The 288,358-nt window shown below is 42.0% G+C and overlaps 6 protein-coding genes and 3 pseudogenes across 17 annotated transcripts; 2 read left to right on the top strand and 7 right to left on the bottom strand.

Moving 5' to 3' along the window:
- Positions 1–71,778: 71,778 nt before the first annotated feature.
- Positions 71,779–82,582, bottom strand: ZDHHC19 (zDHHC palmitoyltransferase 19; the record flags this gene model as incomplete). Its single annotated transcript, XM_081235359.1, has 8 exons — positions 71,779–71,898; positions 72,517–72,721; positions 73,065–73,150; positions 79,752–79,857; positions 80,265–80,437; positions 81,274–81,413; positions 81,971–82,092; positions 82,443–82,582. 8 exons carry the CDS (start codon positions 82,580–82,582, stop codon positions 71,779–71,781), a joined length of 1,092 nt encoding a protein of 363 aa, XP_081091485.1.
- A 1,503-nt stretch (positions 82,583–84,085) lies between these two features.
- LOC308618094 (cyclin-dependent kinases regulatory subunit 2-like) lies at positions 84,086–84,385 on the top strand (annotated as a pseudogene). Its single transcript has one exon. The product of its transcript is annotated as a cyclin-dependent kinases regulatory subunit 2-like (transcript).
- Positions 84,386–89,984: 5,599 nt separating this feature from the next.
- On the top strand, positions 89,985–108,877 carry SLC51A (solute carrier family 51 member A). The gene is made up of 9 exons (XM_081234174.1): positions 89,985–90,226; positions 90,851–90,945; positions 103,209–103,363; positions 104,149–104,222; positions 104,632–104,790; positions 105,341–105,452; positions 105,740–105,886; positions 107,407–107,512; positions 108,065–108,877. The coding sequence occupies exons 1-9, from the start codon at positions 90,189–90,191 to the stop codon at positions 108,220–108,222; spliced, it is 1,044 nt and encodes a 347-aa protein (XP_081090300.1). The 5' UTR covers positions 89,985–90,188; the 3' UTR covers positions 108,223–108,877.
- Positions 108,878–108,918: 41 nt separating this feature from the next.
- Positions 108,919–154,718, bottom strand: PCYT1A (phosphate cytidylyltransferase 1A, choline). 4 transcript variants are annotated; one of them, XM_081234172.1, is made up of 9 exons: positions 154,593–154,718; positions 136,201–136,327; positions 125,120–125,219; positions 119,961–120,077; positions 118,842–118,993; positions 116,537–116,615; positions 115,955–116,097; positions 114,310–114,498; positions 108,919–113,413 (listed from the first exon to the last, which is right to left on the bottom strand). In XM_081234172.1, exons 2-9 carry the CDS (start codon positions 136,315–136,317, stop codon positions 113,207–113,209), a joined length of 1,104 nt encoding a protein of 367 aa, XP_081090298.1. In that variant the 5' UTR covers positions 136,318–136,327; positions 154,593–154,718; the 3' UTR covers positions 108,919–113,206. The 4 variants fall into 4 exon arrangements, with proteins under 4 accessions (XP_081090298.1, XP_081090296.1, XP_081090297.1 ...); XM_081234170.1 differs by having other exon boundaries at positions 154,604–154,718; XM_081234171.1 differs by lacking the exon at positions 154,593–154,718 and adding an exon at positions 154,126–154,583.
- Positions 138,824–139,174, bottom strand: LOC308617663 (translation machinery-associated protein 7-like; annotated as a pseudogene). The gene has a single exon. The product of its transcript is annotated as a translation machinery-associated protein 7-like (transcript).
- On the bottom strand, positions 141,224–142,106 carry LOC308617633 (small ribosomal subunit protein eS1-like; annotated as a pseudogene). The gene has a single exon. The product of its transcript is annotated as a small ribosomal subunit protein eS1-like (transcript).
- A 2,291-nt stretch (positions 154,719–157,009) lies between the features above and the next one.
- Positions 157,010–178,111, bottom strand: DYNLT2B (dynein light chain Tctex-type 2B). Of its 2 annotated transcripts, XM_081234346.1 has the most exons (6): positions 177,762–178,111; positions 174,812–174,945; positions 169,046–169,115; positions 163,654–163,735; positions 160,532–160,595; positions 157,010–157,429 (listed from the first exon to the last, which is right to left on the bottom strand). In XM_081234346.1, the coding sequence occupies exons 1-5, from the start codon at positions 177,884–177,886 to the stop codon at positions 160,566–160,568; spliced, it is 441 nt and encodes a 146-aa protein (XP_081090472.1). In that variant the 5' UTR covers positions 177,887–178,111; the 3' UTR covers positions 157,010–157,429; positions 160,532–160,565. The 2 variants fall into 2 exon arrangements, with proteins under 2 accessions (XP_081090472.1, XP_081090471.1); XM_081234345.1 differs by lacking the exon at positions 163,654–163,735 and having other exon boundaries at positions 177,762–178,100.
- A 2,240-nt stretch (positions 178,112–180,351) lies between these two features.
- Positions 180,352–193,705, bottom strand: TM4SF19 (transmembrane 4 L six family member 19). Of its 2 annotated transcripts, none has more exons than XM_081234342.1 (6): positions 193,399–193,705; positions 186,980–187,181; positions 186,498–186,575; positions 184,415–184,584; positions 183,980–184,163; positions 180,352–180,487 (listed from the first exon to the last, which is right to left on the bottom strand). In XM_081234342.1, exons 2-5 carry the CDS (start codon positions 187,157–187,159, stop codon positions 183,983–183,985), a joined length of 609 nt encoding a protein of 202 aa, XP_081090468.1. In that variant the 5' UTR covers positions 187,160–187,181; positions 193,399–193,705; the 3' UTR covers positions 180,352–180,487; positions 183,980–183,982. The 2 variants fall into 2 exon arrangements, with proteins under 2 accessions (XP_081090468.1, XP_081090469.1); XM_081234343.1 differs by lacking the exon at positions 180,352–180,487 and adding an exon at positions 183,377–183,459.
- A 5,691-nt stretch (positions 193,706–199,396) lies between these two features.
- Positions 199,397–269,432, bottom strand: UBXN7 (UBX domain protein 7). Of its 4 annotated transcripts, XM_081234119.1 has the most exons (13): positions 269,298–269,387; positions 264,818–264,938; positions 264,437–264,544; positions 248,318–248,465; positions 245,573–245,640; positions 239,478–239,543; positions 238,126–238,238; positions 227,393–227,539; positions 225,953–226,043; positions 225,170–225,297; positions 209,641–210,034; positions 209,429–209,508; positions 199,397–207,750 (listed from the first exon to the last, which is right to left on the bottom strand). In XM_081234119.1, exons 4-13 carry the CDS (start codon positions 248,437–248,439, stop codon positions 207,589–207,591), a joined length of 1,371 nt encoding a protein of 456 aa, XP_081090245.1. In that variant the 5' UTR covers positions 248,440–248,465; positions 264,437–264,544; positions 264,818–264,938; positions 269,298–269,387; the 3' UTR covers positions 199,397–207,588. The 4 variants fall into 4 exon arrangements, with proteins under 4 accessions (XP_081090245.1, XP_081090244.1, XP_081090243.1 ...); XM_081234118.1 differs by lacking the exon at positions 264,818–264,938 and having other exon boundaries at positions 269,298–269,386; XM_081234117.1 differs by lacking the exons at positions 264,437–264,544; positions 264,818–264,938 and having other exon boundaries at positions 269,298–269,429.
- Between the last annotated feature and the right edge of the window lie 18,926 nt (positions 269,433–288,358).

Raw genomic sequence — 288,358 nt, 5'->3', positions numbered from 1 at the left:
TTATTCATAATCTCCAAAAACTGGAAGCAACCAAGATAGTTGCTTCACCAATAGGTGAATGGATAAATAAATTTTAGTGTATGCATACAATGAAATACTATTCAGCAATAAAAAGGAATGAGCTATCAATTCATGCAAGAACATGGAAAATATTGCTAAGTGAAATGCATACTGTTAAGTGAAAGTAGTCAGTCTTAAAAGAGTACATACTATATGCTTCCATCTATACGACATTCTGGAAAAGGCAAAATTATAGAGACTGAAAATACATCAGTGGTTACCAGGGGTTTGGGGAGTGGGGAGGGCTTAATAAATGAACTATATTTTAAAGCAGTAAAACTATTCTTTGTGATACATGAGACTATGCATTTGTCAAAACCCATAGAACTTCATAGCACAAAGACTCAACCTTAATGTATGCAAATTAAAAAAAATAAATTAGTAGGTCAGGGGAATCCTGGAGTGGAATACAGACTGTGATAAAAGAATATTATTAAAATGTACTATATAACCTTAGTGAAGAGAATGGAGGGTAAGTGCTGACATAAGTGACTTTGGAAATGAGTGGAGGCTGTAAGACTAAAGACTAAAGGAACTGTACATAAGCACTGTACTCTAATTGATGAAGTTGTTTCCCATGGGGGCATGGGTTAACAATTCTGAAACCACTATACATGTATACTGAGATTGAACAAATAAATAAATGAATGGCAGATAGTGGGAGGCAGATTTCTCACTCTTGGAGTGTGAAGTTACAGATAAGCAAGAGGGGAGTCTAGAATGAATCATGTGATACTAGATAGTTGCAGACATCACTATGAATCTGTGTTTAGCTTAATGTGGATACAGATAGATATAACAGTAACAATTATGGATGTGTGTATATACACAGATTAGTATATACGTATGAAGAAAGAGAGAAAGTCAACAAAACCAAAGTTGGTCCTTTGAAAAGATCAGGAAAATTGACAAACCTTTAGGTAAACTGACCAAATTTAGAAAGAGAAAAGAAATCCACTCAAAACCTGAAAATCAGGAATGGAAAAGAGGACATCATTACCAAACCTACAGAAATTTTAAAAGACTATAAGGCAATACTATGAACAACTGTATGCCAAAAATTAGATAACTTAAGATGAAATTGACAAATTCCTAGAAAGGCACAAGCTGCTAAAACTGACTCAAGAAGAAATAGAAAATCTAAATAAGCCTATAGTAAGTAAAGGGATTGGATTAGTAATTTTAAAATTTCCCACAATTTAAAGCCCAAGCTCAGATGACTTCACAGGTGACTTTTAACAAATGTTTAAAGAGGAATGAATAAAAATTCTTCAAAAACTCTTCCAAAAAATTAAAATGGAAGGAACACTTTCCAGCTCATCCTATGAGGTTAGTATTACCCTGATGCCAAAACCAAAGACTTTACCAAAAGAAAGAAAGAAAAGAAAAAATAGAGCAATATCTCTTATGAATATAGATTGGAAAATCCTCAACAAAATACTTGCAAACTGAAATCAATAACATATAAAAAGGATTAGACACAATGACCAAGCAGGATTTATCCCAGAAATGCAAGGTTGGTTTAACATCTAAATATCAATTAACATAATATACCATAACAATAGAATAAAGGACCAAAACCACATGATCATCTCAGTAGACAGCAGAAAAAGCATTTGACAAACTCCAACACCCTTTCATATAAAAACACTCAACAAATAGAAAGGAACTACCTCAACATGATAAAGAGCATTTACAAAAAAACCCACAGCTAATATCATCCTTAGTAGTAAAACACCGAATGCTTTGCCCTAAAATCGGAAAAATGACAAAGATGTCTACTCTCACCACTTCTATTCAACATTGTGCTGGAGGTTCCAGCCAAAGCAATAAAGCAAGAAAAAAAGTATCCAGATAGAAAGGAAGAAGTGAAACTATCTCTATTTTGTAGGTAATATGACTTTGCCTATAGAAAATCTTAATAAATCTACTAAAAACCTATTAGTATATACATGTAAATATATTTCCTAGCTCTGCTACAGAGAGGGCCTAGAAGCAACAACATTCAGGTACAATGAGCACATCTAGTGCCAGATCTTGGTTTTTAATACCATTCTCCAATAAAAATAAACCAGGCTCCCTGGAGAAATGGCTGGGGCAGGGAATATCCAAGATGAATCTAGAGCATATTCTGGTGCCAAAAATAAGGAAATGCTCAAGGGACAAAATGATGGAGGTATGTCTATAGCACAGGAGCCAACTGAAGGAGCTCCCTGTGGCCAAAGCTGGAACAATTAGAGCAGCAAAGTAAATAGCAAAATACTAGATTATTATCCAAAGCATAAAATAAATATTGATGAGATCCTACTAATATAAATAAATGATTGACTAAATTAATAAATGGGAAAGATAGACAAATCTTCTGTACAGAAGAATCCCTATACAAATAATATATGTAGATACTGTTCCATTAAAAAGGTGGAACCTAACTCCCTACCCCTAGAGTGTGGACTATGCATAGTGACTTCTTTCCAAAGAGTACAGTATGAAAAAGGGAGAAAAAAGAAAACTTACAAATAGTAGTACCTCAACTAGGTAATCAAAGTCAACATAAACAGAGATAAGCAATGTTGATAGGACTCCTGATATAATGTGATGAAAACGACACTTTTCTTCTGTGGTTTTCCTTCCCCAAACCCGTAACTCCAATGCAATCAGATGAAAATATTAGACAAACCACAATTGAAGGAAATCCTACAAAATATTTGACCAGTACACCTTAAAACTGTGAAGTTCACCAAAAGAAAAAAGAAAAGCCTGAGAAACTTGTACTTTCTAGAGGAGACTAAGGAGACACAACTACATGTAGTATGGTATCCTGGATGAAATCCTAGAACAGAAACGGAACGTTAGGTAAAAACAAAGAAATCCAAGTTAACTATGGACTTTAGTTAAGAATATGCATCAATTTTGGTTCATTAGTTGTGGTAAATGTACCTCAGTAATGTAAGATAACAGTAGCAGAAAGTGGGTGTGGAGTGTATGGGAACTCTCTGTACTATCCCTGTAACTTTTCTGTAAATCAAAAACATTTTAAAGTAAAAAGTTTATTTAAAAATATATATATGGGTGAACGAGGTCAAAAGCTACAACTTCCACTTATAAAGTCATAAATGTCACGGGGATGTAATGTACAGCATGGTGACTATAGTTAATAATACCGTATTACATATTTAAAAGTTGCTTAAAAAATACACACACAGGGCTTCCCTGGTGGCGCAGTGGTTGAGAGTCCGCCTGCCGATGCAGGGGACACGGGTTCGTGCCCCGGTCTGGGAAGATCCCACATGCCGTGGAGTGGCTGGGCCTGTGAGCCATGGCCGCTGAGCCTGCGCATCCGGAGACTGTGCTCCGCAACGGGAGAGGCCACAGCAGTGAGAGGCCCGCATACCGCAAAAAAAAAAAAAAAACACACACATTATACAACACATATACCTAGTTATAGAAAAGGAATAGAAGAAAAAATAACAAAAAGTTAATAGCAAACAATTAAAATTTTTTTCTTTTTCATTAAATGTTCCTTAAAGAATGTATATTACTTTGAACATAAAAAAATTGTTTTTAATAAAATAAACCACTTTGTTGGGAACTTCCTGGCAGTCCAGTGGTTAAGACTTGGCTCCTTCACTGCCAAGGGGCCGGGTTCAATCCCTGGTCAGGGAACTAAGATCCCACAAGCCCTGCAAAAAACAAAACAAAAGAAAACAAAACAAAACAAAAAAACTTTGTTGTTGTTGTTCTTTCCAGCTTTATTGAAGTATGGTTGACAATTTAACCTTGCATATATATATATATGTGTGTGTGTGTGTATATATATATGTGTATATATATATATATATATATTTTTTTTTTTTTTTTTTTTTTTTTTTTTGTCTGCGTTGAGTCTTCATTGCTGTGTGCGGGCTTTCTCTAGTTGTGGCGAGCAGGGGCTACTCTTTGTTGCGGTGTATGGGCTTCTCATTGCAGTGGCTTCTCTTGTGGAGCACAGGCTCTAGGCATGTGAGCTTCAGTAGTTGTGGCTCACAGGCTCTAGAGCGCAGGCTCAGTAGTTGTGGCGCACAGGCTTAGTTGCTCCGCGGCATGTGGGATCTTCCCGGACAAGGGCTCGAACCCGTGTCCCCTGCATTGGCAGGCAGATTCTTAACCACTGCACCACCAGGGAAGCCCTAAACTTGTATATATTTAAAGTGTACAACTTGATATACACAGACATCATGAAACATTTACCACAATCAAGCTACTTAACATATCTATCAGCTCACATAGTTACCACTTCTTTTCTTTTTGTGGTGAGAACACTTAAGATCTATTCTCTTAGCAAATTTCAAATATACAGTACAATGTTATTAACTATAGTCATATTGTTAATAACATTAGACCTCCAGAACTTATTCATTGTGCATAATTGATATTTTGTACACCTTGACCAACAATTTTTCTTTCCCACAACGTTTTTTTTAAACCATGGAAAGAGAAAATGAGTATTTGTTTAAAAACGAACCCTGGCTTCTCACTTCTACTATTTTATATCTACTTCTATTATATAACAGGAGGCACATCTTTCTCTTCTGCTGAACATGGTGCAGATAATAGATTTGTGTAGGTAGCTAACTCCTTCTGAGCACATACAACATGCATTTATGCGTCGATCAATTTTCATAACAATCCAGTGAGGTGGGTACTAATGTAATCATCCTACCCATTTTCCAGCTGAGAAAACTTAGAGTGGTTAGGAACTTGCCCAACTAATAAAGGGTAGAGGCAGAATTTGAATCTACGTCAACTGACTCTATGAAACCTGCAGCCTGCAGGCTGGCTGATGTTGGTTAATACCCAGGGTTCAGAGTGATGGCAGAAGAGTAGGTAGGCAGGTCCTGAGCATCTCTGCCTGGCAGACACCTAGGCCACAGTCCCCTTGGGGCTTCCTGGTTCCCCCCAGACCCCAACCACTGTAGAGCCATGGGGATGGGGTGGAGTCTGTCCTTCCCTCCTCTGCAGTAAGCCCCCTTCTTCCCAGGAGACAGTGAGGGGAAACAAGGCCATTGTTGACAGGGTCGCTGCATTGCACAACATCCACGTTTGTGAGTGGTGCTCCCTGGAGCTGCAACTCAGAGGTACGATGGCCAGTGGCATGGTCTGTGAGATAAGAGAGGGGCCATCCCACGTGAGGGAGCAGAGTGGGCCACAGTATGTGTGCACCAGCAGCTTCCCTGTGGCAACAGGTCTAAGCCAGAGACACAGGGCCACCTTGGAGAGAGCGGTTCCTCTCAGGAACCCTCATTAATACCGTGAATGCCAACTTAACAATAATGAGAAAGAGAACACAGAGCTCTGACTTGGTACCACACTGTTGACATCTGAAGCCTTCACTAAATTCTTCTTTAGCATAATGCTATCTGCCTTCATTGAGGGACTTTATAATGAAAAGTCATAGGAAACTCCTGATTGAACTTATTGTAGGAGCCATCAAGGAGGGTGGCCATCAGTCCCTCTTGTGAGGTTCTAGGAATTTTTCTAGGGTTTCAGTACCAAAAAAGGCTGAGCTTCTCCTGATCAACTGCAGAAACATTGCTGTGAACCTTGCTCCTGATTGTGTTTCTTTCTCTGCTGTAGCCCGAGGAAGTCAGAATCCATTCTAGGGCCCTATTCCAACAGCTGTGAAAGACTTCAGGATATGTGTTTTTTAGACAGAGGCCCAACTCACCTTGCTTCATCGTATTTTCCTGTCATTCTCAGTAGGAGAATGGCTGAAACAACAGACTTGGAGTCAGTCCAACCTTCTGCATTGCAATTTACCAACTGTGTGACCTTAGACAAGATACTTCACCTCTTTGAGTCTGTGTCCTTATCTGTAAGATAATAGTACCTACCTCACAGGGTTGTTCTGAGAATTAATAAAATTATCTGTGTAAAATAATTAGCCCAGTACACAGCCTATACTAAATGATAAATGATAGCTAATGTAATAATTTTTAAGTTGTATTTATTCTCCATTGCCACCTCAAATCCTCTTTTGGAGTGATATAGGGGTAAAAATAAGTACAAAGATGAAACTCTTAGGTAGTCCAGACTTTCCCCATGTGCCTATGTGGGACATTCTTTCCCTATTAGATGAACACAGAAGAAACCAAAATGTAATCAGAAGAGTGGTAGGTAGAATGGAATTAGGGTAAGGGAAGTCTTTCTCTGGAGATTACCCGAGGCTGAAGAGACCTGCCTCCCCAAGGTCATACCTTCCCCATGGAAAGGGTTATACCAGCTCCAGAGCTTCCTGTTGTAGGGTTAGCTGAGGCCTTGGTCACACCTGCAACCCAAGCCAACCTCTCCCAATCCTTCTGCACGCCCCTCTCTGCAGATGTTAATCCTGAGGGCATCTTTAATAAAATTCCTGTGTGCAAAGCTCCCTCTTGGTCTGTTTCCCAGACACCCTACCTGTGACAGTTGTAAGGTTTGATTATCAAATGGCCCCATCTCCTACAGTCTAATGCGTTTTTCTCCATGATGGGCACGTACCCTCTTAGTTCCCCTGACAGGGCACTGTCCCCCCAGGGATGCCTCTAGACCTGGTAACCTATAGAAGCTGATCAAAATTAGAGACTGGGAGAAAATGCAGAAATCCTAATGTTTCCTACATAAAAGAAAATAAAATTTTAATAATCCCATGAACCACTAAAGAGGAACAATCCAAACCATACTTCTCAGAAGTACTTTGTATTGAAGTTGCTTCACTCTAAAAGGCTCTTTAGTAACAACTGAGTTTTTGGCTTCTTCCCCCAACACCCCAGCTCAAGTTAAGCAAAAAGGGAAAACCCACTGTTTGCTCTGGGTAAGAAACTGTACAAAAATTTTAGAGGCTAATCAAAAGTTTAAATTTTAATAGCAATAATGAGTTCCTTGAAGGAGCTCTCACTGCCTGGATTTGAGCAGAGGGGGAACATACACAGAGGTGTCAAATTTCAGCTTGCAAGATGAAGCTTAACCCCTGAAAACACTATATGAACGAAAGCCTGTTCTCCTAGGTACCTTGCAGGTCACTGATTCAATTAGAGATACTAAAAATAATGCATCTGGGGACTTGCTTGGTGGTCCAGTGGCTAAGATTCCATGCTCCCAATGCAGGGGGCCCGGGTTTGATCCCTGGTCAGGGAACTAGATCCCACATGCCACAACTAAAGGTCCCACGTGCCACAACTAAGACCTGGCACAACCAAATAAATAAATATTTTTTTAAAATGCATCTGTAGTGATTTGGTTGAGAGGGGTGGAGCTGTAGTAAACCTTATGGGACTCAGGGGCAACTATTCTAAATTTCCAAAGAGAGTCCTTAGAGATCCTTGACACTGTTTATATTGTACACACATGAAGTGTGAACATGTTTTTGAATGTGTATTTTACCAGTTTTTGGGGACAGAGTCATAATAATAATTATTTACGTGGGCAAAATTTTCTCCAGGATATCACTGGGGTGCAGAGTGGGTGCTGGCAAGTGGGTGAGCAGCTGAGAGAAGGTGTCTTCTCAGAGGAAACGGCTCATTGTCCTCTGGTCCACACTGCCAGGTTTAGCTTTATCTCTTTTTCGAGGAACCTGGTCTTGGGTCTGTTGACCAAGCTCACCATGATAATCTATTATCAGATGAGATACATTCTGGATTTCCAACGGACACAACGTATGATAGACACTGAGCTTCACACATAAAATTTTAGTTATCAAGATCATATTGGCTTTATTTTGATATAACTTGATTTTATTATTTGCTTTGGTTCACACCAGCATCACATATTTGTTCACTTTTTTAAAATATGCTCTAGAATGTGCTTATGACTTAAGTAGGATATCATGTTAGCCATTTCTCTGCATTATATACTTTATTAAATATCAAAGTAGCCTTTCTTTTTCAAGGATTTATTGGTCTGTAGTGCCTCTACCTCAGTTCCTTTTTGTTGGTTATTTAAAAAAATATTTTAAAATGTATGCCCATAATGACATTTATTTGCCCATTTAGGTCCCTTGAGCATCAGAGGCTTGGAAAAAAGATCCTCAGTGGCCATCTCATCCCTCTCCATAGTGTACAGATGCAGAAACTGAAGTCCAGTGAGCCCCTATAAAGAGGAGTAGTTTCTGGTAAAAGATTTCAGAAATACTGTATTTGTTGGTAAGATTAACAGCATGATTCCATTTGTGTTATAAAAAAGGAGATATAAATATTTTTTGCTTATAAATATTTTTAAATAATTTCTGAAAGGACACATAAGATATTTTTGATAATGATTAACTTCAGGGAGTGGGCCAGGGAAAAATTCATTTTTCGTTTTATAGCCCTCTGTAGTATTTGAGATGTTTTCTTCCCCTTTGTTCATATATACATAATACGTTATATCATATATAATCCCATACGGCTTGTGGGATCTTAGTTCCCCAACCGGGGATCGAACCCAGGCCCTGGCAGTGAAAGTGCGGAGTCTTAACCACTGGACCGCCAGGGAATTCCCAGGAATTTTTTATATTGAATGAGAAAGAACTCCCCTAACAACCTCTGTTCTACAAATGCAAACACGATAGACTATCAGCCTTGAGTGGTTTCTCTACAGTAGTAGTGGTAGGCTCATGGTAAGCCAATTGTTTTGACCTAATGACCCAAATGTGGCCCCATTGATTTTAACCATAATTATACCTAGCTCTTGGAGCATTTAGCCATGTGAGTACCATACTTGTTTGTAAACATCTATCCTACTTGTGAAAAAGTAGAAGGTGATTGTAAGATCTTAGGAAAAATTTCTGGACCACAGCATATCTCTGTGGAGAAAGATAAGTAACAAAATAGAATGTGAACAAAACCATAGGCTCACCATGACATACCAGTGTTTACCAGATACATTTCAAAGGACGTGAGTTTGGGAATCCCCAATGGCCCATAGAACCCCTATAAGCCTCTATATGTGAAAACAATGAATCAGGAAGCTAGAAAATATGTTACGTTCTCCTTACCAGTAAATTCCTAATTAATGATTCAAAACTGTAGCAATCCGTAATTTCCTTTTTTGTTTCTATACAAAACCTACTTCTAGGGCTTCCCTGGTGGTGCAGTGGTTAGGACTCCGCCTGCCAATGCAGGGGACACGGGTTCAAGCCCCGGTTCAGGAATATCCCACATGCTGCAGAGCAGCTAGGCCCGTGTGCCACAACTACTGAGCCTGCGCTCTAGAACCCGCGTGCCTAGAGCCAGTGCTCCGCGAAGAGAGAGGCCACCGCAATGAGAGGCCCACGCACGGCAATGAAGAGTAGACCTGCTCACCGCAACTAAAAAAAAAAGAAAGAAAGAAAAAGCCCACGAGCAGCAACGAAGACCCAACACAGCCAAAAATAAATAAATTAATTAATTTTTTTAAAAAAACAATCTACTTCTAGAGAGGCCCACAGTAGATACTAGATAAAATCTTATAAAATTGAAATGTATAGTTCCTGTGTGAGTTTAGAAAGCACACACATTGTCTATAATTAATATAACATAAAGAATAATAACGCTACCTTACATCCCACTCAAAAAAATTCTGGGTTGGGCTTGCCTGGTGGCGCAGTGGTTGAGAGTCCGCCTGCCGATGCGGGGGACACGGGTTCGTGCCCCGGTCTGGGAAGATCCCACATGCCGCGGAGCGGCTAGGCCCATAAGCCATGGCCGCTGAGCCTGCGAGTCAGGAGCCTGTGATCCACAACGGGAGAGGCCACAACAGTGAGAGGCCCGCGTACCAAAAAAAAAAAAAAAAAAAAAAAAAAAAAAAATTCTGGGTGGTTTAAAGATATAAATGTGAAAGACCAAACTAAAAAACAACATAGAAAATCATATTCTTTGGCTCCATCTCCTAAAACAAAGGAAATAAAAACAAAAATAAACAAATGGAACATAATTAAGGATCACAGCAAAGGAGACCATCAAGAAAATGAAACAACTTACTGAATACGAGAAAATATTTGCAAATGATATGACCGATAAGGGATTAATATCCAACAACCTGATTAAAAAATGGGCAGAAGAAATGAATAGACATTTTTCCAAAGAGGAAATGCAGATGGCCAACAGGCACATGAAAAGATGCTCAACATTGATAATCATCAGGGAAATGCAAATCAAAACCACAATGAGATATTACCTCACACCTGTCAGAATGGCTATCATCAAAAAGACCACAAATAACAAACATTGGCAATGATGTGGAGAAAAGGGAACCCTTGTGCACTGTTGGTGAGAAGGTAAATTGGTGCAGCCACTGTGGAAAACACTATGGAGGTTTCTCAAAAAACTAAAAATAGGGACTTCCCTGGTGGTGCTGTGGTTAAGAATCTGCCTGCCAATGCAGGGGACACGGGTTCGAGCCCTGATTGGGGAAGATCCCACATGCCGTGGAGCAACTAAGCCCATGCGCCACAACTACTAAGCCTGAGCTCTAAAGCCCGTGAGCCACAACTAATGAGCCCACGTGCCACAACTACTGAAGCCTGCGCCTAGAGCCCATACTCTGCAACAAGAGAAGCCACCGCAATGAGAAGACCGCGCACCGCAACGAAGAATAGCCCCCGCTCTCCCCAACTAGAGAAAGCCCGCGTGCAGCAACTAAGATGCAAGGCAGCCAAAAGAAAGAAAGAAAGAAAAAAAACTAAAAATAGAATATCATATGACCCAGGAATTCCACTCCAGGGTATATATCTGAAAAAAACAAAGACACTAATTCGAAAAGATGCATGTACCCCAATGTTCATAGCAGCATTATATACAATTGCCAAGACATGGAAGCAACCTAAGCGCCCATCAACAGATAAATGGGTAAAGAAGATGTGATACGCGTGTACACACACGCACACACACAATGGAATGCTAGTCAGCCATAAAAAAGAATGAAATTTTGCCATTTGCAGCAACATTGATGGACTTGGAGGGCATTATGCTAAGTAAAATAAGTCAGGCAGAGAAAGACAAATACTGTATGATATAATTCATACGTGGAATCTAAAAACTACAACAAACTAGTGAATAAAACAGAAAAGAAGCAGACTCAGATACAGACAACAAACTAGTGGTTGGTTACCAGTGATGGTGGTGGGGGGCAGTATAGGGGTAGGGGAGTAAGAAGTACAAACTATTAGGTATAAAATAAGCTACAAGGATATATTGTACAACATGGGGAATATAGCCCATATTTTATAATAAATAAGTGGAGTATAACTTTTAAAAATTGTGGATCACTACATTATACACCTGTAACTTATATAATATTGTACATCAACTATACTTTGAAAAAAAAGAAAAAATATAGAAAACCATCTTTATAACTCTGGAATAGGAAATGATTTTTTAAATAAGCTATAAAAAGTATAAACCATAAAAGAAAATATTGATAAATTCTATTCCATTGAAATTAAGAATTTGTTTTTATTAAAAGATTCTATAAAGAAAGCAAAAAGTAAGCTACAAACATTTCTAACATACGTAACCAATAAATTATCTGTATATAAAATATATATTATAGTTTGTTAATCCATTTACATATGTTATATATTCTATTTTGAGAACATATTTTACAGTAAAAAAAAAAATCAAGAATGACAAACTGTAGATTTGGAGCTGGAGTGAACTGGCTCTGTGACTAAGTGACTTAAGCTCTCCAACCTCAGTTTTGTCATGTTATGAGTGACTGTAATAACAGTTACTTCCCCGTAGGGCTCTCAGAGCCAAGTCTGAGTAAGCAAACACCTGATATATGGCAAGAGTGCAACAAACGGTTAATGATTATAACCATAAATAAATAGTGTCAGAGCAGGGTCGGAATCAAATTCAGCTCCTTAATCATCCTGATCTAAAACAGGACTGTTTCTGGAACACGTGGTTGGACTTAAATGGCCTTGGCTGTGGAGGGAAGGGAAAGCAGATATTGATGGATAGAACCTGTCCACTAGGCTGCCTCTTACAAAGCCAGTGGCGTAAGCTCCCGGTTATTTCTCCTGTTCTTCCCATTCACTGGCTCTGAGGCAGGCACCGTTTACAGCAAACATCACCTCTCACAATGAGTCCCTGCACAGAGCCACCCGCCGGCCTGTCTGGGAGTCGGGGTGGGGCGTGTGGACTGGATTCTGGGTCTGGACACCTGGAAGGAGAAAGCATCTCAATTAAGACCCATTCCAGGAACGAATTTTCATCCCGAGGCTCTCTGTTCATCAAAAATACTCCTTAGTGGCGAATAACCTCCTTACTTTTTTTTTTTTTTTTTTTTTTTGCGGTACGTGGGCCTCTCAGTGTTGTGGCCTCTCCCGTTGCGGAGCACAGGCTCCGGATGCGCAGGCTCAGCGGCCATGGCTCACGGGACCAGCCGCTCCACGGCATGTGGGATCTTCCCGGACCGGGGCACGAACCCGTGTCCCCTGCATCGGCAGGTGTACTCTCAACCACTGAGCCACCAGGGAAGCCCCTCCTTACATTTTTAAATCGGAGAAACCAACTTCTAAAACTCACTATAACCCCAACTCAGGAGCACTGAAACTAAGAACTCTTACTCTGAACAGGTTGAGCTTCTGAGAGAAATTCCTCCAAATTATTGGTCCATTCTTAAATTGTCTATTTTGTTCATCATCACACTTAGAAATGTCAAGTAAGGAAAAAAAAAAGAAGAAAGGCATGACTAAGGCTGGCTTCAATCCTGATGGCTGAGACAATCAGGGCCAGGCTAGCTGAGAAAGCCCAGGACTCCAGGGGGCACTTCTCCATGGAAGGACCAGAATCCAAAGTGCCCCTTCCCTGCTGGGACTGTGGAGACAGGAGTCCCCTCCTCTGGAGTCTTTAATAAAAAGCTCAGCACTCAGTGGCTGGGGGTGGATGGAGAGTGGTGCCCTGTAGAGGCTGGAACAAATGAACTCTGTGGAATGAGCAGAGACAACCCCATTCACACCATAAATAAGCCCCTTCTTATCTGATCCTATGTCCGAATTTTTTATTCCAAAAGTATAGTCACCATGTCCCTTTTATTCTAGGACTTTTGAGGAGTTGTTAGTGTAATGAGAGCTTAGGTCAAGGAAATTTGGTTTCTCTCCAAAACACTGAGGGAAAAATAGGCTTATTGTAAATGGCCCAAGCAACTCTGGCCCAAAGGGCACAGGCCATGCAGTCCTAGTGCCCTATGGCCCCCAGTGGGGACAGGATCATTCTCCACATTGTCCCATCCTCACAGTCAAGGGCCCAGAGAATTGGGTAGGATCAGCAGAACCTGGGAGTGGGGGCCACTCTGGATCTGCTGGGCTGTAGCTTGGCATGGGCTTCAGCTGGGGCAAGGGAGGCCCAGAGCCAAAGCTCAAGCAAGTGTTTTCCCTCTCTTACCCTTGCAGCCCTCACTCTAACTTCTACCTTGGTTCCCAGCCCAGGCAGGCCCCGGATAGACCAAGGGTCGGACATGTGTCAGGGGTAAAGTCTCCCATGGTGGCAGCCGACAGGGAGCCAGCCAGCCAGGACGTCAAGAAGAGAAAGCTCCAATTTCTCAAAATCCACACGGCAAATGACAGCAAATGATGGCGGGGCTTCCGCAGGGAATTTCATCAGAGGAAGTTGATCCACAGAGGCATGGGTTGGTAGCTTCCTTCCTATGAGCCTCTGCTCTCATTTTGCCACTCTTCCAGTTTTTATCTAAACCACAAAGAATTTCCTTCAATGCCATAGAAAGAACCTGCTGTATCAGGAAAATATATTGCAATACCATTCCCAGCATTAACACATCTGTTTTTTCTAAATCTGTATTTATCTCTCAGCCATGTCATTAAAATAGGACCTGAAGAATTATCCTCACACTCCAGAGACCTAGCCCTGGTTCTCAACCAGCTGGCTTTAACGCAAGCACCAAGTGGTGCCCCAAAGACAGAACAATAATTTAGGTTCAAACTCTGACGTTTTGTGCAAGTACAGGCAAAATCTGGAACTTCCATTAGAATATCTGTAGAATTATTCCTCATATTGTTCCCACTGGATTCTTTCCTTGATGGTTAAATTTGGAAGTGATTCCCACAGGGCACTATTCAAAGATAAACTAATCTGTACTTCCATCCTTCCTCACTTTGAGAAGTGTTTGTTGTTCAGTAGAAGTATAATGCAATTCACATGTGTAATTTAAAATCTTCTAGTAGCCACATTTAAAATAAAAAAGGAACAGGTGAAGTGAATTTTAATAAAGTATGTTATTTTACCCAACATATCCAAAATATTATAATTTCAACATGTAATCAACATAATATCAATGAGCTATTTTACGTTTTTTTCATATGAAGTCTCAAAATCTGGTATGTATTTTATACTTGCAGCATATCTCAGTTCAGAGTAGCCACATTTCAAATGTTCAGAGCCACATGTGGCTAATGGTTGCCATCTTGGACAGTGCAGGTTAGAGCATCAAGTCTGAATTTCACAGCTTGACCTTCCAAGTCCTTCTTAACTTGACCTCCATTTACGAATTCAGGCATATCTACCCTTACTCCTGAACAGAGAGAAGGGATCTTAGAGAACTTCCTTCATTTTACATCTAATCCCATATGAGCTCAGACATGGAAAGTGACCTCCTTGAGGTCATTCAAATATTTAGTAGCAACAACAAAGCTTTTCTGACTTCTAAAGCAAGTGGAACCATTTGCGCCAGTTAAGTAAAATACAGTCTATGATAAAGACCTAAATGTAAGGCCGGATACCATAAAACTCTTAGAGAAAAATAGGCAGAACACTTTCTGACATAAATCGCAGCAATATTTTTTGATCCACCTCCTAGAGTAATGAAAATAAAAACAAAAATAAACAAATGGGACCTAATTAAACTTAAAAGCTTTTTCACAACAAAGGAAACCATAAACAAAATGAAAAGACAACCCTCACAATGGGAGAAAATATTTGCAATCAAAGCGACCAACAAGGGATTAATCTCCAAAGTATACAAACAGCTCATTCAGCTCAATTAAAAAAAAAAAAAAAACCAAACAACCCAATCAAAAAATGGGCAGAAGATCTAAACAGACATTTCTCCAAAGAAGACACACAGATGGCCAAAAAGCACATGAAGAGATGCTCAACATCACTAATCATTAGAGAAATGCAAATCAAAACTGCAATGAGGTATCACATCACACAGGTCAGAATGGCCATCATCAAAAAATCTACAAACAGGGGCTTCCCTGGTGGCGCAGTGGTTGAGAGTCCGCCTGCCGATGCAGGGGACACGGGTTCGTGCCCCGATCCGGGAAGATCCCACATGCCGCGGAGCGTCTGGGCCCGTGAGCCATGGCCGCTGAGCCTGTGCGTCCAGAGCCTGTGCTCTGCAAAGGGAGAGGCCACAACAGTGAGGGGCCCGCGTAAAGCAAAAAAAAAAATAAATAAATAAATAAAAAAATCTACAAACAATAAATGCTGGAGAGGGTGTGGAGAAAAGGGAACCCTCCTGCACTGTTGGTGGGAATGTAAGCTGATACAGCCACTATGGAGAACAGTATGGAGGTTCCTTAAAAAACTAAATATAGAATTACCATATGATCCAGCAATCCCACTCCCGGGCTTATATCTGGAAAAACTGTAATTCGAAAAGATGCATGCACCCCAATGTTCATTGTAGCACTTTATACAATAGCCAAGACATGGAAGCAACCTAAATGTCCATCGACAGAAGAGTGGGTAAAGAAGATGTGGTATATATATGCAATGGAACATTACTCAGCCATAAAAAAGGATGAAATAATGCCATTTGCAGCAACATGGATGGACCTAGAGATTGTCATACTGAGTGAAGTACGTCAGACAAAGACAAATATCGTATGATATTGCTTATATGTGGAATCTAAAAAAATGACACAAATGAACTTATTTACAAAACAGAAATAGAGTCACAGATGTAGAAAACAAACTTATGGTTACCAGGTGGGAAAGAGGGGGGAGGGATAAACTGGGAGATTGGGATTGACATTTATATACTACAATATATAAAATGGATAATTAATAAGGACCTACTCTATAGCACAGGGAACTCTACTCAATACTCTGTAATGACCTATATGGGAAAAGAATCTAAAAAAGAGTGGATATATGTATATGTATATGTATAACCGATTCACTTTACTGTACACCTGAAACTAACACAACATTGTAAATCAGCTATAGTCCAATAAAAATTTTTTTAAAAAGGAAAAAAAATACAGTCTATAAAAAATGTTACTGGAGAGGATTAATGGATGAATGGTTCCTCCTCTGCTTTGCTGAGGGTTTTTAGTTGACCCCAAGTTCTTGGCATTAGTCATCCCCACAGCCAGCCCCATGACTGTCTCAGTGGCGGAGTGCACTGACCTTTGGATGGTTATTGGGAAAGTTGCCTCAAGCTCTACATGCCACAGGAATTTGTACACGATCCCCCTAGGCCAAAGCTAGTGCCTCCACAGAAGATGCATCACCAATTCCCTGCTCCAGGTAAACTCAAGGCAAGGTCAGTGTCTCCCACATGCCCCCACCTGTTGGACCCAAACCAGAGAGAGGGAAATGGAAGTGACCTCAATATTTGCGGAAAGCCAGAGTCAGGATGAACAGGCCCTGGGGCCAGGCATCTCTAGGCAGCCGGAGGGAGACAACACAGCAGCTCCAGAAGCCCTGGTCTCAGGACCAGGAGGGCCAGTGGGGGCCTGGCCACAAAGGGGCCAAGGCCCCTCCACTTGGAGATGCCTTTAGTGCTCATTTCAGTGAACAATCCCAGTGCTCACCTGAATCCCCTGGGGATCTTGTTAGAATGAAGATTCTGCCTCAGTAGGTTTGGGGTGGGGCCTCAGATTCAGCCTTCCTAACCGTCTCCCAGATAATGGTTACCAGTGGTCCAGGGACCACACTTAATAGCAGGAGCCTATCCCCGGCTACCCGCAGGTGAGTGGTCAGTGACTAAGGAGGCCCAGTCAGGCTGGCTGCAGCTGGGCTATTTCTCCTCGCCCAGATTTTGGAACTCATAAAGATAGCTAACACCAACAAAGTACAACCACCACTCTTTGCCATAAACGCTAACTCAATAAATCTTCACAACATCTCTATCAGCTGGTGACTATGATTGTCATCCCTAGTTACAGATGAGGAAACAAAAACAAGAAAGGTTAGGTGACTTGCCCACAGCTGGTAAATGAAACTGGTGTTTAAGCCCAGGCACTCTGGGTAGTTCTGCGCTCTGGGACTATGTCATGAGAAGTTTCGAAGACTCAGGCTGTTGTGTGTTGTCTCAGCTGGGCGGTGACAGACACATCTGCCGTCTACTAGCAAAAGGCCTTTCAACCTGTCATGAACTCTCCAAAGTTTGTTTCAAAATACCTGTAAGCGGGCTTCCCTGGTGGCGCAGTGGTTGAGAGTCCACCTGCCAATGCAGGGGATATGGGTTCGTGCCCCGGTCTGGGAAGATCCCACATGCCGCGCGGAGCGGCTGGGCCCGTGAGCCATGGCCGCTGAGCCTGCGCGTCCGGAGCCTGTGCTCCGCAGCGGGAGGGGCCACAGCGGTGAGAGGCCCGCGCACCGCAAAAACCGTAAGCCTTCCTCTCGCCAGCCTTGGGCCATAACATACTTCTTTTATCTTCAAACAAGTTCAAAGCTTGTTTGTAGTTTTTTGAATAAAAGTTTAGTTCCTTAGGAATTCTGAAAGGGTATTAAAAGTAATCAGTAGGAGCTGAAGGAATTTTATCTTTAACTTCCTCACGCTGGGGGACAGGCCCTATTAATATGCTTCAAACGTTGTTGATCCTTCTTCTCTGTTTGCTGTGTCATCCTGTTGGGCCCGGGTTTCTCGTTTGTTCTCTTTTGATCCACGGCCATGTGTCGCTAGGAGAGGAGCTGAGGGGTGCTGAGGCGGTGCTAATCCAAGGACCAGGCCTGCTCTGCTTCCAGGTAGCTGTGTGGCCTGCTCAGCCCACATCCCTGCTCGGGGCTCAGTTTCCTCATTTCCGTCATGAAGGGTCTGGCCAGATGCTCTGAAGTGCTAACACGCGGCAGGCTCTTTTTGAGGGCTCCTGATCTTTGTCAGGCTTTCTCCAGCAGCTGCTGATTTTCTGTGTGATTGACTGTTCCCAGCCTCAGGGTGATTGGTTCCTACAAAACAGAGTCCCTTCGAGAAGGTCCGAAACAAAGGTGAGAAATTCTTTGGCAAAAAACCTTGACACTGATTCTGGCTCCCTCTCAGTGGTCTGGGTCCCTTCGACCGTCCTCAATATTCACTCGGCCTCACGGATCCCAATCACCTGGATGTCTTGTAACCTGCTTGACTTCCTCCTGCTCCCACTTCTAGCCCCTTGCTTAAATCCCCTCACTGGCTCCCTACTGCCCCCTCAGCCAAGTCCAGACTTCTTATTCTGACTCCTGGTCCCTTGTGTCCTGCTCCTGTTCCACCAGATGCCTTCTCACCTCTCAGCAATCTGTGAGTGGCCCCTCTAACCTGCATCCTCCTTCTTGCCTCCATGCCTTTTCACATGCTATTCCACTGCCTGGCATGCCCTTCCTTCCCCTGCCTGCCTGTAAACTCCTCTTCATCCTTCAAGACCCTCCTCAGGGTTGTTTTCTGAGAAGCTTTTTATGATCCACCTGGATAAAACACGTCAGCCATCCTTTGTGCTTCTACTGTATTCCATCCCACAATGAGCTTCCATTTTATCAGTTTGAATGCATTCAGGTGCAAGTAACAGAATACCTGATTAACAGTGACTTAAACAATAGAAACATTTCATTATCTCTCAGAAAACTGATGGTGCACTCTTCAGGGTTGGTTCAGCAGTTCACCTCTGTCATCAAGGACCTAGGCCCTTTCTCTTCCATCACCCTCAGCATTTTGGGTGTGTTTTGCCTCATGGCCACAAGATAGTGGCCGTAGCTCCAGGTATCACACCTCAGCATCCGAGAAGGAAGAAAGAGGGTAAAAAAAAATGAAGCTTTCGGGCTTCCCTGGTGGCGCAGTGGTTGAGAGTCTGCCTGCCAATGCAGGGGACACGGGTTCGTGCCCCGGTCCGGGAAGATCCCACATGCCGCGGAGCAGCTGGGCCCGTGAGCCATGGCAGCTGAGCCTGCGCGTCAGGAGCCTGTGCTCTGCAACGGGAGAGGCCACAACAGTGAGAGGCCCGCGTACCGCAAAAAAAAAAAAAAATGAACCTTTCATTCCTACGCTCACTCTTGGCCTGCTGATACCTGTCCTTTCCTACCCCTGGTCCCTACACTCTATCAGATGCTCCAATTAACTACTCAAATTAAATACTCAAATTAACCAGACACCTTTAAATATTCACACTCAGGACCTGACTCTCAAGTACCTGAGGTCAAATACCTCTTTAGTTCTTAAAAAACAAAATCAGTCTCACAGTCTGAAAATCTTGAAAGGTTTGCCTGTCTGAACATTTATTCACTTTTGAATAGTTCTCTAGTATGTGTGGCTTCTATTGTGAGCCATCTCAAATATGTTTTAGAAGTAGGTGTGGTATAAATAATAAATAAATGAGTGAATATCTGGAAGTGTGGCTGTTTTTATTTAATCTTGGGAAAATGTGGTAACCACTGCGATAAGCCCTTCTGGCTAAGAGTAAACAGGATGGCCTGATCTCTGTCTAGAATATAAAAGCTGCAAGTTAATATAAGGTGATAAGGCCAGTGGTGGGTGGAGATGGGGGGCATTTGAGACTTGACCTTGCTTTTTGGTACAGCTCATTGAATGCATAGTGTGTGAACTTTGGAGAGGGATAAGGTCTGAGGCCTCATCACTGACTTCATAGCAATGTCCTGTGTAACGGAAGGATCCCTCTCTCTGGGTCTCAGTTTCCTAAGCGTATGACAAGGAGTTTAGGCCAGAAGGCCTCAAAGGGCCCTTCTAACTTGGCTGCTATATATGTATTGGGGAGGGGAGTTGATGAGGTGCCTCCCTGGGAGCGGAATTGTCCATTGGGGTGTAGTGGGAACAGGCAGTGGAATCCCTCACTACTTTGTCTCTCAACCACTGTGGCCTTATCTTCCCACAGGATCTGGGAAGAGGGTTCATCATCCCCCACCTGCCTTGGAAGAATACAGTTCCCACATTTGAGGCTATTCTCTCCTCCTCAGGAGGCTCAGCGACAAAGTCGCTGACACTCCTCTCTGTGCTCGCAGCTTGGGGACTGCCCCCTCCAGGCTCCAAGCAGCTCAGGGGTCACGCCATGCCCCACCCACACCCCCAGCTTCAACCAGGACCAGGCAGGCCGAGAGGGAGGGAAAGGGTGTGAAGGGGGGATGCCAGGGGCGGCGGACATCTCTCAGATGCCTGGGGGATGCGAGGGGGCCCCCGACTGCAGAGAGAGCAGGAGTGGAGCCAGAAGCACGGTGTCCTGGGCGGCAGGGAGGGGCTCCCATTTCCCTGGAATCTCTGTCTCTGCCTCCTCGGGCACAGTAGTGCCTGACTTGCTGAACTGAAGCAGGAAGAGAAGGGAAGGGCTGGGAGAAGTACCCTTCGTGATGTTCCATCTCCTCACCTTACCTGCCTCACCTCACCTCACCTCGGGTGTGGCTATCAGCAGCGTGGCTTTGCCAGACGGATTGAAGGCCAGCCAGGAATGGCTCCTCCTTGCCTCTGGCCTGGGCCCTTCCGTTCCACAGTCACAGAGGAGGGGGCCCACCTTGGCCTAGCCTCCAGGAATCAAAGCCCTTCACCACTATTCTTGGACGTACCTGGAATTCGGGTCGATACCAAGTGGTGGGCTGAGTTTTCCCCTCTGCCCCTCCGGGCTGAGGCGTTAGCTTGTGGCTCCTAAAGGGCGGAATACTCAGTGATAGAATAACTTCCAGCCTTCTGTTGAGTACTCTCCAGTTTACACAGCGCCTACGTACTTCTGATTTCATTCAGTTGCTACAGCAAGTCGGCAAGATGCCTACCATAAGCATTGTCTCCATTTTACATCTGAGAAAATCAAGGCTCAAAGAGTATCCATCTTCTATTCTTGCTGTGACAAATCAGCACAAACTGAGCAGCTTAATAACACACAAACGCATCATCTCACCATTCTGTAGGTCAGCAGTATGGGCACAGCCAGGCACAACCAGGCACAGCACGGCTCAGCTGGTCCTCTGCTTTGGGTTTCGTGACATCGAAATCAAGGTGTCGGCAGGGCTGTGTTCCTTTCTGGAGGTCTAAAGACGAATCTGCGTCCAAGCTCATGCAGGTTGTTGGCAGAATTGAATTCCATGCAGTGTAGGATGAGGTACCAGTTGGCTGGCAGCGGGGAGCCCTTCTCAGCTTCTAGAGACTGCCTGCACTCCTCAGCTTGTAGCTCCCTTCCGCCATCTTCAAAGCCAGTGGTGGTTGAGTTCCTTTCATGTTTTGAGTCTCTCAGAGGTCCTCTTGTGACTAATCTCTCTTCTGCCTTGAGCCAGAGAAAGCTCTCTGCTGTTGAGGGCCCATGTGACTAGACTGGGCCCACAGGGATAATCCAGGACAATCTCCCCATCTCTAGGTCTGGAAACTTCATCACATCTGCAAAGTCACCTTTGCCATGGCCATGCAATGTACGACCTGCACAGTTCTGGAGATCATGGCACGGGCATCCCTGGGGACCATTATTCTGCCTCCCACAGAGAGGTTTTGAAACCTATCTCTCAGCTAGGAAGTGGCAGAGGTAGAACCTGAATCCACATCTCCCAGCTGCACAGTGTGTACTCTTTCCACCACATCTCAGCTGCCTCAGGAACTTCCGGGGCATCATTTAATTCATCCCATTTCTTTCTGGTAAACCAGAGGCTGGAGGAGAGATTTCATCTTTGCATAACAGAGCCTGGGGAGAAATGTGGGAAGCTGAGGAAGGTGGACCCTGGCCTTGGGCCAGCTCAGTGGGATAAGGGGGTGGGTGGGTTCCTGGGCCTGTGTAGACTAGGCTGGTGGGGCCCATCTGGGGACCCTGGCAGCAATGGGTTATCGCAAGGAGACCAGATGGGAAGGACAGAGATGGGGACTCTCCAGGGTCCCACAGGCTGAATGAGCTACACAAATAGCCAACATCCAAGTCAGGAGGTGGGAACAGCCTGCCCCCAAATCAGAGACTCAGCAACGGTCAAGCTCTGGAAGCCAGTCAGAACCTCTAGCTTTCTCTGTATGAATTACCCAGCAGCAAAACCAAGCAAAACTGGAGTGGTCTCGTTGGGCCTGTGAGGGAGACCCTGGGAAGTTTGCGTAGAGCCAGAGCCAGACAATGGAAATGGTGTGGTGCCTGTCATGTGAAACAAAGGATATGGCAGCGTTATTGGTGTTCCTTTGTGCAGGGTGCTGTCTTGATTTTGTTAATAAACAAAAACATACTGTAATAGGGGCTTTCGTAGTCTTAATCCCAACTTGATGTCCTTCCCCTCCAAGTGTCCATCCCCATGTGGGTTTAGTCCACAGCCAAGGAAATCTGCTTCCTTGTGGGGTTCCAGGACAGCACACACCGAGGGGAAGAGGCACCTGAGTTTGTACAGGTGCTCCAGTCAGAGGTCCACCGGCACCGGCCAAGCCCTGCCTGGGGAGCTGAGCCCCAGGGTGAGGCTGCGAGGTGCTTTCCCAGGGACCTGGGGAGACTGCATGCTTGATGGTAAATGAAGAGATCAGGACCCCACAGGGTTACATCATTTATGCCTATGTCTATGCACTGAAGTGGAGAAGGAAGTCTACTAAAAAAATGAGTGGTTATATTCCAGGGCACGGGTTTATCGGTGATAACTTTCTTCCTTATAATTCAGATATATTCCAAGCATATGTATTGTTATATCTTTCAAGGATTCTACAATGAGCAGAAAACAATGAAAATATTATACTTGTAATAATAGTGGCAGAAAGCTTAATTAGGTGTATGGAAGAACACCCTGAGTGGGATTGACAGGAAAGGGGTCCCCAGGGAGAAAGCTCTGCCACCCCTCCGTGTGTGTGAGGATCAGACACCCCAGTGCCTAGAAGGGGGCTGGCACTTGCTTGGGGTCCTGGGATGGAGCCGTTGACCTCTACCCCACACTGGACCGGGACTCTGTGGCTCTGAAATCAATTTTGCATCCTAGCCCCATGATCCCTGCACCTGGCAGGCTAAGCCTTCAGTGTACTGAATGAACATAAGCTTATTAGAGTTAGTTGACTGGGTTCCAATACCATCCCCATTCAGGGAGGATTTTGTTTCCTCTGAGGATGGATGAGAACTGAAGTTCCTCCCTGAGGATATTGCTCCCTGAGATCGCACATGCTTTTCCCTTTATTCAGCTCACACCTGTCAGGTCATATCGCCTAAACCCTACCTCCAGAGTATAGCCTAGAGTGTATTTAGCTTTATTTTCTTTTCATTTTCATTGTCCAAGTATTTATATTTATTGCAGAAATTCTAAGAAAAAAATAAGCAAAAAAGTACAGAAATCACTTGTAGGCCCACCAACCAGAGATAACCAATATATTTTTGTCTCATACATAAATATAAAATTGTCAAAATAAAATAATATCAAACATACTGTTTGGGAACACTGTTCTTCATGACATATACTTCTTGAGTACACTTTTGGCGCTATACATATGCAGGGCTACACATATGTTTTAATGAGTATGTACTATTCCATCGAGTGACTCTATCATTGTTTAACCATTACCCTATGGTTGGACAATGCTTTTCCAGCTTTTTGTCATAATCAACAATGTGGGGATGACCATTCTTGTACTCATCTTTGCCTTCATCTTGTCATTATTTGATTAGACCAAATTATAGGAAATATACTGCTAGTTTGAAGGAAATGCAATCTTCTAAAGCATGTCTCTTTAAAACAGGTGACATCTAAAGCCATGAGTCTTTTTCTCCACAAAGCACAGAAGTTGGATATGTTAAGTATTTGCTCAGATGAGCTCTGGGGCCCCTCTAGCTCAGACCCTCTGATTGTCACTCCATAGCCCCAGACACCTCTCTTCTGGGTTTAAAAGGTCTTGAGTGTGTTGGTGACCTCTTGCCAAAGAAGTGCATTCCCGCCCTTTTCCAAACTGTCCCACAACACAATTTCTCCACCACCTTATCCTCCTCCTGAAATCATTCCCCCCTCCCCCGGCTCTGTTTGGTTCTACAAATGGCGACCACAGTGCTGGCCACACTTTCATTCATTAAGATAATTCAGTAAACAGTGAACATGCATGAGGATTTACTCTGGGCTAAGCCCTGGGAAATAACAGAGGTGAACAAGGGAGGTTCCTGACCTCATGGAAGTTATAAACACTAAGAGAATTTCACTAATATGAAGAAACACCAGAATGACGGGAGAGTGAATGGTCATGAAGAGATGCTATTAATCTCATGGTGCGGTGCATCTTCTCTGAGGAGGGGATACTTGAATGGAGAGAGTATTTCATTATACTTCTCTGTTAATGTGTCCTCCCCCCTTTGTTAGATGGGGACCGAGCCTTATTATGCTATCCCAGAGGTAGCACAGTGCCTAGCTCAGGGAGAGTGCTTGGTAGACATGCATGGAATGAATGAATGAATGAATGCACAGGTGAGTCAGTGGAGTTGATGGTCCCACCATCCTCTGCTCTGTTCACATGCATGTGGAGCTCTGAGCCCAGAACCAGGGAGGTGGGTTCCTCCCCAGGGCGCCTCTCCTTGTTACCTACAAATGACTAGGAGATCAGAGAGGTTAAGGAGCTCACTCCACTGCACAGCAAGCCGCAGGGCAGAGCTGCCCAGAGAAGCCAGCACAGTGGAGCAGCGCAGAAGCCAGCACAGTGGAGCAGCGCAGAAGCCAGCACAGTGGCGCAGCGCAGAAGCCAGCACAGTGGAGCAGCGCAGAAGCCAGCAGCGGCAGCTTGACTTTGGCTCTGCTCCACACCCTGTGACCTTGGGCAAGTTATCAAACTCTCTGTGAGTCCGTTTTTAAATCTAGAAAATGGAGATAGCAGCACCTACCTCACCAAGCAGTTGTGAGGATTAAATTGAGATAAAGCTTGTAAAGAATTTGGCAGGGAGGTGGGCTCAGCAAAGGGGAGCGCCCGGGCGCCAGGGCCTGCTCGTGGCTGAGATGGAGTTTACCTAGCTGGCTCCCTTCAGGACTCTCCCAGGTTGTGGACAGCAAGGGCTGGCAGGACGGGGAACCTGGGCAAGATTTCCAGAGAGGAGGAAGTAGCATGGGAGCATATTTTCCACATCATTCCACATTTTTACCCATATCCTGACCTCTCTTTAAAAAGAATTATTGTAAAAACAATACAAAGATGTTAAAGGAAATTTTTTTTTTTTTGCGGTACGCGGGCCTCTCACTGTTGTGGCCTCTCCTGCTGCAGAGCACAGGCTCCGGATGCGCAGGCTCAGAGGCCATGGCTCACGGGCCCAGCCACTCTGCGGCATGTGGGATCTTCCCAGACCGGGGCACGAACCCGTGTCCCCTGCATCGGCAGGCAGACCCTCAACCACTGCGCCACCAGGGAAGCCCCGTTAAAGGAAATTTTAAAGGAAAAATAAATCACCTTATAGGATCTCAGCATTCTAACCCAAGGATGTTATTTCTTTCTGTCTAGTCTTTCCTGTTTGTCCAAATACATACATATTTGATATCACTGCACTTGTAATCTGTTTTATAATTTTCACATCACTTAACATTTCATCATAAATGCTCTTTCATAATGCTATAGTCTTCACACATAGAATTTTTAATGGCAGCCTGATCATCCATCAAGTTGATGAACCATTATTTATTTATTCATTTTCTTATTGCTGAATATTTAGTTTGCTTCTTTTTGCAGCTAAAGGTAAATACATGTTTGTTTATAGCCTTCCTGTTTTGTTTTGTTTTAAATTTTTATTGGAATATAGTTGATTTACAATGTTGTGTTGTAAAGTGACTCTGTACAGGTGTACAGCAAAGTGACTCGTTATACATATACATATATCCACTCCTTTTTAGATTCTTTTCCTATATAGGCCATTACAGAGTACTGAGTAGAGTTCCCTGTGCTATACAGTAGGTTCTTATTAGTTATCTATTTTATTTACAGTAGTGTGTATATGGCAATCCCAATCTCCCAATTTATCCCTCCCTTGTTTATAGCTTTTTAATCCTTTATGGCTCTGTTGTTCCCCAGTGTAACAATCTTCACTTTTCTAGCAGTGTGTGAGCGGGTCTTCACCATCTCTGCAGAGAGCTTTAGTGTTGGTGTTACTATGACTGAATATAGTTAACTAAATCTGGTACAGCATGGTGTTTATTTACTGTTTAATTTCCTCTTGAAAGAAATTTAGTTCATATTCCTTGCTTATTATCAGTCTTGATTAGTTATGTATGAACCTAATTTTTTGCCTTACTTGTTGCAAGATTTTTCTCCAGTTTGTCATCTGTTCTTTTTCCTTTCAAAATTACACTTAAAAAAGAATTATAAAAGCGATACATGTTCATGGTAAAAAATTTGAAAAACAAAGTATTAAAATCTATGTTACCATTTAGAATTAATCTTTATTATCCTGTTTCCAAACCAAGTGTAAAGAGATATTTTTGAATCTATTGGGAAATGAGAATATGGACTGGTTATTAGATGACATTAAGGGATTATTGTTCATTTTGTGGGGTGTGAAAAAGCAGGGTAAATATGTAATTTTTAGAATGAGCTTATCAGTTAAGATGCTTACTGGAGCATCAACAGGAAAACTAATGTGAAATCTCAGAGTTGCTTTTTAAAACCCCAGGGCAAAAAAATAAACAAAAATTGGGGAAAACTAGATAAAATCAAATTAGCAAAATTAAATATTTGCTGAAAGTGAGTGATGGATATATAGGTATTTGTTTTATTATTCTAACTTTGGATATGTTTGAAATTTTCTGAGATGAAAAGTTTAAAAAGTTCAGGAGATCGTCCAGGCCCCCCATCTAAAACTCTAACACATCTCCTTCGTTCTCATTTTGTATTTCTCATCCGTGATTTTTGTTTTTTCTCCTTAGCATTTTGTTAGTATCTACCATGCTAACCTTGCTCTAATTTCATCTAATTTGGCTTATTATCCTTCCCCAACTGGAATGCAACTCTCCCAGAATCTTCATCTGTTTTGTTCACTACTCCTACCATCAACAATGCCTGGCTACTCAGATAATTATCGCATGAAAAACAAAGTCACCGTTAACATTTAAAAGTTACAGATATTCATTTTAACTTTAAATTTAACAGAAGAAAAAAAAGATACTGTACTAGAATGAATTACTGAACATCAGATTATGCTCCTTCCTAAAGGACGCTTTTTTTTTTTTGAAGTACGCGGGCCTCTCACTGTGTGGCCTCTCCTGTTGCAGAGCACAGGCTCCGGCCGCGCAGGCTTAGCAGCCATGGCTCATGGGCCCAGCCGCTCCGCGGCATGTGGGATCTTCCCAGACCGGGGCACGAACCTGTGTCCCCTGCGTCGGCAGGCGGACTCTCAACCACTGCGCCACCAGGGAAGCCCCTAAAGGACCCTTTTAAAGTTTAAAAAAAAATGTATATGAAATCATCATGGTTGGAGGCATTAGATTTTTTTTTTAACTGTTCATTTCTTAGTGGGCATAAGTTTAAATTTCTAGGCAACAAAACTTAGTAATTGCTTCATAAACATCAGAATAAATATCATGAATATTTAAGAAACAAACCTTATTTTTTATTTATAAATATACCAAGAAAAAGTAGAAAACGTAGGCCTACTTTTAGAATGGTCCTCTAGACAAAACAAATAGGGGAAGGCAGATCTGTGAGAAAATATCCTATCTGAGGGGAGAAAGCCACCCATCATGAAGAAATGATTAGAACTACTACATTTCCTTTGTGATTCTTTTCATTATTTATTTATTTATTTATTTATTTTTGGCTGCATTGGGTTTTCATCGCTACTCATGGGTTTTCTCTAGTTGCAGCGAGAGGGAGCTACTCTTTGTTGCAGTGCGCGGCCTTCTCATTGAGGTGGCTTCTGTTGTTGCAGAGCACAGGCTCTAGGGCACGTGGGCTTCAGTAGCTGTGGCACACGGGCTCAGTAGTTGTGGTATGCAGGCTCAGTAGTTGTGGCTCATGGGCTAAGTTGCTCTGTGGCATGTGGGATCTTCCTGGACCAGGGCTTGAACTCATGTCCCCTGCATTGGCAGGTGGATTCTTAACCACTGAACCACCAGGGAAGTCCTACATTAATTTTTTTTTTTTTTTTTTTTTTTTTTTTTTTGCAGTACGCGGGCCTCTCACTGTTGTGGCCTCTCCCGTTGCGGAGCACAGGCTCCAGACGCGCAGGCTCAGTGGCCATGGCCCACGGGTCCAGCCACTCCACAGCATGTGGGATCCTCCCGGACCGAGGCATGAACCCACGTCCCCTGCATCGGCAGGCAGACTCTCAACCACTGCGCCACCAGGGAAGTCCCCTTCATTACTTTACTTTTTAAAAGACTCCATCACAGGCCTTTAATCGCTGGCCAGTCTGGCAACAGATATACCTGGACAGACCTAGTCAAGAGGCAAGAGAAAAATGCCCTCTTGGTTCTCTGTCACCAGCTTCTTCCACCATCTTCCTCTGCCATCCTCACCTTAGCCTGTCTATGTCTTCCCAGTGTGGGTTTTGGCTTTGTCCTCCCTCCTCCCAGCCCACCCTCAGCTCCTTTCCTCACCAGCACGCTGGTTTCCAAGCCTGAGGGTCGGACCTACCTGAGAAGCTGTAAAAACACAGACTCTACCCCTGCCTCCTTGGGCCCCATCTTTGCACACCCTGACATGTAGGTCTGGGTGGAGGTTGGGAGTTTGTCTTTTCTGAAGCCCTGCATGTGATTCTAATGAGCAGGTTCAGGGCCTACTCCATCAGTATCTTTCCTTATATATTCCAGAACCTACCATAATGCCTGGCAAATCATAGGTGCTTAACAAATATGTAACAAATTAATGAACTGAAGGAAAAAAATTTTAAGCCCTTGTATATGTGTACAGAAGTCAGTGTCGCCTCTTGTGATTTTCACAAACATTTTGTGAAGCAGCGAATAAAGTGGATATTATTGTCCCCGTTTCACAGAGGCCAAGAGAGGAGAAGGGACTTCCCCAAGATCACAGCTGGAGGGACCAGAGTCTGCCTCCCTCTACCAGGACAAGTCTCAGGGGCTTAGGAAGGGGGGCAGAGTTTAAGGAGGGGGGAAAAGGAAAAGGAAGAAGAGAAGGGACCAGAAAAGAAGAAGTAGAGGAAGGTCAGAGGTGCCTAAAAGTATGGAAAGGGAACAAGACATCAAAAAACAAAAAGCAAGACCCCAAAACAGACACAGGTAGAGACTGGATGGGATTATGGAGGAGGCGGGGCCAGAGCAGCTTTCTCACAGGGCGAAAACAGCTCAGGGACTTCGCTGGCGGTCCAGTGGTTAAGGCTCCCCACGTCCACTGCAGGGGGTATGGGTTCGATCCCTGGTTGGGGAACTAAGATCCCGTAGGATGCACAGCGCGGCCAGAAAAAGAAAGAAAGCTCAGAGGGTGTTAAGCCACAAAACCTATCTCTGGGGAGCAGGCATGTACCACTGGTCCCCGAGTTTGGTGTTTCCCTTGGTGTCAGAGCACTGGGCCCAAAGTCCCCATGGAAAACACTTCCTTTTGCTGACTGTGGCCTCTGCCTGCCAGCCTCCTCCTCCAGGGCTGTGTGTTTAGGCAGCTGCATTGCATTTTTAGAACAATTTTTAACTTTGCAGGCTGTACCTGCAGAACCAGAATGTCTGGCCAAGATCAGTTACATAATATCCTCAGACCCTCTGGGTGCCAAAGGCAACTGCAGCTCTGGGCCAAGGCAGGTGCGTGCTGGGCCTAGTTAGAAAGCGCCGGAGGGAAAAGAAGGGGTCCCCTTCCCACCTGGAGGCCTGCTGGGAAGGCCTCCCTCTGGAGAGGGAAAGCTGAGTGGGGCCGGCCCCAGTCTGAGTCTTCTATCCAGGAGCCCTTAGAGGGCAGCTTTGTTCTCTTTTATGGCTCCCTGAAGGATTTAGGCTACATCCACCAGAGAACCTCACCACTGAGGATCTGTAAACTATGAATGTGTTACCATGAAGGTGTGAATTTTTCTTCTGTACCTATTTAAAGATTATCTCTGATAAATAAAGTAGCTCTGTCTGGAGCAAGGGGGTGGACTGCAAGACTCTGCCTGGCTGATGGTTCGTAGTATGCTGGGCAGATCCCAGGCCAGGACATCCTGGTCCCAGTACCAAAGTGCTCCACTGGAAACAAGACCAAACCTCAAAAAATGTGTGCAGAAGGAAAAGAAGCTGAGCTCACTGCAGCTCCTCTGGGCTCCGCAGGGCAGGCCTGAGCAGAAGGAAGGAGGAAAGCAGATAGCCATCAGGGTGGCTGGAACGCATGTTACAGAAACAGCCTGGAGCCCGTGGAGCCCAGAGAGATGGGTGAGAGATGGGATCCCAGCAAGTCAGCGTGGGCAGGACTGATGGGGAGCAGCTGGTCTGAGCCCCTCATTTTATAGACAGAAGACTGAAAAGTGACTCACTTGCCCACAGTCACGTAGAGGAAGAGGAGGCGATAAGGCTGTTAGTTCAAAGGCTCAAGGTCTTCCACGAACTTCAGAAGGGCAAAGGTAGGCCTAGCTCTGAAGGCTGCTGGGGTGGGCAGGAGTTCTAAGCCACAGGTGGGCAGCCAACTAAAAGGTACGGAGGAAGAGCCATTGACAGGACTTAGAGATGGGCCTCCTGGGACCAAACCGGGGACCCAAAATGGCACTGACGTCTCCACCCTGACCTTTCTTCCCAGCCTCCCAAGGTCACCACCCAACCCTGCGAACTTTCCCATAACGCAGGAGTAAGACCCTGCCTGCTCACCGTTTGCCTACCAGTCAACCGGCTCAGGGCTGGGCAACACCTCCCTCCATTCTCACCCTTTCCTCCTTTCTCCACCTCCTCCATTCACCTGGCTCACAGACAGGCTGAATCCCTTGTCACTGACACTGTAGAGGCCCCATTGGTCACGTCTACCTGGCCCCAGATCAGCGTCCCCACTTCCACATGGACACCTGCCGCAGCTTCCTCACTGTGCCTGGCCTCCGGCCTCTGCTCCTCCAGCCCTCCCACTTACCCAGTACCTAGAGAGTGTCCGGAAACACAAGTCTGGTCATCTCACGCCCCTGAAAGCTAGTCATGGTTCCCTGGTGCCTGCAAGATAAAGCACCAACCCCTTGGGAGGGCCTTGCATCTCAGCCCTCTGTTCCACACTCCACCGTGTTGCTCCGAGAACCCCCCGAGCCTTTTCACAGCTCTGGCTTTTGCACATTTTTTCTTTGCCTGCGATGCTCTTCCACCCCCTGGTCTACCTGGGATACCTCCTACTCATCTTTCACACTTCAACCCGAAGCTTCTTCCTCTGGGAAGCCCTCCTTGATCTCCTCAGGCAGAACCTGCACTCACTTCTCTAGGCACTTACCACCTGTGCTCTAATCACCCATCTGCCTGCTGTAGTAGGTGGCTGCTCGTAGGATGGCTCTCAATGACCCCTGCCTCTTGGTATTTTTCCGTAGGCAACACTCTCCCCTTGAGTGTGGACTAGGCTCATTGACTCCCTTCTAATGACAAGAATGTGGCAAAAGTTAAAGGATGTAACTTCTGAGATTGGTTACAAAAGGAATGTCTGTGGCTTCTGACTTGGGCTCTCCGTATCAGAGCCCTCACTTTGGAGGAAGCACACTGCCATTTTGGAATGGTCCTGTGGAGAGGCCCATGCGACAAGGAACAGATGTCTCTGGCTAACTGTCAGTAAGGACTTGAGGTGGGTCTACTGCCACAAGAGTGGGCTGGAAGCAGATTCCCCTCAGGCAGGCCTTTGAGATGACGGCTGCCCTAGTTGTCACTTGATTAGTTTTGGAATGGAGACGCTGAGTTCGAGGAGCCTGGCTGAGCTACGTCAGATTCCTGATCCATAGAAACCATGAGATAACAAATGTTGATAGTTTTAAGCCTCTAACTTTGGGGGTAGGTTGTTACACAGTAACCACCTGTGTTCTCCATTGGCCTTGGAGCTCCTTGGGGACTGACTTATTTATCTTTAGATCTGCTGGGGCAGCTCACTGGGGATAATGAGAAGATCCTACAAGCTTTGAAGAAGCAAAAACAAAACAAAACAAAACAACAGGTTTCATACAAAGGATCCAGAATCAGAATGGCGTCACCTTCTCAACAGCTACTCTGGAAAGCCAGAACACAAGGGAACAAGATCCTCAAAATTCTGATGGAAAATGATATCCAACCTACAGCAATTAAGTGTGAGTGTGAAACACTTTCAGAGAAGATCTCAAACCTTTAATTCCATGAACCCCATTTCTCAGGAAACTACTCGAGGATGTGCTCTGAACAAGAGATAGTAAACCAAGAAAGAAGAAGAATAAAACAAGGAGCAAAGGGACTCTCCAGCTGATGATGAGGGGAGATCCCAGGATAACAGCTGTGGCCAAAGCCTAGAGGGCGACTGGTCCACACTGGGGCCCATCAGAAGGTCTGCTAAGGAAGATGCCACCGACAGACCACTTAATGTTTTGAACATATTGACTAGAGATTTGCACACATGGGAGAGAGTTTGGGGTTGAATTAGTAACAAGTATACAGACGACTAAGCAAATGAAAAATGTAAGACAATTGTTAACTCTAGCAAAAACAAAATGTTGTACAAGAAAAAGTAATCATAGTATACTAATAAGCTGTGAATAGAGTTTACAAAGTCAAAAACATAAACAGTGAATACTGACCTAAAAATTACAACAGAACTAAATGGAGAGGAATGGGGGATGGGAAGTGTGCTGTGAGGTGGGGACAGGGAGAACGAAAATAAGCTAAATCCTCATCTTCCACAGTGAAAAGTCAACAGATAAAGAATTAGCTGAAAAGTTGAAAGTGATTGCCTCTGAAGAGTTGGAAATGGGGTCTGAGTTACAAGAGACAGTTGTTTTCACAAGTCTTACAGAACTATTTAACTTGTAGTACTATGTGCACGTATAACTCTATTAAAAGTTAAACTTTAAATAAAAATCTACCACAATTTCTACATATAGAAGGTGCTCAGTAAATGTCGACCATTATAATTCCTTCTGTACGATGTCATCAGACAGCTTGTTATTCTTGCAGCTGTCTCGTGATATGTTAGGACACTTGATTGCAAATGAGCAAGGCTCAACCCAAACTGATGAAAGCATAAAGGGGATTGTACTGTGTCATGTCACAAGCAAGCTTCAGTCATGGCTGGATCCAGGTGGTCACATGGTGCCAGCAGAAATCTTTCTGTCTCCATTTCTTGTCTTTTTTTTCCTGTGCTGACTTCATTCTCAAGCAGGCTCCTTTCCCATCTTGGCAAGCTGGCCTCCAGCACCTCCAGGTTCCTCTCTGACCAGCTTCATTATCCTAATGGAAGGAGAGAGTCTTTGCCCGGTATTTGCAACAATATGCCTGGGATAGACACTCACTGATGTGCCTTGGGTCACATGCCCATCCCTGAGCAGATTGCTATGGTCAAAGGGATTGAGCCCTCTGATTGGCTAAGCCTGAGTCATATGCCCACCAGGGAACCATGGAGAAAGTGGGGGTGGAGTGGTTTCACAAAGGAAATCTGGGTGCTGTTATTGGAAAAAGAGAGGATAAATGCTGCAAAATCAACAGTTGTGCCCCAAAACTGAGATGGCTGCTCATCATCAGTGCATAAGCCACTGGTTAGGAGCCTTCTCCTAGAACACTACCCAGTTGGCCCATTTCTTCTCTTTCACAAGAACTGTTAGTGTTTAAAGACATGTCCCATGTTCCCACATCTTCTTATCTTCAGGGAAAACAAGCCTAGATCCCCTGGTTATCCTTGCATGACAGTTTCTGGGCCCCTCAGTTTCCTGGTTCTCTTTCCCTGGATGCTGAGTAGTGTCAAAATACTGAAACATGGTACCCAGAGCTGAATGAAGTGCTAGATGTGGCCTGACCTGTCCAGAGGCCCATAGGATGCTCACCTTATTTCTCCTTGGCAGTAGAGCACGCTAAAGATGTACTAGCTTTTTAGTATCTGCTATGCTATGCTATGCATTGTTGGCTCATATTCAGTTGCGGCCAACACCCTGTATTATATGAGCTGTCATTAAGCCAGGGGTTACTCATTTTGCATTCTCACAGTTGGTTCTTTGAACCTAAATAAAGGACTTTGTCCTTGTTAAATTTCAACTTATAAAATTTGGTCCATTACTGCAATTCATTGAGGTGTTTATGAACTTAAATCCTGTCTTCAGTACTAACCATCTCTCCAGGTTTTGCATAAACCACCTATTTGATTGGCAGGTATTTTCTTTATTTTCATCCAAGAGGACAATAAAATTAGGGTCAAGGAAAAAGCCCTTTGTCCCACTACCCAAGTCCGCATGATATGGGCAACATAGCTGATATGTTACCCAATCAGCTATGGAGCAACCACGTTGTTTGAGTTTGCTAGGGTTGCCAGAACACATTACCACAGAGACTGGGCGGCTTAGACAACAGAAATTCATTCTCTCACAGTTCTAGAGGCTAGAAGTCTTACGTCAAGGTGTCAGCAGGGCCATGTCCCCTCCAAAGACTCTAGGGAAAAATACTTCCTTGCCCCTTCCTAACTTTTGTTGGTTGCTGGCAATCCTTGATGTTCCTTCGCTGTAGCTGCATCACTCCATGTCTGCCTTCATCTTCACATGGCATTCTTCCCTCTATGTGTGTCTTCTTTGTGTCTCTATGTCCAAATTTCCCTCTTATAAGGACATCAGTCATTGGATTTATGGCTCACCCTGATCCACTATGAGTTCATCTAACTAGATTACATCTGCAAAGACCTGAGTTCCAAATAAGGTCATGTTCACAGGTACCAGGGTTGAGGACTCCGACATATCTTTTTAGGAGACACAATTCAACACACCATACAAGCAGTATCGGTTTTCATCTCCCATGTTTCCTTCATGTCCTTTTATGTCTGAAGATCTCCTCTATCAGAAATCTTGCTGTAGGACTTCCCTGGTGGCGCAGCGGTTAAGAATCCGCCTGCCAATTCAGGGGACACAGGTTCGATCCCTGGTCCAGGAAGATCCCATGTGCTGCAGAGCAACTAAGCCCATGAGCCACAACTACTGAGCCCGCATGCCTAGAGCCCATGCTCCACAACAAGAGAAGCCACCGCAATAAGAAGCCCACGCACTGCAACAAAGAGTAGCCCCCGCTCCCCGCAACTAGAGAAAGCCCACGTGCAGCAATGAAGACCCAACACAGCCAAAAATAAACAAATTAAAAAAAAAAAGTCTTGCTGCAATCCAGGTGGCCACGGGATTCCATGCACCCACCCCCATAAACCAGTCAACCTGATCCACTAACCCAGTCTAGAGTGGTGGCTGCCACCAGGAGCTGTACGTGGCTGCCCTCTCCCTTTCCACTTTTTTTTTAAAAACATCTTTATTGGAGTATAATTGCTTAACATTGTTGTGTTAGTTTCTGCTGTATGACAAAGTGAATCAGCTATACGTATACTTATATCCCCATATCCCCTCCCTCTTGCGTCTCCCTCCCACCCTCCCTATCCCACCCCTCTAGGTGGTCACAAAGCACCGAGCTGATCTCCCAGCTAGGCATAGCCGCAGCTATGCAGCTGCTTCCCACTAGCTATCTATTTTACATTTGGTAGTATTTATAAGTGCATGCCACTCTCTCACTTCCTCCCAGCTTACCCTTCCCCCTCCCCGTGTCCTTAAGTCCACTCTCTATGTCTGCATCTTTATTCCTGTCCGGCCCCTAGGTTCTTCAGAACCTTTTTCTTTTTTTTTTTTTTTCTTTTTAGATTCCACATATATGTGTTAGCATACGGTATTTGTTTTTCTCTTTCTGACTTCCTTCACTCTGTATGACAGATTCTAGGTCCCTCCACCTCACTACAAATAACTCAATCCCTTTCTCCACTTTTTAGAGATTCTGATAGAATCTCCCTGGGGGGGAGGCCAGAATCTCCTGGGCGTGGGAAGATGGTAGGTAGAGGAAGGAGGCCATAGAGTAGCCTGGTTAAGAGCTTGGACTTTGGTGTGAGACAGACCTGTGACTTTGTGCTGGCTTACTCCACGTCTCTTGCATCTCATTTTTTTTCACTCTAAAATCTGAGTCATAAAACTTTTCTTTATGACGATTAAATGACATCCCAGGGTAGCAGTGGATGTTGCTGCTGCTGCTCCTGCTGTGAGCTGCTCAGGATTTGGGTGAATCTAGATCTGCATCTAGATCTTCGATGTCCCCCTGAGGTGAGCTTCTCAACATCGCTGAACCTGTTTCAGGGTTCACATCTGTAAAATGAGCTCCGAGTACACCCACTACAGAGCCTGGGGCCCAGTAAAGCCATCAGAAATGCTTGCTTCTTTCCCTTCCCCTCTCCTGGGAGGAAAGGAGAGGACAAGGGAAGGGAAAGAAAGAATGCTAGTCTCACAGGACCTACTCTTAGGAAATCAAGTGACTCCTTCCTGATCCCTCTCTTTTCTCTGTCCTTGGGGAGAGAACTTGGACGTATTTTGAGCCTGTCTTTACAGAGACTCTAGACTGTTTTTTTTAAAACAAACGCTAATTATAACTAGCATATATATATTCACCCAGGCGGTAACTGAGGCAGGTGGTTCAACAACAGCCCCAGAGGCACAGAGTAACAAGGGGTGGAGCAGGGCTTCCGTCCACACCCTCCAACACCAAAGCCCATGCTTTGCCTTTACACAGAGAAGTTTAGACTAAAAAAAAAAAAAAAAAAAAAAGTTTTAATTACATATATAAATGAGTTTTGTCTTTTAAAACATTAGAACCTTACTGATAAATCTAAAGTTCCTTTGTCCATCCCTTTCCATCTTTATCCCCGTATCCACCTCCCCAGGGGTAACTACTGTTTATGGGTTTGATATGTATGCTCCAGAACTTTAAAAAACATAGACATTTCCATTCCTTTATTGATATACAAACCTATACAAAATACACTGTGTTTGTGAGGGCGTTTTCACATAGATGGCATCACGTACCACCCGTGCTTTGGCAACTTGCATTTTTTACTCCACAGCACGTCTGGAGAGCTGTCCCTGTTGAAACACACAAATCTGGTTTGTTCCTTTGGTCCGCTCCACTCCACCATCAAACGTGCCATGCCTGATGGACCCTGTTGATAGCCCCGTGCTCCTGCCCCACTTCCCACTGCTTCTGAGGGCTGTGGGCTCTGTGGGGCAGGTCCTGAGCCGCTTTGAGGAAGCCTCCTGGGCTCACAGACTTCCTCAGCCCGGAGAGGCCAGAATCATGGGGAGTTCACTTTGAAAGTGGGGCCACCTGCAGACCCTAACCGTCTGGGTTCAAGATCAAGGACTTCCCCCTGGCCACCTGCTGCAGGAGCAGGAAGGCCCAGCAGAGCCTCGGGAGCTCCCTGCGGCCCTCAGTTCCTCTCTGCTGGGCCAGTTCTCCTCACCTCTACTCACTGTTAACAGTGAAAGATAAAAAGACAAGTAAAATAAACACAATAAATAGGCTGAAGGGTAGTGAATAAAATGGCAGCAGCAAACAATACAAACAAACCAACTAATTACAGTGCAAATATAAAAACATAGCGATTAAACCCTTTTTGACTAGACTTTCATCTAAACTAGGACTCACCAAGAACAAGGCCTGAGGCTGGAGGTGGGGAACACTTCCCTAAGGGAGCACTCCCTCCTTCCTGCAGGGATTCATCCTTCCTGGATGAAACTGAAGTGAGTCTGGGTCCCCCTTGAGCCAGAGTCCCTGTTACTGCCCATCTCGGTGGACTCCCAGACTTGAACTTCTTTCAGATAGGGGGCTACCCATTTGAATCACCCAGGAAGATTTAAAACAAACAGTCTCCCAGTGGTTGGGGATAAATCAGTTGAGGGGTGGGAGTATGAATTAACACTACACTGATTTGTAGTGTTTGGCAATTTCCATGGTGTAAATGTGCCCATCAAACTGCTAATGGTTTACTAATTGGCTTGCAAATTAACTCATTCAGAATTCAAGACAATGGCACTACATTTAGAACTCCTGGTAGCTTTTCTCACTTTCTAAGAATTTCCAGTGCACACCATGATCACTGAAGAATCAGCCAGTCAAAATGCAGTAAGTTATTTATAGCCAAATAATGTATAAAGCAACTTTTTAAAAACTCTTTCCAAATGTTTACAGCAAAAAATATTTAATGTGGGCTGGAAGCTTGATTCACTGTTTGAAATGATATGTGGGAAGCTTCCACAAGGAACTATTTCCAGGGCCTACCAAGGGAACAGAAGAGGAGGGAGTCCCCACTGTGTGAAGGTGGACAAGAGAAGCACCCACTGACTACAGAAGTCCTCCTCTGCTGGTCCTGTGGTTCATGCAGCACTTTCACAAGGAAGGAAGCTGAGATTCCAGGAGGTAAAGCAACAAGGTCACATGGTCAGATCTCAACTCAGGACTCTGACACTAGAACTAGGCCTCTTTCCAAAACATGCAGGAGCCCCCGCCCCGGTGGTGTTTGAGGCCCTGCTCAGGTGTGGGACCTTTAAAGGTGGGGTGCCCTTCCTTTCGCCCCTTTCCTGACCTTCAGCCATGCCCTGCAGTCCACACACTGAGCCCACCTGAGCCAGGAGTGACCAAAGGGAGAGCCTGGGAGCCTGTAGCCTCCTGACACAGGAGAAAGCCCTGATTACCCATCCCCAAGCCACCTCAGCAAGGCTCCCCAGGATGGGAGAGGTACCAGCAGGCAGGAATAGGGGAAGCCAGGAAAGCTTTCAGACCTTCTTCGGGGCGTCAGGAGGCACCTCGGTGTGGCTGAGGAACCAGAGCTTCTGGTCCCCAGGGCAGGCCCACACAGCAGGAGCTGCTTCCTGCAACCTAGTTTACATAACCCACGAGATCAGCCAGGTAGGGTGGCAGTTCCCGTAGAGAAAGTGTTCCCACAAGACAGGGGGCCATTCCCTCCTCCTCTGCAGTGAGCACCCCCCACCAGGGGCTCCTTATAGCTCACCCCTTTCAGTGGCAAAGCTACCACCCTCACTTGCCTGCACTGGAGAGGGCTGAGGACTGGAGTGGGTGAGGGCTCTCCTCAGCCAGAAGGGCAGTAAGCCTAGGCCGAAAAAAATAGTTGATTCCCTTAAGTATCAGCCACTCTGCCAGCTCTGGGCCTGCTCGGGAGGGGGTGGGACCTGGGGAGGTATCCCCAAATAGCCCTCAGGGTGGCCTGGGCGTCCTGGCCTCCGAGGTCAGCACTCCACTGAGAATCCTGGAGAGGCTCTCTGCTCTCATACCCTCCTGGATACATCCCCTGGGGTAGGCCAGCTGGGCATAGCTTGGTGCGGCAGAGGGGAGAAAGGACAGGCTCTCTGTGTGCCAGTGAATGTCTCTGGTCCCCGTGGTAACCTCTGCTGTCTCTAAAACTATATGTGGATTAAAAGCACTCCATCTGGCAAGAGCAGATGGAATTGGGCAGAAGCATAATCAGGACACTGGATTTTAGATCTGTGGCTCTTCATTTATCAAGAAGACAAAAATAAAAGACAAAAAGGCCAGGAGAGAGGTGTATGGTGTGTGTGTGTGTGTGTGTGTGTGTGTGTGTGTGTGTGTGTGTTATGTGCCACGTGATGTAGGAAGTGGACACTGAATTAGTATGTAGTACAGGAAGATGATTTAGGGGGGAGGGGATTGACCAAAGGAAATGGAAAATTGAGGTCAGAATAGATGAGGGAAAAATGGGGTAAACTGGGTGGTCAGAGAAAGACCAGGATGCCCCCAAGGCTCCAAGAGCACAAAAAGCTCCCACAAAAGTCTGAATAAGGAGAGGAGAGACACACTGCAGGACCGGGCGTTCCTCGAGAGCCTTAGGGCATCCCTCCCACATAAAAGCAGAAGGAAGTGCCACACGTCAGTCAAGTATAAATGCAGTTATGAGCAACAGAAAACCTGACTCGCAGGCACTTGAACAAATAATGGCTTCTTTGTCTCACAAAATAAAACATCTGAAAGTGGGCAGGGATTGGCGCTCAAGGGTGTCAGGGCTGGCATCTCTGTGGTTATCTTGGCCTTTTTCCATGGAAATATAGTTACTGCGGTTTCAACTATCAGGAACCTCTTCAACCCAGGCAGAAAAGACTAGGGAACTGCACCAGGCAACCTGTCCTGGGAGCGCTCCTCCCACTTTAGTCCCATTGGCCAGAGCTGGTCACGTGGTCTCCCTCAGCCACAAGGCAGGCTGGGAAAACAGAGCGTAGGGTTGCCATGATCATGGCCTAGGCTTGTCAGCCGTTCTATTGCACCAAACAAAATCAGGGTTCTATCAGTAAGGAAGAAAGGGGAAACGGACGTTGGGAAGGCAACCAAGTCCACAGGTGAGACCCTCAGTGGTGAACGTTTTTGGTAAAGACTAAGTTAATATGGCGAAGTGGAGCTGAAACAGTCTCCAGAAAACTGTAAGGCCCCACTTTGGGAAGGCAATCCAAGTCACCAAAGTCTGGGCCCTTGATACAATCATCTCAGTTATCACTAATTATCTCAATTGATCTTCAGGGCAACCCCACGAGGTAAATGTTATTATATCTCCCCTCCTGCAGGCAGGAAAGGCGAGTTCCACACTCCGCACATCACACTTTGCAGGAATACATATGCGTCAAGATTTTACGGGCCCTAATTCAGATACTCCTCAGCTGTTTGGTCCTAAACTGACTGCTCCTTATAGGAAGCCGTCCCCTCCTCCTTCACTCAATTACCGTCCCTGGCCTTTCCCCAGGATCAAAACACCAGAAAGGAGGCCGTTGAAGTCAAGCAGACCTGGTTCAAATCCCCATTCTTCTTCTGGTCAGTGTGTGGCCCTGGGCAAGCTGCTCAGCTCTCTGGGCCTCGCAGACCTCAAGAGGTTGTAGGATTAAATAGGAGATGCTGGATTAGAGCACCCAGCACAGTGCCCAGAAACAGCAGGTATTCGATAATATCAGTGCCTTTCTAGAGATGCAGCAATGTGGAAATGCAGCCATGGACCAGCTATGGTTTTGCATAAACCAAGATCATGTTATTTCCCATGTACTTTGCTTACAAAACTTAACTCTTTAAACTCAGGAGTCATCCGTTTTGTTCTCCTTTGCCACTAAAAAGCTGACTTGGCTTGAAGTCTTCAGAAGTACTTCAGCTAGCATTTACTGAGCAACTGTCAAGTGCCCGGCACTCTGCTGCTTGGAGGCCTGGCCCTCGCCCTAGGAGGGTACAGTCTGCTTGCAGAATGGTGCATGCAGGCAAATAAGTCTAAAATGAGGCAGGGTATAGTGACAATTATGTGTTGTGCTAATTGAAAATGCTGGGACTTCAGAGGTGGCAGAGGCTGTGTGGGTGTAGCGTGGTCTTGTCCTTCCCACCCTAGGGAGGAGTCCTCCAGAGCTGCTGTGGAAGAGGTGCCACCAGGACCAGCTGAATTTAGAAAAAATTAATTTCAGTGACAGCAGAGCCTTAAACAGGGTGGGGCCCTTCTGGGTGCAGGGCCCTGTGTGACTGCCCAGGTTGCATGCTTGTGCAGCTGGCCCTGGGGCCGCCACCACGTGACCCCCTTGCTGGCCCCTCAGGTCCTGCACGCAGGGCACAGAGCGGACCTGTGGGAAAGGGGTCGGCAGGCCTCCCCCAAGCCAGTGACCATGTGTCACACTCCCTACTTCTGCTTGAGGAGAGTTAGTTCTGTCTGATGAGAGTCATCAGGAGTGACTGTGGGTTTCCACAAGCCAGAACAGATGCTAATTTCCCCAGCATGAGAAAGAGCTGCCCTACGATAGTCTGGGGGCCAGTGACAATGGCCTGTCCCTCACGTGCCTTCTGCCTCACCTCAGACCCCCGGCAGAAGGTTCAGGGGCCAGGAAAAGGGACAGGAGCCACTGATGCTAACAATCCCAGATAAAGGAAGTTCCAGGGACCCTCTGGTCTCAGAGACAGAAACCAAAATAGACGTATAATAAACTGTACCGTACACATAAATATTTGATAGGCACCAGCATGAGAGTGAGATATAAAGTGACGTCCTTGGGCTGGTTGGGCCCTCCAGAGGTCAGCCAGCCATCCCCCGCCTCCAGAAATTTCAAGGCAAATGCGGAAAGTTCTGTGACATGGAGCATCACTGGGCATCAACCATCTGGGGGGCCATCTCACAGGTCTGTCTGGAGATGCACAGGGCTGACATGGCTGCTTCCCACCTACTGCTCTGCTGCCCACTCATGACTTATTTTGACCCTCCTCAGCGCCCAAGAACAGGTCCCCGTCAATGCCCCAGTTTGCCCAGGGACCTCCATTTCTCTACACTGCCTTTGGGAGCAGCTCTGACTGGGGGCAACCCAGCCCCACTCCTCCTGCTTCAGCCCCAGAGACCAGGCCAAGAAGACTGAAGGCCAGGATGGCAGTGATGCCAGAAGCAAGGAAGCCATAAATGTGCCATGGCTCACCCTGTTGCACTTGCCAGGCCAGGCCTGAATGCACCGCTTTACAGCCCGTGGCTATGGGGCAGGTTACAAACCTCCCCTGTAGCTCAAGCTCTGGCACGAGGCTTTCCTGAATGCCCCCACTTTGAAATGAGTTTAGCGAATGGTCCTTCCAGTGAGGTCCTCAGTGATAAGTCACAGCCAGAACAAGTCTCCTGGCTGGTCCACAAGCTCCAGGGAGGCTGAGACTTTGTAATAAACTTCTATGTATGCTCTTTGCACCTAGCCCAGGAGTCATTATCTGGTACTCAGAGGGTATGGGCAAAATTTCAGCTTAGACTGTCTTCTTTTCAAAATGACATTTTTTTGGCTACTATCAAAAAAAAAAAAAAGAAGGAAAAGAAAATAACAATATTGGCCAGGATGTAGAGAAACTGGAACCCTTGTGCCAGTACAGCGGTTCCTCAAAAAATTAAAAATAGAATTACCATATGACTCAGCAATTCCACTTCTGAGTATATATCCAAAAGAACTGAAAATAGGATCTTGAAGAGACATTTGTACATCCATGTATAGCAGCAATATTCACAATAGCTGAAAGGTGGAAGCAACCCAAGTGTCCACTGACAGAAAAATATATAAAAAATGTGGTGTATACATACAACAGACTATTAATCAGCCTTAAAAAGGAAGGAAACTACATGGATGAACCTTAACGACATCATGCTAAGTGAAATAAGCCAGTCACAAAAAGACAAAGACATGAGGTACCTGGAGTGGTCAGATACATGGAGACAGAGAGTAGAATGGTGTTACAGGGGTGGGTATGGAGAGTTGTTGTTCAATGGGTAGGGTTTCAGTTTTGCCAGATGAAAAGAGTTCTGGAGTTTGGTTACACAACAGTGTGGATGTACTTAACATTACTGAACTGTACACTTAAAAATGATTAAGATGGTCATATGACCCAGCAATCCCACTACTGGGCATATACCCAGAGAAAACCGTAATTCAAAAAGACGCATGTAGCCCAATGTTCACTGCAGCACTATTTACAAAAGCCAATAGCCAGGTCATGGAAGCAAACTAAATGCCCATCGACAGACGAATGGAAAAAGATGTGGTACATATATACAATGGAATATTACTCAGCCATAAAAAGCAATGAAATTGGGTCATTTGTAAAGACGTGGATGGACCTAGAGACTGTCATACAGAGTGAAGTAAGTCAGAACGAGAAAAACAAATATCACATATTAATGCATATATGTGGAATCTAGAAAAATGGTACAGATGAACTGGTTTGCAAGGCAGAAATAGAGACACAGATGTAGAGAACAAACATATGGACACCAAGGGGGGAAAGCGGGGGCAGGGGGTGGTGTGATGAATTGGGAGATTGGGATTGACATATATACACTGATGTGTATAAAATAGATAATAAGAACCTGCTGTATAAAATAAATAAATAAATAAAAGTTTAAAAAATGGTTAAGTTGGTAAATTTTATATTATGTGTATTTTACCACTATTAAAAATAAAAATCCTAATGACATTTTGTGTTTTACTGCATGTAAAAGAAATATTTACTAAAAATCTTGGACTTATAGAAAAGTTTAAAGAGGAAAAGACATATCTCAGATATTACATATAAAAACTCATAAAGACGGCTTCCCTGGTGGCGCAGTGGTTGAGAGTCCGCCTGCCGATGCAGGGGACACGGGTTCGTGACCCGGTCTGGGAGGATCCCACATGCCGCAGAGCGGCTGGGCCCGTGAGCCATGGCCACTGAGCCTGTGCGTCCGGAGCCTGTGCTCCGCAGCGGGAGAGGCCACAGCAGTGAGACGCCCGCGTACCACAGAAAAAAAAAAAAAAAAAAAAAACCACATAAAGAAATAAAAATTACCCATAACCCCACTACCCAGAGACAACTGCTGCTAACACGATACATGTCCTTCTGTAATTTGGACATGTACCTGTGTGTACACCTATCTATCCATCTATAATTTATAGCATTCAATGGATACAATTATATATATTACTTTTTCACTTAATGTATTGTAAGTATTTCTAAAATCTCCTGTAACATGATTTTTAATAGCTTCCTGGTATGTGATCATATGGACATAAAATTTATTCAACTAGTCTTCTATTTCTGAACATTTAGGCTGTTTATAAAGTTTTTCAGTATTTTTAAACAGTACTGTGATAACACTCTTCTGTATATACTGTTATCCATATTTCTGACCATTTCCTTAGAATAATTTCCCAGAGGTGAAGTAACTGAGTCAAACTCTGAGTATCTTGAGGCCGACGGCACGCACTGACCAGGGCCTCCTGACGCCCGTTTTTGTTCACAGGGCACAGCTGGCCCGTGATCTGTGCTCCATCCCTGCCAGTGCTCAGAAGGCCCCAGACTTTCTCTCCTTTGACTTCTGCTAGATTTGACTCTTGCAGGTGCTGGAGAACTAAATGCTCTGGAACTTAAGCAAAGTAAAAAAGGGTCCCTGTGTCTCTATGAGGTAACTTTGTAGGTTCGAATGACATCTTACAAAAAGTCTAGAGTCTCTGTTGCTGGAAGGGACTTACAGATGGCCCCATCCAACTCTGTCCAAAAGAAAATGAGGCACACAAAGGGGAATAATATCATTTTTTCTTGATGGATGGTCTGAGCCAAAACTGAGCTTGCTCCATCCCGCCAGGAGGGTTGGGATAACAGCAGAGAGTAAATTCTCCAGCTCACTGGACCAAGAGCCAGCGTCCAGAACAGCTGCGGGGTCATTTCGGGCCATCTTTTGACAGCCTCAGTGCAAGTGCCTCATGACCACATCCTGGCTCTCAGGGGGAGCCAGTAAGACTCTCCAGGACAGCGGCTCAGACCCTTCTCCTGTTGTAAACTCAGAAAAACCTGGTCTTAGGTTTACAACACAGGTAGGCGCTCCACAGGCAGGCACGTGGCTGGGTGGTTTGCTCTTGGTCAGAGAGAGGCAGAGAAGACCCAGGCTTGCCCTGTGCAAGAAATGGAGTGGGGAAGGGGTAGGGAAGGGGCCCTACCTTCACTGAGCACCAACTGTGTGCCAGGCCTTGTGCTGGGCACCCACCTTCTTTCCCTCAGTCGTCAGTTCCACCCTGGGATGCAGGCATTAGCCCCTTTTGGCAGATGAGGCTCGGAAAAGGTAAAGAACTTGGCCAAAGGTCAAACCGATAGCAAATGCGGTCAGGATTTCAGTGCAGGTTGACCACCAACAGCTGCAGTGTTTTTACCACACCAAACACTAGTCACGAGGACCCTGAATAAACTTCAACATACGTAATAAAAAAGAAATACATGACCTTGCACATGTCTGGAAACTGGTTTCATATCACAGTAAGAGACAAGTGACAGGGAGGTTTGGTCAAGTGTGTCAAGAGATAGCACTGGTCCCTCCAGCTCCAAGGCTCTGAATCGCGGAATTCCCATAGGAGTAGGAGAACCAACCCGAGGGCCAGTATCCAAGGACGCTGATGATGGCCACAAGAAAGAGGCAGCAGCTGTGGGGGAGGAAAGGGCATTGTGCTGGGGGACAGGGACCTGGGTGCCATTCCCAGCTGAGCCAGGCCAGCTGTGTGAGCCTGGGTGAGACACTTCACCTCTCTGAGCTTAGCTCTTCCCATATAAAATGCGAAAAATTCCCTCATCCTCCTCCAGCCATCACCCCATTTCACTCCTCCCCTCTATAGCAAAACTCCTCCAAAGTGTTGTGGATACGTGCCTCCAAGTCTTTTTTTGATTCTTTTAAAAATTTTGCACTTATGGTGAAGTACTTCTCAAATAAAAATAACGTATATGTTATAAAGGATATTAAAATAAACTATTCACCTGCCAGTCAGTCAGTTTAAGAAATAGGGACTACTAAGGCATCTGAAGTCCCCAATCACGTCCCTCTCCCCTCCACCCAGGAGTATCCACTATTCCAAATAAGGCATCTATCATTCCCTTCCTTTTCACTAAACTTGGTTTTTTTTTTTTTTTTTGCGGTACGCGGGCCTCTCACTGCTGTGGCCTCTCCCGTTGCGGAGCACAGGCTCCGGACACACAGGCTCCGCGGCCATGGCTCGCGGGCCCAGCCGCTCCGCGGCATGTGGGATCTTCCGGGATCGGGGCACGAACCCGTGTCCCCTGCATCGGCAGGCGGACTCTCAACCACTGCGCCACCAGGGAAGCCCTAAACTTGGTTTTTTTAATTGAAGTAAAATTTACCTGAACACTGTGTTAGCTCCAGGTACACAACAGAGTGATTTGATATTTCTATATATTACAAAACAATCACCACGATAAGTCTAGTTACCATCTGTCACCATACAAAGTTATTACAATATTATTGACTATATTCCCCACACTGCACATTTCACCCCTGTGACTCATTTATTTTGTAACTGGAATTTTGTACCTCTCAATCTCCCTCAACTATTTCACTCCTCCCCCACTCCCTTCCCCTCTGGCAACCACCTGTTTGTTCTCTGTATCAATGAGTCTGTTTCTGTTTTGTAATATGTGTTCACTTGTTTTGGTTTTTAGATTCCACATATGAGTGGAATCATATGATATTTGTCTTTCTCTGTCTAACTTATTTCACGCAGTGTAATACTTTCAAGGTCCACGACAGGGGCTTAATTTCTAAAATATACAAACAGCTCATACAACTCAACAACAAAAAAACAACCCAGTGGAAAAAATGGTCAGAAGACCTAAATAGACATTTCTCCAAAGAAAACATACAGATAGCCAATAGGCACATGAGAAGATGTTCAACATTGCTAATTATTAGAGAAATGCAAATCAAAACTACAATGAGATATCACCTCACACTGGTCAGAATGGCCATCATTAAAAAGTCTACAGGGCTTCCCCAGTGGCGCAGTGGTTGAGAGTCCGCCTGCTGATGCAGGGGACACGGGTTCGTGCCCCGGTCTGGGAAGATCACACATGCCGCGGAGCGGCTGGGCCTGTGAGCCATGGCCTCTGAGCCTGCGCATCCGGAGCCTGTGCTCTGCAACGGGAGAGGCCACAACAGTGAGAGGCCCGCGTACTGCAAAAAAAAAAAAGTCTACAAATAACAAATGTTGGAGAGGGTGTGGAGAAAAGGGAACCCTCTTGCAGTGTTGGTGGGAATGTAAGTTGGTGCAGCCACTATGGAAAACAGTATGGAGGTTCCTCAAAAAACCAAAAATAGAATTACCATATGATCCAGCAATCCCACTGCTGGGCATATATCCAGAGAAAACTATAATGCAAGAAGATACGTGCACCCCTATGTTCACAGCAGCACTATTCGCAGTAGCCAAGACATGGAAACAACCTAAATGTCCATCGACTGATGAATGGATAAAGATGTGGTATATATATACAATGGAATACTACTCAGCCATACAAAAAGAATGAAACAATGCCATTTGCAGCAACATGGGTGGAACTAGAGGTTATCATACTAAGTGAAGTAAATCAGAAAGAGAAGGACAAATACCATATGATATCATCTATATATGGAATCTAAAATATGACACAAATGAACCTATCTGTGAAAGAGAAACAGACTCATAGACACAGAGAACAGACTTGTGGTTGCCAAGGGGGAGGCAGGGATGGGGAGTGGACTGGGAGTTTGGAGTTAGCAGATGCAAACTATTACATATAGAATGGATAAACAACAAGGTCCTAGTGTATAGCACAGAGAACTATATTCAATATCCTGAGATAAACCATAATGGAAAAGAATATAAAAAAGGATGTATATATATGTATAACTGAATCACTTTGTTATACAGCTGAAATGAACACAACATTGTAAATCAACTACACTTCAATAAAAAAATAAATTAAAAATAAAATAAGTCCCCTACATATGCATGAGTTCCATTCTGAGAGCACGTTTGTAAGTCCAATTTATTTGTAAGCTCAACGTAGTTAGCCTAGGTACCCAACTAACACAATCGGCTATATAGTAGTGTACTGTAATAGATTTATAATACTTTTCCCACAAATAATACATAAAAAACAAACACAAAAAATAAAGAAAACAGTTTTTGTTTTGTTTTGTTTTGTTTTGCAGTAAGCAAGTCTCTCAGTTGTGGCCTCTCCCATTGCGGAGCACAGGCTCCAGACGCGCAGGCTCAGCGGCCATGGCTCACGGGCCCAGCCACTCCACGGCATGTGGCATCTTCCCGGACCGGGGCACGAACCCATGTCTCCTGCATCGGCAGGCGGACTCTCAACCACTGCACCACCAGGGAAGCCCAAGAAAACAGTTTTAATCTTACAGTACAGTACCTTGAAAAGTACAGTAGTACAGTACAACAGCTGGCATCCAGGGGCTGGCATTGAGTGAACAGGCAAGAAGAGTTACTGACTGGAGGACAGAGAGGAGGTGGGAGGTGGTAGAGCTGAAGGATCGTCAGCAATAGGGGACGGAGGGCAAGCTGCAATTTCACTCACGCCTGACGTTGATGGCACAGGTTCTGGTTCCTAGCTGGATTCAATTCTATCTACCCTCTTGAAAAAATGATCCAGTGATGTCTGGGTAGTACTGTAGCAGCTACATCACCACTGCTTTTATGCTTGCTTCCAGACACCCTGGGCTTGAAATAAAAATACTGTACTACTGTACTCTATACAGTACACAAAAGCACAACCACTTACAGAGGATGCATGCATGTGACAATGTACGCCAGACACGTGAACTAACTTACATGATTGGACATGCAAATGCACGTTTGCATCTTTGAAAATTTGCAACTTGAAGGTTTGTATGTAGGGGACTTACTGTAAATAAAATACAAATAAACACTAGTATTATATGGTAAAAAAAAATGCTTTCAAGGTCCATCCATGTTGACAAATGACAGGATTTCATTCTTCTTTATGGCTGAGTAGTATCCTAGTGTATATATACTATATCTTCTTTAACCATTCATCTACTAAAGGACACTTAGGCTGCTTCCATATCTTGGCTACTGCAAATAGTGATGCAACGAACATAGGGGTGCATATATCTTTTTGAATTAGTGTTTTTGTTTTCTTTGGAAAAATACCCAGAAGTGAAATTGCTGAATCGTATGTTACTTTTAAGTTTTGAGGAACCTCCGTACTGTTTTCCATAGAGACTGCACAAATTTACATTACCACCAACAGTGTACAAGGGTTCCCTTTTCATCACATCCTTGCCAACACTTTTTTTTTGTTGATAAATAGCCATTCTGACAGGTGTGAGGTGATATCTCATTGTGGCTTTGATTTGCATTTCCCTCGTGATTAGTGATGCTGAGCATCTTTTCATGTGTCTGTTGGCCATCTGTGTGTCTTCTTGGGAAAATGTCTATTCAGGGCTTCCAAGTTAGAGGTTTTCAGTTATTATCTATTTAAATAAGTTCTCTGACCTCTTCTTTCTCTCTTCTCCTTCTGGGACCCCTATAATGTGGATGTTAGTATCCTTGATGTTGTCCCAGAGGTCTCTTAAACTATCCTCATTTTTTTAAATTCTTTTTTTCTTTTTTCTGTTGAGCTTGGGTAGTTTCCACTACTCTGTCTTCCAGTTCACTGATACGTTCCTCTGTATCATCTAACCTACTGTTAATTCCTTCTAGTGTATTTTTTAGTTCATTTATTGTATTCTTCAACTCTGTTGGGTTCTTCTTTATATTTTCTAACTCTTCATTAAACTTCTCACTGTGTTTATCCATTCTTCTCCTGAGTTCATTGAGTATCTATGTGATCATTACTTTGAACTCTTTATAGGGTAGATTATCTCCACTTTGCTTAGCTCTTCTTCTAGGGTTTTATCTTGTTCCTTTATTTGGAACATATTCCTCTGTTACTTCATTTTGCCCAATTCTCTGTTTTTATTTCTATGTATTAGGGAAGTTGGTTACGTTTCTTGATCTTGGAGAAGTGGCCTTATGTAGGAGACAGGCTATGGGGCCCAGCAGCACACTCCCGTCTGGTCACCAGAGTTATATGCTCTAGAGTGTCCACTCTGTGAGCTGTATGGGCCCTTCTGTTGTGGCAGGGCTGACCACTGTGGGTGCACTGGTAGGCAGGGCTGGCCCTGGGCCCACTTGGTTGCCAGGCCCTGCCCCATGCAGAGGCTGCCAGCCCACTGGTGGGCAGGAAGGGCTGGTCCCAGCGTGGCTGGCCGTGTGGCCTGGGGTGTCCCAGGGCTGTCCAATGGGGTGTCCCATTGGTTGGCAGGGTCAGGTCTCTAGGGGGCTGGCTGCAGGGCCTGGGGGCCCTGAGGCTGGTGCTGGCCCACTGGTGGGTGGGTAAGCCACCAGTGCTAACAGGCTAGGGGGAGGACTCCAAAATGGTGCTTACCAGCAACAGTGTCCTTGAGGTACAGGACTGCTCCCCAAAATAGCTGCTGCCAGCATCTATGTCCCCATAGGGAGTCCCAGTTGCCTCCTGCCTATCCAAGAGGCTCTCCAAGATCAGCAAGTGGATCTGACCCAGGTTCCTAACAAATTACTGCCTCTGCACAAGGTCTTGGGAGTGTGTTAAATTTCACATGAGCCCTTTAAGAGTAGAGTCTGTTTCCTCCAGCCCTGCCGAATGCAAGCCCTGATGGCCTTCAAAACCAGACATTCTGCAGGCTCATATTCCCAGTGCAGAACCCCTAGGCTGAGGAGCCTGATATGGGGCTCAGACCCCTCACTCCTTGGGGAGACCCTCTGCAATTATAATTATCCACCATTTGTGGGTTGCACACCCAGGTGTGTAGGTCTTGACTATATCTTGTCTCCACCTCTCCTACCCATCTCGTAGGTTCCTTCTTTACAGCTTTAGTTGTAGAAAATCTTTTCTGCTAGTACTCAGGTCATTCTTAGCGATAGTTGCTCTATAAGTAGCTGTAATTGGGTGTGCCTGTGGGAGGAGGTGAGCTCAGCAACTTCCTACTCTGACATCTTGGCCACTCCCCTCTCATCAAACTTTTAAGTATTTATGTATTCCTAAACTTTATATAAATGGTATCTCATTAAACGTATTTCTGCCACTTTTTAAATTTGTTATGGATTGAATTGTGTCCCCCCCTGAGAAAAGATTGTGTCATGAGCCTTAATCTTCAGTATTACAGAACGTGACCTTTTTTGGAGACAGGGTCTTCGTAGAGGTAATCAAGTTAACATGAAGCCATTAGAGTGGGATTCAGCGATATAAAAGAATGAAATAATGCCATTTGCAGCAACATGGATGAACCTAGAGATTACCATACTAACTGAAGTAACTCAGACAGAGAAAGACAAATGCCATATGATATCACTCATATGTGGAATCTAATTTTTTTTTAAATGATACAAATGAACTTATTTACAAAACAGAAACACTTACAAATATCAAAAACAAACTTATGGTTACCAAAGGGGAAATTGGGAGGGGGGTGGAGAAATCAGGAGCTTGGGATGAACATACACACACTGTATAAGTGTATCATATACATATACTATGTATAAGATAACCAACAAGGACCTACTGTATAGCACAGGGAACTCTACTCAGTATTCTATGACACCTATATGAGAAAAGAATCTAAAAAAGAATGAATATATGTATGTATGTGTGTGTGTGTGTGTATATATATATATATATATATATATATATATATATATAAAACTGAATCACTTTGCTGTATGCCTGAAACACAACACTGTAAATCAACTATACTCCAATAAAATTAAAATTTAAAAAGAAATTTTTTTTTTTTTTTTAATTTTATTTGCGGTACGCGGGCCTCTCACTGTTGCGGCCTCTCCCGTTGCGGAGCACAGGCTCCGGATGCGCAGGCTCAGCGGCCATGGCTCACAGGCCCAGCCGCTCCGCGGCATGTGGGATCCTCCCGGACTGGGGCACGAACCCGTTTCCCCTGCATCGGCAGGCGGACTCTCAACCACTGCGCCACCAGGGAAGCCCTAAAAAGAAATTTTTTAATCCCTTCCTTTTCAATGCAATGTCTACTCTAACCAACACCTCTTATCAACACCCTCTGAACCAAAAGCAACAGTATCTTAGCTGGGGAAGAGGCAAAATGTAGTGGTTTTGAGAGCAGAGCCTGGTCCTTGGAGTCAGACAGACATGAATTCAGATTTCAGTTCTGCCACTTATGTGACCTTCATTTAACCTCGCTATCCCTGAGTTTCCTCCGTTGTCAAATAGTATAATACCTACCTCACAGAGAGGCTGTCAAGATTAAAAATAATGTAGCAAGGCATTTAGCTTACTGCTTCCACTAGATGGTCTCTGCCTTAATTCATCCAACAATTAACTGAGGACAATCTGCCTCAAATATGCACTCATCCCATCAGTCTATGGCTTCAGGGATCTCTTAATGACTACCAAATCAAAGGTAAACTCCTTAGCTTGATATTCAGCTCTTACTGTCCACTATTTGCTTACCTCCAAGACCCCCTCCACTCCTTCCTATTCAACATCACCTCTGGTTATTACCTTCTCCAGGCAAATCACCTCTGTGCCACCATTAAATGTACTAATTCTGAAATGTGGACACAAGCACTGGAGATCTAGGGAACTTCTAAACAATCACCTTGTCCAAACTCTTCATTTCACAAATCAGAAAATAAAAATCCAGAGAGGCTAAGTGACTTGACAACAAAATTATTATCAATCAGTATGAAAACCTGGATTTTGGATTTCTACTCTAAATGTTCTTTTCAGCATCTTTTCCCACTTTCTCTCCAGCAAACTTCATGAACCATGCAAAACTCACTTTAAAAAAAAAAAAAAGGCCGTCCATTTACAATTTACTCCATAACCTCTCAGAATGTAGGCATAAAGTTTATGTTTTGGTTTATTCAACATGATGCCAAAACATATGACTGACTCAGTCAACAAACAAGGGAAGAAAATCAATGAAGCCAATTATTTGCCTTGTATAGACCAAATCAACTAAATATTTTAACACAGACTAGTTACTATTTTTGGAATCTGCCTTGTTAGAACTTAGATTACTAATTACCTTATTTTAGGTGGTTATCTTTTCTTTCCAACTAGATTACAAGTCTCTTGAAAAATAGGAATTTTGTTTTATTCACCTTTGAATTCCCTACTGCCCTGTCAAGGTATCTTGCTCCTTTTTTCATGAATTGTGTAAATAACTGTTAATTTACTGTATTAAAGATACATTATTTTCCATACTGTTGAGTTTTATTACCTTCGCAATCTTTCTTATCTAGCCCACTTTGTTAGAGTCTTATTTGCCCACTTTGTTTTATACTGATGTATTTTCCCATTCAATGGCATAAAAATGAAAAAGATGATTCTCAGTGACTGTTTTTATTTTATTCACACATGCCTATGTACCATACAAATATTTTACATATGTGTAGTTTATATCTCCAATCACACAATATATATCTTTATTTTTTAATGCCATTAGAGTGGGAGTGTGGGCCCTAATCCAATATGACTGGCATACGTATAAAAAGGGGAAAATTCAGACGCAGAGCCACACACACAGGGAGGACACCATATGAAGACTGGAGTTATGTTGCCACCAGTCAAAGAACAACCAGATGCTCAGAGAAAGCCCTGGAACAGATCCTTCACAGCAGCTTCGGAGGGAGCATGACCCTTCCAACAGCTTGATCTTGGACTTCTGGCCTCCAGAACTGTGAAAGAATATACTTTTTGTTTAAGCCACCCAGTCTGTGGTACTTTGTTATGGCAGTCCCAAGAATGAATACATCATTCAATAATATATTCTTGAAATTCACTTGTTAATGAATGAAGCTGAGGTTTACTCATTTTCTCTGCCATGCTCCGTTATGTGACATAACACCATTTATCCATTTTACTCTGCAAAGATATATGGCTCACTTACAGGTTTTTTGACATGGCAAATGGTGCTGACCTGAACCTCCTGCATAGTGGACCCTATAGGGAACAGTCATTTGGGTCTAGAAGGCAGATGCAAGTCTTGACTGGGTAGCAACAATCAGAGCAATAACATACTCGGCAAGATAACCCTGATTGCTATCCCCTGTGCCAATATGGTGGGTGTAAAATGTTATTTCCTAGTGTCTTCAATTTGCCTTTTCCCGATTCCTAATGAAGTTAGGAATTTTTCTATGTTTACTGACAATGTAGGTTTTCTCTTTTGCATAACACCTGGTTGTGCTTTCCTTGTCTTTTTAAAAATTTATTTCCAGGAGTTCTTTATGTACGCTGGACTCTAATCCTACAGTGGCTGTGTGCTGCAAGTATCTTCTTCTGTTTTGCAACTTTTTGCCTTATTTATAGCATCCTTTGAGGAACAGAAATTTTCTTTACTTTTTTTTCTTTTTTTTTTTTTTTTCGCGGTACACGGGCTTCTCACTGTTGTGGCCTCTCCCGTTGCGGAGCACAGGCTACGGATGCGCAGGCTCAGCGGCCATGGCTCACAGGCCCAGCCGCTCCGCGGCATGTGGGATCCTCCCGGACCGGGGCACAAACCTGTGTCCCCTGCATCGGCAGGCGGCCTCTCAACCACTGCGCCACCAGAGAAGCCCTCTTTTTTTCTTTTAAATGGACTTATTTTGGGGGGGCAGTTTTAGGTTCATGGCAAAATTACAAAGCAGAAAGTACAGAGAGTTTCTCATATACTGCCAGCCCCCCCCACAGGCACAGCTCCCCCACTTCCAATGTCCTCCACCAAAATGGTATATTTGTTACCATTGATTTACATACACTGACACATCATTATCAGCTTTCATTCTAATGTAGTGGAATTTATTCATCTTTTTCTTAACAGTGCTCTCAAGAAATTCTTTGCACCCCAAGGTCACAGAGATATACTCCTATATACCCTTCTTAAGGGTTTATATTCTGCCTGTTAATGGACCTGGAATCGATTTTTGAGACTGCTGTGTAGCAAGAATCTAAAATGGGCAAGAGAACCTGCCCTGTTATTCTCACAGGGTTATTGTGAAGATCAGAAGAGAAAATGTGTGTGAAAGGGCACTGAGAACTGTCACTGTACAAATCCGGGGGCCTATGATGTTAATTTGATGCGGGATGAGAAAGCCATTTGAGAGATGGTTGTTTCAGCTCTTGGTTAGCTAATAAATTGGTTGCGTGTTAGGCTGCCAATAGGCCAGGCAGAAACAAAACTACCTCCCCCATTCTGAGGCTAGAGGACATGTGTGGCCTTTGCAAGAAAGCAGGTTCCAGTAAAACCACTGGGGTTTTTCTCCCCTCCACCCACACTGCACACTCCATCAGCCATCTGACATTAGCAAATGTGGTTGCCAAGACAGCCTTGAGTTATAGAGAAAAGATTAAATTATGCTCAGGAAATCTGCTCACCAAAGTGTGTAACGAGATTCAGAAAGATGTCTGCCGAAAGCAGCAAAAAGCAAGTATGGGTACTTCTCAGGGAACCTGCTGCACCCCCTCAAAGACGACTCCACCCCAGCTCCTACTCCACCTGGAGAGGCAACAAAAGCCAAGGATGCGCCTGTGACATCTGAGACTGGGAACCCCAGCAACCTTCCCGTATGGAAGAGATAACAGCTCGAGGGGGAGGTGGGGCCGACTTCAGGGAACTGGGAGATTCAGATCCAAGTAGGCAGGTCTGCAGGGCTGGTTAGAGGTAGAGGGCTGAGAGCCCAGGGAGGAGGGGAGCAGGTCCACTGGGAGGTCACATTGCTGGAGGAGGCTGACAAAATCAAAAGCACCCTTTGACCTCAGAAGGTGGCATTGTTCGTGCTCCTTGAAGCACACCATGGCTGAGAGCCAGGGCTTAGGCAAGCCCTTGCCAGGTGCCTGCTACCAGGCCTGTGACACTGACCTTGTAATAGCAAAGAATAAATCTAACTCCATATTGGATCTTTTACTTTAACCTTTGTATGCTATTGCTTTTGCTACAAGTTAATAACTAAAAGAATGTTGCCTACAGCCTGAAAGATACAGAATAGCCCTTTCTCAAGGCTCTGATCTTTAAAGGTATAACACTTTTCCATTCATATAGAGATTAAAAAGTTGCAGAACAGAGAATATCTTTTGCCTTGTTGGAGGTTTATACGAACACTGTGGCCAGACCTACCTGGACAGCTGCGAGAACAAAGGATTCCCTTACCAAGAAGTTTGCAGCAACCAATCACACCCCCTCCCTTTTTAGTATAAAAGAGGCCTGAATTCTAACTCAGGGAAGATGGTTCTTTGAGACACTAGTCCACCATCTTCTCGGTCTGCTGACTCTCTGAATAAGGTTGCTATTCCTTGCCCCAGCAACTCGTCTCTCTATTTACTGGCCTGTCGTGCAGCAGGCAGTATGAGCTTGCACTCAGTAACAGCCTCACTGGGAGGGGACTGGAGGGAAGGAGGGATATAAAAGGGCCTCAAGGAATTGTTTGGGGATGGCAGGTGTGTTCAGTATCTTGACTGTGGTGGCATTTCACAGATGTACACGTGTCAAAATTCATCAAATTGTACACTTTAAATATGTCCAGTTTAGTCATTTACATCTGCATAAAGCTGTTAAAAATTACCACAGAGTGTGGTGGTAATTTTTATTACGTTTGCATGTAGACAGACAGAAGAGAGACTGGAAGGATGTTCCCCCAAATATTAACAGTGGTTAGTTTGGGGTTGTGGGACTAGAGAGAATTTTAATTTTCCTCTTTGTGTTTTGCTACACATTAAAAAATTTCCAAAACAGATATGTTTTACTTTTGTAGTGAGGGGAAAAAAAGTGTTCAGAATATGAGCAATCTCTAAGTCACAGGGATCTGGTGAAGATGGGCAGCAGTAGAGCCAAGGCGGCGGATGCTCCATGTGTTGAGCTGCAGTATTGGAGGCAACCAGCTTCGGACAAAACAAGCCAGCCCTGGGTCACATCTCAGCTCTGCCACTTGTTTGCTGAGTGGCCTTGAGCTAGGTACTTGAACGTTTCGTGCCTCGGTTTCCCCAATTATAACATGGGGGATGACTGTAGAAGCCTCTGAAGGTGGCTGAGGGGTTCAGTGAGGTCATAGAAGTGTTCCCACAGCATGGTAGGACTGGGTGACTAGTAGCTGCTATTCCCTTCCTGTCTTAACTTCAAGGTATTAAAAAGAATAGAACTGACTTAAGAACAGCTTTATTAAAAAAAAAAAAAGATAAAACTAAAGAGAGTTGAACAATCTCTGAAAGAGAAAGTCAGTTATGGAATTGAAAGTTTTCGAGGTTTCTCTTACCCGGCACCAGAAATCTTTCTCTCTCAACTAGCAGTAACCACTATTTGTGCCCTCCTCCCATCCCCGCCAACAAGTGTGTCCCCTCCCACTCCCCCTGCATATCCCCTCTCCCGGCCTCCCTCTCCTTCTCTGATGCTCTGCTGTGAATTACCTGAGCTTGCTTCTCCTGCAGCTGCTTTTGGGGGGCAGAGACCATACTTCACCCTTCCCTTCTTTTATTTGTCCCATTTCTGCAGACCCAGGAGTAACCACCTGTGCCCTCCCCATCCCCCATGCCCAGCCCAATCTTTGGCTTGGCCTTGCCTTCAGGGGTCTGGATGCATCCTTTACTGACTTAGTCCGGTGTCTTGGGCAGCTTACCATGCTTCCCTGAGCCTCAGCTTCCTCATCTGTCTACTGGCACTTATAACTCGTGCCTTACCTGGCTCATGAGGGAATGTGTTTTGTGACTTGTGCATTAAGCCTCACATGACACAGGTGAGACCAAATTTTCTTCAGTTGGCACCAGTTCCGGGAAGAGGAAACCCTCCCTGACACTCTACCCTTCACCCAAGGGTGGGCTCCAGCCCCTGAGGACGTCATGTACTTCACTGTGACCACCCTTCTATGGTCAGTCATCTTCAAGTTGCTGACAAAAAGTGTTGTCTTCCATTTCAGTAAAGAACTAATGTTTTTGGATTGGGTTGTTTGTTTTTTTGATATTGAGCTGCATGAGCTGCTTGTAAATTTTGGAGATTAATCCTTTGTCAGTTGCCTCATTGGCAAATATTTTCTCCCATTCGGAGGGTTGTCTTTTCATCTTGTTATGGTTTCCTTTGCTGTGCAAAAGCTTTTGAGTTTCATTAGGTCCCATGTGTTTATTTTTGTATTAATTTCCATTTCTCTAGGAGGTGGGTCAAAAAGGATCTTGTTGTGATGTATGTCATAGAGTGTTCTGCCTATGTTTTCCTCTAAGAGTTGTATAGTGTCTGGCCTTACATTTAGACATTTCTCCAAAGAAGATATAAAGATTGCCAACAAACACATGAAAGAATGTTCAACATCATTAATCATTAGAGAAATGCAAGCCAAAACTACAATGAGGCATCACCTCACACCGGTCAGAATGGCCATCATCAAAAAATCTACAAACAATAAATGCTGGAGAGGGTGTGGAGAAAAGGGAACCCTCTTGCACTGTTGGTGGGAATGTAAATTGATACAGCCACTCAGGAGAACAGTATGGACGTTCCTTAAAAAACTAAAAATAGGGGCTTCCCTGGTGGCGCAGTGGTTGGGAGTCCACCTGCCGATGCAGGGGACATGGGTTCATGCCCCAGTCAGGGAAGATCCCACATGCCGCGGAGAGGCTGGGCCCGTGAGCCATGGCCACTGAGCCTGCACGTCCGGAGCCTGTGCTCCACAACGGGAGAGGCCACGACAGTGAGAGGTCCGCGTACCGCAAAAAAAAAACCTAAAAACTAAAAATAGAACTACCATACGACCCAACAGTCCCACTACTGGGCATATACCCTGAACAAACCATAATTCAAAAAGAGTCATGTACCACAATGTTCATTGCAGCTCTGTGTACAATAGCCAGGACATGGAAGCAACCTAAGTGTCCATGGACAGATGAATGGATAAAGAAGATGTGACACATATATACAATGGAATATTACTCAGCTGTAAAAAGAAACGAAATTGAGTTATCTGAGGTGGATGGACCTAGAGTCTGTCATACAGAGTGAAGTAAGTCAGAAAGAGAAAAACAAATACCATATGCTAACACATATATATGGACTCTAAAAAAAAAAAAAAATGGTCACGAAGAACCTAGGGGCAGGACGGGAATAAAGACGCAGACTTTATACTAGTATTCTCCATACTAGAGAATGGACTTGAGGACATGGGGAGGGGGAAGGGTAAGCTGTGACAAAGTGAGAGAGTGGCATGGACATACATACACTACCAAATGTAAAGTAGACAGCTAGTGGGAAGCAGCTGCATAGCACAGGGAGATCAGCTCATGCTTTGTGACCACCTAGAGGGGTGGGATAGGGAGGGTGGGAGGGAGGGAGACGTAAGAGGGAAGAGATATGGGGATATATGTATATGTATAACTGATTCACTTTGTTATAAAGCAGAAACTAACACACCATTGTAAAGCAATTATACTCCAATAAAGATGTTGAAAAAAAAAAAAAACTAATGTTGCCCACCATCAAGCCATCAGACACTGTAGCCTCCCCAACAGTGTGCCCTGAGGAAAATTCAGGATGGAGAAGAAAAGATACTCTGGCCCTGGACAGATAAGATACATGTCAAAGGAATAATTTCAATGAGCCCAGACTCTTGCATCTTCCCATACATAGAAAGGCACTAAAATCATTAACTTGAGGTGTCTGTTTTTTATGATTAGCAGTAATCTTTCGATGTTTGACTACTTTTTTTTTTTTTTCTCGATGGAAACTCCTATATATCCTGGCACCTCCCTTACCTCTTTGGAGCATTTCCTCAGAGTCATCTGAGAGGCTGTCTCTCGGGCTATAGTCTTTAAGTAAGGTCCCTGAATAAAACACAACTCGCGACTTTTAGGTTGTGTGTTCTTCTTCAGTTGACAAGTCTTACTGAAATCTTCTGCTGGCTGGTCATTTAAGCTTCAAGCAAGCTCCCTTCTCTTCCCTCTCAGGGTGCTCCAAGTCCCTTGAGGCCAAGGCCACCTCATTCATCTTTCTCTCCCTCCCTTTGCTTTTCACCCAGCAAATCCACCCCTTGCAGCGAGCTAGCTCATCCGGTGCCTCCTTACTTGTGTTAGTTCTATTTGAACCACTCTGGCAAGTCTCAGCCAGGGACTTTTAAACCATTAAACTTTATGGTGACAATAGAACAAAGGCAGAGAGACAGATCAGCAACCAGTCATTCCAAAGGTGAAAGCACACCCTCAGGGTTTTACAAAAGGCACCAGAACAAAAGGTCTACGATGGTGTTCAAATAGGAAGGGCCCTGACCCCATGTTATTCATGGCGTGTGTGTGTGTGTGTGTGTGTGTGTGTGTGTGTGTGTCAGAGGAGAGGGGCAGCTGTGGCAGGGACAGTGTCTGTGGGTCTGGGCAGGTGGGGGGATCCGTTTGCAAAGTTTACAGCTTTCCTTTGACTTGAATCCTCACCTATCGCCAGATTGTGTGTTACAGGCCTGCTGGAGGCCAATTCTAGGCCAGACCAGTGCTTAAAAGAACCTCAGGGGGTGAGTTACTTAGTTCCCCCTCCAGGTCCTAGATCCCTGATCCCTGTGCGGCCCAACCTGGCAGGCCTCTGCCTGCCTTTTGTATCTGCCTGCTTCTCCTTCCCACCATCCCCTCCCCCCAGTCCCCAGTCGGTCTCGCTATCTGCCCTGCCACAGGCGTGACGTCAGCCAGTCTGATGCAACCGTTTGTGGTCGGAGGACCAGTCCCTGCCTGGCACAGTTCCCCAGTGGAGAGGAGACGTGAGCTCTGAATCGGCCCCACCGCCCCCCCTTTCAGTGGCCCTGCAGGGACCCCTCTCTCCAGGCCCCACCACCCTCCTGAAGATCGGTCGCAGCCACTGTTTAGCTCTTCCACTCCCTCACTGAGTGACCTTGGGCAACTCGCCTCACCTCTCTGCACCTGTTTCTGCCTCTGGAAAACCAGACAATAACACCTACTCACGGGATTGTTGTGAGCATTAAATGGGAAAACAGTGTTTCCCAAACTTCAGTCATTCAATTTCCCAACACAAATTTTACCATAACTGCACATCACCTGCTCTATTCTTTACTTGGTGTTTGTCACTGAATCAACTTTAAATCATCTCACTTTGTAAAAAATACACTTTGCTAAAGAACACAGAGCTCATGCAATTGTTCCTTTCAATTGATCCGTTTAAAAAACTCCTGTCCCCAAATCCTTCAATTCTCGGTCAGGACAGGCCTCTCTTGAGACACCTATATTCTTTTCTAATACTCATTGCCATAAATGCTTAACTACTGATATACCAAGTCCCCCTGGGGAAGGGACATGCGGGCTGCTGCAACATGCTTTGGGAGACCCCAAGGCAACAGATAGGCAGCCCCGAGCCCATGCCCAAGGCAGGGTGCAGTGGCTGTGGGTCATGGGAAACCTCTGCCTGGGGGAGCTGCCGGCCACCTGGACCAGCGCCCTCCACCCCCAAGCAGGGCGACGGGGGCACAGGGGACAAGGGAGCGCTAGGGCCTGGCTGCAACAAGACGTCAGCCCATCCTGGGAGTCCCACTTCAGGCCACTGTCCGAGTGCATTCCTCCTGCCAGTCGGTGCCTGAGGACCAAGTGCCAGGATGGCTGAGACAGGGCAAGGGGGCGAGGGCAGATGTGGCCTTCGTTACGCTCAGGTCTCTCGAGCTGTGTGGGCTGGCCGGGCCTGACTCCGTGAGCTCAGAGGGGCCTGGCCCAGCGAGGATTTAAGGGTGTGGAGCTTCACCGCTTCAAAAACAAGTCAATTAAGTGGTGCACGGGGCCTGCATAGAACCACCCTGTAATTGTGCTCTGCACGGTCGGGTTAGACAGCACGTTCACACACTCTGCTTCCCTGTGAGGTAGTCAGGGCAACTCCAGGACTGTTACCCCAGTTCACAGATGAGGAAACTGGGGCTCGGAGAGGCTGAGATGTGTATGGAGGGGGAGGAATGAGGGATATTTGCTGGCACCTATTAGGAGCAGGCATGTTCCCATGTCTGACCTCATCTAATACTTGGGATAGTGCTGGGAAGTATGGACTATACGCCAAATAAGCAAAGTTAAGAATCCTACCCAAGAGGTAGCCGACTTGAATTTGTTCATTACTAGCAGCCCCCAACTTCCAACTAGGGTATAACCCAAGATGCGGTCAAAAGATATTTTCCCACTGAAATAGGGGTGTTATGGTATTTAGGTACTCAGGCTAGTCCAAGGAGGGCCAATTAACCCACAACACTCCAGAATTCTTGAACACGTGTAGTGAACACTAGAAAAACATTGTTGTAACACCAGTAATTGAAACAGAAAAGAAACAGTACTTGATAAGAAATTACTTTTCATCTTCAATGCTTGCCTGAAAATCGGAGGCCAGATAGAAGAGTGGACATAATTTCCCCTGCACTATTTTAGAATTTAAAGAAAAAAAAAGAAAAAATAGGTGGGGCGGGGGGCACAGAGCAGCCAGTGGGGAGCAGGCTGGAGAAAAAAGGACAGAGACAGTTGACCAAGTCGGGATGTTGTGAAAGGAAGAAGCAGGTCCCCGGGAGCCAGCTCCTTGTGAAGGGGCCGGCAGGATGGCCAGGGACCCTAAACTCTCTCCCGCTCAAGAGGCTGCTTCCCACTGGAACAAGAGTTCCGGCCTCCGCAGAAAGATGACAGAAGGTACTGGACCTGCCGACTCCTGGGGAGTCAGGGGGACTCAGAGGCCTGAGAACAAGGAGAGAAAGGCATTTTCTAGGGAGGAGAAGTGTGTTTCCAATGGGTAGAACCAGAAGTGGATTTAAACCCCTGCCACCATGTACAAAATTCTGGGAGCGGGGGCAGGTGCAGCATCTGAAAGCAGCTAGAAAACCCCCTCAGTCCTGGGAAGAGCAGCCTAGGGCTCTGGCTGCTTTCAGCTCTGATGCTGAGACAGCCGGTTCCAGTCCTGGAGCCCCACTTACCAGCTGTGCAACCCAGCAGGTATATCACCTCTCTGAGCCTCATCTCCTACTGAAGAGGCGGTACACTTCCCACCCAGGGCTGCTGCGGAGAATAACGTCCACAGAGCAACTCGGGCACAGAGTCGAGCACACGGCTGGGGGGACACGACAGGTAATCAACACATGTCACCTCCCAGCCTGGCTGGCTCCCTCACTTCCTTCAGAGCCATCGAGGCTGCTGCCATAGCCCCCTTCGATCCAGGTCATAAGGCTGGAACTGAAGGGTGGAAGAGGTCTTGCATGATTCAAAGTGGATATAAAGAGGTGAGAGGAGTGATTCTAACTTGAGATCAGAGCCTCACAGCTGGTCAGGCTGCAGGGGGGCCACTACCTCCCATTCGTGGAGCCCTGCAGGAGAGGGGTCTGCAGTGAGGGCGGGCAAAGCAGAGCAGCTGGCCGTGCCGATGAAAGTGTCTATAACCCCCTCGTCCCCATTGTTCTCAGGTAATGTCAGAGCTGGAAAGAGCCACTGATCTTCTGGTCCCACACTCTCACTGCACAGATGAGGGAACAGGCCCAGAGAGGGGAAGGGCTTTTCCCAGTTACACAGCCCGGCAGAGAAAGCGCTGGGCCTAGAAATCAGGGGTCCGAACACCCAGACTGGCAGCCAGAATCCCTTTCATTAGGAAACACTTGCTCATCCACCAAGAGTATCTGATGAATTTGCTTCCAGTCTTTTAAAAATACATAAATATAATTTTAAATTATATTGAAATATAGTATGATTTAAATAATATAGTATAAATTTAAATTAAATTATACATGAACACATTCTTTTAAAAATTAATTTCATTACCTCCTGGGTATGTTGTGGTTATTCAGTGTTTACTGAATGAATGAATGAATGAATGAATGAATGGATTTGTATTCCCACTATCCCAGTTCAGGCCTCAGTCTTTTTATGAGCTTCTCCATGAATGACAGGAATAAGCCTTTGATTGGTACCCTCCTCTGGATATCCCTTCACCGAGTGCCCTCCCTCCCCATACCCACCCAGTCCTACCATGGGCCCCACAGAAGGGACCCAGGGGCAAGAAGGGCAAACCGGGCTGCTCAGAGAATTCCTCTAATCCTGCTCCTCTCGAGGTCAAGGCTGGCCTTGGGACACTCTTTGGACTAGACTTGGGACAGATCTGGGACATCCAGATGCCATCTCCCCTGGATCCATGTCCCAGCCACCCAGCACCTCAGAGGCTCCCTCACACTAAGTGTCTCTTTCATTCAACGGCTGGTTTTGCCCTTGCTTTTTCTCTCTCTTCCCCCTGGTGCTGGGGCTTGGAAAGACCCTGAGCCTCTGGTGGGACTCTAAGGGAATAATTCAATCATACAAAATTAAGGTTAGTTTGATGGGGGAATCCTTTCACGATGTATACAGATAGCAAATCATCATGTTGTACACTTTAAATATCTTAGGATTTTACTTGTCAGTTATGCCCCAATAGAAAAAAATAAAAGAATATTAAAGCCAGAGCCTGGGAAACTGGCAGGGCCTGAGAGCCTGGAGATGGAGGCTCGGCCAGGCCCAGCACTGCTGAAGGCAAGGGAATGAGTGAGTCCTCCAAGATGGGGCACACCCCAAGGGTGGGACCTGGGAGAGATCGTGGCAGGAAGTGAGAGAAAGAGTCATAGACAGAGTATCCCTAACTCAGGAGGAGAGTCAGGAGTGTGTCAGATACCCAAGATCAAGGGTAAAGAGAGAGTTCAAGAAAGAGGGTGTGGCCAGCAGTGGGAATGCAGCTGAAGATGGACGGACAGTGGCCTTCCCTTCTTGAGATGGATGTGCACCACCGTCCCCTGGGAGCAATCTTGGGACCTGGCTGTGACCAGAGGCCCTCAGGCTGCATCTGGTGCTGAGGAACCTCCCGGTGAGGCTGGACAGTGAGCCTGAAAGGGTGTGGACCCTCCATCAAACCCCAGGGATGAGTGCCCAAGACCCCACTGAGCAGAATCAGGGTGGGACAGAAACCAAACAAATTGCTCCTTTAAAGCCACCTGAAATTCATGCTTCAGGAATGTTTGATTTGGGGCTTCTCTTTCCTGCAGCAGGATATTTAAAGAAAACAACTCTTTAAAAGCTTCAACTGCAAAGCACAGAGCCCTCTGTGTGCCTGCTTCTGGTCTCTGCTTCAGGAACAAACCTCCTTTACTCTTTGGTCTGGATTGTATCCAGGTTAAATGGAGCCCCTGGGCCAAGGTGGGTGCAGCCCACGTCCCTGCCGAGGGTTCAGAGTCGAGCCATCACAACCAGACCTTGAGGCCTTCCAGAGGCTTCCACCCCAGGGGCTCAGGGTGGCTGGCAGATGGGGGTGCCAGCTGGGAGCAGAAAGGGCCATATCCCTGCCCCAAACCCAAGTCCAGCCAGCTCTTCCCCTCAGGACAGATACTTGGTGGGGAAGAGAGGGAGCTGAGAAGTCACCCAAGGAAGGTGACCTAGGCTGGGTGTGTCTGGGATTTACAGTGAGGCGGCCCATCCTCAGCCTTGGCCACTTCCAGATGATCCGAATCCAGAGCCTGCAAAAACAGCAGGGGAAATGTAGACAGAGGGACGGGGAGTTACTCCTGCTAGCCTCCCCAAGCCCAATCTGGCCCTCCCGCTGCGCCCTTTCAGCAGCCCCGTGCCCGAGCGGCTGTGTGGTGTGACGAAGTGACAGTCGGGAGCACCCTCCCATGGAACACGGTGTCACCCCCAAGTGCCAGAGGTAGCCGGGCCTGGGCTCGAGCCTCCCTTCCGCAGATGTGGTAACGGCGGCTCTGAGAGGCTACGGGCTTTCCTGGGGCCACACCACCGGGAAGCACAGACCCTGCTTTCCAACCCAGGTCTCCTGATGCCCCGTCTTGGCATCCCACTGCCCGGCCAGGCAAAGGGCAAGCAGGAGAGTGTCTTTCCGTGTTGTGTTTGCCAGGAGCTAAAGAACAGATACCTAGGAACAACTGGTCAGGGGACTTTCCCAGCCCAGATGGCCAAGGGTCCTGCCCAGGGATCGGTACACTTGCTTGGTGACCTAATGCTCTCCCCACCCCGGCTACTAGGGCAGAGATGAAGTTCAGGCACAAAACCCTAATAGGTCCTCGAATAAGCTCCGCCTGGGGCCCCAGCCACCTCAGGGCTTGTGCCCAGACCGAGGACCCTCCTCCCTGGCCACGAAGCCATGGACTCCCAGGAGGGCAGGGCAGGAATAGCCCCAAAGATCCTCCAGAAAACTCTGTCCTTACAGATAGGGAGATGGAGGCCCAAGGACTGTCCAAGGTCACGCCCACAAAAGTCATAGCATCTTCCCCACAAATCATGTCGAGGATTAAATGAGAGAGTACAAGCCAAGCACTTAGCCCACAGTTAGCATCAAAACGATTGTTACTATTGTTGTCACTTTTGTGAGTTTGCCTATGGGAGCCAAGTTACCAGGCCTCCAGAAGGAAGAGTGCCCTTCCTGTTTCCAGTCCAGGCCTCTGACCCATCCGGCCGCTGACCCACAGAGGGTGGTGGAAAGGGCTGAGAAGCAGGAGATGGGGACTCAGCCTCGCCTGGCCTCTACTTAGCTGCATGACCCCAGGGCAAACCCTGCTGAACCTCTCCCAGAGTGCCGGTGCCATGGTTTTCTTCTCACTGAGAAATAAGCTAGATATTCAGTGTGGGAATACTCCTTCCAGTGTGGGAATCTCCAATGTCAGCAGCAAAACGGTCCCAACCAGAAGCAGCTGAGAAAGTGTGTGCCTGGCTCGGAGGAGGCCCTGGTCAGAGACAGACAAAGGCGCCCTGTGCAGGCCCTGCCTCTGGCCTGGCCCAGAGTTCTGGAGGTTTCCATGCCCAGGCCCAAGGGCTTCCAAGAATCACAGTTGAAAGTTATTACTTGAAAATTGTCAGACCGTTTACTTTGTGTTCCTGGAAGCTGTTGTCCAGGAAAGGTGGTGACGGGTCGGGAGAGAGACAGAGTGAACACAGGAAGAGCGTGGAGTGAAAGGAGGAAGAGGGGGAGGAGAGAGAGGAGATGGAGTGAAAGGTGAGAAGAGGTGAGGCAAAGACAGACACGGACAGACCGACTGGGAGGCTACAGAGAGAGGGCAGAGCTGGCAGAAGCGGCAGCAGTGGCTCTTAGCGAGGCCTGGACACAGGGTTCAGATGACCACAGCTTTGGCTTCCTTCAGCCCGGGCACTGCCCGGCCTCGAAACAGATGCAACAGGGTGCTTTCTTAAGTGGAAACCTCCTCTCCCATGAAGCGGGGGAGAGCCGTTGGGTGGTTATCTTGCTGTTCCCTTGAACACACTCAGCCCACACCTCCATTCTCCGTTGGCCGGGGGACACAAACATTGCTTGACTTTCTGTAAAACACCACAAACCTCCCCTCTGAAGCAGCCCTTCCCCTTTGCTCCCTGGCCACCAGGAAACCCATACCAAACGACAGCCACTGTGACTGGCATCCCAAAGGCCCTAGCAGGTCACAGAGTCCTGACCCAGGCATCACCTGGATCCTAGTGTGGGGACAGTCACTGCCATTGATTAAGCACCTACCACGTGCCCATGCTGGGGTCAAGCTCTCCACATGCGCTGCACACTGAATCCTCATAAAGGCCCAATAGAGGCAATGATTCATCCCATTACACAGCAAGAAGCCAGGCCGTCGGTCCGGCTTCAGAGCCCACGCCTTAGCCACTACTCTAAGTTGAAATAAAATACAACTGCCTGTGAAGCACAGTGTCGTGACAAAGGCTAAAGGAGTTTGGCTCTGTTACTTAGAAGCAGTGCGACCGCGAAGAAGTGGCTTGTTTGCTCAGTTCGGTTTCCGCAACTCTAAGACAAGAATAACAACTTCGGGGGTTGCTGTGAGGATTAAAGGAGATCATATGAATCACTTAGCCCAAGCCCTAGCCCTGTGGGGCTCAGTAAAGTTTTGTTAGCCACCTTCAGCCCAGCCCTTTCCCTCCACCGTGCTCGGCCTGCAGGAACTGGAGGAGGATATGGGCGTCGCTGGAGCATCACCTGGGTGTCAGGCACGGTGCTCGGTGCCCAGGAGGGTCAGCCAGCGAGGGGCCTGTACTCCGGGAGGTTTTAGGATTCTGGCCCCCGATCCCATGCTGCAGCCACCTCCTCTGTCCTATCTGTCCCACCCTCAGCCACTGGCAGGGCCCCCTTGGGTGGGGTGGGCAAGGCAGGGCAGGGCAGGGCTGAGCACAAGGCAGCAGGGCGTCATTATCGCTCCCAGCAGAGCTGGGGTCAGGGTTAAGCCTGCCTTCTTATCAGGTCCCCAGGCCCTGTGCTAACACGTGCTGCCTGGCTCTTCTGGGGGCTGGTAGGGGGGCCCTGAGGATGCTGCTCAAGGCCTTCCTCCTCTGAAATGGTCCCTGGAGCAGGAATGGGAGAGGCAGCCCGGAAACAGAGAGAGCGCGCCTGGCTTGGGCACCGTGTCACCCTAGGCAATCCCTTCCCTCTCTAGTGAAAGTCTGTGAAATTGAGGGTGGAGGGGCAGCTGGATGACGTGACCCCTAAGTCCCTTCCAGCTCTAAAGAGTTAGGATACTGTAGCCACCTGTGAGCTAGCCACCATGGTCATCCTGTTTACAGACGAGGGAGCTGAGGCCAAGCAGAGGGAAGAGACTCGCTCCCATAGCATACTAGCTGGTAGCAAAGCTGAGTGACACCCAGGCCTCCCAACTCCTGGCCCAATGCTCTTCCCACCCGACACACACTCTGACCTTCCAGAAGGTCATGGAGGAAAGGTATAGAGATGACAAGGGGGTGGCTGCTTCCAGGCTCCCCCTCCTTTCTTCAGGTTCCAGAAGTGGCCTGGGGACCTCTCAGAGGGGCTCCAGACATGTGGGCACCTGGCAGCCCTGCAGGGTTTGGGGGGGGGGGGTCACTCCTTGGCTCCTGTCCAAGGGAACACAGGGACGGCAGGGCTTCCAGGTTGTGTGTGGAGAGCTGGCCCCATTTTCAGGCCCTGATAACACCCCTCCCCTTATCAGTGGGCCAAGGACTGCGAGGGGTGTGTCTGGGCGTCAAGGGCAGGTTCGGTAGAAACGTGGAGGTAGAAAGGGAAGGTGGTGCAGCTCAACTGAGGCCTCCAGCCTGGCCGGGAAGAATCTCTGAGGGCGCCCAAGGCTTAGGGGAGACGGTGTGGGGAGTCACAGGAAAGGGTGAGCTAGGTCTGCTTACACCTTGAAGAGCAGAAGAGGCTGATCCAAGGGGCTTTCCTAAAGGAATCCTAGGAATCTCAGGCTGGGGGGGCCCAGAGACCCAGAATCTACATCCCAGAGCAGGAGGGGACATGGCCACCTCTGAGAATCTGAGGAAGGTTACGTCCTTGCCCAGTGAGAAAATGAGGCCCAGGCTGTGGGGGGAGGTGACTCACGTGTGACTTAGGACTTGCGAGGCCCTGCCTGAGACGGAGTGAGTCCCCTGTAGAGCTGGAGACAGGGACCCGGTAGGTGCAGTCCTGATGAAGCAGCCAGGACCACAGAAGGACGGCAGCAGGTCAGGCAGGACTGGGCCACCCCACACTCTGCGGCCTGGCCTTCGCAGCGCCCTGTGGAGCTGGGGTTCTGGGCAGGCACCATTTGGGCACCCAGCCAGTTCCATGAATATCCCTCCATCCAGGCTTCGGCCCAGGTTCCTGAATCTTCTTCCTCTCTGGCGGAGGCCCAGACCACCCTAAGGACTCCCATTTGGGAGGAGGATTGAGGGCCTCTCCTCACTGCTGAGCAGCCTGGGCTGAGCTGAACACACACAGAGAGGCCACTCACGCAGATCTGTGTATCACATACACACCTGGGGTCTGGAGCTCAGAAAGTCTCATGCCCTCATCCCCTCACCCTGTGACCATGGACTGTGGACTTCCCAGACAGGAAAGCCTGCTTCAGCTTTACTTGTAAACGTGGGCCCTAAGGATTTTAAATGTGGCCACTGAGGCCATTTACAACAAAGCTAAAACTGGGCTGCCTTTTTCTATGGCAGTGAGTACCTTGCATCCCTCCCAAGAACCCAAGGTTAACCCTGAGAGAGCTGAGAAAAGGCTTGAACCCCAAGGGGGGCTTCAGACTGGGGAGACCCTGGGACCAAGGCAAAGGAGGTGAGAAAGAACTGGAGTCCCTGGGTTGAATGAGGCTGGCCAGGAGCTGGAGAACCAGAGCCACAGGGGTGGGTGAGGCTGGGCCTGGGGCTGCCACAGACAGGGCGGGAGGAAGAGGGACGGGCAGCCTCGAAGGCCACCCAGCGTAGAGAGAACTGGAGCCCAATCCTGCATCGTAGGTCACCCACCCCCCCAGGCCGGGCCCCCAACACACAAGCACATGTGCACACACAGGCACACACCTTCACAGGCCCCCGGGGTGCTCATCCGACCCTTTAGTGACGTCCTTCCCTCTCACCTTCACCGCACCCCACTTCACCTGGATACACGGGGGATAGGAAGCAGTGTGGTCAGTGTCCATCTTCACCTCCTAAGGTAGCAATTCGGTAACTTCAGGGTGGTAGGATCGCATGGAGCACTTGATGGTAATTCAGATTCAGATTCCTGTCCTCCCCCCACCCTGAGATTCTGAGTCCTCGGTGTGGGGCCCAGGTAATTCTGACAAGGTGGTCCTTGGAGGGATGCTGAGTGGTCTGCTAGCTGTGTGGTGGAGAAAATAATCATGATCCTATTGGCTGCATTCATTGCGTGCCTACTGTGTACCTGGTGTTTTTCACGAACCACCTCGTTTCATCCTCTGACAGCCTTCCTGGAAGGTGCCATTATTTCCATTCCCAAGGTCACACTCTGGCCACTAGAGGAGCCACAGTTTGACTTGGTTCCCTCCATTCACTCCAACCTACCCACACACACAGACTCATAGGGCCTGGGACCCACCCCAGGGACAGAACCAGCATCTGACTCCCCAGCAGGAGGAAATGGCCAGGTGAGATCCACCTGCAGGAAAGTTGCAGGGTTGGTCTGTGACGGAGAATACTTCCACTCCCCCCGCCACCCGGGATGAGGCAGGGGGACCAGCCCACACGCGAGGCTCCAGGGGGCACGGCCGGACCGGGGCACGGCCGGACCGGGCCAGGCTTGGCGAATTCCCAGGTGGCTGGCGCCCCCTGCAGCCAGACAGGGGTACTGCAAAGCAGAGGCGGGACTTCGGGCTCACACCCCGGCATTGCTGGGTTTTCTCTTCCATCGTCTCCAGCCGTCGCTGTGGCTGTTATGGTTGCCCCATTTTAAGGATGAGAGCGAGGTTGAGTGTCTTGCCCGAGGTCGCAGAGGACCCTGGCTCCTCCCTCCCAGGGGCTTCGTCCCAGCCCTTCAGAGCCCGCCTCATCCACACTCCCTCGCATCGAGGACAGACAGTGCAGCAGGGCAGCTGTAGGAGGTAGGCAAAGGGTATTTAATGGGCTTTGCGGGGGGGGGGTGTCTCAGCACTCCCGCCAGGCGAGTGGGCAAGGGCAGGGCACAGAGGTCTCCACAAGGGGCTCAGAAGGTGAGGTTCGGCTGCGGGGGCTCCTGGCATCTCCCAGTGCGAAAGGGCAAGAGGTAGGCGGAGCCTCGTCTGGGGGCCTCCCGCAGCAGGGGCAGTACCGGGCTGGCGTGGAGCTAAACACACAGTGGGGGGGATGCGGGCTCTCTCTAAGACCCGCCCCGCAGGCCACCCACTGGGGAGCAAGAAACTGCCCAGACTGTCACTCACCAACAGGCAGAGCAAAGGGAGTGGGATGGCACCTCAGAATGTCACTGCAGGGGCTCTGGAGGGGCTGTGGGTTACCCACCCCTACATCACTCTTAATGCTCCACTTCCACGTGGTTCATAGATTGGGCTTCAGAGTAGAAGGTGCCTTTAAGTAAAGGAATTCCCCCTCTCCCGCCCCCGCCAATTATAAACCACTGGACTAGTCTCAATCCTCATAAATAGCTGAGGAAACTGAGGCCCAGAAAGGGTAAGTGACTGGCCCAAGGCCACCCAGCAAGGGAGTGGTGCAGCCTTTTCCCTTTGTGTCTCCAGGGACCCCTGGTGTATTCTAGAGGCCTGTGAATCTACTGTCAACACTCTTCAGGCCTCTAATGTCCCTCTCTCGAGCTCTAAGTGCTGCAGCTTCAGGGCCAGCCCAACATTGGGGGTCTTCTCCCAACACCTGTACAATCTGCAGACGCCCCCTCCCGACACACACAGGCACACGTGCACGCTGCACACACTCACACACACAAACTCCTCACCTCCTGGAGGGCTGCAGTCTCACCACTCCCTGGGGGCCCCTTCCCTGGCTTGTCGAGACCCAGAGGTCGGGACTGGGGGCCAGACCCAGGCCCAGGGAGGTCTGGGGGACTGAGCGCGGAGGGGCACATCGGGAAGTGCGGGTTCTGCCTGGGCACCCAATCAGGCCCCACCACTCTCTGCAGCCAGACAGCTTCGGCCATGTACCTGGGGAGCAACAAGCCAGATGCAAGTGGTCGCGGCCCTCCTGGCCTGGTCCCCCTCAGCCTGGGGAGCACACAGCCTGGGCATGGCCCTGCAGGGAGCTGTCACCAATCTCATCCAGGCTGCCATGCCCCTCTAACCCCATTTCTTGGAGCAAGAACCCACAGATGCAAGGAAGGGGAAGCTCCAGAGGCTCCCACAATGCTCTGGAGAAAACTCCAAAAGAAGGAGAATAGTGAGCGTAAGGTGCTGGGAGCTATGCTAAGGGGCCAGCGGGGCGACCCAGCTTCACCCCACCCCACCCGTGCCAGGGGCCACCGCTCAGGCCTCTGCTTTGCCAACTCACTTGGGTCCCAGTGGTGCACAAATTGTTAAATACCAGTTGCTGGCACAGCCGTGGTCGAAGGGGTTGTATCTTTGCAGGTATCGGCACTGGGCGGGGGGGAGAGGTCGAGGACAGGAAGAAGAGCTCAGATGCAGCAGGACTGGGCAGGCCACCCCCACTGGCCCTCCCTGCACCGGTCAGCTCAGCCCAGGGCTGCAGCAAGACTCCAAGGACAGAGGAGCCAGGAGAGTCAGGCGCGGCGTCCCCAACCCACTTCTGAGCAGCTCTGGCACCGCACCCACCTCTCCCGCCTGCTCAGGGATCCTTCCCCATCACCGTGCATCCCCTTTCACACCATCCTCCCCCACCGTCTCATTTGGCCACACACATCCTCCTGCTACCTCCTTCCAGATCCTTTCGGATCTTCCTTTTGCTGATAAACTACTCCAAAGGCAGTTCCACCCATGTTCCCTCAAGTCCTCTACTTTCCCACATCTCATTCTTTCCTAAAATTGTGCCTTCACTGAATTTCACTATCTGGAAGGACAGTTTGTGGTGCCTAATCATATTTCCCTAAGCAAAATCACATGGCCTTGGAAATCTGGGCTGAAGCTCCTGAGCACCCAATGCTTGACCAATGTCAAGCCCAGAGGTCAAGTCCTCCCCTGGAAACTCTTGACCAGGTTTTCTCCTCCTCCCCTCCTTCTGCCCATCAGCCTCGCCCCCTCCTCCTTCCCAGCACAGGCTGAGTCTCATGGGGACCTCAAGAGCCTTAGCTACAAAGTGTTTGTCACGTCCTAAAGTGGCCCAAGAGCACTTCTGCCCACCACCAACTCCCCTGTGTCCCATGTCCTTAACCACTGTGATTTTTTGAGTTCTCCCTACTTTAAGGTGTTTCAGGAATTGAAGGGAAACTGGCATTCTACTCTCAATTTTAATTAAATGGTTAGAAGAGTTTGATTACATTTACAATCAGAATTTTAAATCTAGAGAAATAAATTTTGATTTATTAGATGTACACGAAGAATAGAAAAATGTTGACTGCTCAGTGCTTAAAGGGATGGTAATTGTTTAATAAATCCGTAAGAACTGACTAATAAAGTAGAGCCCTTCCTCTCCCCATATGGGACCCTCAGACATGAATGGAATCCAACAGCTCGGAAGTTCCCAGACTGTCCTCTCTCACCGGCTTCAGGCCTGGTCTCCTGTTCCAGTTCTGTATCTCAAACGCCCTCATGCTCCACAGACCAAAACCAAAGTGGGTATCTACTCGCCCCATCTCCTGCCCAATTCCCTGCTGCCTCTGCTCTCTCTCCCCTTCTTCCCCGGGGATCGGGGAGTCAGACTTCTCTCTCTTCCTCTCTTTCCTTCTCTCCCAAAGCATTATGGATTCCTTTGTTTGTAGGTTCACTCATTTGTTCATAAATATTTGGGGACCCCAACACTGTTCCAGGCATTGCTCTGGGGACTGAGGACACACCACAGACAACAAAGCCAGCCTTAACTTTCAGGGTGCTGAGGGCAGTTGGGGAGTGGTCAGGGCAGCACAGAGAGGGGATCGGTGAGAAGAGCAGGCAGCCCGGCCAACACTCCAAGGTGCAGGCAGGGGAGCAGCAGCCCAGGGCAGCAGAGAGAGCTGGACCCTGAGAGGCTGGGGAAGGGCCACAGCAGGTACATTCTGTTTCAGATGCTGCTCTGTGCAGCCTGGAAAGATTAGTCTGAGGATTGCCCGCTGGCTTTGGCCACTTGGAGAGTGCAGCATCAGTATGACAGTGAGGACAGAGGCTGGGCTGAAGTGGGCTGAGGAAGGTGAAGAACGACGCTAGTGAGCACAGCCAATGCTTTCAGGAAACCTGGTTGTGCTAGAGGGGAGAGTACAACAGGGGAAGCCTGCGATGTTAAGGGATGTTTGCTTTGTTTTTAAGATGTGAGAGACAAGAACATGTGTACTGATGATGGGAAGGAATGGCAATAATGATGACCTATGGGGCACTTACTCATACCAGCCACTGTTCTGTGTATCTCACACACATTAACCCATGCTGTCCCCTTTTATGGATGGGGAAACTGAGGCACCAGATGGCTAAGTAACACAGCCAAGATCTCCCTGCTGGTGTGTTGTGGAGCTGTGATTTGAATTTATGTGGTCTGGCTCCAGAGCCCTTGTGATCTAAGCAAGTGGTCCAGCAGAAGTTGTGGTCAAGGGATGGACGTAAGAAGGGAATAAAGTTGAGGTGTGTGAAGAATGCCTGAAATGGGTTCTGGTAATGGGAAAGAGCCCTGCCTGGTGAATCACAGAGTGCAGACCACATTTAGGTTTCTTAAGGCTGGAGATCCTGGATTGGGACAGCCCCATCTGAGCAGGGGAGGGAGGGCAGGCCTATGGCCTGACCTGGGCTAGAAGAACCACAGGATGTGGGAAGGGAGAATGCTGCCCAGGAGAGGCTGAAATGAGGGACTGCGGCTGGAGAGAGAAGACATGCAGACCATAGGGAGCTGATGAGTCAGGGCTGCACAGAGGAGTCACAGGTGGGCTGGGAACCAAATATGGGGGGGGTGGAGTAATTAAGTGGTGACTGGAAGGATGGGAAATGGTGGGCAAAGAGGGTTCCTCTGTCCTTTCAGCTGTCTCAAGGTCTCCAGCCCCTCCCTCATTGATGTGACCTACGACAGTCTTCCTAAAACAGCCTTTAGTCAAGTCACTGCCATGTGGAAGGAATCCCATGGCAAGGGTGTTCACTTTTACCACTCCTAATCAACACAGTACTGAAAGTCCAAGACAATGCAATAAGAAGAGAAAAGGAAATAAAGCCATACACGTTGGAAAGGAAGAAATGAAACTGTCCTTTTCACAGATGACATGATTTTCTATGTAGAATCAACAAAAAAACTATTAGAACTAATAAGTGAGCCTAGAAAAATTGCAAGATTCAAGACTAATATACAAAAATCCATTGTATTTTCTTATAATAATAAACAAATGGAAATGAAATTTTAAAAAATTATAATAGCACACAAAATTGAAATACTTAGAAAAAAATCTCACACAATGTAGTCAAGATCTACATGATGAAAGACACTAATGAAAGAAATCAAAGAAGCCCTAAATAAATGGAGAGTTATACTACTTTCATGGGTTCGAAAACTCAATATTGTTAAAATGTCCATTTTCAAAATTGATCTATAGGTTCAACACAATCCAAATGAAAATCTCAGAAAACATTTTTTGCAGAAATTGACAAGCCGCTTCTAAAATTTATATGGAAAATCAAGGTAACTAGAATAGCTGACAGAGCTTTGAAAAAGAACAAAGTTGAAGAACTCACATTGTATGATTTCAAGACAATATAAAGCTACTAAGCAAGATAGTATGGTACTGGTAAAAGGACAGAGAGTCCAGAAATACACCTACACCTCTATATTCAGTTGATTTTTGACAAATGTTCAAAGGTAACTCAATGGAAGGATAGTCTTTTCAAAAAATGGTGAACAGGGCTTCCCTGGTGGCGTGGTGGTTGGGAGTCCGCCTGCTGATGCAGGGGACGCGGGTTCGTGCCCCGGTCTGGGAAGATCCCACATGCCGCGGAGCGGCTGGGCCCATGAGCCATGGCCGCTGAGCCTGCGCGTCCGGAGCCTGTGCTCCGCAACGGGAGAGGCCACAACGGTGAGAGGCCCACGTACCGCAAAAAAAAAAAAAAAAAAAAATGGTGAACAACCCATAAGCAAAAACAAAACAAAACAAAACAAAAAAACCTATAAGCAAAAAAAAATCTTGACCCATACCTTGCATCATATACAAAATTTAACCCCAAATGAATCATAGTCCTAAATATAAAACCTAAAACTATAAAACTTCTAAAAGAAGGGCTTCCTTGGTGGCGCAGTGGTTGAGAGTCCGCCTGCCAATGCAGGGGACGCGGGTTCGTGCCCTGGTCCGGGAAGATCCCACATGCCGTGGAGCAGCTGGGCCCGTGAGCCATGGCCACTGAGCCTGCGCATCCAGAGCCTGTGCTCCGCAACGGGAGAGACCACAACAGTCAGAGGCCCGTGTACCGCAAAAAAAAAAAAAAAAAAAGTAAAACTTCTAAAAGAAAACGTATGAGAAAAATCTTTGTGACCTTGGGTTAAGGAAAGATTTCTTAATTACACACCAAAAGCACAATCCATAAAAGAAAAAACTGATAGAGGGACTTCCCTGGTGGTCCAGTGGCTAAGACTCTGTGCTCCCAATGCAGGAGGCCCAGGTTCAATCCCTGGTCAGGGAACTAGATCACACATGCCGCAACTAAGAGTTCGCATGGTGCAACTAAAGATCCCACGTGCCACAACTAAAAGATCCCATGTGCTGCAACTAAGATCTGGCAAAGCCAAATAAATGAATAAATAAAAATAATAATAAAAGGAAAATGTATTTTAAAAAGAAAAGAAAAAACTGATAACGTACTTCAAAATTTAAAATTTCTGATCTTTGGAAGACACTGTTGAGAAAAATGAGACGACAAACCACAGACACGGAGAAAATATTTGCAAAACACATGTCTGAATCCTGAATAAATAAAGATTTCTTAAAACTCAATATTAAGAAAACTACCCAACTTTTTTAATGGGCAAAAGACGGGAACAGGTATTTAATCAAAGATATACTGATGGCAAATAAGAACATGAAAAGATGTTTAAAATCACTAGTCATTAGGAAAATGCAAATTAAAACCACAATGAAATGTCACTACACATTTATTAGACTGTCTAAAATTTTTTTAAAAACTGACAAAGCCGGGCCTCCCTGGTGGCGCAGTGGTTGAGAGTCCGCCTGCCGATGCAGGGGATACGGGTTCGTGCCCCGGTCTGGGAGGATCCCATATGCCGCGGAGCGGCTGGGCCCGTGAGCCATGGCCGCTGGGCCTGCGCGTCCGGAGCCTGTGCTCCGCAACGGGAGAGGCCACAACAGTGAGAGGCCCGCATACCGCAAAAAGAAAAAAAAAAAAAAAAAAAAAAAAACTGACAAAGCCAAATGTTAATGATGCAGAGCAACTGGAATTCTCATGTATTCCTTATGGGAATGCAAAATGGTACAGCTATTTTGGAAGACAATTTGACAGTTTCTTATAAAGTTAAACATACAGTTACCATATGACCCAGCAATGCCAGCCTTAAGTATACACCCCCCCAAAAATGAAAACTTGTGTTCACATGCCTATACACCAATGTTTATAGTGGCTACATTTATAATCACCACAAATTGTAAACAACCCAAATATCCTTCAATTGGTGAATGGGTAAACAAGCTATGGCACAGCTATATGATGGAATACCACACAGCAATAAAAAGGAGGAAACTCCTGATGTGGGTAACAACATGGATGAATCTCAAATGCATTATGCTAAGTGAAAGAAACCAGACTCAAAAAGCGATGATTACGTTTATGTGAGATTCTGAAAAAGGAAAAACTATTGGGATAGAAAACAAATCAGTGGGGACTTCCCTGGTGGCGCAGTGGTTTAAAATCCGCCTGCCAATGTGGAGGACACGGGTTCAAGCCCTGGTCCGGGAGGATCCCACATGCCTCGGAGCAACTAAGCCTGTGCACCACAACTACTGAGCCTGCGCTCTAGAGCCCGCGAGCCACAACTACTGAGCCCGTGTGCCACAACTACTGAAGCCTGCGTGCCCTAGAGCCCGTGCTCCACAACAAGAGAAGCCACCGCAATGAGAAGCCTGCGCACCGCAACGAAGAGTAGCCCCCGCTCCCCACAACTAGAGAAAGTCCGCGCACAGCAACAATGACCCAACGCAGCCAAAAATAAATAAATTACAAAAAAAATCAGTGGTTGCCGGGGGCTGCAGATAGGGAAAGAAACTGACTCAAAAGGCCACGAGGGAATTTGGGGGCGGGGGCGGGTTGGGGTTGATGGAACTGTTCTAAATCTTGGTTATGGCGGTGGTTACAGGACTTATGAGCTGGTCAAAACTCACACAACTGTGCACTTAAAAGGGTGAGTTTTACTGTATGTAAAGAAAAAATCCTATCAAGGCTCCCGGGTTTCCACTGCACCAAGATTAAATTATCCACCTGACTTCTTTGCCTTTTAAATCTGGCCAATCCCAGGCAGACCACTTGCCCATGCCACAGCTGCTCCAATTAGAACTGTTTCCTCATTATCCTATCAACATTCCACAGGCTTTCAGGCTTCCCAGCTTTTTTGCAAGCTTTGCCCATCACTGCAATGCCCTTCCCTCGATTTATGCCCGTCCGAAACCACTAAGTGGCACGTCCTACGCTACACTGAAGTCCTCACTGAACTCTCAATGCTCTCTCTGAGTCTGTGCTACACAACGTAGGCAGGCCCCTCTCCCAGAGAGTTCGCGGGTGTCTGGCGAGGGTTACTCTGATTTCAGGTTCCTTGTCAACACAAGCGCAGGAGGCAGCCTTACCTCTCCGCTCATAGCTCAAAATAATGCGCACGCGCCTAGCACACAGTAGCGCACCTTCGACGCAGCGCACCCAGAAAGGAGACTGACCACCGAGCTCCAGGAGGACGTGAGATCTGAGCTGAATTTGGGTCTGGAAGGGCTAATGAGGCACCTTCGAGAGAAGTCAGGCCATCAAGGACCAGGGCGTTGCAGAAAGCGGAAAGTGCGGAAGTCCGGGAGGGGCAAGGCGACCACCCACAGCCCGATATAGTGGCGCCCCGCTCGGCCCCACGTACCTTGCCCTCGTAGGAGCGCTCGGCCGCGCTCACCGACATGGCCTGCATCAGCAGCAGCAGGAAGAGTGGCACCAGGAAGCCGGCGGCGGGTACAGCCACCACGATGCTGCGCGCCGGCTAAGGAACAGCGCCTCCGGCCAGTCCTCCTTGGCCCCGCCCTTCAGCGACCCCGACCCCAAACAGCCCCGCCCACAAGCCCCGCCCACCCTAGCTCTGTGCTCTATCCCAGTGTAAACCTCACCTCACCCTGCTGTCCAGGCCCCCGTGCCACCTCTAGCACTTCCCCTCCTTGACCCTGCTAGATGCTCACCCCTTTGCAGGTCCTCCTATCCCCACCCATCTGCCTGGCCCTACCCTCCGTCACCTAGTCCCACACTGGTCCTCCCGAGCGGCTACGCGGAAAACCCCGCCCACCATTACCTCTGCACCGCCCCCCCCACCCGTGACCCCCCTCCTCCGCTGTCCCCGCCCTCCCCTCAGCTCCCCTCGTGGGTCCCGCAGCCCAGCAGATACGCAATAGCCTTGTCCATGGAGGACGGCAGGTGGGACGTGCGCACCAGGAAGATCAGACAGGTGACCAGCATGGCACCTGAGTAGAGGCATAGTGACAGGACGAGCAGCATAAAGAAGCGAAAGTTGCGGTGACCGATGCAGTTATTGACCCACTTGCAGTGGTGATCAAAGTCCTAGGCGAGAGGGAGGGGGGACCTCGAGGACCCAACCTCTGACCCAGGCTCCATCACCCCCAAATCTGAGGCCTTACCCCCACCTTCTAAGCCACCTGCCCTTGGCCTCATGCACTGGCTCCCATTCCTAGGGAGACACTGAGCCACAAAGTCCCTAACACTGCTGGCATTTCTGTGGTTAGAGCACCATACGGCTTTGTGGCTCACATAGTTTCATGTCAAGAGAACTTTAGAGCCGGGACCTGCTGGTCTTCTCTGGGACACATCCTGGTGTAACTTCAGGCAGGACATAGAATATCTCTGGGCCTCTGTTTTCTTATCCACTGGATGAGCCTAATAATAACACCCTTGCCCAGCCAGTCTCCCAGGGTTGTAAGGACCAGTTAAGACAGCACATTGGTAAACTGTTGCAGGCTGTGCACTTAGAGCCCAGGAGACCAGGAGACCCTCTGGCCTGGACAGCCAGAAGAGGACAGGCGAAGTTCCCCTGGCCAGGCCTGCAACCTGCCTGAAGGCCTCGGGCTTCTAGTGTCAGTGAGCCCTCGATAGATCAGGGGTATCTTTCCTTCTCCTGGCCTGACCAGGCCCAGCATAGATGTGGATGCCCCTCTGCATAACAGCACCAGTGCAAGAAAGGGCCAGCCTCCCAGGAAAAGTGCAGGCACAGCGGCAGTGACTTGTATGAGTGACCAAGAGTGACTGGGAATTACTGCCACCCTTGGTCTTTAGCAGTCCTGGAAGTAGTTTCACACCGACCACAGGCCCCCGTGTGAGTGGGCCTCCTGGTCCCAGGCAGGTGCTGGGAGGGTAGGTGGGCAGGTGAGAGGGGCACTTACCTCCACACAGATGTTGCACCAAGGGCAGTGGTAGGTCCGGGGCGGGCGGTGGAAGCAGCACTTATGGCACCACTGCAGGCGGAAGGCCCTGTGGTTCACCCATACCACGTGCACCATCATGGGGCCCTGTTCATTGGAGCCTGGCATGGGAAAAGGATTGAGCAGCAGCAAGAGGCCCTTGCATCAGTCTGCTGCAGCGGAAGGGTGTGGGCACACAGCCCCACAGCATCACTGGGCTGCAGGAAGGGTGGGGACCAGGTGGGCAGGGGAATCCTTAGTCCCCACTGAGCAAGCTGGCCAAGCTTAGAGAGGCTGGCAGTCAAAGGGAAGGGGGGTTTCCAGCCCGAGGAATTCTTTGAGAGCTCAGGCCTTTACCACTGTGAGCGATGCTTTAAGGAATCTGTGTGGTAGGAAGGAGGAAGAGAAAACTGAGTGGTTGTGAAGAGCTGGCTTCTCTGCCCAGCCTGCCCTAGCCCTCCCCTCCAAGGCTACTGGAAAACCTCCAAAATTCTGTTTTTCCACACCTCCGTGGCTCGAGAAATGAAGTGCCAGATGCAGGGCTTGAGCACATGAGGACATGGGGTGAAGGGGTCCTGAGGCCCCAGGTGGGGAGATGGAAGGAGCACTTTAGGAGTCATCCCAGCAGGCAGGAGCCCTTCGGGTGCTGCTTCCTTCTCCCAGGTGGCCAATGTCTCACCTTGATGCAAGATGCCAGGGTCTGAGAAGTTGAGTGAAATGAGACTGAAGAAGGTGAGGATAAAGAGGAGGCCTGTGATGATGGGAAAGGCCCATTCCCCGTTCTGGGCCAGCCACCTGCAACTGAGACCACAGCAGGAGTCAGCCCTGATCTGGGGTGGCCTGAAGCTCCCCCCAGGACCAAGTCCACTGGGTCAGGACCCACAGACCATAAATCCTGGTCTAAATATCCAGGCTAGTGACAGATCCATAGAAACTCCACCAAAGGTCATTGAGTATTACCAGCCACCCGCAACTCCCAGGTGCACCAAGCACTCTATACTTCTGTGCCTTTGCACGTTCTGTTCCCTCTGCCTAGAACCTCTTCCTTTCCCTGACCCCTCTTCTGTACTCTCCCTGCCTCCGTACTATCGTTATGTGTTTTCCTTTCTGTTGCTCGGTAAGAAACCTGTCAGCTTGTGTGGGAGACTTACGGAAATGCGAAGAAGAGGCCACTGAAAACGACCAGCAGCACCACGTTGAAGGCGGCAAATAGACTCGGGAGGATCCAGGGGAGTGGCGCCTGAGGCGGGCTATGAGGCTCCTTCAAGAGTGGCATGGCTGGACCTCCCATGGCCCCAGGGGAGATTAGGGCCCCCAGGCTCCCTCCCCACTGCTGGCTCCAGGAGCCCCATGGCCACAGCAGCCTCAGAAGCCACAGCCCAGGGTGGAAGGAAAGAACTCCCAGTGTGACATCACAGAGGCTGAGGAGAATGGGGGCTAGGGGCTCTTCAGCAGCACTGTCTGCCGCCTGCGACCATCACTTCCAACAGCAAACCATACCCCTACTTGTGCTGAGGACTGAGAGGTCCTGCCCCTGCGAGGTTCGAGACTACATGAGATTAGAGCAACACGTGGGGAGAAGCTGATTGATGCTACTCACCCTTTCAGGCTCAGTGCTAATCAAAGCAAATGGTGTTCATCGTTCTATCTTCATTTTTTCCTTGTTGTTGTTACAAAATGGCACTTTGGGAGAGGAGGCAGCTAAATCTTCCCTTGTTTCCCGGGTTGGCTTCACAACACAATTCTGGTCAATGAGACATAAGTGGATGTCTGAGGGTTTCTAGAAAGGCTTTTGCTTTCCTGACAAAAGGGGGAAAAGACACAGTTGGTGCAGCTTTGCCCCTTTCTTCCTGTTTTGAACCTAGACGTGCTGGCTTGGTCCACCTCGACCCATTAGGCAATAAGTCAACATGGGACACGAACAGAATGACAATAATGACACTGAGTCACTGCCCCAGCCTTGAACTGCCTCCCTCTGAGCTGTTTATTATGTGAGAAAATAACTGGGTTTTCTGTTACATACAACTGATATTTGTCATTTATTTTAGTCACTGAGCATCTGAACCCCTCTGTGTTTGGAGGATCCCTGAACTTGTCTTGATGAAGGGCAAAGACTCTTTCTCCATCCCAACTGAACTTGAAAATGCCAGATACTTGCATTCGAAGCCTCTCTTGCAGCTAGCACACAGGCCTGTGACTTGGCCGCCACCAATTAGCCTCAGATCTGCTACCACCAACCAACTGAGGAGTCCACTGAGTTGCAGCAACTGTCCTTTTAAAACTTAGATCATGGCCTCCGATTAGAACCTTCCAACTGCTTCCCTGCCCACTCAGAGTAAAGTTCAAAGTCCTTACCATGGCCTTCAAGGCCCTCCCTGATCTGGCCCCACTAACTTTCTGACCTCATTTCCCAACACTCAGCCCCGTACTCACTCCACACTCGCCAGGCACACTGGCCTCCATGCTGTTCCTCAGACACACGTGGTATAGTCCAGTCCTGGATTCCTCACACTGGCTCTTCTCTTTCCCTGGAATTCTCTGCCACATATATTCACAGAACTTGCTCCCTCACTTCACTGTATTCTTTGTTCCAGCGGTGCCTTCTGCCGTTATCCACCTGCCTGCATCACCAACTGTTTCCTTACGATAGACTCCTAACAGTTGGATTTAGGGCCAATGAATGCGAATATTGAAAACATATTTCAGAGTCGAGTCGTTGCCTTACCCGACTTGGACGTGTCTCTCACCTGTGTCCACTCTTCGCGTCCTGTCATTCCAGTCTTGCGCTGCCCAGTGCCCGCCCGCAGGATGGCCCATGAGCAGATCTGCTACTCAGACAAGTACTTCGATGAGCACCACAAGTACTGGCATGTCATGTTACCCAGAGAACTTTCCAAACAAGTACCCTAAACCCATCTGGTGTCTAAAGAGGAGTGGAGGAGACTTGGGAGTCTAGGCTGGGTTCATTACACAATTCATGAGCCAGAAGCACACCTTCTTTGCTTCATACGACCTCTTCCAAAAGGTCAACAAAAATGAAGTATATCTGGGGATCATCAATTAAATGTTTTTCAAATTTAATGTATATGTGTATATAAGGTAGTATTCAGCGAATACTTGGAAAATGTACAGATTGTTCATCCGTATCTGTGCATGAGCTGTATTCTTCACAGCAACAGAGCTCAGTTAAATGCAACTGCAGGTAGGTTAACTATAAGGTGGTTAAGATAAAATTTCTTCTAGCCAGTTTTTCTCTTAATATAAATGCCTGTTTGACTTTACTTGTTACTTTTGTTAAATAAAGTTTCTATGTTACATTTTAAAAAAATTTTAAATAAAACATATTTTACATAATTTACAAATGCTTTCTAGAGAGTTTGTGCACGTTTATACTATTATGACCATACCCATATCATAATACTAACACTATAATTAGGTATTAATGTAAAATAATTTCTCCAATTTTATAGATGACAAATGATAACTTGATCTTTTAATTTATATCTCCTTAAATTACTTATAAAATTAAATATTTTATATATCTATAGGTCATTTTATTGTAGTTGTTTTGTGAATTGCCTTTGTACATCGTTTGCTTGCTCACATTTCAAATGTAGAAGTATTTTTCTCTTTTTTTTATTGTGGTAAATATACATAACATAAAACTTATGTTATGTATAAACCATCACTCCTATCCATTCCAGAACTTTTTCATCATCCCAAGTGGAAGCTCTGTACCATTAAACGGTAACTCCTCATTCCCTCTCTCCCCAGTTCCTGGTAAACACTGTTTTACTTCCTATCTCTATGAATTTGACTATTCTAGGTACCTCACAAAAGTGGAGTCATACCTCTGTCCTTTTGTATCTGCCTTATTCCACTTAGCATAATGTCCTCAAGATTCATCCTTGAGCTTCAGCAGTCTTGGAAGTTGGTATGTTGTAGCATGTATCAGAATATCCTGACTTTTTAAGACTGAACAATATTTAATTGTATGTATATGACACATTTTGTTTATTCATTCATCCTAAATGTTGATGGACGTTTAGGCTGTTTCCACCTTTTGGCCACTGTGAATAATGTTGCTATGAACATGTGTGCACAAATGTTTATTCAGGTTCCTGCTTTCTATCTTTGGGGTCATATGGTAATTCTGTGTTTAGTTTTCTGAGGGACTGCCATAGTATTTTCCGTAGCAGCTGCATTATTTTACATTCCTGCTAACAATGGACAAGGGCTCCAGTTTCTTCGCATCCTTGCTAACACTTTTTGATTTCTTCTGTTTTTGTTTTTGTTTGTTTTTTACAATATCTATCCTAATGGGTATGAAATGGTATCTCATTGTGCTTTTGATGGGAGTGTTGGGTTTTTCTTTCTGATTTGCAAGAGCTCTCTTATATTAAAAATTTTGGTTGTGTTTATTGCAAATACGTTCGCAATTATTGTTTGCCTTTTAATTTTTCATGCAATATTTAGTGTATAAAGTTTTTGTTATTTTTATATAATCAAATCTATGGATCATTTCCTTAGCATCATCTTACCTTATTTCTATGTCTTTCCCCTCCTTCTATCTGATAAATATTTAACTATATTTAACTCCTTCTATCTGATAAATATTTAACTATATTTCTTGTTTTCTTTTTCATTTAACTCTTTAACCTACCTGAAATTAATGTAAGGGTAAGATACAAGGTAAATTTCTATCTAATCGTGTATTTTCCCCATGTCGTTATAATCAGTTGTTCCGGCATCATTTATCAAATAAGCTTTCCTTTCCCTCTTATGACAGATACTAAGTTCTTCGTGTGCACTAAGATCTGCAGGTAGCACTATGAGGTGCCTCCCAGAACCCCCTTCAGGAATGAATCTTATCCCCCCAGTGGCTAGAAAACAGCCTCAGCTTTGGGGATTGCCTCCCCTAAAGAAAATTGCCTCACCCAGGGTCCCACCTCCTTCCAGGTGCAGGTTGCATCCAAGGAGTGGTCCAACATGAGGTTATAAAGGCCCAGACACTTTGCCCCAGTGCAGAACAAATCCGAAGGGCCATCCTAGCCCCCATGTGACCTTGGAGTTGGCTGAGGCTTTTATTAGGCCCTTACCACGGATTGACTTCTCCCTTTGCTCAGCCCTGCTTCCTTCCCTTTCCTTTCTTTCCCTTGCCTTCCACAGGTGTTGGTCCCAAAATCATCCTCTAATAAACATCCTATGTGCTAATCTCTAGAGTTTGTTTGTGGACTTTTTCTTTCATTGATTTACTGAATTTATCACCCGGTATTTCAATGTTTGTAGTTTTAGAATCCAGGAGCCTTTTTGCGTTCTTAGTTGTCATCATCTGAATCCCTAAACTTATGATGTGTGTAGTAAACAAAAACATCAGAACCCCAAAATATTCACTAATGAATGAGAAGTGAGGCCCCACTCAAATATCACCTTTCCTTTAATACTAGCATCTTCCTTTTACATCTCAGCTGCAATGCAAAACAATGCCAAGTGCAGGCACGATGACGACTTCTTGCAAAGTGACATTTTAAATCTTGCAAAAGAAGCAGCATCTTATGATGTGGTAGACATTATATTAGAATATGCAATTTAAATTTTTTTAATTGAAAAAAAAGTATTTTTATTGAGTTAACACTGGTTTTAACATTATATAGTTTTCATGTGTAGGACATTATATTTCCAATTCTGTATACACTTACAGCATGTTCACCACCAAAAGTTTCCATCCATCACCATGCAGGTGATTCCCTTTACGCATGTCATCTTCCCTCCCGCCCCTTACCCTCTGGTAACCTCTTGGTTACCAAACCAAAACTGTTTGGTTTTGGTTTGATTTGGTTTGTTTATTTATTCTGGGTTTTTTTTAAAGAGAGAATATTATTTAAATGACCCAAAAGTAATCAACCAATAAGGGGCTAGTCTAAAACAGCTTAGAATTGAAGAATGGGATATCAATAAGGTTGATAACATGGTAGACTCTTCAAAAAAGAATGCTTAAGGCTTCACTGGTAAATTATACCAAACGTTAAAGAATAATGAACACCAGCCCTTCTCAAACTCTTCCAAGAGATAGAAGAGAAAAGAAGAAAGAACACTTCCTAATTCATTGTATGAAGTTAATATTACCATGATACCCAAGGCATATGAAGACATGACACACACACACTCACAAGATCCCACATGTCACAGGGCAAATAAGCCCAAGCGCCACAACTACTGAGCTCGCACATCCCAACTAGAGCCCGAGTGCCACAAACTACAGAGCCCGCGCTCTCTGGAGCCCATACGCCACAACCAGAGAGAGAAAACCCGCACGCCACAACTAAGAGAGAAGCCCACATGCCTCAGCGAAGGTCCCGTGTGCTGCAACTGAGACCGACACAGCCAAAGAAATAAAGAAAATAAATAGATTTTTTTAAAAAGAAGAAATACAATATTTTAAAAAATAATAAATAAATATCAAATGATTGAGGAGCACTAGGGAAAACTGATGACATTTTTGGTTGGTTGTTCTTTTATTTTTCAAAAATTACCCTTACACTGAGAAAGCCAAAACTGAAGTGGTAGATGTCTTATCATGTTACCATATGATTTTGTGGAGAAAGTTAAACCAAAAAAAAGAAAAATGAAGTGAAGAATTCGTTCTTTTTCTTTAATAGGTTATTACTTCTTAAATATTTATTTATTTGTTTGGCTGTGCCGTGTCTTAGTTGCAACATGCAGGATTTTTGTTGCTGCACGCGGGATCTAGTTCGATCCTGGGCCCCCTGCACTGGGAGCGCGGAGTCTTAACCACTGGACCACCAGGGAAGTCCAAAGAATTTGTTTTTCTTGATTCTAAAAATCAGCGTTTGACAGCTAGCCGTCCTAAATTAGCAAGAGAAGAACCTGATTGGCTGGTCCAGCTCATCTTCCTGACACGCCTTAGTTAAGGCCCGGCCTTAACTAATCCATGGGTCCCACTGTATAGAAGATAGGGACTTTGGTTCGGGCAGAAGTACCACATCAGCACTAAAGCCCTCCCTCTCACCAACCCCTTGCCATTCTTCCTTCCATCATCATCCATCCTGAGGATTAGCCAGTCTCCCCTGGGCCTCCCAGCCCCTGCTGCCCGGCTGCGGAAACATGAGTGTCAGCCCAGCAGCCTTCCCTTTCCAAGTCCCTCCTGCTCTTCAAACCTGCTCTCCTACCTCCACCACCCCCGACCCCCCATTTCTGTCCCAAAGAAGTTTCAGAGAACATCCTCAGCACCCTGTGTTCTCCTCTAGGGAAGTCTAAAGTTCAGGGCTCTGGGCGGTTAAGCTCAAGACCTCTCACCGGGCTAGAGGTGAATGACCCAGGGAGGATGGAGCACTCCTGTGGAAATGGTTGAGGAAGTTGAGTCAGCCTGTACCTTGCTAGGGCGGGGCCCAGGCGACTGATCCTCCGGAGGTTAGTGCCCTTGTCTTACGTGTTGTGCCCTTACCTCCACCTTAGGAGGTAATTGGCCCCTGAGACTCCTGGATCACTACATTGTCCTGTCCAGAGAACTGTACTTTAGGAGAAGGGTAAAAGAGGGAGAGGGCTCTTCTTGAAACTTAGGAGATATTTTGAGGTGCTGTGGGACAGGAGTAGGGGGTCTTCTTGGTGCCACATCAGTAACTTCTTCCTCTGATTGTATTTACTTACCAGCCCAGAGCAGGGGGATTTCTCTGCCTTCCCAGAACTGATTCTCTTGACCCTCTCATGGGCCTTTTTTCTTCTCTCTTTCTTTTTTTTTACTATCGAAAATTTCATCTGAGCCTCAACACAGCCCCTGACCCAGGTCCCTTCTGCCTCTTTCCACACCTCCGTGTCTTTCTATCCAACCTGGTGTCATAACCCCTCTGGGCCTCAGTTTCCTTATCTGTAACATGGGAGTAAAGATAGCATTTACCTCATAAGAGTAATTGTAAGGTTTAAATGAGATAAGGAACATGCAGCAATTCCTACGGCACCTGGTGCGTGAATGCTCAATATACATTAGCTACTGTTGCTATGATTTGATTATTTTATCAGTCATGCAACCAATTCTAAGGAGCACTTAGTACGTGTGAGGTCCTGTGCTGGGAACTTAGGGGTACTATGCTTGGCCTTAAATAGGTTTAAATCTACCTGGAGAGAGAAGAGAAATCACCAATCAATAAAATAGTTCAGAAGCATACAATTTGGCTGTTTTTCAGAATCTGTCAAAATGCCCAGAAATCTCACTCAGTAACTCTGCCTCTTAAATACACCCTCCCCCACTCCCCATTTGCTGCATCTTCCAGGGGTGGTCTTTTGGCTGGATGAGCCTGCCATCAGGATGCTGTGGGCTGGGCTTTGGGAAACCCACATGGGCCTTGTCTGGACTTCCCGGCTAGCCCTCCCTTCCACACTCCAAGCCAACAGCACCAACACAGTCAAGGCCTCAGGGGGACAGAGCCAGCGTTCCAGCCAGATTCTGAGGGAGAGGGGGTTGCTGACCAGGGTGTTTTGCCGGGAGGACCAAGGATTTTGTCTCTACCACAGCCCTAAAAGGCTCCTTAGGAGGGATGGAGGGTGAGGGAGGGCTGGGGGCAAGGGGCAGCCAAAGGCATTTGTGGGAGGGAGGAAGGAGGGGCCACACCTACCGACAGGGAGGAGTAGGAACCAGGGAACTCAGCCAGCCGAGGGGATCAAATTCCTCTGCTGTGAACTCTGAGATAGGAGCTTGTGGGCACGGAAGCCTGAGGAGGGAGAGAGCCAGAGGGGAAGACCCAGTCACTCCACCTACCCACAGCCCAGTCCCGCAGGCAGCAGAGCCGGCAGGAGCCACCTTCCCCAGGGCCCACACCTGCCTGTCCCTCCTGGGTCCTCAGTGCCTCCCGGGAAGGAAAGCCGGAGAGAAAAAGGAGACAATGGAGCCAGATGGGACTCAGATAAAGCTTGATCCCAGGTGAGTGAGGGACACAAGCCCCGAGCCAGGAGCCAGTTGCTAAGCAGCAGGGGCCCCTCTCACTCTGGCCTGTCCCTACCTCGCTCTCAGGGCTCTTTGGCTCCCAGCACACAGAATGACCCAGAACTAATAATGGTCTGGTCATCCCACAAGGTCCTCAGGGACACCGTGGGGTAGGGCGAGTGTATGACCCTTCAGAGCCTTGGCTTTGGCTCCCAACCAGGGAGAGAAAGATCCCAGAGGTGGGGGCAATGGGGGGGCATGCACAGAGCCCTGACCAGCTGGAGATCCATTCCTGGTACTAAGGGTCCACTCTTTCTCTGGGACCCTGCTCTTTCTCCCTAGCCAACCTCTGGGCTTCTGCCCCAATGGAAGTGGAGAAAATGGACTATGGGTTTTTTGAGCACTACAGCCAGACCTACCCATGGCCTAGGTGGCAGCCTGCCTTACACAGTGACCCAGGCCAATTCTCCATTCCCTCTAAGAGTCAGGGCCTTGAGGGGAGATGGACAAGCTCCCTGAGCCCAGGAGTATTTGAGGGAATGTCAGGTTGCTGGTGTCCCTTCTGCTACCCTCCCCGTCCCCAGGTCCCGATATTCTGAACACACGCTGGTGTCTCTCCAGGTACACAGCAGATCTTCTGGAGGTACTGAAAACCAATTACAGCATTCCCTCTGCCTGCTTCTCTCACCCTCCTACAGCAGCCCAACTTCTGAGAGGTGAGTCAGGGACCCTCTGTAGAGGGAACTGAAAGGAGGGAAAAACTGAACATCCTGGGGGAAGTCAGAAGAGCTGAGAGGAGCTGAAGAGAGGTGGTCCTGAGCTAGCCAGCCTGGAGGGCCTGGGAGGATGACTGGCCCAGTGTCTGTCTGTCATGGTAAAAACCTGGGAGAAGAACAACTCCTGGAGGAGACAAAAGGCCAAAAGAGAGGCACGACAACATGGCCCACAGACAAAGCTGCATGTTGGGCCTCCCCAGCTCAAATTGGGGACAGTGGTCTGGAGCAGTTTTCAGACCCCAGGGCCACCCAGGGACTCAAGCTGGTGCCCAAAGCCCCATAGAATGCCCTTGAGGTGTGCACAACATCCTCCCCAGGAGAGGGTCTGTACAATTCTAGTGGGGTGGTTATTATGAATAATGTTCTGAAAACTTAGGTGAACCTGTAAAAGTATTCTGACAGTGTTGGCCAACTAGATCCCTTTGGACACGTAAAACAGGACAATCAAATGGCCCTAGCATCTTGAAAAGCAAATGTGGCTCCCATCCACATTTTATTTGGTTTCCCTACTGCATGACTAACTACCTCTTAGGCAGTGATGAATAGGAGTCTGTGTCTCTACAGTATCCTTGATGCCTTTCCCAGCCTCCTTCCTGATGTCTACCTCAAGGAGTAGACTCTTCCTGAACAGCAGGATGTGGTCAGTGTGAACTAGGAGGCAGACATGGGCATGTCCTCGGACAATGTTCAGCCTCATTTCATATGCTTTGAACCAGAGTGAATACCAACTGCCAGAGGGTGTCCAGAGAGGCCTTGTAGCTGCTCTGTGGTTCGTGTCAGTACGCAGATGCTAGATCCAGCTCCAGGGACCCCTTGTTCAGAGAGTGCAGCTGGTGGCACAAGTGACAACACACCAGTGTTGTCAACCAGAGGCAATTTTGTCCTACTGGAGACTTTTGACAATGTCTGGAGGCAGTTTCAGTTGCCACAGCTAGAGGGTGCTACCGGCATCTAGTGGGTAGAGGCCAGGGACGTTGCCCTGGAAACAAAGGAACGTCCCCTGGGCTTCCCTGGTGGCGCAGTGGTTGAGAGTCCGCCTGCCGATGCAGGGGACTTGGGTTCGTGCCCCGGTCCGGGAAGATCCCACGTGCCTTGGAGCGGCTGGGCCCGTGAGCCATGGCCGCTGAGCCTGCACATCCGGAGCCTGTGCTCCGCAATGGGAGAGGCCACAACAGTGAGAGGCCTGCGTACAGCAAAAAAAAAAAAAAGGAGGGAAAGTCCCTACAACAAGGAATTATCTGGGCCAATGTGTCAATAGTGCTGAGATTGGGAAATCCTTCCTTACACAATGCAAATGGATTTCACATTGCTTTGCTACAAAATGTGCAAATAGAAGCACCAAGGATGTTCAAAGCAGGGAGACCATTCTGAGTCTGGTAGTCTGGAGAGCTGCCTTGTCCCCAGGTGCAACTGTTGGAGTGGGTAGCAGTTGGAAAGTGGAGGTGGTGGGCACCGCTGGGGTTGGGGTGGAGATAGAAGGTGCAGGCAGGTTCTCCAGACACTGAGGAGCTGGATCTGGTAAGATTCAAGGTTACTGGTGCGGAAGCAGGGGACAATTGAGAGGGCTGGGCAGGTAAGGTGGGGCCTGAGGAGTGTCAGTCAGAGGAGTTGTACTTTATCCCGCAGACAGAAGGAGCAGACAAGGGCTCTGAGATTGGGAGGGGCTGGATAGTGTTTCAGGGTCATTAATCAGCAATCAAGATAGACTTTGGGGAAGAAGAGCCTTGAGAATGAGGGGCATAAATTGGAGGTTATTGCCCCAGCCCAGCAGGAACCAGGTCAGTGTCAGGGAAAGGAAGGGAAGATTGGGAAATACAGGCAATCCAAAGAAAGAGCAGGCAATCTGGTAAATATTTAGACAAGGTAAGGGAAGGAAAAAGAAACTCTAATGATGACTCCGAGAATCTGGACAGTGGTGATGACACTGACAGAAATAGGAGAGTCAGGAAGAGGTGCCCATTGGAGGATGTGGTAAAACCCCTTCCTCCTTCATTTATAAACTCTGTTATTCCCTAAATTAAATGCCATTTAAGAAAGAACTATTATGGAAGAACTATTGAAACTTTCAATAATCTGTTTTTGAAATGCCTGTGATATGATTGCAATTATAATCCTTACATGATTATTTTTTTTAATGAACTGATCCAAACATTTATTTGTGGGAGTGAAGGACCAAGAAAAGCCAAGACAATTTTGATAAAGAGTAAGGAAGTTATGTGCCCTACCAGATATTAAGGGTTATATATCAAGACTAGAGTAATTAAAGCAATAATGTAATAACTGCAACCACACAACTCAGATTGGGACTTGAACCCACTGTTTTGTTTTGTTTTTTCCTTTAAAAAAATATTTATTTTTGGCCGCACTGAGCGGCATGTCACATCTTAGTTTCCCGACGAGAGGTCAAACCCGTGCACCCTGCAGTGGAAGCGAGGACTCTTAACCACTGGACCTCCAGGGAAGTTCCCCACTGTCTTTTCATTGAAATCATACACCTGGTCTCAGGACTTACTGAAGTCCAGGCTCTTTATGCTTCCGCACAGAAGAAATTCAGTGAAAGGCAAAGTGATAGGTAAGAAGTAGATTTATTTACAGAGCTACACACTCCATAGACAGAGTGTGACGCATCTCAGAAGGCGAGAGGCCCTGAAATACGGGGTGAGTAGTTTTTATGGGCTGGGTAATTTCATAGGCTAACTAGTGGGAGGATTATTCCAACTATTTTGGGGAAGGGGCAGAGATTTCCAGGAATTGGGGCACCGCTCATTTTTTGTCCTTTTATGGTTGGCCTCCAAACTGTCATAACACCTGTGGGTGTGTCACTTAGCATATGCTAATATATTACAATCTGTGTATAATGAGGCTCAAGGTCCACTGGAAGTCGAATCTTCCACCATCTTGGACCTAGTTGGTTCTAACCAGTTTATGTCGCATCCTCAAGAGCTATGGTTTTTAGAGGTGGTGCCCTGCCCCCTTCCCTCCTGTTTCACAAGGGGCCTGACAAGCAGAAAAATAAAATAAAATAGAGGGTCTAGAAGTAGACCCATGACCACTTGGGGACTTGCTATATGAAAGGGTGGTATACACATCAGTGGGACAGGATGGACTCTTTGAGGAGTGATGCTGGACAATTGCCTGTCCCTATGGCAAGTAAATAAACATGAAAATAACTCCAATATAGCTTTAAGCCAGATAGATTAAGTACCTAAATGTAAATGCAAACATTTTTACAAAAGAAAATATGGAAAGATATCCTTATGGTTGGAAGTAGAGAATAATTTCTAAAATAAAACACAAGAAAGCACAAATGATCTTGAAGATTGACTACATAAAGCAAACAAAATTCTGTACAGCTAAAAACACTATAAACAATGTTAAAAGCCAAACCAAAGACTGGGAGAAGGTATTTTCAAGCCTTATAACCAACAAAGGATGATTAGTCAGTATAAGAAAAATTCCCCAATAAAAATTAGATAGAATAGATGATCATACAATTCATACTAGAAGAGGAAACCCAAATGGCCAATAAAGGTACAAAAATGTTATCTGTTTTGTTAGGAATTAGGGAAGCTCAAGTTAAACAATGAAATAACATTTCACTACTCTCTCAAAGATGAAAATTAAAAGTCCAATAATCCCAAGTCATGGTGAATTTAAGGTGAACTGTGAACTCTCATAGACTGCTGGTGGGAGTACAAATTGGTATAACCACTTTGAGGAGTAATTAGATATCTTTAACACTGAAGATTCTCATCTCCTACAACCCAGCAATTCTAATTCTAAGTGTTTGAATAGAGGAACTCTCCTGTACATGCCAAGGAGACACATTTAAGAATGCTTATGATAGGGCCTCCCTGGTGGCGCAGTGGTTGAGAGTCCGCCTGCCGATGCAGGGGATACGGGTTCGTGCCCCGGTCTGGGAGGATCCCATATGCCACGGAGCGGCTGGGCCCGTGAGCCATGGCCGCTGGGCCTGCGCGTCCGGAGCCTGTGCTCCGCAACGGGAGAGGCCACAACAGTGAGAGGCCCGCATACCGCAAAAAGAAAAAAAAAAAAAAAAAAAAAAAAAAAAAGAATGCTTATGATAGCATTTGTTTGTCACAATGAAAATAATAACAACCATGAAAACAATGTTGAGTGGAAAAGCATTTCACAGGATAATACCATTTATATAGATTTTTTAATGCAAAGCAATATAATATGTTGAGTATGTACATATATTGTAAAAAATTAAAACATACAGGAAAAGATACACCTCAACTTCAGAATAGTAGTTAGCCCTGGGAGGTGAGGTAGGGAAGTGAAAAGGATCCAGGAGGTATATACAGGGGCCTTCAAGTACATCTGTAATGTTTTATTTTTCTAAGAATAACTTTTGAAGCAAAGTTGGCAATATCATAACACTCTTTAAAATGGATTATGGATATACTAATATTTGCTCTATTACTATATTTATTTTTTTAATCTTTATAATTTTAAAAATAATTATAAAAAATAATTTTTAACCGGCTGTGATGAAATGTTAGGTGAAAAAACAGAATGCAAAATTTTACAGTATGATTGCAGTAATACAATATGTATGAACTTTAACCAGGATGCTTTTTTTTTTTAACACCTTTATTGGAGTATAATTACTTTACAATGGTGTGTTAGTTTCTGCTTTATAACAAAGTGAATCAGTTATACATATAACAGGATGTTTTTTTAAAGCTAGTTTTTACTGAGCAAATACTACATTCCATGCTAAGAGGTTTAATTAGAGGATAAATAACCTGCCCAAGATTATAGAGCAAGGAGTAAATGGAATTTTACTTTGAATTCAGAGCCTATGCTCTTAACTTCCATGGAAATACATTATGCAAAAATGAAAATAATTTTTGGTTAGGAACTAGCTAGGATTATGGTGATACTCTTTTTTCAAAGTTTTAATGTTCTTATATTGTTTTCATTATTTAAAAAAGTAATCTTGGGCTTCCCTGGTGGCGCAGTGGTTGAGAGTCCGCCTACCAATGCAGGGGACACGGGTTCGTGACCCAGTCCGGGAGGATCCCACATGCCGCGGAACGGCTGGGCCCGTGAGCCATGGCCGCTGAGCCTGCGCTTCCGGAGCCTGTGCTCTGCAACAGGAAAGGCCACAACAGTGAGAGGCCCGCGTACCGCAAAAAAAAAAAAAGTAATCTTCACTGTTACAGATACAGTGGGAAATTTGCTAGTTACTAAAGGTATGATTGTATTCAAACAGGTGAGTTAGACAAGCATTTCCCAAAACGTGTTCCTTGGAATACTAATCCCAAGGAGTGCTCCATGAAAACAGAGCCTGTAGAAAAATAAGTTTTGCAAAAGCTATATTCTGTAAACTCCTTTTGGAAATTAACAATATAAATTAGATTTAAAACTTGGTATACTCCACAGGAAAGAAACATGTTTAACCTTGTTTAAAGTGTTTCCAAAGATCCTTGTGCCACTGGATACTTTTGTTCCATAATATCTATTAAGATGCAGAAAAAAAAAAGATAGAGGACAATCTTCCAAGAAGATAAATGAATTTGAAGTCGAATAATGGTGTCGGGCTATGTATGCTAAGGAAGTTCTCTCTCTCATACTTTTGCCCTATGGAAGTGGATACAAGAGCCGGTAGATGCTGCAAGTATGAGAAAGAATAGAGCACCAAAGCCAGCAGATACAAGAAACTACAAAAGCACTTGCATATTGAACAGTTGGAATATGCCTCACCTCCACCTTCATCAACTTAAGCAACCTTTAGAGCTGCATTTGATTGTTTATATCACTCCACATTTCCTTCCATAGCTATGTGAACACACACCAAGAGTCAGCATGTGTAATGGTGAAGAGAATGGACTTAGGGTCAGGAGCCCCTGGGTTTAAATCCCAGCTCCGTCACTTCCAGGCTGTGTGACCATGGGTGAGGTGCTCAACTCCCTAAGCCTAGTTTCCTGAAAAAAAACTATAAAATGGAGATGACAATAAGAATTCTCATGGGGTCATTTCTTTCATTCAACAAATAGTCAGTTACTGTTCCATGCACTTGGAGATAGAACAGAAAACAAGCCTGACAAAATCCCTGCCTTCACAGAGTTTATACTACCATCACTCCGATGGGGATAGACAACAAACAAGTAAATAAATATGTAAATAACCTAACTGTTGGGGGCAGCTTGGGGAAGAGGAGGTAACACCACACTGGACGCTCAAGGGAGGCTGGCTGAGGAGGGGGATTTGAACAGAGAGCTCAGTGATAGGAAGGAGCCCACCACAGGGAGCTCAGGGAGGAAAGACGAACAGACAGAAGCCAAGTACCATAAGGATCTGGAGGTGGAAACAGCTCAGGTGGTTGTTGGGAGGCTGAGGAGTGGTAGGGAAATCCTAAACCTCAATAAACAGAAGAGGCGAGAGGCAGCGATTGAGTTTGGAGAACGCAGGGTGCGGGAGAGGATGAGGAATCAGTAGAGGAGATCTAGGGTCAGAGACCAGGAGAGGAACCAGGAGAACTGTGGTTCTGGGGGTCAAGGGGAGGGAGATTTTCAAGGAGGGGGAATAGTCAAGGACAGTGAACGCTTGCTGGCTTCTGGAAGGGCTGTTTCCACTCTCAGCTCTCAGTGAGCTGATGAGGACAAGAGTCAAGTAGGGGATGGGGGAATACCACAAGGAGAGGCCTGCAGCGGTATGCCCCTTCCCAACAATGGATGTTGGTTTTTAGAAATCTACTGAATTAATTTTGGTTTCTGCCTATCTGAACTTTATATTTTGTCTGTATTTTTTTAACTAAACATTTCTACTGTAAAAATAATTCAATGAAGTCAGTTCGAAAATAGAGAAAAGTGAAAAGAGGAACAGTCATGTATGGTCCCACCACTCAAGACCAGCACTGCAAATATCGCAGCATAAGTTCTGTTTTCTAGGCTTTTATTTAACATTAGTGGAAATTATACCATACTACAATTTTATGTCCTGTTTTAATAAGTATGACATCACATGAATTTTTTCACGTCATTCTATGTTTGGCAAAGTATGTGTTTAAAAAAAAACTTTTTTGTTATAAAATACGTATTCATTATAGAATAATTGGAAAAGAAAGAAGACAAAAACCACCCACAGTATCATCACTCAAAGACAGCATTGTTAATTAATTTCTAGGCTTTTTTCTAGGAAATGATTTTTTAATGTTTTTATTTTATCAAAGTAACACATGAACATGTGTTAAAAATTTAAATAGTACAAAAAGGCTGCTAAAGAAAATCAACTATCCCCTGCCCTATTTATTCTCATTTCTTTTTTCTTAAAAAAAAATTTTTCTTTGGCCATGCCAAGCGGCCTGCAGGATCTTAGTTTCCTGACCAGGGATCAAACCCACCCCCTCTGCAGTGGAAGCACAGAGTCTTAACCACTGGACCGCCAGGGAAGTCCTCTTGTTTCTAATCGTCATCCTCCTTTTTTAGCTGATGATTATTCTGATAGTTACCTTCAAATTACCATTATTTCCTGTGGTATCAATTTTGGACATTATCTGTAGCTGCCTCTATAATGCATGAAAATTTAATTCACTTAGCACCAAACTTCTTCCACTCTTTCCACATAGTTATGTCAATATTTTTAGTTGGTTATCTGTATAGCTGTATATACTATACCTATATTTTATTTCTTATTCTGACAACTATGGACAGTACTTCTTCACTTTCCATTTTATATGATAAAGGTATTAGGGCCCCACTCTTTCCATCAACTCTTTTCTACCTTTCTCTCTCCAAATCCTTTAAACATGGTTATAGTTTTACCACACTACTTATTTTTATTTTTTATTTTTATTTATTTATTTACTTATTGGCCACACCACGCAGCTTGCAGGATCTTAGTTCCCCTACCAGGGACTGAACCCAGGCCGCTGGCAGTGAAAGTACCAGGTCCTAACCACTTGACTGCCAGGGAAATTCCCTTTGCTAATTTTGCATTCTGCTTTGTTCACATAAAGATTTGTTTGTTTTAGTCATAAATTACATACAGTAAAGGGCAATGATTTTTATTTTTATTATTTTTGGCTGCACTGGGGGGTCTTCTTTGCTGCGCGCGGGCTTTCTCTAGTTGCGGTGAGCAGGGGCTACTCTTTGTTGTGGTGCGCAGGCTTCTCATTGTGGTGGCTTGTCTTGTTGCGGAGCACGGGCTATAGGCGCGCGGGCTTCAGTAGTTGTGGCTCGCGGGCTCTAGAGCGCAGGCTCAGTAGTTGTGGCGCACGGGCTTAGTTGCTCCGCGGCAATGCGGGATCTTCCTGGACCAGTGATCAAACCCATGTCCCCTGATTTGGCAGGCGGATTCTTAACCACTGCACCACCAGGGAAGCCCATATCTGTATTCTTGTTGAAGAACATGTGGACTGTTTCCAGTTTTGGCCATTATGAACAATGCTGCTCTGAACATTCTTTTGGTGATTAAGGCACTCATTTCTATTAAATATGTTTCTGTGAGTGGAATTTTTGTGTCGCAGGGTAGGTGTATGTTAAGCTTTAATAGATACTACCAAACTGTTTTCCAAAGTGGTGGCACCACTCCCAATAGCAATGTGTGAGAGTTCCAATTGTTCCTCATCCTCACCAGCACTTAGAATCATCGGTCAAAGGAGGATTAAAATTAAAAGCAATTCTAGCCCTTTTGGTGGGTATATAATGGCACCTCACATTTGTATTTCCCCAGTGACTATTAATATTTAGCACCTTTTTATGCTTCTTGAACATTTGGATATCTTCTTTCAAAAAGTCACTGTTTAGGTCTTTTTCACTTTTAAAAATTTCACTTTTTCTTTCTGATAGGAATTCTTTATGTATTATGTATTATGGATACGACTCTTTTTTTTTTTTTTTGCGGTATGCGGGCCTCTCACCGTTGTGGCCTCTCCCGTTGCGGAGCACAGGCTCCGAACGCGCAGGCTCAGCGGCCATGGCTCACGGGCCTAGCCACTCCGCGGCATGTGGGATCTTCCCCGACCGGGGCACGAACCTGTGTCCCCTACATCGGCAGGCAGACTCTCAACCACTGCGCCACCAGGGAAGCCCGGATACAAGTCTTTTGTTGGGTATTTGTATTGCAAATATCTTCTCTCGGTCTGAGCATGCCCTTTCATTGTTTTAATGGTTTTCTTTGTCAAGTGGAAATTCTTAATTTTAAGGAAGTCCAGTTTATCCATTTATTTTCTTTATGATTAGTGCTTTTGTGTCCTATTTTAAAAGGATCTTTGCCTATCTCAAAGTCATTAAGGTATACTTCTCTGTGTTCTTCTAAAAACTTTATTGTTTTAACTTTCACATTTAGGTATTTTTGTATGATGTGAGGGAGGGGTCAGTGTTCTTTTTTATCACTTTGCATATTAAATGAGATGCAATTAACCCAGCACTTTCTCAGAAAGAGTCCTTTCCCCCTGAATTGTAGTGAAGCCTTTGTCATGAATCAGATGACCATAAATGTGTGGATCTGTTAATAAGTTTTTCTGTTTTTTAAAACAGTGTTAACACGTTTTTTATAATATTAGTACATAGTCTTTGCAAAGTTTTTTTATGGTATGCACAAATTTTTCATGCCTGCATAATATTCTATTGTGTAGTTTACATAATAATTTCAGTATTGTTGGACAATTTAAGTTTTTTTAAATGTAGGGCTATTAATAATATTAGAAACATTATCTTTAAATAAAACAAAAAATAATATATTACTGTTATTTTGCAAAAAATAATATATTACTGTTATTTTGCTCTTCTCTGGCTGCTAGGCAGGTTGACTGTTTTCCCACTTCCTGAACTGTGTTAGTATCATTTTCCCATTTGCAAGAGCCTTCTGTTTTTGTTATTTTCTTTACATAATAAAAATTTTAAACTTGTGTACACATTTATTAAACATGCTTTCCCCTAGTCTGTTTTCTGCCTATATATTTTTTTAACATTCAGAAGTTTAAACTCTTTATGTCAAATTTGACCATTGTTCTCTTTGTGATTTCTTGGATTACACCTAAGCTTAGGTAGGCCTTCTCTCTCCAAAGTCTTGATGCAGATACAATTCTCTCTTTTCTTTTCCTTCTCTCAATTTTCCCTGTTTGATTTTTAAAGGTTTATCTCTTTAATCTATCTGGAATTATTTTGATATATGGAAGGCTTTATGTGTATCTCATGATAAAACAGTCATAATTGTTTTAAATCCACATTTTTATTGTATAAGGGTAAAATTGTGTCAGCCCCCAACCCCACCCCATGATGTTTATATTTTTAAAGTTTCAAGGAAGGAAGGTAAAGTCTCTTTTTAATAAAGGACTGCAACCAGGTGTTTTTTGGCTTTTGTTTATTTGTTTTGTTTTGTTTTCTTAAAGTTTAAAATTTGCAGAGCCTTCTGGAGCAATATCTGTAGAGGGAATTGAGAAAGAGGCAACAGAGTTAAACAGCAACGGCAATGCCAAGCCAGTAATTTGGTCACCCAGAGGGCTGTATCCTAATTAAGTGGAGGTGGGGTGGAGGCAGGAATGGGGAGGAGGGAAGAAAAATAGCACAGTCCTGTCTTTTGAGGCCTGTAATAGAAAGGAAAAGCTTACTACTGACTTCAGAAATACAACTTGGGATCTGGAATCCAAGGGCCACCTTCCCCATGGCAGGTCCTCTGGATTGATCACAGACCTAACTGTGGTCAGAGGTAAAGGGCCTATTGGATAAAGTAAACAGAAACAGAGAGAAAAACGTGTGCCCTGAAATAAGAACAACCAGGATCAACATATTTTTTGACAAATTCACCTTTGTCCTGGTTGCTCCTTGTGGTGCCGCCAGGTATGACTGACCCAGATGACAACTCAAGTCTTTCCTGTGGTATGGTCTCCTTCCTCCCTTCTCCTTTTGGTGTCAACAGTAGTATCTCTGCCAGAGTTGCCCTCAGTCACCAAAACATAGGGCAGACCAGCCAATGCCTTCCTCATACTTTACTCCCAATGTAATAAGACAGTGGCCTGGACTCTGACAGTCTTCCCCCACTTCATCTGTCATCTAGCCAGTTAAGTGGCTGAAAGGAAAGAGTCTGCCAACTAGGGAAGAGACTTAGATAAATGAGGGTCCAGGCTTAGTCACTGAGGACACAGAACCCTTTGTTTAAAACTAATTGTTGCAGGGCTTCCCTGGTGGCACAGTGGTTGAGAGTCCGCCTGCCAATGCAGGGGACACGGGTTTGTGCCCCGGTCTGGGAAGATCCCACATGCCGCGGAGCGGCTAGGCCCGTGAGCCATGGCCGCTGAGCCTGCGCGTCCAGAGCCTGTGCTCCGCAACGGGAGAGGCCACAACGGTGAGAGGCCCGCGTACCGCAAAAAAAAAAAAAAAAAACACTAATTGTTGCAATGGTTAGAAAATGTTCAGAAACAAATATTGTGACTCTATTAATGTTTTCCTGTTAGCAATGGTGAGGCCGGAGGAGCTTCACTGGTGTTTGTTGAAAAATTGTTTGTTATCCTCTGACCATTATCAGGCGAGCTTGTTTAAAATGTGGATGACTGGGTCCATCCCAGATCTGTTCCAGATCTGTTGAAACAGCATCTATGCGGATAGGGCCTGGACAGCTACTTTTTAACAACTCCTCAAATGATTTCAATAAATACTAAAGAGAGCTACTGGGCCACATTTAATGTAAGATTAAGTGTGAGGCCAACGTGGGTCATATGTCCTTGGAGTCTTTACTCATACCCATTTCTTTTGTTAAAGTCCCTTCCTATGTCCCAGTTTTGTGACATAATTTTTGAAATCAAATTTAAACAGCTCTAAAGTAAATCAAGAGTTATATTCTGCTTTAATTATAATGTTAATTGCTCCCTGTTCTGCTAGCAAAACACCTGACACTGAAATAGAAAACTGAATAAGCCCTGCTGACCTCCTAATTTAGAATTTTTGCTAATTATGTACAAACTTGTTTGGTGTCTATATCCTGGTTCAGATAAGCCTTACCATACCTAGAATTATCTGGTCTAGTCTCTCATGAATGCAGAAGAATGACTATTTCTTAGTCACATGTTGGATACTCTAGATCTAAGAAAAAGCCCATCTTCTGCATGAGGGGGCCTAGACCAGGTAATTTTAGATATGGTAAAGCAATTTAGATCCACCTGAGGAAGCCCACATCTTCCGCTCCTCAGTCCTGACCTTCAGCTCACTGGGGTCTGCCCTCTCTTTCAACTCTAGCATTGGGCCCTGCGGAAATTTCTCTCATGGTCATCATGACCTTGCTTGCCCTGGGCTCAGTCGCCATCTTCCTGGAGGATGCTGTCTACCTATACAAGAACACTTACTGCCCCATCAAGAGGAAGACTCTGCTCTGGAGCAGCTCTGCACCCACGGTGAGGGCCCTGTAGCTGCCTTTTGGGAGGGACTGGAGGGGAGGCAGGGTCCATCTTGAGGATTCCTTTAAACTCAACAATTCAAGTTGCCTTCCTCTACCACCTTAGGGTGAGGGTTTTAGTCTGATATCTGCAGTCAGGACCCCATGCTTGGAAGGTCAACAGGCAGTGGGATGGAGCGTTTGAAATATCTTAGAGCCACAGAAACAGCTGAAGAACCCTCTCAGCCCACCGGCAGCCTCACTCGCTACTCCCCTGCTACAATATTGCAAGCCTCCTTCTTGGACACACCAACTTCCTGTTCCTCAGAGGGTAGGAGGAAACGAACCTTTTCCCATGGGGTCATGCTCACTCTACCCTTACGTCATAGGTCTTTTTAACTCGCTCCCACAGCTATTAGATAGGTCTTTGGCATGTTCCCAGGTCATAAAATGGGACTTCTCTTTCCATGTGGTGAGCTCTGTGTCTGTTTGGGGGGAAGAACAAAGCCCTTGAGGTCCTTTCCTGCCAGATGACAACTGCCTGGGCCATCTCAAGACATCAGATGCGCTAATAACGTCTTAAAGATGAACTGACCTACTCTTACCCCAGTGCTATAAGTTGAGATAGTCTTCAAAAGAGCCCCCTGACTCAAGGTCACTTTAACTAGTTATTTTTCCAGCTGGTCACTTTGAAGTAATGGTGCCTCGAATGTTTAGGTTTTGCTTCCTTGAGCCCTTGTTGTAAAAGGTGAGCACGAAGCCTCCTTCCTTGCCCTAACCAGCTCCTTGCTCTTCTCCAAGCAGATAGTGTCTGTGTTCTGCTGCTTTGGTCTCTGGATCCCTCGTGCCCTCATGCTCGTGGAAATGGCCATAACCTCGTAAGTGTCCTGCCCTGCCCGCAGCTGAACTGGATATCCTTCTGGGGTCCCCCACTCTGCTCCCCTCAACCCCAGGACTTCAGAGTCCGTGTCTTCTTTTATCCCCTATCCCTTCCATAAATCCGTGCAAACCAACTGATCACAAATAGAGCCCTTGAACTTCCAGTTCATCCTCAGGCACCATTTCATTCCCACAGCCTGAAATTGCCCTCTTCCCACCCTGTCCTCTCTCTCACTTCCTCTTGGGTCACACACTCCAAACACCTAGCCCCCACCTGACCCCTCAGGAAGCCCCACCTCTCCCTGCCCCCTTGGCAGTCTGTCTTTCTTTGGCAGGAAGGGCTGTCCTATCGGCTGCTGCCACCTCCCCTTCTGTGTACTCTCAGGCCCCCCTCTCCCCCAACCCCAGGTTTTTTGCGATGTGCTTTTACCTGCTGATGCAGGCCATAGTGGAAGGCTTTGGTGGGAAGGAGGCCGTAGTAAGGACACTGAAGGACACCCCAGTGACGACCCACACAGGCCCCTGCTGCTGCTGCTGCCCCTGCTGCCCACAACTCATGCTCACCAGGTAAGGTGGGAGGGAGAGGCCGCCTGGAAGAACAGGGTAGCCTCTTCCTGCACTCTCCCAAGAGCCTCTGCTGGCTCTCTCGGCCCTGCTTCAAGCCTCATGGAATTAGGGTTTTATGGAACAAAGCCAGTGATGAAAGGGTGGGCATCCCGCAGCCAGGGTCCACACACTGGGCACCCACGCAGGGGTAAGGGGAGCAGAGGAAGGAGAACTCCAAAGTTCCCATCACTTAAGCTCACTGCCCCCTACAAACTACCACACAGAGAAAACTGGATTTTGGACTATTTACTTTCCCCTTCCGTCTATTTCGGTTAATGAGGTTGGGGTCAACACTCGGTTCTTGCTCAAAGGCTGCATTCTGGTCTGAGGGTGAGTGGGAGGCAAGAAGGAGGGTTCCCAACGCTCTCAACATTCTTCTGGCTTCTTCCGAAGTCCCCATCCATTTGACCATGTTGATGTCTATGATGGCGGAGCCCAGTGAGGGAGCTGGAAGATCTTCTTGGGGTGGGTGGTTTGTGGGTCCATGTTCCTAACCCTCTTCCCACTTCAGGAAAAATCTTCAGCTGCTGATGTTGGGCCCCTTCCAGTATGTCTTTTTCAAGATAACACTGAGCCTGGTGGGCCTGTTTCTCCTCCCTGATGGCATCTATGACCCAACAGATGTAAGTCAGGAGTAAGGGGCAGCGGAGGCCAAGATTCATTAAATACCTTTGAGCTCTAGAAGGAATAGCTGGAGCCAATATCCCCTAATTCAGGGCCCCAGGAATGGGGTAGCCCCAGGGACAGGGTGGCTGTGGAAAAGTAGTGGCTCAGGGACTCTGATGGGGAGTGAAGAAATGGGAAGGGGCCAAGGCTTTGGGGCTTTTTTACCTTTCCCACCATGGGAGAGGGGAAATAAAAGGAGAAAAGGGCTTGCTTCCTCACTGACTACTTTCTGGCCTGCCACCAGATGTCGGGGAAGAGCACAGCTCTATGGATCAACATTTTCCTTGGTGTGTCCACCCTGGTAGCTCTGTGGACCCTGGGCATCCTTTATGGTCAAGCCAAGCTGCACCTGGGCGAGCAGAACATAGGAGCCAAATTTGTTCTGTTCCAGGTAACTATACCCTGGGAGAGAAAAGATGGTTAATAATGAGCCACAAGTAATAGGGGTTAGGAGCTGAGACTAATAAAGGATAAAAGTGGGTCTGGGAAGCTTCTTAAGCCTTAGGTTTCCTGTGAGATTTGGAAAAGAATCCCTGCCCTTTCCCAGTTTTTGCTTTTCTGTGCTTTAATAGTTTCCAAGCGTTGCTGTAGCAAAATATCACAAACTGGGTGGTTTAAAGCAACAGAAATGTGTTGTCTCACAGTTCTGGAGGCCAGATGTCAGCGGCCCATGTTCCCTCTGAAAACCGTGGGGAGAACCCTTCCTTGACTATTCCTGGCTTCTGATGGTTTGCAGCAATCCTTGGCATCCCTGGCATGTCACATGGCATTCTCCCCTCATGTGTCTGTGTCTTGTGTCTCTTTTCTTATAAGGACATCAGTCATATTGGAACAAGGAAGGACCCACCCTACTCCAGTATGACCACATCTTAACTAATTATGTCTAATTAGTTACCAAAACAATGATGCTTTTTCCAAATAAGGTCACATTCTGAGGTACTAAGGGTTAGGACTTCAATGTATCTTTTTGCGGGACACAATGCAACCCATAACACATGTATTATCAAACCTTAATTTCTTATACCTTTGCTTTTTTTTCTTTACTACCTACCCATTACTTCTAAAAACCTGCAATTCATCACCACCAGAAACATCAGCATTATCGCAGCTACAACTATGAAGTGTCTATACCACATACTAGGCACTTTTCATACATTAATTACATTTAAATTCACTATAATCCTCACTCATTATTATTTGTTTTACAAATGAGGAAACTGAGATGTTATGGGGCTTGTTCAAAGGCTCATAAGCGATGGGACTGGAATTTAAACCTAGATCTGTCTACTCCGACCCACATCTCTTCTTATCACACTGCCTCTTCATCTTCACATCTTTTCTGACAATTCTCTAAAACTCACGTTTGTTTACTTTTTACACTTTCCATTCTCTAAGCCCAGAGATAGCCCTTCCACCAAATGCAGTGACTTCTAGCCCAATATTGTTTCCCTTCTCATTTCATTCTTTCTGTCTCCTTGCTGGGCCCTTCTCCTATTCCCAAGGCACAATGACTCCTTTACAGTTAACAGAGTGATTGCACATAAATTCTCATTTGATCTAAGCAGGTGCCGCTTACAGGCACATAGTAGGTAGAATTGGAGGGTCCAGAGGAAGACAGAGGACAGAAGAACCTAAAATGGAGTAAGGGACTGAAGGGGCACAGAAAGGATCTGGGCCCCAGAAGCACTCAGGGTCAGGCTAGCGGGTAAAAGCCCTGTGATTGCCGAGCCGGCCCATGATTATTGTGGGGAAGCCTAGAAAAGCCAAGTCTGCCCTGAAGAGGCTGTGCTTCAGGAAGGTGTACTCAGAGAGGGCAAGTACAAGACACATCTCAAACACAGCAGTGGGCCAGCCGGCCTCAGTGCCGGGGATGCTGAGCCCCTACCCTCACTTCTCTTTTCTCTTCTGCAGGTTCTCCTTATTCTGACTGCCCTGCAGCCATCCATCTTCTCGGTCTTGGCCAACGGTGGGCAGATTGCTTGTTCCCCTCCCTTTTCTTCTAAAATCAGGTCTCAAGGTGAGCACATAGGAGCTCCTATTCTATTCCAGGATGGGCAAGAGGGGGAGGTCAGGGAGGAGAGAAACTTAGAACGGAAGTTGAGCCAGCCAATCTCAGAATACTCAGAAAGTTCTGCTCAGAATACTGAGAAAGGAACCTGCAAGAAATCTAGCAGAAGCTCTAAGCAGACTATGACCTCTCTGATCACACAGAGGAGAGCTGCAATCCCACAGCTTGAGGCCAGCCCTGATGGCCAACCCAGGAAGCCATGGGTTCAACCCTCAGCTCCAGGAAGAGCAATTGGTGTAGTTAGGAAGCAGAAGTCATACTGATGAAACATGCAAAAGAAATGTTTAGTGCTAGCCTCAAATTGCAGGAGGTAGAGGGCCAAGTTCTGGTTCTGGCGCTACTATTAACCTGCTATGTTACTTGTGACAACTTAATATCTCTAGGTCCTGGTTTGAGGACAAATTGGAGAAAGTGTTGTTCAACTCATATGCCAAGGCTGCTAGTGGTATACCACCTCTGTAAGTTAGTATAACCTACATTATATTTTGCCCCATGCTGCAGTGATGAACTGCCACCTCCTCATCCTGGAGACTTTTCTGATGACTGTGCTGACACGAATATACTACCGAAGGAAAGACGACAAGGTTGGATATGAACCTTTCTCTTCTCCAAACCTGGATTTGAACCTCAAAGCTGGAGGTCGATTGCTTGGACAATGAAAGAGACACTGCACTCATTAGATGGGCATAAGATTTCTTTACTGTTCCTCAACCTTGACCAAATGGGGATGGATTCCATTGTCAGAGCAAGCTGGCTGATGGTATACACTTGACTGTAGAGACGAATGTGAACTATGCAATAGGATGAAATTGTTTTGGATCTTGTCTGAGGAAGGCATTTTAAGTTTTATAATAAACAAACAGGATGGAGTTTGATGTTCTACAACTGGGCACATTGCCTCTGTGTGTGCCACTATTAGCCCATAAAGCTTGTATATTAAAAGGTTACTCTGAGGTTTCCCAAAGCAAATGAAAGGGAGAAGAGAATGTGATAGTTTTACTGGTATAATAACAGGAATAGAACTCAGCCAGGCAAAATAGTATGAGCCCAAACTCTCGAAGAAACCAGGCTTCTGAAGAACAGATGAAAGGTGTTCTTTCCCTTACAGATGTGTCAGTAGGGCACTGATGACATTAGACCTGGGAGATCTGGATCAGCCTCCCTTTGTAGGACAATGGCTTTTTTAGTACCAAGCTGCAAAAGGAATCCCCATAATATGGTCATGGAGTTATTATGGAGAGACAAATTAAGATGCAAAAGCAAAGGAAATGATCATACAGGTAAAACCCCCAAATACACAAAACATATCATACACATGTATACAAGGTCAAAAACACAGAAAATGGAACATTACATAAAATCACTTTTCCTTTATTTGGCTAATGACAAAAGCCAAAGTAACTGAACAATTTAATAACACTCAGACAGGAAAACAATATACTGAACACCAATTGAGGAAAATGTCCTTGTGGACACCGGCACTGGTGATGGGGCCAACATTCATGCCAAGGCCAGAATTTTTTTCCAAGACTTTCTGTTCAGGATCCTCAATATAAAACAACTCAACCAATCAAGTCTCTGTGTTCAAAACAGTCAGTGCCTCCCTAAGAAGGGTGGGAAAGCCCACTTGGAAGCTAAAAAAACCACAACTGGAGTCATCCTAATGTTAAACCAAGTACTTTTATTCTCTACCCCAATCTGAATACTAACATTAAACTTTGGCAGAGTATCTTTCTCCTTTGTTTTAAAGAAAATTAACATTTAATAGTATAATCCCAAGAACATGTTCTACTTACTTGGAAAAATAATAGCTAGGGACCACTCTTTATCCCATGACAATCTATTCTGTGAGAGAAAACAAGAACAATCATTGCATGACCTTGAAAAATATAACTTTAAAAATACTTATATTGGTAAGGTTAAAAAAAAAATACCATTAGTTAAAAACATTGTTAACGGAGCTCTTTTCCTACCTGTACTGATTCAACTTCTGGTGATAGTTTGTGCTGACAGAAAATGTAAAAGCTATGGCTTTTAGGGAATTCAACAAAAGCAGTGAAATATACTTGATTTGGAAAGATTTTAGATATAGGGTCTGGAACAGGATTAAAAAGGCAATGAGCTCCAGAAAAACAAAAGCTACCCATACATCAAGAAACAGAATAAAAATCACTGTGAAGAACCATTGTGGAGGGAATATTCAAAGACTGCCTGGACAGCTGTGTGGTCAAAAGTAAGAAAAATGTAACTCAGGTGCTGCCTAGGAAGTTATCAGTGATCAGAAAAGGTCAAAAGCTCTCTTGACCTCCCTCAAATTTTTTCTCTCATTCAAGATTTTCAACCTCCTCACATCCCCAACCTTCTTACCCAAGCCTCAGCAAGATAATGGTCTTTGGCTCTAGCTATCAGAAGCAGCTGCAGCAGTATAAATGATCCATTTTTATTCCTCTACAATTTCAACCTCTATCCTTCAGTGCTACTGAGTCTAGTGTATGAAAAAAAGCAAACTTTTTGCCCAGCTCATCTCAAGGTAACTGCTGAAATGGCACCTCCTCAGCACCGGCTACAGGGCTTCTGTCTCCATTCTCTTTCTATCTTACAGCGAGAGGCTCTGAGGCCAACCAACTTTTTTTTTTTGGCTGCGTTGGGTCTTTGCTGCTGTGCGTGGGCTTTCAATAGTTGCGGCGAGCAGGGGCTACTCTTCGTTGTGGTGCGTGGGTTTCTCATTGAGGTGGCTTCTCTTGTTGCAGAGCACGGGCTCTAAGCGTGCGGGCTTCAGTAGCTGTGGCACGTGGGCTCAGTAGTTGTGGCACGCGGGCCCTAGAGCACGCGGGTTTCAGTAGTTGTGGCGCGTGGGCTCAGTAGTTGTGGTTCGCAGGCTCTAGAGCACAGGCTCAGTAGCTGTGGTGCATGGGCTTAGTTGCTCTGCAGCATGTGTGATCTTCCTGGACCAGGGATCGAACCTGTGTCCCCTGCATTGGCAGGTGGATTCTTAACCACTGGAGGCCAAGCAACTTTTAAGGCTCTCCCATTTCTGCCACATTTGATCTATTCAGGCTGACAGCTTTGTGTGTGGGATTCAGGGAAACAGCTAATTAAAATTAATGTTAGAAGTTAATATTAACAATAATATTTAAAGATTTACAGATCACATGCATGGTTATGGAATGCGAACCTCTAACCTCATTTGATTAGGCACAGATGATCAAACAATGCATCATCCCAATAGCTTCTTCCACCCACCCACCCTTGTCTAGCATGTAGGATCACATTTATCCCAAAGTATCTAGCATGCCACGCCATAAAATTTTTTGCTTTCAGTCAAAATTATTTCAAGATGTACTAGTGTTAGGAGACTGAGGCCACAGAGGTTCACCAAAAGGGGTGAGAGTTTTCCAAGAACACGTGCACATGCTGGTGCTAGCAGTCTCATGGAGCTTGTCAGCCTAGAGGTCATATTCCAAGGGCAGGATATGCCAAAAGCAGCCCATTTACAGAGCGGAGGAGGAGGACCAAAAACTTGGGACCCAGACAATACACATGAGAAGAGTGACTGCAGGGAGGAAAATCATACTCTGGGCACCTCCTTTTCCAGATACACTTGGATAACATGTGTACTTTGAGAGAACACGTAAGTGGGCTTCAGTGGTGATTTCACTGCTTTTCTATTGACAGAAATGGGCAGAATTCCCAAAGAGGCAAGTCTGAAGCAGCAAGTTAAAATATGTGACCATATCAGCTTGATCATATCAAGCTGAGTAATGTAGGAAAACATTAACTTCAACTGTTCCAAAAACAGGATTCCAAGCCAAAGCCTGTGTAAACCAGATTTGATAGTAAAAATAGCACTTGATGAGAAGAGTTAGAAATGTAATTTTCATAGGCCATCAGGCCAAGAGGTTTCCCCCCCCTTTGTCCCTCTCCTCTGCTGTGCTCTGCCCCTCTGGATGATCTGAGGACCTAGGTAGTCCTGCTGTGCAGGCAGGCAGTGATTCTAGCCACCGACCCTCAGGCAGAAGAGCAAGTTTTAACAGAAGGTGTTTAGGGAGGGGACTATGAGATGCTCACAGCCCTAGCAGAGGGGCAAGGAAAGATAAGATGTGGTTTTCTTAGCTGAAAACACTAAAACTCCACCCCCACAAGGGGTATTTATGAGTGATGGGATGGTGCCTGGACATAAGCCATTTTTCACCCTAAACCCAGCTACAGGATTATGATAGATGATGATCTGCTAGGTCATGTACTGTAGGATGCTAGAGGTTTAAAAGGAGCTTATGCTCAACAGCAAGTGTTAAGCTTCAGCATTCTCTGACGTGAAATTTAAGCAGTGAATCCCCTGGGCAACATACCAGGGGAGGTGGAACCAGGCAGAGTGAGAGGGAGGGAACCTACAACACTCTTGTAAAGTGAGCCCTTGCTCGGTGACTTGCTGGAAGGGCAGCAGACGGGAGTCCCTGCCAGCTGCCAACTCTCAGGGGAAAATAAACACCTCATGGAGCACTGGTTCCAGTCAAGGACACTCTTAAGAGGGGAAGAGGTCAAGAAAAGGCTTTAGAAAGGGGTGTGTTTCCTTATGCTTTTGAGCCTATGTTCTGTGCAAATCTCTCTGAATATTCGATATAGCTATGAGCAACATGGATTAACAGATCATGTTCAAACTGCAAACATTTACAAAGTATCCTTTGTAAAAAGCTAGGTAATAAGTATTAAAATAGGAGTCACAGGGCCAGGGACTTACTCTCAGAAAGAAAATTAATCAAAACTGACTTTGCATAACATTGCGTATTGTCTCATTTCCCTCCTCAATCAGACTAAACCTGGAAGTGTTCCTCCCTTTAAAGGTAGATTACAGGAAAGAGATTGACAAGAGCTCCCAAATAACTGGGCAACAGAGTTCTCTGAGAAGATGAACATAGCAGAAAAACCGTAGCAGATGCCATGTGGTCTGGTTCCATCCCTATCAGTGTCTTCATGGACCCCACTGGGTCCAACAAGAAACTCCTCAGGGAGCAAGAAAAGTTAGACTCAGATCTCCTTCTTCCCATAGCCACATTGACACATGTGCCAGCAGTACACTTAGGGGACTTGTGACTTTACTCAGCTTTTAGCTTTTTTTAAAGGAAACCAAAATTATGATATTTCCCCTCCAAATCACCCATCAGCATGGCTCATTGCCTGAAGGACCTGGCAAAACAGTTTGCCTCAGAACAGAAGGCAAATACTATAGTGTATCAGGAAGAAAAGGCCTCTGGGTATTACACCGCTTCCTTCTGCCCACTCCTTGGGGGCAAAAAATTAGTTCTATTTACTACATTTCAAAGACTAATTTTTTAAAAATTAATAAAAATGACAATTTCCCTGTCAAGATCACATGAACATAAACAGTGAAGCAAAGTCCATGGGGAAGGTATATGGATACCAAACAGGCTTCTAAGATGTAGTTAGCCTCTTTCTTGGTGGGGGTGGGTGATGTCTCTCAGAGGATAGGCTGTCTAGTCCCGCCATCCTAAGTACTCTTGCCCCAGTTGTCTTTCCTTTGTAGCTGTCCTTGGGTTTAGTGTTGGGATCACAATTCAGAATTCAACAGAGGGCTTCTGACGGTGATGGGACAGAGGGAGGGGAGAGGAAAGGAGCAATGAAAAATTAGTCTTCTTCATCCTCACTGATATCATAGGCTGCAGACTTGTGTCTGGAGAGGTTTGCTGGGGAGGAAGGCGGGGAGGTCTTGCCAGAGAAGGGCCACCGGAAAGAGGGAGAGGGGGAGCGTTCACGAGTGGGACTGCTGCTGGGACTCTGCCTTGGACTGATGGCCTGCAGCATCCGGCCTTTCCCCTCTTTCAGCATATGTTTCTGGGGAGACCAAAAGAAAGAGTTAGAAGAAACCTATGGATCCTACTAAAGCACCACTGGAGGATATGAGACTTCAAATTATCATGAGTGCCCTCTGTAATGTCAAAAGTGATCAAGTCAGCCAGAGGAGGAACATAGCTATGATCCTAAGCAATTTCCTCTCCAAAGTGGTCTATGCTATACTATGTATCTAAGGGTTCCCACCTGCTATCCGCTGTCACCCAATCCTTGACCTCTATGTCAAAGGAATTCTTAAAAGGCTACTTGGGTCTGTAGTCTAGGCTGTAGGCAAAAACAAAGGAATTAACTCAGACAAAAGGGTACCTATTCTAGTTTTGGAGTTCTCTGAAAAGAAAATTCTATACACTCCCAGAATAATCTATTCTGGCATCCAAACACCCTCACAGTCAGATCGTTCCTGATATTCTAGGGCTCATCTGCTCATAGCTACACAGGCACCTTTTATTGGGCTCGAAAAGACCTTGCTACTCCTCAAGGACAGAATTCCCACCGTACCCAATGGTCCTGCAGCAGCTGTGTGTAGTGCAGGCAGCTTTCTTTTTACTGTTCTTTGCTCTTTCCTTCCCTTCCACCTAAAACTATAATGTAGAAGCAAGCTGGGCAAGGCTACTCACTTATCTTGTCACCATTATTTGGAGGTTGATAGAGAGCTGGCAAAATTATTTAGGAGAATGTATAACTTCTTTCTGTAAAGATTTTTTAAAACTTTCTGGGGATAGTGGAAATATAGTTCTGCCCAACAAGGGGAACAGATTAGATAACTTCTTAATGTCAATGTCCCTTTCTGCTCAAGGATTCTATAATTCCTTCCACAGCATGAGAATTCCCTAGATTTTCCTGAATTTCCCTAAATTGTCCAGCAAGAAAGAACATACCAGCGCTCCTTCTGGACCAAACATCTCCAGGAAACTTCCGATGAATTCTCGGGATTTCTCCTCCCATTTCTGAATGAGGTCAATGCCTTTTTCTTCTACCTTCTGAACAAATTCTTTTGACTTTTCCTCCACATCTTTCACTTTTTTCTTGACTTTGTCAACTCGCTCCTGCAAGTGGTATTTCTTCTCCTGGATAAAGAAATAACTGAGAGATAATACTCATTCTGACCTTCCATACTAAGGGGAAGGAAAAGACTTGGTTTGGCACTCTATTGACACTCCTTTCAGTCTTGAGAATTTCACTTTAATCTATCCCATACTTCTCCAGCATAATAACAGATAAGATATGCTCTGGATGGTCATCTTATACAAAAGTGTAATAATTCTAAGATTGTAGAGCCCAGGACTAAACTAAATGTATAGTGTAAGACCAGTAACAGAAAGGCACATACCAAACGAAGTCAGATGTTTTTAAGACGAAACATAAACTTGGAAGATAAACATGCCCAACAAAACCCAAACCCCATTCTAGATGGAGATGTATAGGGAGAGAGCAACAAGTTCACTGCACAATATTGCCAACAATAAGCCAACTGTAACAGGTTGAAAAAGGAAATAGTGGGCCTTTTACTTAAGTAATTCATCTATTGTACTGAATTTTTTTTCCTCCATCAGTGGCTTAGTCTATGATTATAGAGGAGTTGTTTTTTTTTTTTTTTTAATATTTGGAGGTCTGTTTGCTCATTCGCAAAATAAGGATGATACTCTTTGGTCCTACAGGCTTCCCTAAAGATAAAGGAAAATGGTATGAACCCTCCCAAAGGGAGGGGAGGGGAGGAGTCTTTAGCCAAATGAAAACTATTCTCATTTCCAGATCATAAAGGGGAAGGGGAAGGCGAATATGTTTAGGATTTTTAAACATTTAAAGATAGATTCTGCAGTATAACAACAGCTAGAATGTTAACAACAGCTAGGGTTTACCTGAATAGAAAAATCATATTTAAATGAAACCATTTCACCTATTCATAATTCACAGAGCTGGGAGCAAGTGAGGGAGCATGGTAAACTACTTATGTAGAAGATACAGTTAGCAGCTTTCTTCTTGTTTTTAAATCAACTTTACTGAGGTATAATTTATATACAAAATGTATAGCAGTTTGTTTCCAAAAGGCAGTATTAAGCTAAAATAAACTTGTTTTCATAAATCAAATTTTAAAAGTTAGGTTCATATGCCTTGAGAAATTGCATGCAAAATGTTGTTACTATGCACACAGGGAGAGGATCTACAGCTTTCATCAGATTTGCAAAGACCATCCAGTCAAAAAGAACAAAGGTTAAGAACCACTGTTTTAAATATATTTGATATACGTACTGTACTTTGTAAGTTCCACATTCTTATTTATTTAATTGGCTGCATGCCCTTATATCAATGTGTGGATACTAGCTCATAAAGGCAGAAAATGCCTCTAGATACATCCATATGCTCTTTGTAAAGAGCTTGGCATAGCGTTATGTGCAAAGAGGTATCCACTGAGCTTTTGGAGGTGATAATAACAGCAGACTGAAAAGTAAGTTTAACTTAGATGAAGTGAGAGGCAACATGTCCTATAGGACCAGGGAACTCTAGGATGAGGTTGGAACTCACATTGATAAAGCTGACATTGAGTTCCTTTGCCGTGTAGCCCCTCTGTAGGTTCCGTCTGGCATACACATCATAGTCGCGGACAATTCGGGTGATGATGTCTGATGTGGAGATACCTTCTGTCCTCTGTGTTGGAGCAAACATGCCTAACCCAAGAACACATACAAACACTGTGACATTCTGATTAGCTCAGGCAGTAGGACTAGATGGAAACTGGGAGCCACATTCCTTTTCTTTCCTCATAAAGCAGAGTCTGTTATTACTAAGTAAAGTCTGGAGATACTGACATATAGAATGAACACTGAATCAAAGTTTAGGAGTAAGGAAAGGCCCTAATATTAAGAAAAATATGGGGCTGGAGAAGGGTTTCCTGAAATTAAAAGAGATATCAAAAGTAGATGTTTAGACTGAGAATTGATGGATATGATGCTATGCTCACCTTAACCTCTTAACCAAAGTGTGACCTGAAACTGGATGTTAAAGTTCTCACTGTATAAATTTTCCTCTGTAAAGTAGTGATGGGGTTGAATCTCTGTCACTGCCCCTAAGACGCCATAAAATGAGGATGCACATCAACTTACTCACCTGCTTCCTTGATGTGCTTATAAACATCATCACTCCCAGCAGAAGAGTAAGGGATGTCATCATGGGCTACAAAATCAATCTGAAAGTAAGGAAACATCATTTAAAACCCAGCATAACTGCCATTCAGAAAGAACCAGTAAATACTCTCAGGCCCAGAAAAAGGACCACAAGGAGAGGCGAGGCCTCAAATGAACTTTCTCTTTATCTCTCTTTGCTTTGCTCATAAATTCCACGATTCATTCACAAGCCACCCAACCTAATTATTCGTGGATCATAAACATGAAGCTAGCCAGTTTCTTTTTTAGCTATTCCTCCTGGTCTGCTGGAAGTGCTACCCTCACACTGTATACCAGTCACCATGCTGTGGTAAACAGGCCTAGAGGATTTTCTGGTATGCTAGTTAGTGGGTGGAATCAAGGAAAGAAAAAAGGAAATCTCCCCACCCTCCTGGGTCTACAAGGATGGGTCAAATAGGGTTTCTAAAAATATGAGAAAGAGGTCACTTCTTTGTTAACTGGTTTCTCTCTCAGTCCATGAGATGAGTGGGAATATAAAAATAGCAACCAAGAGCGCTTTTACTAGAATAGATACATCTGTACTCCTGAGAAATGCAAAGCCCAAGGCGATAAAAGACCTTTAAGTCTCAGATCTACTACTTTACTACTGTCAATACCTCTCACACTGGGATCAATAATCTTTCTAAACCTCACTCATTTACTCATTCCTGAATAGGCCATATGCCCTTTGCTAATATAATTGCTAACACCACCACACCCAGCTCCCAGAAGCCACTGTAATGTGAAGTACGCTCATCAGGACTATGTCAGGGACTCTCAGCTAACATCTCAATTACCCATGAACAACTTGTCAGGGATCCACAGGCAGCAAATTGAAAATAAGAATGGTGAGCAAGCAAGACTCATGGTTGAGGATACACTGCTAACAAGGAGAAAAGGGAATATGGACGTTCCTCTAACCTCTTCTGCCTGGGCTTGCCTGGCTATGTTGCTGAGAATAATCTTTCTCATCACCCTTGGTACCATTGGCTGCTAAATGTTGAAGCAGTAAAGCTAGAGAACTATAAAAGTTCTGTCCTAATCCTAAACAGTTATAACAAATATCCCTTAGCTTCAGGCCTACCCAAATACTGCTTTTGAAGCACTTTGGCTACTTTTGTTTTTTCCTGCCTCATTGAACAATTCACCTTCAACATTCTACACACCACTGTAAGAGAACTGACAATATGCTTGCTGGTTCCTCAAGCTCGAGCGCCTCCAACATGACCTGATAAATTCTTCTCAGCTATAAACCCCTCTTTTGTAGGAAACTTGTTGCTTTAATGTGGGAAAATAAAAAGGAGATAAGGGTTTTTTATAATACCAATTCACTGAGAAAAAGTGAGAAACCTCCCTGGTTTCTGATCCCACATAATTTCTAGCCTGAAATCCAAAGTCTTGAAACTAAATTTAAGTCAATACAAGAGAAGTCTATGTTTATATATCTTATTTCCTGGAATGTGAACTCCTTGAGAGCATGTCTGGGGCTGTGTATACTCTAAAAAGACCGGTATGCTGTGAGGATGGATATGCCTATAATGGGGGGGGGGGGGTGCGACAGACTCACATAACTGAAGAGTTCAGTTTCTTTTTTTTTATAAGATTTTTTTTAATCATTTATTTTTGGCTGCGTCTTCTTTGCTGCGTGCAGGCTTTCTCTAGTCTTGACGAGTGGGGACTACTCTTTGTTGCGGTGCGCAGGCTTCTCATTGCAGTGGCTTCTCGTTGCAGAGCACAGGCTCTAGGCACGCGGGCTTCAGTAGTTATGGTGCGCAGGCTCAGTAGTTGTGGCACACAGGTCCAGCTGCTCCGCAGCATGTGGGACCTTCCCGGACCAGGGCCCGAACCCATGACCCCAGCATTGGCAGGCGGATTCCCAACCACTGCGCCACCAGGGAAGCCCTGAAGAGTTCAATTTCTAGCCCTGCTGGAGTATGACCTGGTTATTTGGCCTCTCTGGCCCTGTTCTCATATGTAAAGTGGAAATAACTAATAACTACCCAATAGGACTTTTGTGAGGAACAAATGAAATATAATGGATGCAAAAGTGCTTGTAAACCATCAAACCCAAGAAAAATGTCAGGGATGACTATTATTAGAAGTAATAACACTGTTACCTCTTCTATGTGAAATTTACATAGAAGATAGAAGTAAAATAAGGCTAGTGGAAAACTAGCCACAGTACCAGAAGTCTTGAAAGTTGACGAAATTCCAGAACAGGGAATGGAAACATGCGCTCAGTTTCTTACCCGGTGTTCTGCCAGGAACTCTGGTGTCAGGGTCCAGGGGGCATTCCTCACCACCTCATCCACATAGCGGCAGTGCTGCACTGCATCATAGCGCTCATTTTCATTCATCACGGTGAAGCCTTTGAAGTTGTGTGTTAGCTCATCACTGCAAACTGAGTTCACCACAACATAAGGTTGTAAGTCAAAGTCCCCTCTTCTTAACCACTCCTCAATCATCAACCTCTCATTTCCCAACCTCTCATACCAATCTCCCCAGCCTGGATAAGAGTCTTCTGGATATAGCTCAGTCTGGATAACAATGCTTTTCCTAATCCAAGATACACCTTCAGGAGCAACATTCACTAAATATGTTCACACTTTGGAGAGGAGAGGATACAATGGAGGACTAAGATCTTTGGCTTTGAAATGAAACTACTGTGCATCTCTGTATCAATTAACAGTTTTTTTTGTTTTTTTTTTTTCTTTTTGCGGTATGAGGGCCTCTCACTGTTGTGGCCTCTCCCGTTGCGGAGCACAGGCTCTGGACGCGCAGGCCCAGCGGCCATGGCTCACGGGCCCAGCCACTCCGCGGCATGTGGGATCCTCCCAGACCGGGGCACGAACCCGTATCCCCTGCATCGGCAGGCGGACTCTCAACCACTGCGCCACCAGGGAGGCCCTCAATTAACAGTTTTAAAAAATGTTTTCCTATTATACTTTGATTGGACTGGGCTGGACCACATAACATTAGCTTAGCAGACTTTAGTACTTCAGTTGACTCAGAATGATAAACTGAAATCTAAAGCAAATGCTCTTCTTAAGTAGCATTTATTCTTAATGCTATTCTGATTACCCCTGCCCCCACTGGGGGTCAGACTGCAGAAACCCGGCCAAAACCAGCGAGATAAATCCTGGACGTCTCAAGTCAATGAGCTTAGAGCTTCTCTCTCCAGGTTTATACAGTTCAGGTTTTATATACTTCATGTTCTTCATATATTTCACATTTTAAAGAGGCTGCACTATATCTCTCATTTGAAAACCAACATAACAGGCAATGTACTCGGGTTATAAAGATAGGAGAAAAGAGGCTACCATAATTTTTTTCTGGACAGCACCTAAAGTCATCAGATGTTTTCTTACCTCCCACAATGAGATATGTATTAGGGAAAAGGTTCTTTGCTTGCATCAGAGCCCGGGCATGACCAGAATGAAATAAGTCAAATATTCCATCTGCATAAACTCTCACAGGCCGTTCACCTAAATCCAAAGGAAAGAATTTATCACAGAAATACATTGATTCAATACCTCATATTTAACAAATGGAAATGGCACTGTGTGACTGTTCCACCCCTGCATAGCCCCCTTTTAAGGTGTTCTCTGGATATTCACCTTAATTTGGGGTACTTTGGGGTTGTGAGGAATAACATCACAGGCTTCCTTGACTACAAAGACACTCTTGGCATCGTATCCACTAACTCTCTTTGTTAGCCTGGTTGTACCAAACTGCTCAGGTAATTGGATTTCATGATTGCTTTTTCTTAAAGTTATTTTAGAAGTGAAGGGAAGAGTTATACAAGAGCTATATCTGAAACTTCAAAATCTTCACCTTTGGTTTATGTTTAAACTTCAGTTATGTTTAAACAGAGTATAATTAAACTATGCTCTGGCTGCCTGCTCTCTCTTTTTCAAGCTGCCTTGATTACTAACAACTAATGCTTTGCTTTGAAAATAAAATACTTTGCTTTGAAAGTAAAGAGTGATGCAGAGGGATGAGATTGCTTCACAGTCCCAGATTCACCCTTAATAACTGCTCTGTGATAACAGATGGAGTTCCTTCAAGCATTTCTCCTTGACAGTGAGCATGTTACACTTTCTCAGTAGAGGGTGATATACCAGGTATTTGAAAATCAAATATAAATATTTTAGGACTTTACGTTAGAGCCTTTCCTCTTCCTCTGTCCATTAGTGAGAATAACAGACAACTGATTGTCAATTTATTTATTTTTAGTGGTAGTGGACTATGAAAGAAAAGGAGAAAATGATCTCTTGGGGTACAAGCCTAATTCCAAAGCCAAATAAACACACTGAGAATGAAACTGATATAATGGTTCATCATGCTTCAAATGATAAACCTAATGAGTCCTAGTAACATATTTCCACTACTTGAATAAAGGAAGAGCTGTTTCACTGTAGCAGCAGAAAATAACAGTAGGAGCATCTACATCAGTCTTCGAAAGAAGGGCCAGAGCCTCATCAAATACACCATACTGAAGGTAAGGATAAGATACATCTCCTTCCTGCCTTGAGGACAGTGAATCAAGGGGGAGGTAACCGGTTCTCAGGAAGTTTATGGACTTTTCTTTATAGATAGCTTTATCCATAAAAAAAGTCGCTTTTAAACTGAGAAATTATACACTGCTGATAGAAGTATATATTGGTACAACTCTTAAGGAAGGCAATTAGGCAATATCTGTGAAAAGACAAATGACAAATGTTTATACCCTTTGGCCCAGTTATTCCAATTCTAGGAATTTACCTCAAAGATATGTTTGTAAATATGTATGCAGATTGCATTATTGATTGCAGCACTGTTGGTAATAGCAAAAGTTTGGAAACAACCTAAATATCAGTGGAAGACTGAATATGACATGATCCACCCACTAAAAGTGTGGGAAGATTTATATATTATTTGCTTAGATATCCACAAGAAATTGGTAATACTGGGCTTCCCTGGTGGCGCAGTGGTTAGGAATCTGCCTGCCAATGCAGGGGACATGGGCTCGAGCCCTGGTCAGGGAGGATCCCACATACCGTGGAACAACTAGGTCTATGCGCCACAACTACTGAGCCTGCCATCTAGAGCCTGCGAGCCACAACTACTGAAGCCTGTGCATCTAGAGCCCGTGATCCGCAACAAGAGAAGTCACCGCAATGAGAAGAAGCCTGTGCACCACAATGAAGAGTAGCCCTCGCTCGCTGCAACTAGAGAAAGCCCGCGCACAGCAACGAAGACCCATTACCTGTAAAAGGGATACTAGGTGGCTGTGAGACAGCAGTGAGAGGAAGTCATTTCACTCTGTGTCTTTTTTGTACTTTATGAATGTTAGGTCATGGGAATGTGCTAATTTTATAATACAGGAAATAAAAAATTTTAAATAAAATAAATACACCAATACAATGAAAAACTGAGAAATAATATGACGGATTTAAAGAGTCAGAAAAATTATAGCCCGAGCTTGCCAACCAGCCTCATTCCTTTGTAATCTTAATCTCTTTAAGCCTCAGTTTCCTCATCTATAAAACAAAGCAAAGCAAAACAAAACCTGAGTAATATAATCTCTCTTCTACATCCTAGAAATCATGACCATGAAGTAACTAATATACTTCTATCTTTCCTAAACAAGTCCAGAGTGGCTATGATCTCACTTTATTTGATCCTAAAAGACAAACGATAGAATATAATATTTAAGAATACTGTACTGTTGTTTCTACACCAAGGGCAAAGTGAGATGAGGGAGATTTAGCTCAGTAAACACATTTCCTGGATAGTGGCAATAGCACAGATGCTGTTGATTAAGTGGCTATTTGCCAGCAGTTAAATGTCCCATATTAGGCCAAGCCACCTCTGAACCCTTTCTTGGACCAATCCCTGATGTGCCTCTTGCCCTCTTAGCATTTCCCCAGCTTCCCAACCTCTCAATTCCCCATGACTTAACTGCAAGTCTTTGACAAACCCAGGCTTGTATATTAACCAAATGACCAGAAGGGGCCACTGTTGAACTAAAAATCTGGGGAGAAAGCACGCGTTATCCATTCTTTTACCAAGTGGCTACTGGTCAGGATGACTATACCCTCTGATTTATATCTGTTGTTCCAGTACACTATCAAGAGCAACTGCTTTCATTCTCAAAAATAGTCTTGATTTGGGTTACAAATTATAGTCTTTTCACTACTGCTAGACTAAGTAACTAGATGTTCTCCTTTAAGCAGAAGAGACCTGGGTTTCAATTTATTATCTCTTTTGATATATTCTCTCAAATAGCTACCACTGAAACATTCATCTTTAACAGATTTCCACTGCCCTTCAGACTTTGCCTTTTTCTTCCTTTCTCCAAGAGAACATACTGCTGGGTTTTTTTCCATCTTCTAAAAAAGATGATCTTCTCATCTCTCAAGCCGTATTCCTTTTATCTCTAAGTAGTGAGTTTACTCCAAGATTACACAAACTTCCCTCTTGTACTCCCTTAACCTCCCTAAGTGAAAACCTGGGGGCAGGGGGAGGGATGCCCCTTGAACCAGTTATTGGTTTAAAATTCACTAACTATATGGCATGTGTAGGTTCTTTATTTGTTTATTCCTTGTCTGGCACTGGCATGAAGACAGTCACTTACTTGGGTATTTAACATAAAACTGAACAGACAGAATAAGATAAAGGAAAAACCAGAGGTCAAGTTTGACTGGCAAATTTTACAGGCCAATTTGTGACTATCTGTTCCACCCAAAATTCAATCAGCTTGCTGATAAGCCTTCTATTATTTATAACTAATGTCTATATAAAGAATAGCACCACTCCAGGATGAAAAGAACACAAAGATGGAAAAACTTAGGTTTTTAGCTTCAATTCTATCACTAATTATTTGTTTTACTGTTTCACTTCTTAGTTTCTATGGACCTATATTCATGTATATAATGAAGAGAGTATAAAGTATATAATCCCATAAATGACTTACTTAAATTCTATTCTAAAATTTAGAAAGTAATTTATTAGTGTTTGTTAATTATAAGTTGCAAAACTTGGAAACAGTATACATATACACACATACATTTTTCCTACCACAAATGGTATGTGGCTAGATTAGCAACAAGGTGGCTAATATAACTAATGTGATCAGACCTGAGTGAGGTACTGCATTCTGAATGTGTGTCATTAGAAAGTATATGAAAAGTTCTTGCCCTCAACAGGCTCTACTATCACACCTGAATGTGATACTTGAACTGTCTAGTGGCATTCTGAAGTCTGACCTGCCACCACTACACTGTTACATACAGCCTGTCTTTCCTTGTTGTCATTTTACTCCGCCCCACTAACCTGCCTATTACTGAAGTAAGAGGAGCCAAACCCAAAAAATCACATCATAAATCAGAAGGGTTGTGACCAACATGAGCTATATCTAAACACTTTTGCAAAAGGAAAGCATTCTCTGGAATTTTGAGGACCCCCAAACCATACTCCATACAGCCAAGATATAGCCAAGGGGTATTGGGACCCCTAGCCTAACATTGTCCAGCACTCATTTCTATTCATATTTCAGTACTCCCAAGTTACAACAGAGAGTAAACATACTAACACAATTAAGAAGTAACTACAAATATCTTCTATATACTGAAAATGTATAGATTTGTGGCTATAACTACCTCTTATTCCCTAGTGCTTGCCTGGGTTGAGTCCAGCCCTACATTCCAGCCCTACATAAGAGTAAACACTTACCACAGTAATCAAAAGAAATGAAAAAGGATTGGGAAAAAAAGGAGAAATGGAGAATTTACAGAGAAGTAAGAACAGATGCCTATAGGACTTTGTAATCATAACAAATGCTCGTGGAAGTTTCTATTTATGATGATCCCTAAAACCAACTGCCCAAAACTATCTGGAATACGTATTAATAATTTATGAGGCCAGAAATTGCTACTTAATAATGTAAAGTAAGTATACAAATAAAGAGTATGGGCTTTGAAAATAATAAAGCAAGTCTTTTTTTAAAAAACCTGGAAAACTATAATATCAATAAAGATACAATTAAGTGATAAGCATCTCCCAACTTAGGATAGCTTTGTCCTCTATCAGTCAGCAGCATCATACTAGTGTACTGACTGATAGAAAGGAAAACTTAGTGGGAAATTCTGAAGGCTATTAAAAATGTGACAGTCTGACATATTATTTGGACCTTTGTAAAAACAGACAAGATTATAAACCAGCTCAGGCTAATATCTTATTGTCTCTGCTCCTCTATATCTCACCTCACAGCTGTGATGATAACAGCCCCCCAAAAAAGTGTGTACCACTGTATCTCATAGCTGTGACAAAATACTGGGAAATTAGTATACAATATAAATGAAATTTTATGGAGTACAGTTATCCTCCCAAATAGAACAGCAAGTGAGATGGGAGGAACCCCTCTCTCAAGTAGCTTTTACAGGTAAACTGAGGGAAGAATATAGTGAGTAGGTGTACATTTGATAAGTACAATTGAATGCTAAAAACAATAGTAAAACAACAAAATAATTCATCATTTACTTACAAGGAGTTCCTCTGCTGGCTTCTTCCATGGTTACCCTGACATAGGGCTTACTAAAGTCTACTTCAATTTCATCAGAAAAAGGCGCTGGCTGCCGTAAGCCCTTAAGAAGAGGAAAGTGAAGGAAAAGAAAAATTCAATGGTATAAACTAAAACACTCAAAAAATGGCAGCTTTAAAGAATAATCAGTTATTCAACATGCTGTGATTAAAATTTTTCCTAAAAGTTCATAACCTTAAAAAGAAAAAAGATAAAAGCATTCCAAAATGACAAGTGAAAGTTGCAACCTTTTACCAAATGGGCAAATCATGGCATGAAAGATAAATGTCTTGATGGTGATTTCAGGATAGGACTGAGGAAGGTGGCTGAGAACCTAAGCATAGTCCCAACTAACTGGGTCCAGAATGACAGCTCCTCTGCCAGACGGCAGAACAGCCAACCCTGATCTATGTGATGAAATTGCCAAGGTTCACAAGTGCCTCTTCATACTACTTCAACTGTGGGACTGGGAAGGCAAACAGCTGCCATGTGCTTTAAGTATGATCATCACTGTATAATGCTTTACACTGTAAATATGTTCTAATTCTCATTAACAGCCCTGTGAGGCAAGTAGTACAACAGTTAGTATCCTCAATTTAAAGATGAGGAAAATGAGGTTCAGAGAAGTTATATGAATTGCATGCAATTACTCAGAGGCAATGCTGAAATAAAAATGTAGGTATGCTCTTTCCTCAGAGGAAAGCCTTACTTAAGAGCTTTTGTTAAATCTATTCCTAAGTATTTTATTCTATTTGATGCTTCTGTAACTGTTTTCTTAATTTTATTTTTGGATTGGTCCTTGCCAGTATATAGAAATGCAATTGATTTGTATGTATGTATGTGTATCAGTGTGAGTAATTTCAGTTGACTCATCTCCTGTGGCTTTGTTAAACTCAATTATCAGTTCTAGCAGTTTGTTTGGTAGATTCCTTAGGACTGTCTACATATGAGATCATGTTGCCTGTGAATAAAGACAGTTTAACTTATTCCTTTCCAATCTGGATGGCTTTAACTTCCTTTTATTACCCCTTATTGCACTAGTAAACCTCTAGTACAATGCTGAATAGAGGCGGCAAAGACAAATATCCTTGCCTTGTTCCCAGTCTTAGGGGAGAAGCATGCAATCTTTCAACATTAAGTATTATCTTAGCTGTAGGTTTTTCTTAGATGCCCTTTATCAGGTTGAGAAATCTCTCTTCATTTTGTAGTTCGTTGAGAGTTGTTTTTTTTTTTTTTTTTTTTTCGGCTGTGCCATGCGGCTTATGAGATCTTAGTTCCCCGACCAGGGATCAAACCCAGGCCACGGCAGTGAAAGTGTTGAGTCCTAACCACTGGACCGCCAGGGAATTCCCTGTTGAGAGTTTTTTAATGAACGAGTATTGGATTTTGTCACATGCTTTTTCTACATTATTAAAACAATCATATTTTGGTTTTGTCTTTTATTTTATTAATTATGGTGTATTAGATTAATTGATTTTAGAATGTTAAGCCAACCTTGCATTCCTGAGTGAAATTCTTCTTGGACACATTGTATACATCTTTTTATATGTTCTTGGATTCAATTTGTTAATATATTGTTAAGGACTTTTGCATCTAAGTTTGTGAGGGATTTTGAACTATATAATATTCTTTTCTTGTGCTGTTTTTGCCTGTCTTTGCTATCTGGCCTCATAAAATTGGTTAGGAAATGTTCTCTCCTCTATTCTCTGAAAGTGGATAGGATTGATATTATTTCTTCCTTAAATGTCTGATAGAATTCACCAGTGAAGTCATTTGTGTCTGACTTTGTCTTTGTAGGAAGATTTTTTTAAAGACAATTCAATACTTTACTTGGCATAGGTCTATTCAGATTTTCTATTTTTTTCTTGGGTCAGTTTTGGTAACTTGTCTCTTTCTAGGAATATGTCTATTTCATCTAAATTGTCACATTTTGTGGCATGAAATTGTTCATAATATTCCCTTACAATTCTTTTAATTCCTGTTGGGCTATAGTGATGTTTACTTAGATTTTAAAATTACACATAGATCACATTGTGACTGGGCTAAATTCAGAAACTGGGAAGACATTGTTTTGTTTTGATTTCAAATAAGGATAGATTTTTAAAATAAGGTTTTAAAATTAAAATATATTTCGTTTAAAGAGCACTTATATAAGCTTAGTTTAAAATATGCTAAAGCTATAAGAAAAACATTTTTAGGAGATGTGTGTGTGTTATCCTTTTTGAGAACGTTTTTAAAAAAAGGTTAAGAATAGACCAAGGACACAAATGTGTGATTTTCTGAAGTTATTAGAAATTTACCTACAGATAAAATTAGAAAAAAACAATTTATCCTCTAGAAGTTAATATGCAAAGAGTTGCCTAACAGTAATTTGTGTTTCTAAAAGTATATGCTAGTCACCAAATAATAGACATTCTATGATTCTATCTATACGAAGGTCAAAAACAGGCAAAGCTAATCTATGGTTAATAGAAGTCAGAGAACAAAGAAAAAAAAATCTGGGGAAAAAGGATACTGACTAGCAGGAGCATGAGGGAGTCTTCTAGGTGTACCAGTGATTACATGGATGTATACATATATAAACATTTATTGAGCTGTACACTTGAGGTTTGTACAGTCTACTGTATGTAAGTTATACCTCAAGAAACAAATGCCATTCAGCCATAAAAAAGAATGCAGTACTGATACCTGCTACAACATGGATGAACCTTGAAAAAATTATGCTAAGTGAAAGAAGCCAGCCACAAAAGGCCACTTATTGTATGACTCCATTTATAGGCAATGTCCAAGAATAGGAAAATTTACAGACAGAAAGTAGATTAGTGGTTACACTGGGATGGAAGGGTTGGGGAGAAACGGGGAGTGACTGCTGATGGGTACAGGGTTTCTCTCTGGAGTGATGAAAATGCTCTAAAATGTATCATGATGATGGTTGCACAAGTCTGTGAATATTCTGAAAACCACTAAATTGAACACTCTACATGTGTAGGTGAATTATAATGGTATATGAACTATATCTCAATGAAGTTGTTTATATATAAATATATTTATACATAATATAAAATATATGAAACAAATAGAAAAAATTGTGCTTATTAACAATAGTGCATGTAGATAAAAGACAGCCTTACTGTGTTCTCTGAAATTTATTATCAATGGTGTGCTGGAGTCAGTTTTTAAATATTCACATATTTTGAGGGCTGGTAGTTTGAAATCAGCCACAGAAATCAGTAAATGCTATATATCAGAGGTTTGTTCCCCCCAGTTTATCAGGACACCACTGGTTATTCTGCATACTTAGAAAGAAATCAGTTCAGAGGTTATTACAGGGAGGAAGAAATGGATTTGTGGATTTTTCCGTTAATATTGAATAGAGAGAGTGACAGTTAAAAGATTCTGTGAAGGAAGAATAGGTAGGATATGGTAAAGAGAAAATATACTGTCACTTGAGAGAGGAGTTTATAATAACTGAGCTTTTGAACTGAAGAAAATAAGACTGTGGTACCATCAGCAGGAACAGAGAAGTCTTTTAAAAAGGATCGTGGAGATCAAAGAAAATGAGAACTGACAGTCTTTGAATCTGGAGATTCAAATGACTATTGGAGACCTCCTAGAATATATTAGTGAAAGTCAGAACACCAGTGCCTTTAAGAAAATTGAAAGACAAGGAAACAGATTAGTAATAATTTCTCATTAGAGGTGTCTAGCCATAAAGGGAATGAGAAAAACAGAAAGGTACCTAGAGGGGACAGAAGGATCAGGTAGCAGGTGTTCTTAAAAGTTGAGGATATCAGGGCTTCCCTGGTGGCGCAGTGGTTGAGAGTCCGCCTGCCGATGCAGGGGACACGGGTTCGTGCCCCGGTCCGGGAGGATCCCACATGCCGCAGAGCGGCTAGGGCCCTGAGCCATGGCCGCTGAGCCTGTGCTCCACAACGGGAGAGGCCACAACAGTGAGAAGCCCGCGTACCGCAAACAAAACAAAACAAACAAACAAAAGTTGAGGATATCTGTACATGTCTAAGACAAAGGAAAAGGAGCCAAAGAGATTGAAAATATCAAGAGAAGGAAAAAAACAGATAATTAAGGAAGGAAGAGTCTAGAAGAATGACAGGGAATGGCCTCAAAGGAGAGCAGGGGGAAGCTGTTGGCCCTATAAGTAATTAGGATCACATTTTTCTGAAAGCAGAAGAAAGGAAAGGTGATAAAGGAGGAAGGATGTATATAAACTTATATTCTGATGCCCTCAATTTTCTCAGTAGAGCAAAGAAGAAAGTGAAGTTCCCTATAAAGAACAGGGACCTTGGAATGAGACTGAAAACTTGAGGAAAGTACAAAATATTTGGAATAGCTGTTGTGGGAAATGTATATATTTGAGCATCAGCAAATGATTAATGGAACTTCTGAGCCCTATATTCAGCCCAGATCAAGCTAGAAACTTTAATCTTTAGAAGGCCAAGTTAACAGGTCCAGGAAGAAAAACAAAGAATTAACAGAAACTGAAAGATCTAGGCTTAGGTCCTGGTGAATGGAAGGGAGGCAGAAGAGGGAAGAGAAGAGTTAAGGAAAAAGAGGTATCCAGACATTTCTCCAAAATGATATACTAATGGCCAAAAAACACATGAAAAGGTGCTCAACAATATTAGGCATTATGGAAATGCAAATCAAAACCACAATGAGACCCTGCTTCACATCCACTAGGATGGGTAAAAGCAAAAACACAGGCAACAACAGTGATGGCAAGGATGTGGAGAAACTGGAACCTCTGTACACTGCTGTGAATGTAAACTAGCACACAGCTTTGGAAAACAGTTCTTCAAAATGTTAAACAAAGGATATATATGACCTAGAAATTACACTCCTAGGTATATAAGCAAGAGAACTGAAAACATATCTTTAAAAACAACCTTGTACATGAATAACAGAACATTATTCACAATAGCCAAAAAGCGGAAATAATCCAAATGTCCAACAACTGATGAATGGATAAACAAAGTAGTATGTCTATAAGGATTCACCTATAAAAAGGAATGAAGTATTACTAAACACTACCACCTGGGTGGACCTTGAAAACATTGTGCTAAACAAAAGAAGCCAGAGACTTCCATGGTGGTCCAGTGGGTAAGACTCTGCACTCCCAATGCAGGGGGCCCGGGTTCGATCCCTGGTCAGGAAACTATATCCCACATGCATGCCGCACCTAAGAGCTCGCATGGCGCACCTAAGAGCCAGCAACTAAAACATCCCGCGTTCTGCAACTAAAAGATCCCACGTGCCACAACTAAGACCTTGCGCAGCCAAAATAAATAAATAAATACATATTTTAATAAATAAATAAATAAAAGCCAGACACAAAAGGCCACACGCATTGTGTGATTATATGAAATGTCCAGAATAGGCAAATCCCTAGAGAGAGAAAGTAGATTAGCAGTTGCCAAGGAGTAGAGGGAAGGGGGGAATGACGGAATGACTGCTAATAGGTACAGGGTTTCTTTCTGTGGTGATAAAAATGTTCTGGAATTAGACAGTGGTGATGGTTGTACAACACTGTGAATTTTCAGTATTAAAACCACTGAATTGTACACTTTAAAATGATTAAAATGGTGAACTTTATGTATGTGAATTTTATCTCAATTTTAAGAGATACATTATGTATCCTATCTTTCGTAACTCTGTTTCTTCAATCTTCCTTGTATACTGTGTACATTCCAAGGCAGAAGGCAAATGCAACTGTCCCTCCTGGCTAGAATTTGTGCTGAATCGATTCCTCCTAAGTATAGAGAATGAAACCTAAGGTTCTTCAGCTAAAACAGATCAGCAAAATCTTTAACTCTCTAGAGCTGCCTCCAGTTAGAATGAGTAGTATTTTTTAAAACACCCTATTATTCTCTTCTCAGTTAGAGAACATCGTCTCTAAAAGCTGACGTTTATATAAAAGTAGGACTAAGTATTTCTGTGTTCTCCTAAAACAAACCTCCTTCATTTTAACCTCAAAGGAATCCTATGGAATAATATTGCTTTCAAATCTTTTGACTCTCTGGTAGCAAAGTATAAATGAAAGGGCAAGGGTTTAGGACTTGAAAAAAACTTAGATCTAAATCCCAGCTCTATCACTTCATAGCTGTGAAATCACAGCAAGCTTCTACAGCTTTCATTTCACCTGCTATAAAATGGAAGATGAGACTTCCCTAGTGGCAGAGTGGTTAAGAATCCTCCTGCCAATGCAAGGGACACGGGCTCGAGCCCTGGTCTGGGAAGATACCACATGCTGCAGAGCAACTAGGCCCGTGTGCCACAACTACTGAGCCTGAGCTCTAGAGCCCGCGAGCCACAACTACTGATCTTGCGTGCCACAACTAGTGAAGCCCACGCACCTAGAGCCCGTGCTCCGCAACAAGAGAAGCTACTGCAATGAGAAGCCCGCACACCACAACCAGAGAAAGCTGGCGCGCAGCAACAAAGACCCAATGCAGCCAAAAATAAATTAATTAAGTAATTTCTTTAAAAAATGGAAGATAGTAATACCTGCTCCATAAGGTTGCTATGAGGATTAAATAAAATAGCATATGCAAAGTAACTAGCACAATGTTACACATATGAGTAGGCACTCAACAAATCTACATTAGCTCATTTTCTCTTCCATTCTATGGAACACAGGTTTCATTATACCAACAAAATTAACTAAATTGTATTAATCTAAGAGGTTAGCTTCTAAATGCTATATAAAGTGTCTAAGTCTATGCAAATTATAACTAATACTGTTATAACTAAAACTTAAAACTTATAATGATCATCATCTCCCAAATTATAAATGAACTTCTGAATGCAATATTGCTTCCATAAAAACTTTCTCCTGATTATGTTCACATATATTAACTCACTACTCCTCAAAATTCTAGTGAAAGAGAAGAAGAGATTCTGGTGTCCTTACTAATAGGAAAGAGGAAGTAACTCAAATAATCTAATACTAGAACTTGATATTGGCTTCCCAGTATGTATTCTATTTCCAAGGATTCGTAAACATTTTTCAGCAAAAAGTTTCATAATGGCACAGAGAAACATTTCCCATTTACCCAAACATTCTGCACAAATGGTTAACATGCCCTCCTGAGTTCCAAACTATTTCAATAATGCCAGGAAAAAGGCTCTAGATTCAAGAGGAATACCAGGTGGTGTGAGAAAGAAGGGATAAGGAACAGAGCAGAAAGAAAAAGAAAAACAATCATTCTCCCTGATTCCTGTTGCCATTTCAATGGATGTAAACAATGAGCTCACCTATTTAACTACTATTTGGATGCCTCATAGACCTTCTAAGTTGAACCTGTACTAAACTCATCGTCTTCCTCCTAAAACAGCTCTTCTTCCTGTATTTTTCATCTGAATGAGAAGCACCCCATCTACACAAACTACCTAAGGCTGAAACCTAGCAGTCATCCTTAACACCTCTCATCCTCTGCATCCTGATAATTTCCAAGAATTGTCTATTTCACTTCTTAAAAACTTAAAATTTATCTTGTCCTCTCTGTATCTACTGCCTTAGTTTAATCCTTCATCATTTCTAACCTGGACCATTATAATAATCTCACAACTAGTCCTGTGGCTTCTGTCTATCCCTGTTTCAACTGTTCCTTTCCAAAGCAATCAGGATGATCTTCTAAACTGTATATCTGATCATATTACCTATAGGATAAAGTTCAAATTCCTTAGCACAGCATACAAGATCCTTCATGAGCAGGCCCTTGCTTTACCTTATCTATTGCAGATTCTTATTCTGAACTTTAAGCTCCAGTAATGTTACTTGTAGTTTGCTAAACATACTATTATTTCACACTTCTGAAGTTGTACTCTATCTCTTGTCCATTTCTTGAATTCCTACTTAGCCTTCAAAGTTCAACTCTGAAATAATCTCCTCAATGAAGCTTTTCCAAAACCACTGTCCCCACCCCTCAGTCAAAGTTAATCTGTTGCTCCTCTAGAGGGTCACTGTACCTCTAGCTTACTTCTATTTGGCCCTTTTCATACTGTATCTTAATTATTTATCTCTTTCCCCTATTTGTCTATGAGCTTCTTAAGGGCAAGGCCACCTTTGCATCTCTGCATCTCAATGTATAGCAAATGACACACAGAGGTTCTCAATATATGTAGTTTGAAATGAGATTGTAAGATCTATCTCCATAAGCAGAACTTAGGCCAACTAACCTCAGAGTTTAAGTACTCTGTGACTTATTCATACATATGACAAATATTAAGATAGGCTAAATGTCTGTTCTTTATAAATATTTCTGTGATCCTTTTGATTTTACCTCTAGAAACATCTGTTTCAGTAAATTCTTTATACTTATAGACAAACTAGCCACAAAGTTATCCCTTAATTTTTCCTCCTTAACTCCTTTCTCTCCCTTCATCCATTTTATCCTGACCTACCAACCCAGCTACCAAATACTTGGGGAGGTTGGGAGGAAATGGGGAGTGACTGCTAATGGGTATGGGGCTTCTTTTGGGGACGATAAAAATATTCTAAAACTGGCTGTGGTGATGGTAGCACAACTCTGTGAATATATTAAAAACCATTGAATTGTACAGTTTAAATGGGTGGATTTATGATCTCAGTAAAGCTCTCATAAAAAAAAGAAAAAACCTTGTTCGTTTTTGCTACAGAGTTGAAAGGGATTCAGAGATAGAAAGCACATGTGTACAGTGGAGATGACACACAAGTTTATTTAGCAGACACTCTTTTTTTTGTTTTTTTGTGGTATGCGGGCCTCTCACTGTTGTGGCCTCTCCCGTTGCAGAGCACAGGCTCCAGACGCGCAGGCTCAGCGGTCATGGCTCACGGGCCCAGCTGCTCCGCAGCATGTGGGATCTTCCTGGACTGGGGCACGAACCCGTGTCCCCTGAATCAGCAGGCGGACTCTCAACCACTGTGCCACCAGGGAAGCCCTAGCAGACACTCTTCATTAGAGTCAGTCCAGCCTGTTGGGTGAGTGAATCTTTGACCATTAGCCCATGTTAAATAGCCAGTGTGTACCAGAGAGGAATGTGAAATAGGTAGCAAGCCACTTAACTGATCTGTGACATGAATATATGAAGCAGAGTAACTTAAAGCATTGAAATTCCTCAGATTCTAAGAACCAAGAAATTTAAGTCTTCTCAGAGCCCATTCCACTAAGATTGGCCTTCTTTGGTCTATTCATGGCTATGGTGATTGGCTCAGAGTATTACCTACTTGGTTATAACTTGTCCCTACTCCAAATGAGAGTGCTGAATTGGTGCCCACCACCATCCCCTTAACCTGAATTCTCTAAGAAACATTCAGAAATTAAAAATGCCCTGTTAGGGACTTCCCTGTTGGCACACTGGTTAAGAATCCACCTGCCAATGCAGGGGACATGGGTTCAATCCCTGGTCCGGGAAGATCCCACATGCCGCGGAGCAACTAAGCCCGTACGCCACAACTAGAGCCTGCGCTCTAGAGCCCGTGAGCCACAGCTACTGAAGCTCGCGCGCCTAGAGCCCGTGCTCCGCAACAAGAAAAGCCACCACAATGAGAAGCCTATGCACCGCATCTAAGAGTAGCCCCCGCTCACTGCAACCAGAGAAAGCCCACGCGCAGCAATAAAGACCCAAAGCAGCCAAAAAAAAAAAAAAAAAGCCCTGTTTTGTTGACTGCTGAGTCATTTTCTGAGTTTACTTGCTGTAAAGAATAATGGCCCCCTAAGGATGTCTACATCTTATTTTCTAGAACCTGTGACTATGTTACATGGCAAAAGGGGCTTTGCAAATGTCATTAAAGGATTTTGAGATAGACAGATTATCCTGGATTAGCCAAGTATGTCCAATGTAATTACAAGGGTCTTTACAAGTGAATGAAGGAGGCAGGAGATTCAGAATCAGGAGATGTGATGACAGAAGCAGTGGTCAGAGTATTATGATTGCTGGCTGGCCCCTGAGCAAAGCAATACGGGCAACTTCTAGAACCTGGAAAAGGCAAGGAAACAGTTTTTCCCCTAGAACCTCCAGCCCTAACAACACTTGATTTTAGCTTTTTGAGACCCATTTCAGCCTTGTTACCCCTAGAACTGTAAGATAATATATCTGTATTGTTTTAGGCCATTAAATTTGTGGTAATTTGTTACAACAGCAATAGAAAACTAATACACTTGCCCCCAACATAATCATCAATATCAGGCCTGAAGCATATACCTACTATTTGTGGAGTCCAGTTGCTTTTATTGCTCAAGATAGAATATTGGTTTAGAACAACTAGTAATTGTGTCCGAGTAGAAATGTTTTTCCTTTTGGGTTACGAAGCTCCAAAAGTAACCAGTGGGAACTGCAGTTGGATCAATGGCTAATGGTCAATATAGGTACAAAACATACAGAAACATATAATTCTGTCACTGGGATTTTAAAACATGGATTTCATAATAACACTGTATACCAATAATAACTCCAACTGTGTATAAATGTTCTTTGACATATTTTTTTTAGGGGAAGCTTCAGGAAGGGTACCAACCTGAGACAGGATGAGCCGTTTGGAATGGGGTCTTTCATCAAAGGCTTGGAAGTGGTTAGGAAATACAAAGATAACATCCCAGAAATAAAGGAACATAAGGTAGGCAGTAATAGAAAAAGGTTCTCATCTAAGATATAACCAGTAATAGAGTGCAGGAGTGATATGAGAGAAAAGACAGTAAGACACAGAAAACTAAACACCATGAGATGATGCTAAGATCAGATCACTGCCTGGAGCTACAATTTCTCTATTTCATTAGTTTGAATTTGATCTTTTGCCTAATATATGTACAACCTCCAAATTTTCCTAACATTCTTTTTTCAATTCCAGTGTAAAGCTCTTACAACTGAGCTGTGAATTATAATCTGCATAAGAGTTCCAACAACTGGTGGAAAGTTACTATTCACACTTACTATTCATTCTTTCCATTATTTAAGAAGCCTTGTAATGTTGATATTGTCAGTGTTATATCAGTTTCTACCCTCCTCCTGCCAGGTTAAGTGTTCAACAAAGAAATCTCTTCCTTACTTACAATTGCACAGCGTGGCATTTTTGAAGGAATTCCATCATCCTCTGCTGCTCCATTGGGTCCAGGTATCTCTTTCCTCCTCTTCCTCATGTTGACTTTGGTTGAATTCTGTGCATCCATCTTCTTCTAACTGGTGATAGAAAGTGAAAAAGAATTTTTATCTCATTGGGGTGGGAAAAGCCTGTCACCAATATTTCAGAGATGTTAATATGGAGGCACTTAGTATCAATTCCATAGCACACATTTCACAAAGATGAACCAATTGCATCTGGCAAAAACAGCAAAGCTTCACAAAACCCAGGCACTAGTAGAAACACTGAAATGCCTCTCTGTGGAACAATGGCACAATTAATCACCTGGACCTTGTAAATTATTTCCCAACCAATACAGCCTGTATACCAACTGCTAATTTCATATCCTGACTGCATGCAAAAACCTGGAAGAACGTGGCTGAGAAAGTTAGTTATACAGACTTTCCACTACTCTTACATCATACCTCTAGGACACCTAGAAATATGACAGGTGCAAGGAAATGTGAAAGGTATGTCTTTGGTACAGATGGAGAAAAGAGCCTTTTTTTTAAAAAAAAAGGATGGCCACCAGCGATTCCTGGTTTAACAAAGCATGGACTTCTTAACTCTAAATGCTCTGTATATTTCAGAGACCACTCCTCCAGGATGAGAGCTATGAAAATTGTAGAGTAAGTGTACTTGTATCTTTTAAATGTCCTTCCTCTTCCTTTTTCAATTCATTTCCCCTCCCTCTTTCAGAGTCTTAGCACCTTAAGCTTGCTCAGAGTCCCCAACTACTAAAACCCCACCCAGGCTTCTCCTTCCCCCAAGGAAAAATTTATTATTGTCTCATTTAGCAGAAAGTGTCTAGCAACTAACTATTACAGAAAAGTTCTGAATATTTGATGTTTCATGTTTAGATGTTGGCTTGTGCTACACCTCCAATCCCCTACAAGGATATCTGCATTTTCCTTAGGTAACATAATTTGCACAAATAAATTAATTTCTTGATAATGATGAAATTTTAGATATCAGCCAGAAATTGGAGATAGAGGAACTGCAATGATCAACTGCCATCTCTGCCCAAGATGTGGTACAGTGAAAGGTGGAAAAAAGATCCTTAGAGCAGAAGCAGAAAACAAAACAAAACAAAATACTAGACAGAATAAGGACTTTCTACCCTGCCTCACGGCCTCTAATAAGCCCTCCAGAATACATGTTTATCTAAACAATCGCAATTGTGCCTTTCTTTCTTTCCTCTGGTTAAATTCCAAGTAGCAATGTGATAAGATCTACAAGAAACCTAACCTAATTCTTAGAGACTGAAAGAAACACCCTATGAGTCATGGCTAAGTATTAGGCTGGTATGAAAAAATGTCAGAATCTAAAGTGAAAGAAGAACACCACCCCGAAACTTCCTTTCATCACATATTCAATTAAAATTAAAATGTCTTTTCATCACAGATTAAAATAAAATGAAAGGAGAGTACTGTATATTTAACAAGTTTTTCCAGTGATGATGATCAGAGATTTTCTTCATTATTGTTATTAATTATTCTTTTGAAATATCCAGAGGTCAGATTTACTACTCCCATCTCACTGGTCTGAGAGGCCTGCTAAGAATGCCTTATCAGTTCAGTTAATGACCATTTCTAATTTGCATACAACAGGACTTTGCTGCAAATATCTGTTAAATTCTCAGAGTACGTAGACAAAATCCATTATGAGAAATATAATCAGAAATCTGGTGTTAGGTAGCTCAAGGTCAGGCAGTCAATAATATTGAGTATTTATTGTACACAAGGTATTATAACATAATTTTTAAAGTAAAAGTTATTTTCTCAAGAAGCCTTCAATCAAGGTGAGGAAACCACATGTTTATGATAAAAAATGCTCCTTAAGATTGCAAAACCATTGGGGGAAAGTTTGTTTAGGAACAGTTTCAAAGTAAATATCTCCCCATCAATGACTTATTAATTACAAAGTAAAAAGAGCTACCTTTAAAGTGAAAAAAATCTGAATTGGGAGATTGGGATTGACATATATACATCAATATGTATCAAATGGATAACTAATAAGAACCTGCTGTATAAAATAAATAAATAAAAATTTAAAATGTACACTATTAATAATGTAAAAAAAAAGTGAAAAAAATCTCTCAGCTAAGTAATTAAAGCTAATTAACATCACCAATAATGCCTCCTGATGTAAGGCACTGAGGACACATCATCTGCCAAAAATGCATAACCTGTATGGATTTATGAGGAACAATCAGACAAACCTCAACTAAAGGACATTCTACAAAAGAAAAAGGCTGTATTCTTCAAAAAACTGTCTATCATGAAAAACAATGAAAGGCCGAGGGACTGTTCCAGGTTAAAACAGACGAAAGAAATGACAACTAAATGTAATGCATAATTCTAGATTGGGGGAGAAATTGTTATAAAGGGTAGTTATTAGGACAATCAGTAAAATTAAAATATGGATTCTGTATCAGATAATAATATATATCAATGTTAAAATAAACTTCCTGAAGTTGATCATTATACTGTTATGTAAAAGACTGTCATTGTTTTGTTTTGTTTTTTTTTACAAAAGTTTACTCTTAAATGTACAATAGGTTCCAAGACAACACTTCATTCTAGCTATAGGTGGCAACAGATGTTATGGCAGGGAATCCAGATGTTTAATCCAGATGTTTAAACAGGAATGGAACTAAGGATCATCATTGCCTCAGGCACAAGGAACAGCTTACTTTTTGCCAGATTTCTTAATTCCACCTGTGGCCAGGGGGCCTTTCCCTGGCGGCCTTCTTCGCTTTTAGCTCCTCGAGGTTTCTTTTGCTCCTCCTTCTGTTTCTGCTTGAATGCCTTATCTTCCTCATCCATCTCCCTGGCTTGCTTCTTGGGCTGCTGCAGGGGCTTCTTCCTGCCACCTTCGCAGCCCGACATGGCGCCTGCCGCCTGCCGCCCCTTCCCCAGACCCTGCCACCGGCTGCCTGTCATTGTTTTTTTATGCTGAAGTATCTAAGGATAAAGGGTTATGATCTCTGCAACTTAACCTCAGAAAAAAAAAAAAAGAAAAATGTGTATATTACATATAAAAAGGTAAAACAAATATGGCAAAATGTTATCAATGTATGAAGCTGAGTCAGGCATAAAGGAGTTCATTTTTTTTTTTTAAGTAAAAAGTTTACTTTTAAAAATGTTCAAGGGCTTCCCTGGTGGCGCAGTGGTTGAGAGTACGCCTGCCGATGCAAGGGACACGGGTTCGTGCCCCAGTCCGGGAAGATCCCACAAGCCGCGGAGCGGCTGGGCCCGTGAGCCATGGCCACTGAGCCTGAGCGTCTGGAGCCTGTGCTCCGCAACGGGAGAGGCGACAACGGTGAGAGGCCCACGAACCGCAAAAAAAAAAAAAAAAAAAAAAGTTCAATAACCAGTTTCTACACAGATAGGCCCTCATCTAAGGTTGTCTTTTGGGGTCTCTAGAAACAGACTTCCTCTCCTTCCTAAATCTTTGAATCAGTGTAGATGATACATATATTCCAAGAAGTATGTTTTAGGAATCTAAATGTGTTGCAAGAAAGTAAGATAATAGCAGCAAGTTCATAATAATGACTGTTTTTTTTTTCAATATTACCAGTGCCAGGCACTGTGCTAGGTACTTTATATACATGATTCTCATTTAACCCATATAACCTGAGAAGCAGGTATTTTTAGTCCCAATTTACAAGTGAGAAGACTAAGGATCGGGGAGGTTAAGCAACCAATCCAGAAATCACGCAGCTAGTAAATGAGAAAGCCAGGATGCTGGCTCCCAGAAATTCACAGACGTTTTAAAGAAGCTGTCTCATCATTACTGCTGCTTCCCTCAGTCACGAACAGTCTTTCCACGGCATGGGTTCCTTAAGTTTTTGCAAACTTAAGTCAGACCAGCCTACCTGAACAGTGGAATAAAAGGTCACAGTCACTTAAAGGTAAACAAGGTCCCAGCACCAATCAAACAGAACTGACATGGCTCTTGGCCTGATTCCAAAGCTGCCTGATTTGTCAGCTGTACAGGTCTTTCTTACTGGAAAAGTTTTGCTAGGATTTCCTGATAAGCTTTCAATGTAAGCAATAAAGAATTCTTTAATTCTCTGCTCGTCTCTCTTCTGACATTACAAATAGGTGGTGCTTAAGTTACCTGTACTTTTCATTCATGACACAAAATAGTTTTAAGGATGCCAAAATAAATCAAGGGAATAAATGTCATGTCATATTCTCACCAGTTACTTTCCATGACTTCAAGTTAAAATTCCTTAAAGTTTAATAGAAAAATACTTAACACATCCAAAGACATGTTTATAGGAACTTCTCAGAAGTCTTTGCTCTGTGTGTGTGTGGGGGGGGAGGATTATGTGTGCTATAATATTTTTACAGCTCTACTGAATGAACTATAATTGACATACAATAAACCATATATTTAACAAGTGTATAATTTAATGAGTGTTAACATTATATACCTGTGAAATCATCAAAATTAATAAACATATCCCTCACTCTCAAGTTTCCTCATACCACTTTATAATCCATCTCTCCCTCCCTACTCTGACTTTGCTTTGCTTTTCTGTTTTGTTTACATTGTGGTAAAATATACATAACATAAATTCTACTTTGCTTTTTAACTGTATAATTCTTTTTTTTTTTTTTTTGCGGTACGCGGGCCTCTCACTGTTGCGGCCTCTCCCGTTGCGGAGCACAGGCTCCGGACGCGCAGGCTCAGCGGCCATGGCTCACGGGCCCAGCCGCTCCGCGGCTTGTGGGATCTTCCCGGACTGGGGCACGAACCCGTGTCCCTTGCATCGGCAGGCAGACTCTCAACCACTGTGCCACCAGGGAAGCGCTAACTGTTTAATTCTTGAAGTACTGAACCATCTTGCATAATTCAACTTAACCAGCCAAACACATGGTAGATATCATCATACTAGAAAGAAGCAAAGGCGCTAAATACTGCCCTTGTGGGGGTTTTTTTGTTTTTGTTTTTGTTTTTGTTTTTATCACAAATGAGGTCTTTTATTTGTCACCATTAAACGTCTGATTTTTAAACAGATTCCTGGACTGGTGGCTCATATCCATCAGCTCGTTCAACTTTAGCACCTGTCTCGTCCCCAGTAGCTTTTCCAGAACTACTACCTTCACCATGTAGCTCCATGAGTTTTCCCAATTCAAACTTGGGCTTCTTCAGCATTTTTACTTTTCTAACACAGACATCATGGAGTGGATAAATAGACTGGCAGGCCTTTTCTATGTCTTTTCCAATGCTGTCTGGAATCAATTTATTGACCACCTCTTTCAAGTCATTTGTCTGCACCTCTCGGGTCATGATTTTTCCATCATCTTCTTGCGGATCTGGCGGACCTGCTGGTGCTGGGCATAAGAGGTCTTCCGAATCTGATTGTTGCATTTTTTAGTAAAACCCACACAGAAGAGACGAAGCAAATAACCATCGGTCGTCTTGACATCAAGGTGAGCTTCAATCATGGTCTGCCATTTTTTGACTATGGAGCACATTTTGTCACGGGTTAAGATCCATGCCATGGAAATTAGTCAGGCAGCTTTTGCCCTGAACGTCCTCAGTAATAAGCTTGACTTTTCTAAATGCAACTTCATCATTCTGCAGATCAGCAAGGCTCACTTCAAACACACGACCCTTGAGGCCATCAGATGCGATTTGGGTTCCTTGAGTTCTCGTGACCAGTGTTTTCCCAATAGTTCTTATAGTGAACATAGCTGGTGCTTTCACGTCGTACCAATCTTTCTTAGAAAGTGGGTCAACCACTTTCTTCTTGGCTCCCTTTTGACCGCCTTTGGTAAGGCGCTTGTTCTTTCCGACCGCCATGGTGCTGCTCCGAGAACCAAAAGGCTGCCCTTGTGGTTTTAAAGATATTTTAAAGTCAAATTGATATCTGGAGTCACTAGATATTGTGACACTGGATCTATCCCACTAGATTAAAAAAAATCATACAAAAAATATAAAATATCACAATGAGAACTCAAGGGAGGAGAAAGGAGGTATCTGACTAGCTATTTAAAGCTAATGTAAAATTCATGAACAAAGAATCAAGGCAACCATTATTATTAGTATTAGTACTGACACACTGCAAAGCCCATTGGTAAATAATAGTAATACTAACATATTTTACCTGAATTTCAGTTGAGTACGTACATTCTTCAACAAAATCTCTCCTTCTGTCTTATATAAATATCTCTAAACAAATATCTAAGGCAGTGTTTCTCAATATTTTTTATCCATGCTCCATTTTGAGAAAAGTAAAAATCTTTAACCTCACTCCGTTAGCATACTGTAGTGATTAAATAGAGGTCAGCCCCTAAATCATATTACCTAAATATGAATCCCATTTCTACCACTAACTAGCCATGAAAATTTGGACAAATTCCTTTATCTCTCCAAGTCTTAGTTTCATCATCTAACAAATGTGGTTTAAATGGAATAATCCATGTAAAGCCTTAGCTCAGCGTCTGGCACACAGTATGTGCTTGTAAACATTAGCTACTATTATTATTTCATAGTAGTAGTAGTTGCCATCATCTGCCTTAAAGTCTATCTTCTGTTTATCCCCTATAGCCAAAAAGATTTTGTCAAATTTTCACCCATGATTGCTACTATAAAAAATGTACTTTTAATGTAAAAGTATGATAAAACATGAAGTATGCTCCATCTCCCCATCTTATCCTTACCCCATTTAAGAATCACTGCTGTGGAACTTCCCTGCTGGTCCAGTGGTGAAGAATCCGCCTTCCAATGCAGGAGACGTGGATTCGATCCCTGGTCAGGGAACTAAGATCCCACATGCCGCGGGTCAACTAAGCCAGTGCATCACAACGAGCTCCCGTGCCTCAACTAGACAGCCTGTGTGCTGCAAAGTACAGAGCCCACTAGCTATGGAGCCTGCGCGCCACAACCAGAAAAGAGAAAACCCACACGCCACAACTAGAGTGAAGCCGGCGCACCGCAGCAAAAGATCCCACCTGCCTCAACGAAGATCCCACATGCCGCAACTAAAACCCGACACAGCCAAAAGTAAAATAAATAAATAATCAACAAATCTTTAAAAAAATAATAATTTAACAATTGCACATCCTTGCCCAACAGACATTAATTCAAAAAAAATTACTATTGTAGCAAGAACTCTTCTAGAGTCTGATGTTAAGCTATGATGAAGAAACACCACTATTACTACTACTACTACTACTACTACTACTACTACTACTACTACTACTACTACTGTCAGCATTTATATAACACCTGTATGTCTAAAAAATTTAAAAATATTAAAACTCTTGGGGCTTCCCTGGTGGTGCAGTGGTTAAGAATCTGCCTGCCAATGCAGGGGACACGGGTTCGAGCCCTGGTCTGGCAAGATCCCACATGCCACGGAGCAACTAAGCCCGTGCGCCGCAACTACTGAGCCTGCGCTCTAGAGCCCGGAAGCCACAACTGCTGAACTTGCGTGCCACAACTACTGAAGCCCATGCGCCTAGAACCTGTGCTCTGCAACAAGAGAAGCCAATGCAATGAGAAGCCTGCGCACCGCAACGAAGAGTAGCCCCCGCTCACCGTAACTAGAGAAAGCCCGCGCATGGCAACGAAGACCCAATGAAGCCAAAAATAAATAAATTTAATAAATTTAAAAATACAAAAAACTCTCTTAACATTCACAACCCTTTGACATAGATGTATTATTTTTATCATTATTGAAACTGAGGCACAGAAAATAAGATCACACAGCTAGTAAGTGGCGAAGCTAGGAATCAAATTCAGTCAGCCTGGCTGCAGACTACACACCCTTAACTACTGTGGTATACAATAAAATGTGACACTGTACTATACAAGAAGGTACCTAATAACTATCTGTAAATATTTGAATGCCTGTTATGTTGGATAGGGCAGACACTTATTCTGGGAAAGTCCAGATAATAGAAAATGAATCACTAGTTGGAAGATGCAGAGACACAAACTTTAACTAAACATAATAAAAACCTTTTTAGGAACGAGAGTTATCTGAAAAGGGGCTGAGTCACCTCGGGGCATTTCATTTTGGCATACCAGGACATTCAAGGAGAGGTTGTGTAGAAATACCTTCATTCATTTCATTAGTCATAATCCTGCTAAAGTCCATCATGGTTGATCTTTTCGTTTGTTCTAATCTTAAAATACTTTCAAATCATGACTGCCATCTATCACATTAGCATTCACAATTTTATGTAACCTATAAACTTGGAAAGCATGGTTTTTATGTCTCCATCAATGTTAGTACTGAAAGTATTGATCAGGATAGATATATGTCACCATATACCAATGTGACATACCACTAGACCCCTCTCTCCTCATTGAGATCCACTCTTAATACTCTAGGTTAGTACAATATAAAACACAGGAGAGTTTATCTTTAGAAAACAGGATAGAAAAATATATTTAGAATTCTTAATGATTAGGGTATTCAATCAGATGTAAACCCGTTTCATTGTACTATCACATAATCCATATTTCTCTATCACAGTCCCAAAGATTATGATAATAGTGATGATAAAAATTATAGCTAACACTTACAGAGTACTTCCTTTGTGCCAGAAAGTTATAAACCTTTTGCATATATATATATTTTTTACAACTTTATTGGAGTATAATTGCTTCACAGTGGTGTGTTAGTTTCTGCTTTATAACAAAGTGAATCAGTTATACATATACATCTGTTCCCATATCCCTTCCCTCTTGCGTCACCCTCCCTCCCACCCTCCCTATCCCACCCCTCCAGGCGGTCGCAACTTTTGCATATATTAAATAACTTAATTCTCACAACAATCTTATGTGGTAGATAATATTATTTGCTCTATTTTGCAGATGAGGAAATTGAGGCACAGCTGGGTTAAATGACTTGACTGAGGTCACACACCTAGGACAGGGCAAAACCAGGATTTGAACCAAGGCATTCCGGCTCTAGGATCTGTGTACTTAACAACAACACTGCCTAGTATTTATTTACTTATTATATGCTGCCTAGTATATAAAATGGTCATACATGAATTTAAACAAAACCACTTACTGCACTCTGGCCATGCACTACACTGTGCCAAGCAGGAAGTTAATTTGATCTTTCACAAAGACTGGGCTCCTTCTCACTGGGCATATCGCTGACAGACTACTTAGGAATTCCAGGGGCTTATTTTGGTTTGGGCCAGAGTAGAAGAGTAGAGGGTGCACTAGACCAGGAATCATATCATATAAACGGGGACTTCATTCTAGCTCCTCCCAGGGAATTCCCTGGCAGTCCAGTGGTTAGGACTCGCGCTTCCACTGCAGGGGACATGGGTTCGATCCCTGGTCAGGGAACTAAGATCCCACAAGCCTCTCAGCCTGGACAAAAAAAAAAAAAAAAAAATCTAGCTCCTAGTACCTTAACTCTAAGTTATGGTGAGTGCAAATGAGAGATTAGAAAACAAACTCCCTGATGTTGCTCCTTTCCACCGTTCAATTCTCCTGCTCTGAAAAGAGCCCATTTTCATTCAGAGACTCAGTATCATTCGGTCTGTGTGATCTTCACCCTTAGCCATACCGTCAGATGCCACTGCCTAACCTCAACCAATCAGCACATCACTCTCTCAGGCCACAGACTGGGGGAGGAGGGAGGTGGGAAGGGCAGTGATTGGTGACCTAAGATAGTCCAATGAGAGTGAATCTCAGGACTCGCCAGATAGGAATTCATGGACAAAGATTATCACTTCTTTCTTTGTGAATTCAAGCCTGGAGACATGACTCTAGGAACCATCCTATAACAATCTAATGGTCATCCTATAACCGGAAGAGAGTCTTTCTCAAAACAGTCACACAGAGAAAGCAATGCTGATGATGGAGAGAAGCCAGATCCTGAACTGCCTAATTGTGTCAACCAATACATTCCCCTTTTTGCTTAAGCTCAGTTAAGCTTGGTTTTTTATCACTTAGAACCACAAAATCATAATTAATGCATTCAATACTTGGCAATGAGCCCTAGCACAAAGTAGGTGCTCAATAACTATTTGAACAAATGTAATAAGTGGAAAAACTCTTTTGAAATTTTGTAAAGCACTACTCACATTAGTATTTTGTTTTGATGGAAAGAGGTCAAGTACTTGTCAATTTATAAGTGTATCAAAGATGGCATAACAAAGCTCTCATCCTGTCAAAAGTATTTTTTTCTTATCTGCTTACAGTTCTTCTATTTTCCAAAGATGACTTTTGTGTCATATATTATGTTTTATACTATACTTTTTAAAAATTAATTAATTAACTTATTGGCTGTGTTGGGTCTTCGCTGCTGTGCACGGGCTTTCTCTTTGTTGCGGTGCACGGGCTTCTCTTTGCGGTGGCTTCTCTTTGTTGTGGAGCACAGGCTCTAGGCGTGCAGGCTTCAGTAGCTGTGGCATGCAGGCTCAGTAGTTGTGGCGCTCGGGCTTAGCTGCTCTGCGGCATGTGGGGTCTTCCCGGACCAGGGCTCGAACCCGTATCCCCTGCATTGGCAGGAGGATTCTTAACCACTGTGCCACCAGGGAAGTCCCTTATACTATACTTTAAACTGAACATTACACATGAGACTTAAACTGAAGTCTTAAGATCCTCTGGATTTAGAACAAACACATCTAATACTTTTTGTTTTATAATGCAAAACACTTCTATATCTTCTCCACTTTCTTAGGAGATGGAAAACACCAAGATCACAGTCATTCCATAATAGTGACCCTAAAAGAATTCAGAAATTATAAAGAGATTAACCCTCACACCTTTCCTCTAGAACTATTACTAATTTTTAAACTTTGACTTTATAGGTCTCTCAAGTTTTTCATTTTTCACTGGCTCTCTTAGACCATCCCCATGTTCCTCACATCTACTAACTTATACACTATGAAAGTATATATAAAAATTTAATAATTAGTGCCTAAACTGATGAAAAAAATTACCCCCAGCTTCCCTAAAGTTCCAATAGATGTCTGCTAGGACACATCAAATTTGCTACTGAGAAAAGGTATGTGGGAGGATGAGGGCATAGTGAGGGTAGCAAATATATGTTGGGTTTTTAGTTCATTATACTGAGACTTAGCTTGACCTAAAATCACACGACCTTTACAATACTCACAATTGCCCAGTAAACACTGAATACCTCCAACAATGAGGAATAATACTTCCCAACTCTCCACTTATGATAACTGCCCCTTTGCAATCAACCAATACTATTCAAGTAAAAGTGAGTGATGACCCTAGAAAAGGAGACTTTAAATATCTACATCCCAGAGGGAACACATACACACACACACAACCCAGGCTGCCTTAATATCTGTTTGTCCAGTGGGTAATAGGGTTGGGAAAAGATGACACCTCCTCGGAGCCAATACAGTACAAGATCAAAATGGGGATGGGGAGCAGGAGATTGCCCAATGACTTGCAGGTGGAGCCTGGCTTCCAGCCATAGCACCCACATTAATTAAGCTGGGATGAGTCAAAATGAAAGCAGTTGGAGATAGAATACACAGCCTCACTTATGAGCCCATTAGGGTGGGCCAAAACTTCCTATTTCCTTAGCAGTTTATCCTCCCCAAAAGTTTCTACGACAAAAGAAGCTATAACAAAAGAGAAAAAGGGAGCTGGCAGCCAGAATGCAGCATTTGTAAGGCCTGATCTTTCCAACACTGCTACATATTCAGTCCCGAGATAAGTCACCTTATCTTAGTCAAATTCCCCATTCAAGCACAGATTCTAAATATGGACATAAATACCCACACCACCACCATCACTACCATAACCCTGCCTATTAAGTGCCTTAGCGTCTCCAAATTGCTTTCAAGATACAGAATGTGGTATCTGTTCCTGTGATTTTTACCCAGATTCACAACATCTGGCTCCATTTCTGCTGACTAACCTCCCAGTATACACTGCTTGCCTTGTTCTTTAATGTTCCAATAGACGCCTGCTTGGATGGATTAACTTTGCTATTAAGGAAGTACACAGAAGTAGAAATGTGTGTCAGCAGGGAGGAGATACTGAGGATAAATCTAATCAAGTGTCTTTCCAACGTGAATATCTTGAAGGAGACAAAATCTGGGCGCTGGTATGCATATGCTTGTGTTTTAAAGATGAAAGTCTCCCACAAGTGCAGTTTTAGAAACTCCCACCCAATCCCCTCTATTCTACTTCCTTATTGTTGGTAGATTTAGTAAGCATCCCAGGGTGAAAGAGGAGGTGGACTCTGCTTCCTAAGCTATGCAACAACCTAAATAGTAGAAGTTGCAATCATGTATACTCTTAACCCTAATTCAAATTTGACTGATTACTACAGGGAACTATCTGTAAAAAGAGGAACCATGAACTGTTCCCTTGCATTCTATTCCTGCTTCCCCTGTCTCTGGGCCTACCATTTTCTTCCTCAGTAAGACCCTACGCTCAGTAATTTTCTACTGGCATACCAATGTCCAGTTCCAAAGCTGAGTGAGCAAGCATACTTTGTACTTGGGATCTTGATCTGCTTCTCCCTTTGTGGAGCGTAATAAAGCAGTGCTCTAAGAGGCAAGCTCTGTGACCTCCTAGGTTAACGTGAATCACATACTGTTGGCATGAATCATGTCACCTGCTGTACATTCAGGCCTTCCCACAGGTAACAGTGCAGTCACCTCACCCCTTGGTTACTAAAGACCTTTGAAGCTTGAGGGAGGATATGTCGAACCCATAGTGGGGAGGAGGGACTGGATTCAAGAACCAGCAGAACGCCTAGCGCAGCTCACAAGCCAAAAATGGCCCACTGCCTGTTTTTGTAATTAAGGTTTTGCTGGGACACAGCCATGCTCATCCACGGATGAATGAATGAAAAGTGGTCTACGGACACTTTTGTGCTACAGCTGCAGAGCTGAGTAGTTGCAACAGAGACTGTATGACCTGCAAAGCTGAATATTTACTATCTGGCCCTTTACCTAAAAAGTTTGCCAACTCTATTCTAGATGAAAACAGGATCAGTTTTATCAATAACTTGGTAGTGAATTCTACCTAGGTTATGCAAACAGTTTTAAAGTGGAGGACAGTGCTAGGAATAGAATTATCTCAAGAAACTGTACCATAACTTTCTGATACAGGATTTCTACAGTTTATGTCACTAACCTGTATATATCACCACACTGTACAGAATAAGTCAAAAGAATGCCTGATTTGGGAAGTTCTAAATGTAAAAGTGATTTCACAACATGATCTGCACAGATGATTAGTTTTAAGTCAGAGCTCAATGTTATTCCTCAATATGTGGGACCTGTAAATTGCCACATCTAAGATCTTAGCTCTGAACTTGATCTCTTCCGTCTAATTTCTCCAGAGAAACCCTTATTCAACAAACACTGAGTGGGCACTTACTCTGTGCCAGACCCTGGGTTAGTCCTGGACCAAAATAAAGTTTCTTCTTGGGCCTGACCACACAGTAGGCTATTTCAGCAAAGAGATTATCCTAAAAACCACAAGGGACACTTGTAATAGCTCTTACAGGTGAATGATTTTGCTCTGCCAGTATTCTACGAGAAGAATCCGTGAGTAAACCCTGTGTTTAGATTTTGCTCTTCCTAGAGTGGGTTATGGAACTTGTATCTCTAAGGCAGGGTCTATGACAGATTCAGGGAGTCTTGGATTTGGACCCAGAAAATTATATCTTTATTTTCACTAGCCTCTGGCAAATTCACCATTCCTTCAATTATGAACGTAAGCCACAATAGTAATAGTACACTTAGTAGAACAGACTTTGTCACCGATAGAAATCATAGATATTTTCATATAATATCACACTCGTACAAGTATCTTGAAATACTGTTTAAACACACGATCATTTAAAAATTATCATAGCTATAAGACCCACTGATAGACAGTAAACTTTATTTATTATGTTAATAAAAACTACATGTGCTATATCACACATTTTAAAAATATTCTGATAACTATATTTCAACATAATTTGTTTCCTTTATAATTCTATGTATTTTTTTGCAATATAAACATTATTCAAAAAAAGGAGTCAAAAAGGTTTCACCATACTGACAAAGGGGTCCACAGCACAAAAAAGATTAAGACCTAGGGGCCAAAAAATAAACAAACAAACGTAATCACATCTGAGGTAATTCTATGCAGATAAGTTAAGTGCCATACACTCATTTTGTTCTCTAATATAAAGCAAAGACTATAAGTCTTCTTTTTTTTTTTTTTTTTGTGGTACGCAGGCCTCTCGCTGTTGTGGCCTCTCCCGTTGCGGAGCACAGGCTCCGGACGCGCAGGCTCATGGGCCCAGCCACTCTGTGGCATGTGAGATCTTCCTGGACCAGGGCACGAACCCGTGTCCCCTGCACCGGCAGGCGGACTCTCAACCACTGAGCCACCAGGGAAGCCCTATAAGTCATTATTTTTAGCAGCCCTCACTTCAGACTGGTTTGCAAATAGTTGTGAATGTGATATATAACAGCCTAGCAGATCCATGGGTTCCCCTGGCAATCATTCTAGTCCAAACATAGAAAACTTCAAACTAACATAACTTTCAACAAGAGTTACCAAAAGAAAGGGAGAAAAAAGACTGAAAAAAGACAACAAACAAACAAAAAACCAAAACATAACCCTGCTATATATCTATCTACTAATCTGGTTTGCAAACAGTAAAATACAGGCAATACAATTATTTATATTAATGAGAATATGTATGTAAACAAACCTAACACAGTGCCAAATATATACTAGAGACTCACTCTTTTTTTTTCTTCTGGAATGGTGCTCTGGCATATACTGCAAAATAACGTATGTAAAAATGTATATTCCCTGAATTTACTGACTGAATTATAGAAGGGAGTTAGAATTTAAATTTTGCCACAAATCATTCATAAACAATTGACAAAACAAATCATACTTCATACACGTGTCCAGGTACCCATTTGACAGGAATATTGTGAAAAGGGAACTTTAGGACTAGAAACAGAAAGGTTTAAGCTTAGGAAAGAGAAAGTGCTAGAAGTTACCCTCTGGCATATAAGCAGGAGGGCTGAGCCCTGCTCTTACACTCTCCTTCCTATTGTTTTCTTTTTTCTTTCTTTTTTTGTTTTTTAATTGGGGTATAGTTGTTTTACAGTGCTGTGTTAGTTTCTACTGTACAGTGAAGTGGAGTTCCCTGTGCTATACAGCAGGTTCTCATTAGTTATCTATTTTATACATATTAGTGTATATATATATGTCAATCCCAATCTCCCAATTCATCCCAGCACACCCCCCTTTCCCCCCTTGGTGGAAGTCCATACATTTGTTCTCTACATCTATGTCTCTATTTCTGCCTATTGTTTTCTAATGTGACTTATGTAGTGGTAACGTAGGTAAAAGTTGTAGAAGCAGCCACAATGTTGAGTAAAAAGGAACTCTCACAGTTCAGTGATGATTGGGAAGTACTCTGATTTCAGGGTTTCTCTAACATAAAAAATTTCCCCCAAATCATGACTTTTAGAAAAATTTATTCTTTCCAATCTATTTTAGGGTAACACAAACGTTAGTGTAAGACAGACCTATTTCTGTTTGATTCAGTAGGAAGAATTACCTCTATTAGTAGAAAAGCCAGAAGATCTGGTTTCAGATGAGAGTTACGCAAATACTTGGAAAGAAAAGCATAAGAAAATTACAATTATAACTAGATATTCTGTCTTTATTCATCATTAAAAATAATAGCAAATTATTATGCTTGCTTTTTCTATGAATATTTCATAAATTAATCCTCATGAGAGTTTATAACATGAAGAGGTTATTCAGCTCCCACAGGAAAATCATGAATGAGGTCAGGTGGTTTACAAACTCCATGAGATTGTACACTAAATTTGGTGAGTATGCATATATTTCAGATTCTTAAAGGGTCATTTAACCAGAAGAACAGTTATCTTTGCCATAGAAAATCTAAAGCAAGAGAAAGCAATAATTCTTCCCAGAGACACAGAGTAAGTCAGTGTTAACATCAGATAAAGTAACCAGGGACTTCTGAATCCAAGGCTCTATCTGACTAGATCATTCTCCTTAAGGGATCACATATCCAAAGAGGAGATTCCTCAAGAAAAATAAAACCTCACCTGTTTATGGGAGAAGAAATCATAGGCTGAGGAAGGAATAAAAGTTCATTCTTTATCAATCAGGCCATTATACTGGTTTTCAAAGGGAGTTTGCAAAGCAGGGTAAGTCAGAAAGAATCATCTCATTCAGCAGACACAAATGACCCCAGAGGCAGTGCTGAAGTCCCCAAGTCTAAATGTCTTCCCTTCTGTGGTGAGTTACCTTTAAGCATTATATTCTGTTCTAGGAACAAATTCTTGAGTATTTCCTTTTAGTTATGTTGAATGTAAGCCAAGTAAACATCTAATGTTCTAGAAAAAGCCATTTTTTAGCTAAACAAAGGCTATCCCTCACCATTCCCAACTCATTCCCATTCAAGAATCTTTCTGAACTCTCTTCCCCTATCACAAAATGTATGTGTGTGTAGAGGGTGGGGTGACTATTAGGTTATCAGATAAATACAGTGTCTGGTAAGTTGAAATTGCCTCAAGCTTCTTCTATTAGATATATTTTTTAAAACACTGAGTGACACAGTAAGTAGCACCTTCTACAAAGGGCTGTAAAAGGGGAGGAAGTAGTGAAACTCACTTTAGTTCATTTCATCTGCATCACTAACAGCCCTCATGAAAGGGAATTGGTAGGAAATAAAACCAGAGCTAAAACATCATTTGAATTATCCACAGCATGGTATCATTCCCAGTATGCCAGTCTTGGCCACCAGTGCACAAATCATTGAACTGGATAGCTAAAAACAGTAAAGCTTCTCCGCTGTGGCATTCTAGTCACCACTGTTGACCTTCCCAGATCACCCTGTCTTCTCCAAGATAATCCTCTATCTGTTCACCACTGATTCCTGCACCAAATTCCATTCTCAACTAGTTTCTTTTTACTAGCAATTCTCTGTACTTGCAGAATCACTAAATATCAAGATTGAAAAGGACCCTGAAGGTTGTATCTCCCTACTCCCACTTTATTTCTTGGCAGAATCTTTTCTGTCTCTATCTTCAGTTCCCTTTCTAAGCTTTGTTCCTACCCTCCTCAAAGCTTCCCCCTTCCTCAATGTCTATTCCTAGCAGTTTTTCCTATCACAAACCCCTATATCCTCACTGCCTTTATAAATATCACTGTCCCTATTTCAATATATACCTGTTGGTTCTCCCAACTGAGAACCTGAGTTTCAGTCCCCAGTCATAACTGGTCACTTCGATTCTATTTGGGAAGCCTTCTCCAGTTAAGTCAATCTGATAGAGCCTGTGCCCCAGCCCCGGATCCAGTCTTCCTAATTGCATCTTTGTACTTCCAAACAGTCCCCTAATCGTAGAATCGTCGCATTTTAGACCAGAAAGAAAACTCAGAAATAATCTGGTCCAATGTTTTTCCAACTTTTTTTACTACATTTTAAGACACATGAAATCCATTTTACATCATAATCTCACACACACATAACTGAAACACGTTTCATGAAATAATACTCTTACTCTGCGAACACACTGAAAATTTCTAGTCTATTCCTTTTTTTTTTTTTTTTAATTTCAGGTTCCATCCACTAAATAGACTTCACAACCCAATCATAGGATGGAAGCCACAGTTTAGGAAACAATCTAGCCCAAACTTCCCATTCACGGAGGAAGAAACTGTAGCTCAATGGTGAGGTGAGCCTCCCAGCCACAAGAAGTTTGTCCATAAAATTAAACTCGGGTCTGTCTGATAAGTCCCAAACCAGTGTTTCCCACTAAGACCTTCTCCACCCAGTCACCACACCCCGTACCCAAACACCATGCTACCGTACCCTGTCCAGTCACTGATCCCACACTCTTCTCCAACTCAGCCCCTCAAAGTTACTGCTCGTTGGTCGGAATCCCCCTGCAGCCGCTGCTTCATGTTCTCTTAGGTCAGAGTCATTTCACAGTTACTATCCATCGATCGGTCTCCTCCGAGTCGTTGGTCCTTGGTCACAGTTCCCTGCTGTCACTGCTTCATACTTCCTCGGTCATAGTCCCCTCGCAGCCTCTGCCTCGTGTTCTCCGAGGTCAGAGTCCCTTAGCATTCACTGCTGCGGGTCGCAGACCCCTCGCGAGCAGCTGCGTCTCAGTCACAGTCCCCTCGTTGTCAGTGCCCCAGGGTCACAGTAGCCTTGCAGCCCCAGCCTCACACTCCCCTCGCTGTCACTGACCCACTCTTCTTTCAGTCAGTCTCCCCACGGTCCCAGCGCCACAGTTTCTCCTCTCAAATAGAGCCGCAAGGATAGGCACACACCGAGTCCTCACCTGCAGCTCACGCTCCCCCGGTCCGTGTCCCGTCGAATTTCTCCTGGGCGCCGCGTCACGGACAAGGGAAGTTGAGAGGGTTGCGGGGAGACGCCCGGGAAAGGCAGCTGACGGAACCGTGGGCCGGAAGTCCCGCCTACTGCCCGCCCTCTTGTCACTCCGACCACGATTTCTCCCTGAAAACCACGACCCCTGACACAGTAGTTCCGCCTCCATAGAGGCCCCGGGGACGGAGTGACTGAACCGACATCCACAGAGACAGAAGACAAAATGGCAAAGGGTCAGTCTCCATGCGGAACTAGAGTATGCGGTGAAGATACGGATGTATCTTGTCATGAGACACGCTGTGACTTGTCACTCGTGCTCACTGTCAGTCCTTCAAGAAGCGTTAACGCGATGGCTCCCCTTTTGCCCAGCTCCGGGCTCGGTCCCTTCCAGGAGGACCTGTCAGTCTTGGTCCTTCCTACGCTACCCCAGCGCCTGGCGTGGTGCCAGGCACTCGTACCAGCCCATTCACAATGCAGATGGCCGCGACGCCTTCCACCCTTGATATCCCCTACCTCCACCCCATGGTCTGCGGCTGCTTCACACAGCGCCACCTTTTCCCTACTTGGTGATGTAAAGAGAATTCCAACCAAGTCCTGTGAAAAGCCCTCTTCCTGTTATTTCTAACCCAGGTTAGCTCAACAAAAGGTGATCCCTAGGCATAAACTGGGGGCTAGCTGAACAGGAACGGATTCAAGGGAGGCCACTGGTAGGAAATCACATGGCAGGGTGTCTGGTGAAGAGAAACTTTTTCCTTTGCTAGAATGAACCTTTGGAGGGGTCCCTTTTGATTCTATAGATGTAAGGCAAGTAAATACCCAATGTTATGGAAGAAGTATGTACAAGAACTTTTTAATGTATTTACTTCTTATTTTTGTCTACATGCTTGAAAGTAGCTGAGAAGAAATAGGGTGGGTAAAGTTAAGCATCTGCTAAGGAGCCTCCAGGGGAAAAAAAGAATTGCAACCATTCCCTTTCCAGTTTCAAATAGTTATTTGAACAGGGCAGATAGATTAAGGTGCTGCAGATGACAGCTAGCTGGAGAAGACAGGGACTCTAAGGGGAACATTACTACAAAGATAGTGGGAATTGGGATAGTAACCAACATAATCTCCGAGAGTCTTAAGGGAGAGCTAATTTCATATACAGGCTGGAAACTCTCAGACCCTGACACCGGGCAAACCCTGGAGAAAACAAATACATGTTTAAACTAACAAGCTGTGGAAAGTGTAGAGTGGCAAGAGCTGAGCAAAAACACTGGGTGAAAGATAAAAGCAGTAATTCAAAATGTAGGAAAAGCAGTGGGGCTAATGGCAGACTCCGGGAGGGTTCACGACAACGAGTACTTCCCAGAACTTCTGCTCCCAGTGTCCTTGTCCCCACAGTGAGCCACAGCCACCTCCTGCCTCTGCAGGAGACCCTCCAGCACTAGCAGGTTTCCAAAACTTGACTCCGTGGCTTAGAAAGATCAGTGCCTCTGCGTGGTCAGTGAATGGATGCCAGTTTGCATTTCCAGGAATGATATTCACGTTCAGAGCAAAAAAAAAAGAGACTGTTTGGAACTTTGCATGTCAGCACTATATGGAGTGTAAGTGATGAGACAGGACATCCTTCCCTTTTTCTTGATCTTAAAGGAAATGCTTCCAATAATTCACCATGAAGAATGATATACAGAGTTATTCAGATCTGCTTCTTGAAACAAGTTTGATCCTAAACATGGGCTAAGTGCTTGACCCAGACAACCAGGGCTCAGCAGGATCAACGTAGTCTCTGAACCTCTTGCTCTGATTCCAACAGTATGATCACATCGTCCTCCATACAGGGCCTTTCATGTTGTAGTTGATGGAGCAGCTGTTGTCCTACCTGAACTCCATGTGCATGTGTATGCACTGTACCTGCAAGAGCCTGTCCTACCCAGAACCTGGTAACCCTCACCAGCTTGATGGCCTACATACAACTCTGTCCATGATGGCGTCTTGGCAATGATTAGGTTGAAACCATCTGAGAGGATCTTAGGACACTGCATATTGACCTAAGGAGCATCTTGACATGTGGAGAGTAAACTCCAACCTTTTTTGACAAAACTGTCTTTAAGAAACTGGAGTTTTCCAATTTCCTTAAGCTCTTTTCCTATAATTGCTATAAGGTGATATTAATATTTCCTATATGGGAATTCACTGTAGTTATGTTTGATTAATATATTATTTGCTATTCCTCATTTCCAAAAAAATGTAGGATAAAAAACTTTATGCACAAATAAACTGATCTCAGTGTTATTTATAATAGTGAAAAATTAGAAATAATCAGTCCCTCAATAAGGACATGGCAAAAATAACCAATGGTGTATAACCTAATGGAATAAGTACAACTATTAAAGTATGCTAGTGAAAACTGCAATCAAATAAAATGGCAAAAAAAACTGCACATGACATTATGAGAAGTGAAAAATCAGGTTACAAAATTATATACACGATTTTTTTAACCCTGCAAAAAAAAAAAAAAAACACACACCACTGGTTATGTTTGAACAATTGAATTATGATTTTTCCCTACTGTTTTCTCTACCTTCCAAATGTAATAACATGTTATAAAGAAATCAAAACATTAAAATATAAGGCCTAAAACTCAACAGACTCCGTTGCCAAACTGCCAACTTTATTTTGTCAAGATATTTAACAATATAAAAAACTTCATATTTCTTCATGGTCATATCTTTTTCCAGCTTTCAAAGATTCAATAGTAGAAACAGCCAAATGCCGCTACAACACAGAATAAACTGTCCTAAAAAAACAAAGAAAACAGAAAACAAACACACAAATCCAGAATGTTAGTACTAATGAAGGACTAAAGGCAGCACGGACGTGAAATTAACATCTCAGACCTTTGCCAATTTTCAATCATGAAGACTCTTTCCCTTCTTTAAGAAACAGGTTTTCCAGAGTATATAGATTTGCTTGCCTCAGGGTAGCTACAAAATTGCTTGCTAAAAGGGTAGAATGAGTAAAGAATTATATTTTTTGAATGAAGAAATAAAATGCAAACTAATGTACTTTATGTAATGTTTATTCATAAAACAAGTATTCCTGTTTTTCCTGATTTATCAAAGAAATAATATAATTAAAATGCTTTGAGTTTCTTGGAGTAAATGCATTACTCAACCCAAGGATATTATAGTTTCACAGATAACGAAAATACAGCACCTTGTCATAAATTCTGGATAAGGACAAATGATATCTGGTTGTTTGTTCTTTTTTTTTTTTTTTTTTTTTTTTGCAGTACGCAGGCCTCTCACTGTTGTGGCCTCTCCCATTGCGGAGCACAGGCTCTGGACGCGCAGGCTCAGCGGCCATGGCTCACGGGCCCAGCTGCTCCGCGGCATGTGGGATCCTCCCAGACCGGGGCACGAACCCGTGTCCCCCGCATCGGCAGGCGGACTCTCAACACTGCGCCACCAGGGAAGCCCCTGGTTGTTTGTTCTTAATTGATAAAATTCATTTGTCCATCTTTTAACTCAAAATCTCAAAATGTGCTCCAGATCCTAGTTAAATTTGTTAAAACACTTTTTAGGTACTTATTACAGGAGTTCCACCTGCCTCAGCAACTCCTAACTCACCAACCTCACCTCCAGCCTGGCAATGATGGGAGAAAATATGAGTTCAAGTACCCGATTATTAACCAAAAGCAAATTCTGTGGTTAGCCCAGTTCCCTGGCTTCTTGGATGGGATTACTGTGAGGTGTGTTCTCAAACAGTGCTATCTGTGGTGAGGGACCTATTTTTTTGTTTGTTTTAATTGCCAAGCCCTTATGAACTGATACTTTCATAAAATACAATAGAAATTAATAACTAAGAAAATGAAATGAAAAAAGAAACATACAAATATAACCAAAACTTCTTATTAGATTTAATGAACATAAAATTACTTTGTCAAATTCCATGAGCGTTTCTAAACCCTTACACATAATTTATGTACTTATCTTGTTGAGGACCTATAACAAACAGTTCATAGACTGGCATTGGTCTGCGGACCCCACTTTGACTGGCACTGTTCTTACAATGCCACCCAGAGTTCTCCATCAGGACTGAGTCCTGGTTATCCACAGCAATTATCAGCTCAATAGTATATGCTTTTCTCTCCCCTCTGTCATTTCCTCATCTTCTATTGGTCCTTCCTGGGATCTTCTCCCAAATAAAGTACTTTAAGTTCTAAAAAATTAAGCCTAAATAAACACTCAACAAACTGAACTAAAGATACAGTAGACTAAGTCAGCAACCTAGACCAGGCTTTCAAAAATTATTTTTAGACAGCGCCCCAACTAATCCTGTATTCTAAAACCTGATCCTGATAATCTTTAAAGCAGCCACAACTACTGAAGCCCACACGCCTAGAGCCCGTGCTCCACAACAAGAGAAGCCACCGCAATGAGAGGCCCACGCACTGCAACGAAGAGTAGCCCCCTCTCACCGCAACTAGAGAAAGCCCGCGCACAGCAACAAAGACCCAATGCAGCCAAAAATACAATAAATAAATAAAAATATAAATAAATTTATTTAAAAAAAAAATATATATATATATAAGGCCACTACAGAAACTGGCACATAATAGGAGCTCAGAATCATTTGTTGAATGAACTGTATTATATAAGGACTCAGAGAAATATGCAGAGAAACTGTATTATATAAGGACTCAGAGAAATATGTTTAACTCCAAAAAGCAGGAAAAACCACCACCTGAGCTTTATTTACCCTTCCCCTAGAAAGCTGATAAATGAAGATTTACATAGTACTTCCCACTGTTCAGCCTTTGATCCCTAGGGCAGTTGAGCATAAAATAAAACTTTGGTAGGACCATAGAATTTTAGAGCTAAAAGGTACCTTAAGATCATCTACACAAGCAGCTTCCATACCTGGCAGTAAGTATAATCATGCGGAGAACTTTTTTAAAAATTCAGAGTCACTGATCCAACCCCTGGCTTGTTTGATCAGAATCTATTGAGCAAAGCCTTGGCACCTGTATTTTTAAAAAGTTCTTCAAATTATTCTTAGGCGGCCACAGCCAGTCTTTAGGAAAATATAGTACAGCTTCCTAGTGTTACTGATACAGCCACAGAAAAGTTCAGTGACTTACCTAAAGTCATTTAATTAGAAAGTTACAGAGCTAGAAATGGAACCTCTCTCCTAATTCACCCAATCTAGTTCTTTTCTACTCTACTGTATTTTAATTCTGACTCTACTAATTCACAACCTGGGAGCATTTGGATAGAAGATGGGAATATTTCTGGAAGCAAGTATAAAATAACAACATATGATTAAAATACATGACATTCATGTCAATAACATACCAATGTTTAAATGAAACCTCTTTTTAAAAATTCCTCTTTTGTTTAGTTTTGAGAAATAGCTTTAAGATAAAGTAATTAATTTTATTACTGAAAGAAAAATCACCTTTGCTCATGGAATCCCTGCCACCCAAATTTCTTTGCAGCTTAGCAAACTGCTATATGTCTGTTAGCACCAAATAAATAATATGCGATTTCCACATTCAAACTTGTGAAGAGTTACATCATAAAGTATCCTTGCCTATAAGCAGCACTCTATGTTTCTGCTTTAATAACACAAACAAACAGTAAAATCATCTTATCCAGAAGAAGTCTCAGACAAATGTCTAAAACTAAAGTGTCCTCAGGGACTTCCCTGGCGGTCCACTACGGGAGGCACGGGGTTCAATCCCTGGTTGGGGAACTAAGACCCCACATGCCGTGTGGCACAGCCAAAATAAATAAATAAATTAAGTGTCCTCACATCTTAACAAATAGTAAGTGGTTTGATTTGGAATGCCCACGTGACCTTAAGAAAGGAAAAAAAGGGTTCCAAATAGGCTTACATTCATGAAAACATCATGAGTACAGTTGTCAGCGTCAGCATCCCAGAAACAGCGAGCAGCCATGCTAAAAAGTCAAAGAATAGAGAATTATCAACAATATAACAAGGATCTGAACTATATATATCTGCCACAAGCAAAAGTTTTCCTTGATACATTCTTATACATCAGTGCTTCCAAACCTTTTCACAGAATGAGATGACATACAGAAAATCATATTTGTACAGCAGAGTATACTGGGTAAACTAGAAGGGACTGGAGTCATAGATAAGGCTGCTTGCAGCTGGAGGTGACCAGCCCAGGGGTCTAGCAGCCTCAGACTCTGATGGCTGCCTGATGGCCTAAGTCACTGGTAGTCTGAGTGGGAAGCTCTGTTATAGATTATTTCAGGTAAGATATCTATGTATGACTTTTAGAGGAAATAATACCTAAGACTTATGGCTAAAATGGGCTCAATTCCTGCACAATAATATGAGAAGGTAGGTCTGGAAATGACCCAACAAATTATTTAGTCCAACCTGATCATTTTATAGAGTCACAGAAAAGAAAGGGCCAAACTCTGAACTAGAATTCAATCTTCTAACTAATTCTAAATCCAGTATTATCTCTAGAGGATGCTATACTACCTCTAAATTCTAAAATTAGCCATTCTCCTCTCCCCAGTTCTTGGATAAGAAAAAATATCAGTAAAAATAAAAGCCTATTTAAAAGTGGAAACAACTTAAATACCCAGAAGTATTGGATTGGTAAACAAAATTAAGGTATTTCTTAGCAATGAAATTCTATGCAGCCATTAAAGGTATTTTTTACAAAAAAAAAACTTTAAGAACATGAAAAGATGTTCACAATATAATGTTAAGTTTAAAAAATAATTTTAAATGTTTTTTAATTAAAAGTATGTATATGATTCATCATTAACATTTACTGAGCACTTACTTTGTGCCCCACTGGTCTAAGAGCTTTACATGTATTAACTCAATCCTATGAGATAGACATTATTATTATATCTATTTAATAAACATGGAAACTGAGAGTCAGAGAAATTAAGTAAACTTGTCCAGGTCATTTATATAGTAAGTGACAAAGCTTGGTTTTGAATCTAGGCGGTTCAGCCTCAAGTCTGTAGAGAAAGGTATATATACACCATGCTATATTGGTTTAATTTTAAAAGACTTTTTTTTTCAGTTTTCCATAGAAGAGCTCCCCCCAGCCTAATACTTCACACATTCTTAAATCAAAAAAGTTCCACCTATTTCCAAACTGTAACAGTATGAAATAAAATTAATCTACTTAACTGATCAATCAACAAGTATTTATTTAGCAAGTACCATTTGTCCAGAAAGAATAAAATCCGGTTTGTCCTCAAACAATTCTCAGCTTAAATAGGTGAAAAAAAATTAATACACACCAAAAGAATAAGATAATTTATTGTTGGTGCTGATTTATAGGTTATTAGGATTAAAAGGGATTATAATGTCTATCTAGATCAAGCCTTCAAGTCCAAGCTGCACAATAGTTGAATTAAATGTGTAGAAGTGCTAAAGAATTTTAGAGAATTTAGAGAGGAGAAAAAGCCAAAGAAGATTTCATGAAGGAAGTAGTGCTTAAGCTGAGCAGAACCAAGTGAAAGCATGAATATAAAAATGTATTTAATAAGTATTTGTTGAGTATTATATACGAGCAAAGTGCTAGGTGCAAATGATACAAAGATGCATAAAATACAATCTTTGCTTTCAAATTGTGGTCTCTTTACACAATTTCCCAATAAAAGGAACCAGAGCTCCTTGGAGAAATGGCCAATTCTAGGGCCATGGCTGTATATGTACAGGATAAACCTGGGACACTTGGGTCATAGCAAAACCCTGGGTTATATCAAAAAGAATTTTATAGGGACTTCCCTGGTGGTGCAGTGGTTAAGACTCTGCACTCCCAATGCAGGGGGCCTGGGCTTGATCCCTGGTCGGGGAACTAGATCCCACATGCATGCTGCAACTAAGAGTTCGCACGCCACAACTAAGGAGGCCACCTGCCATAAGTGAGACCCAGCGAACCAAATAAATAAATAAATAATTTTTTAAAAAGAATGTTATATTTAAAAATATACATACACACATTTATGTATATATATATTTTACACATATGTGTATATATATTTATATTGATAAAGTTACGTCAAAAGACTTAGAAGAAATATGATGGAACACTTTGTAGCAGGCCAATGCTCCCACCAAGTCAATTAGAAAAACTGAATAAAATGAATCAGAGAGCTGCTGAAGCAAACAGGACTAGGGGAGCCAAAATTGCAGAGAAAGGTGAACCACATGAGGCAAGTTGATGTTTGCAGCAAAGATCTCCCTGGGGCATTTTCCAGCTCTGGGCACAGAGCTAGAGGCTGAGAGCCTGGGCTTCGCCCAGGTAGAGGACCAATTACTGAGGGAAAAAGAAACCAGCAGGACTGCTGGCAGTCTTGCAGGGCCGGGGGGGATAAAATTGGAGGCTTGAGGGACCAAGATCCGTGTGAAAAAGGAGAGAGTAGAACTGAGCCGGTCACATAGTAGGTTTCCTCTCAAGACATGTGCTGAATTCTGAAACTGCATAAGCAGGAACCTAAAAAGCTATGTGTGGTAGGCAAAATAACAGCCCCCCACCAAATATGTCTATGTCCTAAACCCCAGAACCTGTGAATATGTTATATTACATGGCAAAAATGGTTTTACAGATGTGTAACTAAGGATCTTGAGATGGGGAGATTATCCAGGTGGGCTCAATGTAATCACAAGGGTCCTTATAAAAGAAAGAGGGAGGCAGGAGGGTCAGAATCAAGAGATATTTGAAGATGCAATGCTGTTGGCTTTGAAGATGGAGGAAGGGTTTATGAGCTGAGGAATGCAGGTGGCCTCTAGAAGATGGAACAGGCAAGGGACTGGACTCTCCCCCAGAGCCTCCAGAAGGAATATAGTCCTGCCAACACCTTGATTTTAGCTCAAAAAAACCCATTCTGAATTTATGATCTCCAGAACTGTAAAAAAATATATTTTTGCTTTTTAAGGAAATGAATTCATTAAAAAAGAAGCCTTTGAAATGAAGAATAGTTTAATGCTGAGGAAAGGACTAAAAGTCAGTACCTGCTGAGGCTGGGGTTCCAATGAACACTCCAGGTTCTTGGTTGAAAGATCTGAAGGGCTATGTTCAAGACAGAAGGGTGAGCTAAAGATAGAGAGAGACTTATCAAATCAGCAACCCAACCTCAACTCAGCTCATTATCTGATTGGATTACGGTAAGTAGCCCATATTCTACCTGAATTACAAAGGAAAAGGTTAAACTTCTCTGGAGGAAAATAATATTATCCAGAAGTTTTACAGTTTTTTCTTTAACACAATGTCCAGGACTCAAACTAGGCATGCCAAGAGACAGAGCCATATGAAAGATTAACAAGACAAAAAAATAATCAAAGGAAACAGACTCACATGTGATCCAGATACTAGGGTAAGCACTGTTATGACCAAAATGCAAAAAAGGAGGAGAGAGGGAGGATGGAGAACATAGATAAAAAATAAAGAATTTCACTATACAATTAGAATATACAAAAAAAATTTTTATGAAAAAAAGAATTAAATGGGAATTCCAGACCTAAAAAATATAATAACAAATTAGGAACTCAGTTGGTGGGTTTAATAGCAGATTAGACACAATGGAAAAGAGGATTAGTGAACTGAAGGACAGGTCAATAGAAAAATATCCAAACTGAAGCACAGAGAGAAAAAACAAAAATTCAGAAAAGAGCATCATAAATTACAGCAAAAAGATCTGAATACTTGTTATTGGAGTCCATAAAGGATAGCAGAGAGCAAATGAAGCACAGGTAATATTTTAAAAGATAATAGCCATATATATAGCACCTAGATCTTAGTTTCTAATGCCATTCTGCCATACAATGAACCAAGGCTCCTTAGAGAAATGGCTGATTCTAGGGCTGGGGCAGGGAATGGATAAGGTGGGGCATCTTATAGTGCCAGTAAATAAGGTTGTGCTCAAAAAACCCACAATAGTAGGGTATGTGAAAGGGACCCAGGAGTCAGCTGAAAGAGCTCTCAATGGCCAAAGCTGGAACAATTTGAGCAACAATATAAATAAAGTAGTACTGGATTATAATCCAACTTACAAAAATCCATAGTCCATACTGAAATAAATGACTGAATAAATAAATAAATGAGAGAGAACAGACAAATCTCTTATGCTGAAAAATTCCAAGTAATTTAGGTAGACACTCTGCCCTCAAGGAGTTGGAGCATAACTCCTTGCTCCTTAAGTGTGGGCTGCACATAGTGATTTCTTTGTAAAAAGTACAGTATGGAAAGAGGAAGAAAGAGTAACTTTATAGTGGAAAACCTGACAAATACTACTCAGGCAGGGATCAAGGTTAACATCAACAGTAATATGTAACGTTGACAGTATGTACCCTGAAATGATATAATTAGAACAGCACTTTACCTCTGTGATCTTCCTCCCCAAAACCTATAATCCCAAACTAATCATGAGCAGACAAATCCCATTTGAGGCATATTCTACAAAATACCTAACCAGTACTTCTCAAAACTGTCAAGGTCATCAAAACCAAGGAATGTCTGAGAAACTGTCATAGCCAAGAGAAGACTAAAGAGACATGTAATGTGGTATCCTAGATAGGCTCCTAGAACAGAAAAGGGACATTAGGTGAAAACTAAAGAAATCCAAATAAAGTATGAACTTTAGATAATAATAATGCATCAATATTGGTTCATTAATTGTGACAAATGTACCATACTAATAGAAGATGTTAATAATAGAAGAAACTGGATGTGAAGTACTTAAGAACTCTCTGTGCTATCTCTGCAACTTTTCTGTAAATCTAAATTATTCTAAAAGATTGATTTTAAAAAAAGAAACAAAGATAATGGTTAAGACTTTTCCCAATCTGATACAAAACAGATTCAAGAGCCCACAAATTCAAAAGGCCCTGAGAACCCCAAGTAGAATAAATACAAAGAAAACCATATATCATCATAGTAAAAAGGCAATGAGAAAAATATTTTAAAGTGGCTAGGAAAAAAGACACATCACCTCCAAAGGAACAATAATAAGACTTAGAGCTGATTTCTCAACAGAACCAACTGAAATTAGAAGACAATGTAATCACATCTTTAAAGTACTGAAAATGGAAAGGCATATATGCTTTCCTTCTATCTCTTTCCCTTAAGGAATGTAAATAAATGTAGTATTGAGCCATCTTCAACCATGCAGATGAGGACACAGCAGAGCAAGACAGGAGGGCCTATATCCTTGACAGCAGGGAAGCACCTCACCAGGCTTGGACTCCTATCTGGTGTATTTTGAGAAGAGAAATAAAGCGTCTATGTTTTTTCAAAAAAAAAAAAAAAAAACAAGGAAGGAAGGAAGGGAAGGAAGGAAAGGGAAGGGAGGGGAGGGGAGGGGAAAAAGAAGCTACCAATGGCCAAAGATGGGACAGTTTGAGCTTCAGTGAAGATACTAACTGCAATTGATTTAAACACATCACATATATTTAAAACCATGGGTTCATGGATAGAAAAAAAACTCATTGGTAACCTTGGGAGGATGCTAGGGAACCAATTCATTACTCTGAAAATAGGTAAATTTATCCCTCCTTTCCTATACAAACTGTATCTCATTGTAATGAAACAAATGAAAGAAAAAAAGTCATTCTTAATAGAAGAATTCCAGCTTATAAATAAAGAACAATGATAGAAGATCACTACCTTGTAACCTGTGATGAATAATGGATCTAGGACAGATGCTAAAATCATTAATGGTAAAGCTGATAGGGAACTTTATAACAGATGGATCCATCCAACATCATCTGAACTCCATGATCAATCTTAACAATAAAAATAGGAACAGCCAGGGCTGTTGGCTGGTGGCTCAGTGGTTGAGAGTTCGCCTGCCGATGCAGGGGACGTGGGTTTGTGCCCCGGTCCAGGAGGATCCCACGTGCTGCGGAGCGGCTGGGCCCGTGAGCTACGGCTGCTGAGCCTGCGCGTCCGGAGCCTGTGCTCCACAACAGGAGAGGCCACAACAGTGAGAGGCCCTCGTACCGCAAAAAAAATAAATAAATAAAAATAGGAACAGCCAGACATTTTTGTGCCTCCTGATAAGATGCAATAGAATGTATACTAAACACCTATGTACTATTCTTGCCCAAAACTCAAACCTATCACTGATTAAGACTAGATCTGGGCTTCCCTGGTGGCACAGTGGTTGAGAGTCCACCTGCCGATGCAGGGGACACGGGTTCATGCCCCGGTCCGGGAAGATCCCACATGCCACGGAGAGGCCACAACAGTGAAAGGCCCGCGTACCGAAAAAAAAAAAAAAAAAGACTAGATCTAACTACTTATTTACAAGAAAAATAGGAGCTAGAAGACATACTAAACAATACCATGGGGATACAATCCTCAAATACCAGAACGTAGGAAACTCTACAAGACAAACAACCCAATTTCCTCAACAAATAAATGGCAAGGTTAAAAAAAAGGGGGAGGAGGGAGAAGAAGCAAAATGACAGACTGAAAGAAATTTAAGAGACATATCAACCAAATGCAATGCATGGACTTTGTCTGTATCCTGACTTGAACAAACTGTAAAAAAAATACACATATACACATACACACGCACAAAAACACACATATACATACATGCACATGTATATATGAGACAACTGGGAATAATTAAAAGCTAACTGAATGTTTTATAATATTAAGGATTTTCAATATTTACATGTGATATTTTATGATGTTGAAAAGGGCACTTATATTTTAGAAATCTATACTGTTGTATTTACAGATTAAATGATATGATGACTAGAACTTGCTTCAAGATAATCTGGTGGGGTCAGGGAGAGTAGATGGAGGTATAAATGAAACAACATGGGTGTGTGTTAATAACCTTAAAGATAAGTAATAGACATATGGGAGTTCCTTAGTCCACGTACATTTTCATATGCCTAAAATGTTAGATGATAAAAGTTTTGAAAGGAAGTGGGGAAGGCCTTACATGCCATGCTTTAGAGTTTAACCTGATCACATTTAACAAAGTCAGTCAGGACAAGTTTGAAGAGTTTATACTATACAGGATTTGAAATAAACTCTATAGAGTTTAAGAAAAGGAGGTGAGGGTGTACTTCTGGGAGACTGGTCTGCTGTGTGAATTGCAGAGGAGAGAGATCAGAGTCTGGAAGTGCTGATAAGGGGCTGCTAAGCAACCCTGGCATCCAGGTTACAGTGCAATGAGAGAGAGAGTAATGGTTACATAAGATAAAAGAGAGTTCCACGCTTTTAAGCCTGAGTCAGTGGAATCTTGGTAATAAGGCAGGAGACAGAGAAATGAAAATGAGAGGCTTATTTGAGGAAGGGAAAAGAAATATGCAACTCTATTTGAACACGTTGACTCTGAGATGACAGAATAGTAAAGTATTTCTTAGTTTCTCTGTGGTGAAGAACTCTACTGAAGCCTTTTGACTGAATGGTAGAGGGCATCACGGTGAAGAGTACTGTGCGAGGAGTCAGAAGCTTGGGCTCTATCAGTGAGCCTGACGCCAGCCAGATCTAGAATTTTGGGCAAATCATGCTGAACCTCATAAGTGTCATCATAAAATAAGGGGACTGGACACCAGAAAGAATCTGCATTCTCTTCCCAAGCTAACATTCTATAGTGAAAATTCTCAGTGATAGTAACTACAAGGTATTTTTTTATTCATCCAGCAAATATTTTCATACTTTCTTATAAAATACTGGACTAGGCACTGTTTACAAAGGGAAACAGGAGATTAACACTTGGGCACAGGAAAAGACAGGAAATACAGATTTTGAACTTGCCAATACAGGAATGATGGTTTGAGGTAATGAGAATGAATGAGCTCATTGAAAAAGCACACCGAAGAGCAGAAGAATAAGAACTGAGCCTTGAAGAAAGCTCATAGCTGGGGATGTAGGGGAGAAAGAAGAACCAGTTTAGGAGAGAATAATCAGTTAGAAAAACAGAAGAGAAACAAGTTATGCAAGTGACATTGGGGCCAAAAAAACCAGAGTGAATTTTAAAAAACAGAAGCCCAGGCCAATAACAATAGCTATGAAAATTGTCACTCTGACAACTTTAAAGATATTCATTTAGGAGAATGGTAGGACCAAAAACCAGGCAACAAGGAATATGGGAGGAAACATACATACATAATCCTACACTCTCTTTGGGAGCATATATACATAAACCCTGAAAGACGTACTAGCCTACAGATACTATGAAAAGTGAGTTACCCCATGGAGCTCACCCAGACTGTCAACCTCGCTGCTCAGTGCCAGGATCTCTTCAGTTCACAGCTGCATTTTATTATACCATCCATTCCTCTCACTCTTGCAAAGACACTATCTTACTGGGTTGTCGAGAAGATGAACACCCAATAAGAAATATATAAAAATAAAAACAAGAAGGAAAAACCAACTACTCACAATACACCTTCCCCTCTTTGTTCTCCAATCACTACTTGCACCACCATTTTATATCGGTCAAATCCCATTTCTGGAAAGAAAAAATAAGAAAGTTATCTATAAGCAAATATATGGTAAAATTACTTAATGAAGGCAAATTTGCCTAGAAATGAACATAAGCATTCAGTCTACAAGCACTTACTGAGTATGATTATAAGCTTGGGAGTCAGACTTAAGGACAAATTCTAACCATAAGCTTAGTAAGTGTGTAACTTTAGACGAGTTATTTAACTTTTTAGTTTAAATCTCCCTCAACTGTTAAATGGGAATATCACTACCTTCCTCCTGGGGGTGTTGTGAGGTTAGATGAGACAAGCTGCCTCCTTTCTCTACCCATTTCTCTTCCATAGTAGTCTCTCAGTAGGTCTTAGCTTCCTTCCTTTCTCCCCTACTCTAAGTCAGGTAATGAGCTAGGCCCTCAAGATACAGAGATAAATAAGATGCTCTTCTTGCCTTAAAGAACTCATAGTAGTTGGGAAGGCAAACATGGAAAATAAAATGAAAATGCAATATAGTAATAATTCAAAGAGAGGCATGTATAAGGTGCATTAGGGGCACAGAGCTGGATGGCTCCTCCCTTTGATTGGGCAATGGGGAAGGGATGACCAGAAAAGACTTCTTGGAGGATGCGATAAGTGAGCTGAGTCCTGAAAGACGAGTGAGAATTTACCAGATGGACAATGTTTCTCCATTCTATGGAGGGGGATAGCATATGCAAAGACATAGAGCATGGGATCTTTAGAAAACCACAAGCTGTTCAGTAAGATAGAAAATAAACCATAAGATTCTGGAGAATACTGGCATGGCCTAGGACAACTCAGCTGCTTCCCCCAAAACTATACTGCTAAAACAGCAAAATCCTGAAAATCCTCCCCAACACCAAATCTGGGGGACAGAAAACTGAATGGGCATCTTTATCTTCCCTCCTTTCTGACCAAGGAATAGGGGAAACAGTGAAGAAAAAAAGAGTGAAACAGGCAAAGTTGAGACAGAGCCAACCCCTTTTTTTAAAAAAATAATCTTTCTCTTAATTTAGTCTTATTTCATTTTTTTATATATATAAATTTATTTATTTTATTTATTTATTTTTGGCTGTGTGGGGTCTTCATTGCTGTGCACGGCATTTCTTTAGTTGTGGTGAGTGGGGGCTACTCTTTGTTGTGGTGTGTGGGTTTCTCATTGCGGTGGCTTTTCTTGCTGCAGAGCACGGGCTGTAGGCGCGTGGGCTTCAGGAGTTGTGGCACACGGGCTCAGTAGTTGTGGCTCGCGGGCTCTAGAGCGCAGGATCAGTAGTTGTGGTGCACGGGCTTAGTTGCTCTGCGGCATGTGGGAACTTCCCAGACCAGGGCTCGAACCCGTGTCCCCTGCATTGGCAGGCAGATTCCTAACCACTGTACCACCAGGGAAGTCCCAGAGCCAGCTCTTTTTGATGAAAGTAAAAGCTCCAGGATTATACAGTAAATTAGGCAAACAATGTGAACACTTATAGGAACCCTTCCATTGTGGGACATGAACCCTAATGCAGTACACTTAGTAAAATCTCAGAAGGAGACAGAGCCCAAGTTATGTTTAAAAAGCAGTGCACACAGCTCAGCTGAGCTTCCTCCTTTCTCTACGCATTTTTCTTCCTCCTTTTCTCATACCCATGCTTGAGAAGTGTGGCTAGAATATTAAATGCCCATCACCTAAAACACAGTTCTGAGGGAAAAATAAAATAGTCTTAGACACCATAAAACTCCTAGAAGAGAGCACAGGCAAAACATTCTCCGACAAAAATCATACCAATGTTTCCTTAGGTCAGTCTCCCAAGGCAATAGAAATAAAAACAAAAATAAACAAGTGGGAGCTAATCAAACTTACAAGCTTTTGCACGGCAAAGGAAACCATAAAAAAACAAAAAGAAACATACGGAATGGGAGAAAATACTTGCAAATGACGTGACAGACTACGGCTTAATCTCCAAAAAACTCCAAAATATACAAACAGCTCATACAACTCAACAAAAAAACCCCAAATAACCCAACTGAAAAATGGGCAGAAGACCTTAATACAGACGGACATACAGATGGCCAGCAGGCACATGAAAAGACGTTCAACATCACTAATTATTAGAGAAATGCAAGTCAAAGCTACAATGGGGTACCACCTCACACCCGTCAGAAGGGCCATCATTAAAAAGTCTACAAATAACAAATGTTGGAGAGGGTGTGGAGAAAGGGGAACCCTCCTACACTGTGGGTGGGAATGTAAGTTGGTGCAGCCACTATGGAAAACGGTATGGAGGTTCCTCAGAAGACTAAAAATAGAGTTACCATAGGATGCAGCCACCCCACTCCTGGGAATATATCTGGATAAAACTATAATTCAAAAAGATACATGCACCCCATGTTCATAGCAGCACTGTTCAGAATAGCCAAAACATGGAAACAACCTTAATGTCCATTAACAGATGAATGTATAAAGAAGATGTGGTACATATATACAATGGAATACTACTCAACCATAAAAAGAAGGAAATAATGCCATTTACAGCAACATGGATGCAACTAGAAATTATCATACTAAGTGAAGTAAGTCAGAAAGAGAAAGGGAAATACCATATAATATCACTTATACGTGGAATCTAAAATATGGCACAAATGAACCTCTCTACAAAACAGAAAGAGACTCATAGACATAGAGAACAGACTTGTGGTTGCCAAGGGGGAGGGAGGGAGGGAGAGGGATGGACTGGGAATTTGGGACTGGTAGATGCAAACTATTACATATAGAATGGGTAAACAACAAGGTCCCACTGTATAGCACTGGGAACTATATTCAATATCCTGTGATAAACCATAATGGAAAATAATATTTTAAAAAAGTATGTCTCTATGTGTATAACTGAGTCACTTTGCTGTACAGCAGAGATTGCCACAACACTGTAAATCAACTACACTTAAATAAAAATATTTAATAAAATAGTCTTAGATACAGTGGGAGGAGAGTAAAAAAAAAAATTCACCCACACCACATCAGAACAAAATTAAAAGAAGCTGAATGGCAATATGCAAAGGTACAACAGCAAAAACAAACCAAAGAATAACAAGAAAAGAAACGTACTGCTTAAAAGACCAAAAAACTCAACCTAGGAGATAATATAAATCAAGGAACAAAGAGAAATTCCTCACAACTGATTCATAATATAGAAAAACATAAGCCCACAAATTCAGTAAAATAAGAACTCAATCAGATTACAAAACAACAGAAAGATGAAAGGGGAGATTATAGGCCTAGGAAACAAACTGAATACTCACATAATATCAGTGCAGAACTAATCAATTAAAAATGGTAAGAGAGGGGCTTCCCTGGTGGCACAGTGGTTAAGAATCTGCCTGCCAAAGCAGGGGACATGGGTTCGAGACCTAGTCCCGGAAGTTCCCACATGCCACGGAGCAACTAAGTCCGTGCGCCACAATTACTGAGCCTGTGCTCTAGACCTTGCGAGCCGCAACTACTGAAGCCCGCACGCCTAGAGCCCGTGCTCCGCAACAAGAGAAGCCACCACAATGAGAGGCCCACGCACCACAAAGAAGAGTAGCCCCCTCTCGCTGCAACTAGAGAAAAACCCACGCACAGCAATGAAGACCCAATGAAGCCAAAAAGTAAATAAATAAACAATTTTTTTAATGGCAAGAGACAAGACAGACACAAATGAAAACAAATACTGACAAGGTGATCACAAGTATACGTCAAAGAAAAAGGAAGAGATTATGGCAAAGATAATAGATGTGGAAGACAGAGATGATTCAACACATCAATATTTGGTGTCCTAAAGTAGATAATCTAACAAATGGAACCGGAAATGTACTCAGAGATACAAGAAAATTTACTTGATATGGAAAAAATAAAATCCACAGATTAACAGACATAAAATGCTCAATACCAAGCCATACCCTAGAAAATCTACTGAGCGTCAAGGTTAGGGACAGGATTCTTTCTGCAGAGAACGTCAGACTGGCCTCAGATTTCTCCACAGTAACATTCAATGCAAGAAGACAGGGAAGCAACATCCATAAAATTCTCAAAAAATAATTAACTCAAAATATTATATTCATCCAAAATATATTCTCGTTTAAAGGCATTCTCAAACATAAAAGAATCCAGGGAATACAGCATTTCTGAGCCCTTCCTGAAAAAACTTACAATAAAATCTCATCAGGTAAGAACTGAACCAGAAAAAAAGAACTCAGCAATGGAAATAGCATGGTGAAAGGACTAAATAGTGGGCAATCATTCCATTTAAATATAGAATGAATGCTATAACACTATGGGAAACAGTCTATAGTATACCATTGTTTTTCAAGTATTTATCTGTATATATACATAGAAAAGAGGACTGGTATGATGGTCACGTAATATTAATGATTCTTCTTGGGTGGGGGCATTGGGAGTGATTTTTCTAATTTTAATTATTTTTCTACACTTTATTTTTTTATAACAAGCATGTATTTTTTACAATAATTTAATAGTGAATTTCATTAAAAATCTGAAAACAAAAATGCTAATATACTAACAGTTAATTTGGATGATGGAAAGAGAATTGCTATTTTCTTCTTAGTATTTTTCTATATTTTTTATTTCTAAAAATTAAAACGTATTAATAAAAATACATCAGAGTATTAAATAGTAACTACCATGGATAACAGACTTTTATATCATTTAAAAAAACACTTTATGGGCTTCCCTGGTGGTGCAGTGGTTGAGAGTCCGCCTGGCGATGCAGGGGACACGGGTTCATGCCCCGGTCCGGGAAGATCCCACATGCCGCGGAGCGGCTAGGCCCGTGAGCCATGGCCGCTGAGCCTGCATGTCCGGAGCCTGTGCTCCGCAACAGGAGAGGTCACCACAGTGAGAGGCCCGCGAACCGCAAAAACAATCAAACAAACAACAACAACAAAAAACCACTTTATGTGTATTGTCCAGGTTTATTACAATGAAAATGTATTATGATTACAAAGACATTTCTTCCCTCCAAAAAAATTTCTTTAAAAAGAGTAAATAGGGAGTTCCCTGGTGGCCTAGTGGTTAGGATTCTGGGCTTTCACTGACGTGCCCCGGGTTCAATCCCTGGTTGGGGAACTGAGATCCCACAAGCCGCGTGGTGCAGCCAAAAAAATTAAATTAAATTAAATTAAATTAAAATGTTAAAGGGTAGATAGAAAGGACTTTTCAGAGTGTATAACACTATTAACAAAAGAGACAGAGAGAGGTAGAAAGACAAAGAACAGGGAGGAAAAGCACAAGATCTGCTCTGCAGATGTAGAGTGAAGCAGGAGTGGAGTGCTGAGTAGGGCAAGTAGCTACGGATTTGGCAGGAGAGATGCACTGAGGTCAGACTGTGAGGGTACTGATGGGAGGCTGAGGACTTGATATCTTGGTAGAAAAAAATACCAAAAATTATGGGGGAAAGGAGCCCCTGTATTTTCTGGTCTTTCTGCATACTGGGAATTCTTGGATAGTAGTTCGGTACAACTAGGTATTTCACACCTTTGCTCTCTCCCACCATCTACAAAAACCTACATGAGTAAAAGTTACCAAATAATTGAGATGGCTAGACAGTGAAGAAAAATTCGTGTTTAATAGAATCCACAGTTATGTCTCTTATTTAAAAATAAAGAAGGAGACAAATGAGTAAAATTGGATGTTTGAAGGGAACAAGTCATTTCCAATTACCACCACTGTTACCTTTTAATTTATCTTTAATATTTTCTGATAAACGTTTTGTGAGCTGAGGCATTTCTTCTGGAGAGTATTCAGCATTTGCCAGTTCCTCCTTGAGCACAGCATGGATACAGTCTTTAACCACAGAGGGTCTGAACCTAAATGAAACAGTTTGAAACATCCGGTTGGTAATTCCAAAACCCTAATTTACCTTCGCAGCTTAACTTCCCCCAGTTTTTTGTCATTACAACCATTTAATCCTTCTTTTTCATATTTTTTATTATAAAAGTAATAAAAACAAATTAAGAAAACAAGTCATAGTGCAAACCTATATCTCCAGCCTCTCCCTTGAACTTCAGACCACATATTCCCACCCATATTCCATCCAGATGTCTAGTAGGCAACTTAAATTTAATACACCCAACACTGAGCTTCTGATCATCTCCTCTCCCCAAAACAAGGTCCTCATCTCAGTCAATGGTAACTCCATTCTTCCAGCTGCTCAAGCCAAAAACCCTGGTGTCAGTTTGGTTGCCTTTCTCTCTCACAGCCCTCATCCCATTCATGAACAAATCTTATCAGTTCTACCTTCAAAATAATCTAAAATTCAATCACACTCACCACCCCACTACCACCACCTTGCTCCAAGCTAACATTACTTCTTTCCTGGATTACAATGGCCTCCTAACAAGTCTCTCTGTGTCTGCCTTTGCCCTTAAATCCTGTTCTCAACATAGCAACTAGACTGGTGCTACTAAATATGTGTCAGATCATGACACTCCTCCATTCAAAATACCCCAAATATTTCCCACCTCACTCAGAGTAAAAGCAATATTCTGTTACTTGCAAGGTCCCATATGATCTACCCTACCAAACTCTCTGACTTTGTTTTCTACTACTTTGCCCCTAGTTCTCTCCACTCAGGCCACACTGGCCTTCCCTATGTTCTTTGACCACACCAGGCATGGAAACCTCAGTGCTTCTGCAGTTGCTGTTAACCTCTGCCTGAAGTTCAATTCCTCTCCTTATATGCATAGCTCCTTCCTTTCTTTCAAGTCTTTATTCAAAAGTCACTTTCCCTAGCCACCCTCTCTAAAACTTCAAACCACCTTCCTACCACTTTATATCTCCCTTCCCGGTACTTATTACTATCTGATACACTACATGGTTCACTTAGGCATTTATCTTGTTTGTTATCCTTCTACCCAGCTAGAGTACAAGCTCCAAAGAGCAGAGATTTTTATCTGTTTTGTTCACTGTTATATCCCCATTCCTAGAACACTATCCAGCACATAGTAGACAATATTTTTTGGAGAAAATAATTACTGAATAAATGAAGACAGAGAAAAAAAGTCTCCCCTCATTTCATCACCCTAACAATACTATTGGCATTTAGTTGTATTTATTACATATTACAACACTAGGTTCCTTTATCTGGGCTATATATATATATATATATATATATATATATATATATATATATATATATATATATATATTTTAATATTTATTTATTTAATTTGGCTGTGTGGGGTCTTAGTTGTGGCACATGGGATCTTTGTTGCTGCATACGGGATCTTTAGTTGTGGCATGCGGGATCTAGTTCCCTGACCAGGGATGGAACCTGGGTGCCCTGAATTTGGAGCGCAGAGTCTTAACCGCTGGATCACCAGGGAAGCCCCTGGGCTATATATTCTATCAGTTGATTTGTCTATCATGTGCCAAGTTACCAGAATGTTTTAAGTTTTGAGCTTATAATGTGGTTTAATATTTGGTAGTACTAGCGGCCCCTTATTTCTTTTTAACAGTATTCTCTTTAGTCTCTTGCTTGCTTATTCTCACAGGCGAACTTTAGAATCATGGAAAAATTTGTAGGATTTGATCTGTTCAAAATGTGGTCTTCCTATTAACAAACATACTATATATGGCTCTTCCCTTAAGCCTTTTCCACTCTCAGTAAAATGCTAAAAGTTTTCTTCAAACGAGTCACAAATAATCTCATAGAGCTATTCCTACATAACATATATTTATTGTTAATCTTGTTATGTTTTACAACAGAAACACAGGTGAATGGCATTCTATGTATTTAGAATCTTTTACCAAGATAACTGAACATATTTTTTTAATGTCCCTTCTACCCACCAGAAAACTGCTACATGAAATTTTTTATCACATTATAACTAAAGTTCCTGGGTTCTAGTATTTGCCAAGCATTTGATTCAGGAATCTAGTTTCAAAAAACAGAGGAAGGGCTTGGGAAAGTCATTTTTTAAATTATTTTTTTTAATCTTGTGAAAATGAAGTTAGTGATGGATCCTACAGCCCTAACCGACTGTCCTCTGCAGGAGACATTGTGCCTTAATTCTGGGAAGGTATTAGGGTGTTAGGCCAAAAGTCTCCAGATAGTACTTGGGTAAGACTGTACACATACAGGTCTCGCGCCCTGAAGAAGAGTAAGCGCTTTCTGGCACACGTATGCACACAGTAACCCTCGAAACAGGGCTGAATGGCATTCGATGCAAGCCGCTTGTTTTCTGCCATGCAACTATCTCAATTCCTCTGTGCCCACATTCTGGATCTCCTAGAGTCAACCATCCCTACTGTACTTGTCTAAGGGACTACCTCCCGGCGCGTTAACCCTGCAACCGCAGGTCTGGTCCTCTGCTGCCCCCTGCAGCTGGGAGCCCAAGGAGAACAGCGCCCCACCCTCTCCCGCCCAGTCCCTCCTTCCCCGGTCCTGTCCCTTCCTCCGTCGCCTGTTCCCCCGCAAAACCCGGCCTCCTCCCCGGCCCGCCCCTCTGCCTCTAGCCCCGGCCCGCCCCTCCTAGCCCCGCTCCTCTCTCCCGTCCCGCCCCGCCCCACCCCGCCCGTCACCCGCGGGTTCCTTCCGGACGCCCTGGCTATCAGGCAAGCTCTGCCTGCAGGAGGCAGCAGTCTCGCAGGTCGGCCACGCCACAACGCGTCTGCTACCCGCCTTTGCTGGAAAATGGGTCGCAGAATATAGGTATTCTCGGACTCCCCAGCGTTCTTCTCAGCCTCAGGCAACCCTTCGACCGCAGAGAAGGACGTGCGCATCGAGAAGGATGCGGCGACCGACATGGCCTAAGCTTCTTGGCCCCGTATTTCTCCCGAAGAAGGCTTAGCTCACGGCGCCACGGAGCTGCGAAACGGTCGCCAGGGCGACAGCGCCGCCTTTGACCCTATGTGCGGCGGCTGCGCGCTGTGCGCTGTGCGACCCGCCCTTCTTGTCGTGCTCGCCCTGCCCTACCCGCGCCTGCGCGCCGGATGCTGGACCAGAACCGGCGGAGCTGCAGTGACCATAACTTCGGCAAAGACTGGTTTGTTTCTGTTCCGTTTACAAAGCACTTAAACATGCGTCAGCTCTTATTAACCGCGCTGCAATCTTAGAAAGTGACACAGAACCTGAGGCCCATAGAGGCCCAAGGATACACAGCTAGTAAGCAGCCGGTGAAACTGAGCTGGACCCTGGGGTGAGGGGTGGGGGGCGGTCCAGTGACAGATCCTGTGTTCTTGGCTTCTTGCTTGTGAAAAAAGTTTTAGTCTCCTAGGCCTTTCCGAGTTCTAAAGAAAAGACTCTAGCAGTTAATGTTTCGAAAAATGGAAAATCAGTCAAGGCTTCCCTGGTGGCGCAGTGGTTGAGAGTCCGCCTGCCGATGTAGGGGACACGGGTTCGTGCCCCGGTCCGGGAAGATCCCACATGCCGCGGAGCAGCTGGGCTCGTGAGCCATGGCCGCTGAGCCTGCGCGTCCAGAGCCTGTGCTCCACAACGCAAGAGGCCACAACAGTGAGTGGCCCGCGTACCACACACACACACACACACACACACAAAAATCAGTCAAGCAAGAAAAGTAATAATAAACAATAGGTCAGCCATAAAAAGAGTTACAGGATTCCTATCTTCTCCTTGAGGGATATAGGTAACCTTCTGATGCACATTCCTTTTTTTGATGGTTGTACAACATTATGATTGTATTTATACCCTTGAACTGTACACTTAAAAGTGGTTAAGATGAAAAGTTTTGTTACGTGTATTTTACCACAAATAAAATTGGGGGAAAAGTACCTAAGGTGATTGATAACCTTTGACTCCTGCTAAGAAAACATTGCCCTCATCTACTGCTGATGCACATTCTTAAATTGTTTTCACAGAAACCAGGACCCCCACCAGATGGAAACTGCTGACCGCAAATGCTAGACCATAGACTGGCTGGAGCCAGAGATTCGATGGTTGAGATTCCTGAAACTTCACCCAGTTACCTCACCACTAACCAATCAGAAGAATGTCCAGGAGCTGATCACACACCCTGGGACCCTCACCCCTAATGGTGCACTGAAAGCCATTGGGGAATATGAGTCTTTTGAACACTAGCTCCCCATCCTCCTTGTTTGTCACCCTGCAATAAACGCTGTACTTTCTTTCACTACAACCCAGCATCAGTAGATTAGCATTCTGCAATATTGGCAGAATTGAGCAGTTGCAAAAAGAGATCATATGGCTCTCAAAGTCTGAAATATTATCTGGCCAGGCAAAACTATATATATATTAAAAAAAAAGATAACTAAGTGAAAATATATATAATCTGGGCCTTTACAGAAAAAGTTTGCAGTGTCCTGATCTAATCCATAACTGCTAACCTGCAGTTCCCCCAGCCTCACCACACCCCTGCTGCAGGGCAAAAGTCAGGAAGGAGCAGACTTAGGATGCCTTTCCTGCTTATGAGCACCACTCTGGTCCTGTTTTAGAAAGCTGTATTATCCTGCCAGCTTCAAACACTAAGAAGAAATTCCCCCAATATGCATCCTGAACAAAGATCCCAAAACAGGAGAGAGGGTGGTGCTCTGCTTTCCACATTCCACATTGAGGAGCTGTGGCAACACAGTTCTCCACCCACACCATCCTGTGTCTCCCCTTTTGAGCTTCTATTTCCTCTGCTGGGAAAACGCTTCCTTCCCTCTTTGCTGGGCTAACCATTTCAAGAATCAGTTCAGGACTTCCCTGGTGGTGCAGTGGTTGAGAGTCCGCTTGCCGATGCAGGGGACGTGGGTTCGTGCCCAGGTCCGGGAAGATCCCACATGCCGCGGAGCGGCTGGGCCCGTGAGCCATGGCCGCTGAGTCTGCGCGTCTGGAGCCTGTGCTCCGTCCGCAACGGGAGAGGCCACAACAGCGAGAGGCCCGTGTACAGCAAAAAAAAAAAAAGAATCAGTTCAGACATGACTGATGCCTTCCTTCATCTCTCACAGACCCTCTCCTTAGAGGTTCCTGGTTCCTTCAAGCTCTCATTACATCCTGGGTTGACCTCTAACATGGTCCCTACCATATGACATTCAAATTATTAGTAGATGAGTTTCCCTAACATGACCATGAGCTCTTCAAGGACAGGGCAGGGCCCAAGGGCAAGGACCATGTCTCAGTCATTTTTGAATTCACAGCATGCATGGCAGTGCCGAGCACACAGTGGGCACTCAGTATATATCACTTATTGAACAGCACTGAACACTGGTCAGCTCAGGCTGCCATAACAAAATACCACAGACTGGGTGGCTTAAACAATGGAAATTTATTTTCTGGAGGCTGGAAATCGAAGATCGAGGTGCCAACAAGGTTGGTTTCTACTGAGGCCTCTCTCCTTGGCTTGCAGATGGCTACCTTCTGGCTGTGTCTTCACATGGCCTTTTCCTCTGGGCTCCCATGGAGAGACAGATCTGGTATATCATCCACTTTCTTTTTCCCCACATCTCTTTAGCATATACTCAATTCTCACAAATATTTAGTTCTATCTCTGGGCTCCCTAGTCTGATGCACAAATTTGTCCATTTAATATACCACACTTTTTGAATTATTGTAGTTTTATATTAGCTTTTAATATCTAGTAGAGTTAGTCCCACCTCACTGCCTTCTTCAGAAGTTTCCTGGCTGTCCAAGGTTGTTCATTTTTCATGTGAACTTTAAAACCAGCTTATTGCATATGCTCTTCCACTAAATCTCAGTGATTCTATTCATCATGTTAAATTTATAGATTAGTTTAAGGGCATTTATATTTTATGATCCAAGTTCATGGCATGCCTTTATATTTGTTTAAGTTTATTTTGTATCCTTTAGTAATATTTTACTTTTCTTCAATAAATATTTCACATTCTTGTTTTGTTGGTAACTAGGTTTCTTCTTTTCCTTTTTTATTTCTAATGTAAATGGGAGTTCCCCATCTCCATACCTGTTAACTGCTTGTTGTTTGAATACATGAAGATTTTTGATTCTGTATATTTATATTGTACCCAGACATTGTATGAAATTCTCTTATTGTTTGTAATATAATTTATTTGGGTGCTCTAGATGTGTAATCATATTGTCTGAATATAATGATAACTTTACCTTCTTTCCTATTTTATATCTGTTAATTTCCTTTTGAATACTTGCTTGGGCTAATACCTCAAGAACAATATTAAATGATGGTGACAATAGTGAGTGTCATCATCTTATTTGCAACCTTAATGAGATTGTTTCTAGTATTCCTTCATTAAGCATGATGCTGACTTTTGAGTTGAGATAGATATGTTGTATTATGATAAGGAAGGACCTGTCTTTTCTCATTTTCTTAAGAGTTTTATTAAAAATATATGTTGGGGGCTTCTCTGGTGGCGCAGTGGTTGGGCGTCCGCCTGCCAATGCAGGGGACATGGGTTCGTGCCCCGGTCCGGGAGGATCCCACATGCCGTGGAGTGGCTGGGCCCGTGAGCCATGGCCACTGAGCCTGCGCATCCGGAGCCTGTGCTCCGCAACGGGAGAGGCCACAACAGTGAGACACTCGCGTGCCGCAAAAAAAAAAAAAAAAAAGAATATATGTTGAATTTTATCAATGCCTTTTCAGCATTTATGAAGAAATCATTAGGATTTTTTCCTCCTTAAATCTATTAATATAGGTGAATAAACTTTCTGAAACTTAATCATACTTTTATGCTGGAAATACACTCTACAATGTCTTTTTTAGGTATAATTGACATATAACATTAGATTTATTTCAGGTGTACAATATAATGATTTGATTTTTGTATATATTGCAAAATGATCACCACAATAAGTCTCATTAACATCTGGCACCATACATTAGTTACAAAAAAATTTTTTTTTCTTGTGGTAAGGACTTTTAAGATCTATTCTCTTAACAACTTTTAAATATGCAATACAGTACTATTAACTATAGTCACCTTGTTGTACATTATATCCCCATGACTTAACTATTTTATAAGTAGAAGTTTGTACCTTTGACTCCCTTCACCCATTTCTCTCACTCCCCAGCCCCAGCTCTGGCAACCACTAGTCTGTCACTGTATCTGTGAACTTGGTTTTGTTGCTATTGTTGTTGTTTTAAATTCCACATGTAAGTGATATCATATGGTATTTGGCTTTCTTTGACTTATTTCACTTAGCATAATACCCTCTGGGTCCATCCATGTTGTCACAAATGGCAAGATTTCATTTTTCTTATGGCTGAAGAGTATTCCATTGTGTGTGTGAGTGTGTGTGTGTGTGTGTGTGTACCATATCTTCTTTATCCATTAATCCATTGGTGGACACTTGAGTTGTTTCCGTGTCTTGGCTATTGAAAATAATGCTACAGTGAACATGAGGGTGCAGATATCTTTTTGAACTAGTGTTTTTGTCTGCTTCAAATAAATACCCAGAAGTAGAATTGCTGGGTCATATGGTAGTTCTTTTTCAATTTTTTGAGGAACCTCCATACTGCTTGCCATACTGGTTGCACCAGTTTACATTCCCACCAACAGGGCACAAGGGTTCCTTTTTCTCCATATCCTCATCAATATTTGTTATTTCTTTCCTTTTTGATAATAGCCATTCTAACAAGTATAAGGTGATATCTCATTATGGTTTGGAGTTGCATTTCCCCGATGATTAGTGATATTAAGCATCTTTTCATGTACTTGTTGTCTCATAAGGATTCCAGTCTTATTCGATTAGTGTCCCACTCTTATGACCCCATCTAACCTAAATTAGCTTCTTAAAGGTCCTATCTCCAAAGTCACATTGAGGGCTAGGGCTTCAACCTATGAATTTTGGGAGCACATAATTCAGTCCATTAAGCTAGTGAACTTGAATTTAGAAAGTAGGGGGCCAAGTATTGACTTTACCTGAACCTAACTGACTGCTTTTGGGCAGCAAGTCCATTATCCTCTAGGAGCCTCAACTTCATCTGTAACGTGCAGCCAATTTTATGAGGCTTTTGAGAGGCTGAAATGAGATCATGGCTGGAGGACATTTTATGGACTATAAGTTCCTACACAATAATAATGATAATCATTTCTTCTACTAATATATCATCTTGCAGTTTACAATGTGATTTTTTAAAATTAATTTATTTATTTGGCTGCATCAGGTCTTAGTTGCGGCACGCGGGATCTTTTTGTTGCAGTGTGCCGGCTCTTCATTGCAACGCACGGTCTTCTCTAGTTGTGGTGCGTGGGCTCCAGAGTGCATGGGGTCAGTAGTTGCAGCACGCAGGCTCTCTAGGTGTGGTGCGCAGGTTCTAGAGAGTGCAGCTTAGTTGCCCCATGGCATGTAGGATCTTAGTTCCCTGACCAGGGATCAAACCCTTGTCCCCTGCATTAGAAGGCAGATTCTTAACCACTGGAAGTCCCTACAATGTGATTTAAAATGCATTGTATCATTCGACATACATGCAAGGAATTATTATTGTTATTATTACTACATGACTACCTAAAAGGGAAATTTGTTTATAATTCATACCCACTCCTGCAGAAAAGATTCAAGGCAGCTCATGATGAAAGCACTCATGTTTAAGAGGGAATTACCGGGACTTCCTTGGTGGCGCATCGGTTAAGAATCTGCCTGCCAATGCAGGGGACACGGGTTCGAGCCCTGGTCCAGGAAGATCCCACATGCCTCGCGACAGCTAAGTCCATGTGCCACAACTACTGAGCCTGAGCTCTAGAGCCTGCGAGCCACAACTACTGAAGCCTGTGCACCTAGAGCCCGTGCTCCACACCAAGAGAAGCCACCGCAGTGAGAAGGCCACGCACTGCAACTAAGAGTAGCCCCCACTCGCCACAACTAGAGAAAGCCCGCGCAGCAAGGAAGACCCAACTCAGCCAAAAACAAATAAATTAATTAATTAATCAAAAAAAAGAGGGCGTTACCTGTTACTTCTCACAGAGGCTGCAGAAAAGGCCCAGGAAGCTGTTGATGAAATGAATGACCACCAGGAGAATCTGGAGGAGGCTGATGCACAGGAGGGCGGAGAAAAAGCACACGTGCCAAATGACAGCTTTAGAAGGCTCCAGGCAGACAGAGTTCCAGAGTGAAGGGTCATACAAATAATTCCTATCCCCAAAAATAAGGAGACCAGGGGTTGGAATAAGTAAGAAAATCCCAGCAACCCTGATAGAAACCTGGGTTCTCCCTCAGCTCAGGTCGTAGGACTAGACTTTTGAGGGTGACTATTGTTGCATTTGCAATTTTCTGAGCATCAGAGAAGCAAGATGCTAGAATGCATGACTAAAAGGAGTTTGTAATCCCTTTCTGTGTCTTTCTTTCTCTGAAGAGACTGCAAATCCAAGTTTCCATCCATTTACCTGTTATGCAGGTCTTTGAATGGGTAACCATGTTTCCAAGCCTGTGTCTGATTGAAGGGCGAAACATCAAACATGCAAAAAGGACCATCTTTCAGGGCTACTCCAGAAGTGATAAAGCAGATCAAGGCTCCAAGAAAAGCCAGGCCACTTGACAACAGAGCAGTAAGCATCTGCAGAAGGAGAGAAGAAACAGTAAGCCTGAGAGGGGGTCGTGACTTGTGGGCTGATCTGGACAAATCTAACTTCTCTGGTGCTCAGGCCTTCCCCAGTCATGGGGATGATCCTACCCACAGCACCTCCTTTAAAGCATAGCCAAGGTAGGGCTGGCTGATGAGGGGTCACTGGGTAGAGCCAGGAGGGGGTGGGAAAGAAGGAATGGAGAAGGGGGAAACACTGGCACCTGGTCCCAGCATCAGGTTCAGCCTGATTCAGCAGGCTCTTCAGAGCTTCTCAGCAGATGGTATCAAAAACTTTGTCACTCAGACTGCAGTCATTCAGTCTCTAGCTTAAAGGGTCAGATTGGTTATCACAAGCCCCCCTCTGACCCTTTTAAAAGAAAGCTGTATTTTTTCAAAAGTTCCAAGCTGCCATCCCTGATTCCTCTCTTTCTCAGATCAGGCATGAAAGGAAGGAAGGGAGGAAGAGGGGAAAGAAGGAAGAAAAGGACGGAGGGAGGGAGGGAGGCAGAGACAGAGAGAAATTACAGTCAACTCTGAAATGACTCGGGTTCTGTCACTGTACTTTTCTAGTCTGTGCACCACTCATTTCCTTCCCAAAAGATAGCAATGTGTTTATTTCCTCGGCAGGATTCTAACTTCCAGATTGGTTTCTTTCTCAGGATACTAGATTTTTTTTTCTCCTTCCCAAAAAACACATATTTTAAATAAAACATATATATGTGTGTGTGTGTGTGTGTGTGTGTGTGTGTATAGTTTTTATACAGAATCAGAGTCGTTTTCCCACTGATGTCAAACTGGTTTAGAACTCGAGAGGGGCCGCAGAAAGCTGTGTAGTAAGTTTTGACTCTAAGTTACAAGATTCAAGATGAATTAGTCTGACATAAGCCTAGGACAGAGGTTCTCAAAATGTGGTCCCTGTCCCAGCAACAGCACATCACCTGGAAACTTGTTAGAAATGCAAAGCTCCCCCCCTCCCCATCTTGCTCTACCCCAGACCTACAGAGTCAGAAACTCTGGGGGTGGGGCCCAGCAATCTGTGTTTTAACAAACGCTGCAGGGATTCTGATGCGCACATTCAAGTCCGAGAACCACTTGCCTAGGGGAAAACCAGACATGACTGAGAACAGATGGTGAATGAAATGTGTGGGTGTTTATATTTAATTCTTTAACATACAATTCTGAATCAGCAGGGTTCCCAACATGTGGGATGTAGATATCAAAGCAGGATGCAGAGTTACTGTAAAAAGGCCACAAATTCATGTGTCTGAGACTGAATGAGCAATATATCTTATACATTTATGTACTGAGATTTTTCAAATATATATAGATGTTGCTGTAATTAATAAAGTGCAAATTTATTCTGGGCCCCAGCTTCATTACCTGTAAAATGGAGAGGTTAGACTAGAATCTAGTCATCAGATGATCTCTGGAGAATCTTTCAACTCCAAGAAAAATTAAGAAAAATAGCCAGGAAATTTTCTATCAATGACACATGACTACAGTGTACATAACTCATGTCCATATTGTTCAATAGGCTAAAACTAGTAAGAACAGTTCATGTATAGCTGAATCGCTTTGCTATATAGCAGAAATTAACAGGACATTGTAAACTATACATCAATAAAATAAAAAAATAAAAAAGAACAGTTCCTCACATGTGTGTAGACATTTATGGTTCATTAAGCACTTCCTCCCTGGACTTGATCCTGTTACCTTCCGTTTTACAGAAGGATCCGAGATTCAGAAAACTTGCCCAAAAGCTTAGGGTTTTTAGACCCTTAGAGAGGTACGGTCAGGACCTGACTTCAAACCCCAAGACTAAAACTGTCTCTTTTCACTCTGCCTCTAAAGTAATAGAATGTGGGGACATTCTAGGTATTAGAAGAGTGGAATCGGGTGCTTACACTTTGGCAGGGCCCACTCTTACTGAAGCAGCCATATCTCCAGCCCATCAAGGAGATGAGGGTAGCTGCAGTGAGAACCTAGGGGAAGAGGGAAGAGTGTTAAAAAGAGATTGGGTAATTTACATCTCTAGCTGCCACCTGTGGCTGTTGAAATCGAGTGGTTAGACATCTCACATGGACTTAATTACCCTACCTTTCCCAGAGGGCTTGGCTTTGACTGTCAGGACCCAGTTTTAGATGACTAGCCTAATGTGACTATGAATAGCAGCATTCACACCAAGCCTGCCTAGTCCAAAATTCAGCGACATTTGACCAGTCTTCCTAGAGTCTTCTATCCCTTGGAGCTGCTATAGACCCCACAGTCAGCTTGTTAGTTCAAGCCTTTTTTCAAGGAATCAAAACACTCCCCCCACCCCCACCTCGCTGCTCCACCCCTAAGGGGCACTTTGGGAGTTCACACCCAGGGAACCCCAGACACTTACCATGAGGCCTCCTCCCCAGAGCCCAGAGCCCAGCATGGCATGCCTGCCAATGAGGCCCCTCAACAGGTAAGTCACATCCCAGTTAGGAAAGAGGAGCACTGTGTTGGCCGCAGCAGCAAACAGGGCTGTAGTCCCGAGGCTCAGCCCCAGTATTTGGGAGCAGGTCCGTGAGCATGCCATCACACAGAGAGAAGACACTGTCCTGGAACCAATGGAAAGAGGGTCATGGTAGCTCTGTTACTGGGAGCTGGTGGGTAGGGGAAACCCCAGGAGCATACGGTGGAGAAGGGGAAATAGACCAGAGGCACTGTCACCTCCTAGGGTCAGATCAAGAAGAGCCAAGGAACTTGCTTAAAAACTCTGCATCTTATAAATATTTCTCAATGGATAGAATTTAATTGTTCCATTTTCTGCCAGCTCCCACTCTCTCTCACACACACACACACACACGCTCCTCACCCCATCATAATTTGCTTGTACCTCTATTAAAGCCAGTGATTATTTCTACTTGATACAGAAAAACAAAAAAAAATTTTTTTGAAGATGTTGGGTGTAGGAGTTTATTAATTAATTTATTTATTTTTGGCTGTGTTGGGTCTTCGTTTCTGTACGAGGGCTTTCTCTAGTTGTGGCAAGCGTGGGCCACTCTTCATTGTGGTGCACGGGCATCTCACTATCGCGGCCTCTCTTGTTGCGGAGCACAGGCTCCAGACACGCAGGCTCAGTAGCTGTGGCTCATGGGCCTAGTTGCTCCGCGGCATGTGGGGTCCTCCCAGACCAGGGCTCGAACCTGCGTCCCCTGCATTAGCAGGCAGATTCTCAACCACTGCACCACCAGGGAAGCCCGAAAAACAAAATTTTAAAGGTGTCATCCTCTTGCTTTAAAAGACGTCATTTTAAAGATGTCCGCTGTTACCACTTCCATTCAACATTGTACAGGAGGTCCTTTCCAGTGCAATGAGAAAATAAAAAGCAGCAAAAGCCACAGGTATGAAAGAAAAAAGTAAGAATATCATTATTCACAGTAACATGATTATCTGTGTAGAAAATTGTAAGGAATCTATCAAAAAGTTAATAGGTGAGTTTAGCAAGGTTACCGAATAAAAAATTAAATATACAAAAATTCTATTGTATTTCTATATACAAGCAACGATAAATTATAAAAGTTAAAAAAACAACATCATTTATAATAACATAAAAATAGAAAATACTTATGGATAAATTTAACAAAATCTGTGCAAGACCTGTACACTAAAAATTATAAAACATTACTGAGATAAATAAAGAAGACCCAAATAAATGGAGAGATATACCATGTTCATGAATCAAAAGGCTCAATATCAGTGCAATCTCAGTCAAAATCCTAGCAGGGTTCTGTCGTAGAAACTGACAAGCTGAATCTAAATTTACATGGAAATGCAAAAGACCTAGATTTTTCAAAACAATGTGGAAAAGAAGACCAAAGTTGGAGGGCTTACATCATGTGATGTTAAGACATTATAAAGCTACAGTAATCAAAACAGCAAAGTAATGGTGTATACAGACATGCAGACCACTGGAACAGACTAGAGAATTCAGAAATAGAGCTATACAAATATGATCAAATGATTTTTGAAAAAGATGGTATTTTAGTGGGAAAAGGAGAGTCTCTTCAACAAATGATGCTGGAACAATCCATATGCAAAACAAAAATATATACTTTGCCTATTACTGCAAACCCTATTCAATAATTAACTTGAAATGGACCATGGATCTAAACCTAATAAAAATTTTACAAGAAAACAACAGAGAAAATCATTGGGATTTTCGGTTAGATAAAGATTTATTATATAGAACACAAAAAGTACAACCTACAAAAAGTGATAAATTAAACTACTTCAAAATTAAAATTTTGCTCTTCAAAAGACACCATTAAGGAAATGAAGAGACAAAACACAGGCTGGGAGTAATTATACACAATAAATTTTTTTTTTTTTTTTTGCAGTATGCGGGCCTCTCACTATTGTGGCCTCTCCCGTTGCAGAGCACAGGCTCCGGACGCGCAGGCTCAGTGGCCATGGCTCATGGGCCCAGCCGCTTCGCGGCATGTGGAATCTTCCTGGACCGGGGCACGAACCCGTGTCCCCTGCATCACCAGGCGGACTCCAAACCACTGCGCCACCAGGGAAGCCCTCACAATACATATTTTGTAAATATGTATGTGAATGTGACCTCATATACATCTGACAAAGGATTTGTATCTAGAATACATAAAGAATTCTTAAGACTCTACCATAAGAAGACAAACAACTGAGGGACTTCACTGCTGGTGCAGTGGTTAAGACTCCACACTCCCAGTGCAGGGGGCCCAGGTTCAGTCCCTGGTCAGGGAACTAGATCTCACATGCATGTTGCAACTAAGGAGCCTGCGAGCTGTGACTAAGGAGCACGCCTGCCACAACTAAGACCCAGCGCAACCAAATAAATAAAATAATGTAAAAAAAAAAAGAAGGCAAACAATGGTTTTTAAAAATGGGAAAACGATGTGAACAGACACTTCATCTCACAAAAGAAAAGCTATATGGATGACAACCAGGAACATGAAAAGACACTCAACATCATTAACATAGGGGAGTGCAAATTAAAACCAAAATAAGATCCTACTACATACCCACTGGAATTTTTACAGTTAAAAAGTTGGACTATACCAAGTGTTGGTGAGGATGTGGAACAACTAGAACTCTCACAGATATGTGGTGAGAATGCAAATTGTACAGCCACTTTGGAAATAAGCTTGGCAGTTTCTTAAACAGTCACTTACCAAATGATCAAGTAATTCCACTTCTATATATTTATCCAAGAGAGATGAAAACACATGCCCACACAAAGACTAGTACTTGAATGTCCATAGGAGCTTTATTCATAATAACTAAAAATTAGAAACATGGAAACAACCTAAGTGTCCACCAACAGATGAATGAATGAAAAAAAAAAAATATATATATATATATATATGTGCAATGGAATATTATTCAGCCATTAAAAGAATGAAGTTCTGTTACATGCTGCAACATGAATGAAGCACGAAAACATTATGCTAAATGAAATAAGCCAGACACTAAAGGACAAGTATGTATGATTCTACTTATATGAAATATCCAGAATAGGCAAATTCATAGAGACAGAAAGTAGATTAGAGGTTACTAGGGACTGAGGGGAAGGGGGAATGGGGAGTTATTGCTTAATGTTTACAGAGTTTCTGTTTGGGGGTAATGAAAAAGTTTTGGAAACAGGTAATGGTAATATATAGTTACACAACATTGTGAATGTAACTAATGCCACTGAGTTGTACACTTTAATATGGTTAAAATAACAAGCTTTAAGTTATATATATTTTACCACAATAAAAAATCAATTAAAAATGAGAAATACAAAAAAGTGAGAAATAATTCAAATGTTCATCAATAGGTGAACAGATAAACTGTGGTATATCCATACAATTAGTACTACTACTAAGCAATAAAAAACAATAAACTACTGATACATGCAACAACATGGATGAATCTCAAAATCATGCTAAATGAAAGAAGCCAGAAACAAAAGACTACTCACTGTATGATTCTGTTTATATGAAATTATAAACACTAGGAAAGGCAGAACTAGTGACAGGAAGCAGATCAGTGGTTGCCAGGGGCTGAGAATAGAAGAGGGGATTAATATACGTACATAAGGAAACTTTTTGAGGTGATAAAAATGTTCTATATCTAGATTCTTATGAATATACAACTATATATATATTGACAAAACTCATCAAACTACTTTTAAAATTGGTGAATTTTATTATATTTTAATTATATATCAATAAAATTGATTACAAATTAAAATGTCATGTCTAGATAGGTTGTAAAATGCCTCCTACACACCTTTACTTATAGCCGTTTCTCCCTTTTAAATTTTCACTGATCTGTGAACTTTTTTTTTTTATATGAATTAGAATAGGACTAGTAATATTTGGGTACACTCATGTCAATGTGGATCTGAAAAAAGTCAGTACCATGACATCCCCAAGAAGTGGGTTGTTGCCACTTTGCAATTCAGTTACATGTCTGGCTCAGCTTAAGGCTCTTGACGCTCCCCTCCTAACACACAGCTTTGTCCATAACCAGAAAATATGTATAGATCAAAGCCTCCACCCCAATCTCTCTTTTACATATATACATACATACACCTACATATATAATGAAATATTTCAGAGTTAAAGAATTAAGCATAATGTATATAATATATTTGCTCTTGCTAGTTGTGTGGAATAATTGAACAACACCTATGTAAACACAACTGGTTTACAAAATAGATTCTTACCACTAATACTATTGAAGCCCCAGGTGTGCCCTCTCTATCATCTTCCTGTACTCCTTCCTGGGAACGACTATCCTAAATTTCGATTTTATCATACATTTTTAAAAACGGTTTTACAATTTATGAACTTAATTAAAAAAAAAAAACTTGATTAGCCTAGGTTTTTTTTTGTTTGTCCAGACTTCAGCTTATATAGAGACTCGTGTTAGACACAGCACTGAGCAGGCCATTTGGTTGGGGCAGGAAAGGGAGTGCTCTTGTCCTGCCCGCCCCTACCCCCATTCCCCAGCCTCCTCAGCCCTTGGTGACATTTGCTTCCCTAATCTCAGAACCCAAACTCATCTCAGCTGCTCCTCCCAGCAGGGAACTTTCTGATGCAATTGCTAATATTTTAGTGGGATGAGTTGCCTTCACCGTGTGCCCTCTCCACAGGGTATTTGCTCTCTAAGCCATGTTTCTCAAATGGTGAATAAAATAACTCATCCCTGATGAAAGGAAGTTCGGGTCTCTGTGGAGGGGGGCACACGCTGGAGGAGTTGGGGGTAGGATACGGAGGAACAGTGGCCCTTACTCCAAGGATACATGGGGCCTGGAGGGAAGAGGGGGCACCAGGAATCAGGAGGGATGGTCTGTCCCTTCCCCTGCCCCCTCCCCCACGGGGCCACCACAGAGACCTCTTTTCCTGAAGTGTCCTCCAAGCCGGTATGGTACTGGCTGCTTCCTCCACAGGTCCTCAGGGTGAGGAGCCTGCTCCGCTGTCAGCGGGCAGGGCATCTGTATGATAACAACCCCCCCAAACAGTTTGTGAAGCAGCCTCCCTCCCCAGACCTTCCTGCCATTGAGAGCCGAGCTCTCAGTGTGTGTCCAGGGTGTTAACAAGTAATGACTTTGACCCACATGCCTCTCAGATGACTGACATTTTGTCAGGGGCCCAAGAAAGGACTGGTGTGTGGTTGGACACTGAGGCACACTCTAGACCACCAGCTGGAAGAACCTTTTGTTCAGGAATGCCTTCAGCCTCCTTTGAATCATTCCACCTATGAGTAAGGCCTGTCTAGACAATAGATCACCGACATGAACCTCCCCACCCCGACAATCTCTTCTTTGGAAATTTTTCTTATCAGGAAAGTTTTAGAAGGGAAGCTAAAAGATATGAACGTGCAGAGGGAAAACTAAGTTGAGCGTGGCCTTTGGGACGAGGGGGATTCAGAGAATCCTGGCTGTCCAACTAATCTGCTAAAAGCACTTGCTGGGCTGCTGCATCTAGGAGGGCTGTGGCTCAGTTGGAGTTTCACTTCCTCCCCTTGATTTGTTCCCCTAGAAATCACAACATTCTGAGAAATGCTTCCACAAATGTGAGCCAGGAGATTAGCAAAGAGTTTGGCTAATTTGATATCTGAAGAGACAAGCAGGATCATAAGGTAAAACCTTACACCCAGGCTTTAGGGGGGGTGCTGTTCTAACCTGAGATCCTGGCTGGGTGAACAAATCATTACCTAGATGTCTGGGCAACAGTTTAAGTGATCAGCTGAGTCACATAGAGGAAAAGACTTTAAATTCTGTGTGTCTCTCTACCTAACTCATCACCTAGCCAGACTTTTATCATTCTTTCACCAGTCAAATATTTATTGTGACCACTATCTGCCAGGCACTATTCACTCTGGTGAACCAGAGACAGACTCTTCTCTTGAGGAACTTAAAGTCTGGTGGGGACACGAACCAGGCAATGAACAAGTGTGGAGCAGAACAATCCAGCTGTAGGTGTGATGGAAGCACTAGAGGATTGCCTAATCCTATCTGCAGAAGGAAGGCAGAGCCTCCTGGAAGGAGTGTTGTACGAGCTAAAACTTGACAACAAGGCATTAGACGGGCAAAGTTGGGAAGGGAAAAGTATTCTAAGCATGTGTAAAGGCCTGAAGTTGATAGACTGAGGCAAAGAGATGTTAAACAAATTGCCTGAAGTCACACAGCTGCTCAGTGGTTGAGCCAGATCTCCTTTGAGTTGGAAGTTTGTGCTCTTAACTGCTAGACCAAACTATTCCCTGGCCATCCCCTCACTGGGCCCTTCCATTTCTGCTTACCTGCATCCGGTGGCAAGAATTAGGATGGGAGAGAAAGAACCTGGAGAAGGGCTCCGTGTTCAGAGTGGGTCTGAACTCCTGTGGCCTCAGCTGGAACTCCTGCAGGTTTGGACTGGAGGCTCCTCTTTCAGGACTCCTACAGAGGGCCAGAGAGGTGCTATTTATATGTGGAAGTCACTCAGGCGTGTGTGTGTGTGTGTGTAGGCATGCATGCCCGCACACCGCTGCCCACAGGCCTGCAATAAAGGAGCTTTCCTCTTCCTGAAGAGCCCTCTCCTGATGATCCACCCTCTACTCATTTTCATGTGACCCTAAGAAAGGAACCAGGAGGCATGGCCTCGTGAGCTAAAATGCTTTAATGAGTCAGAGGATGCACCCATGAGAAATAACCTTATCCTCCTTTCTTTCCCAAGCAGCAACACTCTTTCACACACTACCGGCCCGTATCTGTTTCACTCACTGCAGAGTTTGGGCTCTTTGGAAAAACAGCACCAAGCAGGGCGGCCATCACTTTTTCCTTGTCACCTTCCTTATTTTGCTCTTAGCTGTGGTTCCTTTAATAACTTTCTAACTTTTTTGCTCAAGCTCTAGGCCACCATCATCTGTACCACCATTTTAATGATACTGATATGAGAGTGTCTGCTGTTAGATAAGCCACTGAGTTGGGAACAGAAATACCTTCTAAAATCTGAGTGATATCTGGCATTCTGTCATCAAACCATTCTAATTGCCTAACTATGAAATGTCCTAACAGACAATGCAAATAAAATCCTTTTTGCTGAGAAGAAAAAAAAGAGAGGACTAACTCAGGAGAGGCATCTTGCATCCTATTTAATTCTCAAAATAAACTTGTGAGGTAGGCATTATTTTATAAATGAGAAATCAAGGCCCAGATTATTATTACTGAGGCTCAGTGAACTACCCAAGTTCACATAGCTAATAGGTATTTGTAGCAGAAATTGAGACCCAGGTCTCTCAGGTGCCAAAGCACCATAGTACTGCCTCCAAACATATTTGGAATCTGGGCTGGGAAAAAAAATATCTCAAGCATCAATATGTGAGGCTGTATAGAGTGTAGAGTTAGATGACATAGGATCATTTTCCTTCAATCTCACTCACTTTTACTCCGAGCAAGTCAAATTTCTCTGGGCTATAATCTCTTTATCTGCATGATGAAGCTAACCTAGTATTTATTTTACTTGCTTTAGGTCTAAGGATCTAATGAGATAGTTTGTAAATGTGTTTTATAAGGTGAGTAAATGTTTCTTCTTAATATAAAGCTTGTGAGCCCTCGCCTAGTATCCTCTATCAAAATTCAATTCTCTGGGGAGATACAAGAATTCATTTGGGCTCTAAATGATTCCCTTTTATGATGAAAATGAAAACTGGATCCTTTTTTTGAATTTCATTTTATTTATTTTTTATACAGCTGGTTCTTATTAGTCACCCATTTAATACACATCAGTGTATACACATCAATCCCAATCTCCCAATTCATCACACCACCACCACCCCTCCTGCCACTTTCCCCCCTTAGTGTCCATACGTTTGTTCTCTACATCTGTGTCTCTATTTCTGCCCTGCAAACCAGTTCATATGTACTATTTTTCTAGGTTCCACATATATGCGTTAATATACGATCTTTGTTTTTCTCTTTCTGACTTACTTCACACTGTATGGCAGTCTCTAGATCCATCCACGTCTCTACAAATGACCCAATTTCGTTCCTTTTTATGACTGAGTAACATTCCATTGTATATATGTACCACATCTTCTTTATCCATTTGTCTGTCAATGGGCATCTAGGTTGCTTCCATAACCTGGCTATTGTAAATAGTGCTGCAATGAACATTGGGGTGCATATGTCTTTTTGAATTATGGTTTTCTCTGGGTATATGCCCAGTAGTGGGTCATATGGTAATTCTATTTTTAGCTTTTTAAGGAATCTCCATACTGTTCTCCATAGTGGCTGTATCAATTTACATTCCCACTAACAGTGCAAGAGGGTTCCCTTTTCTCCACACCCTCTCCAGCATTTGTTGTTTGTAGATTTTCTGATGATGCCCATTCTAACTGGTGTGATGTAATACCTCATTGTACTGGATCCTATTTAATGAACTTTTCAATAGTGGTTTACCAGCTTTTGTGTCAGGCACATATACATCTGCATACATAGAAATTTCACACATAGAAAGCAGCACATACAGTTTAAAAGAATATTAATAACATAATTATTCCTCATATATATACATCAAGGGTTTTCTCAGTATTGTTTGCATCATTAGTAAAATCTCTGTGCACAGAGATGTGTGCTACTCCATCCAGTGTATGAATTAATTCATTAATCAAGTGATTCCTGAATTCCTACCATGTTCTAAGCTCTATGCTAGATTCTGAGTCTACAGAGCAGAATAAGATACAGCAGCCTCTACCCTCCCTCAAGGATCTCACAGTTGTGGGGAAGAGGCATATAAATAGCATAGGTAAATAAAAATGCAGTGGGAAGTGGGCAAAGATTTTTTTAAACAGGACACAAAAAGCAGGGACCATAAAGAAAAAGATTGATAAATGGAACTTAAAATCAAGAACCACTCTTCATCAAATAGAGAGTGAAAAAGCAAACTATAGACAGGAGAAAACATTCATAATACATATATCTGACAAGCGTCTCATGCCTGGAATTATGAAGAATGCCTACAAACCAGTGAAGAAGAAGACAAAGAACCAGTAAAAACTGGGCAAAACGACTTGAGCAGGCACTTCTCAAATGGCCAATAAGTATATGAAAAGCTCTAACTCATCATGAAAATGCAAATTAAAACCACAGTGAGATACTACCAAACACGTAACCGAATGGCTTAAGTTTAAAATGTTGATGAGAATGTAAAGCAATTGGAACATTGCTGGTGGGAGTGTAAATTAGTAGGACCCCTTTGGTTAAATGTTTGGCAATATCATTTACCAAAATTAAATATTCACCTACCCTATGACCCAGCAATTCCAATCCTAGGTATAACCCAGCAAAGGAAAATGATGGAATTTGGCTTTAACACCTTAAAGTGCCAAACTTAGTTGGGGCTGGTGAGGGCAACTTTAAGTCCTTGTTCCTTAGGGTAAATTTGTGACAATTAATTCAATGATTAATCTGATGAACAAGAGCCTTCTTTTAGAAACTATATGCTTGCAATAAAGTTTTACTAAGTAAGGCCAGCTTAGGTCAAATTCTTCATTCCCCTGTGGTAAGCCCTCTATGGCCACAGAGGCCTGGTCACTGCCATGAAAGAACTAAATATTACCTTCTTACAGATATGTTAATAATATCAGAATTTGGCTCTATTGGAGACACAGCTACTAGTTATCACTTGGTGATATTTCTAGGGGAAAGTAAATGGGAGTCTAGGGTGGGCACAAATTAAGAATGGGGCCTGGGTGGGAAAACAATTTGCCTAATGCCATAAAAGGCTTCCCATGGCCGAAAGGCTTGCGAAAACAGGATAGACAGATGTCCCATTCTGGGGGATATTGAGAGGTTTGGAGGTGAGATTTGAGCAAGGAATAGAGGAAGTTGAGAAAATGGAATTCACTGGTAGAGGGAAAGGGAAAAGGTAACAACAATCAGGCCAGTGTCTCCCAAATAAGAGTGACGGACTAATCAGCTTCCTGGTGGGTGGGCTTCAACTTCGACTGACAGCTGACTAAACAAGAGTGCACATTTTCCTCAATTGGAGAGAGAAAAAAAGGAAGATAAGTGATGTTGAAAGAGTTGCCATTTATACCAGTCCACTGAAGAGGAAGTTTGGGATTTTTTCCTTTTTTCTTCATTAGTATAAAAATATTACAAACTTCAACCCACTCAAGTTAGGCTTCCATCTCCAACATCACATTGAAACTTCTTGGTCTCCAAGGATTTCTTGGGTCTAATGAACACTCGGCCCCTAGGAAGAATTAGATAGTTGGCCACTAGATGCTTTTTGAACATTCTCACTCTTGGCTCCCTTGACAACCCACTCTGGTGTTTCTTCTCCCTCACTGGCCTCACCTCCTAGACGGGGCCTCTTCCTGTTGGTGATCTCCAGGCCTGGGTTCTGGGCCCTCTTCTTTAACTTTCTCCTGAGTGACCTCATTCTTTCTCATGGCACTGAACTCCATCTATAGCGCTGATGATTTCTCAAATCTCTAAGTCCAGTTCACCTCTCTTCCTAGCTTCAGAATCACGTGTTCAACTTGCTATACTACACCTGCACTTGGAAGTGCTGCAATTAACACATCCAAAATGATTTCTAACCCACCAAATCTGCTTGATCCCCCAGTCTTCCTGCCTCAGGAATGATACTACTACCTATCCATTGCATGAAACTTGAGTCATTCTTGATTTCTCCTTCCCTCATTGCCCCACATCTAATCCAACAGTTAAGTCTTTAAATTTCTACCTTAAAATGCATCTCTGGGGGCTTCCCTGGTGGCGCAGTGGTTGAGAGTCTGCCTGCTAATGCAGGGGACATGGGTTCGAGCCCTGGTCTGGGACGATCCCACATGCCACGGAGTAACTAGGCCTGTGAGCCACAACTACTGAGCCTGCGCGTCTGGAGCCTGTGCTCCGCAACAGGAGTGGCCGCGATAGTGAGAGGCCCGCGCACCGCGATGAAGAGTGGCCCCCGCTTGCCACAACTAGAGAAAGCCCTCGCACAGAAACGAAGACCCAACACAGCAAAAACAAACAAATAAATAAATAAACTCCTACCCCCAACATCTTAAAAAAAAAAAAAGCATCTCTGGGTTTCCCTGGTGACGCAGTGGTTGACAGTCCGCCTGCCGTTGCAAGGGACATGGGTTCGTGCCCCGGTCCGGGAAGATCCCACATGCCGCGGAGCGGCTGGGCCCGTGAGCCATGGCCGCTGAGCCTGCGCGTCCGGAGCCTGTGCTCTGCAACGGGAGAGGCCACAACAGTGAGAGGCCCGCGTACAGCAAAAAAAAAAAAAAAAAAAAAAAAAAAAAAGCATCTCTAATCTCTATACTACTTCCCAGTTCCATTGCCATGACGCTGGTCCAGGCAATTTCCGTTTTGCACCCTGTTCATTGCAATAGTCTCTACTCTTGCTCCTTTGCAATCCACCCTCCACACAGTAATGGCTTCCTGTTATACTCTATATGAACACTATATGAACTCCTTACTGGGCCTAATAAGGTGTTGTATGATCTGGCTTTTACACATTTTATGCCACTCCCTTTGCTCACTACATGCAAGACACATTGGCCTTCTCTCAATACCTCAGATACATCAAAAACTTTCCTGCTCCACAGCCTTTGCATTTGTTGTTCTCCTTGGAAGTTTTCCTCCTACTCTTAGCATGGGACACCTTCTTTTCATCCTTCAGGTGTCAGCCTAAATGTTAACTCCCCAACATCCTATTTAAAGCAGAATTCTCTACTGGCTCCTTTTCCAGTTTTGTTCATAGTGTTTGAATCAAATCTATATTTTTTTATTTGTTTACTATCTGTATTCCTAACTAAAAAGAAAGTTCTTTGAGGGCAGGGGCTGTGTCTGTTTTGCTCATCATGATCTTTCATAACTCCTGGTTTTTCTCCCATCAATTTAGTAATTATTTTTTTTCCTTCACTTGTTTAAGCTGAGTCCTTAGTCATTAGTCACTGCTGATCTGAAAGACTAGACTCTGCTTGAACTGCCAATATGTCAAATACAGAATCTTACTTTCCTTACAAGGCTAGCTAACCCAGTGATTTCATGAATAGTTCAACCAACATTTATAGAGCATTTATCATGAACATTCAACGTGTTAACTAAGAGCAGAGAAGAAGCTAACAAACATCACCCTTGACAACCAGACTATGAACTAACCTTTGTCAATAAATACTACAGTGTGCTAAACATGAGAATATGAGAGCAAGCAAACCTGAACTGTATTAACAAAAGTAGTATCCAGAGTCTTACAATAATGCAAGAAACTATGCAAGAAAACTAATGCAAGAAAACTAATACTGAAAAGTTTTTGATTTTATTTCCAAGATCAAATATTACAACAGGACATTTACATGTATTTATAAAAAAATGCAGCAGTTGAATTTATAGATCAGAGGTTTCCTTGAGTTTGGTCCCTCTCTCAGCACAGTGAGCTGATGTCTTCAAAAGACTTCCCTCCCTCCCCAACCCCAAATGTCCCACCGCCCCCCTCCCCAATTCAAGTTGCAGTATCAATATAAAGCAACTGGGTACAACACAGCAAGAATATTCACAATTTGGTACAGCCAAAACCAGAGGATCACCAACTGAGAGAAAGATCCTCATTTTAGAAATTATTTACCTATAGACTATGTGTATCTATAGATATATCACACCCAGTTATCTAAGATTTCCCTGGTTTTAGAGCAAGTGGAAGTTCCATTGAGTCTTAGCCAGCAGTTACAGCTCTGCTTTATCTAACGGCTTGTTTTTCTCCTCCTACAAGTTTAGATTTTCTACGGCCTCCATATGTCTTCAAATTTAAGGCTTTCCCTAGCACCTTTATTATCACTTACTAGAAATACAGGAGGGTCTCTAGTGTGTCTTGAACAAAAAAATTTAGTGGATGATCCAGTTGCCCCTTTCTCACAGGTCCCAAAGCCTTCTTCCCACTCTTGAGAAGAACTGCAGAAACAAATGATATCTCCTAGCACCACGGGATTAAAGCCCAGAAAACTGAGAACTATACATATGTGGATTTTAGGGAACACTTGCCAGAAACATTACAATAGAAGCACTGTCTCTGTCCATTATCTTCTTGGATTCAATAACAAAGTTACACTACAGATTAAATTTAGAGCCTGTCCTGCACTAAGAATGCAAATCTCACTAAGACCACCACTTTATCCAGAATAAGGTGAGTATACAAACATCCCAGGGAATTTCTAAACACTGTGAGAAACTGTTTGAGAACACTAAAGCAAATACCCTAAGTTGACTTCACTCAAGCCCCCAACCCACCCCCATCCCTATCCCCAAATTTCATTCCTTGGTTAAACTTCTCTGAATAAGATGGGAAGTGAGGTTTGGAAAATGTCATGGAAAATGTTTAAAAAACACAGTTAGTGAAGACATGCCAGAATTGGACATCCCAGATGATTCAGAACGCATTGTTCAAACTAAACTCATACAAAGCATGCACAGAAGCCTACAAACACTCCTGAGTGTTTCCATGGAACAATCAATACCTACTTTGTTGCTTAAAGGGTTAAAAAAAAAAAGACACCAGATGCTTAGAAGTTGTTAACAATCAAAGGGAAAACCATTCTAGAAAGAAAGATTCTTAAGAGTGAATAAAATTGGGTCTAAAATTCATGCCAAAGCTTGGCTGGAAGCCCCTCAAAGTCTAAGTATTGTGTTAGCATCAACTGGTACTCATTTCTCTACATTTAAGACTAGAGGATAATCTCATAGCTTTACTGTCTGTTTCCCAGCAAGTTTTTAATACCCTTTCCAAACCAAAGTGACAAACCTAGGAAAGTAACAAGGCCCAAGTCCCCCAACAGGTAAGATAAACAGCCCCTACAAACTTCCTACTCATTAACTGAAAAGTGGAGGTCACATACTCCTTTCATTCTAATTAGCATGTAAGAGGGGATTTTCTGGTGGCAATGGTCACTCCACATGAGGTTTAACTTACAGGGCAATAAATTATCAAAAAGCTACTGTTAAGGGCATCTGATTATCAGTGTCAAAAACCTATTTATATTTTGAATCACACCATTTATTGATATTTTCCATTATTAAGAACACAGAAGCTTTGAGAAAAGCATACTATAAAGCTATTCTGTTGAAAACAGAAAGATATCCAACTGAGCATCAACATTCCAATGTCATTAACTTGAAATATATCCTGGTGACATGTACTTAAAGTCAGTGACCTTGACAGAGGGGAAAAAAAGCACAATGGCAGGGAATGGTTCCATATCAAGAATTTCTCCCTTATCAGATAAGATGCCCATATTGAGTCTATGAAAAAAGCAAATAGAAAAGATTTTAAGGAAGGGAGAATTCAATTCCAGGTCAGAATTTATCTAATTATTTGAAATGTTTCCTATTTTATTTACCATGTCTAATAAATGAGTGATTCACGGTGGCCCAGTTAGATTAACAACTTCTTTTAATGGAGATAAAATTTTTCTTATGTTAAGTCCAGCTTATTCCAATTTGTAAACCCAAGTGACCTTATAAGGGATATAAAATCTTAGGGCATTTTGATCTCTGTAGAGGAAATACTATTAGGCAAACAACAAAAACTTGCTGTTTGTTGCAAGAGAATTAAGTACAACAAGGCAGCTTTCCATATTTATAGATTAATATGTGATTGTTCTTAGGCAAAATACTACCATTGGTATTTGTATCTCTAATCCTACAAATAAATCTGGTTATCTTTTGAAAATACAGAAATGCTAAATTATGTTTTATTAAAGTAGTTCATATTAGATTGCTCAACTCTACTTTGAGATCATATGTCAAAGCAAGGCCTGTACCAAAAACTATCATGTTTATGAGAATTACTGAGATTCTAAGCAATACAACTGCATTCCATAGGCCAAAAAAGGGCAGAGGGGTATTATGGAGCTAGCTATTCTATATTTGGAATAAGGATTCTTAGGTAGAGAGAAAATGAGTTATAAAAATGATGTTTGCCTCAAATTTTTTCCTTGTATATTAATTTATGAAAAATGAAAAATGTTACATATTAAAATTTAGAAATGGAATTTCTTAAACACAGCCAATTTTCATTAAAAATCATGACATTTTCTGAGAACAGATGTCAAAAATCAAGAAGAGAATGGAAAAGTAAAATAGAAAATTATATTAAAAGATTTTCTAATTTAAGGGTCTCATTACATCCAATAATTTAACCATGAGATCACTTCATGGGAAAACTACCAAGGTCGTCATAATCTCTATTGAAAAAAGCTAGATTCTAAGCTGTCTCTCTAGCAGGATTGATACATAGGTGAATCAAAGACCAAAATAGCCATCACTGAAATACTGAATTTCTACATGTCAGGAGAAATCAATGTCAGGCTTGGTGTTCTCTGTTGGTTATTTTCAGTACTAAAAAACATTCTTATCACCATTCTAAAATGTGTACAGTGCAATACTAAGCTGCATGGTGAGGCGGTAACTAAAATGCTAAGCAAGGCAAATCAATGAAGTTGAATATTCAGAGTACAGAGCTGTCTTTTTAAGTGGTCCTATTGGAAAACTGCCATGTTCACCAGAAGGGTAGGTTCTTCTTACCCTCATTTAGTTTTACACAAGACATTACTTATTCATCAACCCCCATCCCATGATTTACTATTGAGTAGTACTACTGAATACTATTTACTCTCTCTCTTTGGCCCTAAATGAAAGAGGGCCAGAGAGAGAGAGAGAGAGAGAGAATGACACCATGGAGATACACTCTATGGGATAAGAAATATTTTAAAAAGTCGGCCTAACTGGATCTTGAAACACTTGTTTCTGTCAAAACCAAGTGTGAATTCTACAGCTTACACAAATCAATTTCCTAACAATTGCTCAGCCAGTAAAGTGCTTTGTTTAAGCACACATACAAAATAAAATTTAACTCTGGTATCAGTGAAATATTTGGTTCTCATTACATGTTAGTCATACTCAACACTGATTAGGAACACAGCATTAAGTTTTAAAAGTAATGAATTGTGTTTAAAAGATCATTACTACATCTGTAACTATTATACTCTCCTTTTTGGAGATTACAGTCATCACAGTAGGGTAGATCAAGTTACTGGGCAAATGAAACCTGGACACAGAAAAAAAAAAGCAAGAACTGATTAACATGTATACTTTTAATTACTCTAGGGATAATATATAAAATAAAGGTAAGAGACTAAAAGCATTAAATTTTGGAGTGGAAAGGATTCAGAGATAATCTAATTCAGTGGTCTACAATCTGTAGGTTCCAAGAGTTTCTGCAAAAGGTCTGCAATTCCATATGCACATTTACATTTTCTCCACTTATGGAATTAATGATATTTATACTTAACCCCACAACTCCCCACCACTGCTGAATTTTAAAATTACAAGCCCTTTTACTTGAACAGACTAAGAACTATTGATCTAGTCCAATTCTGTTAATTAGAAGCAGAGCTGTTACCCAAGTACACTTATTGCCTACATATAGTGCCCTTTCTGCATAACATATATAATATATTGTACTATACATTTAATTTGTACCTGGGTATAGAAATTAAATCTTTCCTTCACTTTTCAGTAGCAAGTGGCTCCCTCTGGTATTTTCCTAAGTATCCAAGTGAGATCCCTGCTAGCTAAAATCTTTAATCCTGGGATCAATAATTCTCTCCTACTTGGGTATTAGTTATGCCTTACTGTTAAAACATCATGCCCTAAATCTAGTAGTTACAAAAGCTGGAACTAAAGAATACAGGTAAGTCAAAAGAAAATCTGAGCCACAGTGTTTGCCACTTTCCAGTTTTATTTTCCTAACTAAAGCCTACACTATTCTTTACCTTTTCTAAACTTCTATTGTAATTATGGTTCAGTATCAGAAAGGTAAGCATTTACATATTCTCCTATTGTCTCAAGTGTAGTGTGTCTCTCCAACTGGATAAAACAGGCAGGAACCAGATCCTGGATTTCAAGATTCTTCCAACTTTGATTAAGGACTCAAGTAATTGTTAACTTATAGAATCAAGGAAGTAGAATTTTATAGGAGATTTAAAAATATACACATAGAAGTTTCAATAATCTAATACAGATGGGATACAGAAAAGATAATTGTATCTTTTCTGAGAAATGGTTAAAAATTTAATAAAATTCTTTTTTATCCTTTCCATTTTTTCTTGGCAAATAATGCCATAGTTATTTTCCTCTTACATTTTCATCACTGCATTATTTTAAAAAAGCAATCAGTAATCTGCCCCTCAAAATAATGGTGTAAATTAGAATTTATAGGCATAGCACAAATCTCACAAGCTTTAAGGAAAAAAATTAAATGACAACTTACAGAGCCAAACAATGGGAAGATAACCTTTTGAGCAAATTGATTCCTATTGCAGGAGACTACAGCATGGGAGTGAAAAGAACATGAATGCCAATTTTGATTTTGCCACTTACTTACTAGCTGTGACATCCTGAACAAGTTCTCTGAACTTCAATTTTCTTCCTTATCTATAAAATGGGGAAAATATCCATTTGGTAGAGTTCTTAGGGAGATTAAAGGAGAAAATGCACATAAAGTACTTCGCACATGTTAGTTACTCAAAATTAGTTCCCTGTTCTTCCCTCATTTGGCTGTTCTCTTCTCTGGTTCCTTCCTAAATCAAATTCAAAAGACTTCTGTTACTTTTCCCCCGCTAGTTTTCATTTCATCTCTTTATATTTGTCTCCTGTCATTTACTCTCAAAGTCTATCTTGTTCTTTTCCTCCTTACCTTTTAAGATCTCTCTCAAGCTGTTTCCAATACCTACAAGGAATGACTATTTTTACGTATTTACTAACTTCATTTTATCTATTCAATAAAACCTCGCCTCCAAAGAGCTAAGGAATTTGCAGAAGAAATAAGACATACTACCTAAGTGGATTAAGTTCTTCAACAAAGCACAATCCATACTCTTCCTGTGTACAATCCATAATGCCTCCCCCATGGGCCTCTATATCAAGGCCAGGATAATTACACTCCTGCCTCAAAATAAAATACAATCCTCTAATCTTATACTCTAAACACTCCAGTTTTATCTAAGTTGGATCAGTATCTCATGCCCTATCTCTTTGACATGCTTACTTATATCACTTTGATGTGGTCATCTCACAGTCATCGAAGTTGAAAAAGTCACTTTGGTTTCTCATAAATGGATATGCCAGGGCTGAGCTCATCAGAAAGAACTACATCCTATCATTAACGAACATGCTGTCTCAAGTTCTCTAGATATGTTTTATAAAGAGAAACTAGTAGGTAAAAGAATGAAACAGAATCCTGTGGGGAAAATTCTTGACTTCATGTTTTTGACAGATTTGGACTTCAGCTGTGACTTTGCTGAGTGGAGATAGGTGCCATGACAGCACCAACGCCGAGCATAACCTCATTTCTTACCCTGTGCCTCCCTGAATTTCTAGATTTCTGATCTTGTCTAAAACCAACAATTTTTTTACCCTCTAATGCACCTTTGTATACAGCTCTTTTCTTCAGATAGCAAGTATATTATCCAATTTCAGAGATACAACTGAGGAATTAACATGAAAACCATGCCTCCTCACTAAATCAGAAGCTGCTAGTTAGCCTCGAGAGCCTATGAAAAAAACACCGAAGTGGTATTACTCAGTCACCAATCTAAAGAGAGAACTTTGACTCAAGGTATAAATGAAATTGTAATTATATAAATATATTTATAAATATTTATACAATTATATACTTATACATAAGCACTTACACAGACTTAGAAAAAATGTAAGAACATTAATTCAATAGGACTCACTGAAGAATAAACAGAATTTTCCATGATTTCCTTGAGGAGATACATAACTCATTCTTTAGAGAGGGTCCCTCAAAGTCCAACCATTAGAAACTGTATTCTCTAATTGTGTACTAGCAACAACAAGTACATTTTTTTTTTTTAATCCCCTAGTTGCCAAGACAGTGATCTTAAAGTAGATGGGAACCTAAAGGTCTCTGAGCAATAGCAATTTATGTTCCTCAAGCAGAAGAATCAGTCAATCTAAACCCCAATTGACAAAATATGTTCATTCTGTATTATGGTTTTATAACAAGTTAAAGTTCTGATTTTTGCCACCAGAGTTACTACTACCCCTTCAGAGGACTCTAAAGCTCAAAATAAGAATCGAGCATAATGTGAAGCTGATAAGTCAAATCATAGTATACAGATTCAAGATGGCCTCTTCTAAATAATACTGAAAAAAGCGTTCATCAACTACAATTTGAATGTGGCTTTTGTTGGCAGAAAAAACCCACATCTGAAGATTACTGGTAATCTTCCCCACCTCCCTTACTAAATGTTGTCTTATGAATTGATTTTAAAGGTCTTCCACTTAGAGAGGTTTTCAGTTTTGATACCTTTTGCAAGAAACAGCATGAGGAATTAGGCTCATTCAGTCACCAGAGCCTTTTAGAGACTGTTCCAACCAAGGGTAAAAAATGAATCATTATTTCTAACCAAAGGAACATGGTTAGCAACTCTCAGCTGCATCTTTTCTTTTTCCCCTGGGGCATACATTAAGTATGCCTTAAAGTACATAGGACAATCAATAACCATAGTGGTTACAACTACAAGCCACTGTACTCATGATTATTGAACATCTGCCTTCCTACAGATCACTTGTGGACCCAAACAATGGAAGGGCCAAAGGAACGATTATGCTGTACTGGCAATAACAGCAAGCACCTTCCTATCCCAGTCACCACAATATGCTCACGAAATGTCCATTCCAGGACTAGCAGGATCAAGATAGTTTATAGAGTAATAAAGAAAGCTGTCTCAGGCTAGGATACTGAAAGCCACCCCATGCTACTCATCCTAGTTTAACATTCTTTCTGTCAATAACACATATCATGGAAACAATTCTAGCTGGGAAGATGGGAATCCTTTGAAAAAAATTTTAAATATGATGAGCAATAATTATAAAGGACGCTTTTTTTCCATGTAAACAAAACCCTGGACACTGTTACATGATATTTCCTACATGAATAATAAAACAAAACATGTGTTAGAGAATTTCTTCTCCCTACTAAACATGGGGCTTACAAAAAAAGGAGGCTGTTCTTATTCTGAATCTAGCCATTCCTTTACCAAAGGAGTCTGAGGAGTAACATTATCATTTGATCCCAAAAAAGTGCCGTGTAAGAGACCACTTATTGGAACATACATTTCCTGCTGCCAGTACTAGGAGGTCTTATCCTAACACTTCCATTTGGTCACCAGATTAGGTAAGAAAGAGAGAAAAGAAGGAAAAAGAAGAAAATGGGAGAAGAGAGAAAAAGAGGGGTGGGGTGGGGTGTGTGAGACTGATTATAGGAGAGAACAAGAAATAAAAGAGAAGGCAGGTGACTTGCTTGCCCAACTTTGGCTCTATGGTCCTATGAGCCAAAATACATACTCAGTGACATGGTATCTCACAGAAAAAGGGAAAAAAAGGGGTAAGCTGAGAGAGGTCAGGCCATGATGTTAATTTCTTTCCTGTACAAAGACAGTCTCTTGAGGACAAAGGCCTGCCTCCTGTAATGTAATATCATAGTCCAGATGAGAGAGTTTCCTTCGAGGGAAGTTGGTGAGAAGTTCAAAACGTTCATTTGGATATCCTTTAGATTGGACATGCTTCACCAAAGCCTATGAAAAATAACAGAAAGACAAAGCTGTTAGAAGGAAACAAAAAGAAAGAGCATATTGAAGAATTAAAAATATAACATGCATTTTAAAATCAGATGAAAGTTTAAGTTATTCTTTCAGATAACTGTAGCTTACTCTTATGGAAGGGCCAATATAACCCTTTGGATGGGGAGATACTAAACCTGCACCCAATAATTTACAGCCATTATGTGATACTGAAATATTCAGGGTTATTACTGTCTCTCCAATAAACAAACCCAATTTCTTCCCTGGTGGTGCAGTGGTTAGGTATCTGCCTGCCAATGCAGGGGACACGGCTTCAAGCCCTGGTCCAGGAAGATCCCACATGCCACGGAGCAACTAAACCTGTGCGCCACAACTACTGAGCCTGTGCTCTAGAGCCCGCGAGCCACAACTACCCAGCCCTCGTGCCACAACAACTGAAGCCGTGTGCCTAGAGCCCGTGCTCCCAACAAGAGAAGTCACCACAATGAGAAGCCCACGCACCACAATGAAGAGTAGCCTCCGCTCACCACAACTAGAGAAAGCCTGTGCAGCAATGAAGACCCAAAGCAGCCAAAAATAAATAAATAAATAAAAATAAAGTTCCCTTAAAAAAAAAACAAAAACTGTTGTCCTAATTTTTAAACATTTTATCAGTTTTCCTTCTTTCTATTTATCAGGGAAGATATGTCCTTCATCCTATCTTGTCACCTGTGCACTGAATCCCTTCTTGCCATCTCAGAAACTATGCCACCACAGAATACCACTCTTTTATGGGTATCTTCAACATCTTCTCTGCAGATACCTCCCATAAGACTTAAACATGCTCAGTCTCTCCTTCAATCACCTTTTCCCCTCTGATTACTGCCCACTCCCCACTCTAGCTTCACAACCAACCTTCTCTAAAAAGTGGTCTATACTTGTTCTATTCCTTGTCTCATCTCCCATTCCTTTCCAATTACTAGACTAGGGAGACAGTCTGGGTATTAGCACCAGAGGCCAGAGCCTACTTGCATTCAAGTCACAGTCTTCAAGATTCTAATTATTTTTAGCCACAGCAAATGGCCAGGTATGAACACCTGACCCAAGGAGGATCCATTCATAGGCTAATCTAAGCAAGTCAGACTCATTCTCTTTTCTAGAAGTTGAAAAATACGGAGGGAGGGCCCATCAGTTGTGGACTCTGGAGGAAAAGGCACTCAAAACACCGGTATGATGGACTATGTACAAGCTATTTTGCAAACAAAAGCCACCAGAATACAGAGAGAGGAATGGTATGAAGTAGAGAATCACAAGGGGAAAACCCAACAGGTCCCACAAGAGAAACACACAGGAAAATAGTCTTGGTTCTTAACTACTTAGCAGTTCCAGCTACTAGGAAACCCAGGAGGCCCCTCTACAGTCTTCAAATAACCCCACTCCCCTTTTCCAGGTAACAATTTCAGTTGGGTTTCTATTACATGCAGCCATGGAACAGAAAGGCTTTGACTACAACAGACTATGTGAGTTGCCCAAGATAATTTGGGAAGGAAATAAAGCAGTTAGAATTAAGGTTCACCACCGTGAAGCTTCCAGTTAGAGGTCAGACCTAACACCTATTTCAAAGAATCATCAAGCTAATTATGCCAATTAGTTTTTCTGTTTCCAGTAAATGCTTCCAATTAGATATACTTACTAGTAGTTTAGCTTGCTCTGGAAGAGTGATTTGTTCCCTTTTTCCATCTGGATACCGCAACATCAACTGTGCTTTTGGTCCTAAAGGAAAGGTTAAAAATATATATATATATAGATATAGCTGCTTAAGATAGAAGACTAATTTAAACAAACAAACAAATTCCTTCAGTAATATTCAAGTTTTAAGTAAAGGAAATCTAAAATGTAACCCACCATTTACATCAATGCCCTCCACTATTCCATCTGATTTTTCAGGTGACATCTCCAATATTTCTGAATCCATCGCTGGCAATCCTTGGTGGTTTGTGGCTGTTCCAGGCTCAGTTCTGGCAGGGGGCTCAGTCAGTGACCTTCTGTTCTCCTCTTTTCTATGCCCCAAATCTTTGTGGGGAGACTTTCTAGACTTGGCAAGATTCTCTATCTCCTCCTCTTCATCAGAGCCACAAACGGATATGAACTCCTCACTGCCAGAAAAAAGTTCAGACTCAGATTCTTCATCTGAGCGGCTATCCTGTTTTGTCTGTGTGGAATCAAAATGTGTCTCTTGCAAGGAGGCTCTGATGGCAGCTTCTAGCTGGCTGTCTTCACTTGCATCTATAAGACTCTCCTGCAAGATGCAGTCATAAAACATGGGTAGAAAGAAAAAGAAAACAGTTAAACCAAAAAATAATCAAGTCAAATAGGGCACAGGAAATTTAACAGCTTGCTATTATTATTTTCTGCTGGATGTATCTCTTCTATTAAATTTTAAGTGATTTGAGGGCAACAACTTTGTCTTACACAGCCAAGTTGGAATGGAATTTTAAAAACAAAAATAAAAACTGTCATACCGTCTGGCACAATAATTGCAAGTGCAAGATTTGGTGGGAGGGGGAGGAATCAAGAAAACAATTTATTCCTTGCCCAGAACAAGACATGAATTAAGGTTTCAAATATAAAACCAAAATATCAGTATTTAAAATGACTAAACACAGAGAAAGATGTCTATCTTGCTTACCGTTGTATACTTCAACTAGCACTGCTTTGGTGCACAGAAGGATATCAATCAATCAATAACTCAGTAATGATCATTTTCCAAAAAATCTAATAGTCAGATTTTTAACATTCAAAACAAAACACCGCAAAAAAATATGAAAAAAACAACTATATTTTCCCAAGCTTAATTTCAATGAAGGTTTTCATTGTGATCATGAAAAGCAATTTTCAATAGCTTTTGCCTTGGAAAAGTTCTAATGTCACAGGTTTCACTAAACTTATTGAGTCACAATATATGAATTGCTTAAATGGAACTTATTTAGATCCTAACTCAAACAAACTATACAAAAAAAAAAATAGCCAAAAATTGAACACTGAATACCTTATAATATAAAGGAACTACTGTTAATTTTTTGAGGTTATGTTAATGGTACTGTGTTTTTAAAAAATAAAAAGAACCTTTATCTTTTAAAGATACATGGCAAAGTATTAATGAATGAAACAATGAATTCTGAGATTTGCTGCAAAATAATGCGCAAAGGATGGGGTATAACTTAAATAAGACTGGCCACATGTTGTTAATTATTGAAATCAGTTAATGGATACACAGAAGCTCAATAAATTCCTTGTACTTAAAAATTTTCCACCATAAAAAGTTTAGGTTGCTAACAAAAAATTAAAGGAGCCTCAATTTGGTTTTCCCTATCTGCCAATCATATAGCAAAAAAACTTTTTTAAATTTTAAAGAAACTTAAGGCTAATTTACCACCAAAAAAAAAAAAAAAAAAGAAAAGCAAGTAGATGTGCCCATGTGACCTGCAATGGCTTAGGTGAACTGTAGGTTTATAATAATGATATTGCATAATGTGTAGCTTGATTTTTAAAGATTGCTGCCATGGTAGACACTGCTGGCTTCCTACCCAACATTCTTTCTCCTCTGAATCCTTACTTACAGAATCCTAATTATGTCTATAAATGAAATATGTCCCACTAAAAAATTCCATTTACCAGTTTCCCTTGCAGCTAAAAAAAATTGTGGAATGGAACTAAAGCAGCACTTACAGAGAAAGTATACAACTAAATGCCTACATTAGAAAAGAAAGTCTCAAATTAATAATTAAGTTTCGGGGCTTCCCTGGTGGCACAGTGGTTGCGAGTCCGCCTGCCGATGCAGGGGACGCGGGTTCGTGCCCCGGTCTGGGAAGATCCCACATGCTGCGGAGCGGCTGGGCCCGTGAGCCATGGCCGCTGAGCCTGCGCATCCGGAGCCTGTGCTCCGCAACGGGAGAGGCCACAGCAGTGAGAAGTCCGCGTAACGCAAAAAAAAAAAAAAAAAAAAAAAAAAAAATTAAGTTTCCATCTTAAATTAAAAAGTACCCCATACGAAAAAATTTAAATTAAACTCAAACTATGCAGAAGGAAAAAGGACAGAAATCAACCAATAACTTAGGAAACAAAAGAAAAATCAATGAAACCAAAAGCGGGTTTTTAAAAAGTCAATAAACTTGATAAGCCTCTAGTCAGACTGTCAGGGGAAAAAAAGCCACAAATTACCAGTTACAGGACTGGAAGAAGGGCCATCCGTACAGATACCACAGTCATTGAAGGAATAATAAAAACAATGAACAACTTTACATCTTTGACACTTTAGGTAAAATGGACAAATCCCTGGAAAGACACAACCTAGTAAAGCTCATTAAAGAAGAAATAGATACCCAAATAGTCCTATATCTATCAATGAAATTTAATTTGTAGTTTAAAACCTCCTACAAAGAAAACTCTATGTCCAGGTGGCTTCGCTTGTAAATGTCATCAATTATTAAGGAAGAAATAATACCAATTCTACACAAACTCTTCCAGAAAACCAAAGAGGAAGAAATACTTCCTAGTTCATTGTGAGGCCAGCATTAACCTGATACCAAAGCCAGACAAGATCAAGCTCTTACACAGAAAACAAAAAACAAAAACAAAAAAACAACTATAAACCAATAACCTTCATAAACAGAGATACAAAAATTCTTGACAAAATTTTAGTAAATCAAACTTAACAATATATAAAAAAGCAATGCATCATAACCATCAAATCAAACTTAACAATATATAAAAAAGCAATGCATTTTAGCCCAGGAATGTAAGGTTGGTTTAACATTAGAAAACCAACCAATGGAATTCACTAAAAAAGAAAACCATATTATCATTTCAATAGATAGAAAAAATCACATGACAAAAACCTCTCATAAAACCTCAGCAAATCAGGAATAAATGGAAACTTCCTCAATCTGATAAAGTATATATATAAGAAACATATAGCTAACGTCAAACTTATTGGTCAAATAGTGAATAATTTCACCCCAATACCAGAAACAAGTTAAGGATCTCTAATCTCACTACTTCTATTTAACTTTGTACTGGAAAGAAAAAGAAAAAGAAATAAAAGGAATAGAGATTGTAAAGGAAGAAGTACATCAGTCTTTATTTGCTGACAACATGACCATCTATATAGAAAATTCTAAGAAATCTACAAAAAAGTTCCTGGACCTAATAAGTGAGTGTAGCAAGGCTGCAGGCTACAAGGTCAATATACAAAAGCTACAGAACATTGCTGAGAGAAATTCAAGGCTTAAATAAATGGAGAGATATATGCCATGTCCATGGATATGAAGACTCAATGCTGTTAAGATGTCAATTCTCTCCAAAATGATCCATACAGCTAATGTAATTCCAATCAAAGTCCCAGCAGATTTCCTTGTAGAAAGTGACAAGCTGATTCTAAAACTTATACTGAAATGCAAAGGACCTGAAATAGCCAAAACAACTATAAAAAAGAACAAAGTTGAAGGGCTTACACCATGCAATTTCAAGACTTATTACAAAGCTATAGTAATCATTAAGACAGTAAAATAATGACATAAAGGTAGACAATCACTGGAAAGAATAGATGCCATAAACCCACACATACATGATCAATTTCTGACAAAGGTACAAAGGCAATTCAATGGGAAAAGGATAATCTTTTCAACAAATGGTGCTGGGACAAGCATACAGGCATAGGCAAACAAAGAAAAAACTCCAACTCAACCCCACCTAATACCATATACAAAAATTAATTCAAAGTGGATCACTGACTGAAGAGCTAAAACTATAAAAAATATGGGATAAAATCTTGGGTTAGGCTAAGATTTCACAAATAAGACACAAAAAGCACGAAGTATAAAAGTAAGTTGAGAGGGGCTTCAAGATGGCGGAAGAGTAAGACATGGAGATCACCTTCCACCCCACAAATATATCAGAAATACATCTACATGTGGAACAACTCCTACAGAACACCTACTGAACGCTGGTAGAAGACCTCAGACCTCCCAAAAGGCAAGAAACTCCCCACGTACCTGGGTAGGGCAAAAGAAAAAGGAAAAAACAGAGACAAAAGAATAGGGACGGGACCTGCACCTCTGGGAGGGAGCTGTGAAGGAGGAAAGGCTTCCAACACACTAGGCTTACAAGCCCCTTCATGGGCGGAGACTGAGGGTGACGGAGGGGGGAAGCTTCGGAGCCACGGAGCAGAGTGCAACAATAGGGGTGCAGAGAGCAAAGCAGAGAGATTCACACACAGAGGATCGGTGCCGGTCAGCACTCACCAGCCCAAGAGGCTTGGCTGCTCACCCGCCGAGGTGGGCGGGGGCTGGGAGCTGAGGCTCCAGCTTCAGTCGGATCCCAGGGAGAGGACTGGGGTTGGCCACGTGAACACAGCCTCAAGGGGGCTAGTGTGCCACGGCTAGCCAGAAGGGAGCCCGGGAAAAGGTCTGGAACTGCATAAGAGGGAAGAGACTTTTTCTTGCCTCCGTTTCCTGGTGCGTGAGGAGAGGGGATTAAGAGCGCTGCTTAAAGAAGCTCCAGAGACAGGCGCGAGCCACGGCTATCAGTGCAGACCCCAAAGACGGGCATGAGACGCTAAGGCCACTGCTGTAGCCACCAAGAAGCCTGTGTGCAGGAACAGGTCACTATCCACACCTCCCCTCCTGGGAGGCTGTGCAGCCCGCCACTGCCAGGGTCCTGTGATCCAGGGACAACTTCCCCGGGAGAACGCATGGCGCGCCTCAGGCTGGTGCAACGTCATGCCGGCCTCTACTGCCGCAGGCTCGCCCCGCACTCCATACCCCTCCCTCCCCCCGGCCTGAGTGAGCCAGAGACCCCGAAGCAGCTGCTCCTTTAACCCCGTCCTGTCTAAGCGAAGAAGAGACGCACTCAGGCAACCTACACGCAGAGGTGGGGCCAAATCTAAAGCTGAACCCCGGGAGCTGTGCCAACAAAGAAGAGAAAAAGAAATCTCTCCCAGCAGCCTAAGGAACAGCAGATTAAATCTCCACACTCACCTTGATGTACCCTACATCTCTGGAATACCTGAATAGACAACAAATCATCCCAAATTCAGGAGGTGGACTTTGGGGGCAACGATATATATATATTTTTCTGCTTTTTCTCTTTCTGTATGTATGTGTATGCTTCTGTGTGTGGTTTTGTCTGTATAGCTTTGTTTTTACCACTTGTCCAAGGGTTCTGTCTGTCTGGTTTTGTTTTTTGTTTTTTTTAGTATGGTTTTCAGTGCTTGTTATCATTAGTAGATTTGTTTTTTGGTTCAGTTGTTCTCTTCTTTCTTTCTTTTTTTAAATTACTTAATTTTTTAATAATAATTTTTTGATTTTAATAACTTTTTAATTTAATTTTCTTTTTCTTTCTTTTCTTTCTTCCTTCCTTCCTCCCTCCCTCCTTTCACTTTCTTTCTTTCTTTCTGTCTGTCTGACTTTCTGTCTTTCTCCCTTTTATTCTGAGCCGTGGGGATGACAGGGTCTTGGTGCTCCAGCCAAGCATCAGGGCTGTGCCTCTGAGGTGGGAGAGCCAAATTCAGGACACTGGTCCCCCAGAGACCTCCCAGCCCCACGTAATACCAAATGGCGAAAATCTCCCAGAGATCTCCATCTCAACGCCAAGACCCAGCTCCACTCAACGACCAGCAAGCTACAGTGCTGGACACCCTATGCAAAACAATTAGCAAGACAGGAACACAACACAACCCATTAGCAGAGAGGCTGCCTAAAATCATAGTAAGGTCACAGACACCCCAAAACACACCAGCAGACATGGACCTGCCCACCAGAAAGATAAGATCCAGCCTCATCCACCAGAATACAGGCACTAGTTGCCTCCACCAGGAAGCTACACAACCCACTGAACCAACCTTAGCCACTGGGGACAGACACCAAAAACAACAGGAACTACGAACCTGCAGCCTGAAAAAAGGAGACCCCAAACACAGTAAGTTAAGCAAAATGAGAAGACAAAGAAACACACAGCAGATGAAGGAGCAAGGTGAAAACCCACCAGACCTAACAAATGAAGAGGAAATAGGCAGTCTACCTGAAAAAGAATTCAGAATAATGATAATAAAGATGATCCACACGCTTGGAAATAGAATGGAGAAAATACAAGAAACATTCAACAAGGAACTAGAAGAACTAAAGAGCAAACAAACAATAATAAACAACACAATAAATGAAATTAAAAATTCTCTAGAAGGGAACAATAGCAGAATAACTGAGGCAGAAGAATGGATAAGTGACCTGGAAGATAAAATAGTGGAAATAAATACTGCAGAGCAGAATAAAGAAAAAAGAATGAAAAGAACTGAGGACAGTCTCAGAGACCTCTGGGACAACATTAAACACACCAACATTCGAATTATAGGGGTCCCAGAAGAAGAAGAGAAAAAGAAAGGGACTGAGAAAATATCTGAAGAGATTATAATTGACAACTTCCCTAATATGGGTAAGGAAATAGTTAATCAAGTCCAGGAAGCACAGAGAGTCCCATACAGGATAAATCCAAGGAGAAACATGCCAACACATATTAATCAAACTATCAAAAATTAAATACAAAGAAAAAATATTAAAAGCAGCAAGGGAAAAACAACAAATAACATACAAGGGAATCCCCATAAGGTTAACAGCTGATCTTTCAGCAGAACCTCTGGAAGCCAGAAGGGAGTGGCAAGTCATATTTAAAGTGATGAAAGGGAAAAACCTACAACCAACATTACTCTATCCAGCAAGGATCTCACTCAGATTTGACAGAGAAATTAAAGCCTTTACAGACAAGCAAAAGCTAAGACAATTGAGCACAACCAAACCAGCGCTACAGCAAATGCTAAAGGAACTTCCCTAGGCAGGAAACACAAGAGAAGGAAAAGACCTACAATAACAAACTCAAACAATTAGAAAAATGGTAATAGGAACATACATATCGATAATTACCTAAAATGTAATGGATTAAATGCTCCCACCAAAAGACACAGACTGGCTGAATGGATACAAAAACAAGACCCGTATATATGCTGGCTACAAGAGACCAACTTCAGACCTCGGGACACATACAGAATGAAAGTGAGGGGATGGAAAAAGATATTCCATGCAAATGGAAATCAAAAGAAAGCTGGAGTAGCAATTCTCATATCAGACAAAATAGACTTTAAAACAAAGACTATTAGAAGAGACAAAGAAGGACACTACATAATGATCAAGGGATCAATCCAAGAGGAAGATATAACAATTGTAAATATTTATGCATCCAACATAGGAGCACCTCAATACATAAGGCAAATACTAACAGCCATAAAAGGGGAAATCGACAGTAACACAATCACAGTAGGGGACTTCAACACTCCACTTTCACCAATGGACAGATCATTCAAAATGAAAATAAATAAGGAAACACAAGCTTTAAATGATACATTAAACAAGATGTACTTAATTGATATTTATAGGACAGTCCATCCAAATACAGCAGATTATACTTTTTTCTTAAGTGCACATGGATCATTCTCCAGGATAGATCACGTCTTGGGTCACAAATCAAGCCACAGTAAACTTAAGAATATTGAAATCATATCAAGCATCTTTTGTGACCACGACGCTATGAGATTAGAAATGAATTACAGGGAAAAAAAAGTAAAAAACACAAACACGTGGAGGCTAAACAATACATTACTAAATAACTAAGAGATCACTGAAGAAATCAAAGAGGAAATAAAAAAATACCTAGAGACAACTGACAATGAAAACACGACAATCCAAAACCTATGGGATGCAGCAAAAGCAGTTCTAAGAGGGAAGTTTATAGCTTATATAAAGCCTACTTCAAGAAACAAGAAAAATCTCAAATAAAAAATCTAACGTTACACCCAAAGGAACGAGAGAAAGAAGAACAAAAAAACCCCAAAGTTAGTGGAAGGAAAGAAAACATAAAGATCAGAGCAGAAATAAATGAAACAGAAAACAAGAAAACAATAGCAAAGATCAATAAAACTAAAAGCTGGTTCTTTGAGAAGATAAACAAAATTGATAAACCATTAGCCAGACTCATCAAGAAAAAGAGGGAGAGGACTCAAATCAATAAAATTAGAAATGAAAAATGAGAAGTTACAACAGACACTGCAGAAATACAAAGCATCCTAAGAGACTACTACAAGCAACTCTATGCCAATAAAATGGGCAACCTGGAAGAAATGGACAAATTCTTAGAAAGGTATAACCTTCCAAGACTGAACCAGGAAGAAACAGAAAATATGAACAGACCAATCAGAAGTAATGAAATTGAAACTGTGATTAAAAATCCTCCAGCAGGGCTTCCCTGGTGGTGCAGTGGTTGAGAGTCTGCCTGCCGATGCAGGGGACACGGGTTCATGCCCCGGTCCAGGAAGATCCCACATGCACGGAGCGGCTGGGCCCGTGAGCCATGGCCGCTGAGCCTGCGCGTCTGGAGCCTGTGCTCGGCAACGGGAGAGGCCACAACAGTGAGAGGCCTGCGTACCTCAAAAAAAAAAAAAAAAAAATCTTCCAGCAAACAAAAGTCCAGGACCAGATGGCTTCACAGGTGAATTCTATCAAACATTTAGAGAAGAGCTAACACCCATCCTTCTCAAACTCTTCCAAAAAACTGTGGAGGCAGGAACACTCCCAAACTCATTCTATGAGGCGACCATCATGCTGATATCAAAACCAGACAAAGATACTACAAAAAAAAGAAAATTACAGACCAATATCACTGATGAATATAGATGCCAAAATCCTCAACAAAATACTAGCAAATAGAATCCAACAACACATTACAAGGATCACACACCATGATCAAGTGGGATTTATCCCAGGGATGCAAGGATTCTTCAGTATATGTAAATCAATCAATGTGATACACTATATTAACAAATTGAAGAATAAAAACCATATGATCATCTCAATAGATGCAGAAAAAGCTTCTGACAAAATTCAACACCCATTTATGATAAAAACTCTCCAGAAAGTGGACATACAGGGAACCCACCTCAACATAATAAAGGATATATATGACAAACCCACAGCAAACATCATTCTCAATGGTGAAAAACTGAAAGCATTTCCTCTAAGATGAGGAACAAGACAAGGATGTCCCCTCTCACCACTGTTATTCAACATAGTTTTGGAAGTTCTAGCCATGGCAATCAGAGAAGAAAAAGAAAGAAAAGGAATACAAATCGGAAAAGAAGAAGTAAAACTGTCACTGTTTGCAGATAACATGATACTATACTTACAGAATCTTAAAGATGCCACCAGAAAACTACTAGAGCTAATCAATGCATTTGGTAAAGCTGCAGGATACAAAATTAATGCACAGAACTCTCTTGCATTCCTATACACTAATGATGAAATATCTGAAAGAGAAATTAAGGAAACGCTCCCATTTACCACTGCAACAAAAAGAATCAAAGACCTAGGAATAAACCTACCTAAGGAGACAAAAGACCCGTATGCAGAAAACTATAAGACACTGATGAAAGAAATTAAAGACGATACCAACAGATGGAGAGATATACCATGTTCTTGGATTGGAAGAATCAATATTGTGAAAATGACTATACTACCCAAAGCAATCTACAGATTCAATGCAATCCCTATCAAATTACCAATGGCATTTTTTACAGAAGTAGAACAAAAAAATCTTTAAATTTGTATGGAGACACAAAAGACCCCGAATAGCCAAAGCAGTCTTGAGGGAAAAAAACGGAGCTGGAGGTATCAGACTTCCTGACTTCAGACTACAAAGCTACAGTAATCAAGATAATATGGAACTGGCACAAAAACAGAAACATGGATCAATGGAACAAAATAGAAAGCCCAGAGATAAACCCACGCACCTATGGTCAACTAATCTATGACAAAGGAGGCAAGGATATACAATGGAGAAAAGACAGTCTCTTCAATAAGTGGTGCTGGGAAAACTGGACAGCTACATGTAAAAGAATGAAATTAGAACACTCCCTAACACCATACACAAAAATAAACTCAAAATGGATTAGAGACTTAAATGGAAGACCAGACACTATCAAACTCTTAGAGGAAAGCACAGGAAGAACACTCTTTGACATAAGTCACAGCAAGATCTTTTTTGATCCACCTCCTAGAGTAATGGAAATAACAGCAAAAATAAACAAATGGAACCTAATGAAACTTGAAAGCTTTTTTTTTTTTTTTTTAAATCTGAAGTTTATTGGAGTTCCTTACTCTCATTTTACAGTTGGTTTTGTTTTAATGTTGAATTTTCGTATGGGCTGGGGTGGTGGTAGGTGATATAATCTGGCTCTGATCTTTTTTTTTCTGCGGTACACGGGCCTCTCACTGTTGTGGCCTCTCCCGTTGCGGAGCACAGGCTCCGGACGCGCAGGCTCAGCGGCCATGGCTCACGGGCCCAGCCGCTCCGCGGCATATGGGATCTTCCCGGACTGGGGCACGAACCCGTGTCCCCTGCATCGGCAGGCGGACTCTCAACCACTGCACCACCAGGGAAGCCCGAAACTTGAAAGCTTTTGCACAGCAAAGGAAACCGTAAACAAGATGAAAAGACAACCCTCAGAACGGGAGAAAATATTTGCAAATGAATCAACGGACAAAGGATTAATCTCCAAAATATATAAACAGCTCATACAGCTCAATATTAAAAAAACAAGCATCCAAAAATAGGCAGAAGACCTAAATATACATTTCTCCAAAGAAGACATACAGATGGCCAAATAGCAAATGAAAAACTGCTCAAAATCACTAATTATTAGAGAAATGCAAATCAAAACTACAGTGAGGTTATCACCTCACACCAGTTAGAACGGGCATCATCAGAAAATCTACAAACAACAAATGCTGGAGAGGGTGTGGAGAAAAGGGAACGCTCTTGCACTGCTGGTGGGAATGTAAACTGATACAGCCACTATGGAGAACAGTATGGAGGTTCCTTAAAAAACTAAATATAGAATTACCATATGATCCATCAATCCCACTACTGGGCATATACCCAGAGAAAACCATAATTCAAAAAGACACATGCATCTCAATGTTCATTGCAGCACTATTTACAATAGTCAGGTCATGGAAGCAACCTAAATGCCCACTGACAGATGAATGGATAAAGAAAATGTGGTACACATATACAACGGAATATTACCTGCCATAAAAAGGAACGAAATTGGGTCATTTGTAGAGACGTGGATGGATCTAGAGACTGTTATACAGAGTGAAGTAAGTCAGAAAGAGAAAAACAAAGATCGTATATTAACACATATATGTGGAACCTAGAAAATGGTACAGATGAACCGGTTTGCAGGGCATAAATTGAGACACAGATGTAGAGAAAAAACATATGGACACCAAGGGGGGAAAGCGGCGGGGGTGGTGGGTGTGGGGGTGGTGGTTTGATGAATTGGGCGATTGGGATTGACATGTACACACTGATGTGTATAAAACTGATGACAAATAAGGACCTGCTGTATAAAAAAATTAATTTAATTTAATTTTAAAAAAAGAGTCATGTACCACAATGTTAAAAAAAAGAAAAAGAAAAGGAAATTACTATACTACCCAAAGCAATCTACAGATTCAATGCAATCCCTATCAAACTACCACTGGCATTTTTCACAGAACTAGAACAAAAAATTTCACGATTTGTATGGAAACACAAATGACCCACAATAGCCAAAGCAATCTTGAGAAAGAAAAACGGAGCTGGAGGAATCAGACTCCCTGACTTCAGACTATACTACAAAGCTACAATAATCAAGACAGTATGGTACAAGCACAAAAACAGAAATATAGATCAATGGAACAGGATAGAGAGCCCAGAGATAAACCCACGCATATATGGTCACCCTATCTTTGATAAAGGAGGCAAGAATATACAATGGAGAAAAGACAGCCTCCTCAATAGTGGTGCTGGGAAAACTGGACAGCTACATGCAAAAGAATGAAATTAGAACGCTCCCTAACACCATACACAAAAAAAACTCAAAGTGGATTAAAGACCTAAATGTAAGGCCAGACACTATCAAATTCTTAGAGGAAAACACAGGCAGAACACTCTATGACATAAATCAAAGCAAGATCCTTTTTGACCCACATCCTAGAGAAATAGAAATAAAAACAAAAATAAATGGGACCTAATGAAACTTGAAAGCTTTTGCACAGCAAAGGAAACCATAAACAAGATGAAAAGACAACCTTCAGAATGGGAGAAAATATTTGCAAATGAAGCAACTGACAAAGGATTAATCTCCAAAATTTACAAGCAGCTCATTCAGCTCAATATCAAAAACACAAACAACCCAATCCAAAAATCGGCAGAAGACCTAAATAGACATTTCTCCAAAGAAGATACACAGATTGCCAACAAACACATGAAATAATGCTCAACATCATTAATCATTAGAGAAATGCAAATCAAAACTACAATGCAGTATCATCTCACACCAGTCAGAATGGCCATCATCAAAAAATCTACAAACAATAAATGCTGGAGAGGGTGTGGAGAAAAGGGAGCCCTCATACACTGTTGGTGGGTATATAAATTGATACAGCCACTATGGAGGACAGTATGGAGGTTCCTTAAAAAACTAAAAATAGAACTACCACATGACCCAGCAATTGCACTACTGGGCATTTACCCTGAGAAAACCATAATTCAAAAAGAGTCATGTACCACAATGTTCATTGCAGCTCTATCTACAATAGCCAGGACATGGAAGCAACCTAAGTGTGCATCGACAGATGAATGGATAAAGAACGTGGCACATATATAAAATGGAATATTACTCAGCCATAAAAAGAAACAAAACTGAGTTATCTGTAGTGAGGTGGATGGACCTAGAGTCTGTCATACAGAGTGAAGTAAATCAGAAAGAGGAAAACAAATACCGTATGCTAACACATATATATGGAATCTAAAAAAAAAAAAAAAAAACAAAAAAAACTGGTCATGAAGAACCCAGGGAAAGATGGGAATAAAGATACAGACCTACTAGAGAATGGACTTGAGGACACGGGGAAGGGGAAGGGGAAGCCGGGACAAAGTGAGAGAGTGGTAGGTTATATATGGACATATAAACACTACGAAATGTAAAATAGATAGCTAGTGGGAAGCAGTCGCATAGCACAGGGAGATGAGCTCGGTGCTTTGTGACCAGCTAGAAGGGTGGGATTAGGAGGGTGGGAGGGAGACGCAAGAGGGAAGAGATATGGGAATATATGTATATGTATAAGTGATTCACTTTGTTATAAAGCAGAAACTAACACACCATTGTAAAGCAATTATACTCCAATAAAAACGTTAAAATAAAAAAGAAATTTGATAAATTGGATTTCATCAACATTTTAAAATTTGCTCTTCAAAAACACCATCATGAAATGAATAAGCAAGCAACAAACTGAAAAAAAATATCTGCAAACCATATATCCAACAAAGGACTTATATCTAAGTCCTTACAACTCAATTAAAAGATATACAACCCAGGGGCCTTCCCTGGCGGTCCAGTGGTTAAGACTCCATGCTTCCACTGCAAGGGGCACGGGTTTCATCCCTGGTCAGGGAACTAAGATTCCACATGCTGCACAGCACAGGCCACCCCCCCCGCCAACAAAAAAAGAGATATACAACCCAGTAAGAGAAAAATGAGCCTGAGATCTGAATAGGCTCTTTACCAAAAGAGACAGAAGGTAAAAAAGCACATGAGAAGATGCTCATATCAAAACTTGTCAAATTGCACATTTTAAATATACTCAGTTACTACACATTAATTATACTTCAACAAAGCTATGAAATTTTTCAAAATAAACTTAAATAGCGGTCACAAGAAAGCAAACAGATGTGCTCACATGACATGCAATGGCTTGGACTGACTACAGATAATAATACTGTGTATCATGAAGGCTGATTTTAAAGAATGACATTATGATGGGCTCTGTTAGTTTCCTATTTTACATCCAGTCTTCTTTGCTTCCTTATTAAAAGAACCTCAACTGTGTACAAGAAAATGTGTCCAGCTAAAACAAGCAGAACTCTTATCTGTGGCTGTTTTACCGTTGTAATAGAGACACCACCCCCTTCCTCCTTGTCCATGCTGGAATACAGGAGCACAGCATCTGTACTGTGACCATGAGGACAAAAGCCAATACTAAGGATGGAGGGGGGAAAAAAAGGGAAGGAACCTGGTTCCTTGATGACATCCACAAGAGTCAAGTCCTAGACTGCTTGCCTCTGAACTTCTTGTTGAGAAAAGATGTCTCCCTTGTTTAAGCCATTATTTGTTGCTGTGTCTCTTGTACGTAGTTCATCAAAATTTGTAACAGTGAGAGAATTTAGTTCAGAAGTGGGGTCTGAGGTACTAGTCACCCAAATCAGCCCTATGTCACTGTCCAATTTTATGGTCCCACTCTTTTCCCTACTAAGTCCCTTAACGTTTATAAGAGATCTAGTGAGATTTTAAACTCAATTTATGTTGTAATTCATTAACTCACAAGCTCAGGCTCTGTTTTTTGACAGTATCAGCCTATGACTGTAAAAGATGAGAAAACTCTCTTAGGGAAATCACAGAAACTTCCTGGGTTTTTTAATGCCTTAAGAAAGAATTCTACTTAAGTAAAATTTCTGAGTAATGGAGGGGGGAAGAAAGAATTCTATACAAACCACGGCAAGCACCCATAGCCTCTCCTTAAGTGGACACTTTATTCTCGGTAATAACTTAAGGAACTGTTTCATCACTGCATGATATTGGACTGCTGAAGTCACATCCTCTGTAACTAATTTTATCCTCACTGTCATCAAACCCAAAGAGTTCCTACAACCAGTGTGAGATTCCCACATCTTTGAAGGTCTCCTACTTGCAACTAATCTTGCTATCAATTATCAAATAGGTCTGCCTAGCAATAGCATATTATAGAAATTAAGTATAGAAATAATCTTTGGGTGGGCCTGAGACCCAGGTCCTAAAGGTATGTAATCAGCAATAATGCCAAATTACATCAAGAGAGTTGTTCTAGCAAAAATACCATTTCCGCTGCTGCTCAGACCTGGATTCCAAAAGTCCAAACAGTGCTGCCCCTGAAGAAGTGGGTTTTTCTGTTACCAGGCTTGCTGGTCAGTCTTCCTGCTCACTGCTACATATTCATATTGTTTACTTCTAAATTCATGTCTTAGGTCACATGCCTGATCCTAGGAGATGGGAAGTATGAATCCTGTAATTTCATTGAGAAGAGAGAACCCTTACGTAGGAAACTATCAAAATGTAAGATGTTGTGCAGCCACAAATTGTAACTGTCCACAACTTACATTATTATCTTTACCATCTTAACCTCAAACATTTTACACAAGACACTTCTATACAGTGACAGTTAACTGCCCATCACCACTTTTTAGTCATACTTACTGAACGGGCACATTTTTTGGGGGGACTGCTAGAAAGTCCATCCAGTTGCCCATGTTCACCCAGAAATCCTGTTACTTGATCCAAGAAAGAAGATACGTCTAACTGGTGCCACTCTACTAGCTTCTGACCTAAAGATTAAAAACCAGGATATAGAAATAAAATCAACACTCTTTCTGAATTCTCACTAAGTATTTCTTTCAGCATATACATAATTAAAATTTACTGGGAACATATCCCCACCCAACACCAGCTTAAGTTACATAGTGTCTTCATAACCTAGGGGATACATTAATTATAACCAAACTCAGAGATTCCCAGCCATCATGATGGAGGAACTACTTTATCTACTGATATCATTTATTGCCATTTAGGAAGAAGAGATTCAGAGAAAGCAATACCTATATAAAACTCAATCAATTAATAATAAACCCAGCTCTACCCTCTGCTTCTTTGGTGGGATTACAACCAGTACCTGAACAATCTTAACATTTTAGTGACCTAACGGGATTCCTTACACATCATAAGGAAGATAAACAGTTATTCTTTGAAAGAACAGAACTGCCCAAATATAAAATACTACCATCTCCCAAAGTTGCTGGAAACATATTCCCTAAATACACACATCAATAGATGTTTAAATAATTCTAAAGAGCATGAACAAGAACCCTTCAACTAAATTACTACAAACAATTTTGAAACTGGACCCAGTCGAGTATTAAAGATTATTTAGGTAACTGAAAGTTAAATAATAGGTTAAAGACCATAAGCTGAAATAACCCTTACCTGTCCGTGGATCCAAGATGGAAACATAGGGGAAATCCCCTAGCTTATAAAACTGTATGTATCTCTGACCTTCCTCACTGTCATGATAAACCTGTTAAATCATTGATATTAAAAAAAAAAATCAGCCTCTTAAAAAAGTACTAGCTATATCCTTGTTATATACCAACAGAAATTAAAGAGAAAATGAAGGCCACCTAGTGTGAATTCCCTCCACTTCCTGCCCTCAGTCACTTCTGAAACTTACATAAATATAGCAATCCATTCTTCCTCCTTTCCCAGTTCAAAGAGGTATTGTTCTTCCTTTTCAAAGTTATCTGTCTACCTATTTCATTCCTGACTCTCAACCACATATATCTTAATAAATCACAATATATTAAGATTATAAGCTCAAGTGCATAGCATACTGCTAGGCAAAGAGATGCTCAATCAACAGTCGCTGAATAAAAGGTTACCATTCAGAAAAAAATTTACTGAATTTAGGGGCCTGTAAAACATGAACAGGCAAATTACTAACATTAATAGCATGTCTTACAGTGGGGAAAAGATTAAGTTCATTCAGAAGTATTTATTTTATAAAAAAAATTTTTTTGGCTGTGCCACACAGCATACAGAATCTTAGTTCACTGACCAGGGATCAAACCCGTGCCCCCTGTGGAAGCACAGAGTCCTAACCACTGGACCGCCAGGGAATTCCCTATAATTTTTCATAATATAAACAACTGGAGCACAATCATCTATCCTTAGCTTGCTAATTTATGTAAAAAGAAACCAGAGCCAGTAAGACTAAGTGACAAGTTTAAGGACATACAATTAAAGACTATCAAACTCAAGCTAAAATCCACATCTTAGTCAAATGTTTTTTGATTACTTCAAGATCTTCTACAGTTCCCACTATCAATTACAGTAGCCACTAGAACATGTGCTACTAAAGCATTTGAAATGTGACTAGTCCTAACAGCTGTACTGTAAGTATAAAATACATACCAGATCCTGAAGGCTTAACATTAAAAAAAAAAAAAAATCAAAACACCTCATCAATATTTTAATATTAGTTTTATATTACAGATACTGATTTTTAAAATATATTAAAATCAATTGCCTGTTTCTTTTGACCTTTTTAAATGTGGCTACTAGAAAATTTTAAATCACATTACATTTCTATTGAACAGTACAGCTGCACACTCTATCAAGACGTTCAAACTCTTCTGAGATAGGAATACTATATGGTTTACACGGCTTGGTTCCTTTTTTCCTCCTTCCCTTCATTGTTGCCCTTTCACTTATCCTTACTATTTCAGCCATTATGGGTGGTTTTACTTCTTCATATGTCAAAATTTAACTCAGTTATGAATTTTTTCCAGTTTATAACCCAATTCCTCTTCCCCGACATCCCATGTACCAAAGTAAAATACTACAAAATTTTTAATTAACTCTCCCCACCTGCCAGAAAATGAAATGTTCTCGGATAATATTCTTCACAGCTTCATTGCTCCATACGTCACGGTTGAGGCACTGGCATGCAAAGTCTTGTACATTCTGAATGTTTATCATCAGCCACTTATTCTGCATCTGGCCACACTCTTTGGCCTGTAAGAGTAAAGTTACATAACAATTGTGAGAAACATTTTCTACTTGGTAACTGGTATGTTTCAGAATTCAGAAGCTGTCCTTTTTCCATATAAATACTAAGTTTTTTTCCCCAAGTATGGCATCTATAGCTTTCAGTCTAAACATTAATTACAGGCCTCCCTGGTGGTTCAGTGGTTAAGAATCCACCTGCCAACGCAGGGGACACTGGTTCACGCCCTGATCCAGGAAGATCCCACATGCCGCGAAGCAACTAAGCCTGCAAGCCACAACTACTGAGCCCACGTGCCAAAACTACTGAAGCCTGCACACCTAGAGCCCGTGCTCCACAACAAGAGAAGCCACCACAATGAGAAGCCCACGCACTGCAACAAAGAGTAGCCCCCGCTCGCCGCAACTACAGAAAGCCCATGTGCAGCAACGAAGACCCAAAGCAGCCAAAAATAAAATAAATAAAATTTAAAAAATTTTAAAAACCATTAATTACATTATTTTGCTTATATGTATATAGTTATACTGTCCATTTGCAAGCATTTTTCAAATTTAAATGAATTGTTTTCCTTTTATTCACTGTTATTTATTATAGTAGCTGGATTTTTATTGTACATGTAAACATCTTTACCTGAAAAAGATTCCACAAACAAGGGCAACAAGTCACATAATTCTATTGTGCTGTCAATCCCTATCCACACATATATCTCTCCTTTTTAATAGGTGTAACTAGTATGTGCATATTAGTTTATGTTGTTTTATTTTCTTCAACATCATTTTCTATAAACATTTCCAAATATATTCATCTCAATTATTAGGCATGTGGTATTTCATAGAATCACTCTAAATCTTTCAGTAAAAGCTGCTGAGGATTTTTTCTCTCAGGGTTGTTTCCCTAGGAGTGTATTTTCAAAATTGAGATTACAGATCAAAGAATGTTTCAGAATAATCTCCAAAAGACTCCCCAATTTATAGCACAAATATCAATCATGAATGAGTGAGTGTGCACTTTCTTTTTTGCCTCACATTTCCTCATCACCATAATGACCTAAGAAATATTGCTGAACTGGAAAAGAATGGCAGAAAAGCAAATGAACAAATGCTACCTCAAACCTTTGCACAGAAGCAATGAAATGAAAGCCACAGTTTTGAATAATTTTGTCCTGGAACAATATTTTTTTCCAAATCAGTTTGACATGGGAAAATCTTAAGAATCAATTAACTCAGGTTAACAACAACTGAAGAACATACATCATTTTCGAGGTACTGGAGAATACAAGACTATCTTTTGTTTTATAACAAAGTTTACACAATGTTACAAAAATTGTTATCCTATTTTTCTGTACAAATCCCCCACAGAAAATAATTTTATAATATTCATTACTGATTCCACAGGTGAAAACCCAAGTTCTAAAAGGAAGTAGCCCTATATTGAGCCAGAAAGCTACAATTAACTGGTCAAAAGCTTATCTTATTTTTAAGTATACAAATTTAATAAAATAACTCTCTGCTTCTAGAAAGTAATAGTATTCCAGTTAATTCCTTGCCTATAGTAAGCACATAGATTTGATAAATGGGAGATAAATGAGTAATTATATTGTTTTTTTTTTGTTTGTTTGTTTTTTTCTGTACACGGGCCTCTCACTGTTGTGGCCTCTCCCGTTGCGAAGCACAGGCTCCGGACGTGCAGGCTGAGCGGCCATGGCTCACGGGCCCAGCTGCTCTGCAGCATGTGGGATCTTCCCAGACAGGGGCACGAACCTGTGTCCACTGCATCGGCAGGCGGACTCTCAACCACTGCGCCACCAGGGAAGCCCCATATTGTTTTAACTGAAGAAAAAGTATTTGAGAACAAAGAAAAAAAATAACACACTCTAGAGAGACAGATTGAAGAGTACATAATCCCTATAATAAAGTAAATTTATTAAGTCTGCCTCAACTACAACACTGACCAAAAAAAAGTATAACGAACTTCCCTGGTGGTCCCATGGCTAATACTCCATACTCCCAATGCAGGGGGCCCAGGTTCGATTCCTGGTCAGGGAACTAGATCCCACATGCCACAACTAAAGATCCTGCAAGCCGCAACTAAAGATCCCGCATGCCACCACAATGATCCCACATGCCGCAACTAAGACCCGGTGCAGCCAAATAAATAAATAAATATTAAAAAAAAAAAAGTATAACACTGAAAAATAATAAAAGTCCAGAATTCAAAAACAATGGAGAGTCATTTATTATTGTTTTTAAAAATTCACTTATTCACATTCACACTTTCATTCATTCAGATTCCTTCATTTGACAAATATTTGAGGATCTACCATGTTTCAGGTACAGTTATAGACGCTGGATTTATAGCAATTACCAAAACAAAAATCCCTGCCTTCATGAAGTTTACATTGGGAGAAACCCTATACAAGCAAAAGAAACTGGAAGATGTTGTTAAGAAAGTACTTCTAATATAAATCAAAACTACAATGAGGTACCACCTCACACCAGTCAAAATGGCCACATTAAAAAATCTACGAATCTGGAGAGGGTGCAGAGAAAAGGGAACCCTCCTACACTGTTGGTGGGAAGGTAAACTGGTGCAGCCACTATGGAAGACAGTATGTAGGCTCCTTAAAAAACTAAAAATAGAGCTACCATATGATCCAGCAATCCCACTCCCAGGCATATATCCCAATAAAACTATAATTCAAAAAGATATATGCACCTGTATGTTCATAGTAGCACTATTCACAATAGCCAAGACATGGAAACAAGTTAAATGTCCATCAACAGGTGAACGGATAAAGAAGATGTGGTACATATATACAATGGAATACTACTCAGCCATAAAAAAGAACGAAATAATGCCATTTACAGCAACATGGATGCAACTACAGATTATCATACTAAGTGAAGTAAGTCCGATAGAGAAAGACAAATACCATATGATATCACTTATATGTGGAATCTAAAATATGACACAAATGACCTAATCTAGGAAACAGGAACAGGCTCACAGACATAGAGAACATACTTGTAGTTGCCAAGGGGGAGAGAGGGTGAGGGAGGAATGGACTGGGAGTTTGGGATTAACAGATGCAAACTATTATATATAGAATGGATAAACAATAAGGTCCTACTGTATAGCACAGGGAACTATATTCAATATACTATGATAAACCATAATAGAAAAGAATATGAAAAAGAATGTAAAAATATGTATAACTGAATCACTTTGCTGTACAGCAGAAACTAACACATTATAAATCAACTATACTTCAATTAAGTAAATTAAAAAAAAGAAATTACTTCTAGAAAGAAGGGCCCCATAAAAGACACAAATTTCATGCAAAGCAGCAATGTCTGGAGGGAACATAAGAGAATCTTATATAATCTCACTAAGTATACCAGTTACATGAGTCAAGGATGAGAGGTGAGAGTGGGCCATGGGACAAATGATGAAACTTTCCTCTTGGAATTCATTAGGTTGTTCTGAATCAATATTCAAAAGCCATTATAGAGAAACCCAAGAGCAAGTGTGGCTATACCAAATAGAGAGGTATGTGACAGGGTCTATCTGTGATAATGGGAGAACAGTGAGAGACTAACATCTCTCCCAGATGAGGAAAGTATGAAAAGAGGATACAGAGGAAAAAATAATTTGCTTGAATGAAATATATATGCAGAAAGTCAAAAAGGAAATATATTAAAATATGCACAATACTTTCTTATGTAAATGGAAACTACTATTATTTTTCCTTGCTGGTTTTTTTCTATAATTTTTGCCTAATTTGAATAAAAATATAAGCTATGTATAAAGTTTATTTAGGAAAAACTTTATCTTATGTATTTTGTTACTGAATCCGTTCTTTACATTTTAACTAAAATGTTTTAACTTGCATTTATAGCAAGTACTTTTTTTTTTTTTTTGCGGTACGCAGGACTCTCACTGTTATGGCCTCTCCCGTTGCGGAGCACAGGCTCTGGACGCGCAGGCTCAGTGGCCATGGCTCACGGGCCCAGCCGCTCCGCGGCATGTGGGATCCTCCCAGACCGGGGCACGAACCTGTGTCCCCTGCATCGGCAGGTGGACACTCAACCACTGTGCCACCAGGGAAGCCCCTATAGCAAGTACTTTTGAAATTAACAAAGTACTCTTAGTAGGACTAGGTCCATGTGCAATTGAATGGCAATTTTTATATTTTATATTTATTTTTTATAAATTTATTTTATTTATTTATTATTGGCTGCATTTCCTCTTTGTTGCTGCACGCGGGCTTTCTCTAGTTGCAGCGAGCAGGGGCTACTCTTCGGTGTGGTGCACAGCCTTCTCATTAAGGTGGCTTCTCTTGTTGCGGACCACAAGTTCTAGGCCCACAGGCTTCAGTAGTTGTGGCTTGCAGGCTCTAGAGTGCAGGCTCAGTAGTTGTGGAGCATGGGCTTAGTTGTTCCATGGCATGTGGGATCTTCCCGGACCAGGGCTTGAACCTGCATCCCCTGCACTGGCAGGTGGATTCTTAACCACTGCACCACCAGGGAAGCCCTGAATGGCAATTTTAACAAATAAACATGTATTTCTTATGAAAATAAGGAATATTATGGAAATTGTTCTCATTATTTCTGTACAATATACTCTAGATTATGTCACTCAATCATTTAACAAAGATTTAATGAGGGGCAACGGTGTGCCTGACACCCCTCTATGCACTGTGAATACACAACAATAAATAAAACAAAATCCCTGTGTTCATAGAACTTACATGCTAATGGGAAAGAAGAAAACCTAAGAAACATTCCCTTGCCCGGGTCAGATTATTCACCCTAGTCCCTTGCTCACTCAGCTCCAGCTACACTGGTTTCCTTGGCTGTACCAGAAATATGCCCAAGCTCTTTCCAACACCAGTGCCTTTACACTTAACTGTTTTTCTGCTCTTCCCTAAGACCCTTCTATGGTTTAGATTCCCTCACTTATTTCAGGTTTCTACTCAAATCTCATTCTTTCAGAAATATATCCTCATCTTCCAATCTGAATCAGTCCTCTCTCATCACAATTATAAAAGTGTGTGAAACCTATGAAATCAACCTTGCTTTTCATTTGCCTGTACGAGCACATGCACCTTAATATCGCCAAACAGAATAGCCCTCTCTTTGTCCTTCCCTTATTCTATTTTATTCTTTCTCCCAGCAACTACTGTAACCTGAAATTTCTGTGTGTCAAACACATACATAAAATATATATATACATATATATACACTAAATATGTTATATAGGTATTATTTTTTATTTGTTGGTAGTCTGTTCCTCCCTCTAGATTATAAATTTTTTGATGGCAAAGGACTTTGTATAATTTGTTTACCACAACCTCCCTGGGGCAGAAACTGCTTATAGGTAACAAATACCCATTTTTCCCTTCTCCTTAATAGCATCTCCAAAGAAAAAGAAATAAAAGGAATACAAATTGGAAAAGAAGTAAAACTGTCACTGTTTGCAGATGACATGATACTATACATAGAGAATCCTAAAGATGCCACCAGAAAACTACTAGAGCTAATCAATGAATTTGGTAAAGCTGCAGGATACAAAATTAATGCACAAAAATCTCTTGCATTCCTACACACTAATGATGAAAAATCTGAAAGAGAAATTAAGGAAACACTCCCATTTCCCACTGCAACAAAAAGAATACCTAGGAATAAACCTACCTAGGGAGCCAAAAGACCTGTATGCAGAAAACTATCAGACACTGATGAAAGAAATTAAAGATGACACCAACAGATGGAGAGATATACCATGTTCTTGCATTGGAAGAATCAATATTGTGAAAATGACTATACTACCCAAAGCAATCTGCAGATTCAATGCAATCCCTATCAAATTACCAATGGCATTTTTTACAGAACTAGAACAAAAAATCTTAAAATTTGTATGGAGACACAAAAGACCCCAAATAGCCAAAGCAGTCTTGAGGGAAAAAAACGGAGCTGGAGGTATCAGACTCCCTGACTTCAGACTATACTATAAAGCTACAGTAATCAAGATAATATGGTATGGCACAAAAACAGAAATACAGATCAATGGAACAAGATAGAAAGCCCAGAGATAAACCCATGCACCTATGGTCAACTAATCTATGACAAAGGAGGCAAGGATATACAATGGAGAAAAGACAGTCTCTTCTATAAGTGGTGCTGGGAGAACTGGACAGCTACATGTAGAAGAATGAAATTAGAACACTCCCTAACACCATACACAAAAATAAACTCAAAATGGATTAGAGACCTAAATGGAAGACCAGATACTATAAAACTCTTAGAGGAAAACATAGGAAGAACACTCTTTGACATAAACCACAGCAAGATCTTTTTTGATCCACCTCCTAGAGTAATGGAAATAAAAGCAAAAATAAACAAATGGGACCTAATGAAACTTGAAAGCTTTTGCACAGCAAAGGAAACCATAAACAAGATGAAAAGACAACCCTCAGAATTGGACAAAATATTTGCAAATGCATCAACAGACAAAGGATTAATCTCCAAAATATATAAACAGCTCATACAGCTCAATATTAAAAAAACAAACAAGCCAATCCAAAAATGGGCAGAAGACCTAAATACACATTTCTCCAAAGAAGACATACAGATGGCCAAGAAGCACATGAAAAGCTGCTCAACATCACTAATTATTAGAGAAATGCAAATCAAAACTACAATGAGGTATCACCTCACACCAGTTAGAACGGGCATCATCAGAAAATCTACAAACAACAAATGCTGGAGAGGGTGTGGAGAAAAGGGAACCCTCTTGCTCTGTTGGTGGGAATGTAAATTGATACATCCACTATGGAGAACAGTATGGAGGTTCCTTAAAAAACTACAAATAGAACTACCATATGACCCAGCAATCCCACTACTGGGCATATACCCAGAGAAAACCACATTTCAAAAAGACACATGCACCCCAATGTTCACTGCAGCACTATTTACAATAGCCAGGTCATGGAAGCAACCTAAAGGCCCATTGACAGATGAATGGATGAAGAAGATGTGGTACATACATACAATGGAATATTACTCAGCATAAAAAGGAATGAAATTGGGTCATTTGTTGAGACATGGATGGATCTAGATACTGTCATACAGAGTGAAGTAAGTCAGAAAGAGAAAAACAAATATCGTATATTAACGCATATATGTGGAACCTAGAAAAATGGTACAGATGAACTGGTTTGCAGGGCAGAAAATGAGATGTAGAGAACAAAGGGGTATGGACACAAAGCAGGGAAAGCGGTGGGGGGGGGTGGTGGTGGTGTGATGAATTGGGTGATTGGGACTGACATGTATATACTGATGTGTATAAAATGGGTGACTAATAAGAACCTGCTGTATAAAAAAATAAATAAAATTAAAAAAAAATAGAATCTCCGATTTTCAGCTAAGCATCTTGATTTCCTAGTGTCCTTTGCAACTAGGTGTGGCCACATTGCTAAGTTCTGCTACCAAGTCCAAGCTCGCTCTGCTCACTGCACGACAGGCCAATAAATCCAGAGATGAGGTGTTGAGGCAAGGGACTTTATTCGGAAAGCTGGTGGACCATGAGGGTGGCAGACTAGTGTCTCAAAAGAACCACCTTATCATGGTTTGGATGCCAGTTTCTTTTATAGAACAGAAGGGGGGAGGAGATGAGGAAGTAAAGTAAAAAGGCCGTTAAGTTTTGCAAATATCCCCTGGAACGGCCAGCCCTGGGGAGGGGATGTGTTAATTTCTTCTTTCTTGCAGCCATCCACAGGTGGACAGGGTTAGGATGCTTCCCTGAACAAAGGCACTTTGGTTTAACTTTCAGAGGGGCAGGGTTCCCTGAGGCAGGCCATTATATATAGACAGTATCCTTTTAGTGAACAAAAGCAGCAGAAAGCAACGGTTAAAGTAAAATAAACAGATTCAACATGTAGTCAGATTTGGCTCTTCCCTGTTACAGTTCTGGTCAATGGAATGTGAGAAGTGATGTGTATTACCTCTAGGTTGTGCCTTTAAGGGGAAAAGGTGTACCCTTCTCAGTCACTCCCTTCCTTCATGCTAACTGAAAAGCAAACATGGTAGTAAGCCACCTTGAATCATGTAGACAAGGGCAAGCAAGACCTCGCAGAATAGGACAAAGTAACTGCATTCCTAATAACTTCATAGAGCAGAACCATCCTAACAGCATGGACTTCTATCTTGTTTAAGGTAATGTTTGTTTTATTCCTGGTCTCTCTCACACATAGTTAAATCTTTATCCCAATACACATAATCCCGATCCACTAGAACAAGACCTTGCAACAGGAGGCCTCGCTAAATATTTACTGAATGAACAAGTGAATTAATCAGTCTCTCATCTGGTTAGCATGAGCCAGAACCCTTGAACATGGTCTACCTCTAGTTACCTTAAGAAATAAGAAAGTCTATGAGCTTCCCTGGTGGCACAGTGGTTAAGAATCCACCTGCCAATGCAGGGGACATGGGTTCGAGCCCTGGTCTGGGAAGATCCCACATGCCGCGGAGCAACTAAGCCCATGCGCCACAACTACTGAGCCTGCGCTCTAGAGCCTGTGAGCCACAACTACTGAGCCCATGTGCCACAACTACTGAAGCCCGTGCACCTAGAGCCGTGCTCCACAACGAGAAGCCACTGCACCGCAACAAAGATTAGCCCCTGCGTGCAGCAATGAAGACCCAATGCAGCCAAAAATAAAATAAATTTAATTTAATTTAAAAAAAAAAAGAAAGAAAGAAGGAAGTCCAGTTTCTACACCTATAAAACTGTGGCTCAGATCTACATCGAATTCAAACCTGTGGGTACTGCCTGAGCAGCCAGACTATTCTTTTAATTTTTAATATTCACCTCTCTAAGTTTCAGTGAACTTAATTTTGCATATTACTTCCCTAATTTCTATAAAACTAATGGATATATCATTAGTCATAATGAAATGCCTACTTTTTCTGGGAATGTTTATATCATTTAAAGGCTTGTAAATGATAAAGTTGAGTGTTATCAATGAAAAAAATGAAGATTGTTGAAAACATAGGTCACAAAATTCAAAGAAAAAAGGTGACACAACTTAACAAAATGAATCAAACTTCAGATGACAGTATCAAAAAAGATCCACATTTTCCCTTAATAACAAGCAGCAGAGTAACTGCTTTTTATGAGCCCAAAGTGACAAAATTAAATCAAGCTCAGAGTTATTTAGTTAAGCCCCAGAGCAACACAGAAGCTAATGAAAATAGAAAGCACATCAAAACAAACTCAGATCCTTTTTGTCTTACATATTGTGCTATTCTGTCAATGGTTATATTATCACCAGAACAGTAGAAAGGATAGGCAGTTACCATGTTAAAGATCATGAACGAAAGATGAAGAAAACTGAGGAGACATCTAACCTGACATCTTTGAGCTGATAAATGAACACCAGACTCCCTGAACTTTATTTACACAACAAAAAGAAACACATTTAAGCAAATCTCCATCATCTGGATTTTGTTACACGCGGCCAAACACTTTCAGGTTTTACAATTCAGAAAATTAAAGAATTCAGAAAGAAACAGCTTACAGTTAAATTTCTTAACCTAAATATTTCATTTAGGCTAGTTTAAGAGTATGTCTAAGGACAAAATTTTTTTTAAAAAACAATCAAAATTCACTTCTAAATATGTAGCTACTAAAGTCATTTTTACAGTTATTGTTTGGCCTACTTTATCCTAACAGAAAAGACTTACCTGAAATTTCAGTGATTTACATCTACAGAAATGCTCCTCTGATTCAAAAGAGAGTTAACATGATAGTCAACACACAAAAGCAAGTTGTTTGAACACTTCAACAGTAGAATATTTAAAATCCTAACTAAACGCATTCATTTACCAAATACCGTGTTCCTATTAAATGCTAGAGACTAGGTCCCACGGATCACCAAAATAAAAAGAAACATGGTTCCCCTGCCCTCAGTAAGCTTATAATTTAGCAGACAATCATATAAACCTGCTCCGGAAAGTTTTCCTTTGGCTTCAGCTAAATTAAAACAAGAACTAAGGGAGAACATACTCCGCCACCATAGAGGTATTCTTTTAAAACACACTAGGATCCTCATAAAAATATGGGTAAAAGATACCTACAAACAACTCACAAATGGCCAAAACACACACACACAATATTCTCAGTAGTAAGTAGTAATTAAAAATAAATAAACTTTTTTTTTTTTTTTTTTTTTGCAGTATGCGGGCCTCTCACTGCTGTGGCCTCTCCTGTTGCGGAGCACAGGCTCTGGACGCGCAGGCCCGGCGGCCATAGCTCATGGGCCCAGCCGCTCTGTGACATGTGGGATCTTCCCGGACCGGGCACGAACCCGTGTCCCCTGCATCGGCAGGCGGATCTCAACCACTGCGCCACCAGGGAAGCACAAAAATATATAAACTTTTAAGAAATATAAATCAATGTAATCTTCTAGGTATCTCATACTTGCTAAGATGCCAATTCTCTATATGCTGAAAACTTTTTTTGCTCTTAGAAAGGAAGACACCACTAAAAATGCAAAAAGATTCATAGCTCAGGCTTAGAATCTCCAACAACTTACTGTTTCAAAGCTGCCTTTATGCATCAAATCAATGGGTGGCCGGAATAGATCTGCAAGGGTAGTTAGTTTCTTATCTATTGCTCCTCCATTTCTTAATTCCTGTTCTTGCCGAACTGCAACACAGGAGGATGAGAAAGTTTCAATTAGCCATAAAATAAGTCATGAATCTTGCATTAAAAAAAAAAAATGTATCAGTTGCAAGAACTAACGAACAATGTGCTTGACCTCAAATGCAAATGCAAAGATCTAAGGCTGACCCTGAAAAAAAATACAAAGTCAGGTGGGGAGGGAGTCTTAAGACTTGGTGCTCTCTATCCAAAAGTAAGGATAAAAGTGGAAATTATGTAAGAGTCACTTATTCAAAATATTTCCTTCACATACTCAAAACTAACTTTAGCACAGAAGAAAACTTTCATCTTCATTTATCTGTTTCTGAAACTCATCCTAATTTATCTAGCTACATTCTAGTTGTTTCTAGCTACATTCCCAATCTTGAAAGATTATGGCAGTGAGAGAGAATGACTACTGCTATCATCTTCTCCTGGAAGGGCACAGGATTCCCTGGATGACCTGAGTCAGCCTGGATTCCACGTCAACTCTCAAGTTACAAGACCTATCTGTGCTTCAATGAGCTCATTATAAATTATTACAAAATCAAATGTGGTTCAAGAGTTTCTCATATATTCTCTAAACATAACTGTCTTTTCTCTAGGATTCCATTGCTAAATCAGTATTAAGTCCACTAAAAGGAGAAGACCAAGACTCTCATTCTTATTCAACAGAAAGATATAAACCTATTCCAAACAACTGTTGCCACAATGTTAATAGTGCCTGCTTTGGGTAGTATGGCCTTTTCTTCTTCTATTTTCCAATCCCTACAATAACCATTTTCATTGTGGTCATTCCTTTAACTGACATATATCAGGATCCTGAGGAAAATCAGTTTTTTATTTTATTATAGTCAGCATTTAAGTGCTCATTCAGAAACAGATTAAGTTTGTAAATTACCATATTTCTCACATTATATCCATCTCTCTTATTCTTCTATAATCAAGTAGGTTAGAATCTGGAAAAATTCAGCTCAAGGGGGAGTTAATAGCAATCACAGACTGAATTCATAATTTAGTTTTTAAATAAGATGATGAATCCTCAAAGTTATTAGGCCTAATATTAATCATCTTCTTAAGAAAAAAAATTATATAAAACAAACTAGGATCTTGACCTGAAGGGGAGTGTGTGGGTGCTTTTCCACCTTGTGGTTTTAATCTGTGGGAGAGGAGACAGGGGAGAAAGACAATGAGAGAGGGAGAGGGAGGGAAAAAGAGATGATAAACTGGTTCATAGATACTTACTAGTTTCAGTTTGGAAATCCCGGAAACCATCAAATATTGAACGTGCAGGCCGTCGTCTTTTAGGAGCTATAGGAGGAAAAAATAGAATTGATACAAAAAGTTAAACATTAATTTTGTAACAATTCTAAAAATGTCCTTATCTATAGCAATTTCTTATTTTAAGACACTCAGATTCATAATGGTGCTGTCCTTCAAAATATAAAATACTCTAAAAACCTTCAAGGCATTCATATATAATTAACCATCTTGAGCCCAACCATATTTTACAAAAAAGAAAATTAAGGCCCAGTTAAAAAACTTGGCCAAACTTGTGTAAAAAGATAGGAAGAAAGATTTTGAGGATGATTTCCCATGGTGATGAAGCTACATACATGCTGCAAATGCATAATTCAGGTTAGCCTAAATGATCTGCCTACCCTTTAGTATAATACTTGAGTAAGTTCTAAACCATAATATTTAAGAACTACCTCTTAGTAAGTGGATACACATGCAGAATTATAAACACCAAAAAACTGTAATTTCCGAAGAAAAATTTTTCCTACAGTTAACAGAAAAATGAACAGAACCAACGTCCTTTGATACCCTTGTACAGCATCTATTACCCAGTCCTTAAGTATTGTACAGATAAAGCTGAAAAAGCAATCATCAAAACATTATCTTCCTGTATGTTCTTAAACATAAAAAATTTACCAGGTCTTAAATGGGAAAAGAATCTGGAAAAGAATAGATGTATGTATATGTATAACTGAATTACTTTGCTGTACACCTGAAACTAACAAAACATTGTAAACCAACTATACTCCAATAAAAAAAAAGTTATCAGGTCATTTAATATACATTACAGTAAATAAGGACATTTAATGATTCTTTCAATATGAGTAACAGTTATTCAGTTGGTTTATGGCAAGCCCCACGAGCACTGCCAGCATGTAACCAGAACAATGCTACACATTAACAGATGATGATTACATAGTAAGATTAGACAGAAACTATAAAAGTCTCTCATCCCATGTCAAAGCATCTTTCCCAATAGCCTGTGTTTGCCATTATATAGGGTAATTCTTTTAATCTAAGAACTACTGAGTAAAAAACAAAACAAAAAAATAACAGAAGAATGCAGAACCATATGTTAAAAAAATTCCACATTTGTTTAAAGCATTATCAGGTCAGTATATCATTTATGCACATATGTGTATCAGTATTTATATTAAAGAATCACAATATTATCTCTAGGAAAAGGAAATTTGGTAAAAATCAGAGACTTCCATATTTTAGCTTTGTACTGAATTTCAAATTTAAATTGAATTTTACATATAAATTGTTTTATTTATATAAATTAATTTTAAATTTTATTATTTAAACTTATAAAATTTAAATACTGCATTATTTTTCCTCCCTCCCTTTATAAACAAGAAGCAAGAAATGTTATTCTTTTCAATCTTGGAACTATTTTTAATCAAGAGTCAAGAGTTCCTATCTTAAATGTACATGTTTCTAGCAGCAATAATATTAACTGCTCAAATAATGCTTTCTTAAAACTCATTATCAGATATTATTTAACCATAACAATTAAGAAAGTAAGGTTATCTTAGGATAAGACATAAAATAGCTGCCTAAGAAAGCATATTATTATTGGGGAGGTAGTACATAGTACATAAAAGGTACTTTTCTTCTACTTTTAAACTGCCAAAGGCAGGCCAGTCAATATTCTACATTCTTCACACACACACACACACACACACACACACACACACACACTCACTCACTCACTCTCTCTCTCTCTCTCTCACTCTCTCTCACTCCCCACCCCCCACCCCCCACCAATTTAGCCCTTCTCTATTATACACTTGATCTCCTGGAGATTCATACTAGCTCCTCTTATTGCTAGCTTTCCAACCACTCTCTTTTATTTCTTGGGCTCGTGACCTGCTCCCGTTTGTTTCCCCCTTATATATCCTAAGTCTAACCAAGAATCTCTCCTCAAGCCACAACACCTCTAGCTCTAGGATCATTATTCCTCCTGCCTGCCTCTTCAATATGTGGTTTCCTCACTCTTCCAAACCATATGCTATAAGTAAACATCAGTCCTCTGTACTCTCACTCCACTGCTCACGTAACAGGAGTGCTGGTCACTGAGGTCAAAGAGACTAAGCTACAAAGAGCTAAAAGAGATTCAAAAAGGAGCTTCATAGTCAGAATAGGGGAGGAACAGAGAACAAAATTTAATGAGCAGAGCAGCACTGTTTCACATTTTCACAAATCTCTGTTAGTAACTGGTGTAAGAGAAGACACCTGAATTTTTAGATCTGCTTCTGCATTCAATCTGCTGCTATTCCTTTAGTTCATGTATATGAAGAAAATTAAAATTCAATTTCACACAGACATGTAGTTGTAAAAGGGAAGAGTATTTTTTTTTTTTTTTTTTTTTTTTTTTTTTTGCGGTAGGCGGGCCTCTCACTGTTGTGGCCTCTCCCCTTGCAGAGCACAGGCTCCGGATGCGCAGGCTCAGCAGCCATGGCTCACGGGCCTAGCCGCTCTGCGGCATGTGGGATCTTCCCAGACCGGGGCACGAACCCGTGTCCCCTGCATCGGCAGGCGGACTCTCAACCACTGCGCCACCAGGGAAGCCCGGGGAAGAGTATTTTTATAGTGTTTTAAGATAATTGTGAACATTCTCCCCTGCTACTACACCAAACCTCAACCAGTGGTAATTTCTTAAAGGTTGGTTGCAACATGGAATCTGAAATCCGATCAATGAACTTTTCATACTCTGCTCCATTAAAATCCATTGGTCTTATGTGGTAGGCAGGCTCTGTGATGGCCCCTGATTATCCCTATCTCCCGGGATTCATAACCTGTGTGTCAACATCTTGAGTATGGGCAGGATCAAACAGAATGTGGCAGAGGTGATGGGATGTCACTTCCAACAGTTAGGTTACAAAAAGATAGTGGCTGGAGCTCTAGTGGTGCAATCTGTTAGCACACGGTACTTATACAAAAAGATGGTGGCTTCCATCCATCCTGGGCTGCCCTCTCTGGCTCTCTCATTTGCTCTGCAGTAAGGAACTGATGTCTCCAGCCAACCAGCAGCCACGTGAGTAAACTTAGATCTTCCTCTAGTCACGCTCTGAGATGATTGTAGCCCTGGCTGACACCTTGATTATACCTTGTGAGAGACCCTAAACAGAGGCACCCAACTAAGCCACACCTGGATTCCTGACCCACAGAAATGGTGATATAACAAATGTTTGTTGTTTCAGGAAGCTAAATTTTGAAGCGATTTGTTAAACAGCAATAGATATCTAATCTATATTGCATACATAGATACTTACATATAGATCTTTCACCCATGCACAATTTTGTAATATTGTGCTTTGGTCATTTGAAAATACTTGTTCACTGAGTTATGCAAATATTCCAAATACTGACCATTTCATCATATGATATTAAAAAAAAAAATCACCATCTGTTAATGTCACTGCTAACCTCATCAAAAAGCCTTTAAGTACTGGGAAGCTATCAAGCTCACAATCATGCACATAAACTTTCTAAAATTCTAAGTTCTGCCTGAAAGCCTTTTTTCTTTTCTTAAATCACTGGCAACAAATAATGTCAGTTGTTTGCCTTGAAGCAGTTAACAGGCTTTGTTCACATTCAAGAAAATGTCGGCCAAATGTTTAAGTCTAAATAACTATAGTTTGTCAGTAATCTTTCAAGAAAAATAATGTTCCATAAAAAAGGCAGCTAGTGGGGCTTCCCTGGTGGTGCAGTGGTTGAGAGTCCGCCTGCCAATGCAGGGGACACGGGTTCGTGCCCCAGTCCGGGAGGATCCCACATGCCGCGGAGCGACTGGGCCCGTGAGCCATGGCCGCTAAGCCTGCGCGTCCGGAGCCTGTGCTCCGCAACGGGAGAGGCCACAGCAGTGAGAGGCCCACGTACCGCAAAAAAAAAAAAAAAAAAAAAAAAAAAAAAAGCAGCTAGTTTTGCTTTCAATTCAAACAACTGTACAAGTGTTTCACCTTAAAGTAACCAGAGTACTTCAGTATGCAGAAGTGCTTTATGCACACATCCTATTTCATCAAACAGAATAGTTTAAAAATGTGGATCAAGATCAAATGAAATTAATTTTTATTGCTTTGGCTTTTTTTTTTTTAAACTGCAAGTGTGTGTCAGTGAAGAATTCAACAAATAGTAGCAGTTTGGTGCCACTGTCCTGATTCAATTAAGATGCAGCAGTATGACCCATCACTACTTCTGAATTATCAGCCCAAATGTCAACACAGTGAAAAAGGCAAATAACTTGTTAGTATTATTATGAAAACAGTTTTGATCTTACAGACCCACTGAAAGGGCATCAGGGACTCCCAGACCACACTTTGAGAATCACACTTTAAATCAATACTATCCCAGGGACTTCCCTGGTGGTCCAGTGGTTAAGACTCTGCCCTCCCAATGCAGGGGACCTGGGTTCGATCCCTGGTCAGGCAACTAAGATCCCACATACCACTACTAGAGAGCCCGCACGCCACAACTAATAAGCCCACATGCTCTAGAGCCTGCATGCCACACGAAGACCCAACGCAGCCAAAATTATTTATTTATTTATTTATTTAAAAATCGATACTATCCCAAAGAAGAAAATAGTTCTCCAAAAACCTTTTCAAAGTTATAATAAGGTCTAATAATGAAAGTTAGGACTGACTCCCTAACTACATAAAGTCATTCTCACCCCCCTCACCAAACCAGATGTAGAAGGAAGAAAGTGGAGCTTCAAATGGGAACTCTTTTGCCTCTGTTAAACAGTAAAATAGCACAGAATCCATTTGCTGTAGTCTTCCCCACTCAAAGATCTTGCCTTTATTCCTTGCAATAAAGGAAAGATAAAGCTTCCAAGGGCATTCCTCAGCTCCAAAATCTATAACATTTATATGAAAAAAAAAAACCATGAACAATGCTTTATTACCTCTGGTATATTAAAGGCACAATGACTAGCTAAATTGAACAGTTCAGAAAGCACACATTATATTTCAATATTCACACCTTATTGTTTTCTTCCTCCCATCTTTATTTCTGAATCTGGAAAGTATATTCTTTATTCCTTTCTACAGTAAACTCCAAAGCTCCCAAGTTAAAAATCAATCTTAAAACTCTCAACTAAGTTGCTTTTTCAAATCAAAAGATATGGTTTATGTAATTTTCTTCATCCTTTTCTTACAATTTATTTCTTCTTTAGTTTACCTATGAAACTTTTTATAGGCCTATTTCTCTGCACTGCTGTTCTCAATATATACAATATACATTTCTATGTCTCTGTCTACCCAACCAAATCATAACTTCATCTGCTGGGGGGTCTTTTTGTTTTTTTAATTTTTTTTTTTTTTTTGCCCATGCTGCATGACATGCGGGATTTTAGTTCCCCACCCAGGGATTGAACCTGTGCCCACTGCACTGGAAATGCAGAGTCTTAACCACTGGACCGCCAGGGAAGTCCCCTATCTTCTGTTTTTTAATATACCTGTTAATGCCTAAAATATCTGGCTCACAAAAGGTAAATATTAAAATAAAACTATGCTTATTAAAATAAAACTATAAATTTTCTTTAAATTTGATTAAATGTTCCATTTTCTACTATCTTCTCTATGCACCCCAGATTGATATCACAGTTTTTTGCATGGATTAGGGATTACTTCCTCCTTTTTTCAATACAAGAACAGCACTTCTAGAAATTAAAAAACAGTGAAGGTACAGCATATCAAGACAGTAAGGATATGGCAGTCAAGTGGGTACCCAAAAAACAAAAAATAATCAGTCTTTTATCTAATGATAGATTTGTTTCCATTTTAAGGCAGCAGTTCCTTTTGCTTATTCTCCTCCTTTTGGCGTTCTGCAACAACTATCAACTTTTTAATCTGGCTCCCTCCTCGGAAAGAGCCAACTGTGCAACTTTCCTGAGGGAGTACAGAATTACAAGATAAGAATCAACTCTACTTGAAGTAACAATCTCTGAGCAAGCCTTCATATCTTTTGATAGCTTCATTAAAATCCTGAAGACAACAATAAAGTCAAATAAAGCTAAGGAAAAAAGGTAAACTTACCACCAAATAAAGGTTCTGGTTCCACCAATATTTCCTGCTTTTGAGGAATTGGGGCACGGACTTCCTCTCTATTAAAAAAAAAAAAAAAGTGGGAAAATATCCAAGTGAAAACTGTTTTCTGCTACCTATTCTTACTGTAACTATTGTGAACACATTCAAATTAACAAATAAAATGAACAACAGATATAGTGACTTTTAGGAACCACATTAAATTATGATAAATGACTGTCAGATGATTTCCATATAGAGATGAACTGGAATAAAGTACCTGGCATAGATATTGCAAATGGGTTTATACAGAAAGAGAACAAACAGAAAAATAAAAAATATTTCTCCTCTAAGTTCCCTGCCCTAAACTCTTCAGAAAAAAAAAAAGATAGGAAATTTACAAACACACACACACACACACACACACACACACACACACAATTCAGGTAAAAAATTAATGGAAAATATGAGCTTAATAAAAGCAATATTACCTCAACACTACATCAAATAATAGATAATTAAATCACAAATATATTAAAATAAGCTTAAACAAGCAGTTAATTTTATGCTACTTATGAAGTTGGCTAACAAAGGTAGTACCCTTGGATTATTTATTAAATAGACACTAACATATATAAAACAGAAAAAATACTCTTTTAGAAGCCTAAAAACTCTTCAAAGTTTACCTCCAGAGGGTTTACTAATAATCCATCTCTTCTAGTGAACAATACTCATTTAAAATATGCTGTAAAAATGGTGTATATCCCTTTATATATCAGTTTAATTATTTTAGTTTTAACTCAAATACGAAACTCTGCTGATAAACGCTCATAGCAAGTAAGATTAAGTTTCAAATTTAATATGCTCCCCTTATAATAAGTATTAATTTATGTTAGGCCTAATGTTTTTCATTCAGGTGTTTCTAATAGTAATAACTGAGCTTAAGGTCCTGTTTTTGACACCTAAAAGTTGAAACTTCAAAACATACTTTATTTAATACAGTATCAATACTCATTTGTCAACAAAAACTAACATCCTATAATCAAAGAACAACTAGTTAAACAAAGAAATCTACAATAAGCCAAATGAGTGAAGAATAAAGGATAATTCAAAATTATGTTAAGCACTCTTTCCTACTGGATTTCAGTCACTGCTCACACACAGAACTGCAATACTCTAAAGAAACAATGTGTCTCTAAGAGGATGCTCTATTAAATCTCTTTCACCAAAGAGAAATAGGCCATTATCCTAGCAAAACTAAAAACTTCAAACACATCTTTTACCTGAATAGATCTTTCCATTACTGGTATAATTCACCTTACTCTGTGTGTGTGTGTGTGTGTGTGTGTGTGTATGTACAAAGTTATCTCAATCTAAAGCAATTTAATTACTCAAGAAACAAGCCTTAATCTGATGAAATACATCAATTAGGGTGATGGCTTAATTAGTAGTCCCTATACAGAAAGACTTGATTACTACATATTTGAGGTCATCTATTCCAAGACTGCTAGCTACCCAACAAAATGGAAGAATGGAACAGAAGGTGAACTGTAAAGAAAGAAAACTATAGTTTAGGAAGTAGGTGCCACTATCAAATGTTAATCAATTAGTAATACAAATAATCTAAGTCAAATTATAATGTAATTCAGCAGGAAAAGACATTCATTAATCAAAACTATTTTTAAGTACAATTAAGAAAACTTGGGGCAATGAGGACTGATATGTCCCCCCAAATCAGCTATGAATGCCTGTTATTCAAGTGAATGTAAACTAAATGTTTTCATATTGATTTCCATTAAAGATTTGAGTTATGTTGGTGGAGAATGGGCTATCAAACTTGAAATACACAGCCAACATCGATAGGAAAAAACTTATATAAAATATAAATAATAACCTCTAGAGTTCACACTTTGTGGGGAAACAATATTACTCTAGAATTTGAAACTAGATAAAAAAAAAGAGGCAATCATGTCCTGAATGTTTATTTAGCTTTTTAAATCTAATTTAGTAAAAATAAAATCCATGTTTTTGCCTATTCCTATTTAAGGGGATTCTTCTCATTTAGTATCTCATGTTGTAAACACTGAAGAATTATAAATGGCTATGAGTATTAAAATCTCATTTAAAGATCTTTGAAATTTTGACTCAAAAATCAATGTTTTTCATTTGAGTAGCATTCACCTCTAATATTTTCCAAAGACTACTGGAATTTTGCTTAACAGATATTCATTTCAAACTCTCATTGGTATCAAATGTAAAGGGCAGAAAACACCAAATGTATTTATCATCTGTTACTATTCTCTATATTACAGTTCTACATGCTGAACGTGCCTCTAAAGATTAACGACATGTAGCTATTTAAGGCATAAATTTTCTTCAAAAATTTTTTCATGACAACTCAAAACTTTCCTGGGACAATGTAGGAAATCCAGAATTGGGAAATCTGAGCTTTATTGGACTTTCCTTCTGTATCTGCTACTTAATTGCGGTATAGCTTGGGGAAATGGCTATCTTTCTGCTTCCTCTGTAAAATGTGGATAATAATGCCAGCCTATAGGGTTCTTCTGAGGATTAAATAACAGACTTGACAGTGCTGTAAAGAACTTAAAGCATATAAGTATAAAAATTTTCACCTGACACTTTCAGATGCTTTCAACTTTTAATTTGTTCAAAACAGAGAATTAACCTAACATGTAAAAATGTAACTGCTCAATTTTGGCAGGGGGTAGCTCCCAATAATAAATAATAAGCTCATACTCTGTGTGTGGTCTGACAGTGGAGACACTTGCTGAACTGGTACTTGGCTCTTCAGCGATTCCTCCACCATCCAAAAACATAGTGACTGCCATCTCCAGATTATTGTTGCAGGCTTCAAGCATATGTTTCCCTACACTTTCACTTGCACCTGAAATAGTATAAAAACAAGAAAAAAGTTGAAAAAAAGACACCTTCTTACATTCAGTTCACATTAGAATACAGAATTCTCAAGCAAATAGTACTTTTCCCTCTTTAGAATGAATGATTTTTAAAACAAAAACTGTTTACTTCTATGCTTGTTGGCTGATTACTATGAAATATACAGAGCTAGAAAAGAAAGCAGCAGCATTAAAAATAGTTGTCTTCCTTCATAATAAAACAAAAACTAAATAAAACATTTATTTGCCATTTCTTTATATGGGCCGACTATATATCTGTTAATAAACTGAAAAAGAAAATGAAAGACTATGCTCTAGAAAGTTAGAAATACTTTGTTAGAAAGAATGCATTCAGCTACCAATTTCTACTTCTATAAGAAAGGAAACACTTTAATAACAATGGGAGAGAAGGGAGATGGGACTTTTTGTCAAAGATATAACTAAGTCAAAATTTGGTAAGAAATGTCAATCTTCATCATTTAAAACTGGCCCTATCACACACTCACTTGTACAGTAAAGCAAGCATAATCTGTTTGATGCAATGTAAACTGGTAAAGCCCTTTAACAAATCAATTTTATAACATGCATCAAGAAACATAATGCCTGTTACTTTTTTGACCCAGTAATTTGGGCGTTGTGGTCTAAATAAATCTACATAAATCAATATAAAGTCTAAATAAATCTACATAAATCTAGTCTAAATAAACCTATATAAAACACATGTATAAACATATCTATACATATGTCCAGTATAGCTTCAGTTAAAATTGAAAAACTATAGATAACATAAATGTCTAATAGTAGTAGAATCTAAATTGTAAATCTATTTGGTGGGACATTTTGTGGGCATTAAAAAGCATCTCAGGTCACAAGAAACTATATTCAATATCCTGTAATAAACCACAATGAAAAAGAAAAAAAAATAAAAAGGGAAAAAAAAACCATCTTAGGCTTTCCACTTGGGATGACCTTCCTTCTGCCTCAACTGTGTCCTTTAAGAGTCCCCTGCAGTGAAGGCTGTGGGCGTGTGTGTGGTTTTTTGTTTGTTTTTTGTGTTTTTTTTGTCTGACAATGCCTTTATTTTGCTATTGTTCCTGAAAGACAGTTTCACCACTGGATATTCTTTTCTAAGGCTGACAGCTATTTTCTCTCAGTACACTGAATATAGCATTCCAGTGTCTTCTGTTGTTGCTTCTGAGAAGTAAGTTGCCACACTAAAGAAAAACCTTTTTATACCAATCTGTTGTTTCTCTATAGTTGCTTTTAAGATCTTCTCTGTCTTTGGTCTTCTGCAGTTTCACTCTATTTCCTGGGGCTGATTTTATTTATCCTCCTTGGGATTCACTGGACTTCCATCATAAGGACTGTTCTCATTTATCAGTTCTGAAAAATTCTCAGACATTTCTATTTAAAAATTACCACACAAGCTTTAAATGATACATTAAACAAGATGGACTTAATTGATATTTATAGGACATTCCATCTAAAAACAACAGCATACACTGTCTTCTCAAGTGCTCATGGAACATTCTCCAGGATAGATCTTCTCCTGGGTCACAAATCAAGCCTTGGTAAATTTAAGAAAATTGAAATCGTATCAAGTATCTTTTCCAATCACAATGCTATAAGACTAGATATCAATTACAGGAAAAAAAAATCTGTGAAAAATACAAACACATAGAGACTAAACAGTACACTACTAAATAACCAAGAGATCAATGAGGAAATCAAAAAATACCTAGAAACAAATGACAATGAAAACACAACGACCCAAAACCTATGGGATGCAGCAAAAGCAGTTCTAAGAGGAAGTTTATAGCAATACAATCTTACCTCAAGACACAAGAAACATCTCAAATAAACAACCTAACCTTACACCTAAAGCAATTAGAGAAAAGAAGAACAAAAAACCCCCAAAGATAGCAGAAGGAAAGAAATCATAAAGATCAGATCAGAAATAAATGAAAAAGAAATGAAGGAAACAACAGCTAAGATCAATAAAACTAAAAGCTGGTTCTTTAAGATAAACAAAATTGATAAACCACTAGCCAGACTCATCAAGAAAAAAAGGGAGAAGACTCAAATCACTAGAATTAGAAATGAAAAAGGTGAAGTAACAACTGACACGGCAGAAATACAAAGGATCATGATAGATTACTACAAGCAACTATATGCCAATAAAATGGCCAACCTGGAAGAAATGGACAAATTCTTAGAAAAGCACAACCTTCCGAGACTGGACCAGGAAGAAATAGAAAATATAAACAGACCAATCACAAGCACTGAAACTGAAACTGTGATTACAAATCTTCCAACAAACAAAACTCCAGGACCAGATGGATTCACAGGCAAAATCTATCAAACATTTAGAGAAGAGCTAACACCTGTCCTTCTCAAACTCTTCCAAAATATAGCACAGGGGGGAACACTCCCAAACTCATTCTACGAGGCCACCATCACCCTGATACCAAAAACAGATGAAGAGGTCACAGAAAAGAAAACTACAGACCAATATCACTGATGAACACAGATGCAAAAATCCTCAACAAAATACTAGCAAAAAGAATCTAACAGCACATTAAAAGGATCATACACCATGATTAAGTGGGGTTCATCCCAGGAATGCAAGGATTCGTCAATATATGCAAATCAATCAATGTGATAAACCATATTAACAAATTGAAGGAGAAAAACCATATAATCACCTCAATAGATACAGAAAAAGCTTTCAACAAAACTAAACACTCATTTATGATAAAAACCCTCCAGAAAGTAGGCATAGAGGGAACGTACCTCAACATAATAAAGGCCACATATGACAAACCCACAGCCAACATCGTTTTCAATGGTGAAAAACTGAAACCATTTCCACTAAGATCAGGAACAAGAAAAGGCTGCCCACTCTCACCACTATTATTCAATATATTTTTGGAAGTTTTAGCCATAGCAATCAGAGAAGAAAAATAAATAAAAGGAATCCAAATTGGAAAAGAAGAAGTAAAACTGTTACTGTTTGTGGATGACATGATACTATACAGAGAACCCCAAAGATGCTACCAGAAAACTACTAGAGCTAACCAATGAATTTAGTAAAGTAGCAGGATAAAAAATTAATGCATAGAAATCTCTAGTATTTCTATATACTAATGATGAAAAATCTAAAAGAGAAATTAAGGAAACACTCCCATTTACCACTGGAACAAAAAGAATAAAATACCTAAGAATAAACCTAACTAAGGAGACAAAAGACCTGTATGCAGGGCTTCCCTGGTGGCGCAGTGGTTGAGAGTCCGCCTGCCGATGCAGGGGACACGGGTTCGTGCCCCGGTCTGGGAAGATGCCACATGCCGCGGAGCGGCTGGGCCCGTGAGCCATGGCCGTTGGGCCTGCGCGTCCGGAGACTGTGCTCCGCAACGGGAGAGGCCACAACAGTGAGAGGCCCACATACCGCAAAAAAAAAAAAAAAAAAAAGAAGACCTGTATGCAGAAAACTATAAGACACTGATGAAAGAAATTAAAGATGATACAAACAGATGGAGAGATATACCATGTTCTTAGATTGGAAGAATCAACACTGTGAAAATGACTATACTACCCAAAGCAATCTACAGATTCAATGCAATCCCTATCAAACTGCACTGACATTTTTCAAAGAACTAGAACAAAAAAAATTCACAGTTTGTATGGAAACACAAAAGACTCCAAATAGCCAAAGCATTCTTGAGAAAGAAAAATGGAGCTAGAGGAATCAGGCTCCCTGCCTTCAAACTATACTACAAAGCTACCATAATCAAGGCAGTATGGTACTGGCACAAAAACAGAAATATAGATCAATGGAACAGGATAGAAAGCCCAGAGATAAACCCACAGGCATATGGTCACCTTATCTTTGATAAAGGAGGCAAGAATATACAATGGAGAAAAAACAACCTCTTCAATAAGTGGTGCTGGGAAAACTGGACACCTACATGTAAAAGAATGACATTAGAACACTCCCTAAAACCATACACAAAAATAAACTCAAAATGGATTAAAGACCTAATGTAAGGCCAGACACTATAAAACTCTTAGAGGAAAACATAGGCAGAACACTCTACGACATACATCACATCAAGATCCTTTTTGACCCACCTCCTAGAAAAATGGAAATAAAAACAAAAATAAACAAATGGAACCTAATGAAACTTAAAAGCTTTTGCATACGAAAGGAAACCATAAACAAGACAAAAAGCCAACTCTCAGAATGGGAGAAAATATTTGCAAACAAAGCAACTGATAAAGGATTAATCTCCAAAATATACAGGCAGCTCATGCAGCTCAGTATCAAAAAAACCCAAACAACTCAATCCAAAAATGGGCAGAAGACCTAGAAAGACATTTCTCCAAAGAAGATATACAGATTGCCAACAAACACATGAAAGGATGCTCAACATCACTAATCATCCGAGAGATGCAAATCAAAATTACAATAAGGTATCACCTCACACAGGTCAGAATGGCCATCATCAAAAAATCTACAAACAATAAATGCTGGAGAGGGTGAGGAGAAAAGGGAACCTTCTTGCACTGCTTGTGGGAATGTAAACTGACACAACCACTCTCAAGAACAGTATGGAGGTTCCTTAAAAAACTAAAAATAGAACTATCATATGACCCAGCAATCCCACTACTGGGCATATACCCTGAGAAAATCATAATTCAAAAAGAGTCATGTACCACAATGTTCATTGCAGCTCTATTTACAATAGCCAGGACATGGAACCAACATAAGTGTCCATCTACAGATGAATCGATAAAGAAGATGTGGCACATATATACAATGGAATATTACTGAGCCATAAAAAGAAACGAAATTGAGTTATATGTAGTGAGGTGGATGGACCTAGAGACTGTCATACAGAGTGAAGTAAGTCAGAAAGAGAAAAAACAAATACCGTATGCTAACACTTATATATGGAATCTAAAAAAAAAAAAAACTGTTCTGAAGAACCTAGGGGCAGGACAGGAATAAAGATGCAGATGTAGAGAATGGACTTGAGGACACGGGGAAGGGGAAGGGGGAGGTTAAGCTGGAACAAAGTGAGAGAGTGGCATGGACATATATACACTACCAAATGTAAAACAGATAGCTGGTGGGAAGCAGCCCCATAGCACAGGGAAATCAGCTCAGTGCTTTGTGACCACCTAGAGGGGTAGGATAGGGAGGGTGGGAGGGAGACCCAAGAGGGAGGAGATATGGGGATATATGTATACGTACAGCTGATTTACTTTGTTATACAGCAGAAACTAACACACCACTGTAAAGCAATTATACTCCAATGAAGATGTTAGAAATAAATAAATAAAAATTACCTTACTCCTCCATTCACACTTATGTCCTTCTGGAACTCCAATTAGATGTATGTTAGAACTCTTCATTCTATGCTGTGCCAATTTGTTTTTTTACCTGTTCATGAGCTTTTAATTTTAGTTAATTTTTTGTAACTAGAAGTTCTGGGGTTTTTGTTTCCTAATCTGCCTGGTCATGTTTCAGAGACCCTTGCTTCATACTCATATTTCTTTTCATTTCTTCTAATATATTAATCAAACTTACTGGAATTACTAAGACAAAATATAAACTTTCTGCAGTTTCTAGAGGTCACAGTCTCATTTCTGCTGGCTCTTGCTCACTATGCAATGTTTTTTTGTGCACTTTGTGATTTTTTTTGACTTTGATCTCAAGTGGCTTGGAATTTTAATCTGTAGATTTTTGGAGGCTGGGTTGAAGGTACATCCCTCCTAAGAGAAGATAACTTAATATATTTTGTAAGGTACCTGAAAGCACCACCAAACACAGACTATTTAAAATACATTCTTGGGGCTTCCCTGGTGGCGCAGTGGTTAAGAATCCGCCTGCCAATGCAGGGGACACGGGTTCAAGCCCTGGTGCGGGAAGATCCCACATGCCACGGAGCAACTAAGCCCGTGAGCCACAACTACTGAGCCTGTACTCTAGAACCTGCTCGCTACAACTACTGAGCCCATGTGCCACAACTACTGAAGCCCTCACGCCTAGATCCCGTGCTCCGCAAGAGAAGCCACTGCAATGGGAAGCTCGTGCACCACAACGAAGAGCAGCCCCTGCTTGCCGCAACTAGAGAAAGCCTGTGAGCAGCAACAAAGACCCAGTGCAGCCAAAAATAATAAATACTAAATGTTAGTTCTTAAAAAAATTTTTTTAAATAAAATAAAATACATTCTTGACTTGAAGTTTTATGAAACCACATGGGAAATGTGACTCTATAAGGACCCTTGTTATAAATTCTCAGTGAAGATTTCTCCTGCCACTCCCCAAATGCCAAGGTCCCAGCTTCATGTATGGGAGGGTTCTCCTTTCAGATTCCTCTCCTTAGGAAGGCTGCAAGCTTGTTTCCTGTGCCCTCTGATGCCATCAAAAGAGAAGTTCAAAGCCATCCAGTTCGGGCAGATTCAACCCGGGTGAAAGCTTACTTTAAACCTCGCTAACATCTCATTTCCAATTTCATTTCATTTTTAGCTTCTGAATATTCTTTACTTTCTTGCCAGCCCAATGATACATTTTGAAAGACTTTAAAAAATATTTTATTCAGGATTTTCCTCACGTGGGAGGGTTACTCATGGTATCTCTCTCGTTTAGTCCTACTGCCAGAAATGAACTGCTGACCCTACTCTTTAATATCTTTCATTTGTTTCCTCTTCTCTACTATTATCTCTAAGGCTTTAAAATCAAGTCCTTAATTCTTCTTACCTGGATTACTACAATAGGCTCCTAACTGATCATCATTCTATCTTCCACCTTGCTGCTGAAGTTATGTTCCAAAATACAAGTGTGATTATCACACACAAATACAAACACACACACACAGTTTAAATTCTTTAATAGCTCTCTGACACCCACAGTATAAATTCCAAAGTTCTTTTGATCTGGTGAGTCCTCTGTGATCAGACCTCAGCTTATCTCTCTGGCTTTTCCTCTCCTCTTCTCCATCCTATGCAATTCAGTACAGTCACACCAAATTACACGCTTGGAAAGTCCTTATTCCCTTTATCTCCCCCTTCGTCTAGTTCATGCATGCTCAAGAATCACCATAAGTGTTACTTTTTTCAATTCCTGTGCTAAGCATTCTCTACACTACCTCCTCCCCACTCCCACCACTGTGATACTCTTCTATTACATACATGGACATATTACTAAGCAGTAAATACTTGTTTACTTTCTAGTTCCTCCAAAAGAGCAGGAGCTTCTTGAACACAGGGGTTGATTTTTGTCTTGGTATTCCAGCATCTAACGTCATGTTCGCTTGCATGTGATCAGTATCTAATAAACTGACTTAAAACTATCTCATAGTACTTCAGCTAACCAGTTAGTACACTGGGGAAAGAAAGGCCAGACTTCAGCCAAAACAACCCTTCTATATCCTTTGTATTTTTTTCCTCTTGGCTGTGCCACACGTTTGTGGGATCTTAGTTCCCCGACCAGGGATTAAATCCGGACCCTGGAAGTGAAAGCGCCGAGTCCTAACCACTGGAGCACCAGGGAAGTCCCCTATCCTTTGAATTTTAAACTGCATATATTTATGTTTTAAATTTCATTTACAAAGCAATATGGTTACACTGTGGAAATCACAAATAGCAAATGGGTATTTAGGATAAATGAACTTAAGATGAAATGTCCAGTGAAAGCATCATATACAAATTTTAAATGTGCTATAACTCAAACAACATAAAGTGAAAATCACATGCTCCAAAAATCTGTCAGATGATACTGAGCAGCTACAGCTTTGTCAGAAAGCTGACAAAGACATATCTAAATGCTAGTAAAAAACAAAAAAAGAACAAAATTATTTCATGGAACATGACTGGAAAAAAGCATTAATATACAATATTGTGATTTAATGTTAACTCAATAAGTAACATTATAAAAAAGCATCAGTCATTTCACTTAAATCTCCAGAAATTTACATATTTATGTTAGTCAAAAATCTTTTTTGGGAACTGGACAAATACAGAATTGCCTTTTATTTGGGGTGTGCCTTATATCTGGGTATATATGGTAATTTAAGTTACATAGGACCAGGGATGTTTTTTCTTTAAAAGGGCTCCATATAGTACTCAAAATTGAGAAACTTTCCTCCACTATTCTCTCTTCAACTGCAAACAGCCCATCAGTCAACCAACAAATCCTACAGCTCCCATCTAATTAACAACACCCCTATCCACACTGTTCTATGTCCACTGCTATACTCTTTGTTCATGCCTTCAACATCTCTTACATGAACTATCACATTTCTTTGCTCTTGGTCATGCTCCTTTTGGTACACCTTCTACATTGCAAAAGAATGTAAATTTGATTATCTCCCCTGTTTCAACAGTTGTGCACTGCGGACTGGAAAACTTTTCACCTCTCTTGAGCTGCACACAAGATTTGGCCCTTATAAACTGCTCCTCTTTTATACCCTTCTGCTTTCCTCTCACCTCTGTACCATTCCCTCCAGGTGCAGATGTTTTTGGAACCTAGGCAGATCACTTGGTGGTACTTTGCAATGCCATGCCTCTGTATGACGTGGAGAGTGACGGCAGTAAAATCACTCCCCTCAGTCTTCTTCTCGTTTTTTGTTTTTGTTTTTGTTTTTGTTTTTTTGGCTGTGTTGGGGTTGGGTCCTCATTGCTTCATGCAGGCTTTCTCTAGTTGCGGTGTGTGGGCTTCTCACTGCGGTGGCTTCTCTTTCCAGAGCACGGGCTCTAGGGGTGTGGGCTTCAGCAGTTGTGGTGCACAGGCTCAGCTGCTCCACGGCATGTGGGATCTTCCCGGACCAGGGCTTGAACCCATGTCCCCTGCACTGGCAGGCGGATTCTTAACCACTGCACCACCAGGGAAGTCCCAGTCCCCTCATTTTTCTTGACAACACACCAAATACCCACCTGTTAAGTTGCGGACCTTCCCCCTCCCTCCTCACCCTAAAGTATATACAGGAACGGATACTACTTTTCCACAGGGCCTTATCTGTATCCTTGTCTCTGCTAGCTCTTCTATCTTACAGACTTTAAAAACTCACTGAGGGCTTCCCTGGTGGCTTAGTGGTTAAGAGTCCACCTGCTGGGCCTCCCTGGTGGCGCAGTGGTTGAGAGTCCGCCTGCCGATGCAGGGGATACGGGTTCGTGCCCCGGTCTGGGAGGATCCCATATGCCGTGGAGCGGCTGGGCCCGTGAGCCATGGCCGCTGGGCCTGCGCATCCGGAGCCTGTGCTCCGCAACGGGAGAGGCCACAACAGTGAGAGGCCCGCATACCGCAAAAAGAAAAAAAAAAAAAAAAAAAAAGAGTCCACCTGCCGATGCAGGAGACACAGGTTCGTGCCCCGGTCTGAGAAGATCCCACATGCCGCGGAGCGGCTGGGCCCGTGAGCCACGGCCGCTGAGCCTGCGTGTCCAGAGCCTGTGCTCCGCAACGGGAGAGGCCACAACAGTGAGAGGCCCGCGTACCGCAAAAAAAAAAAACCTCACTGAACTGGCCAGTTCTCACTTTTCTCAAACCAGTTCTCTCTCCATAAGTCCTCAGTCAAACTGAACCAAAAGTTCTCAAATTCTATACTATATATAAAATAAGCAATAAGGTCCTACTGCATAGCGTAAGGAACTATATTCAATATCTTGTAATAAACTATCATGGAAAAGAATAAGAAAAATAATATATATATGTATGTATAACTGAATCACTTTGCTGTACACCAGAAACTAACACAACATTGTAAAAACTAACTATACTTCAATAAAAATAAAATAATTAAAAAAATAAAAAGTTCTCAAGTTCTAGTATATACAGACTTATATTCTCATCATTAGGAAACACTTTAAAAAAGTGAAATCTCGGACTTCCCTGGTGGTGCAGTGGTTAAGGATCCGCCTGCCAATGCAGGGGACACGGGTCTGAGCCCTGGTCTGGGAAGATCCCACATGCCGCAGAGCAACTAAGCCCAGGCGCCACAACCACTGAGCCTGCACTCTAGAGCCCATGAGCCACAACTACTGAGCCCTGTGCCACAACTACTGAAGCCCATGCGCCTAGAGCCTGTACTCCGCAACAAGAGAAGCCACCACAATGAGAAGCCCGTGCACAGCAACGAAGAGTAGCCCCTGCTTGCCGCAACTAGAGGAGGCCCGCACGCAGCAACAAAGACCCAACACAGCCAAAAAAAAAAAAAAAAAAAAAAAAGTGAAATCTCAAAATAAAAACAAATTCAACTTTTTGAGGGAAAGGAAGAGTTCAAATACCCCAGTAGCCAACTGTGTTAGGTAATTAAATACAAACTCTTGGGGCAAAATCAGCACAAATTTGATGAAAAATTTCCATATCATTACTCATAAAACCTGAGGCTTTGTTTCAGTGCTTTTCTAATATTTTTACATTGTGTCCAGTTATACTGGTTACATTACTATATTTCTTAAATGCTAGTCTAAAAGTTCAGTGTCTATTGCACTCCACCATTTTAATTTACCTACATAGCAGCTCCTGAAAATTAAAACGTTCCTGTATGTAAACTACTCTGGCTGCTTATTCCAGCAAGAGATGCATGAACTATTATCTTTGCCCCATAATAAACCCTAAAACTAGCTTCTGAATGACATCTACTGATCTTTTTCTTTTCAGAGAATTAAATGGCTGAGTTTATACCATTTTGGCTCTTGTCTCTCTAGGTGCTCACCACACTGCAATAAAGCACCACAAAAGGCACAAACAACATGCTGGGACTTCCCTGGTGGCGTAGTGGTTAAGACTCCACGTGCTCCCAATGCAGGGGGTCCAGGTTCGATCCCTGGCCAGGGAACTAGATCCCATATGCATGCCACAACTAAGAGTTCACATGCCACAACTAAGGAGCCCGTGTGCTGCAACAAAGGAGCCAGCAAGCTGCAACTAAGGAGTCCAAGTGCTGCAACTAAGGAGCTTGATTGCTGCAACTAAGACTTAGTACAACCAAATTAATAAATAAATATTAAAAAAAAAAAGAACATGCTGATGCGGGATCGAAACTCCCTTCTGCTATAATAGCAACCAATCCTGGCTGCTTCACTCCTTTTGAAATTTGTTCATAAGGAAATTCAACTTAAAAATGACCACTGCTGGGAATTCCCTGGCAGTCCAGTGGTTAGGACTTGGCCCTTTCACTGCAGGGGCCTGGGTTCAATCCCTGGTGGGGGAACTAAGATCCTGCAAGCGGCCCCCCCAAAAAAGAGCTGATGTAGAAACATAGGAAAATGTAATAAAAGTATAGGTGAGTATTCCAGAGATATACTGAACTATAGATTAAAATAGAATTTATTAAAAGGGATTATACCGAGAATGACTTTAAGACAAAAATAAAGCTATAATAAAGGAAATAATAACTGTGATATTTTGGGGGGCAGAAGGTGTCAACACTCGAGGCTCAGAATTGCTCTTTTTAAACATCTTTATTGGAGTATAATTGCTTTACAATGGTGTGTTAGTTTCTGCTGTATAACAAAGTGAGAACTGCCATTCTTATCTATAATCCTCACTTAACCATTTAGTGCTAGAATCTAAACTATAGGCAGCATATCATATATCTGTTGACAATTTGATAGGATAACTTCCATCATTGGAGCCTGTCAGTATAGTGACCTAAGAGCTTTCCATAAAAGGGGTCTCTACTTATGAGATTTTTTTTAAAGGAAGCACATGCTAAATCCTGGCAAGACTGAAGAAGGCAGTATTAGAGAGGGGCCCAAGAAGCAAAGTACACCATTCACTTTCTTAAATAAAGCCAAATTATCTGAGCCATCTGTACTTGTATAATCAGGCATTCTTAGTTTATCACTTGTTGTATCACTTAGTGTATCTTTTTTTTTTTTTTAAACGTAGATCCTGCCCCCACTCCAATTGGAAGGGTCTGGGTAGGGCCCAAGAACATGCCATTTTTTAAAACATTTATTTATTTATTTGGATGTACTGGGTCTTAGTTGCAGCAGGAGGGCTCCTTAGTTGTGGCTCGCGGGCTCCTTTGTTATGGCTCACCAGATCCTTAGTTGCGGCACATGGGCTCCTTAGTTGTGGCATGCGAACTCTTAGTTGCTGCATGCATGTGGGATCTAGTTCTCTGACCAGGGATCGAACCCGGACCCCTTGCATTGGGAGCATGGAGTCTTAACCACTGCACCACCAGGGAGTTCCCAAGAGTATCGTTTTAGAAACAGAAGATAACTGAAGGATAATTAAAGGTTCCAATGGTTCTTTTTTTTTTTTTTTTGGTGTGTGGTATGCGGGCCTCTCACTGTTGTGGCCTCTCCCGTTGCGGAGCACAGGCTCCGGATGCGCAGGCCCAGCGGCCATGGCTCACGGGCCCAGCCGCTCCGCGGCATATGGGATCCTCCCAGACCGGGGCACGAACCCGTATCCCCTGCATCGGCAGGCGGACTCTCAACCACTGCGCCACCAGGGAGGCCCTCCAATGGTTCTTAATGTCAGGAAGTAGTAGAGGCATCTAGAAATGTGAGACACCATTTTTGGTGTTTCATGATTAGGGGATGGGAGCACTACTGGCATTTAGTGGAGAGAAGCCAGGGGTGCCTTAGTAGGTTGGAAAACCTACTAAGAGACCTACTTAGAGGTCTCCCCTCCCCTAAAGACTTCTCACACCTTCATTTCAGACTTCTGGCCTCCAAAACTGAGAGAATAACTGTGTTAAGCAATGCAGTTTGTGGTAATTTGTTACAGCAGCCACAGGAAACTCATACAAGTGCTAAATCTTCTACAGTGAACAGAACAGTCCTACAGAACAAGAAACTGTCCTAGCCAAAATGCCAACACTTCCACTTAGCTAAACAGAGGAACAGAAGGTTAACTGAGAGGGCAAAGGAAAAGTAAGGAGGGCTAAATGATATAGGGGACAGGAACAGTGATGAACAAATTTAAACAAGTTACAAGTTTTACCTATATACTTAGAGGTAATAACAATTTTTGATGAGTCAGCCATAAAAAATTTGAACTTCTCTCTTATTACATTCAGAATGCAGAAAAAGTCTTTTTTAAAAGGGGGAGGGGGGCCTTTAAAAGAAACTTGCAGATTTAAACTACCTGTAAACCTGTTCATGGGCTTATTTTGAGGTCTCAATATTATAGGTAGCAGCAGGATAGCTTAATCTAACCCAGTGTCTTAGTTTGTTCGGGCTGCTGTAACAAAAATACCATAGACTGGGTGGCTTAAACAACAAACATTTATCTCTCACAGTTCTGGAGGTTGGGAAATCAAAGATCAGGCTCCAGCAGATTTGGTGTGTGGTGCAGGCCCACTTCTTGGTTGATAAGACAGCTGTCTTCTCCGTGTGTACTCACATGGTGGAAGGGGCCAGATAGCTCTCTGGGGTCTCCTTTTTAAGTACACTAATCCCATTCATAAGGACTCCACCCTCATGACCTAACCACCTCCCAAAGGCTCCACCTCCTAATAACATCACACTGGGGGCTCAGGATTTCAAAAGACGAATTTTGGGAAGGACACAAAAATTCAGTCCATAACACCCCATAATCCCTATCTATGGCAGAAGTCCCACTTTACTGTTTCTCACCACATGCACTTTTTATTTATCTACTACATTTTCTTCCATCTGCTTTAGCGTGCTAATGGCACCAAAGGCATTAACCCAGCTTGTGGCACCCAATGTACCAGTGGCCCTCTCCTTGCTGCCGCCTCTTAGTTCACCCTCTTTCTCCTTTAATGACGTCGTATAGAAAATTGCCCCAAACCTGTAATGCAGTATATGTTTCCACCACAGCTGGAAAGAAGAATCAAGAGACATTTCAAACTTTAGTAGTCCTTTATACCTATTCTCTACACTATTTTCAATGCCAAAAGAACAGTCTCTTCACTATTATCAAGGAACCTAAGTATGGTAGTCACAGAGATTTTTTTTAAAAAGAAAAAAAATCCCTCTACAGACCCTTTCTTGCCCCACAGGGATAGAGCACAGAAATGACAGGGACACAAAGAACTTTTTGGTTCTACACTTCCCCTAGAAATGATAATAAAGCCAGCCAGACTATCCACCAAGGAAATGAGAGTCGGTGACAGTTGCAAGAAGTAAGATGAAAGTTCAACCTCCTCACTGGTCTCCCATCCTGGAGTTTTTAAGTATTGAGGAATAGAAAATATTTTTTTAAAAATTTATATACAAGCACTATGGAGAACACTACGGAAGTTCCTTAAAAAACTAAAAATAGAACTACCATATGATCCAGCAATCCCACTCCTGGGCATATATCCGGATAAAACCATAATTTGAAAGGATACATGTACCCCACTGTTCACTGCAGCACTACTGACAATAGCCAAGACAGGGAAGCAACCTAAATGTCCATCAACAGAGGAACGGATAAAGATGTGGTATATATACACAATGGAATATTACTCAGCCATAAAAAAGGATGAAATAATGCCATTTGCAGCAACATGGATGGACCTAGAGATTATCACACCAAGTGAAGTAAGTCAGAGAGAGAAAGACAAAATGCAAAATGGTGTATGTATCAACAGTAACTTAGGAAAATAGTATGACAATTTCTTAAAATCACACATCTATCATATGATCCCACTCCTATTTATCCAAAGGAAATGAAAACATATATTCACACACTTGTACACTAATGTTTTTGGCAGCTTTATTTATAATCTCCCAAACAAGAAACAACACAATTATCCATTCATTTAATGAATGGATAAACAAATTGTAGTATATCCATACAATGGTATATTATTCACCAATAAAAAGGAACTACTCATACCACAACATCATGAATGAATCTCAAACGCAGTATGCTAAATAAAAGAAGCCAGACTCAAAAGAAGCCCAACTACATACTGTGATTCCATTTATATGACATTCTGGAAAAGAACAGACAAAAAGATTAGGCTACAGGTGAGAGGAGGGATTGACTACAAAGGGGCAGGGGGAAATTTTTGAGGATAGAACTGTTCTGCATCTTGGGGACTTCCCTGGTGGTGCAGTGGTTAAGAATCTGCCTGCCAATACAGCGGATACGTGTTCCATCCCTGGTCCAGGAAGATCCCACATGCTGCGGAGCAACTAAGCACGTGTGCCCTAACTACTGAGCCTGAGCTCTAGAGCCTGCGAGCCACAACTGCTGAGCCCATGTGCCGCAACTACTGAAGCCTGCACGCCTAGAGCCCGAGCTCCGCAACAAGAGAAGCCACCGCAATGAGAAGCCCACGCACCACAATGAAGAGTAGCCACCACTCGCCACAACTAGAGAAAGCCTGCACACAGCAAGACCCAATGCAGCCAAAAATAAATAAATAAATAAATTTATTTTTTTAAAAAACCGTTCTGCATCTTTATTGTGGTTTTACGACTGCATGCACTTATGAAAACTTTAACTCTACACTAAAAAAGTTAAATTTTACTGTATGCAGATTATACCCTTTATTTTAACAGAATTTGGGTTTATATTTTGTATGTGTTCTTTTTATTTCATTTTTTTAAACAATTAATTTTTATTGCATTTTTACTAAAGCATTAGTCTATGGGGAATTCCCTCCTTTCACTGCTGAGGACCCGGGTTCGATCCCTAGTCCGGGAACTAAGATCCCACAAGCCACATGTGGCGTAGCCAAAAAAAAAAAAAAAGAGAGAGAAAAATTAAAGTATTGGTTTATGAAAATTTTTTTAGAAGGGGGGGCGGTCCTTTCCTACAAATAAATTTGAGAAGCACTGACCTAGACATATAATCCTAAATCACTTTACTTCTCTGGGCCTTCAATTTCTCATTTTAACTCAGAAATGGGTCAATATGGTTTCTAAGATGTCTTCCAACCCCAACCAAGAAAAATCTGTGAATATTCAATGATTTCTGGTTTCCTAAAGTGCCTACATAACATCTGACATATTACCCTACTCCTAATGTTTGAAGTACCATCACATTCTCCTGGTTTTCCTCCTACATCTTTGGTTTCTTCCGATCCTTCTCTGTACTTTCTTCTTTACCGTCTGTTAGATGTTAGTGTTCCTTCAGCTTTGTGTCCTGGAACAAAGGACACATCCACTTTTATAGCTTCAACTGCCATCAATATGACTCATCAGATGTCACTCTTCTTTCTAGACCCAAATATTCATTTCCCTACTGAACTTCCCTTCCATTTGGAAGTCTCACAGGCACCAACTTACCTAAGCAGAACTAATCATCCCCCAAACCTCTGCTACTATTCCATACCTTCACAAATTGTACTATTATAAACTTAGATGTCCAAAACAGAATCCTAAGCTTCATTCTGACTCCTCTGAATTCTTCCCTTACCTTTCAGAGTACACTTCTCTGCCACTAACTTATTTCAGGACACCAGCATCTTCAATTATTGCAACAGTCTTCTATTGATGTCTATGCCTACCTCTTCTCACCTATGGCCAAGTAGCTCTTTCTAAAAAAACCAAATATGATTGTGTCACTCCCCTAATTAAAACTTTTCACTGACTCCCCACTACATTCAGAATAAAGCCAAGATTTCTTAACATGAGTTACAAGGCCCTTCCTAATCTGGTACCCTCTTATCTCTTCAGCCCCATTTATTGCATCTCACACAAGCTATGCTCTCTTCATTTGGAATTATCATCAATTCCCTCAACCTACTGTCTCTCCTTTCTTGTCTCCATATGTATGCCTGTCCCTCTTTCCTCCAGGTCTCTGCACATGTTTCTCCTGCTAGAAACAGCTCTCCTCCAGGTTTTAGCTAAGAAATTATTTCTTCTGGGAAGCCTTTCTTGACCTCCCTCATTTGTGCTACCGTAACGGCTCCTTACCATTATCCCAATGTATTACAATACCCATTTATGTGTCTGTATTCCCATTAACCTTTAAGCTTTTTGAGGACAGACACCATGTCTTGCTCATGGTAGTAACCCCAAGATCTGAACCATGCCTGGCACATAGTAGTCTATTAATAAATACTGAGTTTACTAGTAAGAGTCTACTCGCAACTCAAAAAAATTTATTCCCTCCCTAATTTCTGCTCAAACTTCATTAACACCTTTTGAAATAGTTCTTAAAATTCCAGAAGAGTTTTCTTTTAATACCTAGAACACCTGCAACTACCTTTCTTGACACACAGAACTTAAATACACTTTAATACTAACCCAAGAAAAATGTATTGTAGAAAGAATATGAATGGAAGTTGACCACAAATCCGAATACTACAAACACTAAGAGTTTCTAATTTAACAAATATGCATTCATTCAACAATTTTCAGAAAGATTAAACTAAAGGGGTTCTATAATTTCATTAAGTCCGTGAATGCCTACTATACACAAAGCTCTATGGAATGCTACACTAGCAACCACTTGTACTCTTCCCAGCCTCACTTTCTATTCCCTCACTTTTTGGCCTTACCTTCTGATTGTGTATTTATTTCTACCTATTCTATAGCATCTATATATCCCTCATCTCATGAATTATTCTGATTACATCTATGCATTTTGTATATGTGTGGCTGGATGTCAGCCCAAGTTGGTGTTAATGGGATACTGCTGTGGTTCAAAACATTTTTAAAAACTGTTCTCTTGGAATTACCTTCAGATCCAGTGGCACATTCTTTCCTCAGGTTTTGAGAACTGATATAACTTCTGAAAGTAGTCAGTAGTCTAAGCCATGTATGAGAGTATCAAGGGAGATCAAACTGAGTAATACTGTAAAATGTGGTAGACTATGAAATAACAGGACTGGTTTTCTATGTAGCTTGAAATAATGCTAATGGCATCAATGGTAAAGGTACATAGCTTCTCAGTGTGACCACTTCAAAGACCATCACTTCCCTTGGCTATCTGCTTATCAAAGGGTTTAATCATAGGAAAAGTGTTTATGATGTAACGTTAATTGAAAATTTCAGATTCTAAATTATGTACATTATGATCCATAATGTAAAAATAATTTAAAAAATAAAAATAAGGGGCTTCCCTGGTGGCGCAGTGGTTGAGAGTCCGCCTGCCGATTCAGGGGACATGGGTTCGTGACCCAGTCCGGGAGGATCCCACATGCCGCGGAGCGGCTGGGCCCGTGAGCCATGGCCGCTGAGCCTGCGCGTCCGGAGCCTGTGCTCCGCAACGGGAGAGGTCACAGCAGTGAGAGGCCCGCGTACAGCAAAATAAATAAATAAATAAATAATAAAAATAAGTATGTAAACAAGAACTGGAAGATAATATGTGAAATAAATAATATTGCTAATGTGAGAATGAATTAGTGTTTCTTTTTTCAAAATTATTTCATGTTGTGATATCTTTGTAATGTTTTTTAAAAGTCAGAATCATTACTTCATACTCACATAGAGAGAGAGTGTGAGAGAGATCTGTTCTATTTAGTGAGAAATAAAAGTTAAGATTCTTTCAATTTTCTCTTCTACTTCTAAATGCCACAGAAAAGGTAAGACTCACATTTTTGAAAATGCATTGCTTTTACCACAATGTTGGGCTTCCAAGTAAGTAAAATCTTTTTGAAATGAGAGCATAAACTCTTAAGGTCAGTTTCATTCATCTAGCGATAAATAAATTTCAAATACCTTTTTGTCATAAATACTACAATTTAAAATATTAGTGGGGACTTCCCTGGTGGTCCAGTGGTTAAGACTCTGCGCTTCCATTGCAGGGGGCACGGGTTCCATCCCTGGTCAGGGAATTAAGATACCATATGCCGCGCGGCCAAAAAAAAAAAAATATATATATATATATATATATATATACACACACACACACACACACACACACACACACACACACACACATATATACACACATACACAAATTTTTTTAGGATATATGAAAGGGAGTAAAGGGGTCAATCATGTGTTTCTAATATTTAATTACTATCTTGTAAAAAAAATATTATTATAAATCCGTAATACATTAAGAACAGTCTAAGGTGTTTTCGCTTTTACAGACCTCCAGATCCCACTGTCTACTGAGAGTCTCCAACTTGATTCAGGAATAGAAGGGCCTGTGACCAGGAAACAAGCCATGAAGACTAGCACACAGAAACAGAATTAAAGCAATTAAGTGAGTCACTTCATCTCACCACATTTTGGGTTTTGTCTACACATACCAAAAATGTTGCATTAGAAGAAATAGTGTGAGACTAAAACAATCCGAGTTCCTAAAGTGGTAGTTAGCATAAAAAACCGGAATGAAATAGGTGGCATCTTAAACCACCTCTAGAAAAATCTAAAGAAAAGATAATGATAATCACTTCTATATGTAATTCACTACAAAGATTTTTCTATATAAACATAATACAGCAGTATTAACTTATATACACAATAATTTTCTGATTTTCCCAATAATGATCTGCTTAGACACTGGGAAATGCATTACATCTCTAATATAATAGTCCAATCACAATTTTTAAATATTAAGAAAAGTTATCATTCCATTTCTCATCCCAATTTTGTTACAAATTTTACTTTATCAACTTTGACTGGATGTTTCATGCCCACAAGCTAGACAATGCATCAAACATATAGTTATCGCTGCAAAGTAAAAAATAAAACTACCTTTAACTATAAAACGACAACTCGCAAACAACCGGTAGTGGTTAAAATATAAAATTTCACTCAACCATATCTTGCACGTCAAACTCTGGATACGTTGAAAATGGAAATGTTCTCTGCATCTAACAAACTACCAAATAAAGTATAGATCTGCTAACATTCTGACCTCCTTACAAAATGACAAACTAGAACGGCAAAATTACACTCAGGCACATGTAGTACTCTTCTCTCAAATCACTCCACAGAGAACTTCATCATTTGCTCCGCCCTCTAATAACTCATGCAAAAAAAGTTCAGCACCATCACAGAGAACAAGACAGAGAGAATTCATAGAAGGGCTTAGGGCCTTTCCTCCAGGCAGTAAGAGGATCTGCGTGTGCCCTTCGCAGGGGTCCAAAGGAAAAGAAAAACCGAGGGTTTGGGGGATACTGACATCCAGAAACTGATTTGTCTCAAAGAAGTTTCTGCCGTCATTCCTATTTTATCAGCAGGAGGCCCTGGCGCCATCGTCTCAGTCTTTATTATTTTTTAATGGGGAGGTGGGAAACGCCACCGAGGATTCCTCCAGGCCTTTCCTATTAAGGTCTGGGGGGGTTCCCCCTCATTCTTCTCTTAAAACCTCAGTCTGGAGGGTACTCCTCAGCAACCCCCCCTTTCTGGCGGCCTATCCCCCGAGATCGGTAAAGGCGCTGCCGAACCCACCAGCCTCGCCGTTAAGGCGGGAGGGCCCGAACACGCCAGGGCCACAGCGATGGCTCCGAGGGGCCCAGAAAGGGGAAGGGCAGGCCAGGGACGGGGGGGAGAATGACCTGGCCAAGGAAAAAAGGAATAAGGAGATGAGGGGATGCGCTGCACCCCAAGGCTGCACAGAGAAGAGGCGATGATGATGAAGGAGGAGGGCGGTGGCCCGGGTGCGGCCCCCCACCTCTCCCGCCCCCAGGTCCCCGGGCCGGCGGGGGAGGATGAGCTCGGCCCATTCCCCGGGTCTGGGCTGAAAGGGGGTGGGGAGGTTTCCCTCCACACTGCGAGAAGACCAAGAACGAGGGTATGGGGTGCGCGGGGGTGAGGGGGTGTCTCCCGCCTGAACCCGGAGACCCGACGCCGTCGTCGCCTCTTCCTCAGGAGGGAGGACGAGAGCTGTGGGTAAAGCCCGAGGGAGGAATGCATGAAGGTAAAGGGAAGCCCAGGGCAGACCGGCCGCCCGCTCCAGACCCCACTCTCCACCTTCCGGTAACCGCGTCTCTTACCGGTGATGGCGGTGAACTGCTGAATTAACCCCTTCAGCGCCGAGGACGCCGCGGAGCCCCCGTGGGCAGCCATCTTACCGCCGCCGCCGCTGCCGCCGAACAACAACACAGACACACACGGAACGCCCTCCCCCACCTCGCCGCACGGTTTGCGCAGGCTCATTGACCGCCCCCAAGCTCCGCCCCGCCCGCCCCGGCCCCCCGTGGCGGCCTGCGCAGGCGCACTTCCAGATCGGTCCGGGAGAGCTTTCTGCTCTCTGGGTTGGCTGTTCGGTTGCTGTCCGCCACCGCATCCTTCATTGCAACCTCTGGTGCCTTCCTCTCCAAGCTCCAAGGCCAGTCTCAGAGACGCGATATTGCTTCCTAAGTTTCCGAAGGGCTTGGTAGGTAGTAGGCTATTTGCGTTTCAGCTTCACAAGCTTTATTAACAGACCCAACTGCCGATGACAGTATATTTTTTGTTTTTGCAACTCCAGAGCCCTCTGCTAGGTTTCCTGCGACTCCTATCAAAATACAAATCCTACATCGTTGCAGTAAAGCGACTTTCGCACCTGCTCCCCAGCCTCTAAACTAATTGATTAGTGCGGCAGCCCATGCAACAGAAGTAAAATACCAGAACCCGTGGTCCAGTGCACTTTCCTTCAATAAATTTGCAACACATCTCCCCTCAAGGTCTCAGTTTCCTCACCTATAAAATGAGAAGGTGTCATTTATGTAAGAAAAAAATGTGTATATGTATATACAGTATAGGAAAGAAATGTATAGAAAGGTCACTGGAAAGGTGTCCTCTAAACGATAATGGTTACCTCTAAGAAAGGGAAGCAATGGAGGGCATGGTGAAAGCGGACCTTGAGGGGTTTTTTATCCTTTATTTTTAAACAGAGGTAATATTAGTATGTTAACTATATGATTTAAAGTACTTTAAAAAACAATTACAGGAGCACACTCAAATCTGGTGATCCTCCCACCTTGAACATAAAGAGACTCAGTTTAGGTTCTAGCCTCCCAACTCCCACCCACATATTTTGCATCTACACAGAAAAATGGCCCAATAAAAGATGAGATGAGTCATCTGGAGAATTGACCCATCCTAAGAGTCTGTAAATGCGCTATTGGGATGAATTAAAAAATAACCAAGTTAAATCAAAGTAACCATAGAGTTATACGATTGATGTATAAGAAAGCAGACTCCTAACCAACAGTATTGTCAGTTAAATGACAACCTCCAAGGTTGCTGCAGTTTTCTAGGTGGGTTGAGGAAGCCCAGGAACCAGTTGTAGATTTGGGAAGCTGTTTGGTTCACATTGACACAAAGGTGCAAAAATGGAGGTGAAAACCCGGGCAAGAAACAGTGTGACCTCTTCCTTCCTAAAGGCCTTAATCCTAAAGTCTGTGTCACTATAGCCAACCATGCAAAATGGGGTTCCAAATAAAATAGTCTCTCTACAAAAACTAGATGCAGTTATTTCTGTACCGCCATTAAATGGAGAGACTAACAATGAGATCTGTAGGTTTATTTCCAAGTTCTTAGGGTTCAGATATAGTGATGTCATTTTTAGATTAATCTTTTGAAAAACTGGTAAAGATCGTGGTATCCACAACTCTAGAAAAGATTTTGTAGAAATTAAAATGTAGGCTAAAAGAAAAGGAGGCAGGAAACTAATAACAAAACCTTGAAAATCAGTTTTGGATTGTTAAAGAATATGAAAGAGGGACTTCCCTGGTGGTGCAGTGGTTAAGAATACACCTGCCGGTGCAGGGGACATGGGTTCCAGCCCTGGTCCAGGAGGATCCCACGTGCTGCAGAGCAACTGGGCCCATGAGCCACAACTACTGAGCCTGCGCTCTAGAGCCCCCGAGCCACAACTACTGAGCCTGCATGCCACAGCTGCTGGAGCCTGCGCGCCTAGAGCCTGTGCTCCGCAACAAAAGAAGCCACCGCAATGAGAAGCCCGTGCACTGCAACGAAGGGTAGCCCCCTCCCTCCACAACTAGAGAAAGCCCGTGGGCAGCAACGAAGACCCAACACAACCAAAAATAAATAAATAAATTTATAAAAAAAGATAAGAATATGAAAGACCTTTAGAATCACAAGAAAATATATTTATATATATCCCCCAAATCATAGAAAATATGTTCTTTAAAAAACATGGATTATCCTCAGAAAATTGAACTGCAAAAGTATTATACATCGAATGATGGAAAATTAAAGTTTTAGATGACAAAGAGCAAATACCCAAAGCTAAACATCAGTTACTATTTGAATTCTTTCACCAAATTACACTAGGATTTTGTTTTTATTTTTAGGTATGGTTTTAAGAGTTCCTGTCGCAAATCAATTTGTAACATGTTACTGTAATTGAAGGGAATGACAGTAAATGAGCTAGAGGGGATATTCAAGATAATCTGATTCAACACTTCTATTTTATCACTACTCTCCTGAGGGAGAGTTTGAAAGAGTTGCTCAAGGTCACACAATGGTGGGGTAGAGACTGGAATCCAAATCCCTTGAATCCTAAATGTACTATACTTTGATTGTAAACTAAAATGACAATATTTCTTTTATTTAAAAACCAGATAATTAGATTATGTAGCTTAAAAAAATCCAACTATATGCTGTTGATACAAGATATACCTAAAACATAAGGATAAAGAAAAATTAAGGGAAAAGTAAAAAAGACATGCAGAAGTACTATTAAGGGAATGAAAGGTGGAGTAGCTATATTCACTTCAGACAAAATAGGCTTTAAAGCAAAATATCATTAGAGATAAGGGGGGGGGTGTCACTATATAATGACAAAAAGAACAAATCACCAGGAAGATAAAACAATTCTAAATCTGTATGCATCTAGTAACATGATCTCAAGTGTGTATAAAGAAAAATTAATTTTTAAAGAAGAAATGACAAACATACAATCATACAACCCCCATCTCTCAGGCAAAAGTAGTAAAGATACAGAAAATACTTATTCTATTCAAGCACCTGTGGAACAAAATAAAAATTGACCACAAAGCAATTCTCAACAAATGCTAAAGAATCATGATGATATAGAACATGTTCTCTAAATATTGATCAGTTAAAAATTAGAAGTTAGTTTTAAAAGAATAACTTTTTTTCTTTGCGGTACGCGGCGTCTCACTGTTGTGGCCTCTCCCGTTGCGGAGCACAGGATCCGGACGCGCAGGCTCAGCGGCCATGGCTCACAGGCCCAGCCGCTCCATGGCATTGTGGGATCCTCCGGGACCGGGGCACGAACCCGTGTCCCCTGCATCGTCAGGCGGACTCTCAACCACTGCGCCACCAGGGAAGCCCAAGAATAACTTATAAAAAAACTCACATACTTGGAAATTAAAAACAAACTTCTAAATAAGTCATGGACCAAAGACAAAATAAATGTGGTGTATCATTCAGGGTTCCAACAGATAACAGATGGTCACTCAATTTTTAAAAAACAAATTTTAAAGATGTGGGCAGGATATATGGGAATCAAGGGACAATGGAGGATCTGGGACTAGAAACAGTGGAACAGTCACAACCTCTAGGTCCAAAGGGACAGGAGATAGAGGAGTTACTGGAATACCAAAAGAGAATCTTATTTGCAGAACAGGCCATCTTTTAAGAAGCAGTGACCGTCTGTCAAGGGATGTAACCAGCAATCTCACAGAGAAGAGACCAGGAAAATAAATACCCTGACCTCGTTTTCCTTCTCCTCTACCATCTCTTGCCAGGAATTCCCACTAGCAGAACCCAGCTGGAAGACAGAAGACACAGCAGCCTGTGGGGCAGAGAGCAGGGTGGAGAGGGGAGGAAGTGAGTGGGTCTGGAGGGGCAAAGGGAAGTTGATAGAAACAAATGGAAAGTGAGAAATATTTAAAACTGAATTGTCATGGAAATACATATCAGAATTTGTGGAATGCAGTTTTAACAGTGCCTAAAGTAAAAGTTTATAACCTTAACTGGTTATATTAGAGAAGGCTAGAAAATGAACAGCTCAGTAACTAATCAAGAAGTTAATAAAGAAACAGCAGAGTTAACCTAGGGAAATTTGAAGGGGAAAATGCAGAAATAAATAAAATAGAAAACAAAATACAAAAGCTGGTTCTCTGAAATAACAAGTAAAATATAAATCCTTTTACAAATTAGATTAAGAAAAAAAGGAACATAGCAGATACAGCAGTGATTTTTAAACTAAGAGAATATTATGAACATTATGCCAATAAATTAGGAAACAGATAAATGGCAGTTTCCTGGAAAAATAAAATTTACCAAAATTGACTCAACTATGAGTAGACTTATGACAATTAACAAAATTGACTTCACCATACAAATAAACAACCAGGCCCAGATGACCTTACAGGTGACTTCTACCAAGAAAAATGAAAAAAGAAGAAGAAAAGAAACAGATGATCCCAAACATATGCAAATTATTCCAGAAAAAGAAACAAAAGTGACAAATAGTTCTTTCTGAAAACAAAGCAGTAAATGAAAGCTCATCCTCACTTATGGTTAACTGAGATAAAAATGTTATACTGAACCAAAATTTAGAAAGCCAATAACACAGACGCATAGGTACGTACATGTACACATTTATTTTTTAATTGGATTTATTCAGGAATGCAGGTATAATTTTACAGTAAAAAGATTTTTCAATGCAATCATGATAGTAGAATAAATATGAGAAACCATTTGATCCCTGTGATCAGTTACAGAAAAACATTGGTATAAATCAATATCCTTTCACAAAACAAAACTAAAAAAAAATCCTTAATGCTCTAGGTAGAGAAAAAAAAACTTGCTTAACCTAATAAAGTATATTTACTAAAAACACAGAGTAAACAGCTTTATAGTTAATAATAAAACATTTAAAGTCAAAAACAAGATAAGTACAAACTCTATCACTATTTCTATTCAGTGATATACTAGAAGTCCTAGCCTTAGCAGTAAGACAAGAAAGAATATATTAAAAATTTTTAAAGAAGAAAAAAATTGTTATTATATACTCTACGACTATTTACATAGAAAAATCTAAGCAAACTGACAGACAAATTTTTGAACCAATAAAAGAGTTCAGGGACATTTCTGGATATAAAACTAAAATGCATATTTTAAAACTGTATTCCTAAAGATGAGCAGCAAATAGTTTGGAACTGTAATTTTTAAAATATCCCATTCACGGGATATTCCCTGGTGGCGCAGTGGTTAAGAATCCACCTGCCAATGCAAGGGACATGGGTTAGAACCCTGGTCCAGGAAGATCCCACATGCCGCAGAGCAACTAAGCCTGTGCGCCACAACTACTGAGCCTGCTCTCTAGAGCCCGCATGCCACAACTACTGAGGCTGCGTGCCACAACTACTGAAGCCCGCAAGCCTAGCACCCGTGCTCCCCAATGAGAGAAGCCACCGCAATGAGAAGCATGTGCACCACAACGAAGTGTAGCCCCTGCTCACTGCAACTAGAGAAAGCCCGCACGCAGCAACAAAGACCCAACGCAGCCAAAAACAAATTTAAAAAAAAAATCCCATTCACAATAGCAACTGAAAATATAAAATACGTTAAGTATAGATCAAGAAAAATTCACAAGGTCTTACAAAGAAAATAATAAACTTTATTGATAGGCATTAAATGAAGAAGTCTACTATATTAATGTATAGGAAGACCCAATGTTATAAAGATGCCAATTTTCTATACGTTAATAAATTCAATGTAATTCCAATCAAAATCCCACAGGATTTCTCCAGTATTTTAATAAGGTGATTTTAAAATTCAAAAACAAAGGATCAACAATAGTCAAGACACTTTTAAAGTGGAAGAACAAGGTGGAAGTTTTGCCTACGGGATATCAAGAATTATTATAAAGGTACAGTAACTAAGACTGTGTGGTATTGGTGGGGAACAGACAAACAGAGTACAGAATAGAGAGTCCAGACACAGACACAAACGTATATGGACGCTGTGACAGAAGCAACATTACAGATCAGTGAGGGAAAAATGGACTAAACAATCAATGACCCTGGGACCAAATAAAATTAGATCCTAACCCTATATCAGATTCAAAAATAAATTATAGATTTATTCAAGATCTAAGTAAGAAGAGCAAAACTTTGCAATTTTCATAATAGCATATGTATAGGGGCTTCTCTTAATGACTTTAAGTCAAACTGCTTTGCACAACTCAAGGAGGGGATGCCATGCACTTAGTACTCCAGGGGGTGCCATTCACATAAGCCAGAAGGAGATTGGAAAGCCCTGAAGTTGTGGATCAGGAGGTTCTGATCAAGGAAGGGAAAAAATTTCTTAAAGAAAACATAAAATCACAAATTATAAAGGCAAAAAAGTGATGAATTTGACTACATTAAAACTAGAAATGTCTGTAATGTAACGGATGAGATTTGAACCCAAACAAAAGGAGCTGACAAGAAGGTTGAGGAGTTGTGTATACTGCAACTATAAAAAGAAAATCCAAAGAATAAAAATATCTAGTTATTTTTTTCATCTTTCAGGTGGGCTGAGTGTTACTGCCACCAAAAAAGGTATATTACGTTGTGGGACAGGCATTAAGTATTATGTATTCTATCAGGAAATTCCTACTTGGCTGGCTTAAATAATAAAAGTTAGGGCAGTGTCTATGCCCAGTACCACAGGGCTCCAGGTCTGCTTCTCTCTTGACTTTCCCTCATCTGTCTGAGCTTTGTCTTAAGCTGTTAGCAGGAAAGCTGCAGCAGTTCCAAACATCACATCCAGATACAATAACATCCAGAGGAAGAAGAGCCAACTTATCTCTTCTGCCTTTTTTTTCCTTTTTTTAATTGAGAAAGGAAACATTTCCTAGAAGTCCCTTGAGAGACTTTCCTTCAAAATTCTTCAGTCTGAATTGAGTCACAATTCTGTTCCTGAAGCTGTCCCTGCCAAGGGATATGAGATAAACATAACTGGTTTAGTAAAGCATATGGCTTTGTGGAGGAAGGTGGACACCTCCCTAAAGTCTGGTGCTTTTAGGAAGAAGGAGGGGAACGGGTGTTAATTAGGCAATTGTCAGAATCTGCTCCATTCATAAAGCTTCACTCTGAGCATGATGAAATATTCTTCTACTTCCTTTGTTCTGATTTTACCTTTACCTAGAATCCTTCTGAGTGATACTTAAACTTTCCAGGTTCCTTCATACCAGGAGAGTGGTGTAGGAATATGTTTTGGTCATTGGAAACTTCTGTCTCTCAATGTGAGATTTAAAAACTGGTATTTTGGTTTAGGGTTAGAGTTTTCTGTTCCTATGTTTTTTGCTATTTCCAGAATGTTATGTAAATAGAATATACAGGGTGGAGCCTTTTGAGTCTGGCTTCTTGCACTTAGCATAATGCATTTAAAATGCATCCATGTTGTTGCCTGTATCAGTATTTCATTCCTTTTTGTTGCTGAACATAATTCAACTGTAAGCATGTACCACAATCATTTTTGCACTCGTCGGTTGCAGGGCATTTGGGCTGTTTCCAGCTCATTATGAATAAAACTACTATCAACTCGTACAAGTTTCTGTGTGAACCTAAGTTTTCACTTCTCTTGGGAAAATACCTGGGTGTAGAATTGCTGAATGTATAGTGAATGTTTGACTTTATAAGAAACTGATAAACTGTCCAGGGATTTCTAAATTTCATTTTGGGGAAGATGTCTGGCAATCATCACCTCAACCCAGAGACCAAAGTTAATTAATATTACTAAGAATGGGGCTTTCCTGGTGGCGCAGTGGTTGAGAGTCCGCCTGCCGATGCAGGGGACGCGGGTTCGTGCCCCGGTCCGGGAGGATCCCACATGCTGCGGAGCGGCTGGGCCCGTGAGCCATGGCCGCTGAGCCTGCGCGTCCGGAGCCTGTGCTCCGCAACGGGAGAGGCCACAACAGTAAGAGGCCTGCGTACTGCAAAAAAAAAAAAAAAATTACTAAGAATGGGGCAGCCTGATTTTATATTCCTATGTGATATGTTAGGAAATATACAGCATCAACTATGACACATTCTTGGCAAAATTGATAAGCAAACTTCCAGGCCTAATTTCCAGACTACAAGAAAGATCAAGAAATAAGTTAAAGGACTCTATAAGGAAGCACTTAGGCAAATCTGGAATATGGGCATTCACAAGACAACCATACTGGTCTCTTCAAAATGTCATGTCATGGGCGGGGGCAGGCAGGTAGTGGAAGATGGAGAAGGCAAGGGGATTGTTCTAGATGAAAAGGGAGTGAAAAGGAAACCACCAAAATCAATGCCTTCATTGGATCCTAGTTATAAAAAAACAAAAAACAAAAAGAAAACAGCTATAAAAACCTTTTTTTTGGACTTCCCTGGTGGTCCTATGGTTAAAACTCTGCACTTCCACTGCAGGGGGCTCAGGTTCCATCCCTGGTTGGGGAAGATCCCACATGCCACGCAGCTCAGCCAAAAAGTAAAATAAAATAAAATAAGTTTAAGGCATCTTTGGGAAATAAAGGTAGAGATTTTTTTTAAAAAGAAAACTTTTTTTTTGCAAACTGAAAATTTCAATATGGACTCAATATGAGATGACGTTAGGCAATTATTAATTTTCTTAGATGAGATAACACTGTAGTTATGAAAAAGTGTTTTTATTTCTCAGACATGCATTCTAACATATTTAGGGGTAAAATATTATGATCTCTGCAATTTACTTTTAAATGGTTCAGCAAATTTAAAAACTATAACAGAGCTATGATAAAATGTTAACAATTGTTGAATCTAGGTAGTAGTATACAGGTGTTCTTTCAAATTTTCTGCATGTTTAAAACATATGAAATACCTGAAAAAATCTAATTATTGTATTTTTTATTTCTATAAGCTCTATTTATATTTCAAATCTGGTTAGGTTTTTTTTTTTCTTGGCCACGCCATGCAGTTTGTGGGATTCCCAGCTCCCCGACCAGGGATGGAACTCAGGGCCCTGGTAATGAAAGCACCGAGTTCCAACCAGTGGACCGCCAGGGAATTCCCAGTTAGGTATTTTTTTAAAAAAGCATTTCTTATTCCTTGCAGGTGCTTTCAAGCTAGTATTTTATTTCTCTAAACATGATAATCATAGTTATTTTTTAATCTTTGTCTGGTAATTCCAATATCTGAAGACTTTGCATGTCTGTTCATTCTGTCTGTTATTTATCCTGTTTCTCATCCACCGTGACTGGATTTCTCTGTGTATGCTTAGATTTTTTTTTTTTTTTTTTTTTTTTTTACTGTGAGGTGCTCATTTTTTGCAAAATGACTTATGGGAATTCTTTGAAGTTTAAGATGAAATCACATTTCTCTAAAGAAGATTTACCTTTGTTCCTGCCAACCATTTAGAGGCACTACTGTAAAAAATTAATAAATAGAAACCTCAATTAAATAAGAAACTTGACACCAGAAGGGGGAGCTCTCATTCATATGTCCATAGCAGAGCCCAACAGGAAGAGGAAAGATTTCTTTCCTAGCAATGACTCAGGCAATGAAAAGCCATGGACTCCTTGTTTACTCTAGCCCTCCCAACTTCCTTTCCTCTCTATAAAAGCTTTTCCTTCCCTTGCTGTGTGGGAACTTACACATGGCTCACCACGTTCGTAGGCCCCCAGTTGCAGTTCTCTGGTGATCCTGAATAAACCCATCTTTGCTGGAGAAATATCTGGCAATCTATTTGCTTTACATCAACACTACCATGCCAGGAACAATTTATAACTCTTTTTTAAAAAAAATAAATTTATTTATTTTATTTATTTATTTTTGGCTGTGTTGGGTCTTCATTGCTGCGTGTGGGCTTTCTCTAGTTGCGGTGAATGGGGGCTACTTTTCGTTGCAGTACACAGGCTTCTCACTGCAGTGGCTTCTCTTGTTGCGGAGCATGGGCCCTAGGTGCATGGGCTTCAGTAGTTGTGGCACATGGGCTCAATAGTTGTGGCTCACAGGCTCTAGAGCACAGGCTCAGTAGTTGTGGCGCACGGGCTTAGTTGCTCCATGGCATGTGGGATCTTCCTGGACCAGGGCTCGAACCTGTGTCCCCTGCATTGGCAGGCGAATTCTCAACCACTGCGCCACCAAGGAAGCCCCAGGAATAATTTAAACTAAGCTCATGAGGCTTTCTGAACCATGCAGATGATATGAATTGGGGCTGCTAATCAACATGTGAGAGCAGGCCTGGAGCTATGTCTTCTCAGAGACAGTTCCCACCCCCCATTACCCATCACTCAGGCAAACTTCCACGCAGCCCCATGGTGACAGGGGGTGGAAGGGTTATTTACTTCTGGTTCTCCCTCATCAGAGGGGTCCTAGTGTTATGGGAGTGTTTTATATTGTACTCCTGGGCTAAATTAGGTCACCTTCATATTTGCATGTTGGAAGTCTAACACCAAGCACCTTAGAATGTGACTGCATTTGGAGATAGGGACTTTAAAGAGCTGTTTAATTAAAACTAAGTCCCTAGGGTGGCTGTAATACAATCTGCCTGGTGTCTTTATTCGGAGGAAATGTGGACACAAAAGAAGACACCAGGGATGCACATGCACAGAGGAAAGACCATGTGAAGACACAGAGAAAAGGTGGCCAACTATAAGCCAAGGAGAGAGGCCTCAGAATTAAACCAAACCTATGGGCACCTTGATCTTAGACTTCTAGCCTCCAGAACCACGGGGAAAATAAATTTCTGTTGTTTAAGCCACCCAGTCTGTGGCATTTTGTTATGGAAGGCCGAGCAAACTAATACCACTTCCCACGTTGCATGACCCTGACCTTTGATTTCTTTACTCTAGACCCCAAGTGGCTGTGAAAATTGCAGCTCATGTTTGCCAGATCTGGCATATGCCCTCAAAGAGAGGAGACTTCAGTGATCCCTTTTCCTTTCTGAGATTCCACATTCTCTTTGGCTTTGGCCCAGTGATTCCTTACTATCTTGTCATCTCTTTGACGGTTTTCAGAAGTTTTGTTTGTTTTAAAATAATATCCAGCATTTTTAGTCATTTTCTCTGGGACAGTCTGTCCGAACACCTCCCTCCACAGATCAGGTTTGATGGAGCTGCAGCTCCATTGTGGGGAGGAGTTAATGTACTAAAAATGTCAACAGTCCCAATAATGGAAGGCTTCAAGAAGAAAAGGGGAAAAGAGAGGGAGGCAAGTGGACAAAGAGGGAGAGGAGAGAGTGGGAGAGAAGGAGAGAGAGATGAAAGAAAAGCAAGAAATAATAGATCAGATGTCAAAAGAGGGAAGGAGATGAAAAAGAGGGAAAAGTGAAGGACAACCTCAAGTCTTCAAGTTTGGGAGGAGAAAGAATGGTGATTTCTATCAAGAAGTGTAGAATAGAAGTGAATTTTCCGAGAATGACCATGAGTACTGTTTAGAGTGGTAGTAAGAATTCAAAGGGTAAGACAGGAATAACATTTTCAGTCAAATGACAGTTACCACATGGTAAGTATAAATCTTTTTTTTTTTTTTTTTTTTTGGCTGCGTTGGGTCTTCACTGCTGCGCGCGGGCTTTCTCTAGTTGCAGTGAGCCAGGGACTATGTTTTGTTGCAGTGCGCGAGCTTCTCATTGTGGTGGCTTCTCTTGTTGCGGAGCATGGGCTCTAGGCATGCAGGCTTCAGTAGTTGTGGCACACAGGCTCAGTAGTTGTGGCTCACAGGCTCAGTAGCTGTGGCTCACGGGCTTAGTTGCTCCGCGACATGTGGGATCTTCCCGGACTAGGGCTCAAACCCATGTCCCCTGCATTGGCAGGCGGATTCTTAACCACTGCACCAGCAGGGAATTCCCTACCATTTGGTAAGTATAAATCTTAGTGTACAAACTCATGTAATGAGAAATGCAATTTTATTTTTTCCATAACTCAGTTTAACTTTTATTATTTCCAGACCAGGGAATATTTATGTGGTCTAGGGGTTGGGTAGCCATTATTTAATCTCCCAAACGTATTGCCCATACCCTGAGGTTGTTTGTGGTTTTGTTTATCCTGTTTCCTACTTTGTCATTGGCATTAGTTAGGAAAAGCTATCAATAACAAAACTTGACTACAAGTGGCTTAAGTAATAGCAAGTTGTTTCTCTTACATAACAAGATGTCCAGGGGTAAGCAGGCTGGTACTGGTTCAGTGAAGTCAGGCCTGATAATGCTTAGCTTCTGCATTAATAGTTGTAGGTTCTCTTTGTGAATTTAGGAATTGTCCATTTTTACCACAAAGTAGTAGTGGTGGGGGGCAGGGAAAGAAATGTTTGCACTTCCCTAAACTCTTAGCAGCAATCTTAAGGTCCCAAATAATTCCTCCCCTGGGTGCCAGGGGCTAGACAGTACTGTAGAGACTAGCTTCATCCTCCAAAACTCAGTTTCTCACCACCTATCCAGGCCACCAATTTTATAGCAGATTAAGAGGTACACCAGTTCTGGAAGGGTTTTGAGTGCCTCTCTACTTTGGCAACTGGGGTTAGTGCCATTGAAATTACTATTCCTTTCCTAAAAAGAGGCTCAGTCTTTTAGAAATTCACCCTGGGACAAGGGCATTATAATAACTGTAATAGTTTCCTAGGGCTGCAGCGAATTACCACAAAGTAGGAGGCTTAAAACAACAGAAATTTATTCTCTCACAGTTTTGGAGGCTAGAAGTCCAAGATGTCAGCAGGATCATGCTCTCTTGAAGACTCTAAGGCAGAATTTATTCCTTATCTCTTAGCTTCTGGTTTCACCAGCAATCCTTGGCACTTGGTTTAGAGCTGTATAACTCCAACGTCTGCCTCTGCCATCACACAGCGTTCTTCTGTGTGTCTCTGCATTTTCAAATGGCCGTTTTCTTGTAAAGAAACCAGTGATATTGGATTAGGGGCTTGAAATAATCCAGTATGACCTCATCTTAACTAATTATATCTGCAATGACCCTATTTCCAAATAAGGTCACATTCTGAGGTACTGGGGGTTAGGACTTCAACATATATGTATTTTTTAGGGGCATGTAATTCAGTCCATAACAATGACCTCACTCCTCTCTGATTTAGGAAATTTAATCATAAATGCAAACTCTAACAAGGAGCTCTCTTTTATCAATCACCCTGTGTCTGTCAAGGAATTTAATCATTCTGTAGGCCTCTTTCATGCTTGGTCTCATCACTGTCCACTGGTATTTCTGAAATCAGCAGAGACTTCTGAGGGGGCACATCAGTTCTACGCACCAAGTTTCCAACCAGATCATGGTCTTTGTCTAAGGATGGCTCAGCTCTAATCCTAGTCTAGGGTTAGTACTCAGTCTTTAAGCAGATACGGGTTACCCCAGAATTCTAAGACATCCTAGATGAGCCCCACAAATGGCTGATACTAATCTTTTTTTTTTAAGCTGATACTAATCTTGAATGAGAAGTAGTTGTACAATATCTTTATTCTTCTACAATTTAATTTAATTTCTACTGAGCCCTTGTCATCTGGGATGGCAAGTTTCAGTTAAGTTGGCTTCCTCATGTTTTACCCGAGTTGTGCCTAAGTTCTAGATCTTGATTAGTTCCCCTAGGGGATGTATGTGGTCCTTGGTTGTCATCTATTCATACCACCATCTTTGAGATATTGGCACAGCCTCTCTGGTGCTTAGTGGCCCCCAGACATTGTAGGGTTCTCCCTTGATCCCATCTGCAGGATTCCTTTGGGTCCAGAGGCCCTCAGGGCTACATGTCTGTGTCACTCTTGAGCATGCAGGAAATGCCTTACTGCTCCTATTCCACAATGGGGCAAAGCAAGCTCTAAGGTTGTCTGCTCTATTTCCATGTTGTTTTGGATATGTTTCTGAGACATGCATAGATCTGGGCAAAGGGTTTCCTTCTCTAGGGACCTGAACTTGTAATGCTTCTCCTTCTTCTCCCCTCTACCAGCCCAGAGAGTCTTTATTTGGGCTGAGGTCAGAGAATCCTGTCTTACTCATGTAGGGGAGGAAAAACTTTTTCCTCTACTCTTAAGTTTAGTAATTGGGGTCATGAGAATTAAACTGACAAAAGACAGTTCAACAGAAAAAAAAAGTTTATTTTCACATGCAATGCACATAAATGCAGGAAAACTCAGTGATGAGTAACTCAGAGGAGTTCTTAGAATTTGGGGGTTATATACCATCTTAATAGGTAAAAGAGAGGGAGAAAGGCACTTACAAGAAGATAAATGACTTTCTGGAAAGATTTTTTTAAATTGGGGGTTTTAGGAAAATAAACAGGATATAAAAAAGTCATAATAATCTTTGTCTATATAGGTATGAGTGGTCTTCGTGTCTACTTCAGGGCCAAAAAATTTCCCTGGAGAAGGAATTTGGGGTAGGTTTTATTCGTGTTCTCCCTTCTGGGAGTAGATCTGCCCTGAAGAGTAATTTACGGCAGCCTTACTTCCAAGACATTGTTGCTTTGAGTCACTTAAAGAGGCTTTGAGAAGACTATTTTTCTGTGTCTGTTGAATCTCAAATGTCTTCAGCTTAAAATAATCTCTATACCAAGTAGCATATTTTGGGTTGGCAAATTCTGATTCCCTTCACTCCGCATCAGGTATTCTTACAAATATATACTTCTTGTGTTGAGTTCTCTCTAGGGAGTAGATGTTGAGACTCAAAAGCATAGAACTTCTCTTTCCTCTGCTTCTTCCTGGGTGAATCTTTCCTGAAGGAATAAATGTCCAATAGGCCAGCTGACTAAATGTGGGAAGGACCAAATAATGCAAAGACAAGGTAAAACATTGGTTACTATTCCAAAAACCTATCCTGACACACATTTGCCATATCATTTCATATCCTCAACAACTCTGTGAGGAAGATCTTTTTGTTTCTGTTTTACAGTTGAGGAAACAGAGAGGTTAAGAAGACTGCCCAGCTAGAAGCAAAATTTGAATCCACATCTATCTGATTCTAGAAAATTCTCCATTTTCTCCACTCACCTCAGAACCTGCTCCAATATGATTTCTGCTCACAATGCACCCAATCCACTTTTACTGGGGTCACCTAAGACCTCAAAGCTAATCTCTATAGACATTTATCAGTCTTTATCTGAACTGACTTTTCAATGGAATTTGGCATTTCCTTACTCCCCATTCTTACAGCAGTCTCACTCTTGGCTTCCTGGGACCATGCCTGCTGATTTTCGTCCTATCTCTCTAGTCCTTCCCTCCTCTTCTGCAGCTTACTCTTCTCTACCAGCCATTCACTGTGTCCTGAGACTTGCCCAGGCCCACCGCTCTTTCCCTCTGTAGGAAAAGGGAAATCTGACCATACTCTCAGCTCTAATCACCAGAAATAAGTAAGATTTACAAATTTCAGGTGTTATATAATCCTTATATTTTTTAATATAATTTATATTTAACAAGGCAGCACATTTTGCTTGAAAGAACATGGGCCTTAGACTCCAATCTGGATACAAATCCTGGCCTTTTCCACTTACTATCAGAATGCCCTTGGGAAGTGACACCTGCCCCGATCTCACATTCTTCCTCTGTAAAATGGGGCATGCCATCCCTTTACTGGGTGCCTAAAACTGCACACAATCCCTTCCTTTTTTCTTATAAATCAGATCCTAGCTTATTTCCTTCTTGAACAGAATAGAAGAGTGAGTCCGAGTTCAGTATCTAGAGTCAAATAGTCCTGTATTCAAATCCTGACTTGGCCTCATTCTTGCCATCTGACCTTGGGCAATTAATCTCTTTGAGGTTCCGTTTCCTTCATCTGTAAAATAGGCACAATAGTGTCTATAGCCAATAGTGTCTACCTCATATAATTGTTGAAAGGATTAAATGAGATATCAAGCACACAGTGCAGTGCTTAGCCCGTAGTTAGTTTTCAGTAAATGTGAGCTCTTGAGAATGTGATCATGTCTTACCTTTAGGCAGTCATATTTCAATTTTGATTAGTTGGGACTCAATACTTGTCCCCAAACAAGACTTAATTTAGAGGTGATGAATGAAATTGAATAGATTGAGGCTCTTGGCACATATTGTAGCAAGGCTAATATCAGAATAAATTATAATCCTGAGTGTGACTCATAAGACTACCTTAATCCCAAACCCTGACATTTATGCCTGCAATTAGGACTTTAAAAATATGTAATGATAAGTTGATTTCTTTTCTTTAGAGTGAGGGTGGAGAAATTTAATTGTTTCTGAATTTAATTAACATACTTATATTTATACCAAAAAGCATGTGATATTAATAGTGCAGTCCTTGACTGATGTCCGAGTTATAAAAGGATACACACAAAAGACCACACAGTCTCTTTCTTCCATAATAATGCTGCTGCAGCCCCCTCACCTAGAGCCCCATTACCACAAGCCCTGCTAGACATTTACGAGAACCTGGAGATGCACAAACCTGAGACGTGTTTTGAAAAGCAGAAATTCTGGAGGAAGTAACTTGAGAGGGAGAGCAGATACTGGTAGCATCACAGGCAAGGTCATTTTTCAACAGCATTTCCAGGAATGTTCTGAATTTTAACTTTTCTTCAAAGAAAATGCCTGGAAATGCCTGGAAACCTGTCATTGAAATTAATACATAATATTTTGAACACAATAGGTAGTTACATAATAGTACGTGGGAATAGGTGTCTTTTCCTCCTAACTACTGGTTGAAAATAACTAAAATGAGGGATGGCAGGGAGAGAGTAGAGGAAGTAGATGACAGTCTCCAAACTTAAAGTAAGGCTGTTGGGACTTCCCTGGTGGTGCACTGGTTAAGAATCTGCCTGCCAGTGCAAGGGACACGGGTTTGAGCCCTGGTCCGGGAAGATCCCACATGCTGCAGAACAAGTAAGCCCGTGTGCCACAACTACTGAGCCTGTGCTCTAGAGCCCGCAAGCCACAACTACTGAGCCCGTGTGCTACAACTACTGAGCCTGTGCTCTAGAGCCTGTGCTCTGCAACAAGAGAAGCCATCGCAATGAGAAGCCCGCCAAAATAAATAAGTAAATAAATTTATTTTAAAAAAAAGTAAGGCTGTCATTTCCTAAAATCTGCAGACAGGAAGAAGAAATAGAGATGCACACATGCAGCTGAGGTTCAGTTCTCTCAGTACCTTAAGATTACAAACTTTAAAAAAATATATCTTTTACACACTACTGTATATAAAATAGTTAACTAATAATGACCTACTGTATAGCACAGGGAACTCTACTCAATACTCTGTAGTGGCCTGTACAGGAAAAGAATCTAAAGAAGAGTGGATATATGTATATGTATAACTGATTCACTTTGCTATACACCTGAAACACATTGTAAATCAACTATACTTCAATTAAAAATATATATATATTTGTATATACATCTTTATTCAGAACAAATATATAGAACTAGAATAGCAACTTGAGCAAGCCATGAAGGTTGTTTTTTTTTTTCCTCTGTGGTTCAGGGATCTCTTGAGTCACAGGGGAGCATGTAGGCAGGGGTCTCTTGTGTCATGGGAAATATGCAAAGGATCATCAAGTGAGCCATGGAAACCAATGGGCATGGGTCCATTACATGGACTAATTTTTTAAAAATCAACTTTATTGAGGAATAATTTACATGTAATAAAATTGCATCCATTTAAACAGTACTGTTTAATGAGTTCTCAAGATATTTGAACATTTTCATGACTTTTAATATCCGGTATGCTTCTTAGTGTAGCTAACAGTACCAGTCAGGGGCCTGGCGAGAAATAGATGGCCCAGTTAAACTGGATAATTTGAGAAGAGGGATTACTTACAAAGGAGTGGGCGTGGTGTAGGGAAAGCACAAGATGGTTCTTTGTAGCAATGCCAGAGAGCTGTTCCCACTGCACCAGAGGGGCAGAGAGGAGGAAGCAGCTGCCAGAACCTGGAAAGAGAGGTTGTGTGGTGAGGGAGACTGTGTGGAGGGTGCACCTTCACAGGAGCTCTGACTTCCAGGTGAGGGGCATAGCCAGCCAGACTTTGGTGATCCTGCAGAGAAGTCAGGGAGATAAATGCTCCAATCGTACTCCCCTCTCTCTCTGATTTCCTGCTAGGGCTCCTCTTGGCATAATTCAACTAGACATCAGAGGGTCAGAGAGCCCCCCGATTTAGTCCTTCCAGGTTACAGTCCTCCCGGGGCATTCCCAGGACAAGGGTGAAAAGGAGGGGCAATCAGATGATACGTGTTATACTGCTTAGTGAGTTAGGGTTAGTTTAAGGACAAAGTAGCAAGACTTCTTGTGAGAAGGTGTTTTGGGGGCGGTAAATGGGGAGGAAACGCCATTTCAAGCTCGGTGGTTTCTCAGTCCATGCCATAGGACCTGTATTAGTTAAGTTGATGCACAACAATATAACCCTAATGTCTTGATATGACACACCTATATTATCTCAGCCAGGGGTCTGGGCACGGTTTAGCTATGTTTTCTGCTAGGTCTCACCAGGCTGCAGTCAACGTGTTGGCCAGGGCTAGTTCTCATTTGGAGGCTCCACTGGGGGAAAGACCCACTCCCCTGCTTGCATGGTTGTTGGCAGAATTCAATTCCTTGAAGCTGTAGTACAGAGAACTTCAGTTTTTTGCTGGCTGTTGGGTGGAGGCCACACACTATCTCCTAGAGCCCATTTACAGTTCCCTGCCACATGAGGCTCCCCAGCATGGCCTCAAACATTTTTTACCAGAATAACCAACCTGGGGAGCTAAAAAGGTGCAGTGGGGAAGAATGGGAAGTGCCAAGGGGTCCTAAAGGTAGCAGATCTCAGAAGAACATCAGCAAGCATTCATCTGCAGAAGGTGAGGGCCCCATTCTGAGTGGAAGTCCTACAAGCAGATCTGAGAACAGAGTCAGGCAGAGCATTGGAGAGGGTGGCAGGGGGAGGTGGAAAGGAAAAGTCAAAAAATTACATAGGCCCAGTGGTGGCAGATTTAAGAGAGGGAATCCTTTTAGAATTCAGAGGCAGTATCCCTTGGTAGCAGCCACTGGTGATGAAGGAAAGGAAGTGGCTGGGGGTAAAAAACTGACAGCAACAGAATGAGCTTCTAGAGTTGATATGGAAAAATAACAAGAAGAGCTGAAATATTGTGGGAGAAAACAAAAAGCAATGAGAGGTGACTTGCTGTATCATAAAACTTCAGTAACTAAAACAATATG

Source organism: Mesoplodon bidens (genome assembly GCF_964165515.1).
Source record: "Mesoplodon bidens genome assembly, chromosome: 5".
Taxonomy (NCBI): domain Eukaryota; kingdom Metazoa; phylum Chordata; class Mammalia; order Artiodactyla; family Ziphiidae; genus Mesoplodon; species Mesoplodon bidens.
This window is presented reverse-complemented; position numbering and strand designations above follow the sequence as displayed.

Excerpts from the sequence above, each read along its gene's own strand:
- SLC51A (XM_081234174.1), top strand. The coding sequence starts at position 90,189 with ATGGAGCCAGATGGGACTCAGATAAAGCTTGATCCCAG. Across the intron at positions 90,946-103,208 it reads AGCAGCCCAACTTCTGAGAG|CATTGGGCCCTGCGGAAATT; the intron begins GTGAGTCAGGGA and ends TTTCAACTCTAG. Across the intron at positions 107,513-108,064 it reads TTCTAAAATCAGGTCTCAAG|TGATGAACTGCCACCTCCTC; the intron begins GTGAGCACATAG and ends CCCATGCTGCAG.
- PCYT1A (XM_081234172.1), bottom strand. The coding sequence starts at position 136,317 with ATGGATGCACAGAATTCAACCAAAGTCAACATGAGGAAGAGGAGGAAA. Across the intron at positions 120,078-125,119 it reads AGCCAGCAGAGGAACTCCTT|GTGAACGGCCTGTGAGAGTT; the intron begins GTAAGTAAATGA and ends CTTTGGATTTAG. Across the intron at positions 118,994-119,960 it reads TACATATCTCATTGTGGGAG|TTTGCAGTGATGAGCTAACA; the intron begins GTAAGAAAACAT and ends TGGTGAACTCAG.
- DYNLT2B (XM_081234346.1), bottom strand. The coding sequence starts at position 177,886 with ATGTCGGTCGCCGCATCCTTCTCGATGCGCACGTCCTTCTCTGCGGTC. Across the intron at positions 163,736-169,045 it reads CAAAGAGGGGAAGGTGTATT|CTCACCCTTCTGTCTTGAAC; the intron begins GTGAGTAGTTGG and ends CTCTATCTTTAG. Across the intron at positions 160,596-163,653 it reads TGGAACCCCAGCCTCAGCAG|CATGGCTGCTCGCTGTTTCT; the intron begins GTACTGACTTTT and ends TTGACTTTTTAG.
- TM4SF19 (XM_081234342.1), bottom strand. The coding sequence starts at position 187,159 with ATGGCATGCTCACGGACCTGCTCCCAAATACTGGGGCTGAGCCTCGGG. Across the intron at positions 186,576-186,979 it reads TCTGGGGAGGAGGCCTCATG|GTTCTCACTGCAGCTACCCT; the intron begins GTAAGTGTCTGG and ends CTCTTCCCCTAG. Across the intron at positions 184,585-186,497 it reads AGAGTGGGCCCTGCCAAAGT|ATGCTTACTGCTCTGTTGTC; the intron begins GTAAGCACCCGA and ends CTCCTTCTGCAG.
- UBXN7 (XM_081234117.1), bottom strand. The coding sequence starts at position 269,370 with ATGGCTGCCCACGGGGGCTCCGCGGCGTCCTCGGCGCTGAAGGGGTTA. Across the intron at positions 248,466-269,297 it reads GCAGTTCACCGCCATCACCG|GTGCAAGTGAAAGTGTAGGG; the intron begins GTAAGAGACGCG and ends ATACTATTTCAG. Across the intron at positions 227,540-238,125 it reads ATAAAGGCAGCTTTGAAACA|GCCAAAGAGTGTGGCCAGAT; the intron begins GTAAGTTGTTGG and ends TTACTCTTACAG.